Source organism: Anabas testudineus, chromosome 1 (assembly GCF_900324465.2).
Source record: "Anabas testudineus chromosome 1, fAnaTes1.2, whole genome shotgun sequence".
NCBI lineage: Eukaryota > Metazoa > Chordata > Actinopteri > Anabantiformes > Anabantidae > Anabas > Anabas testudineus.
This window is the reverse complement of record NC_046610.1, coordinates 5,865,086-6,151,699: the sequence shown is the minus strand read 5'-3', so window position 1 is coordinate 6,151,699 and position 286,614 is coordinate 5,865,086. Positions and strand designations below refer to the sequence as shown.

The window sequence follows — 286,614 nt, the reverse complement described above, 5'->3', positions numbered from 1 at the left end:
CCCTGCATCAGATTCCTCTCACATGATCCCAGGAGGTCGTCATGTTTCAGATCTTTGTCCCACGCCTCGACCCTCAATCTGGCGTGTGTGTCCACCTTCATTACATAAATAAATAAACTAATATCAAAAATATGCTTGTGTATGTCTGTAGACAGGAAACCATTATTTTTCATGTTGCTAATGTTTTTAATTATAGTTAGACACTGATGGTAGACATGTTATCTGCAGCAACCATAAGACCAGATAATGGAAATAAAGTTTATATTCTCTATTAGTTTGAGCTGATTTGTAAAGAGATGATTTACTGACCTTGCCCAGATAATAACGTTCGTTCCAGTAGGGGTTGTTTGACTTGATTATCCTTGTGTTGTGGTAGAAGGAACCATACCGCATCTTAGCATAACTGTGTGTTACAGGAAGCAAGGAAAAAACAACTAATTAAAATTTTTTGATGTGAAGCAAAATAAGAATTGTTATGTCAAACATTAAAACAAGAAGAAGTTATGATTTTACGAACTAAAAAACATGTCTACAATGTTTTCAGGGTTAGCAATCTGTGTCTTTAAAGTTTTGAAACTTGCTTTGCAAACATTCAATACACCCCTCTAGGGAAGAAATTCCGCCCCTATAGTATTTGTCTTGTTGCTGTCTGTGGCATAGCTCCACTCACGATTCAGTGAGGCCAGTGAGATCTCCTTTCAGACCCCAACCTCGCACGATGGTTATCTCTAGTATCCCTCTCCAGGCCTGTAGAGGGCAGCAGTTGTAAGCCAGGTTAGATACTGATGAACAAGTAGGATCACTGGGGGAGTTCCTCACGGCGTTGTCTTCTAGGTATTGCTCTATGGCAGCCTTCATCCCTTCCTTCTGTGGCTTCTTTAGCATGAGGTTGTACATTGGCTTAAGCGAGTACCAAACAACATCAGGGTGCATCTTAAGGGTGTTCAACCAGTTTCTGTAGCCCACAGAGTCGTTGTGAGTGAGTGAAAACTCCCCCAGCCAGCCAGTGCCACCAATCACCTCTGTGTGGTGCTGGTGGAGACCACCGCTAAACGAATTGGAGACACCCTGATTCTGCAGGACCCTGTTGCAAGACTGAATGTTACCGGATAATGTCACCTGCCCCAGGCCTACATCAACACCAAGATTTAAGCAGGCTTGGACCTAGAGGACAAAAGAAAGTCATATGATCAGTGGCTGGTAGCATTTAAGGTGTCTTTATACTAAAGTAAACCGACTTGTTTAGCCACAATACGCTACTGAGTACATCAGAATTTCATCAGAATTAAGAGTAAGAGTACAAATACACAGTAGTAGTAGTCAGTGTTATATGCTGTACATGTACCTCACTTGAGGACAGCCCATTCAGTGTCGACAAACAAGTACGAGAAGCTGTGAGTCGCCTCAATCGTCCCCCAAGGTGAACCTGAAATTAAGTAGAACGTAAATGTATATTTATCTTCCAAATACAACATGATGCCTCTCTGTGTGTGTAATTACCTGGCGAATGTAGTGTGTGCCATAGGTGTGTATTAGGTCATTGTACTGAGCCCTGGTGGAGGAGTTGTAGACTGTTGGCAGGTCGGCCAAATCCTTACTGAACTCAGAACTGCGGGAAGGTTTGCTTGTCACACGGTAACTAGACACAAACGGACAACGATTATATAAAACTTACCTGAAACATCTTTGCAATGATGCAGGGATCGTCACACTGTACCTGTACTGTACCTGTAATATCTACAAATGACCTCATGTGTGCTGAAGGTGTAGCGGTCCTCTCTGCTCTTAGCCATAGCAAAGTTATAAACATTGGAACGTGTTCCTCCAACCTTCAGGCCAGCACTCACAAACTTCTCTATGTTTAGGCCAGCCTGATAAAAGAGGTAAATACATTAAAGTTCACTAAGTGCTTACTGTAAAACGAATCTCTAGCAAATACTTCTATCATACCCGTACTTGTTCTGTTAGGATTACAGACATCACATTCAGGAGTTCAATAATATTCACAATGTTTAAGCAGCAGGATTCTCCAAAAGATGATCGTATCAGCCTTGTTGAACAGTTAATGTATCTGTTTCTCAAAAAGGAAGAAAAGCTAAAAAGCAAAAGAATCAGCTCGTCTTTACTGTGTTGGAGACTTCTGTTGTGAACTAATGAGGGTTTAGTGTGGAAGGCAGAATATTAATAGCTACTCATGTGTTGGTTATAGTAATATGATATTTTAATTCAGTAGTAGTCGTGAAGTGTGTTTCCTACCTGCCAGTTGTGACTGTCCTCGTTGGTGTAAGTCTCAATCAGTGAGCTGTGGACACAGTTACAGAAAAGATGCTGTTTTTTGTTTCTGTTAAAATCTATGTTTCATTAAAACTTTACAAATGAACAGAAAATATAAAAGAACATTTAATGTAAATTGATAAAAAATGAGGATGATTTAAAGCAGTAGTGATGCAGTAATCTCAAACACAATCTCAGATGTCAAAATTTAAACAATGAATAAGGAGCTGAGTTGATCTCTCGCATATAAAGTTAAAAAATATATTTCTGCATAGAAAACAGGCTACTACATGCTACCAGTAGTGACACTGAACCTTAACCCAATGCAAAACTAGTGAAAAAACAGCCAAACAAGATAGTGGTGAACATTTTTTAAAGGCCTCCATCATTCCTACTTTGGGCGTCATCTCATTGTCATTTCATTAACTTTCATTGTTGCTGTACTCTGATTAAAAGGCGTTGTAAATGTTTATTTCAACATTTTAGGCAATTAGTCTAATTTATCTGCACGACATTCTGATACAGTGGAACATTTACAGTAATGAAAAGAAAGTTAATAAAAATTAAACATAACAAAATACCTAACAGAGGTGTGTTCTTTGTGTGAGATTCCGGTCATGCATCTGCTGAATGCACGCCAGTCCACTGCAGAGACTGGCAGCTGAATGTGAAATGAAGGTAAATTAAAATGTTAAGGTAGTGTTAACATACAAACACTAAATATGCACAGTTTAACATGCTGCAGGATAAAAGGTTGTGTTTGTGTCTTGTTGATTTTAATTACTTTCTGTAGCTTGTTGCGTTGAAGACGGTTGGGGCAGAGGGTACAGGTGCCATTTGGGGTGAGGAAAGTCTTCACGTCAATCATGTAGGCTCCTTTTCGCTGCAGGGTGACCACGTCAAAACCCTCTCCCACCAGGTCGTGTCCTGGTATAAATGGAGCAGCCTCACATTGGCTGCGGGTCCCAATATGACAGGAAAGAACAGAGGAGTGGGGCGACAGAAACAGAAGGAGGCTCAGATAGAGACGGAGAGAGGTTGAAAAGGAGAGCATGGCTGGAGACGAAGGAATCCTGGAAGAAAGAAGAGCAGAAAAGGAAATGTGAGTCTAATTTGAGCTGCAGGAAAACAACAAGAGCTGGTACTTAGGTAACTGTGGAAATGTCTGTACATGGTATCATTCAAATTCAGAACAGCTATCTCTTAAGAGTTTCTGCCGTATGTGTGCCTCAGTCGAGATAAGGAAACTGCAAACATGTTACTTACACAGCTTAGTTTAGTTATTAACTATTATGACAGGGCTTGTAACAGTAAAAACAATTATTTTCCAAAAACAGTCCCAACAATCTGAAATTATTGCACAACCAGTCTGACACATAACACAAAAAAACAAAACACTTCTATTTAAACGTGTCTCTCCTCTTTCCACTGAGCCGACCAGTCGAGGCAGATGACCGCCCATCCTAAGCCTGTTTATGTTGGAGGTTTCTTCTTCTAAACTGAGTTTTTCCTCTCCAATGTCACCTAGTGTGGCTCAAGTAGGATTTGTAGACTTTTCTCTACCGAAGTGCTTTGAATTTTTTTTAGTTGACACTGAGACATTACTGGTTTTATGTATTTTTAAAAAAATTTATTTTAGGTATTTTTTTTTGTTTCTTAGTGATACCTTTTGGACACTGTCATTTTTTAAGTGTTAGAAAATAGTCTTAATTTGGTATGCAGTATGGAAAACACCAGTCTATATCATCAGGTTGTCAGTTTATTCTGATGTTTGAACTTCACTCAGTCCATCAGTCCATACCACCTTTACACCACACAAACACAGGAGTTCGTACATTGTTTGAAATGATGAAGCAGTAAAGTTATGGAAACCGTGTCAACATACTTAAAATACTATTTTGTTTGTTTCTTAAATTGTTTAATATTTCAGCAGACATATTAATTTTTATATTTGTAATGAACATAGATATTTGCTGATTTAAATCCACAAAACTCAAGTACAACATAGAAGTATACTGTACTGTATGTGGAATTTGTATTTTTATGATTTTTTATTTCTATGTTGATGGCCCATAGAAGTTCAGCAGTTTTAAATAAAAAAAAGTGAAATCATTTTATTTAATTTTGTTCATCCAGATATTTATTTAGTGTGGGTTAGTTATTTTTTCGATATAGTATTATATATGGTGTTGTAATATGCAGAGCAATTTGAATACAACCACCATCACTATAAATGTCTGATTCAGTCACTGTTCAGTCATTTTGATCTGTGTGCAAATTAACTTGTAACATAACTGAGAGCAAAATTGTTTTCAAAGTTGAATGTAAAGGAAACTCACGGTTTAGTTGAAGCAGAGTTGAACCGCAGAGATCAAGAATAACCAATACTTATTACTAAGTTAATTTAACATCGACACAAAATGTTTTCTTTAATTCAAACGCTGCAAAGCAAGACGCTGAACCAACGCCTCGATTTCACGGTTGATTTTCAAAATCGAAACAATATCATGCTCGGATCAATGATTTACCCAATAACCTGAACAGTGGTATAGACGTGCGCAGGTACAGTATGTGACCTGTTTCCTTTCAGCTTATACATCCTCTCTGATTCGCTGATTCGCAGCCATGTGCCGCACTTGGTTAGTTTTTTCTGCCTTTGTTGGTTAATCAGTGTGAAACTGTGTGACTTTGTTCTCCTCTTTGTCGCGATTAGACTCACAAACCATACTGTACTTACTGTACTTTACAGGTTTTCTTACTCTTAATATTCATATTTTATGAATAATACGAACAGCGAATTGCAGCAGCAGAGCAGCATGGAGAGAGAGAGATTTGTCTTGAAAAGCTTGAAATTAACTTATACTGCATCAATAATTTCACCATGGACATATTCTGTACTATCACTATGTGTGAACACCTGCACCTCCTGACATACTGTGAGAAGAGATGATGCCACTTTGCAAGTTTCAGGGCGTCAGGTGGAAAAATATGTAGGCTACTGCAATTCAGAGTTTTTCCATCTTCCCCCCTGGTGCTTCATCTTGTAACCTGCAGTTGCAGAACTCCTCAACCGCCTCTGCTGGTGTTTCAGCCAGTGCCCTTTTCCTCATCCTCTCCATGCAGGTGTCTTTATAAAAACTAATTACAGTTGAATCGACCTTATTCATGAATCAAACATCAGTGACAACCTTATTTAATGTATTATCCATAATATAAAGGATACATATTAAAATGATACAGACATAACCCCCTGTGTAGAAATAAATTAATCTCAAACAACAAAGTGATACTAATTTACAGTATACTTCTTCAGGGACCACTACACCACTGTCCTCCCACCACCTCTGTCCTATTTTTCAGTCAATCGTCTCCATATTCACAACCCCTGTTGCACTCACACTCCTGCAGATTGTTTTGGACTTAAATTAGGAATTTGAGCAGTAGATTTATATATTTATTATATATTCTGCCACCAAGTGGCCAAAAACAACCAAGACAGCTCTAAAACTTCCATCAAATTATAAAATAACAACAACAAGTGCATGTTGGTGTTTCTTAATTTTAAAGCTATTTTAACATTTAAAACAAACATTTTTTTAATGTTTAATGTTATTCCCGATACTAACTTTTACCTCCATTTTTCTTTTCTTAAATCTAAAAGCATTTAAATGAGGAGCATGGAGGAGCAGAGATTTGAACTGAGTTTTGATGATTATTGAACCATGCAGAAGATAAAGCAACAATATTTCCCAGTACATATAACACAAAACAATTAAAACGAGTGTTATTGTATAAATAAAGGAAAAACGTATGTTTTAGTTTATTTGAGTTTATTGGCAAACACAGTAACATCATGACAGCAGGTTAATTTCTTGGGAGTTAAATGATTGAGTGTAAATTGTCAGAACACATAGTTGATTTTGACACCAAATATGCAGCGCACCTAATCTAACTTTTTTTATGTTTATAAAAATAAAAAAATGTATGACCAGCAAATCTAAGATGTAGCCCTGTCACCATTCAGAGAAAACAGGTTTGGTCTCTACATTTACATTTACATTTTAGTCATTTAGCAGACGCTTTTATCCAAAGCGACTTACAAGTCATTACAAGGTACAAAGGTAGGCAGGGTGAGCGTGAGGAGGTCTTGCCTAAGGACCCCTACTGGTGTTAGGCCACAGCTGGGATTCGAACCCCCAGTCTCCCACATGGGAGGTGATGTTACCACTACACTAACCAGTATTCACTCTCTATCAATGAAAGCTGTTGTTGTTTACTGGCACAGTGAAATAATATAATCATCAAGGACATGTAACATGCATGAGTAAATTATACAAAAATTAATAAGGAAACAAATCACGTTACACAATTTGCAGTCCAAAATCCAACTGTCCCACCACCAAAATCCAAAACATAACAGAAACCTTCAGTGCTACTTCTCATTAATCTGTGATTATAAGAGGTTTTATAAATGTTTACATCTAAATGTTTGTACTCACTGACATATTGATACAAACCAGTGAATCAGTGCAGATTTTCGGTTCATTGGGCCTAAAGGAAGTTATCAGGAACTCTGATATCACACTTGATTAATGAAAAGCATTAATTGGAAGATGCGTGAGAAATCTATTTCTCACTGTGGAGATGGTTTGTACCTGTTACAATTGTCTCCAGTCAGATGCCTGTCGCAGGTCAGAGTGTACTTTACCTCGAAGGCACCTTGTAAGGTCGAGCAGGTGAATCTGTGTGAGCCCTGCATTAGATTCCTCTCACATGATCCCAGGAGATCGTCATACTGCAGGTCCTCGTCCCACACCTCGACCTTCAATCTGTGGTGAGTGTCCACCTTAATTTAAAAAAGGTTAAGCAATATTTAAAAAAACCTTTGATTTTGACCTTTTTAAATATTGGGACATGTGGCCCTAATTAATTAGTGTCTGTACTAAATAAATTGGTCAAGATCAGTAATAAAGTTATGGGAGACAAACTGATTCATTCCCAGAGCCATTTAGGTGTAGGTAGCTAAGTGCTGCCAAGACACCAACAACTGGGGGGATGCCAAATACCAGTGCTGTTTATGTTTAATTATAGTTAGACACTGATGGTAGACGTGTTATCTGCAGCCATCGTGGGACCAGAAAACGGAGATAAAGTTTTTATTCTCTATTAGTTTGAGATGATTTGTAAAGAGATGATTTACTGACCTTGCCCAGATAATAACGGTCGTTCCAGTAGGGGTCGTTTGAGCTGATCATCTTTGTCTTGTGGAAGAAGGAACCATACCACATCTTAGCATAACTGTGTGTCACAGGAAGCAAGAAAAAAACATTTTTTTATTTTTAAACATTTAAACATTTATTTTTGTTTGATAAGGAACTAACTATACCAATAAATAACATAATGTACCTTAAAATCATTGACTTGATCAGTCCAGCAACACATACACCTCATAAGCATTAGCTAGTCGTTTGATAGCAATGTTGGCTGTAGTTTTGTTTTGATGTGAAGTGAAATATGAATAACATTAACAATCTGCTTTGCAAACTTTAAACCATCCTCTCAGGAAGTCCAGTTAAAATAAACAAAACACAACAGATCCAAAGCTTTCAAATGGTTGTCTGTGCAGATTCTCAGTCATCCAGGTCATAGTTATCGCCGATTGTTCTTCAGTGGCAAGTTCTAGAAGACATTTCGTGCTCTATCTAAAAGGTTTCATCAGTTGTTAGCATTTGATGGTCACCTGTGGGTTTGTTGTTCCACGTCAAGTGTTAATAACCCCACAGAGTTTATATGTCTTTTGGACAGAAAGTTTTGAATCATGTTAAAATATGAATGTTAAATTTTAAAAACACTCATTAACCTCTAAACAGTGAACAGCTTAGCCTCAGAAATAATCCACCATACCACCCCTTGTTGCTGTCTGTGGCAATGCTCAACTTACGCGTCAGTGGGACCAGCATAATCTCCATACAGACTCCAGGCTCGGACAATGGTTATCTCCAGTGTCCCCCTCCAGGCATGTAGAGGGCAGCAGTTGTAAGCCAGGTTAGATGTGGACCAACAAGTGGGATCACTGGGGGAGTTCCTCACAGCGTTGTCTTCTAGGTATTGCTCTATGGCAGCCTTCATCCCTTCCTTCTGTGGCTTCTTTGGCATGATCTTGTACATTGGCTTAAGCGAGTACCAAACAACATCAGGGTGCATCTTAAGGGTGTTCAACCAGTTTCTGTAGCCCACAGAGTCGTTGTGAGTGAGTGAAAACTCCCCCAACCAGCCAGCGCCACCAATCACCTCTGTGTGGTGCTGGTGGAGACCACCGCTAAACGAATTGGAGACACCCTGATTCTTCAGGACCTTGTTACAAGACTGACTGTAACTGGAAAATGTCACTTTCCCCAGGCCTACATCAACACCAAGATTTAAGCAGGCGTGGACCTAGAGGACAGAAGAAAGTCATATAATCAGTGCCTGGTAGCATTTAAGGTGTCTTTATATTAAAAACAGCGAAATGCAGCATAAAATGTCTCACATTCAAACAGGCACCCATCCTATTTAACACAACGGTGTTCACTGTTGTTTTGGAGAATGAGAACAACAGAGCCATGAACACTAAAAAAAATATATATACTTTATAGACAATTGTAGAGTTTTTCTGCACATGGTTTTGTTTGTCCAAATACACAGTAGTAGTAGTCAGTGTCCGGGTTATATGCTGTACATGTACCTCACTTGAGGACAGTCCATTCAGTGTTGACAAACAAGTACGAGAAGCTGTGAGTCGCCTCAATCGTCCCCCAAGGTGAACCTGAAATTAAGAGCAATGTAAATGTATATTTATCTTCCAAATACAACATGATGCCTCTCTGTGTGTGTAATTACCTGGCGAATGTAGTGTGTGCCATAGGTGTGTATTAGGTCATTGTACTGAGCCCTGGTGGAGGAGTTGTAGACTTTTGGCAGGTCGGCCAAATCCTTATTGAACTCAGAGCTGCGGGACGGTTTGCTTGTCACACGGTAACTAGACACAAACAGACAACAATTATATAAAACCTTAAAAACATCTTTACTGTGATGCAGGGGTCGTCACACTGTACCTGTACTGTACCTGTAATATCTACAAATGACCTCATGCATGCTGAAGGTGTAGCGGTCCTCTCTGCTCTTAGCCATAGCAAAGTTATAAACATTGGAACGTGTTCCTCCAACCTTCAGGCCAGCAGCCACAAACCTTCCAAAATTTAGGCCAGCCTGATAAAAGAGGCAAATACATTAAAGCTTAGAACTTGCTTAAGATTAAATCATAGTAATTGTGTACTATAAAATTAATCATTATGAAATAATGTAGCCGTAACTTTTCTGTTAGCATTAACAACATCACATTCAAGAGCTTATTAATATTCACAGCAGGATTCTTCAAAAGATGATCAGTCTTCTTCTTGTAATATGTTTGTTTCTCCAAAAGAATCAGTTGTTAAAAACCAAAAGAATCATCTTGTTTGTGTTGGAGACTTTTATTGTGAAGTAATGAGGGTTTAGTGTGCAAGCCAGAATATTAATAGCTACTCATGTGTTGGTTATAGTAATATGATATTTAATTCAGTAGTAGTGTTGAAGTGTGTTTCCTACCTGCCAGTTGTGACTGTCCTCGTTGGTATAAGTGTCAATCAGTGAGCTGTGGACACAGTTACAGAGAAGATGCTGTTTTTTGCTTCTGTTCAAAATGATTGATCTCTCGCATACAAAGTTAAAAAATTAATTTTTGCACATTAAGGGGACTTCGTACCCTGAAGCCTGAATGTTGCCGGATTATTTTTACAATGCTTATTTTAACGTTTTAGAAAATCTTATTTAGCTGCACGTCATACTAATACAGTGGAACAAAATAAAATAAGGTTAGTGTAGTGGTAACATCACCGCCTCCCATGTGGGAGACTGGGGTTCAAATCCCAGCTATGGCTACCTCCAGTAGGGGTCCTTAGGCAAGACCTCCTCACGCTGCCCTGCCTACCATTGTAACTTGTAATGACTTGTAAGTCGCTTTGGATAAAAGCGTCTGCTAAATGACTGTAATGTAATGTAATGTAATAAAATATAATAAAATACCTAACAGAGCTGTGGGATTTTTCGGAGATTCCGTTCATGCATCTGCTGAATACACGCCAGTCCACTGCAGAGACTGGCAGCTGAATGTGAAGTGAAGGTAAAAACACCACTGTTAACATACAAACACTAAATATGCACAGTTTAACATGCTGCAGGATAAAAGGTTGTGTTTGTGTCTTGTTGATTTTAATTACTTTCTGTAGCTTGTTGCGTTGAAGACGGTTGGGGCAGAGGGTACAGGTGCCATTTGGGGTGAGGAAAGTCTTCACGTCAATCATGTAGGCTCCTTTTCGCTGCAGGGTGACCACGTCAAAACCCTCCCCCACCAGGTTGTGTCCTGGTATAAATGGAGCAGCCTCACATTGGCTGCGGGTCCCAATATGACAGGAAAGAACAGAGGAGTGGGACGACAGAAACAGAAGGAGGCTCAGATAAAGACGGAGAGAGGTTGAAAAGGAGAGCATGGCTGGAGTCATGGCCGTATATGTGCCTCAGTTGAGATGATAGGAGTGTGAAGCCAGTCTGTGGGAAACAACAAACATGTTACTCACATACCTTAGTTTAGTTTGACTATTACAAGAATGATCTTCATCCAAATCACAACAATAGAAAAACACAGTCTGCTGAAAATAATACTACATAAACATTATTTGTTCTCATGTTTTTATTGAACATAACATGTAAACATTCACAGTGCAGGGTGGAAAAAGTATATGAACCTATGGACTTAATAACTTCTTTGTTGGTTTGACCCTTCTTTGACAGCAATAACCTCAACCAAAAGTTTTCTGTAGTTGCATATCAGACCTGCACAACGATCTGGAGTAATTTTGGACCACTCCTCTTGCAATATTCTTGGGATGTCTGGTGTGAATGGCTCTCTTATTATTTAATTTAATTATTTTCTTGAATTACTTGTATGCTTTGGGTCATTGTCGTGTTGCATCACCCATTCTCTGTGGAGCTTCAGTTGGCGGACAGATGGTCTTACGTTTTCCTGCAAAATGTTTTGATAAACTCCAGAATTCATTTTTCCATTAATGACAACAATCCACACAAAGTTTGTGTGCTGTGCCTTTTTTTCTCCACACATAGTGTTGTGTGTTTTTTCCAAACAACTCAATTTTGGTTTCATCTGTCCACAGAATATTTTGCCAGTAGTGCTGTGGAACATCCAGGTGCTGTTTTGCAAACTTCAAACGTGCTGCAATATTTTTTTTGGCTTCCTCTGTGGTGTCCTCCCATGTACTCCATACTTGTTTGATGTTTTCCTCATTGTAGAGTGTCAACAAAAATGTTAGCATGTGCCAGAGATTTCTGTAAGTCTTTAGCTGACACTCTAGGATTCTTTTTTACCTCATTAAGCATTCTGCGCTGTGCTCTTGCAGTCATTTTTGAATTTGACTGCATGCAAACGGAAATAACAATTTTGAATTCATGCAAAACACAATACTTTTTCTTGCAACTGTATGACAAGCCTTGTCATAATAAGAATCATTATATTTAAAAAACAACACCACCAATCTCAAATTACTTACTTACTAAAAACATGCTTGACATGTCTTTTTGAATGCCTAAAACTAAAACCTTTGCAGATCAATTACAGACATGTAATTTAGGTAATTGCATTCAATTACCAGTAATTTTCCAAATCAACTTGATGAATATATCTTATTAACATAAAAAAAATGTAAATACAGAAATATTTTGTGAGATTAGTCAAATAGTTATTGCTGATATCTTAAACTGTAATTTTAACTGGTTCTAAAGGCACTACATAGATCTCTAAAGAGTAAGGGTGAAGCAAAATCTGAGATTTTAGAAAATAATTGCTGGAAATATGAAACATCTGTGGCCTTCTGCTGATTTACTGCAATCAAGACACTTCCCTTTCTCTCCAGGTTTGAAAACATGTCAAAATAAGATTAAACTCCTGGCTCATCTAACTGTACCCTTTCCTGTTTTGCAAGATGTGTCTTAACGATCAAGACAAACAATATTCAGAGGTGCAGAGACTGCGTTTTTTGTCAAAACAGATAATTGCGCAATATATTTTAATTTGATTACATATTCATTTTTGTTGATTTTGCCAAAAGATTCAGCAAAAACCACGCAATTCTCTGCATTTTCTTTTATTTCTACATGTTAGATGTTCAGAAAAGTACAACAGGCCACACACAGTGCATCTATGCTCACCTGAAAAAGTTAATACATGCAGCAGCCAGAAACATATTTTAATAAGGAGTCATGATACTTCTTATCATTCTCAATCCTGCCCTACATTAAAAAACAACTATTGGTGAACACTAATAATAATAATAATAATAATAATAATAATAATAATAATAATAATAAAACAGGAGTAATTGATAATAATAATAATAATAGAAAAAGACTGCGTTTTACCTGTGTTTACCTCCGAATGATGGAGTGGTGAATGTGAGATCAGAGCTTTACGCAGTGGAGACACACCAATCCAGAAACGCACGCTCCAGAACCACAGCTGCCACATGTGCCAACATAAAGGAGGGGATCCTTAGAGTGAAGTCTGTTTTCCTCCTGATGCGTGTTTCCCATTATCTTAACCTGAACCAGTTCATCTCGGTTTGACGTTGTCCTGCCTTAAGACGCGGATTAAAACTGAATATTAACAGGAGCGCATTATTTATTGTTTTCATCCTCTAAAGAATTAAGCCAGAATACATTTAAGTCTTAAAATAAATATATACTCTGATGTATTAATGAATATTGATGGTATTTTCCTATAAATAAATTAAAAACATCTCTACTTGTTGCCCTAAACGTTAATTCTGCAGTGGGAGACGTGAGGATTAAAACTCAGCAACAACTGATAAATAAGGGATGATTGTTGTGTGAATGTGTACTTAAGAGAATCAAATTTTAAAAATAAATAAATAAAATGAAAGATAAATATTTCGTTTATAAATTTATAACTGGATTTAATAATAATGTGAAGTTAATGTGTACTAACTTTATTCCTTCAGTCCTCACACTGTGTGCATCGTGCAAAGTCCATAAAATGCTGGAGAGGTCTGAGTGACTGCCAGTAAGTTCTTTTTTTTAACCGTTCCTCTTTGGCACCTTGCACTTTGTTTTTTTCCATTCAGTTCTCTACTCGGCAGCATGGGCTCTCATCAACTGCTCCTCCTGAGCCATCCCACCACATAAGTCCCAGTCTCCCCGTACTCACCAGTTGCACTTTGGTATAAAGACACCCTGTTTGCCTGTTAAGCGGTTATTCAGCTTTCAGCTCCACTCTTGGTTTTGCTCATCTGCAGGGTACTGACCTCTCAAAGCTGATATTCGGGCATGCATTGACAGGATCACTAAAATTCACGTCAATCCACTCAGCAGTTCACTAGACACGCAGACAAAGAATAAGGGAATAACCATGAGCAGGTGTTAAAAATTGAGGGCAATCCATTCAATATATGGCAAGATTGCATCACAATCATCCCTCCAGTAAATAAGAGCCCACAGTGTAGCATTGGGGTAAATGAATTAGAGGCACTTCACTTACATTTATTTCCTTAATCTGAAACGAACACAAAAAAACAAAACAAAATAAAAATAACATGAGGTGACGTCCACTCTATTTTAAAGTTGTTTTTGTCTCATGCACACCGAGGACTACTCTTAGATTCTAACAAACAGGAAATAAGCAAAAGATACAAAACAAACTTTTATTGATGGAAGAAAAGTGCCCATGACACAACAGTTCATCTGAACCTCGATGCTTTTAAAACTTGCAGAGTTGACGCTTAAAACTTGGAAGTTTGGAGAGTGGAGCAATGCTAAATGCAGACAACTTAAGAATAACAAGGTTTTCTTGAAGGGGTATGCAAAGGGTAGACGGTATCTTAAACATCCTATGAAACCATTTTCCAAATTAATACTACCTATAAGGGAACTGCTTTGGCACACATACAGTAGAAATCAAAAATACTACAAGAAAACATACAGTAAATGGTCCTTTTTAGGGCATGCATATACAAAAACCCAAGCTTTTACAGATGCATTCTCAAAAAATGTTGCTTGAAACTGTTTCAAGCAGCCACTTCACACAGGCACTCATGTTTTTATACAGCATTGCCATGGTTAATAAAAGCTTGAGGTCTTACAAGAATAATCTGCAACGCTTCTTGTTCAGTGTAATGCAAGTATTCATACATGTTTGATAGTGCTTAGAACAAAATGATCACACTTAAAATTATGTGATTCAGCCCATAAGCGTTGTTTATTGAGTGGTGTCCGTCATTTAAATTAATCACAGGTCTAGATGGGTTCACTATGTGTGCGCGCATGTGTGTATGAAGACATAAGAGGAAAGTACAGTATGTGGCTTCTCCGTTTCACCCAGTACGTAGGATGATGTGGACTCCAGAGTCCGTAAAAACAGGACCGCTCATGTCTCCCACTTTAAGAGCAAAGGAAGCATCTTCAAAAGGGCTTCTGCATTTGACCTAAAACATAAAAACTACTGTATGTGAAAGCTGTAACACACTTTTTCATGTTAAAAAAACAAAACAGAATATGCTGAAATACTCCTTGTAGTAGTGTTTATGTTTTACTGTGCTTCAAAATGCACTTAATTTACTTATTTATTTAAGTTCTTAAATATCTCTTTAGGTTTCAGTTGTGGGTGAGTCATTTTGACTTGGCCAGTTACAGGAATACTTGTTACTTGTTACCACAGTGCTGGGAAAAAAACATCAACAATGCCAGAGATAAAATAAAAAGTACAAAATAAAAAACAGCATATGGCATATAACACTGAAACTCTTTGCATGGCTTTATAACACTGGCTTCAAAACAGATGAAACTTTATTTATGGCTAACCACACAGATTCCTAACAGACTAAGACAAAAAGTATGTCTTGGTGAGGCCTCTCAATGGCCAACAACTGGATCTTAAAGTTAAATCTGGCAATAATTTTCTGTGGCTTTGTTACTGCAATCACATTTTTTAAAATACTTTTTGATTTTCTTAACCAGTCTGTGGCACACACCCATTTGTTTCCAAATTCAAAAGCAGATCACAAATAAACAGTTACAGATTAAACAGTACTAAATAATTTCCTATGGCACAGAAACAATAATTAGAATAAGACACAACCACATGGTCTGTGAAGCTACTGGAAAAACTGAGGCAACAACTAAGCTTCAGCTGTTAGTTGTGCACAGATCTGCTTTCTTTGTATGTGCATGTGTACAGGTGTATGTATTTAGTATGGAGTGTGTGTGTGTTTGTGTGTGTGAGGTATCATTGTTTACACACCTCTGCCAAATAATCCCAGATCTCCACCGTTTTTTGCAGAGCTACAGTCACTGAAATGAGAAGCCAGGTTCTCAAACTTCTCCTCTCCAGACTTGATCTGTTCTATGTACTCTGCACACAAACGAGAAATACAGAGCATGTATTAAATGTATTGGTCAGACGTAATCGACTCACATGGCGCCTCTGTCTGCTGCCTCACTTACTCTGAATGAGCTCCAGGGCCTCATCTTTAGTTCGTGTGATATTTTCATCCCGCCAGGAAGATGGACGACGTGACTGATTGTGCTTCACCAGGAGGTGAGAGCAGCGTACCTGAGTGAGGAAAATCAAAAAACTGCTCATTGTTGATACATCACAGCATCCGTCATTTAGCATTTAATGAATGCTTCAGCTCTCAGATGAGTAACAATCCATTAATACAAACAAACTTTAGGCCTGTTGAAACAAATCCCTGAAAGTGGTTATTAATTAGCTCTTATATTCAAATAAACTCTTCATTAGATATATATAACATGGAAGACAGGCCCTTTTTATTTAAAGTAAGTCAATCATAAGTTAGTCACCTGCAGCTCTAAATCTTTTAGGAAGTCATGAAGAGTTATAGAATAAAGGATCAGGTCAGGATTAAAATAACTTGATAAACTCATAAATTGATGCTATACAGCAAACTTTATTTAAACCCACAGAACTTTATTTTTATAAAGAAATATGTTTAAAATGATTTTTAAATGTCAGTTTCATGGTGCAGGTTTTACTGAATCTTAGCATTGATTATCTTTATGCACCACAAAGTTTAAACGAAAAGCTAAATGTGAACATTTCTAATATTCTACAGCCGCTAATTGAACTCTATCCTGTACAAAGTGAGGGTAAACGTTCGTCCTTTTGCATAGTGACTCATCTCTCCCCCCCAACAGTCTCATCATGTCTAAACTAGTCACTGTAACAACTGTCAAAACTCTAACAAACATTTCACAACATGTTAGAAGGAGCCAAGAGAAAGAACAAAGCTCACTTCTGTGTTCAAAGATGACAGTTTTTGGGTTTTTTTTGGAAACCTGGTGATGCTTCTTGCTATGGATACCATTCAACACTGCTGTCAAAGGGATATTTGTTTACCTTAGCTGAATGTTTAAAATACACAATGACAAAGACTGGTATGTATGTACAGTGCATCCAGAGAGTTTTCACAGTGCTTATCTTTTCCCACATTTTGTTATGTTATAGCCTTTTTCCAAAATTGACTCAATTCTTTATTTTCTTCAATATTCTACAAAAATACCCCATAATGTCAAAGGGGAAAAATGATTTTTGCAATTTTATTAAAAATAAAAAAAAAATAAAAAAATAACATGTACATAAGTTTTGCCATGACACTCAAAATTGAGCTCTGGTGAATCCTGTTTCCACTGATTGTCATTGAAATGTTTCTACAAATTAAAATCTGAAATCAAATGATTTCTAGATGCCTCATGCCAATTTGATAACAAATTCTGTGCAGAAAACACAAAACACAAAAAATATTAAAAACCTTCCTGATCTCTGATAAGTGACACACTGAGAGAATTGGCGCTCTGTCCTCTGTATTTGAGGCCGGTCGTCCCACAGCTCCTAATTCCTGGCTCACTGACCAGGTCTGTGAACAAGGAAGGAGGAAGTGGCACAAATCCAAGACTTCATCTGCTTTGGCTGGATATCAGAGCCTGCTTGCGTCTTTCTCTCACAGCGTCACTAAAGCAAAAGCTCACCACCACCTCATTTAAACAGGCCCTGATTAACCCACTGCTTTAGATACCTACTCTTGACCCCTCCCTTGTTGATCATTACAGACCTGTTTCTCTTCTTCCATTTCTGTCCAAGACCCTTGAATGAACAGTCTTCAACGAAATGTTTCACTTCCTTTGTCAGAACAACCTCCTTGATGTTAACCAGTCTGACTTCAAGAGTGGTCACGTTACAAAAACAACACTGCTGACGGTTGTGAAATCCCTGCAGGCTGTAAAAGCTGCAGCTCTGTCTTCTATCTTAATCCTACTTAATCTTGCTGTAGCCTTTGACACTGTAAACCACCACATCCTCCTGTCTGCACTCTCTGACTTGGCCATTACTGGTACAACTCTGGCCTGGCTCAGGTCTTATTTATCTAGACGAATCCTCAAAGCATCTTGGCATCTTCACAACATCTCTACTGATGTGTAGCAGCTTTTAGTTCAAGGCCCTATACCCTTTCCCATCCATACACATCCACCTGCCTACCTGAACGCCCTCTTCCAGGTCTACAATATCTCCCGCCCACTGTGCTCTGCAACGACATCTGGTGGTTGTTCACCACACTGCAAAAGTTCCCAAGCAAAGCTCTTCAGCTCAGCAGTCCTGAGCTACCAAACTCTGCATACTCAGAAGCCTCACTTCCAATATTCAAAACTCTTCTGAAAACAAAACTCCTCTGCAACTTCCTATGCACTTAAACCTTTTAAAAAAAAATCCCTGTACCATCTTGCACTCTCATGGAATGGAAACATTTCTTCCTATAGCACTTCAGTGTTTTCTCCTTTACTCTGATTTCTTGCTTGATTCACTCTGGATAAAAATGTCAGCCAAATCACTAAATGTAAATGTAAGTGCTAATAACACAATGATTTCAAGTGAAAGAAAATATCAGATATTTTGAAGCTATCTGGCTGAAACATTATTGATAACTAATAATTTTATTCTTGTATAATTATTCTACCAAGCTAAACAAAAATGTGCAGAGGCGAATTCAGTTAAGAACTAAAGATATAAAAACTAAATTCAGATGTTATTGTACACAGGATTTAATCTACAGTATAAAACCAGCAGGGTGTTGCAATGAAGGGCTCCTAGAATGTCTGCAAACCAGCAGGGCTCACTATTCTGCACAAATTTGAGGCGCTGAAGCTTTAAGTATTTGTTCTGGAAAAAGCCTCGTAAGGCCTCATCCTTTTAACTAGACATGTTGTTAGGCACCAAAACACTTTACAAATGCTGAATAAATGTTTTTATTTTTATTATAGGAACACACAGGCATTAATCGTTCACACATATTAACCTTATCTGTCTCTCCACGACCATCTCCCACTGGACGTTCCCACTGGCTGGCATTGGTGATATGGTTAAAGTAGTACACTTTGCCTGGAGGTCAAAAAGAGAGAGTTGCTAAAACTGAATTAATATATATTGTATCAACAAGCAAAAGGCATTAGGGGAATGAGTATTAGCTATGACCAGTACAAAATGAATACAGTTAGATGATATTGTCATATCATCAAATACAACTCAGGGATTTTAGAAGAAAAACAAAACCTGGAAGAGAGACAATTTAAGCTTGGTGTCTTGGTTCCTAACTGTGTTAGCACACCATTTGTTATTCTGCACATATTGCAGACATTCAGCAATTAAATTGATTTGAAGTTGTGTTTCTGAAAATCCACTTTATCCCTAAAAATTGTGTTCAAGAAAACCTGAGGGACAAATTTGGCTCTTTAACTAATAACTGTTGCAGATTTTTCAACAGATCAGTGTTGCTATATATACCTGTTCAGTGATGCTGAGCAGGTATTGTTTTTGTTGCTGTTTTTTTATTTTTATTTGCTACAAACATAAGACCAAAAAATAAAAATAAAACACACTACAATAACAGATCAGCTAATTTGTTAAGAAGAGCATCTCTTTTCACATTGAACACAGTCATAATTCACTGTTAACATTACAAATAACGATTAATGCTGCTTTAAACTATCAAGAAGCACTAGACTGACGGCACAAGTAAACAAACAGTAAAGGAAATATGATGCGTTTCATATGCTGATCATTTTTAGCTTGCAATAAAATAAACGTTAACTAAAAATACGACTTATCGAAACCAGATTAGTCATCACATCGATAAATAAAACACTACATCATAGATGGATGCAGGGGTTGCGTGTGCTAGTTTTGACTGCAAATAATCACAGCAGTGTGTAATTTCACCAGGGGCATCCAACGTTAGCATACAATTGTCATATTATCATGTGACAATTTAAATAAATGCGTGTCCTCTAAAAATGTGTGTGCAGGTGAGGCACCGGGGCAGGGCCCTGCAAGTTGAATGATCAGTTCTGGCGCGACCATGAAGAAACACACCTATTTACAGTTAAACATCACATTTAACAAAACGCATCTGCAGCACCCAGTTACGGCTGTTTGGCTTCAGTCTTTAAACATTTACCCCTAAGTTTTTTCTGCCTCGGTTCAGCTCTAAACCACGATGCTGGGGCTGTTAGCTATTAAGCTAATATTACTGCATATATCAATTTGGCTAACTGTTAGCTAGCTAGCACATCTATCTAGCCTCTCCTGGCTTTTGTTTCATTACCTGAACTGCGGCTCATTCTTTTCTCCCACCCAGATGGTAGCTTCTCCTCGTCTGCCATTATTTATTACTTTTCTGCAGCAGCTTGTTCAACTGTTATTTCAATGCAGCTACCGTGTGACAAGCTGAGCTACAGTTAGGAGCTACGACAGTTAGTAACGTGTTTGCGGCACGAGTTGTTTTCCGAACCAAGCCCGCCTATAATGGGTTAATCTATCCTCCCATTAGCTGACTTCAGCTGTCAATCAATGCCCTGCCCATATGATTGGTCGAGGGGCTAATACACAAACCTATTCAGCTTTACGGTAAAGAGCACAAGAGCGTTCCAGAAAATATCGTCGGATACAAGACATTTGTTATTAAACTATACATCTAAAGGTAGGAAGGTTGCATAAAACATTCTTTAATTGTAGATAAAAACGAATACTCGTATTATTGTAGGCAAAGTCTAGGTTTACATGTGCGCTTCAAACACTAGGTAAAGAAAATGTGTGACGGTGTTACGACTTTAGCTAACGTTAGCTAAACTAAACAACATGGCTGATTTAAACTGATGTTTACAAGCTGTGTTTTTGATTTGTGACAAACTGAATATGTGTGAGTTCGCGTATTAATCTCAGTTGTTGTAATGTATAATTATATGTACGACAGTTGCTGTCTGTGAGAGGTATAGTTTGAATCGATTCAGCACCAACACATGTCAACGGTATGCTAACTCTAGCCCATGTCTTGTGCTGACAGGAACCGAAGATGATCGAGGTGGTTTGCAACGATCGTCTGGGCAAGAAAGTCCGGGTTAAGTGCAAGTATCCTTCCCTAAAATTGTGGAGACACTGCTGATTTACGTGCGACACATGTGGAATATCTGAGCCCAGATATAGCTGACATAGAGTTGGCCTGAGTTGATGAGCTCACACAGGTTTGTCAATGCACCACTGGGCTTTAAGTAAAATTGATTTTCTTTATTACAGATCAGTCCGAACCTTCGTTTTGCAATCAATTAATTTAACGTTGGTTTGAAAGGTTAGACCACCTGACAACTGCACAACATTCCTACCTACACCTCTAAAGTGACATCCTTATAAAACTCGTCAAACAGAACCTATACAGCTGACTGTTTTTTAATCACTGAAATAATGAACCACTGGATGTGCCTAAAATAAAATCAGAATCGATAGTCATACCAAATATCAAAGGTCAGGCTTTTTTTTTTTTTTCTGGCACATCACATCGCGCCTTCCTTAACCCCCACGTTTCAGCTCTGAGGATACAATTGGAGATTTGAAGAAGCTCATTGCTGCCCAAACAGGAACACGGCATGACAAGATTGTATTAAAGAAATGGTAAGCTCTCATTTAATGCAGTACCTGGAATGACTGACCAATGTTTCTACAATTCTATTTGCAGCTAAATGTTCCTCCTCTATTCCCACAGGTATACTATATTCAAGGACCACGTGTCTTTGGGTGACTGTATCCTTTAAATGCTCTTAACCTGCTCTGCTTAATTGTGTTATTATCTTGGTACTGATTATGTGGAACCAGTTTTTACCTCAGAGGTGTAAAATCCTATTTATATGTTAAAAGGCAGCATAAGATAATCTCAAGTATCAAAAATCTTCATGTGTGTATGTATTGATAGTTATATCAAGGCTTTTCTTTTCATTAATTAATCACATATTTCACAGTAATATTTGTTTTAATTAAGCATTTCCAAATAGAATTATTATAGATTTAATGCCACTTGTACTTTAAACTGTTACAATCCAGAAGGTGTTGTTAGGATTCATCCCTGTTTCTTAAGAACTGAAACCACCAGGTACTCCTTTGTCTGCTTAGTTTGAAAACCTAAAGTATTATAAATTTCTGCCTGCTCATCACTGCTAAAATATTTTTAACCACCTCCGATATATTATTGTGGATTTTAGCAGTGATGATTTCTTGTTAATTATTCTGCTGGACCACAACTCACACCACAAATGAGATGGGATTCTGTTCTCATTGGTTGTACTTAATTAAAATTTCTGCAGATGAAATCCATGATGGGATGAACCTGGAGCTGTACTACCAGTAGATGAGAAGAGGACCACAACTCATTGACACACACACACACACACACACACACGCAGATGGCATCTATTGCAGTAAAGACAGTTTGGCTGAAAGAGAATGAACACTGTCTTAAAAGAAGAACATACACATAACATACACAGATCTGTTTTAGCTTTTAATTTTCGCCCACAAATTATTACACAAACTATTTTGTTGTTCAACAACTTTTTGTTTTGATATTTTAAAAATAAAGCTGATATTTCCATACTTACAACACTGAGTGCTGGTTGTTAGATGTTGTCTCATTAAGGGAAAGACTGACACGCTTCTACATTGTTACTAATTGTTATTGTTTTTTGAAGATTGATAAAAATTCTGTTTTAATTTCCTTAAATGTCAACTGCAGCCAGAAGTGAGTTGTTTATTTGGTACGCGTCTGTTTTAGTCATTGGAAAATTACTAATACACTTGCGTACAAATGTAAGCACTTTTGCTGTTCAACTTCAATTTCAGAGTAAAATATTATACTTTTTAGTTCAATACATTTGACAGCTGCAGTCGCTGATTAAGGTCAAGATTTTTAATGCACAAGATATAATCAGTGAATGAAATGTACACTCAGTTGCCAGTTTATTAGGTATATGCAGTTACTTACTAATGCTTTTGTGGCTAAAGGGTCAAATCCCAAGTTACAAAAGCTCCTAGAAAGTTTTCCCAGACAAGTGGAAGTTGTTATAACTACTTAATGATGCCTATGATTTAGGAAGGAGGTCTCCAACAGACATAATCAGGTCTGATAAAAGTTTTATTCACATTACTACAGTCATTAGATCACAAGCAACAGCATCTCTCTCACACGCACACAGACACACTCGTGCATATGGGTTAATGCAATCGGTGGACGCCAGATATCTCAGGGTCAGGGTCTACACATCTCCTCTAGTGCCATGTCAGCAGTAGTCTGAGTAGTCCTCCTCCACATAGTTTGCTGGAAATAATCCCACCTGAGAGCACAGAACCAGTACAGACAGTAAGACCACACACCTGAAAATGTTTTTTTTTTTTTTTTTTTTTTTTTAAATGTGGGGATGTTTGTGGACTCTCACCCGGCCATACACCTCTCCTTTCCACCAGCCACTGCTACCCTTCTTGAGGATTTTGATGGTGTCTCCTTCTCGCAGTGACACCTCTGAGCGGTCCCTGGCTGAAAAGTCATACCTGGCTCTTGCCACGCCGAAACTCTTCATGCTGCCCCCTGTGACAGAGAGACACCACGTTTTCAGTGGTTTCAGTGGTTTTTACACTTTTGTTTTTATATAAGTTAACACAAGCTAGTTTTAAAGGGAGGAATTTTTTGCAGCAGTATGTCTTTACAAACTGCACTGTGGGTAAGGGAGGTGGTAATGGAAGACAACAACCAATAGAAGATGCAAAGTACTGATAATTAGGCCAAGTGGTGGCTAGTGCATCGGGCTGCCTCAATCGTTTGGCCTGACTGCTCCTTGTTGTGCTGACACTTATCTTTCTTGTATGCTGGTGGTTTTGGTCTGCCAAACATTCAGATTTTAATCATACTTTGTGTTTTATTGGGTTATTTAAATATTTTGGTTTGTCTCAGGTAGACTATATTAACTCCACAGGTATAATCAATGTATTGTAAGTTCATGCACCTTTAAAATCAAATAGGTTTTGTAGTGTTGTTGTTTAGCTTGGATTTATCCATCGTTTCTCTCAGCGCTGTAATTTCAGTGTCAAGAATTCTAATAAAACCATTTTCTGTTCCATTAGCACACTCATAATCAGGAGGGTGTAATGTACTCTACCTGGTGTGGTATTCAGCGTGTTGTTAGACGAGTTGCTCTGCTCCGGTTGCTTGAAAGGTGTTCGCAGCGTGGTGTCCACATCCTTGAAGTACTCCTTCAAAGAGTTCTGCTGGTAATACTGAACCATTTCCTAACAGAAGGAGGAAAGTACCAGAAGGAGAAAGAGAGCACAAGAAACATGACACATGTTGCTGTGGTTTAAAGAAGCAAATGTGGTTCATCTCACATCTGCCAATACCAGAAATGGTTTGAGTGTGTTTCCTCTGCCCTGTGACTTTAGCTGGATGAAGGTGTTAGACTTACGATTATACCCTTGAATGCCTTCTTCTCATTGATGCGGTACAACCCTTCAGTGGACGTGATCCTAATGTGCCGGATGTCCATGTTGAACCTGAGATAGCAGATTGGAATATACACAGTTGGTAAGTATTGACAACGGCGTCCATGTAGAGGCTATGTAAACCCTGTGGTTCACTTTTAAACTAACTACAGAAACAGTTTTGTGTACATAGCTTAAACTCCTCTAAAATCAAAAAAGTGCCGTTAGTGATGAATTGAGCAGATTCTTACTTGATGCTAATGGCAAACTCTCCTCCGTCTTTCTGCCGCACGAGGAAGGTTCCATCAGACCTGGAGATGAGCAGGTTTTTGGCAGCGGTTCTGTCCATGTTCCCTGCAAACCTTCAATCATGGCAAGAATTTGGACTTTTTGAGAAACTACGTAATTTTTGCAAATTGAAAGAAACACTTGGGTACAACAAGGTACAAATTAAATTGTAAGGTATCCCCTTATCTGTGTTTGTTCCTTCTCCTGCATGTGCTTAGGTTCTGTGTTTGTACTGTCTTTCCTCTTTCCAGGTCTTCATGATGGAGAGATCACCTTGAGGTTCTTGGAATCCTCCCAGACTGTATTCTTACAGATTTATAATCTATAATGTTGTTTTTCTTAAAATTGTATATTTACCATTTGCTCTGTTCTACAGTGAAAGAGGAATCCCTCTCTGCTGCTGTTCATTTTTTTAATTATCTGATTTGAAGGTCAGAGGACAGATGTTGAGGTTTGATTTTGGGCTGTGGCTAAAGAAATGGGGGCAGCCTCATGTTAAATGTTTCATATTGGTGGTAAAATGAGGCAAATTACCACCAGGTGGTGCCAAAGTGAACATATTGGAATCCTACATATTACTTAAAGGGCAATACCACTTTTTATGTTCACTGTGGCTGTCTGAGCTTAATTTTATGCTGTTGTTCTTATTATGCGTCAACAGTCTGTATTGTAATGACATTAATAGTTATTTTACATGTGGAAAAACAACTGTGTGAGGAATTCAATCCCATCAGTGGCACAATTAAACAATATGTCCTGACAGCTGCTTTAAACACCTTTCAGTATCTGGTTCTGCTTTTGTGGCTGTAAACTAGAGTTATTGTCTGTTTCAGCTCGGGGCTTCTGATTCTCAGTCAGTGTTGCAGTGCACAGCAGCACAGGAGGAAATAAAGCTATGAGGTTAGTAAGGTCATCAAGTGATTTAAACCAGTTCCTGTTCATACTCACCAGCTGAAGCCAGATAAGTCAGGTGTCGGCCTCTATGAAAGAGTGAGATCAAATAGAGGTTAGACGTAAAATTGCTAAATTCTGTGTCACAGATGGAAATGCTTCCTGGTGGAAGCTGACACTAAACTGTTTATTGTGATGAGATTTCACCTGAGCTTTCTACAAACTTTTAAGTTTTGAGATTTTTAGTTTGATGGAGGGGCATGGTGTTTACTCACAGACTGGTAAGGCTGAACTTTTTGGCTGGGGAACCATCCCATTTGGCCAACAGTCAGGTTTCGTCCCTGAGTGACACATACACACAGACAGAAATCACATGACCGGACGAGGTGGATCAAGCAGTCATTGCAACATAATAATGAATCAACAGACCAACATGAGCAAGCAATTTATAAACTTCCAACTTTCGCTAATAATTGGCAGTAATTACTGATCGGAGGTGTATCACAATAAATACTTAATATAAGCATATAATAAGAGATATAATGGAGAAGTGGTGCTGAGGCAGACACATCTGCACCATAACTGTGAGCAAATAAGCCAAATTAAACATTCATTCAACAAAAACAAACACTGTGGATCCACTTGACTCTAATTCAGCAAAATGGCAAATTAAAGCCTATTATTCCCCCTTTACTTGACATTACTTAGATCAAACATTCATGTTAGATAAAACAATCCTACTGCCGTGCATTTGTGGTCACTAATTTCAGTAGCATTTCAAAGCACTTGCAGAGAAATGTATTTAATATTTCTAATTATCATTAAAAAATAATAATAAGGGCTTATTTCAAAGTTTGAAAGCAACATAACTAAATAAATAAAGTTGTCTTTATTTTGGCAGCTGGCAACAGTTCATACACTAGCCTACGAGTCAAATGTCATCTAACAAGCCTTATCCACAGAAAAACGCAAGTGTTACTAACACAATTACTTTTACACACAATGGCAGTTTGACAGTGGACCAGTGAAAAATACCAGGACGCTGAAACTGAGCCCACTGAATGGAATCCAGCCATTTGGTTTGATTTATTTTCCAAATCAAGACCTTTTAAGTGACTCACACTGAGACTGCAGACAGAGAGAAGTGCAGGTTGGGCACGAGGGAGGAAGTGGAAGACAGAGAACGAGAAGCATAAAGGAAAAACAATGAAAAGAATGAAAAAGACATTTCACACCTCCACATTAACCACAGGAAATAAGGTTTGAAAACACAACAAAATAATGCGCGTCCCCGTTAGTTTTCAGAATACAGAGTGTATATGCTTGATTTTGGTTACCTCCCACCACGGCAGTTCAACATCGGCCCTGGTAAGCTCAATGATGTCACCTTTGGAGAGGTGAAGCGGTTGGCCAAAGCCTACAGGAGGTGGGGGCAACCCATAATACTCCTGACATACCTCCATCTTAGGAAATCCTGAGGTTAAGAGCAAGGAGGAGAAGGTGTTAAGATGTTGTGCAATGCAAGCAGATTAATTCTATGAAATAATTCATTTACTTTGGAGTGCGTTTTGGAGAATAAACGACCACAACGCTGTAATGTTTTATCAAGAGTACAAAAATGTGCTGTTTAGAGGATTATATGATCTATTTCCTACCAAGGTTGGAATGTCCGGAGGACCTCTGTGTTTTATTCTGGAGAAACAGAAGACAGAAGAAGTGAAGCAAATGTACCTCATGTTTTATCTAACAGCACAAATAAAATGAAACATAAAATGTCGTCTTCTACCTAAATGATATAAAACATTACCCAAATATCAGATAATGGAGTCTTACCTTCCTCATAGTGCCAGCATCTGTAATGGATCAGTGTAAGAATTATTCATCATGCAGATTAGAAGCTGTATTCAAACACATTCATGTGCATGTTTACAGACCTGAGTTGCGTCCACAGGCAGGGACTCGGCCTAAACACTCTTTGTGTGCAGCCATTTTACAGCGAGTGCAGCGGTAGCCCTGGAAGAATATCCCTCTGCAGGCGACAGATGGAGAGATTCAGTCTCAACAGCCTTTGGTCTTTTTCTTTCCTTTAATATAAAAATATTTAGTGGGACAAAAGTACCTTAACAGCATTGAGCAGGCCTTGCAGGAGGCGGTCTCCTCAAAGCAGTGCATCTGGAAGTCATGGTTGTTGGCTGTGGAGTTCTCTGGACACAAATTTGACCTGAAACCGTGAAGTAAAGCTGTTTGACAAAAGCTGAGGAGCCATACATTCAATGAGCTCTTTTTTCCCCATTTTAATCTAACAGGTGGTTTGACTTTGATGCAGATACAAATTATAACAGTATTACGTTTAATCAAAGTCAATAATACACAATTAACTATGTTTTGTGATGAAATATTGATTTTCAAAAATACTGTATTGACTTTTAATCAATACGTTGTTCAGAAATTTAGGTTCACTTAGAAATGTCCTTGTTTTTGAGGAGAAGCAGATTCACATCAAATTGATCAGAAATAAAGCAAACACAATGTTAACATTGTGAATGACTATGATTTTTTTGCACATATGTTAGTACAACAGAGAATAATCACAGATCATCAATTATAGAAATTAATCACATTTCTAACTAACCCCAAACCTTTTAAGGTAAAAACAAAGATTTGTCGCAGACACACGCGTTGATTTTATGATTTATTTAAACTCTGTTCACTGGACAGAAGTGTTGTATTTATCTTTTGCAAGAATTCTTCTGTGTGTTTCCGTTTGTGTGTGGTAACTCACAGAGCCATCTCAAACTGTTCCAGCCACTTCTTCTTCAGTTCTCTGGTTTTGAAGAATAAATCATAGCCACACCTCCCATAGCACTCCAGCAGAAGGAACACGTATGACCACTGTTCACACACATAAACACGCATAACGTCAGCTGTATGTATGTATGTATGTACGTACTATCTGGCATAATTAGGCAACTGTTGCTACAGGATGAAGGGGCAGAGGAGAAACCTTTTTTTTGTCCTTCTCTCCTGTGGGTTCATCTCGTATCTGGTAGTTATTTAGTTCAATGATCTCCTTTAGCTCGAATGTCTCTCCGCTCTTCTTCTTACATATGAACAAGGCTCTGTCAAACAGAAATGCATACCTGCATACAGCAAAGCACACAGAGAGAACATGAAGATACAGTCCAGATACAACACAGGCTCACATTCATGGAAAGACACACTGAGACATTAACAAAACACACCTGTCCTGTTTAGACCTTTTCTCTGAGCTGCTGATCTTCAGCTCTCCATCAATCTTCGGACGACCATACATAGCTAGAGACTGAGTCTAAAGAGCAAAAGAGAGGAGAATAAATAAACAAAGCAACTAGGAAAAAACACATGTTAAAAAAAAAAAACTGTGACTTCACCATGTTTTCTATGGACAACTGGAAGGTGGTGATCTGTTTGATGATCTCATTGTCTCGCTTCACCTCGTTCACGCACTGTGCCAAGTCCTGGAAACACACAAAGGCAAATTAATTAATGTATAAATATCATAAATGTAAGTGAGAGACTGATAGAAACACACACACACACACACTTACTCTCATGGCATCAAGAGCTGTGCGTAGGTTTTCCTTGTCTGTTGCATCAGTGGTGTGTTTCACCAACTCCTACAAACACAAATATGTCCGTCCAATTACAGCTGCTACATAGAACTAGCAGAAAAAAGGATGACTCAAATCAAATGCACACACAAACCTACCTGTAACAGCAGATGGTATTTGAGGACTCTCTGCATAGGAACCATGAGTAAATCTCTAAGAGAAAAACGTCCACTATTGGCTCTTTTAGAACACTCCTAAAAAAATAGAGAGACAAGTGAACGTCTGCAGCAGGTGTGTGACTGAATGTTGCGTGGCAGACTCAGCAGTCCTGCTACTTTACCTGGAGGTCAAATGCGATGCTGAAACAAAACTTTCCCCCTTGTGGTCGGGGTGGGCAAAACCACAGAACTGTGTTTCGGTTTCATACCAAGCGTAGGCCACAATTATAGTTAACATCATTAAAGTTGCCAGTTAATGAACAACCAACGACAAGAGAGAATAACGCTGTGATGCAGAGAAGAAACCAAAATTTTAACCAAGAGTTAGATAAAAATATTCTCTGTTCAGTGTTGAGTGGTAAGATACACATTCAGAATGTGAATTCCCTGAAGTCAAGAGACCATTACTGCATGTATACTACCAATAAGCAAATGCTGCAGCACTATACCGATCGCATGATTGCACTGATACTCCAAACAAGTCATTGCAACAATACTTTGGGATAACCCAGAAAGCCTAGGTAGGTAAACTCTTTACTGGATAATACAGTAGGTCCTATAATTGTATTACTGCAGATTTATTGGTGGGCTCAATCTGAGAAGCACCTGTTCCAGCTGGACGTTGTTGGAAGACATACAGAAAACATGTTTCTGTGTTCATTGGAAACCTCAAACAGCAAGATTAATTATTGCTTTGTTTACTCCTATTAGTGGCTGGTGTCATTTAAATGATCGCCCAAAAGTCAACAAGCCTAGTGTGCATTAAGGCTGAGTCATAGATGTTAAAGCATACCAGACACATGCTGCACAATTCAGCAGCAAACCACAAACTAGTGGTCTAAATGCTGGGAAAGCATTGACTAAGTGGTAGCTATGTGACTTCCAAGTCAATCAGAGACCGAGATCATGTTTCACCTGATAAATGAAAATGAAATGAGAAAATTCTCATATTCAATCTCTGCACACCATGTCCTGTATGTCTGTACAAAATTTCATAGTCAGCCAGGAAGTCTCAGTCAAGATATTTTGGTTTTGACCAAAGTGGGAACCAAAACTGCCATTTTTGCAAAAAGTGCTATGTAAAACCAAAAGTAACCAACATGTCCTTGGCAGGGTAATCAGCTGGTTGGAAAATCAGCATCTTCTTTATGACTAATACCTCGATCCTACCTGCTGAAATGTTAAAATGCTGATTGTCCAAAGTGGGTTACATTCCTTCCAACTGAAGTTGCTCATCCAGCAGAAAAGTTTTATCGCTTCCTGATTTGTTTCTGGGTTGTGTTGCCCAAGACACAATGTGTACACCAGTCTGTCTTTCCATGAAACTGCTGCCTCATCACACACACACACACAAAAATAGATTATCTAGGCTCTGCAATTTTTTTTTACCGGGGTGAATCTTCAGTCACATTTCGTCATAGGATCAGGTCAGGACAGTAATAAACTGTTTTATACCCGTCTCTTATACCTGAGAGATGTTTATTATAGATATTTTATTAATGATTAATGATAATAAGCTGGGAGATGAAGCTGTGCTCATTCATTTATTGCATTCACTGCTGCTTGTTGATGTTCAGTGATCATGCATTACATTTTAGGTTTTACACTCTGCTTTCTTTAGGTTTCTGAGGCATTCAATGATTATCCATGAGCAATATTAAGTTTTCATGTATTGAGGGGGGCACAGGTCTGACTCAGTCAAACTGTAGAACACAGCAGTAATTAAAAGCAAATACTGTATTAACAGCTAATAGGCATCATGAGTACATAGCAGCTACTGAATCACTCACTGGCTTTCCACCATCACACTGTTGCATTTGATAGGGCCAAACTTAAGTTCAGAGAGAAGTGGCACAGATTTGTTAAAAGAAGTACACATCATCTGCTATTTATGTCCAAGTTAAGGCACACATGTGAAAACATTTTCAGTTTAGAATCACACATCCCCTGTGGTTCAGTTTTTAAAGTTCCTCACCTCCAGTTTCATCCTGATATCCTCCCGCATATTCGAAAGACTGTCGAGTTGTTTTGTTGCTGCTTCCACCTGACTACAGTAGCGACCGTACAGTAAGAGCCTACAGGAGAGGAGAGCATCAAAACATATTATAACATACATGTGATTGTGTTTTCGTGTATTTGTACAATGAACGACGAATGTGCGTACCTCTCCTTGTAGTTCAGAAACACCTGGTAAAGATTCCTGGCACCATAAGACAAGATGGAGCTCCTGACCTCCTCCAACAAACCACGATGGGTGTGAGTTAAATCCTAGGTTTGCGCACACACACAAACAAAACATATAAGCATAGGTAATACCTGAAAGTAAACCTGTACATGATCTGCTCCCATACCTCTATGTTGATGAAAATACTCTCAATTTCTTGTTCATCGAGAAACCTTTCAAGCGGCTTCATAAAGTGCTGCACAAAAGTAAAGGGGAGGATGTTACTATTTTGCAGCCTGTTTGCAGCCTTGAGTGTGTCTGTGCATGTGTGTGATCTATACAGTATGTGTATAAGACCGAGGTTGTGTGCACACCTGTAATATAGATTCCAGTGTGTCAGAGTATTTCTCTTCTGTTTGTCTGATCTCCTGCAGACAGCACTCTCGTTTGTCTATGCCAGTCTTCTGCTGCTGCATAAACACACACATAATGCAGGTTTTATTCATAATTGTGAAGATTAAAGTATTTATCTAGTCCTAGAAATAACATTTTCATACAGTATTAAAAGTAACAAACAACAAGTTTACACGCTCAAGCACAAACACAACTCTGGATTTTATACAGCCAATCCCTGCTTTTGTTAGTATAGAGTTGTGAAGGGGGCAACTTACAGTTTCAGGTGGCTCATCTGTCCTCATTAAATCTTCATAGATCTCATCCCCTTCATTCTCCTCGTCCTCCACAAAGTCGTATAGGTCGTCATCCTCATCCACCGTGTCACTGATAAACAATACAAACATTATAATTCTGACCTGCCCTCATTGAAATGACAAGCACAAATGTAGAAATACTGAAAAGGTATGACACATTAGAAAACCTTTGTTTGTTTGTTTTTTACGTATCCTAATTTGCATATTAGATTAGGTAAGGAGCACTCCATCATCTAGTGATGAAGGAGTGACAAGAAGATGACCCTGAAGCTGTGACCACATGAGGTACAAGTCACAAACACCATACATACTGCAAGCTGTCCAAAATATTTTTAACAGCCTTCATGTTTTACAATAGTTATTGCAGGACAATCATGTTTTTATCTACATGGTATGTATTGTATTCGAAATGATGTGTGATCTTCTGTGTCGTGTAATCTCGAAAAAAAAAAAGACAACTTCTCTCACAGAACAAAATAAAAACGAAACAATCAAATGTGGAAATTAAATATCAGACTTCTGTCGTCTACATTCCTGTTAGTACATGACTTGATGAATAATCATCAAATCGATTTTTTTTTTTGTCTTATTGAAACCTGGCTACAGCAGGAAAAAAATGTCAGTCTGAATGAGTCAATTCCCCCAGTCATCTTAATTATCGTGTTCCTAGAAGCACAGGTCGGGGTGGAGGAGTAGCAACAATAAACCTAAACATAGTTGAAACTCAGTGAAGAGCCTCACTCTCAGCCTCTCAAAGTCCTCCCATCCTTAATTAGATATTCAATCTTAGTACAGATAAAGTAACTATAGTGGGTGACGTCAACATTAAAGCTTAAAAAACTGCTTTTTGTTGGTGGGCATGTGTCTGGGCAGAAGATCATTCCTCAGGTTGCACATGGTTTTGAACACTGCAGGTGACATCATAGTAAATTGTGTATTTTGACTCACTAATGTAAAAACGAATGTGTTTTTTTTACGGTACAAAACAATAAGAATTTTTTTCTTTTTCCTCAAGTTCATCATTATAACATTTAAGAAAAACAACTTACTCTATCTGATCAGACAGGCCGCTGTAGATCTCATCATCAGCAGCATATCCTTCCAAAGGAAAAGGCCTGGAGGAGTGTTTGAGGTAATGTTAGGATGGTGAAAGAGAAGGCGTAATTACAATGATATATAGATAGTAATTAAATGAAAGTTATTAATTGTTACTGTATCTGTAATGTAGCTCTAAGCTGATGTGTTTATGTGATGAAGTACATGTTGTTATGAAGAGGTAATAAACAAGAACATAATAATACTCTGGTCTAATAACGTAAATATGTTAGTGTTGAAAAAAACTTTGCATTTATCAACACATAAAATGTCCTTTTACTAGAAATGTGTTACTGGTACTGTGTTACAAACCTTTTTTTATGCTTATGTTAAATAGGACATTTACAATAAAATGTTAAAAGAATTGCATTTACGCCCAAATTATGCAAAAGAGGAAGGAAACTACTTACTGGTATCCTCTTTGTATCGCAATGTGTGAATGAGACAGAGTGGATAAAGTATCTATGACCTGTCGTACACAAACACACAAAGAGGTACATCATTAGTGTGTTACATTAAGTGTGAGACACAGACAGGGGAGAAAACAGAGAGAGCAGTTTCACACCTTAAACTTCAACACTGAATAATGCTGCTCTGACACGGTTTCACTCTTATTCTGTTTGACTCAATGAGAAGTATAGTATCGTGATGATTGATCTCATGAAACAAATTTCATGAGAGATGCAATCAGAAGCAAACTCAAAAGGTGTCACATAGCAGTTCCAGTGAAATGGATTATTATTTACGATTGAGCAACAGCATGTGTCTGTGTGCCCTGAAATCCATGTAGGTTTTCAACATTTTATAAACTAGGATATAACGGAGTTCCCTTCCTAAAATCATTTTTTGCTTTCATTCAAGAAGGAAAAAGGAGAAACGAACAGAACAAGAAGTGAAGGTTTGTAGAAAAAGTTAAGAGAAAAAACAAACATCGGAATGGATTCATTTCAACCTACAGCCATCTAACAACAATGGTATTTTCCAACAGGGGAAATGCATTTGTTTGCTCAGAACAATTAGATAAGTAGATGTATACATGCAGCTAGCAGCAGATTATCTCAACACAGTGTTAAAACTGGAAACCGACATATTTCTGTCCAAAGTCAAATAAAAATTCAGCTCAGTGAAATTTTGAGGTGTCGGTAGGTGGATATTGTTAACTAAAGCAGATGTTCCTCCCTTCCTGTTTTAGTGTCATTCTTATTGAACCAGGTGTGGACTGCAGCCTTATATTTCATGTGCAAACATTAGAGTGCTATCGCGTGCCTCATCTTTATTTGTATTTCCCAAAATGAGAGCAGAAAGGAGAACATCAACATTCAGCTCCATGTATTTTAAGCAGTTCCGTGTTACCACCCGCAATAAGCCATCAATAGTGAAGAAAGTACCTACACTCAAGTATTAAGTACTATATTTACTGCAGTACAATCTTGACTGGAATTTATGTGACTGATTTCAAATCATGCCACTTTACTTTTTTTTTTTTTTTTGCATTTTGAGCCTTCATTTGATAGTTCAGTAGAGCGACAGAAACACAGGAAGAGAGAGCGGGCACGACATGCAACAAAGGTTCCCAACTGAACTGGTGACACTTCTGTTACAACCAATTATACTTCTGTAGCATGTAGATTTCTACTTCACATAAAAATAAGATAAGCCTGTAAAATATAATACATTGTTAAAGATTTATTACGTAGTTTCCCACTACAGTGTGTAGCTGGGAATAAAAATTAGCAACTAGAAACAAACAAATCTCCGTTCTCCATGTATTTTTAGCTGTTACACCATAAATGAATTGATTTCTGTAGTTTTTAAATAACTGAACAGTCCTGAATGACATAAAAAGAAGAAAAAAAGCCAACAATCTAATCAAAGATACTACATGTGCTTTATTTCTATCTATAATAGTAAAATACTGCAGTAATAACAATCCAATAAAGTAACACTAGTGTTGTCAAAGTCATTACTTGATGTTTACTAATGTACTTTAAATAAAAGAAGTATATTTACTGAATTATTTTCACAGTGGGGTGAATGAACGAATAAGCATATTTTTTTATTTATAGGTCGTACATCTAAAGGTGGACAGCCCACATGGATTTAAAACACACTTGTCACATCATTGACAGAGCCGAGGTAAAATAAAATAAAATAAAATAAAATAAAATAAAATAAAATAAAGCCTATTCAAAATACTGAGATATGTCAAAGGTCTTATATGTAAAATACTTTATCTACCCTCATCTGTCATGTGAAGCATACTAAGACTCACATCATCCATTTTCTGGACAAATGTGGAGCCCATAATAAAAAGGACAGTAGAGGATCAAATGTGTTTCATTCTCAGCCTCATTTCACTTAAGAGGAAGCTCAGTGACAACAACTTTCTGTCAACCACTGTATGTATATAAACTTTAAAAATATTGCACAGTCAGGGTTCCACTTTGTGTTGATACTGTTCTTAAAAACTCTGCATCCTCTAACTTTGTAAATACAAATAAGACAAGTGCAGGTTTCTAGTGTACTGCATTTCACACTAGAGTGCTGCGGCTGCTCTGCACCGAAAGTGAAAGAGACCTGCGAAATACTGAATTCATGCATTCACTCAGCCGCTTCAATTAAAAAAATCACCAAGCTACTTCCTGTTAGGGGTATGTGGGTGTCTGCAAGCTGCAGTGAGAAGGCAGGAGGACTTTGTTCACGCTTCTGATTTTTACCATAATGACTGGAGTATGAGTGCACAATGCCTTACGTGCTGCTCTGCATTAGACAGAAAGATATATAAATAAATAGATATATAGATGTGGTGTGCAGATACCTTTGCGAAGTCTCGAACATCAAACAGGTCAAAGGCTTCAAACAGTTCATTCTTTTTCAGATGAAACCTGTCTTGACAAACTCCCAGGAACGTGCGGATATTCTTCAGGCAAAGGAACTAAACACAAACATGAACACAACGTTTGTGCTGAAACAATTAGTCAGTTAATTCAATATCATTTATGCTTTGTAAAAAAAAAAAAAAAAAAAAAAACATAATGAAGAACAGACACAAACATTAAATATAATTTCTTTAGCAAGACACAACTTAAACAAAAAGAACAGCCTTAAAAACTAACTACAGTTACTCAAGTGTTGCACTTAAGTACAGTTTGGAGGTATTTATATTATTGGAGAGGGTAAAAGACACGTTTGGTTTTTATTGGTTTAGAAGCACTATAACTTTTCTACTTCTTTAGTTTCATTTTAGAACATTTGTGCAACACGGTGTATAAAATACATTGTTTTCTTAGTGGAATACTTTTCCTTTTGTGTAGCGCATGTATGTAGTGTTTGAGTAAAGAATTGAAAGTGGCATTTCTACTTTAAGTGTTGTTCCTTTTAAAGCTTAAGACTTTTACTTGAGTATTCAACGTGTGTACTTGTACTGTCTCTTGGATAAACATCTAAATACTTAATAAAATGTAGCGCAAGAAAGCACATGATAAGAATGAATAGTAAAATAGACTCAGCTGGGAGCAGATACATACACACGATTACAAAAAGCCACACAAAAAACTTGATCAAAGTGTATGAAAATGCTAATCAGCCACATGGACCACAAGAGCATACAAACTACTGCACCGTTATGAAGAAATGTCTGATACTAAAATAATAAATACACGAAGCAGAGTATTAAAGCTGAAGCGTTGCTACAATAGAAACCACAGAGAGCACAGTGCACAGTCTGACTGACATGGTGGTCAGACATATGCTGTTTTACATAACTTCCTGAACAAGCTGCTCTCCCTCTCTCTCTTTCTTTCTCTCTCTCTGCTCAGCAGTGGGAAATGCAGAACTCTAATTTAAGAAAAGGGGAAACGTTGAGTTCTGACAGATACTGCTGCACACATCACATCACTTGGGACTTCATATGAGCAAACTGGAATATATTCATCCTTGCAACAGTAACTCATTCTGTAGTAAAACGTATTGCAGTAGCACTGGGAAGATCCTCTACTTGTGTAATGTCATCAGGTGTTTGTGTGTGCGCGCGCATGTACGCGTCAGAGTGGACTCCTGCTCAGCTACTATTAGTCACCGGATGTTTCTTAACCACCCTGGACCTTAAAGGATTTCCCAGAGTTTCACATTGCACGTGTGGTAGCATATTAATTCCTGCACACGCACGCACACACACAGACAGACAGACACACACTGTTAAGGCATCACAGAGAGTCCTAACAGACAGATGTATAAGGACGTCCCTCGAGAGGAACCCTACCATGTGACAGCTTGTCTTTGCCATACTGTCTCTGTCTTTCTCATGTCTTCATCTCATATTTTTGGTACGCCTCTTCTAATTCTGTCTGCCTCTGGTCGCTCTTTTTATACGCTCGTGAACAGATCCTTGTCAAATTTGGAATCATGATTTAGTGTGGACCTGAAGAATTATTTGACATTTTGGGAAACGAGCTAATTTGCTTTTACTGATATCATTCTCATGTTTGTGTGATAACTGTGAAGCAAAAAGCGTACAGCTTAACTCTAACACGATAGATCTCATTTCTTTTATTCAACACAAAACAAAAAGTGTAATGTGTTCAGGCTAGCCATTTCCTCATATTTCAAGTCTATGTGCTAAGCTCAGTCAGTTAACTGCTGCTGTAGCTTCATACATCCCTCAGACACAAAGAGGAATAGCAGTTTTGTCATGTTACTCTCAGCAAGAAAGTTCCCAAATTTCCCAAACGTCTTATTATCTAGATACAGATGCAGTTTTTTTATTTTGTACTTTCTTAGATTTTCTAAATAAAACCAGCATTTATGAAGAAGCAATGGAAGGGCAAAGCTAAAACCTCCCTCTTGTTGTGTAACTTTGGACATCGTTAAACTATTCTATCTTCCTTCAAACTAGTGTCAGTTATTTCAGCTAAATTCTGAAACGAGTTCATTTGAAAGGGGAGAAGGTGGATAAAGTTGTATTGTATAAACAGCATTTATAAATCAAAACTTTAAGTTCTTAATAAGAGACAACATATGTGATAAGGTGTTTTTGTGCTTTGGTTGATTATCTATCTATCTTTCTTGTTCATTATCATAATCCCACTTGCTCTCTACACATGGTGCCGCATATAGATAGATACAGATCACAACATTTTCCTATCGGACAACCTCGGGACTTCCGTGCTGGTTGGTATGAAAATAGCCTGGATCAGGACATGAAAGGTTTGTGTGTTACCTGGGACATCTGTGGCCGCAGGTTAATCTCTTTCAGGTTGATGGCCTGAGGCAGCAGGTTGTTGAGCAACTGGCAAAGCAGCACGCCATCTCTCAGAGCCTGAGCCAGGTCACACACCTTACACACAAACACCGAATTAAAACTCAGCAACCAAAATGTGTGTTACAGATGTGTGAACATATGTGACACAGCTAACTTACCTGTGCACCCTCTAATGTAACACGATGGTTCTCAGGAAGGACTCGGCAGTCGATCAACCACACCGCACACTGCCGCCACAGTTCCATCTTTGTTTTCTGAGTAATAGATTACATGATCTGATCAAATGTGTCCACACAGGCACAACTCCCAGTAACCAGCAATCACTGTTGTTCTGCACAAAACCCAGCAGCGAGGAACCAGTTTGTCAGATTGTTAGTTAGTTAGTGCACTCTGGACGAGTGGAGAACAACGCTTTGAAGCTCATCAGTTGAGTTCACACTGAATGGAAATGAGAGCATTCACTCTCAGGATTCGTACATACATAAACCTCTTAAAGCATGGCAACTTTTATACAGATCACTTTTTCTTATTAAACTACAAGTGGACATGGTAATTACTGAATACTGTTCAGTCTCAGACCAAGTCAGTTAGCCTTCAGCAAAGTTATTAAGGTTTCCTTCTTGAACTTTTTCAATAACAAAAGGCCACTGCTGTTCCTCTAACAGAATAGAAATGTAGAATTAGTATTACAATCAGCTCTCACCTTCAGTAGTTTCTCCTGTCACGTCTATGCCTTCGTTCTTGATGTTCACCTCCTCGTCTCCCTTTCATTATCTCATTTTCAGACTTCGGCGCTCTCGTTCTGCCTTTCTTCCGTGGTGGGTGTTCTGCAGAGCTGCACTGTGTCGAAGACTTTTAACTTCATCCCGCAACTTCCTTTTTCCTCTGACGCGCCCTTACACTGTCACATTCACACAAACACACGCACATACACACAAAGCTGTTGCTGTTGCTGTTGCTGCTGCTGCTGCTGCGAGTGGTACAAGTTGATAAAAAACAGTGTGATCCGTATGTGAAATGGTGCATGAATGTAAAACTGAGATCAGATAGGAGTGTGTGTTTATTTGTTTGCAGCACAGAACACAAGTTTAACAAAAAAATTAATGCTACCACAACATTATTTAGAAGAACACTCATACATTTCTAATATGGTGATACTGTATGACCTAATTTGTGGTTATATGACATTAATTAATGCAAGTAGATAATGTTTATGGAGGTTGTAAATCAAATGTACAAATTATAAAAAGGCATCAAGTTGAAAATTTCTTTCTCTACAAAAACATTTAATCAACTGTTGCAGCTCTAAAATGAGAGTAAACAGTATCATAATGGTTAAAATATACACGTGAATAATTTATTTGTACATTATTAAACAATTCATAATTCATTTGCAAAATCAGTTCTAAAGCTGAACACAAGAAAGTCACACTGCTATCATGTCATGTCATTTAAAGCTGCTCCAAATCCCAAAGCTGCTCCATGAATAATGAAACAGCTGCTCAGATTCTCTCACCCCACCCACTGGTGGTTTGACTTACATGGAAGCGCATACATGTAAGTATGTGACATTTGGATTCAGAGCTGAGGCTACAACCAAAGAACCCTGAATTATGTAGAGTATTAAGAAATTTTGTTTAAATTCATTCATTCATCATTACTATGGGTATCACTCTGCTAGATTCTAGGAAAAGGTGGATGGGAAACATGGGACAAGAGCCGGGGTATGACATGAAGCAAAGGGCCTAAGGAGGACGACTAACTGTGGTTACACAAGCTGTAACCATTCGGGTATCAGGGTGCTCCCTCCTTTAAAGGATTTGTTGTTAAAATGTTTAACATTGTATTTCTGAAAGCTTTGAATGACCACATATCACATCCTATCAGTGTCGTCGAGGTGGTGACAGAAGTGTACAATATTCAGCACTTCACACCTCAACATGTCTCTACATGCCAAATGAGATAAGTAAGAAAGAGGCAAGAAAATACTTTGTTTTCCTTGTGGTTTTGGCGAACAGATCCTTTAATGTCTTAAGTCAACTGACTAACTTTATTATCACACTGTGTAATGTTTCTGAGAAGCATGTTGTACTGTTGTAAAAGCAGAAATTACAGGGTTACAGTAAATGCTTGATGCATGTTTTTACAGTGGTTCCATAATCTGTCTCTAAGTATTAAAACACGAGGGTGGGGTTCTGCATGTATGATCCATTAATAATAAGATGACTCTTTCCTGTGAACAATGACTAAATTCCATGGAAAGAAAAGTATGCTGATATGTCATTTCAATGGGATGTGATCAAAAAAACCCAACACTGATCATCACCCTAAGGAGTAATAAGTTAAATTAGACGTGACAACACACACTTAAAAACACATTATATACACGTACAAATAATATTTTTGCTTCCACCCATCTTTCCAGATTAAGGACGGGGTCTTGTTGGGGGGCTGCATGTCAATAAAGTTGGCAAACCTTCAAGAAATTTTGCTGAGTTTTAGAATAGAGTGCAACTAGCTACAAACACAACTATTACCCATAACTCTACATACACGCTGTATAGTACAGACAGACTTTGTGTTAGCACACACTTGACAAACCTCCTCCAGAGTAACAGATGGCATAAAGTACACTAACACAGGATGAGTCACAATCCTCAAAATGAGTAATCTGACCTTTATGTGCTAACTTTGTGAACTGCCCCTTTAAAAGGCCTTCGTCTATCTTGTACTTCAGCACTAGATGTCACTCTTATACACATCACAGCTCTACCTGCAGATACTGTGTCTCCTAAAGTACTACCTGGACAGACAGACACACCACCATGGATACATACCTATCTCTGACTTGACAGGACTTGACAGCTGTAACATTCCCCCCCTCCACCTTCTTGTTTTTGCAACACTCATCCGTCTCTCCTGGCATGCCTAAACCTGCGTTCTCCACCTCTTGAGAGCTCAGGCTGATTCCTGGGTAGCGATTTGCTGTTCAGCGTGGGGTACTGTGGGCCCACTGCTCTGCTCCGATTGGCTTTCTGAGTGACCTCGCAGGTTTGATGGGGAGCGGGTTTCCACTAATGCCACAAAGAGAAAGTGAGAAGTAGGGTTAATGACACAGGAGACAACTTGAATGCGAGCAGATGTAAAGAAATAAGGAAAACAAAAGGAACATCAGAAATTACGGAGATTATGAGATAGAAATATTACAAGGAGAAGAGCGAGAACAGTGAAGGATTTCGTTGGACCCTGTAAACAGGTAGGTGTTACATACTGTCAATGCTACAAGTCAAACAATCCAAAGCCTCACCGCTTGTGTGTCTGGTTGGCTGCTTTCTAAAGTTAAGCGGGTGTCAAACTACTTCTGTATCTCATTTGTATTTATCTCAGAAACCTGTGCACACACACAAAAAAACATGTACAAGCATGTGTGTGTTTGTGCATATGTGCTGGTATGTAATCAGTATCTCTTCTGCTTTAACTGTTCAGACATGAATAATCGCTCCATCGCCTGGTGGCTGAGACAGATTGGCCTGCCTGAGTACACCAAGGTGCTGGAAAGTGAATATTATGGTCTGGAGGTATGTGAATCAGTTGCATCAGCAGACTTTTGTGGATACCTTTTATTTCTTTAATCTGAGCTTTACTCTATTTTACTCCATTTGTCTTTTCTTGCTCTCCCTATGTTGTGTTGCGCTGCAGGGTTTGCTGAATGTAACAGATGGAGAGCTGAGGGATGCAGGCATAGAGGATGCAAGACACAGGCAAACCATCCTCAATCAGCTTTCAAGACACAGAGAGAGACTGGACCCATACTCTGGTGACTCTCACAGGCCATGTGCAAGCACACATGCACAGTAGAGCTGCTAAATAGTTAATTGAAACATTCAGAAACTAGAAGGTAAACTTTAAGGTCTGTGATGAAGATAGTCCCCAGTTTTAAGGCCTTCATATTTCATTTTCATCTCTCTTTTTATTTACAGCTGATTCTATTTGCAGATTCATATTTTATTCAAGCTTATGAAACAAGTCGAGACTCTTATCTTATAATCGTTCTTCTTAGCATGCATACAGCAGTATCTGTTGAAATCATCGATGCTTAGTGGTCGACAAGCCGGTTTATCAAGTCAAACCGTTATTCACTTGGGCTGCTCACTGACATGTTTTTGCCATATAATTTAAAAAGATAAAAACAGTTGAATGTGAAAATCTAGAGACTTAAGGAAGAAGTTCAAAGTTAAACACTACCTAGCACTATTAACACAATACACCAACCAACTACTTCTGAAGCTCCCTAACAATATGTTGTTTTCAGTGTCCTATTTAACGAGCACACATGAGAGTGGTTTGGGTCTTCTTTTCGTTAACTTTCTTCAAAACTGTAAATATGTAAATTTTCCAAACACTGAAGCTTTAACATGTCCTTTTGTACCCTCAGGTGTGCAGGGCTTGGGGCGCAGAGTGAGTCGAAAGGGCTCCTTGGGCTCGTATGTGGACTTGGTAAGACAAAGTTAGAAACACAGAGCATCACTACAAAATAGTCTCTTCATCTGGAACACTTGCAGCGTTTTTATTTTTAAAATATGTGCAAACAGTAGCCCCAGGAGCCACACTATTTGGGTCTCTACCATTTCCTGCAGGAGAAGCCTAGTAAAGACCTGTTTCGTCAGAGCGTCCTGCCCCGCCTCCAGCGCGACAACAAACAGCGTCTCTCTGCCTCCTGCTCGCAGCTCCTCCCCCCGGATAAGTACAACACTATCAGTGGGATTGACCGCTGTCAGGACAGCAGGCACAGGTAAGCTGAGCCCCCTCCCCCATGGCTGCTGTGTGTGTGCACAATGGTGTGAGAGACAGATGCACTTTCTCCAGGTAGTCTACTCATGTTTTGGCCAATAATTAACCTAACGCCTCATAAAATCTAGAGTTGTTCAAGTGAATTAGGTGAACTGCTAAAATTAGTCGTCTATAATCAAGCTAAACAAAGCACATGAATGAAAAGACTTTGTGGATGTTAAATAGCATCATGACTTTACTTTACACTTTTACTGACAAAGGAAACCACAGCTGTTCAATGACTAACATGATAAACAACACACCTCAGGACTTTGATATTTTAGTCACACCTCCCCCCAGTGAGAAGTCCAGGACTGACTGACAAAGGCGGTTGTATGTAGGCCTATTTTTAAGTTAGTTATCCAACATGAAACCATCAACATGAAAATAAACCAATGTGGACCTGAAGGTGAGAAAAGATGTTATTGTAATTCAATCAAATAATGTGTGATAAGATATTACGGCTCACAGACTCACAGAACAGCTCTGGCAGTGATGCATAAATCTTCCCTTAAAACCAATCAGAGAAGGTCAGGCCGTTGCACACTGATGTTGTTGAGTGGATTGATTGAGTTTTACAGATATTGTAGCTTGCTGCAGATTGTGGCTTCAACTCTTATAGTTTATCTTCATGCAAGTTAGAAGAAAACATTTTTCACTAGCACATACAGTAGTTTTGGTTTGTGGTGCTCAAAGCACTGAAAATGACAGCAGCATTATATTCCCCTAAAATCACCGTAACAGTTACAGTATACTTATCAGTTTTAATTGGAATATACTCTTTATCATAAGAGTACTATTTATGACATTTGTTGAACAAATGTGCAGACCACTACTCTAAAATACATTATTTTCTGACACTGGAGATGAAAACATGCTCTAAGGCTTCCTGCCAGTACATTCTGTATCTTCAATACAAAATCAGCTTATATGTATACATCTTAGGCTGTATTAATGAATTCAGGGTTAAGAAAAAGAACAAGAAAACGCATCATACGGTGACAGGATGAATCAATTCACCTCTATATTTTTTGGCAGCAGCAGAAATTGCAGACAAACTATTTGCAAGTGAGAAACAATATTCTAACTTGCATGAACCCACTCTAAGATTTATTAAAAATAACTGCACTGTAAAAAGATACATGCACTGAAAATGAAAAATTAATATTTCTACAATGCAATCTCTTTCACTGTAAAAACTGACAAGTACTGCGGTTCACAAGTTCAGGCACATGTCTGCTCTCCACTCCTAAAGCTGCAGAGGTTGCAAACCAAACACTTCGAGCCGTCTGTCCCTTTGGCTCCAACCCAGGGAAAACAGTAACTGATTAACCAGCGTTCATGGGAGGAAAACATTTAGAAAATGGCCAACAGATTGTTCTTATTACTTAATGAATAATTACTGAGGATATGAATGGCTGTCGTGCTTCTTATCTAACCCTCTGCCTGAATGTGCAGTCCTCTTTCAGATTCCTATTACACGTGACAATTTCATTATCTTGCATGGCCTCTGAAATTTTAATAGCTGACTTATTGTCGACTCAAGAAAAACACTTCAATAATTCCCTAAAATGTGAATTTTTACAAATTGTTCCTGGGTTTTTGACACATAGGCAGCAGTGGCTTCATTATTCCTGGCATTTTATTCACCAAATCACCAATTAATAAAGTGAGGTGTACTGATAATTCCCTTGCCCATCACTTTCTGCAGTTTATTAAAAGACTTACATGCAAACCAAAACTCCTCCTAAAACCAGTTTTAACTACTACAGGATCAGAGTCTATGGAAGCAGGACTTAATATAGATGCAAACTCTAACAAAATAACAATTAATGTGATTATAATATGTTGTCAACATGGGGCTTTTAACACAAAACATCTCAGTTTGTTGACCTATATCCAACATCTGTGGGTTTTACCGTCACATCCCGTCCGTGCAGCCTCCCACCACATAATCCTGACTGCAGCCAGGTGATGTGTCAGCTCAGCTTGTGTCGGTATCCGAGGAATTCCGAGCAGAGCGCGGTGTTTGAGCACCGGGGCCCGGGGCGGGGAGGAGGAGGAGGAGGAGGAGGAGGAGGAGGAGGAGGAGGAGGAGGCGGCTCGGGAGAGCATGTGGGAACTCGTCCGAAACTGTAGCAGGGAGGAGGTCGAGGGCAGAGGGAGGAGAGGGGGTTGCTGGGAGGGATCCGACACGGACGGAAGGGAAGGACTGTCCTCGCTGTCGTTTGGTGATGTTTGATTTTGGACCGTACGAACTGTAAAACATGTCCGGGAGGAGTGAGCTGTGAAGCGGCCTGACGCACAGGTAGGTCCCGTAACCGTTCAATTCACGCGAGATGTTCGGTGTTCAACTTTTGATGAAGAAGATTTTGACTCTTGAAGCTGTTAAAATCCCACTTTAGTCTGTTTTTGACTGTAGTAAGTCGACCGTGTTCACTTCTTGCCATCTGACGACTACCTGTTGCACAATTTGCAGTTTTGACTCCTAAGACCAGCTGAAGTAAAAGTAATTTACCTTCTGTACAGTGATATAAACTGTTAGAGCTGAAGTCTTCAAGTTGTCTCCTGGAGTTGAAGAAAATAGTGTGAAACAGCTGTTCGGGAGTTCAGGTTGCACATTTCACAATAATGGAGCACTGCAGCAGATTGCACAGGTGTTTTCAGGTGTGCATACCTGGGCCAACGCCCCTCACACAGGATGTTGCTCCCACTTCAAAACAAACCTTCAAACTCTGAGAGTTATCTGTCAGCATCCACAGTAACTTAATGTTGTCCAGTTACTTCTGCAGTAATTAGTCATATTAATACAAACCTAAACCAGTCTCATACAAAACTACCTCAATTAGATTTTTATGGAAGGTGCAATGTTTGAGGTTAAAATTCAAGTTTAGTGCACGTTTAAGATTTTTATCCTTTCAAATGTGTCTAAATAGTTACCGGCACTTCATGTAGCCTACATGATGAGTCACTTCCTTAAAATGACCAATATAACTATACACTAAACAATCGTACTGTTAAAATGATGTGTTGAAATTATTTGCTGACTAAGTGACAATTATTTAGCACTAATTTTAATGATTAAAGAATCATTAAAGTGAGGATTTGTGGTTTTATCTTACAGTTCAGTATGTGGTAGTAAATGAAATAGCTTTGGGTTGTGAACTGTTCAGACAAAACTATTTGAGGATGCAACCTTGGGCTTTTGGCCGACTCCAGGCTGTAACTACATGGAGGATACTGAGGTCACGTCCTTGTTATTCTTTCTGTGAGCTTTGAAGTTTCAACAACTGTTGGGAGCTTTGCATTATACAAAATATACAAACAATGGGTATTTATTCAGACTGATTGCAGTATTTTAGCTTTTTATTTTGCAAAAGTTTCAGTATTTCTCCACTGAGGTTTTATACGAGTTTGTTTAAGTTTAAAAACTACAAAACAGCAAACTCAGTAAATAAGTTTATAAAACATTAAAACAAAGCTCCAGTATTTAACTGGATACGTTCTACGTCACGCGCACCTAATGAATTGTTAATTGTGTATTATTTTGTTAATGTTTACAGTATATTCACAGTCAAACATGCGACTCTCACACCATTGTTGGAGCTCATCCCTCCGGCGATCCCTGAAGACATGATTTGTTCCACGTTGTTTATGTGTTCACACAGAGAGAGAGACAGGCGCTGATGTGGATTTGTTACAATGAGCTGCAGTTCATGTGATCACGGGGACTTATCGAGTTCAGCCCTGTTGGAAGTCCTCTGAGCTGTTCATCTATGAGCTTTGTGTTTACAGAGGCAGGAAAGTGGAAACTCAGGCAGGAAGGAAAGAGGGCTATTAAAAGTTCCTCAGTTTGTCTGCCGTTAATGAGAGGCCCAGACCTCAGCGATGGCCTTGCACCTCCGTTCACTACTTTTCATGTTCAGGGGAAAAACGTGGCACCATCATCTGTGGCTCCCCCGGGTGTAGTTTAGTCTCTCCAAATCACCTCTTCTCGCTTGTTTTTCAGCAAGAGGAGGAGTGTCAGCGCATACTTCAGCCAGGTAAGAGGTTAAGCAAACAGCCGCTTTGTCTCTCACTTGCACTGCGAAGCAGAAAGCATGCGGAGTACTTGTCTGCTGTCTGTGTTGTAGGTGTTTCGTGGTCGCAAAGAGATGGACTCATTGAAGAAGGAGCTGGAGGAAGAGCTGAAGCTCAGTAACGACGACCTGAGGAGCCATTCATGGTACCACGGCCCAACAAGCCGAGAGGTACTCAATAGCGTCAGTGTATTTACACCAGACAATGAAGTGAATATGCTGACTGCTAATAAAGAAATATACTTAGATCAGTATGACTTTCACATCAGCCAGTAGCCATTTAGCTTAGTTTAACAAACAGGCCATAAACAAGGAGAAACAGGGAACTGAGTCCACCTACAAACACTTAAAAACACAAAGGAAGACTTGTTAGCGCCTCAGGATTGCCAAGAAAAGTGGCAATTACACAAACAAACATATAAGATACTAGGGATGTTACGGCTGTGAAACCAAGACCCAAACCTCAATGCTTAGTCCAGGATCATGTATCAGACAGAACTACACCCCACATAACTCTGTTTGAGACAGTCCAGGCTTGACTGTGAGGACGCAGTGGAGTCTCCCACATATTAATACTCCCTTAATTTAATATCTCGGGAATATGCCTTCAGGGACAGTACGGAGGTCTGAACTAAACTATGGCTTCAGAGAATTGTTAGATACCTACTCTGGAGCCTGGCTATAGTCGTTTCTCCTTGTTTCTAATTCAGCACAGAGATGTAGCTCTGATTTCATACACTCATTCTCCAGTTCATTAGGTACACCAGGCTCAAGCAGGAATACCCTCAAAACTGTTTCTTTAACTAGATATTTTATGTAATAATCTAAACACATGTCTGTTGACATTAACCCGTTGAGTTGTCTTCAGGGAGCAGAGTCCTTGCTCGAGAAAAACGGAGACTTCCTGGTGCGGGACTCGAGCTCCGCCCCTGGCAACTACGTTTTGAGCTGCTGGTGGAAGAATGGGCCCATGCACTTTAAGATTATACGAGTGGTCCTTCGACCCAAACAGGTGAGTCTGTGACATCATGTGTCCATATATTGAAAATTAATTCACTGGTTCCAGCTTAATAACAAAAATATTTTTTTCAGATGTTGTAACAAATAAAAATATTGAAATTTAAATGTTAAGCTTATTTAAGGTTCCATTTATTTCACATAATTGTCATTTGCTTTGTAGTACTCACTTTTCTATCTATGTGACAGGGATATTCTCGGGAGCTATACCAGTTTGAAGAGGATCGGTTTGACAATGTTCCCGCTCTGATCCGATACTATGTGGGTGGACACCGGCCCATTTCCAAGGCCTCGGGTGCTGTAATATGCCGTCCAATCCCGCGGACTCTACCTCTGCGTGTCATCGCCGAGCGACAACCTGAACCCAAAAGCAGCAGCAGTGCAGGGGGAGAAAAACGCACCGACTCTAACAAGAGACGCAGCTTCAGCACAACACACAGTGACACACTGCAAGTCAACAATCCTCTGCTAAGGTGAGAGCAAGTCAGTTGAATTGTAATCTAGTATGCACTTGTATGTACACTGTATGTAATAAAAGAAATACAACATACTTATGAACTTTATTTTTAATGTGTGGCAGGAGCGGAAGTCAGCCAGCTAACTTGGAGAATGTGGGACGGAGGCCGTCACTTCAGTCTGCACAGTCTGACAGCAACATACGAACTGGTACATTATCATGAGCATGCAACATAAACATAGACTACAACCGTATAGAGTGTAAATGTGCTGCATGATCCACTTTCTATTTAGTTTTACTGTATCTTACAAATGGATACCTTCATATTTTCCTGTAGAATCGACTTATACAACTCAGACTTCATAGCTCTATCAGTCAAGTCAAGGAGTTCTAGAGGTAGCAAAGGATGCACAAATCATGATGAGCATGTAGTGTTTGGTCATCACTTGATTAAACTGCACACGGCAGCATTGTACTGTGCTTTTTAAAGAGTAGTGACTTCTTCTTTGCACCTCTGCCATGCTCGCCGTTATTGATCAGTGCTGGACTTAATAGTGGACATATGAACATTGATAATAGCTCCTGTCAGGGAGGCCTTTACCTCAGAAGTGGTTTCTTGTGACCTAACAGCTGTCACATGCCTTGCTCTTGGTGTAAACTTTGTTGGCCAACCACTCCGGCGGAGGGTTTATCTAGTCTCAGGACTTCTAAAGGGTTCACAAACTTTCAAGCACTGCCGCATATAGATATTTGGGTTTGGTCTCCTCGGCTCTCCGGTTCAGGATATTTTACTAATGTTAGAAATTCAAATGTAGATTAGAGGTTTTTAGAACGCTCTGAAGTAAATGAAAAGAACATAGACTTACACGAAAACATGAAATTACATTTTGGCAGATGCTTTTTCCAAAGGGAGTTCCATATGAGTTCCAGATCAAGCCACAGTAGATCAAGCAGCAGAGCTTTGAGAGAAATTGCTATGCATTTCGATGCTGCACCACACAAGTGTGCATGTCTGTCTGTGCTTGTTGGCCAATAAGTAACAAGAAATTGCAATGCAGAAATGCTCCAGTGTATACAAGGACAGAGACAGTGACACCACTGCCTGTTCCTTTAAAGAAAATGCTGGACTAGTAAATCATTGTCAGATGTTTTAAACTCGTAGATATGGCTTTAAAAAACTGTATAATTCATGCTAAAGCAGGAAAGTATTACAGACCAATGACTCAGGGACTTACTGTATAAGACAGTGTGGGGTTTACTTTTTAAAATTTTGCTGTTACCAGGTATTCCTTTGAACACTCCGTTAGAAGACACCAGCCCTGATCCCGTCTCCCCAGTGTTTCGTACAGGCAGTGAGCCCCTGCTGAGCCCACAACCACGACATGCATTCCCCTCACATCCAGGTAACCCACATCCGTACAGTAAGCACACAAGCAGCTTTTTTCCACCAAAGTAACATAACTCATTACTCCATCTTCTGTACATGCAGGTGGTGGAGTTACTTTGCGAGGTTCAGATGGACAGCTGCATCCCAGAGCTCCTCCTAAACCTCTCAGAGTCTCTGCTGTTTTTCCCAACTCCGTCCCTCCTCCACCCAAAGATGAGGATGAGGACCCCTCGTCTCTCTACAATGAGCTTGTCATCCAGGTGAAATATTCAGTTTGCTTACAGCTCAGTTGATCGTGTCATTTCTCTGTTTGGGGAAAGGATGAAGGTTTTATAGTCTCTACGAAGAGTCCACTTATGTCCACTTTCTGTCGCATCAAGGTGCCACAGTCCCGGAAAGGCCACGTGGACCGATTACGTGCAGAGGAGAAGTGGCAGAGTCGTGCTCGCCTCACAGAAACTTCCTTTGGCTTCCTGGAGGCCCAAAAGAACGAGGCCTCATCACAGCTGTTGTTTTACAAACAAGCACAGAGGAAGTCAGCACAGGAAGTGGAAGACTGGCATTTTGAACGACCACATGTTTGTATAGATTATATTTAATTTACAGTTTGTAGTTTCCACATTTGCCCATGTTCTCGGTGGATAAGCAAATTAAGGGCCATACCAGCATTTTCCAAGTATATACTCCTTAACCACAAACCATGTTTACTCTAGTACAGTTTTAGGTCAAAAAAGCTTTCTACAACTCACTACTTTCCTCCTGCTTCCTTTTCATATGTGAAAACCAGACTCCATCACAGTGCTTGTGTTAAAGTTACATACTTTTGCCGGGTAAAGCAGCTTCTTATTTCCAAATCAACTCATTCAACACTCATTCATTCAACCACAACCTGCTAGATGACATATTTGCAGTAAATTTAATAATCAGTTGTTTAAGGGCTTCACTAGTTAATATAATACATTTAGAAAATAATCACAAATAAAAAAATATTACAACTTATAATAATATATAATATAAATTAAATCTTAGTAAAATAAAAAAAGAGTCTGCTAACACTATAATACTGTAAATGCTATTAGCTGTTATGGAACCTGGGGTCATTTATAATAACATTAACAGAGATCTGATTAAGCATTTAGCAAATATAATTTAAATAAAGTATTTAAGCTTCCAACAAACATCAGCTGAAGTAATCTTTGGGTTTTGGTTTGAGCTGACATTGTATTTAGAGAATCTGTCTCTCCTTTCTTTCTAATATTACCGACTTCCTTTTGCCACCAGGTGTCAGAGTTATACTGAAGGTGATCATTTGTAACTGCTGTCTATTATTTAGGAAAAATAAACTGCCCCAAATCCACTCAGTAATTGTAATATTTTTCTCACACCATCACAGATAGAGTCAGTGTCGTGTTTCCAAGTGGATCAGTTTGAGTCGCTGCTCTTACCAAAGAACAACCGACCTCTGGAGCCCAGTGTCCTGCTGGCACTCAAAGAGCTCTTCAACCGCTGTGATGCCAAAACCACCGCTCTGCACATTCTCAGTGTCGACTGCCAGGTACCACACGGCAAACAGAAACAATAACCTAACTAACTAATAACCTTTTCTTTATTTCAGAGATTTAAGTCTATTTTGAAGTTATAAGAAATTTGCTAAACAGCTGTCATTCTTATATTTGTGATTAAAAGTTTACTTTTATATTTAATTTTTTACTTTTAACTTTATGAAGTTTGTTCCTTTTTCTGCTCAATAAACCAAATACCAACATATCATAAGTAGCTTCAGTAGTGCTTAATAAACCGGACGTAAAACTGGCTTTTGATTTGTGATTGTTGTGTTGTAGGTAGCGCGCATCGTTGGGGTAACAGATGAGCAGAAGAGGATCATGGGAGTTGGATCAGGGCTGGAGCTTGTTACTTTGCCACACGGACACCAGCTAAGGCAGGATCTGTTAGAAAGGTCAGGACAGCTCACACACTTTCATCAAAACAGTTAAAATTGTTGAAGGAACAGATACATTGAAGTTGTTTTAGCTCCGAATACTAATAAATATCCTCACGTATCCTCACGTCTAGCAAAGCAGATGTTATGGCTTAATGTGACAGCCAAACTAAATGAGCCATAATATAACTGGGGGTGAGGGGGGTGCCACAAGGGAGGTGCCACAAGTTAGAACAACTGCCTTATTCCGTTTTCTCTAATCCATTAATCCTACATTTTTAGACATCATCTAATAGCACTCGGAGTCGCTGTGGACATCCTGGGCTGCACGGGGACTGTGAGCCAGAGGGCAGCTGCTCTACATAAATTAATCCTATTAGCTCAGGCCCTGAAAGAACACGCCCACAACCTCTACTCCTTCTCTGCCATGATGAAGGCGCTGGAGATGCCTCAGGTGGTTTAACTACAGCTGAAATATGCTTATTTTGTGCAAAATTAGAATGCAAAGTGAAATTGAGGTTGAAGTTTCCTTACACATATATTTGTGTGTGCATATGTGCAGATAGTGCGGCTGGAGATGACGTGGAGGGCGCTTAGGAGGAACCACACAGAGAGCGCAGTGTTATTTGAGAAGAAACTCAAACCCTTCATGAAGTCACTGAACGAAGGAGATGGTGAGTGGTGGTGTTTCTTTTTTTTTAAATAAATATAAATAAGAAGTGCTAGAAATATGTAGAAATACAGAATAACTGATGGGGCTGTCGGCACTCAGAAATATGATATTACACTGTAATTCCTCAGTGGCCAAACTGTTACCTGATATTCAGTTTAATGTCACAGAATTTAAAATAATCTTTTCTCTAAATTACTTTATAGTGTTTATTAAGAATAAGATTTATCTAAAATGGCTTTTTTGTACTTTCGTTGAGTGAAGTTCTAGACAAAAAAACTGTGACCCACTTAAGTAGTAAATCTATAGAAGTGCTTTGTGCATTTGTTTTTTTTTTCCCAGATTCTGTAGTCCAGGGTCCTGTAGCCATGCCACACCTTGTTCCTCTGCTAATGGTAATGGAGGGTGAAGACCCGGTGGAAAACAGCGAGCGAGGCTGTCAGCTTCTCTATGACGTCCTCCAGTCAGCTCGCAGTGCTGCGCTTCACGCTCAAGATTATCAGAAACATGCCCACACTCTGCTCTCAGGTACACGTGTGCACATTCAATCATCTGCCCTCTTTAAAAAAAACAAAACAAATACAGACAATGAGCCTCAAATCAGATGCACCAAACTCTCTTACAGTACCTGCATAAAGGTGTATTTATCACACATACATTTGTATCAAAGATAATATTCACAGTATAAGAAAATTATACTGTGAATGATACTGGGACATTTTCAAATCACGCATCCCGCACGTATGATTCTCACAGGAGGCCCATTTAAAGTTTAAGTAAACACACACTCTGGCACAAAGTGGAGAAGTATAAAGTAATATGCCTAAAACAGTGTACATTGTGAATTTGAATTGATATTACATCATATGTGGTATCTTATCTGACCAAATGTTCACCACACTGCTCCACTAGGAGGCTGGGAGCCGGTGCCTGAGCTGCTGGAGGCCTTCCGGACAGAGTTCGCCCTACGGTTGTTATGGGGTCATGCAGGGGCATCGGCCAACAGAAAGGAGCGTTATGAAAAGTTTGACAAGATTCTTTGTGTCCTCTCTGATAAACTGGAACCCGTGGAGTTCAGCCCACAGCGGCCTGACCCTTTAACCTGAGCCTCAGGGCCGGTGAAAAGTGAAATTAGCCGAGCAAAGATGAAAAGAGATGTTAATAGTTGGTGTGTCGAAGTAACTCACTGATTTCATGGGAGATGTTTTTTTTCCCCTTTACTTGCCGATGGATGAACTTACCAAGCACCAATTTAACACAACTTTAAAAAAATGTAATATATCTGCAATATGTGGACAGACCTTTGCTGTGAAAACTGCTGCATTTGATACATTTTCCTCTTTTCAGGAAACCGAAACCTTAAATTGTAAAAGGTCTGCACTTACATTGCGCTTTTCTACCTTAGCGGTACTCAGAGCGCTTCAGACTGAGTTAGATTTCTTACCGTACCTGAACTGCTGCTGTAAGGGACCACACTGGATTTTATTGTCATTTCATTGTTTCTACTGCAATAAATAAATGTTTTATGTCTAGTTTGAATATTTTTAAAATTTCCCATAAATAACAGTGAAGAAACAACACAAGATTGCTTTTCTTTTTAAATTTATGACTCAAAAGATACACGTAAATACACACATTTTCTGTTCAGAAGTGGATCATAAAATACCCCTTAAATGTTGAAACATTGCTAGTTCAGGACAGTGGTACAGACAGAGATGAGTCAACCTTTGGCTCATTCAGAGTGAGATATTTTAAAGCCCCCCATCCACAAAAGAGTGCAGAGTTTTTGACATCTGTCGAAGTTGAAATTTATCTGTTGAAGGGGTAGAGATCGCCTTTTTGCTCCTGAAGTTTAAGACATGTTCAAACAAGCAGGATTTTGTCACATCTCAATGTTTGTTGAAACCTTCGCTGAAAACTTACATCTCAGTAAAGTAAAAAGTTTAAAAAGAATCTGTCACTATCATCAAAATGAGGCCATGTTTGTGTCTACTGACCCCGTTCCCACCTGTTTAAATTCAGCTTATATTGCCTCTCCCAAGAAACAACAAGAATAATATGTCTGTCTCTTAGTTATTTACCCTGCTGAGTTTGATTTATGCTTAAAACATCAATTTAAAAAGACCAATTTGTACATTAGTGGCCCAGCTAATTAGAAATAGATCAATCTCAAAACCTCTGCAAAATATTGTATTTGTCCTACATGACAATCTAAACACTAATAGAAAAATTCCAGTATAAATGTCCTGAGAGTATTTTCAGCCACAGCGTGGTTGTCATCATTCTGTTAGATTTTAAGGCCAAGTTTGACACAATTGATCGTGACATTTTTGTGAAAAGACTTCAGCAATGAGTGGGTGTTTGTGGTGTATAGTCTGAAAAAACTCGCTCATGTTTAGGAGATAAGAATCGTTTTGTAAGTTCAGGTGATGTGGAATCGCAGACGGTTACTGAATATGATGCTCCTCCTTTAACCAGACTCAGATAAAAAAATCTACGTTATGAAATGTCTTTAGCAGAACATTACTAAGATTTAGAAATGAAACAGAAACTGGTGGGAATGTTTGTCCATACACAACAAAACAACTTATAAATCTGGAAATGATTTTAGAGCCTGAGCTTAAGTCAATCTTTAATTTTAGCATGTTTCCAAAAATATATTTTTGACTTAGAAACATTTGGGAAATTAATCATTTTTAACTGAGGAATACTGGAAAGCTAATTAAACTTTTCAGATTACTGTAACCCTCTTTTTACATTGCTCTCTAAAAGGTTTTTAAGAAAATAAAAATATAATCCAAGTGTTGCAGCAACGTAACAACCTTGAATGTGCATCACCCTACCTACTGCTGGTTTATTATTAACATTATGTGAATAACTAATCAACTAAAGCCCTAATATTTTATAATTTAAAACATTTCTGAAGGGGAATGGAATCATTTTTAGAGCTGAATGTCAAAACTCCCATTTTTGCCTTTGAAATCTTTCCTGCTTTCACTTTTTCATTTGACATTTGATAGAACAGGAAATTAGAAATTAGAATAATGAAAAAGAACTTTTACAATGTCCATTACTTCAGGAGTTGAGAGGGACAATAAAAGGGAAATCCAACAGTTTAATAATATGAAATAATGTGGTCATTTCAATCAGATTGTGACAAATTATACTAAGACCCAGTTGTTCACCAGAACCAAGCCTGCTCTAACACACAGGATCCAAACATTTAATCTGAACTTGTGATTATTTTTGCCATTGTCAACTTTTTGTTGACCATGCAGAAATCCCTTCCTAATACACTAAAATCCTCGTTCTGTGTGAAATCCAAAGTTCTTTATAGCTAACATGGGGTTTCAGCAGTCTTTAGTGAGATCTATGTAGTATAAATATCTAGTTTGTGTTTCCATGTACAGTGTTTCTTGCTCAACAGCAGGAATTTTATATTACAAACACTAAAATGCTCTGCTGATGAAGCCTATTCCAGAGCTTCCCAAGTTTGAATCTTGCAATGCATTTTGGCAAAACAGAAGGACTGTTAATTTGTCACACATCACTTACAAAGGGAATTTTAGGCCAGTATGAACAGGAGGAATGATTGCAACATATAAAACCTGTTACAGTGTTCATATGGTCACGGACTGCTGCTTCAAGACAGCAAACATGTGAACACATCCACTGACATGGAAGCCTACTAAGGGATATCAAACTCTGTGCACACTTTAGTGGTTTTAATCCAGTTATAATTCATATAATATCACATTGCTATGATTAAAAACTCACATTATCCTGGAAAGAGGTTTTAGCAAAGGGCTGTTATTACAAAGAGGACACAAAGGAATACAGCATTAGGCCACTTAATGCTAAATATGTTACACGAGTTGTCATGTAACACTGTGACAAAATGTTCAGGTATACATTCAAAAGTTTTAAAAAAAGACCACGAGTCTATAAAGATCAGACAGGGCTGATGGTCTCACTCTCCCGCGGCAGAGAGCAGAGACAGGGAGTGTATGATATTGCAATCAGAGTCGATAACAAGCTTTATAATGACTTTCATCTCACCATTCACGTCACCGGCTGAGATAAAAGATGTAGAGATCAGCTTCAATTATCATGTATGACTTTGTATTCACCTCTGGCTCTTCTAACTTCTATCACATCAAGCCTTGAGTGTCTGTGTGTGTTATGGGCTAAGTTTGACATAGGATGAAGGTATATAACCCTCCTCTCCATTGGATCTAAGGACTCTCATCCATCCGTCTCCTTTATCCTCCTCCATTACAGTCAGCAGCTCTCCCTCTGTAATGGAAATGGTGCCCTCACTGTTGCCTGCACACAAACATTCAAAAGTACAAGTTGTATTAAAAGGGTGAAAGGAGATCTATTTATGAGTAAGCTGAAAATAAATATTTATATGTACCTTCGAAGGTGTACAGAGCCGTGCATTGGCCAATAGGACTTTCCATGTCTTCAAATTCATCATCAAACTCTGTGTAGATGTTCTGAGACTGGTCAGCGGCTCTGACGCTGGAAATGAACATTTGGTCACTTTTTTTTGTTGAGTTAGGCAAGTCTGTCTGTACAGATTGATTATATCGAAAGTTAAGTGTAATATGCATCTAAATCCAGTGGACAGAATTACAGAACTGTCCCTAAAATATATGTAATGTTCCACAGCTTATGTTCATTATCTGTAATACCCGCAAACATAAGTTCTAGTTAATCCGATTTGTAAACTACTCTAATGGATCCTTTCTTTTCTGTATTATAGTTGCCCTCAAATCTCAAATCTTTGTCTAACAAGTCTTAGTCATTAGTCATGACTAGATCACTAGCAGTAGAGCTACCTTCACCGACTACATATTAACCCCGTCTCCCTGTTTCCAGTCTTATGCTAAGCTAACCTGGCTGTAGCTTTTATCTACTGTACAAACAAAATAGCGGTACTGAACTATTCCTTTAAATACAAGTTGTACCTATGTTGAGTGTTGTTGTTGATGTTACTGGAAGATTCCTCTCCTCCCACTGCTTCCGACAGCCACGACTGTAATGAGCAAAAATGTAAATAGATTTTATAAATAAAATCAGAGAATATGGTTCTGTCTTTGTCCCAAACATTATAGAAGGACTGTGTCATTGTCAACCTCGTATTTGGCGAGTTCCCCCTTCAGGCGCCCTATGTTCTGGGCCGTTTCTGAGATCTGAGGCTCCAGACTGGAAGGATCTCCCATCTGTGGATTCTGCGCGTACACACCCTTCATCTTCTCCAGTGCGTCACTGAGGTCAAACAGGGAGAAAAGTGTTATTGTTTGGTAAATGTCAGCACTGATTAAGGAAGTTTCTCTCTTGTGCGGCGCTGCTGATAAGGACAGGAGGGTTTGGCAGGAGTGTTTACAAGTTGGGAAGACGTGCTGAAGGGATGTTGTATTGGTGTGTATGGCATCACTGAGGTCAGGCACTGATGTGGATGATAAGATGATAAGACCTGGTTCTCAAAGATGGAGGTTGGATGAGGTTTAGGTCAGGGTTCTGTGCAGGTCAATCAAGTTTCTCCACACCAAACAGGGAAACATTATGGGCCTGGTTTTGTACAATTCATGTTCAAACAGGAAGCAACCTTCCGCAAATCTGAAAGCATGCTATTGTCCAAAATACCAAAGAATGCTGTAGCATTTATATTTCCTTCACTGGAACTAAGGGGTCAATCCCGACACAGACCAGAAGAGCACAAATGTATGTGGACACTTTTAGCCATGTGTATTCTGTGAGACGCGCTAACATTGCTTGAATGTACTGTTTATAATCAAGCTAGAAAGCCTGTATTCATAAGCACTTACTGTGGAAATGTGGGACTTGAGGGGCTCATTTTATATCTTTGGAATTTCTAAGATTTTCAGTTAATTCAGGCTGAATTTATTAACAAGTGATATTTTATTCCCAGTAAATATCCATTAATCATAGTATCGCTGGCCAAATTAGAGTTAATCCAATCTAATTGGGGTACCACCTCATTAAATCTCTTTAGCTGCTTGTCAGTGTTTAGCGTGTTTTTTCAGGGATGGCTGTGATCTTTTTGTGGTGTGTTGTCACCTTTGGTCCTGCTCCTTCTGCAGCTCTTTGGTGATCTCATCAATCTTCGCATGCAGCTTCTTCTTCCTCTGCTCTGGAGGAAGGTGAGAGAAATCCTCTGCAGCAGCCAGCTGCACGCACACACATGCACACATACATGCAAACACACACAGTTAAGGGTCCTGAGCATCACGTACACAACAGCCTTACAAATGCTTACCACCAGATGTCACTGCTTCCTGCCTCTATCTGTCTCCCCACAACTAATTAGACACTCAGAGAGGTTATTGCTGCAAACCGAGTCAAATTAATAACAAAGTTACATCATTGTTCGGTGTCAAGGAAATATCCCTGTTCAAAGTTGTGAAAGAAGACAGAGAAAACACAGAGAGGGTGCAAAGTTTGACCATAGCATCCTGTGATACTTCTTTATTATCCTTATCAGAATACCAGAGAACCTCTGTGTCCTGTTCTGGACTGGGGCGTGCTCTGAGAGACACAACAAGTAAGTCCCTTTCTTCTGTGATGCCACACTAATATATACAAATTTATTTATCTATATGTTGTTTTTATTAAGGGAACGTTAAGATATTTAGGACATTTTTAGTTAGGTTATGAAGTCTAAAGTCTAAAGTCTAAAATCTTTAGAAATAGATTCTAAGTTGTTTTAACCCTTTGAACTGCTTAATTATCTACATCTTGTTTTTGTTAAAGGTTTTACTGCAGAGTTATGGACTGGTGATTTAGTGCAGGCTGACTGAGGGAGGTGTGATGTGATAATCTTCACATAAAAGCCTCAAAAACCTTGTTGTTGTAGTAATAAGTAGTAAGATGATACAGTAACATCAGTATGACAAAATATACTAGGACTAAAAGAAAATGTAATAATTGTTTTTGCTATAGGGTAAATTTTCACTTCTATCCACCTTCATAACAGTGCTGTGGAAACATACATGTATGCGCTACCACTGGAGGTAAAAGTTATATATCTGTGCGGCATCACAAAATAAATGCTTGGTTAATTGACTGAGATAAATTAGTTCCCTGAATAGAAAAAGTAGTGCCCTCCCCCATTTAAAAAGTATTTCAGCTGCGCCCACACAAGTAATCTTGCTTGCACTGTCAACTAGTGGTGACTGACTACATACTCTTTGAACACTTGTGTTTACAGAGCATGTAGCACACACACCAGATGTGTGTGCTACATCACAGCTGCTTAGGGTCACAAGTAGAACAGACCACACCCAGATGTGATCATAGGTGTGGTCACATGAAGACTGGTCACATTTGCATTTAGAAACGGTGAGATATTGAATTGAATATATTTCAGTGGAATCAGTTTGGATCTAAGTGAATCATTTTCCACACAAACCCAGTTTGTTCTTCAGTCGTAATTTTCCAAACACTTGTGTAAGTATTCCTAGGAACCTCATGCGTTGATGTGAAAAATGACTGTGTTATTGTTACATATTGATTATTTGTTCTAAAATACAGTTTAATGTTAGATAATTTCAACCAATTTGTGTTTAACAAAAGGGAGAAAGGACAAATACTATATCTCTGCAGCTACATGGATTAGGAAATAAGAACAATGTGGAAAATAGGTTGAAATTAGTTTTTTTCCATCCAAAGAAATACATCCAGATGTATTTATAAAAGTCTTTAGAGATTTTGCAAATACTTTCATATGGTGATACAGTTTGTTAAATGATTTTTTCTAGGTAATATTTTTGGGAAAACTGGAGCCAAAGAGCTTTGATTCAAATGGAATGATTTTACTAAAGCTAGACTGAGCTAACTAACTTACATACAACGCTGGTAGATGAACAATAATCCAAACTAATCAGTGACCTTTATTGTGGTTGGCTTATTTTAATTATTATAAAAAGAAAAACACAAAAAAGGTCTATAATGTCTAATCTGTCTGTAAATCTGTAAAGTTACATATTCACATTAAGTTAAAAAGAAAAGCTCACTTGATTGCACTAAATTGCGGTATAATGTTTTTCTGTGTACATTTCAGTTACACAGAGATCAGTGCAGCAAGATCTTGTGTGGAGTGAAGTTAAAGGACAGGTTCATAGTTTTTCCAGCGCCCCCTTTAAAACATCTCTTGCCTCCTGTAATTGTTTGTCATGTTTATATTGTTCCCTAATGTGCTTTTAATTGAAATGATAAAGGACAAAATCCACAATAAACATTATTGTGAAATTAATAGCAGGGTTTAACCATGGGAAATGATCGAATCTCTGTTCCTCGTGTGTCTCCCTGATGAGTTGCAATAATAGTAATAACAGGAAATTCTGTACTAATAATGAAGTCATTTTAGGGAGATTTTCACTTTCTCTTGTGGCTGAAGCCTCACATAAAATAAGGTTTTCTCTCATATGTATCACATCATTTTAATTAAAAGCACATTAAGAAGAGACATTTAAATTTACAGTATGAACAGGAGGAGCAGGCAACACCAGTTTCAATGTTCACACAATTATTGTTTGACTGTAGCTGTGTGAACTTAAGCTTGTGAAAAAATTGTGAACCTATCCTTTAAGTAGTATTTCCCATTGAAAATAACCAGCACCAGAACACTGTCATCTCAGCGCCTTTCAAGTTTACCCTCTGTTCAACAATAATAAGTGTTACCATTTGCTTTTCAGCCTGAGACATCTAGACAGAGAGAAATGGAGACTCACTGTGAGACAGGTGTACCACAAATACACCACACTGGAAACACACTCGTACAAAAAGGAACACATGATAATCGTGTTGTTTTTTTTTTTTACATGACTAGCACCAATGAGACATTTACAGAACGAGGATGTGAGCACAACTGTGAGGGGAGATGGAGCTCTATCCTGAACTAAAGTAGGCCAACGTGGGAGCGTCACTCACCAAGACAAGGTTTGGCTTTGACAGAGCGATTAAACTGGCTCAGACACAGAGAGTGAGGGGAGCGCTGCAGCTTGTTGATGTGTGGGGAAGGAGGGAAAGGGGAAGGGAAACAGGGTGGCTGCCGGGAGGAATCGGAGATGGGGGAGGGAAAGGAAGAAAAAAAGGTGAAGGAATAGGGAGCAGAGGAAGTAAATGACACTGGGGACAAGAGAAAAGAAGAGAAGAGTGAGTCACAGAGCTGCAAAGATCTTTGACAAAGTGGACAAATAGTTAAAGAGAGAGAAAGGGGTGTTTTTGGGCGAGTCTGTGCAGCAGACTGGAATCAGAATTGGCCCCTGAGGGCAACAGGGTGGTGGGGTAAGACATGAGTGGAATGCGTGCTGAGCTTCATGTGTGAGCGTTTGTTTTAAAGCATTGTTATTCGAGCGTCATTCTGCACTTCTGTCATCAACAGCAGCTAGATAAGAAGAAAGCTGGGCCCTGCTCTTCACATCCAATTGACTGTTAGAGATTTGACATAAGACTATTGTGATTTTTTTTAGCTCTTTCAAAATGTATCTGCATCAGCTGTCGGGCAAAATGTCAGAATACAGGTTTGCCCACAGGTCGCTGTAACATGACTCCTTTTTCCTGAGGTGCATTGGAAAATTATGAGGTCATTTTTATTTTATATGAAAACATGGCGGGTATTAAAGGATAAGTCTGGAGATGTATTGTATGCCAACAAATCCCCTCAAACCCAGAAACCAAAACCAACAGCTGATGAGCTGATCCCACTTAGAAGTATTGTATGTGTAGCACAAGCTTGATGCTTTACTTTTACACCGAGGCCTCAGTCAAATTAATAATTCATCCGTGAGCCACACCTTTCTACTGGGGGGCATTTTCCTGTGGTTTCTTTTGAGCGAGATACATACGTGGGAAATGTAACATGCAGTGTGCCGGCTCACCTTGTTCTTCTTGCTGAAAGGCCAGAGTTTGCCGCGTGGTTTGTGTTGGTTCAGGTTGGACTCGTGGGCTGGTGATTTGGTTCCGTGGCTGTAGTCTTCAAACTCCACATCTCCAGGTCGCTCGAAACCAGATTTGTGTTGCTCTATGAAAAGTGTTGAGTCCTGCAGAGAGACGAGACATAAAGAGGCACTTTTATTTCTTTACCTTTATAATCAAAAGATAACACGTTATTTTTTTAAAGAAGGTTTTTAGCAAACAAAACTGGAAACTGAAAATAAAACATTAAAAATGACCACAGCTCTCAGACACAGAGTCAGGAACAGGTTTTGACAAAGGCAGTTTTAGTACTGGAGTGCCGTATTTGATTACTTTAGTAAACTCAGTACACGTGTACATAAGTGTGAGTCATGTAAGTCTGTAATAATTTACTGAGACTACAAGCTTACACAACAAAGGCAGCCTTTTTTAATCTGGAAAATACTGAACATGCTGTAAAACAGTTCAAATACAGAAAGTGTTTTTGTAATTTTAAGAGTTCAGGTGATTAAAGACCTGTTTACAGTCTTCACACTAAGCTAAACTACGCTAACAGGCTGCTGACTGTAGATCTAAGAGCAGTATCGATCATGTCAGCTGACCTACGTTTCCTACCATACCTGTATTATTTCCTCTAATGTTCAACTAATCCTTTGAACACCATCTGACATTTACCTGTTTCCCATCAATTTTCCGCCCTGCTGCAGAGATTCCCTCCAGACACCTGGAGATGATGGGCTGCACGGTCTTCTCGATGTCTGAAAACTGACAGTAGCCCTCCGCCAGCCTCTGGATCCTCCGCTCATCCATTTCCTGCAGTTTCTGTTCACCACAAACATACAGCAACCTCCTTTAATTTCATATGATATGATGGAATAAAAGGTCTTTAGGGTCTGTTTTTATTCAGTCTACATCCAAATGCAGAATTCAATGGTTTGGTTTGTGTCACGCCACATTGTGAATGTGTGAGTTTATGTGTCGTCCTCTCACATTGAAGATGTTCGGTATCTCTGTGTAGTAGAAAAGATTTTGTTCCTTGTTGTATTTCTGGAGCTGTGCTGCATAGTCGCTCCTGCACTCCTCCGCTGTGTGTGTGCGGGCATTGGCGTGCTGCTTGACCTTCACAGCAGGACAGATGACAGAAGAGAAACGGAGGAAAAGATGAAAGGATGAGGGAACGGTGAGAAATTAAGAGATGCAAAAACAAAATGCAAAGTGGGAGACAAAGGAAGTGGAGAGAGGGGCAGACAGACAAGGAAAGTTCAAGGTTTTGTTGATTAAAACATCTTGAAAAACAAAAGATGAAAAAGGTAATTGCTCAATGATGCTGTGTGTATATGTTTGTTTACTTTCTCTACTTCGATCCTGGTGGCATTGAGCTCGTTCTCTATTTTCTCTGCTTGTTGTGTTGCTTTTTCAGCTTCCGCCCACTCCTTTGCAAAACGCCTCTTAATCTGCAGGCATGAAGACACACACACACACACACACACACACACACACACACACACACACACACACACACACACACACACACACACACACACACACACACACACACACACACACACACACACACACACAAATAGAGACTTAACAAAAAGGAGCAATTTATACTAAACTTTACACAAAATCTGTTATTTCCCAGGAAACATTCAAGAAACTGTTGAAATAATGAACCTCTACAACAGAGTTTTGCCAAAACCTGCATGACGGCCAACCACAATGGGTCAAATAAGAATCATGTGATCCAGACTAGACCTATGTAATGAACAAAAACAGGCCACTCACATTTTCTAGTTGTTTGAAGCTGGTATCCAGATTCTGCTGGGCCTTCTTGGCATCGGCCAGGTGCTGGAGGAGGAAGAGAAGTAAACGTGTTAAAATGATGTACAGCATTTCACATTAACTATCCAACTCCTGTTCTTTGTTTCTTCCAATCCCTCCCTCCCAGGTGTTCTCTCACCGTTCTTCGTTCTTGCTTGAGCTCCTGAAGGCTCTTGGTGAGATCAACACAAATTCTGGTGATCATATTCTCAGCGATGACCTCTCGTTGGCCAGCGTAATCGTTCAGCTCGTTCAGGATCTCCTGGAATGATGCATGATTGCTGAATCTGCGACAGGGAGGAGAGACAAAGGCCGATCATCACAGCTGGACACAGCAGCATTTGGCTGTAAGTCGATACTCAAATAGAGTTCAGAGAAATTATATCATCTCTGTCTGCTCATGTTTTGCTATTTGTTTTGTCATCATCAAGGAGCCCAGTTCTGTTCACTTACGTGTTAAACCAAAGACCTGTTCAGTGAGTTTACATGAATTTAACAGGTTACTAAATCAGGTTATGTGCGTACACAAGGAACGTGTTTAGACTTTTTGACCTACTTTAGAAGCAAACCTACAAGATTTGAAATCTGAAGTGAAATAAAATGACGTTTCCTAAGACTATGAGAGTTAGACAGAACAGAGCTTCTTTTCACAACACAGTGTAACAGTGAAAACCGTCCTTTCTTAAGACTTCCACAGGCCACTTTGTGCTAGTTTCAGTTTTAGTAAGGAGGCGACATCACTTCAAAGACCTCTCGTTCATCTGGCCTCTCCACTTCTTTCCCTATTTGCATGCTTTTGTTTGAAGAAACATAAATGAATCTGCCACCATTATCATATTAACTCCATGTATTATGCAACAATAGAAACCTGTCAGGCCTACTGCAACTAAGAGGGTTCAGCAAATTTAGTTAAAGTGTCATTTTATATATGGAAACAGAGTTGAGTGAGAAATGATGGAAACTGGACATTTCATTGGGCTCTCACTTGCAGTCTTGATCTTCCTTGTTCCCTCGTCTGGTGTATTTCTTTGTTAGGTTCCTGTAGAAGAAGCACAGTGACATAAGTGGACAAAGCCACGGCGACATGTTCCCGGTTCATGTGGATATTCAGAAAGGGACCACTGGGCACACCTGAGCTGCTTGGCGTAGTTCTGCTCTACCTCTGTCCGTTCCTTCACGAACTTGATGTAACGCTCCACCAGGTCGAGGCCCGACTGCGTATGTTTTTCAATGACATCATACTGATCCTGAAACAGGAACAGGACAGAGGAACACAGGTTTACACACATGTATATGCACAAACAGACACACATTTCACTGTGTTTGAAATGAAACAATAGCTGTGAGGTTATTGTTGACGGTGGTCACATCAGCTCAGGAGCTGTAGACATTTTTAATGCCAAATTTAAGACAATGCTGCTGATAGTACACAGGTAAGAGTTTATTTATGGGTAGAACTGTTTATTGTGCACAGACACAACTTTTTTTTGACCTTTCAGACTGAAAGTAAAAAAAAAAAACAAATTGAGAAGTGAAGCTGGCTGCACTACAGGTCAGGCATTGCATCAGCATGAAAACAGAGTCAGCAGATGTCTGTGGGTCGAACACTTCACACAAGAGCTGAAACACTTTCCTGATTAATCTGATTCCTGAAACTTTTTATAGACCAAATAAACAAAATTAATCGGTAATTAAATCACTGTTGGCTGCTTTTCAGGCAAAAAATTGCATTTAAAGAATTTGACGGCAAACCTGATAACTTGATTTTAATTTTACACACCGATCATGTAATTAGCAGAAGAAAGTTTTGTTTTGTCCAAAAATGTGCAGATGAAACAGTTTCAGTTTTCACTGTTTCATATTTTATCATACTACTGTGTCCATAAAGCGTAAAGAAAGATAAAGTGACAAAGAACAACAGGCCATAGTAAAATAGCTGAGATGGAGATGGCTACTCTGATCACATAAAGTGAGGTACTGTACAGTCTACAATATTAATTCATATACTGATTATTTTCATGATTGACTCTTAGTCTTTTTCCCCCAGTTTAATTTCAGTATGTTGATTATTCAGCTGAATTGAGAATTTGTCTGACTGGAATATTGTGCACTGACACTTGACGGAGACACTGAGAGAAAATAGTTTAATTATTAATTAGCATATTGAGTTGTATTCCTAATTAATTAGGTCTAGAGAAAATTTGCTGCAGAGAATAGTAAAAACAAAGTCTGTAGAGGAATAATATCATGTTTTCACACTAGAATTTTCTAGAAATCAACTACACTTACAACAGCTGCTGTACAATGTTCTGTTGATGTCTACAACAAACAGATCAAAAAGGCTAATAATAACCCCAAACACAACCACACACAGCATCCTCCCTTCACACACACACACACACACACACACACACACAGTACAATGGTGTAGTGGAGAGTAAAAACAAACACTGGTAGTACTCTCCCTTCAACATTCCTCTCTCTCTTTCTCGACACACAACCTTCAAACACACACACACACACACACACACACACACACACACACACACACACACACACACACACACAAACCTGTTGGACAGGTAACATTTGTCTGTTCCTTACGTCTGTGCAGTGTCATCACATGCAGTAAAGGGCTCGCTAAAGACAGATGTGACCGCAAAACTAAACACAGAAACACGACGTTCTGGACACACAAAGTGACAGGGCGGCTCTGTTGAGGTCTCTCTTGTGACATAAAGAAACACTCCACCTTTGACTTCATTGGGTTTTTGTGTGTGCGTTGAGGTTTTGGAGCCAGTCATAGATAATGAGCCCTCGGAGGAGGGGGAGACAGCAACACAGTTTGCCCTATCCTGGATACAAAAGAGTTGAAAGGAAGCAGGGAAGGACGACGTTGTGCCAGACAACACCTGCACTGTGGAAACTCAGGTGGCTGCAAAACAATCCCTACATACTTCATGTAAAGATTCAAGAGTCTGTAAAGCACGTATCCTCATATATGCTGTATATGCATTAATTTACTGTGAAACTTCTGCATGTTTGAGTAAGAGAAGGAAACATTGACAGTCAAAGACGGAGGGTTCAGGAATGAGATAATCGTTAGCTCAGTCTGAACCGCCGCCCTGTGACTGACTGTCCCAAGGGCTTCTCCAAACCCTAGAACCAGTTGGACTTGTCCCATTCCTCACTGTGACTAATCACAACAGTGTTTCTTGATCCAAGCATCTAAGGTCAGTTTCTAGTTCATCTCAATCACAATGTGAATGGCCAAACAAGACAACTGCTTGCAAACAATGGGAGAGAGAGAAGGAGTCGACGACTGCAATAGATTCAGCCAGAGGGTCTGTGGAGCAGCAGTAGAGACAGAAACTAAGTAAGGGAAATGATACAGGAGCTGAGTTCCCTGAATTTCAGCTTACACCTGCGCATCAGAAAAGCTCCGTCAGAGGAACTTGAATCTTCGATGTCTGATCTCCCACTATAGAACAAATAAATAATGTCTTCTTACTACACTTAACCTGCATTTGAAGCTTTGTCTTTACATAACTGTAGGTGAACAGCAGCTTGAGGTGTCAGGCACACATCATGCCAAGTCCTGTCCCCCACAATGTTGTGACCAGTGCAGGTACTGGCAGCATTTGTCCGGGCACAGGAGGGATTTCAAACAGAGCTCAGACTGGGCAAATTCAGAATTGTTTTGACAGCTCCTGTGTTTCCTCATATTAAAAAACCTCCTAAAACTCCACTGAACAGCCACTGGTTCAGTCAACATAAACCCACGCTGCACAGCCAAACCAAAACTCCCAAAAGTTTCCAAAATACCAGCTATGCCAGTTTGCCAAAATGTGTCTTGAAGTGATTCACAGGACATTTCAAACATTCTCATTGTCGAGGAATGAAAGTCTCAGATTGTTGACTCACAGTTTAATTGAGGTGGAGCTGGAGTTTATATTGACAGACAACTTTACTGGATATCTACACCTGAGAGGACAAATAGGTACAGAGTATTTTAAGGGCTTTGATAAGAGCATGCTTCATTATGCTTTTCAAAATGTTATTTTATCTTCCCTGTGTCTGCTTATTGAGACAATTTATTGTAAATGAACGTAACCTCTGGTGAGTCGTGAGTAGGTAGGTGCTGCTTTGTGAGAAAAGCAGTACAGTACATATGATGAATGACCTTAATCCGGGTGATCGATCATATATCAAACAAAAATCTGTAGCTCCAGCTTCTCAGGATTTCTCTATATGTTGTTGTTTTTTACTGCTCATTGGACAAAACAAGCTATCTGAGATCAACAACGTGGATATTTTCCCCCCAGATACTTTACAGACCCAATGATTAAGTGACAATGAAAATAACACTTAGTCGTCGCCTTGGATCCTTTAGTCACACTGTTGCTGGGGTTTTACTGTGATTCACAGCTGAGACACAAATCAGCATCATCTGTGAGGAGCCAGGGAGATAACTCAGCATACTGAGAAATGTTGTCACCAAGCAAGCTCATGTTCAAGAATGCATGAAGGAGCAGAGAAAATGGGGAATAAAAAAAAAAAAAAAAAAGGTGCTGGAGAGCAAAGTGTGCAGAAAAGAATGCAGAGTGTTTGAGACCAGAAGGAGCCATAAACCTCTGCCCATGATAAGGTATGCAGCAGCAGCAGCAGCAGCAGCAGCAGCAGCAGCAGGAGTTGCGAAATCCTCTGGCTGCAGACTTTACAGATAGACTCCTGCTGTTGTACTCAAGGGCCTAGTGAGGAAAAACAGGAGTCCTGTGTGTCGCCGAGAACAACAGCAGAGCAGCCTGAACCCGAGGGGATGTTGAAGGTTTTCAGTGTCAGGACTTGTCCCAGAGCGCTGCGCCCTCTCCGAGCGAGCTGTCAACTTACCCACAGATCCGTTCCCCAGTCCATGTCTGCAAAAGTGGAGCTGTCTGAAGGCAAGGAGGGATCCTGGTGGAGAGGACAGCAAGAACCAGCCAAGTGGTTGAAAAGAAAAGAAAAACGACTTCTTTGGACACGGAGATTCCACAAAACTCTCGAAAGCGGAGATGGCGGAGGAAATGTTTGGAGGAAGTCTACGCCTTCTCTCTGGCACGGACGCGGGTGTCCTGTTCAGGCACTTTTCCTGAAACAAGTTTGGGACCTAAAGAGAAAGAGAGAGAGAGAGAGAGAGAGAGAGAGAGAGAGAGAAGGGGGAGGGAGGAGCGAGGTGAGAAAACCTACCAGAGCCTCTGTTTGTTTTATCTTAAAGACGCAGCTTGAGGTTATTTTCATCATAAACATTTAGATAAACACATTAACACTCAGTGGTAAAAGGGAATAAACTTCATCAATCCCGAGAGAATTAAACTAAATTAAATAATTTAATTCAAAGTCCTGAATAAATCACCTTCCAGTAAAATCCTGTGCACGGATTAATTAGGTAGTAAAACATGTAAATATGCTTCAAGTCAAAGTACAGACGTGTAAGAGACAATGAAGGAAGCTGAAGGAAAACCAGGTGTGCCAGGTGACCGCTCAGGTAGGCTGATGATGTCACCAGTATTTACAACAGGAAGGATTTGATAACAGGCTCTTTAAGGGATCTCATTGATCAAAAGGTTTATATCTCTATATATATCTAACAGGAAAAGCTTCTGCGTGTCTGTGTTGTTCTAAATTCTCCTCTGTAAATGTAAAGGTTGTATATAAGTTTATATCAATTGTTTGTTTGCACATGTCTTATAGCTATTATCTTATGAGGCACCTGAACACGTCATGGAAATAAATCTTGTTGTTGTTGTTGACTTTTTGCAGAGATATGTAGATCTCTTTATAACTGTGTTAAATAACCTAAAGAACAGAGTTTAGTTTTTTTTTCAACAGCCTGTGTGCTGTCAGAAAAACTGTTAATGGTGGTACCTTTTTAATTAAAGACACAGTTACTGATTTAATTCTAGAGTTTAATAATTAGAGGAGGTCATCTTTCAACTTACAGTAAGTAAGGTACATGAGTACTTGTCAACCATCACAAGTATCAGTGCAAACAATATTTCTTGTCATATTTTTGGCTCAGACATTCCCAGTATGTAATGTACTGTGCTCATGGTGCATTGTAATGAATATATGTGTGTTTAATCACGTGGCAGAATGTGCATGTCAAGCTGGATTTATAGTAAGGTGAAACAATATAATGAGGCTGCAGGGTGTTCGCACTGTGGTTGGTTTAAACTTGCAGACAACAAACGAACATGTTGACCCAGACATGGACGTGGTGAAGTATCTTCTGGTTGCTGTCCACATACTTTCTCAGGCTGTGATTTATTTCAATATAATCATATAAAATTCAAATGAAAGAAGATATTATTCATGGCACCTTCAGCCTGCTAATGCTTAAATGTCCATACAGCAATAGTTTTGTTTAAGGTGGAAATATTTAAGTTAAATACTTTATCAATACTTCATAAATTGTATAGAATTTGAGTAAATGTCACATTTTGGTGGTTTCAAAAACTTTACAAATATAAATAATAAAAGCAAACGTATTAGGAGTAGAAATATCTTGTTGAGTACATTTTCTTCTTACTTCAGCTCACTGCTGTGACTTCTCGGTACATGTCTGAGATCACGTCTGCACCTGGTTTCCACACCTTGCTGTCCCTTCCAGGCCTAATGAGGTTCTGCAGGACAAGAGTGACACCCTGTGTTTGGTTAATGTGCAGCCTGTTTGTTATTAATCTGAACAACTGAGAAACATGAAATACTCACACAGTCATCAGCAGTTCTGAAGCACGTAGTAATTTAATGTGGAGTAAAAAGGCATTTCATACCTTTTACCTTCAGTAGGTTCCTAATCACCTGAAAAATAACTTTTTTGACTTATTTAGTGAGTTTGTCTGATAACTTTCTACTAGTTTTAGTCAGAACCCTGTAATATTTAATCACTTTACCAGGAACAATTTAAATACCAACACATATTATTGTCATAAATCAACTTTTTACATGCATTGTTTTTAGTTATGGTTTTATTTCAGTGACATTTGGCTCATAGATCACAGGTTGACAAGATACCATCATTTATTACATTTCAACTAAAAATTATGACATAATTTGAGTAATAAACATAAAAAGCAAGTCACGGAAATACAGTATGTATACGTAAGACATAAGTTCAGGTACCACATGTTTATAGATTTTCTTGAACTCCTATCAGTTTCAACTTGCCTACTTGCCTTGCCTGGCTTTACCTCTAGCACCACCTGCTGTTCAACATTTCAATTATCTGGTGTATGTTTACTTATATCTCAACACTAATATTAGAATAATTGATTCTTTATTGATCCCATTTGACAAACAGGAAGCAGGAGTTCAACATGTGGCCAGAAGGAAATAGGGGTCAAACCACCAACACTGGGGTTCATAGAAACCAAATGAACCTAAACACAAAATCCTAATAATGCCTCATGAATTTGAATCACATATACATGTTATTTATGTTATGAAAAAAGTACAAGTACAAGGTAACTTAGAAAATGTCTAAATAATAATACTAAACTAATTAAAGTGTAAAAATTAGGAAACAGGAACATGTGAGCAAATGTATGAAGCCAGCTGACCTGAATTAGTCTGATTTATTTATTTTTGCAGATATTGTTATTTAAATCCACTTAGAGGAACAGAGATATGATGATCCCCTACATCCCCAAATCTTCTAACCTGACAGGTTAAGATAATCAGATAATCAGAAAGATAATCAGGTTAATCTATGCACAAACACTTAGTGGCTGATCTAATCTTCATGGCAACAGTTTTGAGCGAGTAGTTCCAGCCCTTCCACGTGTGCCAAATGACGTGTACATTTTCAAATCCGATGGCACCGTGAGGTGCGTACATGCCGGTGGGGTTAGCTATGTGACAGGCGGCGTACCAGAATCCTCCAAGATAATACTGGGCACAGTTTTTTCCCCACGTGTCCTGGTCTTTGTCATACGTAGTGAACTTCATGGAGTTGTGACTTGACAAACTGTCCCCTAGAAGCCAACACATGTCAAATACACGTTATAAAATAAGAGACACTCTCTGTTTATCCAAGGTACAGCTCAGAGAAGTTCAGATGATGACTTTCAGGAAACAAGACATTCTAGTTATGAGGAAACATTTTCAGTTTGACTGTGACTGAAATCAGAATAACTTTCTTTGCATTTCCCCTGCAAAGCTTTGCAGAGTAAGTTCTTTTGTAAGTAACCAGTAAGCACATATCTTTACCACTAGTATGATCCTTTAAGTTACCGTCTGAGTGATATTTGACAATATGTGAATGTACTGCAGAAGAGAAAGAGGAAGAGGTAAGAGAAGAGGAAGTTATGTACTTTTTCCTGAAGGGTGAGTAATCTGACTTTTGTTTGAAAGAGCAGGGGGGAGGGCCTCTTGACCTTTTCTGCTCCTGAACTTATATTTTATTTCACCCTTCTGTTGTGAAATGATTTTAAAAAAAGGAAGTGCAGACTTTGCCTTTATTGACAACCTTGTTTTTTCTTGTCAGCACATCTTCACACATCCAGAATATAAGCAAAGTTTGTTCAAAGAAGTGGGCTACATGGGCATTTTATATATGAACAGATGATTTTAGCGAGAGCACTGATGTTTAGTTTTTTTTTATTAATCTGACAACTGCTTGCCTTTTGTCTTAAGACTGACACTCACACAAATCAAGTTTGAGTTCAGCCCTGTTTTAGTTTTCTTGCCTTTCAGGCCACAGTATTAACATCCACGTGTAGACCCTCACCTGCTTCTCCTCCCGTGAAGCTGCCCAGGTGAAGCTCGTAGCCGACGTTCTCAGAGTCGATGGAGAAGGAGGAGTATTGGGCGAAGGCCTTTCCTCCCTCCCAGTCCTCCATGTCCACCCTCAGCTCGTTCTTCTTCCTCATAGTCAGCAGGAAGATGTTTTCCAGGCCTGAAAAGACACATGAAGCTCTGTTTAATTTCCTCCCTCTTCACCTGATGAACGGAGAAAAACATATTTTAACAACAACTTTCAAATTTCATATGGCAAGTGTGTTGGCAAACAGCTGCTTATTAAGACATCCAGGAGATAAGGAGGAACATTTTCAGTCTTTTGCAGCTGTGTTTCTGACCACCTGATGAGCCAAAGACTCATTTTCAGTTGAGCTCTGTTTGATCTCTTTGAACTCCTGAGGGAAATATCTGGCTCTTTAGCTGCTAAATGGTCCAGTACAGCCAGTTTTTAACTGTGTCTTTCTGCTGCTTGCTGCTGGAAAGGCAGTTTTGCAGAGCATGCTCAAAGCAGCTGCCTGCAGAGACCAAAAATTATGAGGTATGAGAGGATGCAGAATCAGAGTATCTGTAACTCACCGAGCCAATATTCCCCAGCTACATTTCCAAATCCAGTCTTGTAGTGGTTCCACGGCCTGAAGAAGTTTTCAGTTCCATCCAGTCTCCTGTTAAATACCTGAAAGGGAGAAACATGGCTAAATGAGTACCTGTTAACTAGTTACATGTGAAACAGGTAAATACAGTACAGTACAGTACAGAACAACCAGATAACAGCTGTGAATTGAATGGAGACAACAGACAGACCAGCTGCATGGGTGAGATCTGGGTTCTTATTTGATGAATGTGTTCACCAGCTAGTTCGGATGTTTTGGTATAAAGCAAATAGTAAATTAATCTCGAGAGGTTTGGCTGAAAACTGCTGTATACAGCTGGTGGAAATGAGGAGCAACCAAAATAATGTGGAAGTGTAAAGTTCAAGTGATAATCCTCAGCGTGTATCAAGTGCTTATTGTGACTTAAATGTTTCCTGAACACGTGCAGCCGTGTGGTCAGTGACGTGTACTCACAGTCCATCTGCCTCCGTCGGTGTCCATGTCACAGTAGACATTTAGGGGTGTGGTGGGACCGCCTGGGTAGATGGTGTACACCCCACTGGATGTGGTGTTGTCATGGCGATAGATGTCATCGCAGTCGACGGGCAGGATAAACTGGGGGTCACACTCGACTGAGGCCGCGAGCACGAGGACGAGCACAGCCACCACCAACGTTACCTGAGTAAAAACAGAAACAGAACATCATCTGAAGCATCTTCTACTGTTTATCTTTTTATCTTTGCAGTATCAGCCATGAAACCTCCACCTCTTGATTTAAACTAATGTGTTGTTGAGACTCAGCTGGCTGTTTAGTGAAAAGGAAACTCTTAAAACCTGAACAGCCCTGAGCCTGCAGTGAACACTCTACTGCTGATCCTGACCCTGTGTGTCCTCTTCATAATGTGTTTTTTAATGACTAGAATTCTCCTGGTTTGTTTTTTATACTGTGTTTGTCTGTTAATGAAAATTCAATTCAATTTTATTTGTATAGCGCCAGACAGACGTTTTCTCAAGGCACTTTACAGTGTAAGGTTTTATCCAGTCTAAATGTATAAAGAATGATATAGAAAACCCAACAACCCCACTTGAGCAGCACTATGTGACAGAGGAGAGGATGAAACCTCCAGTAGAGCCAGACTCAGGGTGGGCGGCCATCTGCCTCGACTGGTTGGGGTGAGTGGAAAGAGGAGAGAGAAAAGAACAGCAGGCAACAAAAAATGACAACGAGCTTTATAAATAAGAAACGTTTTAAATGTAGAGAGGGTGTCTGCCCCCCGGACCTGAAGTGGGACCTGGTTCCACAGGAGAGGAGCTTAACAGCTAAAGGCTCTGCCTCCCATTAACAATAGTCCACTCTGGAAGTAACAAATGCATGGACTAGTTTTTCAGTATCACATTGAGACAGGATACTCATTATTTTAGCAATATTCCTCTGGTGGAAGAAGGCAGGTCTAGAGATTTCTAGAACTGAGTCATCAGTTTACCCAGAATACGAAAACCCATTATCTCCTGCTGGTCTAAAGTCACACATCTGAAACCCGCGAGTTCCACTGCCACCTCTAAACAAACGAGGCAGGAGGAAATGTGTGTTTTTTTACAGAGCTTCTCTTTATCCAGTTTACTGGCCAGAGGACAGAGGGTGTCACGTGTTGTACAGAGTGTGACGTCCCTTGAGGGTAATTTGTTATATATATGATTGGCTTATGTATTTCAAATTTGCGTTGATTTGACAAGGAATCAGCAGTTAAAAATCTATTTTCTAAATCTATTATTACTCAAAACAGTCAATATCAATTAAATTTTTTCAGCTGTCTTCCACTTCTTTACTTATTCCTGCTTTATGTCATGTAAGAGCCTGTTTTTTTTTACATGTCACTGTAGCTTCAAACAAAAAGTAAATATACTCAGTTATAACATCTTCCCTGCAGGAATCACCGCTGTGTTTTTAACACAAACCACATTTACCAGAAAAATGCTATGAAAATTAAAAATGGGATTGGTTTTACCTTCACCGTTGCTGCAAATATGCAGTGTTTTATTTTAATTTAAATTCACTCTTTTTATTTTCTGTCTGTTAATACTGTATGTAACCAAGAACAACTAACAACACGGTAACATCAAACACACCCTGAACAGCACTAATGAACAGTAAATATGTATGTATCAATAATTATATGTTAATTAATTAATCCAGGAAACAAATTTACAGTTTATTTAGAAAAAAAAGTAGAATTTGTGGATTTTAAGAGAGAACTGAAAAGTCGTTTTTCTCCAATATAGAAAATATAACAACTGCTCCTATTTTACAGGACTAGGGTTGTAAATTATGCTCTGAACTTAAACTATATATGTATTTTATGATTATTATTAACACATTATTATTCTTAAATATCATCAGCACATGGAACATCACATCTAATCATTTTTACTTTTTCACAAGAGAAGTATTCACAGCATCAGACGTCAGGAGCTGTCATTACGAAATGATTTAAATATAATTTTCATTTTGTTTTGTGTCGGTGTCAAACCTGTATCTTGAATCAGTTGCAGCTCTTACCTGAGTCATCTTTTCAGGGAGGAGGGTTAACTGCTATGTCTCAGATTGTTAAAATGAATATTATTGGGAAACAACGTTTTTAAACGGTCCGTGGAGGCAGTGACTGCAGCAGCGTGTGACGCAGGCAAACTTTAAATCTGTTAAATCAGCAAATCAGCATAGTGTCACATCACACAATGACTGATTGACTAACCAAACTAAGACAGAAAGAAAGAAGGGAAGGATAGAGGGAGATAAATCTTTTTACTGGCATGTGAAAAATTATAACAATATAAATATTAAACACAATTTTATTAGGATAATCTCTCTTTATATGAGCTCAGTATCTGAAGTCCTTTAAATTTATTGTGTAATTACTCCTCAAAAGCTGATTTCTTGTTTTACATCACAACTTTAAATAAGAAATAACAAAAATACTTAATACAAATACTTAAACAACCTTATGTGAAATCTGAAAATAATCACGGTTACAAACAGCACAAATAGTTCCAGAAATTGCAAAATTGGGGAAATTCCTGTTTTAACACAAAGCTTTGTGCTCTATGCTCCGTTATAGAAAACCACCACACAGTGAAACCAAAACCTCAGAAATACAAATCAACAACATTGTGTAGCAATACTGGATTACTAGCAAAATGTCCCCATGTTATATTTAACTTTGTTCTTAAGGATCTTAATGTGCAACACCAGAATAAAAATCCTGCTAGAAAAGTCTGGAAAGGATGGGGCTGAGTTTAGGAAGTTATTCCACCATCCATCCAACAGACAGTTTGGAACAAGTACAAAGTCCACGCACAGTCACTTCTTACTGTTTTTTTAATCAAAGGATGCAAACGTGTTCACATCTTGGATTCCCTTTATCACTCAAAGCTGAATAAGTGCACTTAAGATTCTGAATGAGCTCCTCTATCTGCTGATGCCGTCTTGATAATAAATCTCTGAAGGGTGCTGAGAGGGTCAAGAGCTTTCATCGTGGCTCCGAAGGCACAGCTGTAGTTGGGGGTTTGAGTCTCTGCTTTATGAGGACGGTGCGGTTCTGCGGGCTTCACTAGACTTTGACATCCAGATGACAATCTGAGGCCATTGTTCTCAGCTGGAAAATGAGAGTCACTGAACCCAGCTAAAGGAGTTCAAGTATTTTTGGTGGTGTTGTTGAGGAGTGAAGGTAACATTCAACACTTGATTACGACTCTTTCAAGCTTCAGTTACAATCAAAAGCGTCAGATATTGACTGAAATAATTAATCATTTTCTATCAGGGTTCAGAAATCAGAGAACAATTACTGCTGCTTTGCAACAAAAAGAGAAAACTGAGCTGGAACAGACGTCATTCACCCCAACAGGTCGAGGCAGATGGCTGCCCACCCTGAGCCTGGTTCTGCTGGAGATTTCTTCCATTAAAGGGTGTTTTTTCCTCTCTGTTGTTACCTAGAGAGATGACTTTTATTGTGATTTGGCATCTGAGGACATGTCTGTGCAAAATGTTGCTGCAGTTCTATCAAGTAGATATTTCGCTGTGAGAAGAAATTGTAGGAAAAGTCAGGAGCAACACCACAGTCACAAGATTCCCCCTCACGAGTGTCGGCACATCATTTCACAACCAACCATGCCTTATTTTCTGCCTTATAAAAATGGCTGACTGGCTGCGAGCATGGCTAACACATTTTATTATCAGGGTTTTCTGAAAGTGATTTAGTTGGATTTGATGTGCTGTAAACAAACAGATTCTACATCTACAACTTTTGCCTTCCTCCTCTTATGATCCTCTCAGCCAGAGTCAGTAGCTGCTTGACATTAACAGCACAGTTACTCATCTCAAACAGAGAGGGCATAAAATCCCAGGCCTGCTGAATGACGAACAAAGGAAAGGTCAATGAAAAAATTGATTCCTTCTCCTGTTCCCATATATCTCTCTGTCTTTCATTTGCTTTATCTCAGTCTCTCTGTCAGGCTTCTGGTGGTGTATTGGTACAGAGAAAGAGCGACAGCGGGAGGTGTAGCCACTAGTTTTCTGCCAGATTTTGTTCCTGTCGACATATAATCCATGTTAATAAATAGCTCATTACAATGTGGCCAGAGGGAAAGTCAGAGAAAAGGAGATTCAGGAAGAAAATTGGTTCCTTTGTTGGTGTTAGAGAAAGCTGAACGGGGTATTTGCACGGCCAAAAGCATGTGGACACCGAACCATTCCACCTACAGTAGATCTGTTAAATCATGAACTGAAAAAATGACATAATGTTTTTCACAAGATCTCTCAGTGGTTCCCACAACCTGAACTTAAAAAAAAAAAACCTTTCAAGGCTTTGGTGCTCAGTTCTTCATTGGATTTCCTCCGTGGTTTATAAACAGGGTTGTTTCAGTAACAGGATTTTCCATTAAAAAGACAAAAGCTGGACCAACTCGTTATTTCTTTGTGCTGTTTTATAGGTGAGTGAAGTAAATGACTGAGACAGACAAGTAATTTTCTGTGAAGGAAGTAATTTTCTTTCACTTAGGGTGATTATGCAAGGCTGTCTCCTAAAAAGTGTGTTTATCACTAATGTGTTCTGCCAATTTCGGGGGAAATGTAATTTCTTCCTGGTTTTCTTCACTGACAACTTTTCTATTCAGCAGAGTTTCTACAGTTTTGTACCACATGGACCTTTTGGCCACTTCAGGGCAACAGAAACAAGCCGGATATACATCACCTTATAACACTTCCTTACTGACCTGAAATAACCTGGAAAAGTTTTTAATGTATTTATACTTCTGCTTGCTCAAGCTGTTGTAGTGAGCACAGTGAGGTTTGGAATAACAGCATCTGTCAGCAACGCTAAGTGTAATGATGTGGTCGGGGGATGCATTTATTTTCTTTATTTATTATAATAAATAATAAATAAAGAATGATTATACTGTAATATTTTATTAATTTAAACATTATTTCAATGCACAAAACTGATTTTTTTGTGTGTATTTAAAATCTCTAAACCATGTATTTGCATGTGCTACACTCCCAAATTGCCACAGTCAAGGTCAGAGTGTGTCACAGGGACCATATGTTCACTGTTTTTAGCTCCGCTCCTTCTGTGCCAGAGACCCGTGGTTCAAAGGAGGTGACGTCTCGCGCTTTTGGTTCGTGGACTTCGTGAACGAGCAGCTATCTGTGCACACACACACAAACCAACACACACAGACAGGCAAGCGTTAGCAGATGTTTATCAATTAAGCAATACGTTGCAGCATTTCTCTGCACCACTGGATGGCACTGCTCCTCCTTCCTCCACATCCTGTCCTCCAGTCCCTCCCTCCATTGACTCTCGTTCTCGCTCGTCCTTTCCCTGCGTCTCCTCATCTTGTGTAGGAGGAAGATTAGAATCGCCACAGAGCACAACGAGGATTAGCAGATCAATATCGGAGACAATCTCTTTCTCTCATCTCTTTTACATGGTCCATTCCTCCATTTTCCTCTCCTCTCTGCCTCTGCCACTCACTTGCTCTCTGTGGTTAATTTATGTTTTCACTCTCTGCCCTTCAAGTCACTCATTGCTTCTGGGTATATAAAATGAGAAAATGAGAGAGTGAAGAGGGGAGACAGATAAACTGACAGACATGCACAAATAATGAAGGAAAGAGACAGATACAGCTGTGACACAGAGACGAAATGAGATTTTATTGCCTTTCACTCCACAGATACTATTGATTCACCATGACCTGCTTACATGCACTGTCATAATTTGCAATACCGTTAATTCATTACACAATGCCAAACATGCTCGAGGAGAGACGGCATAGCCCATTTCACAGATGGACACAGATTCATCACTGAGTGGTGATAAAAAAAAACACCTGCAGGTATTTGTCTCTCCTCTCAGACAGACTGAGGCCTGAGGAGAGGAGAGGAGAGGAGAGGAGAGGAGAGGAGAGGAGAGGAGAGGAGAGGAGAGGAGAGAGGAGAGGAGAGGAAAGGAGAGGAGAGGAGAGACAGAAGAGGAGAGGAGAGGAGAGGAGAGGAGAGGAGAGGAGGAGGAGAGGAGAGGAGAGGAGAGGAGAGGAGAGGAGAGAGGAGAGGAGAGGAGAGACAGAAGAGGAGAGGAGAGGAGAGGAGAGGAGAGGAGAGGAGAGAGAGGAGAGGAGAGGAGAGGAGAGGAGAGCAAAGGAGAGGAGAGGAGAGACAGAAGAGGAGAGGAGAGGAGAGGAGAGGAGAGGAGAGGAGAGGAGAGGAGGAAAGGAGAGGAGAGGAGAGGAGAGGAGAGGAGAGGAGAGGAGAGATAGAGAGGAGAGGAGAGGAGAGGAGAGGAGAGGAGAGGAGAGGAGAGGAGAGGAGAGGAGAGGAGAGGAGAGGAGAGGAGAGGAGAGGAGAGGAGAGGAGAGGAGAGGAGAGGAGAGGACACAAACAGGTGCACAGATCCATGTACAGGTTTAAAATAAGTGGCTTGTTTGTCCAGTTGCTGGGTACACAGAGAGCTGGTAAATGAAATCCTACAAAAAGAAGATTAGTCAATACACACAGGTAAACAATCATAGATATGGTGTGTGTGTGTGTGTGTTTGTGTGTGTGTGTATGTATGAATGTAGTTGGGAGAAAAAGAGAGAGGGAGGGGGGACTCATCTTTTATGTATGAGTGTTTGTCTAGCTGCACTTGCAGCTGTGCCTGGGTTACTTCCCATCTCAGTCACACACAGCTGACTAATAACACGCGGCTCAACACACTCCAATTAAAAAGTCTGAATGTCACTATATTTATTATATGTCGTGTCCAAACATCATCTTCAGAAACAGAAGACAACATGAAACTTTAGAGAGTTGTGAGCGTTTCTAAAAATATGAAAAAATCTCATTGGGTTTGGTGTAGTGGAGTTGGACCTATTTGTTTGTTCAGTGTTTTTTGTGTGGGAACAGTCTGCGTGTGTGTGTGTGTGTGTGTGTGTGTGTGTGTGTGTGTGTGTGTGTGTGTAATGACCACCTCCTGGTGCAGAGTTCTGCCTGGGACAGTGTTTCTCACAATCATCTGTTCCTAACCAAACATCCATTTCCTGTGTCCAACTGTGATACAAGCTGCCCACACACGTGCACACACACACATGTACACACACACATGTACACACACACACACACTTTGCCTTTGCATGATCATGAACTAAATTCTGCCAACGCTTATGGCTGTATCAGCAAATCCAAATACCAGAAAGACTAGTGTAACACACACATGCTTGCACACACATCCACAGAAATCAAATATGACTTTCCAATTGTGTGTGTGTGTGTGTGTGTGTGTGTGTGTGTGTGTGTGTGTGTGTGTGTGTGTGTGTGTGTGTGTGTGTGTGTGTGTGTGTGTGTGTATGACACATTGATATGCGCTAGCAAAGGCATGTTATTGGTTCCTACGGGCTCGTTTGGGGCTAATTAGAGAGAGTAATGAGATAAGAGGTAGTGGGAGAGGGAGGCGATGCTTTGATGAATGTGGGGAAGGGGACAGCATCTCAATGAAGAGCGACACCGAGGGAGGGCGAGAGATCAAATTAGAGGATAAAAGGTAACATGAGGGAAAGTAGCGAGGATGGAGTAATGCAGGGAATCAATAATGTGGGAAACTCTGTGTCCAGTGGGTAAATCCTGACAAGTAGATCATCTCAACCAAGCTGCAGTCATATTTCTGCTCACTTCAACATCAGTTTTGTGCTTCATCTCTTTATTTGCATGTCTGTCTCTGGTACTTAACACTGAGAACTAGCTTTCCAGAGTCTGCCTGTGCTCAGCTTTCTTCTCAAAGATCAATAATCATAACATTAATTTGAAGAAAACATAAAAGAGAAACTGAGTGACATTTGGCGGCATCTAAAATGTTACCAAAAGCCAAAAGTCAGGGTTTAAGAAAAACACTTGGCATTTCTGCTGACAGTTGGATGAGCAAAGTGAGCAGTGCCTAGTGCAAATTAACTCATACATGAATTGAAAATATGTCAACTAGAGCAAAACATTGGCAAGGATCCTGGGGCTTTATGACTCTGCCTATAAACCTATAAAAAGAAGATGAAAAAGAGAGAAAGACAGAAGGAAAATTAAAGAAAGAAAGAACGTATTTGGCTAAAAGACAGTATCAGTCATTCAAATGTGGCCACTGTCATCAACAGAGAACATGAGCGTGTTCAGATAAAAGATGTGGAAAAATTTAGAGCAGGTGAAAATACAACCATTTGGCCTCTAAGGAGCGTCCCCACATTTAGCAACGTACTGTACACCCTTCGAGCCGAGACGGTGGTTTGAAGGTGGAGTGAAGGAAGACATCTACGTCAAACTGGAACTAGACTAGAGAGAGATGACGAATCGCTCCACAGGCGAGGTGATCTTCAACACCACCTACAACGAAAACCATCCTGATGTCCACCGCCCCCTCACACCCTGACTCATATGACCCCCAACGACACAAATTCATTTAGAGTTTTCTTTCTCACCTCCAAGTCAAACAGCTTCGTAAGGACATTCACACTTTACTGTACTGTAAATGTTTTTAAAGAATCATTTCACTCCAACTGTTCCTCTTTCTATTACACATCCAGTTTCAGCTCCTCAAGAATCTTTAATTGAAACTGGTTCCAGTTGTACACAATAAAAAATAAATAGACTTCATTTACATAGAGCGTCTTGTACAGAAGGATTTGATCTTATGTGACACATAAGTTTCTACTTCATACTTAAATTAAGGCATAAATCTATTTCCAGTCCTACTAGTTCATAACATCTGACAAACACAAAGCAAAACAACAACTTTAAGAACATCTATAATGATAAAATTATGCTCAACGTACATGTACAGACAGTATACATCCGGTTAAACTATGCGATTTGTGAGTTTGGTGAATCCAGCTTTAAATAACATTCATACAAACAAGCCTCAATATGAAAACCAAAGTTTTGTTCAGGGACACTTTGACATGTGACCAGGGATCAAAACTAAGTCTGCCAATATCAAATTAATTCATTCAAAAAGTCTGGAAATCCATTTTTAATTAGTCTCTGCTGATTGATCTACACAGTGTACACCTATAGTGTCCTGAACTCTGCAGCTTCAGACACGTTTACCTCTGCACTGCAACAGCAGTTACACATTTAATGAGATTTAAACCTTGTGTACCAATTTGTTACTTAACTGCTGCAGCATTTCTGATTTACATCGCCCCTAACACAAAATTCCCAAATGCATCACAGACCCTCAGGCTCCGATGAGTCAATTTGAACTTTTGCAGCAACGTTCCTGCATGAAACACCAACCAGACATCAACCAGGGGCGTCATTAGTGGTCTGGGTTCTAACGGAGGTCCCTGAAGAGATGATCCAGGTAAACAATAAGCGACAAAGACAAGTCTGGCAGCTCTGAAAATGTACGAATGTGTGTCTATGACTGAGTTTGGGTTTTACCGTGGGTAGTGCAGCTTTCTTCTAATTGGCTGGTCTCCCCTCCCCAGTGTGTTCCGACTTCTATTAATAGAACAGTAGAGGAGCCCGGGTGGAACCTGATGCCTCTCTTTTCTCTCTCAGACCCCTTCATTCTTACAGATGCTCATTTACACCCCTCTTTTTTTTCCATATTCAAGGAGCAAAGCTATCGGCCACCTCCTCCTCCTTCTGCCACCCGCCCGTGTTTCCTTGCCAGGCTAGTCTTTCAGTCTGTGTCCTTGTTAAATAAGCTGAGCTCTCCATCATTAATTAAGCATGATCATGGATCATGGGCCATGTGTCTGTGCTCTGCACTGATGTGCATTTAGACGAGGCATCCCTATCTTCATCTGCCACGTCCTCCTCTATTGGCATTTTATTTGTCATCCAAAAGTTGACTGTTTGTCTTTGCTCACTTTTCCTCTTCCCCCTCCCGATCCCCCTCAGGTGGTCTCTTTTAACAGCAGTAAATTATTCATCGTGATATCCACCCAGGATGCAAAAGCCAAAGGATAGGTGGACAGATACAGATGAATAAATAAGAAGGTAAATGATATATCCGGCATCTATTCCATGCTGAGAAGCGTTTTTTCTAAGGCTGTGTGTGTGACTGCGTATCTCTGTGTGGAATTCCGGCGGGTCTTCCGGAGAAGCACTTCCATGATGCAGAAAATCGGAGCCAGTGATGGTGATAGATGTAGAGAGGGGAACCTTGCAGCAGAGACTGTGCCAAAGCGACTGGGGCCTCGCCAAAAACAGCAGGGAGGTGGGCAAATAAAGAACAGAGAGAGACAGAGAGAGAGGGGGGAAAAGACAGAGAAGCACACAGAGATGGAAGTACATTCTCAGGGAGTCTAGATATACAGTCTGTCACTGCAATGTGAATCCAACAATATGTTCACTTGTGTCAGAAAGCAGAGAGAAAATGTGCCAACTTGTTATGTAACACGTCTGCAAGGATAACATCACAAACTGCAATCCTAGACATGGGCTTGTGGTTCATTGTGTGCAATAGGCTGCAATCAGACAATCCATTTACGTTTTGGACTCTTTTAGTTGGACTTTCAGATAAAACCAAATTACAGGTATTATTTCCTAATTTTAAAATGAGTCCCATCTGAAAGAGCCATGTAATTTGGTTGTAATTAAATGGGAAATGATGCCAGTGTTCAATTGGCGCAGTTAGTTGTTAATCAGGAGAGTTATTCGGTGCACAGCAGGTCAGCTGAACATGCCAAAATGTGAAATTACACAAATACAATCCAACACATATAGTTTGTAATGACACTAGAAATAAATAATGCTGTTTATTTTAATTCAAACGGGGACTTTTCTCATGAACGCGTCAGTGAAAATCATTTATTTTTCCCAGCTGACTGATTCTCTTTTTTTCTAAGAATAATATAGGTCTATTAAATAAAACTGTGCAAAGATTTATTTTACCACCAGCTCAAAATACTTCCTTATACAACATTTAAGGAGATCGTTCAGTGAAGCTATAAATGGTTTGAAATGACCCAAAATTGAAAGGATCAGTCACAGACTCGAGGAGGCGGAAAGACGGAACAGCGCTGTTAGTTTTTCCCACTGATGATTAATTGGGGTGCTAACTTTTTTTCTGATCTCACATCTGATCATGATACTGAACAAATTATTCAAGCTGAAAATCGTTGCTAATGTAAATTGAGTCATTTAGAGCAAAATGACATAACAGTCAATGGAAAACAAACACATCAAGGGGCTGGATTCAAAATGCCGCAGAAAATCAAAGTGGAAAATTGAAATCACGTCCAAGTTGCTTGAATTTCATCACAGCAAATTACAATGTGACTATGTATAGCCTCTGCGTGCCTGTATGTACTCCCAGCTACATGTTGGCATGTTCCTGATGACTCAAGAGATGCCTTGGGGGCTCATCCTCCAGGATCTGCCCACACACTCATGAGGCCACTGCACCAGCACTCAGGCTACTATTGGCTATGACGTGCAGGTCTGGAGGACCTGGCTGTGAGCGCAGGTCGTACTGGAGCATGTTGGACCCTGTCCAGCTCTCCTGGTGTTTCTTTGCCGGGTGAAGACTGATTCACAGTCACTTGTGGTTTCTAAATTAGGGGTTTGATGTCCCTGAGCTTTTGCTGACTAGGTGTTATGCTGTGATGATTAAGTGATCACCATTAAGGAGCATTTATCTGATTTGTAAATTACTTCTTAGTTTCTTTTCTTCACTTTTATTCCATCTGTTGCATTCAGATCTTCTAATGTGTTACTCTGCGCTGTAACTGTGCTGTAGCTGGTCTATTAATTGCTCTCAGCTTGTTTTCAGTAAGGCCTTCTGAATTTCTTCTGTGTATGAAATGTGCAGGCAGCCAACAACAGGTGAGATCTGCACGATGCCGGAGCCAGTGCTGGACGTGCTGCACCCCTTACACTCTGCTTGCTGCCTCTTTAGGAAACTCCTATATGGCTGTCAGTTCTGTTCCACCAGGATCAGGTCCACTACATAACTGAACAGGTTTTTCCCTACACTCTCCTCATTAACCCATCTCAGCCTCCTACACACACTGAACCAACAGCATCAGTATTGTGCAATGGACCCAGCTACCCAGACTCTGCAGTTTTTCTCAGTTTGTCTCCAGGCGCCGACTGGTCAGCTTTGTGCAACTTTAATGTGCCAATTTGCGCAGTGGGCCAATAGAAACAGTGAGCACATTGTTTAAAAAGGCAAAGTCCTTATTATAGCAGAGTGTCATCACTTTGTTTCACTCTCTTAGACTACAAACTGCAGCGCTGCTCTCATAAACATTTTATAGCCTGTGATCTCTCTGCTCAATATTTATTTACACATCAGGCCTTTGTCTTTTCAGCGAGGAGCGTGTCTGTTTAGTTAAACTGAAGGATTATGTGTTGTTAACCCAGTTCTGTCAACCAGGTTGTACTTCCTAAGACAAGCTTCAAAAAAGAAGAAAAGCTTGTTAGTGTTTATATAACCTTGGTAATTATCAGATTGTTGCCTTGTTTTCGTTATGATTAACAAATTGTTGTTGTTAGCAAGAAAACGATTGGGTGCATTAAGTTTGCACCTGTTCTCCCTGAAGGCTGCTGCCTGAAATTTAGAAAATAACAGGTTGAAAAAGAAGCTGCTGAAGCAGGCTGACGAAAAACGTCCTAAAATGTTGTGAACTTCACGGTTTATTGACACGAGACAAGGTTTTTCCCCGTGTGTATAACGAGGTTTTGATTTCATCTTTCATTGTTACAACAGAAACATTTCATGATTCTATTAATTAAAGGTCTTTAATTCAAACAGCGGTTTGATAAAATAGGCAGAGAACGAGGAGTCATATCCAGTTTCTGTAGCAGTGACCCGTAACATCACACAGTCACCATGGCAACCAAATGGCCATCGTTTCCACAATTAGAGCCACATAAAGCTGAACATCTTTATTATCCTCCACCGCTTTATATCGATTCACTGCTTTGTTCATGTTATCCTCTGTGAGATGCCGTCTGTTACACCTGCACCCTCTTCTTCTTCGTCTCTTTATGCGTGTACGTGCAGTGTGTGTATCTGTGATTGAGTGTTTTTGTGGGTCTGTTGGTGTCAACAGACATTACTGACTAATCTCTGGGGTTGTTATCATCCCTTGTCACGGTCTTAACAGCCACTTTAAATAAAAATGAGCAGGTTAACCTTTGCAGCTGCGCCTGCCCCAAACTTAAAACAACTCTCTCCTCTGAACTCACATTATCCAGAACGCTGCTGATATAAATAAGAACCAATAAGAACTACATTATAATTTGTCAGTTATCTTCTCTGAGCTCTAAATGGATTGTGTTGCAGAGTCAGAACCTGAACCACTGAAGCATCACTTCACGAATGTTGCTGCTTCGTGCACCAACTTGAGTCCAAATATTAAATTTCAGTGGTTTTCTGTGTCCTTTAAACTGCGGGGGCGGAGACAGGTCCTGCGTTTTCTGCAAGATGGAGTGGAGCACCCAGTGTTATGATTGGAAAGTAACCTCTTGCTCCTGTACACACTGAGTCCTCAAACGTCGCTGTGGTTATTTACACAATCCTCTTGTTTTCATTATTCCAGTGTCAAACACCTCCAGTGTCTGAAGCACAGAGGCTGTAACCTGATTGGCTGCAGCTCTGCTCTGCAACAAATGCACCAATGAGTATTACATTATCCATCAGAGGTGGATGTGTTTACATACCACCTTCAACCACTCCAGCTCTAGTGGAGGTGTTTGATGCACATCCTGTTGGTGTTTCCACACTATTTGTTTTGCTGGTTTTTCGAACTGTCTCCTCTCTAGACTCTGATTCAGGTGATGGTGAGAATAGAAGAAGCAGGCCAGACACAATTTAACATTAATGCAGACACTGTGTTGGTAAAGACGGTGGTTTTTGGAAGGTAAAAAACGTCCTGCTCCTGAACAGAGAAGACAACAGCCTCAGCAAAGTTTAACAATACGATTTATTGAATGAACAACCATGCTGACTGAACACGTCCACGATCACATCACACACCCAGAATACAGTAGCTCCATCAGGACTGTCGTCATAGCTCGAAGTGTGAAGCGAGTTGAAATTCAGTTCACGAGCTGCGTTTTTTTTTTTTCCTCCAACAATTTGACCTCAACTTCCAAAATCACTTCTTGAGACACAAGTGGAATGAAACGCAACAGAATATGGATGAGCTCAAACTGTCTGACTACCTTTTTTCTGTCCCAGTTTCGTCTTCAGTGTGATAAATACACTTGTCTGTGACCTTTAGACTGGTGTTCCACAACCGTCTTTTGTGTCTAGTTATTAGCTCAGTGAGCTCTTGCCGTCAGGAAGTCATTCACATTCAAACACAGACAGTACTCATTTTCCTGTAGACACGAATGGCCATTGTGTGTATGTGTGTGTGCATGTATAAGTGTGTGTGTTCTAAGTATCCTTCAACAACCCATCTCCTCCACCTCTACTACATTTAATTTCATGGCATTTCTTACATATCAAGCTATCCGTCACTCCGGATGACGTGAAAGAGCGTGACGTTGTAGAGGACCTGGTGTCCGTTGTTCCAGGTGTACAGCGCTCTCTCTCTGGGGTTGTAGTCCATCATGCTGATGTGGGAGTACTGGTTGTGGAAGGGGATGTCAGTGTACTCGTATGTGGAGGAGTTGGTGTGGTAAGCGAAGTGGACCTTGGCCCCGGCCAGGTGGGAGTTGGTAACGTACAGGGTGCCGCAGATCATGAAGGCCTCTCCCGCGCTGCGCTTAGGAAACCCAGTGTCCCAGCTCTGGAGAACCTCCAGTGATCGAGGGTCCAGACGACTCACCTTGAGAAAGACAAGATGATCATAGAGACTGTTTCCAGTGGAGAGCAGCTGTTTTATAATCTCACAATGCTGGCTGAATTGAGTGAGAGGAGGCTTCTTGGACATGTCCAGCTAATTACTGTTTTTATGAATTTTTGCAAACTGAAATCTCTCTTGTATCCTGTACATATGGAACCTCCCAAATACAGCCAGCTGCATCCTATTTACTTTAATTATGCTTGAGATGTGTCCAGACCCTGACTGGATTGCACCTGTGGCAAAGTGAACTGACTGGACAGAGTCAGCAACCACAGTTCACGCTGCATGTCATGAGAAAAACAGACCATCGTGTCTGTCAGCAAGAACTCTCTGTGGACCTCTGCAAATATATGACTTTATATTTGCATAATGGTCGAAGATAGAAAATTACACTCATTCATATTTTCCTCCTAGTGATTTTCTCGACAACCTTATTTAAATTTGCTCTAACGTTGAATAGAAATCTAATGATGGAAGACTTCTGTTTTAGAGTTTTAGTAAATGGTCAGTTGTGTCTTGTGCCTGCTCTACCTTAGGTGAAAAGGGGTCGTCTGTTTTATTTCATCCAGCATTTTGTTTAAATATAGGGACTGACTTTTCTTTAGGGTGTGATTACGTTTTTAAGATAGATGAATTGTGTTTTGTTTATTATTTTTGCCTTGAACACCTCACATACACATTTCATTTCCTATTGAATTATTGCACATTACTGAAACCCATCTATAAATCTTTAGATTTATGCCAGACACAGACACACGCTGCACCCTCGCTTCTTGTCTCCTAGGTAAAGGCAGGGGGTTGTAATTAGAGTGCATTAGAGAGAAAATAAGTGCCATTGTGTATATTAAAATAATGTTAGGAAAAACAGCAAAACGCCTGCATTTCATTATGATATATTACACTGTTCAATGCAGCTGTCAGCTTTTTTAATGGGTTTTTAAAAACCATGGGAGTTTAGCAGTTCTGGAAGGTAAAGAAAACCTGCTGACAGCAGTAACTTCTCAACAGTGGGTTTGGATTTTTCCATGTTTAACTCATTAAAATAATTACACCTGCTTGTTACTTTGTTTGGCTACTGTAAACTTGCAGTAACACACACACACACACACACACACAGAGAACAGTCTGTACCATTATGTTTCCAGCATTCGGGATGGAGGTGTAGACGGCCCAGAGTCCTGTCTCATCAGCCATGAGGTCGATGTCAGAGGATCCTCCCCAGCTGTAGGGAAAGGTGTTGTTGTATCCAGCTCCACTCAGGCTGCGCTGGAGCAACACGCTGCGTGAGCGGAAATGGTACTGAACCTGGAGAGACAGGAGCAAACATCACACACTTTCCTCATGTGAGTATCAAATGGTCTATTCTCCCACGCTCCCGTCCCCCAGCCGGTCTCCTACCAGGATGTTGCTCTGGTGCTTGTTGTAGTAGAGTGACCCATTATAGACCACGTGACCAGTTCCTGCCCAAGGGTGGGGCAACAGATGCTGCACAAAGTTTTGGCCCTTGGTGAAATCCCCCATTGTCCTGTATTCCAACACACGCCTGCCCTTGTAGTAGCCGTCCATTGACCACACCTGGCAAAAAAGAGGGATCAGGTTTAACTCTGATCTCATCACTTTCTTCAGGATGAAAAATTTAAACCCACCAAGTGCTGAATTTAGTTATATTTGCACAAAAAGACAAAATGGTCACCTGCCACGCTCACCAGCAACTTGATTAGATAATGATATGGTGATTGGCTTTTGGCTGCTACTCAAAGTCTGTCTCTGCTGGCCACCAAGCAAATCAAGACAAATCAGTGACTCTGAAGCAAAATATGTTAACTGACTGTTCACTTAACCCCAAACCCGAATGGCAGCTTTCCAGTAATGGCTTAACAACTGTGACTAGGCACAGCAGACCTGTCAAGCGTTGGATTTATCAACAAGTGGAGGGAATTGGGCCGTTGTGTGAGAGACGCTCTCCATCCAAGCAATTTACAAACTGATTTTTCCAAATCAAACATACAAGAGCAGAAGCGTAAGAAATGGCTTAAACTACGAGTTTGTCTGTTCTAACAGACATGCTCTGTACGACTCACTAGCAAGCTTTTTTCTTATGGTAAAATACAGGTTCAGGACCAACACAGCCACTATGTAGTTTTGTTCTTGTCCTGAATGCTAGTACATAAGAGATATTAGTAAACTGTTCAGTTCTGTCCTGCTCACAGCCATGTTATGGATTATCGTGTTTGTCAGTCATCCTAAAATAATTTCTTTTTGTAAAGGTGAAACATATAGTGTATTGTGCAAAGAGAGTTTTCTCCCCCACGTCTATGTTCCACTTTATTTTATTCAGACTGCCACACATCAGCACAGGGAGAAACATTTTGGCTATGCCTCAAACAGGATTATAGCAATATAATGGCTTGATCTCACATTTTGACATCATTTGTGCACTATGTAACAACAGGTAACTGGCTGTACTCAGTAATACAACAAATTCTGATGATTCAAAGAAGCATCAGCTGGTGAGCATGCTGATTTTCTTCTGCAGGTTTCCCCAAACCAAGGTCATTTAAGGACCTTCTACAGGGTTCTTGTTTTAACATGAGACAGCCTGATATGTGAGATAATGATTTCCCTCCTTTTCCCAGCTGTCCAGTGTTTTATTCCTGCTATAATTTGGTTTTATTTCCCTTTCAGCCATTTCTAAACATGCCAAACGGCACTTGGCACTTGTGAATGCAGCTCCATGTGCTGGCAGAGGGTGTGCTGTCTACAGCCGTTTTTATTTCTTGATTCTCTTATGAACAAAAAACAAATGTCAGTGTGCGCCTGTTTATGCATAATGGCGGTTTTGTCACAGTACTAGACACTGCTTATATACACACCAGGAAATCCTGTAATTGGTAGTCAGCACCGTGCCCTATGCCAGCACATGTGGCACATGAAAGTGCATTCACAAATTCGGAGTGCCATTTGAAGTGTGTAAAGTGTTAATAAATTCCTCCTGGTGATATAAAAATATAATGCACCAGGTATGAAGCAGCGTATAAAAATTACAAAGAGGAGGAGATGACCAATTTGGCTTTCGACAGATGCAGTTTTCAACTCATACGGAGTTAATGTTAATTAGATAAAACTTGGTAGCCACAGTTAATGACATCTGCTTTAATATTTGCTTGTTGTCATTTCAGCTGATAGAAGCCAGATTATTTATGTTTATATGAAATCCAGGAATATGAAAAGAGTGGTAAATCGGCCTCGGTTATCACTGTAACCTATATATGTGACGAAAACACAACAGCTGGGCTCATTTGTGTTAAATTCCTTTTTTAGTCAGACTTTAATTTAAAAAGGTGGCACAGCTCTGTAATAATCTCTCCCTCGTTCAGCTGTTTGTAGTCTTTTGTTATGCACTTGGGGAAGACTTTAATTCCCTTTTTAGGCGAGGTTGTGTCATTTGTGTGCACATTAGGGAACATAAATGTGTCATATATCACTAAATGATTGATATTGTTTAATAGTCATTTTTACTATTATGTAAAAACCAGTGTTATCATGGAAGGAATGACATGCCACACCTCTACAGGTACAGTATATGTCCATTTTTTCACTGCTCCCAGTCTGCCTCATTTAATTTGAGGATTTCTAATAACATTTAGATAATAATTAGATGTGATCAATTCTGATTTATTGTAGATATGGAGGATTGATGCCCACCATTCCCAATCTCCTCAATCACACTGACCCAAATGGAAATAACTTCCTGATGAAAAGTGAAACCAGATAATCTGAGAATAATGAGAAGAAGTGTAAATATAGGACAGTGAAAGGAGGAGGGGGCACCAGAGAGCACTGGAGGAACAAACGGAGATGAGGGGGAGAAAAAACGAGATGGGAAGAAAATTGAGCATCGACAGCATGGAGGATTAATTACCCAAGGAGGGACGAGAGGTGACACAGATGAAAGAAAAGAGCAGAGGCAGACGGGGAGAGAGGGCACTGCTAGTGGATAAGATGCTTATTATCACCCCTGCAAACAGAGGAAAGTACAGAGGGCAGAAAGAGCAAGCACATAGAAATATTTTTTGTGGGTCAAAGAAAAGAAAATGTCTCTGGCAGAGGAAACACCATTTTTGAAATTACAGTTGATTTGTAGTTGCAATGTTGAAAATTCACATTGAATTGGAGACTTCAGACAAAGGTAACTGATTGCAGTGATTCTGAAGGGTCTTCAATGACACTGTGCTTAATTAAGACTCAGCTTGTGGTTTGAAAAGACATTAAAACAGACTGATTGCTCTAAGACTACAACCCCACCAGTCTCTCCTTTACTCTAAAAACTTTGTATTCCTCCCTTTTTTCTCCCTGCTTCACCAGCTCATCTGATGAAGCTTTCTCTGTTTTAATTCCCTATGAAACCGTGTTTCAAAGAAACACAAGCTCCTTTTGTGTAGCAGCTGTAATCATCTCGCATTTGAATGCACTATTTGCTTTATAAAAACAACCTGCAGACACTGATTACACAACAAACATTATGTACAATAGTTGCTGTTTCTTTTAACTTACACATTAGTTTTAAAGATCTTTGTACCCATGTCCTTCTGTTGCACTCTCTTTAAAGACTCTCTGGGTTTAATGGATTACATTAAAACAATATGGACTGGGAAGTATTTATGTATTGTGTATATGTCTATATACTGTGATTTTCTACTGACTCTGGTCTACAAACAGCACTGTGTTTGCTCTCCAATGCAATGCAAACATAGCAATATCTTTGCTGTTTACCTGGTGATTTGTGCAATAGAAGATAATCTGATTGTGGTTGTTATAACTTCAGATTAGTATAAATCTTCCCAGCAGTGCTGGCAGATAATCTTAGCAGGAGTCTTTACGTATCTGATCAGCTAACATGTATCATTTACTTAAGCTGGATGTCTGGATTGTATTTCTTCATCTTACCAGGGTATAAAACAACAAAACATCATGAAGCATTTACTGCAGTGTTGTTCTAAATCTTATCACCCACTAACCCAGAGTGTAACTACTCATAACCTTATCTGTGTGGCGTTAAGACTTAATGCCACACACAGTGGGCAACACCACAGGAAACACTGAATGATGTGAGTGTAGAATAACTCAGCAAGGAAACACTGTCAGAAAACAAAAGAGGGAATTTTGTACAGAGAAGAACTTGTGTGTTTTCACTGTGGCCACATTAAGATGGGATCAGCCGATGACACTGGTCTCACCTATCGTAACCTCTTTTCCCCTTTCTCTCCTTTCCACCCTGTTGTTTTAGTCTTTGACTTATCTGTGCTGTTGTTCTTTTGATCAACTCTCTCCCACGTCCTCATTTTCCTTTCTTCCTGTTTCTGTCCACCTGTTCTTTCATTTTCCTGTCTCCTGTCGCTGCCTCACACGTCTTCACCAAATGTTCCTATTGTCTCTCTCTCCTCCCCCCTCTCTCTCTTGTTTGCCATGTTTTTCCCATCCTCTCTCTCCCTCTCACACTATCGGCAGAGGCATCTTGACAGATCAGGGGATATCCACACCTCAGCAGCTGTTCTCAAATACAGAGACGAATGTGTGTGTGTGTGTGTGTGTGTGTGTGTGTGTGTGTGTGTGTGTGTCTGTGTGTAGAATGTAATGTGTGCACTCATGTTCACACACTGATGAGCTAATGAAGAATTCATAAATGCCAAACTGGGACCCTGCGCAGACACTGTAGTCATGGATACCAAAGGATGTATGAGAATGACTTAACTCATTTTGACTATGTGTGTGTGTGTGTGTGTGTGTGTGTGTGTGTGTGTGTCTGTATTTGTGGCACCAGTTCCACAACTTTAGCTGATAAGGTCCAGGTTGTCCAGACTGGAAAATCACCAATGCATTTATAGGATTTTATCGGACTTCATTTAATTTAAGATTTGCTTCCCCATATAGCATGTTTATAATGCTCAGTATTAGAAACCGTATAACAGTGACCTTATGAAATATCAAGGGTCGCCAAGGTCATCTGCCTGTATATGCTTGGAGTATGCACAGACATTTCATTTCTGAGCTTGTTGAAACAAACCCAACAAACTCTTCTTGGTAAAATCGAGTTGGTTTAAGAAAGATGAACAATAACAGCAAACTCACTGTTTGCAGTGTGTGGTTTGATAATAGCAGCACTAAAAAAATGTGACAGCAGCAGCTGGTCCTTTAGACATGAATAAGGTTTTTATCACGTGGTCGGAAACATGACTGAAACCTGAAGTTATTGTTGTTCCTGTGTGACCTGGATGTGTCTGCAGGCAGCTGTTTGCTAACAAGTTAGTGATAACATCCATATAAGGCATATGAGGGCTGTGTCTCTACACCATGGTGATAGTTTAATTAACACTTTTGAAGCTTCACAGTGCTGCAGGAGTATGATATGATATTTAAAAAGCCCACACCTGTTATGTTTGCATGTCATGCACACATAAAGACCAACATCTACAAGCACAAGAATATATATGATATGATGGATTAATGCTTAATGTGCAAGCAAAACTTTGGGACGAACAATACTGCTGCTGTAGCTAGAAAACATGGATAAATTGTATTAGGGAGAACTGGAAACTGCTGACTGTGCACCTACACAGGAGAAGCTCAGAAAATGCATTCACTGTTTTACAGCTGCTTCCTTTCCGTTGATTGTGTCTGGGGAAAATGCTTTTTGGGCCAGTACAAGCATTACAAACACCCCAAGTGCATGATCAGAATTTGATCTATTCAGTCAATTAACATTTGGAAAGTCTACAAGAAATGATTTTCTCCCATTCATGTGAGCAGGTAGCCAGCAGGAATCCAGCCAGCTCAGCCAGAAGATGTCCCAAATATGGCTGTTCTCAAATAGCTCAGGTGGAATAGGACTCCAGTTGTCCATGCTGTATGGGCCCAAAAGACACAGAAGCACGATGTAGCATGTGGCGGCTTTTTTGGGCATATGGGCCCAGTGTCAACTCAGGAGAGTCATCATGAAAGAATACAAAGTGATTTTGTGTAAAATGTGTTATTTTTGTTCTGCTGAATGTCAGACTCATCTAGTACACAGCACTAAAACACAGAGATAAAAACATTCTATTCTTGGGACAAAGATGCAAACAGATCCGGGCACTGGGAGGAAGCCACCACCAATAACCCCCTACCTGTAATGACAGTCACACTGGTTACTGGGAAGCAGAAGGCAATAACTGGGATACTGCTGCTGTGTATCGCTCCTTCTCATCACTGGGGAGAAGCACTAATAGGGAACAGGCAAGGGTCACCATGGCGATATAAATCACACCTGGCAACTGGGAGACAGTCGCCTTGACAACTAGCTTAATATGCACTCCCTGAACAGAGTATGTGTGTGTGTGCAGGAAATAGGTGAAGCTTGTAGAAAGCAAAGACAGAGTGCACACAGGAGTCTTGTGAAAAGTAAGGCAGAGGGAGACAGAAAAAATACATTAAGAAAAATACGGAGCTCGGCTATCTTGTGACCAAGTTCACAACACCTGCCTCAGTTGTCATGTGCGAGCACACACACACACATACACACACCCTGTACACCTACCCTGCTGTCAGAGCTGGGAATCATGGCATCAGTCATCCAGGAGCCAAAGCGGGACCCCGAGGCTCTCACAGTGATTGGGCTGCTAACTGCAGTCAGACGACCACAACCTGTTAACAAATGATAGATGTAACATATTAAATGTGCAGTGAAGAGACAGTTTTATTTACAGTACAGTAAGCAAATCCAGAACGTGAACGGTGCGTGTTCTGAATTTTCTGGTTGGGACTGAGTGATGCTGCCTGTCAAGGTCACATGGTCGGCTTGTTTTTGACATTTATGTCATACCTGACACCTCAACTCAATTTACCAGCATAACATAACATAAAAGTATATTTGTGCTTCAAGCTGAAGAAATGTTTCCTTACCACAAAACAACAACATACTGTAGCAGAGACATGACTGGAAAGAAGAGAGGGTTTGATATAGATCATGCAAACTGGCTTCCTAGAGTAAAACTAATCAGTTTGGACTGTGAGTGATGTTTTAAATTCTAGTGGCAGCCTGTTTTATATATGTTACATGTTTTCTAGTCCTTATCAAAGCCTTGAGAAAGCGTTTTAGTTGCCAAACTTTGCCTAAGGTTCTTTTACTAAACTGTGACCTTAAAATGAAACGTTAGCACTGTAAGTGAACGGTGGCTGTAAAAATGTTGTTTTCTCCTTCACTGAGAAATAGAACTGAGGCTGTGGTCAGCTTGAATTTACAGCAATCATAGTTGATTTCAATAGGGACCATTTTCACTGCAAAAACAGGATCAAAATATCCACAAAAAATATCCCAAACCACTTCTGCAGCAAAATCCACTTCTATCCTATTGATTTAAAGCTTCAATGTGTCCCAACTATTCAATTTGCGCTAAATCGTACCCAAACAACACTATTTATGTCTCTGTCCTCGTGCATCACCTAACTAGTGCTCTTCAAGCAATAATTCCACGTTTCTGAAAATACTCTTACTCACTGTGGTGGAGAGTTGGGTGGGAAAAACACTACTCTCATGTGAGTGTAACAGCACAGTGTTAGGCTTTTATGATCAATGATGTAACTTTAAACAAGAAAACAGCCAACATTAGTAAAGCAGAGACTAGCATATCTTCATTTTAATTCCACAGATGGGTTTTTCAGCTCCAAAATACTGCATCCTACAATTCCCATAACTTTAAGTGCAGGTTTTCTGTTAAAGGACAGATTCATGTTGGTCTTAAATCAATACTAAGATGCCTACATGATCACTGAAAGAGCTCTTACTTGCTGTAATCATCCTGTGTGTTTCTCCTCTCAGTGGAAGTGATGGGTCAAACATTCACTGTGTCTAACACTATTTTTGTAGCTTAAGCGGTCCGAGTTTATTAAATCAAATAAAACGGATGTGTTCTACAGTTAAAGTATTAATAGGGTGAAGTTCCCTCTTTAAGTTGCAGAGATAACAAAATGACAATTATGACCTCCTATGCAGATACAGTAAAATACACTAAATTCTCCAAACAATCTCTAAATCCAGTCAAACACCAAATTGCCTCAGAGGGCTTTACAATCTGTACAACAACAGCACCATCTGCCCTTAGACTCTAATCAGTTAAGGAAAAACTCTATAACAGGAAAAACATAAGAAACCTCAGAGGATCAAGAGAGGAGTGATCCTTTTTGTGTCCTGTATTATATAAATAAGTTTAAATAGAGGACATTACTACTATTTTCACAGGCTGAGCAGTTCTCCTCATCATGAGTGAACTCATCTTCATGTGTATACCAACACAAGTGTCTCTTAAAAGCACTTCAGTGCCAGCTATTTCACATACTTGACTTTCCTATGTTGAATATACCTCACAAATTAAATTTCCCTCTCTGCTGCTTACCAAGTTTGTTCATGCAGCTGTGCAGCCTGGTTTCCAGCAGTAAAACCCTCTGCTGAAGCTCTTCGTAGTCGTACGCTCCGATCTCTTCTTGAATGGCTGACAGGATGATGGACAGGTTGAGGAGCTCCAGCCGCAGGGTGGCCAGCGTCTGCAGGTCCAATCTGTACTGTTCCACCACTGACAGAAGGGGCCGTAACTGAGACATCTGGCCCTTTAACTCCTGTGGGTGCATGAAAGGCAGGAAGAAAAATAAGTTGCAGCGAAGATGAGATTCACAGTAATGTAGTTAAATCTGACAAAGCATCAATTTTCTATCTGCTGTTGGTGAGGTAGCTTGGAATAGAGCCACCACTCCTTCACAGGAAACTGCTGTAGTTTATGCATTTGGTCAGGATGCCCTCTGAGTGTAACTACTTCCCTCTGAGTGTGATGAAGTCTGGGCTGGCTTAGCGGGGGAAGAAACCCCTGAGTAGCTGCTGTTCATTCACTTAATTATGCTTCCTTCCGTTCGCGCTCCTCTATCCTGCAGCTTTTGACCTGGAAATTGATTGAGCGAGGAGACAGGTGTCTTCAACAGGTCTGAGAGATTGTAAGCAGACTTTTTATTTTATTTATCAGCGCAACAACATCTTGTGAATCTGTTTAATGACTGGACAACTGATGTAATATGACAGTAAGAGGCACTGTAGATTAGACAATTCTCCAAGAGCAGATGTAATATTCATGTTTAGATGTGTGTACAGTATAATGTGATGAATTTCTGATGGATGAACAAAACCGCTCCTGAGGAAAAACTGTTTCATACAAAGTTACTGTCTTATAATAAACCTAAACTTACAGACAAATAATTAAATTAAACATCTGTTTTTGTCATACTGTACTTTTGTCTTTCTCACATTTCCTCATGACCTAACAATATAATAAATGTCTGATCAGTAGTGGAGTATCAGATTGCTTGTTTTTGATGTATATTATGTTTTTTTAGGGTGCTTCAGCGTCTCCAGGTATCCACATGGTTCACCTGTTGGTAATATTTCACTTTATCTGTGAATATGAATAAAATAATCACATAGAAAGTGCACCTGTAAGTGGACTCATTAGTTACATGCACCCATCTCTCTCTATCTCTCTTTTTTTTTTTTTTTTGTAGTCGTGCATGATGTTTTTGAATTCTGCTTAATTATTTCTACACATTTGACAGTTGAGTTGCTGTGTTTCATGAACAATTTCCTTTTCTGTCCTTGTATCTCTCTTCACATCTCTCTAAGGAGCTAATATACAAGGAGATGCGAGTGAAAGAAGCGACGAGCCACATTAGCCAAATGGTAGGAGCCTCCAGAACATGCTGAAGGGACTACATTTCCCGATCTGGCCTGGAAATGCCTGACAATCTCACATGTGGGTGTGGAAGATGTGGCTGGAGGAAAGTACGTTTAGGCGGCTCTGCACAGTTTGATGCCACTGTGACCCAGATAAGCAGTATAAAATGGATACATGATTCCTTTTTTTTCCATTTCCCATCTGCAGTTTAAAAACTGATCTTTTCACAGTGGTCTCACGCTGGATAAATCTGAGTCAATGTGGACAGACGGCTTGAAGGAAGATCAATATTTAGTGTATGAATTTTTCGTATGCCACAGTTGTCTCATGCAGCAGGACGATAAGGGGCCTTCCTTATATACTCTGTTTATATCTGTTTTAGCCCTGACACTTGGATGTCTTTTCACCTACAAATCCACCCAAAATCTATTTCCTGTGTAGTGAAAGGAGTTGGATTTGATTTGGAAAAAAAAGAGAAGGATTAAAAAAAATGTCAAAAGCAAAGACAAAAACCTTATCATCTCCTCAGAACATCTCGCACCCCCGCACGCAAACACAACACATCTAGGAAACAGGCTTGGCAGTCATTCAAACACTGTGTGTCTAATCCCTCCGTATCTCGAAATCAGAACCTAAACACTTTTCTGACATCACTTCAAAACATTTTCTGAAGCTGTTTCAGCACCAATTATCACACGTCATGAGATCATAGCGTGAAACCTCGTGATGGCTCGAGTTGATCTTAAATTTGGACATTTCATCCTCACTAGCTGGTGCTGGCATCCTGATTTGCATATAATTGTAAGTTCATTAAATATGTATTAAAACAAAACGCTGAAAATGTCACGGCCTTTTAGATAGTAAACACTTCACCAGCTAATCCCTCCCCTGTCATGCCTCCTTCTTCATCTTCATCGCTAATCTCTTCCGTACTGTTTCACTCTTTTATCTTTCCACTCTCTCTGCCTAACCTTTACCTAGCCTCTTCACTTTTCTGTCAACTCTACCCCCCACAGGGAAAATGATCATATGCAGTAAGACATCTTCTTCTACTCCCTCCACTTTTATCCTACTTGGGAAAGCCAAGACACCTATCAATCCGTATATGTGTCTGTCTTAGTCTCCCTCTTTGACCTCGTCTTTTCCATTTCCCTTGCCTCTGTTGCCCTGTGGGAAAAGAATAATGTTTAGGTATTAACTTACTATAGCTGGAAATATGTAAATATTCACCAGTTCCTCCTCTCAGTGCAAAAGCAAAAGCTTATGAATGTGAAAACCCCCAAGGAGGAACAAGCGCACTCACACAGAAGCTAACTGTATAAAAACTTAAAAAGAGACCCCAGAGCCCCATGGTGTTTTTATGAAGATGTTCGGCAAAAGATGAAAGGCAGAATGGATTTATGGGGAGGCGGTAATGCTTTCTGTTTGAGGTAAGGCGTGTGTGTGTGCACATTTGAGTGAGCTTGTTGCTCCTTGGGTGTGTCTGTGTTTGTGGACCTCCTTTGGAGCCTCTCTCAGGTTCATATAGCATCTCATGCTTTTAAATATTTGATGTATGCTTCTAATTAACCTTTTAAGTTAAGCTGCATTATCATTGGTGTTTGTTATTTTGTAGTTTACTATGCCAGCCATTAAAATTTAATTATTTATTTTTTAGATTTGCATTTGTTGGTTATGATTAGGGTGTCTTCCCATTCGTAGACACAAATGTTTATGGGAAATTAGGAAAACAAAATATTTGCTCTACCAAACGCAAGGGCATTTTCTTTCTAATAAAAACTAAAATCTAATGTTTTCACTGCTGGAAAATAACAAGTCCTCTCTTGACCGCAAGATTTTCATGATACTGTTTCTCTTTGTGGATCCTTCATTTACTGATGTGACCAGTCGTTAACACAGATCTGCAGCTAAATCGGAACATAACTAATATTACTTCTGAGTTGAATCTGTTATTTGTCCTGGCATAAAACCTGTGGTATCAGGTCAAACCAATTAGGTGCAGGATCCAATCATTGACAGATCGTCAATAGAGGATCTCCAGAGGATGGTATTCGGTGTCCTCGCTCATCACCTCCAGGCTCCTTCTTCACTTCTTAAAACTGACACGTCTTCAATAATGGCAGCTCAGAAATGATTCCAGGTCATTCAAGGAGTGAGGAAACATAAATGATGGATTAAATAATATAACGTTACTTAAACCAACCACCTGCTGGTTGTAGCTTTATATATACTAAAGAGACTTGAAACAGGTGTTAGTAAAAACATACTGTACAGGACATCATTAACTTTTAGCTCAGTATCATTACAGGTTCTGAGGTGCTAATTGCAGACATTCAACCAGCAGTTTCACAGCTTATTTTACAGTTTCGTCCTTCATCTTTCCTCTGATCTGTAGCATTCCATTCTCTGTACCTCTTGAGATAACCTTCTACTAGCTTACTGCTTTGTTATTGGCAAAGACAATCACCAGTAAATTCATGGCAGAAAACACCAAGTCCAGCGAGATTGGTGAAATAAATTGACTGTAGAATTTCCACAATAAAAGCCAATATACAGTGGACCTGCACTGAAACCTAAGAAAACTCATCCAAACTGAGAAAACTAAAGCAAATTAAGAACATATTCACCAGCCTGTTTCTGCTTTAGCTTGTGATTCAGTATTTGCAGCTTGTCTCTATATTTGGTTGTGTTTTCTCACTCCGCACTTTTTTTGTACTTGTTGCACCTGTGGTGTCAAATTGGTGAAGATGTTAATTTGCTTGGGTTTTATCTGTTTCACTGTTTGTATATATTTTCTAGATGTATTGCAGAACAGCTCTTTGTCAATTCTGTCTGCAATTTATTTTCTCTCCTGACAATATACATTTTATTGTATGTTGTAAATAAACTCCCCCTGCTTTTATATGTCTATGTTACATACATTCATCATTAATATGAACATTTCAGACAAATTCCAGACAGATAGTTTTTCTTCGAACAGCTTGAAGTCCTAATGTGTGCAGTGATGCTGCAGTTTTCATGGCACCTTCTGCACGAGGCTGTGTGACACTTTTACACAGCTGACATGAAGTCAGCGAATTGACAGCTTCAAGACAAATTTTGTCCCCTTGATGAACGATGCTTGCGTGTCTGAGTGCAGGCAGGAAACTTCAGTTTGGCATGCGTGAAATCAATGTTTTCACACCAAAGGTTATGTGTTCCCTACAGCAACTCACTTACACTGTGTGTGTGTGTGTGTGTGTGTGTGTGTTTGTGTGTGTGTGTGTGTGTGGGTGTGTGGGTGTGTGTGTGTGCGTCTGGGTGTCTGACTCCCTTTGTGTGTGTGTACCTGCAGGCCCTTGGCCGTCAGAGTGCGGGGATTGGTCACATAAGTGTGTAAACGTCCGTCCACTCCTCTCAGCAGTGGCTCAGAGTCTCGAACATACTGCAGGTCTCGGGATGTGCGCAGATCCACCACCTCCATTGATTGACTCACATTCTGAACCTGAAACACACAAATGGTGCACAAATTATGATTTAGTTTTTTTCTTTTATGATATCTAACCATATATAGTTTTGGTTTAATCTAAGCAGGAGAGATATTGTTAGGTGAGATTTCTGTTTCCAACGTCTTTACAACATAAATTATAGTTACCACGCTTCGGCAGCAAGTTTCCACAAACCAGTAGTAATGTTGTAGTTCAGATGCATGTCTGTCCAGATTTTAATACGTTTATTTATGAGTACAAGCTATTTGTGCCAGATGCAATCAAATTCCTCTCAGAATTCTTGAAATAACAATGATGATGCTGTGGCATGCATGGGGTCACAATGAACTTGACTTTCATTCATAAGTTCATCCTTGCCCCTACGTGACAATTTGTGCCGTTGTACCCAGCATAAAAAAATGGAATTTAATTTGTGCTACTTACAGCATTGAAACATGATATTAAGACATGTTTTATCTATCCAGAAACATTGCTTCCACAGAACACAGAGGCTATTTATTCTTTATAGGCTTTAAATTTTGTATTAGTTTTAACATGATTTTTATGTGTCAGCATCCAAGAAGATGATTTTAATTAGTGTTATTAACACTATTTCTTGGAAATAGAAGTCCACCTGGTTGCTCTGTGACGATGCACCTAGACGGGGCCAGCTCTGCTTTGATCTTAATACAGCCATTAGCATGCTAATGTACTTTAAAGAATAATGCTAACATGTTTATTAGTAGGTATAGGTATAATGTTTACCATCTTAGTGTTGTCTGTAAGCATGTTATTATATGACAATTACCACTAAAAACTAAATAGGACTGATGCCGATGTGACCTGATGGTGGAGCTGGATAAAAATTGATGGTATCAATAAAGTACCCAGATTATGTACTCTACTGTAGGTACCTTGGATATCTGTATTATTTGGGCATTAACCATATTTTAACCTTTACTAAGGATGTCACCTTTTGGGGGACTGTGGAAGAGATAAGAGAGTAATTAAGAGTCAATTTTCAGGATGACCTTGAATTTATTCACAGAATTTCGTCTTTCACTGTCTATCCGGTGGTTCACATGAGCCCACCCGTTAGTGTGCCCACAAATCACAGTTATCTTGAAAAAACAACGCAGTGTTTGATTAAGAACTATTTCTCTGGTAGACATTGGTTCAAGTTTAAACAGTTCGCAGTGGAGTCTACAGACTATCACTAACTCTAGAACGACACATTGCTATTGAATTTTTAAAAGTAATTCTGCAATGCTGTGAGCACAACAAACAAAATCTCCTTTCACCTTAGTTTCCAGGGGAGGTGGTAGAAATCTCAGGGTCAGATGACTCACCAAATGGGCAAATACAACCAAAAGTGTGAGACAATATGTCTTTTAGTTTATATCTATACTTCAGATGAACTCACATCGAAGTATTCACACACCTTTGCTCAAAAAAGTAACGCAAAGTCAGGCACATTTCACATTTCTCTTTAAAGTAAATCAATTTAGACAGAAGAGTGGCATTTACAGTATGTTGTGCTCTAATCAAACACTCCCACACTTTTTCTCATTAACCACCCCGAAACGCTGCAGGTGTTTCGAATACCTTTTGATACTGAATGGAAAAACAAGTGTGAAAAAAACATTATAAAAATGACCCAGATATCCAGAAGTGATACACATACAAACAAACACTCCACCCACTCATCTCCCGCTGTAACACATCCTGCGGAGGCCAGAGAGAAGCAGAAAAATCACAGCACAACACATGTAAACACACACACACACACACAGTCACACTCACAGCAGGATCTAGGTGTCACGTCCAAGACATACTGAGCTAATTAACATTTATAAATACAAAAGCCTCCAAACAGGAATAGAGTGAGGGGAGAGAAGTAGTAATTTCTGCTAGTGTTTGTTGACCTTTCTCACTCATTTTGTGTGAACAGCGTACAGGATGTGACACCAGCAGTGAATAAAAAAGGAGTTATAATCCTCATGATGGTATCAACAGTGTGCTATGGCTCACTTTTACTTTGGCGAGAGTACAGGTTGTGTATATTCTGATGTATGCTCCCTACAGTGGTGCATGCTTTGGGAAACGTTTGCTGGCCTCATGGTGTTCAATAATTCATCAACTTCTGTCGCAAATCACTTTTATTCCTCTCTCAGAGCACATATACAGTTTATTGAGAGGAATGTGCTCACATGCTGTAAAGGCACAAATATATGAACACATAGACGTTCAGGCATAGAAAATACTCACGTAGGAGCGTTTCTTTCCCAGCCGTCTGTCAGCATTTCCTTTGAGTTTAAACTCTTTTGGCATGTTGAATGACTAGAAGTCTATAGCGATACGGCTACTGATATATGAGGGATACATCCGTCAATGAAACTTGTGTGTGTGTGTGTGTGTGTGTGTTCGTTCATGTGTGTTTCTGCAAGTGTCAAAACAAAGAGACAGTCCAGTGAATATTTTATTCCAGTACGCTGCATTTCCCATGTGCTGCATCGCAATGCAGACCACTGAAACATGCAGGGATGCACTCAGAGTCAAACGCACACACCTGTTCCGTCAGCAGGCGTAGCTGTTGACTCCGAGGGTCTCGTTTGCAGAGGTTTCGTGCCGGAGCGACCACCGTGCACACGCACCTGCCGTCAGGATCTGAAGCCGTGCTGTACACCTGCCAGCCTTCCTCTGAGCCTGGATACAAACCCTGCACACAAACAGGCTCTGTGTTAATGAAGGCACTGCAGGAACAATATCAGCAATATCAGGCACTCACCAAAGGACAAGGTAAGGAAAGTAGAACAAATTGGGTTTTTACTTTATATTGACAGATTTTTTAAAGGTTTTTAGTACGGTTTCTTTTAAAATTGCTCCAGTGACCACCTAAAGAGTTCCTTCATTCTATACTACACATGTTATGTCTTAGAGTGTAAAAATGAGTCAATTTTCACCTTCTGTCATAAAATCATTCTACGAAGAATGGACAATTTATTTTTTGGGGTATTTTCTAAAACAACTATTCGATAAATTACACAATCAAGACGTTAACATATGAAATACTGTCTTTTGTCTTCCTGAATTAAACAACATCATGACACAGAGAATATACAATAGCATGTGTAATATCAAATCTGTCTTATTGCCAAGGTTGAAATTTACATTCATGAACACTACTACCTCTAAAAAAATAATACCTTAAGTGAATCTATTACATGCTCCTTCTTCCATTTAGTTACTGTGACCCAGATAAGACAGTGAGATCAGATGTTGCACATTCTCCATATATACTTCAATCATGTGCAAACGAACACTGGCAAGGGTGTTATGGAATATTTTGCCCTGAATCACATCCCCCAGGAACTCCTACATAAAGCATGAGTTCAAGAAAAGCATACAGTATAGGTATAGGGGTACAGTATAGAAGAAACATGCAGTTAAAAAAGGTGGCAATACAGAAAATGACAAAATAATATTAGGCTGTTTTATACAAGAATAAACTATCTGCTAAACCTATATTTTAGAGTGCTTTTAAAGTGTTTACATGTTGAATTTCTGTGAATTTGGTCTTTGTATAACAGTGTCTCTCCAAAGGGCTCCATGAGTCACACCACTGGTTTCTTTTGTGTGATTTCTAACACATTCACTCAGCATCTCAGCATGTTATTCAAGTTGTGCTGTAGTCAGAGGGATGGACATTTATTTAAAATGTTGTCTAATTCTATCTTGCATGTCATCAGGCTTTTGGGAGCTCACATGTTTTGTGATTTAAATGTCCATTTATCTTAGTAAAGAACAGAGAGTGCATATTCTTTGCACTTTATTGTACTTGACTGCACCATAAACATCTGTGCATGAATTGGATATTTCTCATTTGCAGTTAAATAATCAGCTGTGACATCGTCTGCATGTCTGTGTCCAGGAAAGCTGGGAGCATAACTGGAGCATTTCCACCCTCTGCTTTTGCAGAGGGCTGCTGTTCTCTCTGGCAAAAAGTCACAGGCTCCCCAGAGCTCCAGGAAATCTGCACAAAAAATTATTTCTACCCTACTCACTGTCCATACTAATGAACAATTTCACTTCTAGTCTCACTACTACAAATTTGGTATTAGATATTCTCTGATGTATGTTATCTTGTGATATCCTTCTTTAAAAATCCTGGGATTCAACTTAAAAAACAAAACAAAACATGAAAGCAGTATTTCACAAAAAGATCTCTAAATAATATTGAAGCAAATTACAGTAAATACCTTTCTGATTTTTTTATTTATTTATTTATTTTTAAATAAAACAATGGAACATTTTACTTTGACTAAATTAGTGTGATTTGATTCCATTGTCTGAACCTTTTTCAAAACAGGTAATACTTAATCCAGAGACCCCAAACCTTATTGAATTAATAATGTCAACAGAAAAACACCAATTGCACTTGCACCTATATGCAACTCCTTGCACAAATGCAGACCATGCAGTTCAAGAGTGAAATCATAAGCAGTAGAAAAACGAAGCATTTACAAGAAATATACAATGTCAACGATTGTTTACGGGCAACTAAACATCTGCATAGAAAAATACACTACATAGAATGAAGGGAAAAATCTTTAGAAAATGTGTTTTGTGATTGTATCACATGTTTAAGTAAATAAGAAAAAGTGAAGCAATTCCAAGAGTAGTATTATAAGTTGTCTGTGAAGATTCTCAATCATCCAGAGCAGCAATGTAACAAGCAGACTCCAACTCTGTTGAGGGAAGGACTTTCTACTTGAAAACAGCTTTATCAAACTATCCATCGTCTCTGTCCAAAATGGGTACATTGTTGTCTCCAAATAAGCATCCTTGGAAAAACAGCCTCTATACAAGATGGCTTAGCAAGGAAGAACCACAATCAGCAGTAAACAACACACTTTTTAGTGGCTGTAACGCATTTTTAAAAATAGATTTTCTGATCCTCACAAATACTTGCATGTTATGATTACAGCTGACTATCTGCTGTCTAGTACCATAATAGAACATCATGAGGCCTCTTTGCAATCCAGCATTAGTCACACATACAAGAAAAAGTATGTGAACCCTTTCGAATTTCATGCTTTTCTGCATTAATCTGCCATAAAATCTGATCCGGTCTTCATCTTAGAAGAGTAATTAACAAAGAGTATTAACAAATATAATGTATCTAAAATAATAACACAAAAACAATTATGATCTTGCATGTCTTTTTTGAGAACAACCATAAAAACGTCATAGTGCTAGTGGCATCAACCAGGTGCTTCCTGTAGCTGTGGCTCAGATGCATCAAAGCAGGCCCAAATCATGATGTTTCCTCCACTATATTTTACAGTTGGGATGATGTTTTTATGATGATATGCAGTGACCTATTCATGACAGATATAGTGTCATGGGTTCTTTCCAAATAGTTTAATCTTTTCATCAGTCCACAAAGCATTTTGCCAATGTGCTCTTTCACAAACTTCAGGCGTTCAGCAATGTTCTTTTTAGTAAGCAGCAGCTTCCTTCGTTCCTTCAAATCTTTAGCTCTCACTATGGGTTGATTCTTTACCTCGTTGATGAGTGTTGCTTGTGCTCTTGGGGTCATTTTGACTGGCCATCCACTTCTTGGTAGAGTAGCCACAGCCCCAATGTGTCTCCATTTGTACACTGTTTGCCTAACTTTAGACTGGTGAGTTTCTAAAGTCTTAAACATCACTTTGTAACCCTTTCCAGCTTTTTGTAAATCAACAATTCTTGATTGTAGACCATTTGAAAGCTCCTTTTTAGAGGCATGGCTCACATACAGTAAGCGTATTCCTCTTTGCCGAGCTAGTCCTTTTTGGAGGTTAATATTCAACATACTTTTTCACTAGCTCTATGAGGTTTTTATGGTTGTTCTCAATAAAGACACGCAAGATGTAGCTGTATGTATGTAGCTGCTTCTGTTGGACCTTATTAAACAGCTGTGGCCATGATAAGCAGGATCCATAAGAGTGTCTCCACTCTTAGGAGAAGAGCAGTGCACATTTTGCACATGTGGAACAGAAGCGGTAAATTAATTAATCGTTTAGTTTAAATGTTCTGCATCTTTGGTTGTCTATTAACCTAAATGCTTTTCTGCGGTGGACTCATGCTGTGCTCAGCTTGAGTCCACCGCAATCAAAGCTGTCACTGCATTGTTATTTTCAGCAAAAGTCCAAATATTGTTTTTCTTTTCTCCAAAACAAATGGACTCAAAAACTTGCCTAGGGTGCAAACAGTCAGAAACGATGTTGGCTCTGAGAGAAGGAAAGAGAAAAAGAGTTTTTAAGCTACGGCTGCCTCTAATATTGGAATGAATCTTGTATAATTCATTTGTCATTATGTGGATAAATCACTGTGGGGGTACTGATGAGTGACAGACTACTGAACAGAACGTGCTGAGGTGTGCTGCAGACGACAATACAGCTCACATCCATGCATAATTACACTTAGGTACGTGCAGCACAAGAAAGCAGTTCATTAGCCTCAGTAAATAAAAAATGTGATGCATATAGGCCGATCAATCATGTCAAAGGTATTACTGACAGCACATAAAGTCAGGTGCATGCAACATGGCAGATACATGTTTATAGTAACAGATGAAGAGACATTAGATTTTAATTAGATTCTAAGAATTTAACTTACTCCTTTATGTTGTTTTATCGTTTATCAGGCCTCTTTATTTTATTTTTACACATTAGCTGGCCCTGAAAATAGTCAACATCATTAAGTGCTCCCTATTATTCTTTACTTTATACTTTAAACTACTACCTTTCATACATTTAAAAATCTGAAACTGTTTTGGCCATTGCGGGCTTCCACAGAATACACAGCACATGCTTTTTGAATGCATCATGCATTTTTTGAGGTGACTTCAAGGCTGCAGCACACATCAAGACACATACACTTATTAATAGTCCTAAAATACCACCCCAGGTGTTATGCAATGACTCATGTTTCTTTTTTTAATTTTCTGGGTTATTTGGGACCTCATTATGTAGTGATGAGGTGACAGCAATGGTTTCCTGGGGTCTGAAAGTTTAAACCAACATACCCACATATTAAATATGAGACCACATGAAATCATGAGCTCATTCTGGTGAGATTTAAAGAGGTCTTCCATTTGGCCTAGTTAATGTTAACATTTCAGAACAATGAAAAGGCATAGCTGAGCTCAAACTGATACACACCAGCCTGTCACAGTAATGCCCTACAAACCCTGAATAATGACAGAGGAGGAAGCTTGGAGGATGGAGGCATAAGAGGAGGAATGGGGATGGGAGGTGGAGGCCTGAAGGAGAACATCTGATAAATCAATCTGCTTGGTTTGGTGGGGTAACCTTGAAGTCTCGTTTGCAATAAAACTGAGATGGTAAAGAGAGGGTTAAAGCAGGATGATGTGAATGGAATGAGTAATATAAGCACTGGTTGTGCCTACTGCTCGATGTAATTAAACAGAGCAGGACATACGGCACCTAAGGGCCCATTTCACATGAGGGAAAAATGATAAAAATCTGCTCAGGCAGCTCAGCTGATTGTGATCAGTGCAAATAGAGATAGACTACAGAGCTAACAGAGCTAAATTCCTGCAAGAATAGACAGACAAAGGAAGACAGAGGAAGAGACAGTAAATGTAGCTCAGCTGGTAACAAACAGTCCTCAAAAAAGCATGTGAAGGGTTATTTTACACAAACCTAAATGTCTAAGTGTTGACATTCAGCTCAGGGATTCTTTACCAGGGAGTTCTTTCCATGAGCTACTACTGCATGTGCCATGAAGGTATGAAGAAAAACTTAATAAATATTATTTTAGTGTTTAGGATAAACATATAGATACAGTTTAAGATCAATTCAAACTAACCCACTGTGAAGATGAGAGGTGGAGTGACATCTTTAGTTCCAACAGTGTTTGAACTACTGAACGATCATGCTCACAATTATATTCACACATCATCAAACTGGTTTACAGTTACAACTTAAGATTTCCTGTGTTTTCTTTCCTTTGTCTTTTGAAGTAGGAACACTGCACCTCTACCATCTCCATCTGTTTTCAGCCAGTTCTGGTCTGTGTGTGTGTGTGTGGTTGAGTGTAGGCGTCTGACTGCATGCACTTTGCTGAACTTGCAAAGTACCACCACACAGCAGCTGTGAGCTACCTCTCAAGCCAAAAAGCTAAATCATGCAAAGCTGAAGCACACACACACACACACACACACACACACACACACACACAGTATAGAGTCAGGAGACCCCTAGGTGCAGTGGTCCAGCATATACATGTCTGGGGTTGCCAGGGTGTTGCTAGGGCAACAAATCGCTGGCTGTCCCAGGGGTGAGTCAGTCTTCCCCAAGAGAAATATCACTCCAGCAAGTCAGACTGAGAGCAATCCCATTACCCCTCTGTGTGTGTGTGTGTGTGTGTGTGTGTTCTTTGTGAGTCACATTTACAGAAATATTTATTTATTATAGCTTTTTATTCTTCATGTTTGCCACCCGCTGTGATTTTTTTTTTTATTATTTCGTTCCAATCTGTTCTTCTGAGCACATCTTCTATTTCTGTACCTTCTTTGCTCTATTTTTTGCACCAGTGAACAGATCAAATGTCTGATGCATGGAGGCTAAATATTCCTGATCCCTAAATTTGACAAATGTTCTGCTCAACATTCAGATACATGTGGTGTTTTGCTGCAATTAAAAAGCAACATTTCCAGTAACACATATCACATTAGAAAGAAATTATGGTTCTATAACTTAACTACAGAAAGTTGGTAAGCATGTGACGGTAACTGTGGACAGAGAAAATAATCTACATATGCTGTTAAAGACTAAGAAACACCAACTTCTGGTGCTAAAAAACTTTTTTTCATAAAACAACTCTTTGTAGAGTAGATGTGTGTGTGTCTATATAGTGTGTATTTAGTATACATACACTGACAATCCGCTCATGTGTAGCCTCAGAAGAGATGATGGTTCCATTAAGTCCGACCAGCGATGGCAGAGTCTGGGACATCCAGTTAGTTACCATAGCCATGGTGCTCAGCACCGCGCCAATCTTCAACATGGGAACACTCATCCTGACACACACACATTCAGACACACAAAAAGAAACTCTGACCGGTTCTCACACACAGTCTAAACTGTTGACAGCAGCCATGCTAACAACAGCAGACACACAACATGACGCTACAGGTAAAACGTTGTGGTCACACTCAACAGTTTTCAGCTCCAGAATCCAAAGTCAGCGTTTCTTTGGGTTTTTTTTTTTTTTTTGATGAAACTGCAATCTGGGTCGTCCCACTGCTGAAGTCTCCTCGTTCCTACACTGCCGCAAGTTACACTATAAATCCTGGAGCATGAGTTACTCCGGATGCCTCCATGTGAATACGCATCAAGTCCAAACATCCAAACACCCAGCTCAGGCTGCAGGAGATGCTCCTGGAAACAGCTGGTTTGGGCCTACTGAGCTGTGTGTGTTTCCTGGACTCCTTCCTTCGCCTGGCAGTAAGATGCTGTGGCTGAGCCAGCACTGCTCTCTCATTTATCCACTAACTCTCTGCCTCTCCCTCCCTCCACCCTGCTTCTCTCTCTCTCTCTCTCTGTCAGACACTCTCCTCCATCTCTCCCTCTCACTCAAGCTCTCATCTATTCTCTCAACTTCTTCACCAAATGAGCACATTCTCTTGAGCAATATCTGCTTAAATGAACAAGTGGATGACATATAATATGAATAAGATAACAAAATCCTTTTCAACATTTATCCTCTTTTCTCGCTTTTCTGTTTCTTGTCATACCCATACTCTTATTGTCCTAATGTCCCTGCCCTCTAATTTTCCCTTTTCATTTCCAGTGCAATTAATACATTCCTTTCTTTCCTCTCTGTCCACTGTTTCCTTTATATTGATTAAGTGCGAATGCCTACATGAAAGCACAGTTCTCTACATTGACCTGTTCCTGGGTCTTTGTGTGTGTGTGTGTGTGTTTGAAATTGTGCATTTGTTTTATACGTCATTGCAAACTGATGCAACACTGCCACCATGTGGTCACTGCTCCCTCGCAACATCAAACTCAGCATGCAAGCTGCTTTTTACAGGTGTGATCAAAACTTGAGAGACAGTACACGATGTTCAGAAGATGCTTCATTCGATCTGTGTCTGTTTCCATGGAAGCAACAAACTCCCAAAATAAAATCCAGTCAAAGTATCATTTCTGTGTTTGTGCTGTTTGTGTGTGCCTGCTCCAGATGAGAGCTACTTGGTAAAACTGGCTCAGAGCATACAGCTACATACTAATTCTAACCAGTACTGCTTAGTAATTTTATTAGTATAATTTTTGTAGTAGAATTACAAAATCTGCATACTTAAAGGATTTTTACTCCCCCACTTCCTTTGCGTGTTAGGCAAAAATCAGTGTTTGAGTGTATTTTGTCCCATTTCAAGTGTAAACACACTAAATACTCAGATCCTCCTTTGAATTGATATTTATTGTGAATGGTGCATGTGAACCTTTTGGAATTGTACTCATTTGTAATGAAATCTCTAGATGACTGGAGCTACTTTGACTGACAAAAAACACTCTTCTTTGCACAAGAACAATATGCTTATGTGAGCCATACCATGCCAAAAAGAGCTTTCAGAGGATCTATGATCATCTACAAACAATGTCCCAATGGAGACACTTTGAGACTTTGGCTACCCTTCCAAGAGACCCTTCCAGTCAAAATGACCCCAAGAGCACAACAAACACTCATTAATGAGGTAAAGAAACAACACCGAGAGACAGCCAAAGATTTGAGGCCATCATTGGAACTGGCTAATATCTGTGTTGATGAGTCTACAGTACGTAACTGTGAGGTTTTTATGGTTGTTCTCAATAAAGACATGAAAGATCAGGATTTGTTTTGTGTAACTACTTTGGGAACATTGTATTTTAAATACTCTTGACTTAGAAGAAGTCATTTTATGACAAATTAATGCAGAAAACCATTAAATTCCAAAAGATTCACACACTTTTTCTTGCCAATGTATATTGTCTACAGCTTTAACAATTGGCCAGTGTAAGCAACAATCTGTAGCTTCGAACTTTTTTTCTTACTTTAGTAAAAGTTTATGTTTCAAAATGTATTTTAATGTGGAGAGAAGCTGACAAAACCTCCCGTGGAGTAAGATTCACAGCGTGGCAGCAGTGCAAAGATATTTTTGACTGAAGCTCCATCTTCTAACCAATCACAGGATTTTAACAATTTCTGCTTGTTAAGTGAGTTTTGCAGCTTCTCATTTATTGTAATTTGATAATGAGTAATACCTGATGGGCTGTGCAAAACGTTGTGAGTGTAGCAGATAATAAAAGAGCCCAACAGAGCAAAGAGAAAGAAGGATAATGAGAAAATGATAGATGAAAAAAAATGAGAGTAGAAACATTTAGTTGAATAATCAGCTAGTTGACAGACGTATTATGATTAATCATTCAAGGAATTTACGTCTGATTCCAGCTTCTCAACGTTTTTTCTTTGCATTCTGTGCTAATAAATTAAATATATTTTGAGTTCTGCATTGGTTAGACAACACAAAACATTTGAAGATCACCTTGAACTTGAGCATTTTTCACTGTTCTAAACAAAACGATTTGTTGCTTAAATAACTAGTAGATTGATTTATAATGAAAATAAATGTTAGTCGCAGCCCTAAAAAATAAGTAGAAATCAAACCACTCAGCACAGTAATGAAATCGTATCTGGAGTAAAACGCTAGATTAACCCTTGAGCTTTTTTGACATTGACTTAACTTTCTCATTGCTCAGGGTCCCACAGACCCCACTGCAGTATGTGTCTAAAATCAGTGTCATGTTTCCCCTTAGTTCTGACCTCAGTAATTATTCCTTTTGTTATAAACTGAGTTTGATTACACAAAATGAAAATGATAATTAGAACCAAAAACAAACTATTTAAGGTTTTAATATGTTATATAGGCTGTGTATAAACAAATATATATATCTATCTATATCATCCTGCATAGTGACCTTTAATAATTTTGGATCAAGCGTCTACTGCATTTTATTTTACTGCAACATGTCAGGTCAAATAAAACATTTAAAACAAACTGGGGTAATATCCATAGATGTTAAGATGACAATAACAACAATAACAATAACAATTTACGTTTTCTAAGATTAAAAGGGCCTGCGGTATCCAAGACACCCCGCAGATCAGTGATATTAATATCTGATGTGTGAGAGGCTTCTTGTGATGCTGTAACAACATGAGCATCTCTTTACTGCAACGCAACCACAGAAAACTCCTGCTGCTCTGTGGTCCATGCCTGGAGTGATTCTGTGCCAACAATTTAACAAACCAACACTAAATTTTTCATCATGCCTTCATTTTCGTCAGCAGTAACATGCTCATGCCTTCCTTTTCCCCAGTAAAGAGCCCCTATGATAGACATGGATTATACATAAAACACCCTTCAACGAATACTCTGAGCTGACATGAATATTTCAATCGGCAGCACTTAGGGGTAACACGGTCGTCAGGAGACGAGGTGCACAACTGAGCTGACATGACAACTGAGTGGTGTTAAACACCTTCAGGGTATTGACTCAGGTAGTTCACTGTACGTATTTCTAGGAAAAGCAAATTTGCCAAATACATCACAGAGCAAGTGATAAGAAAAAGACAAAAAACCTAATCATTCCACCAAATCAGTGAGCCAGAGGACAGTACCAGAAGTCCAACAATACAAAGTACAGAGGAAAGTGATTTCTCTGTAGGCAAAACTCAGTAAAATAAATTAATAATAATATGACTTTAGGAGAAACTGGAAGGAAGACTCTGCTGCAGATGCTGGCCTGAATTCATCTGGCAGCAAATCTTATATTTATCTAGTCCTTTTTATGCTGTGGATTCCTGAAGCATTTCGGTTTTATGGACACACAGCATTGAAAAAAGGTTCAGCAAGATCTGGGGCGAAAGCAAATCAAAACTGTCAACACGACAAGTGTTTGGGAGATATAAATTCATATCTCATGTAAACTAATGCATGTTGTAAATATGGAAATTGTAAAAAGTTAAAGAAGAGTGCAACAAACAGTTTGCCTAGAGGAAGTCAAAGACAGGACTGTAGCTTTCCATATGATAAGATTATAAAGTAGTCGAGAGTATCGACTTCCTCTCTAAACATGATGTACAGCTTGAAAACTGAATACTTGGCTTGTGAATTTGGAGGAAGGGGCACAATGTCTTCTTACCTTACATGAGCAGAGCGTAAACAGCAGCTGTGCCACCCAAAGGGCTTCAGGTGGACCCATCGCCAGCCTTTTCTCTCCTTCAGGTCTCCCTGGTATTGATCCAGGTCTGGCTCACCTCAGGCAAAAAGAAACAAAACAGAAACTGTGACCCTGCAGAGCACTTAAGAGATTACACATCCACTCCAGGTTCAAGTGGGAACTGTACAACTCCCTTGTTTAGCCTCAGGGTTATGGACTACTGTGGAGACTGAGCAGGAGGGACTGAATTCCCTCTGGGTGTGGAAGGAGAACACAGTCCGGGCGTGGGATGCATGATGAAGAGAGTCACTCAGGCGCCAACTGGAGAGGACAACTGTCTTGGAGAAGGTGAAAGAGGGGGCGTAAGGGAAGGACGATCTGTTACATCCACGCAGATAGGACATACACGGTTAATGGGTGTGTGGGTGTACTTGAGAGAAACAGATTGCATGTAAGATAGCACTCATGAGGATCTACTATAGAACTAGTGCAGAAACAATACATCTGAAAAATGTTTAGTGTACCAATAACAAACAGTGGCAAGAAAAAGTATGTAAACCCTTTGGCATGTCACGGTTTTCTGCATTTGTCCTTAAATCTTATCTGATCATCATCTAAGTCAAGGGTTTTGACATATAACGTCCCTAAAATAATCTAAATGGGTTAAATTCCTTCTGAATGTTGTGCAGGTCTGATCCACGGTGACAGGAAGCGCCTGGTTGATGCCACAAGCACTATGAGCTTTTTATGGTTCATTAAAGACATGAAAAATCTGATTCGTTTTATGTGTTATTTTATTATTTGTTAATACTCTCGACTTAGATGAAGATCAGATCAGATTTTATGACAAATTAATGCAGAAAAGCATGAAATTCCACTGTATGTCTGGGGAACACTGGGAAGATGAAACAATTAGCCCAGTGTGTGGAGTAATTAGTTTCCTCACAAAAATATGTCCAAAAATATTTGGACACATTATTAGGCCTGATTTACTTATTTGTTAGACACATTGAAAAATTTTAGATTGATTAAACCTACAATAAAAGTCATCGTGATACTCAGGTACTTTATTTGACCTACCTTTTTACTATTCAAACTGTTCCAGTTATGTAGCTACATTTCCAAAGTATAGTAACTAAAAGTTTTACTTTGTGCTGTAGCTAATTGTGAGAGTATTGATTCACTGTAAACTGAGTCCAGACCTTAACCCCATTGAGAATTTCTGGGATGTGCTGGAGAAGACTTTGCGCAGTGGCCTGACTCTCCCATCATCAATACAAGATCTTGGTGAACTCTGGACAGGAATAAATGTTGTGACATTGCATTAATAAAAAATAGGGCCAAATATCCCTATTGGCTTGTGGCTTGGTAACAAAATCTGCAGAGCTAACAAATAATAGAAGTACAATATATGTTAGGGTATTTTCCTGTGTTTCTGGCACTACTGTGCAGTGGTGGAAGAAATACACAGATCTGCAATCACAATTTAGTACAAAATTATTAGCATCAGTAGTAAAGGTAAAAATACTCATTGTACATAATATAATTTCATTTTATTTACCGATGAATTAATATATAAAATTCACAAATGTTGCAGCTAATTTTAACAACATGTATTGTCATGTAGTTCAACTGTTGATGATACATCATAATGTATTGGCTGATGAGTTTGAAAGAAATACTAGAAGTACAAGTAGCTTTAAATTCTAACTTGACCCAAATACAGTGGTGGAGTAAATTTACTAAATTACTCCTTCCCCTGCAGTACACTGTACAAGAGCTAAAATCCTTTTACCATTTTATGTCTTTCACATTTTCTCTGTGGGCAGTGAGAAATATCTTCATTACACTCACTGAAAAGCAGTAAAATATTAAACAGTGTTGAACCTACGGCTTCCTGAAAATGCTAGCTGGAAGCTCAAGCAGTACAAAAATACAGCTTCCCACAGAAGCTCCCACTGTGAGTGCAGTTAAACACAATGTGACTGGCTTTCATGTCATGTCATCTATTTTTCATTGCTGAAAATTGGCAGCTAAACTCTCCTGGATGAGCTGTGTTCATCTGCTTGGTCTTATTAAAGTTTTAGCATCATTGGAAACGTCCCTGTTAGATGTTCTGCAGTCGTCACGATACTGCCTATCATGACGTCTGCAGAACATCTAACGAGCAGAAAGAGAAAGAGAGAGGGAGAAAAAACTGAAGAGAGATAAGGGTCAACAAAAAGGGTGAAAGAGGGAAGGCTGGGGCAGGGAGAGAGAGAAACATGAATGATGCATGCTCATGCCGCAGAGTGCTGAATACATAATGCTACCATAACTCCATAATATGACTCCATAATATGACTCCACTTCAAAATTTATGATAAACCTGGAGTGTTGCTTGCTGAAATTTAGGAATCACCTTTGACACAAATGTGCAGTTTGAAAAGCAAGTGTTTTTTTTTTTTTATTATTATTTTAAAACTAAGTTCAACTCAGACCACACTACATGTATTAAATCATCCCTCCACACTCGCAGTTGTTTTTAAAGTATAATTTAAACTTTTCAGATTAATTAATGTACAGATTAATTACTGTACATTAGATGAATTGGCCTGATTTTATTTATGTGACCAAATAGGATAGGTGTAGCCCCCTAAGCTTTTAAAATGGCTTTTTAATTGACATGCATAATATGTAGCTTTCAAGCAACCAACATCTTTAAGATGTCTTGTGAATATTGAGCAAATGTAGACAGTTGAACAAGACAGTTCTTAGGTTCTTTGGTAAAGCTGATGTTTAGCTGTTACAGTATGGTGATACATAACTATGTCCATCCACCACCTTAGTTTAGCTTCTATAGGCTAACATTGTTATTCCTAAATTAAGTTTTTGATATGTATTATATGTGGTCATCTGCGTACTGAAGGGATTTCCTTGTTGGGATAGTAGTAGCTTTCGCCTCCTCCCCCGTCATCGTCAGTCATCTGTGGCTTTATTTTTTAGCAAATCCATTAATAATACTAAATTTCATCATATTAATTTAAATGTACATTATGTACTTTTATTAAAATATGTTACTCAGTCACTTCCCCACACAAATCATGTACCACAGTTTGTTATATTGAAAAAATATAAAACATGGCTTCACAATATTAAAAAAATGCACTGCCCCAGTTCCCTTTTACAAAGAAATGTACTCCGCAAGGAGCTACATGATAGCACCATGATGACTTACACTACAATATACATTACATAACGAGATAATTATAACAACACAATTACAACAACAAACAAGAACAACACAACAAACTGAGGTTTGACAACACAGAACAACGTGATGAGTTTGAGTATCTACGAAGACGATTCACTGATGACATTTGAAGACTCATGTGTAATTATGTATAGTTGGGAACTGAGTGCAAAGATCAGTGGTTACCGATTACTGTACAAATGCATGAATGGACATGGATGGAAGTGTGAAAGCACCACTCACTCCTTCTAAAAGGAATGATAAAAATAATACAGTATGTGTAACTGAGGATAAGGTTGAGAGTAAATACATTTCTCTGAAAACGTGATATGTGAGTCAGCTGCGAATGCATGAATTAAGGAGAAACTGAATGAAAGAATGACTGTGTCAATAAAGGAACAAATGTTTTGATGAAAGAACACTGATGTAGGTAAATCAATTTATAAATATGCGGCAACAGGTAAGGCTTGAATGTAGTTTTCTCCCTGCATGTAAAAAGTGTCTATGGCTCTTTTTCCTGCTAAATTACTCCTGTTGTAAGTTCCCCCCTGGGTCAGTTAACCATTGTAGCAGACTGGGCCAACTTGGAATCCAAATTTCTGATTCCCGTTTCCAAAATCGGACACAGCTATGTCGATGATGGGAAGCGTGCTAGACAGCGGAGCGTCAAATTCCAATACCGTCCTCTCCTGCCCTGAGCGTGTCTAACATGAAGCACAGAAACACAATCAGAAACAGGCCTTGATACTTACAGTAAAAATGTGTACGCGTTACTCACCTGACACCCGTCGTACAGTGCAGTGATGTAATGTGTGTTCTCATGTGTCAGCTCCTCTCCGTTGATGCCTCTGAAGCGCAGTGCGTGTTCGTGGCTGAAGGAGGCGGTGTGCAGCCAGGCAGCAGAGTTCAGGCAGTGATAAGTAAATGTTTGTTTGGCTGTAGCACTCAGCAGCTGAAGGAAATTTAACTGGACAACGTGGACTGGAATGCCTTCAGACCCGGAGTATGAAAACTAGAGGAGAACACCAGAGGAACACAATAATAATGTTTTGATGTGGACACACACACACTAGTAAGTACACAGAAAGGAAATATAGTGCACAGTGTGTGTTAGTAATAAAAAAGGTAAGAGTATCACCTCAAGGCACTTTACAGTGTTAGGTTTAAGACCTTACAAAATGTAACTCTATAAAGAATTATAAAAAACCCCACAACCCCACTTGAACAAGCACTAGGCAACAGTGGAGGAAGAAACCTCCAGCAGAACCAGGCTCAGGGTGGGCGGCCATCTGCTTCGACCAGTTGGGGTGAGTGGAAAGAGGAGAGAGAAAAGAACAGCAGGCAACAAAAAAAAAGACAAAAAGCAGCAATAACACCGGACACATCTGTAGGGTTGGTGTCTGCACATGGAAAACAATTTAAAAATATACTGGTAGTTTTCTAAACTGACACCATAGGAGACCCAAACATACATGTTAAGATACAAAAATGTTAAACTCACAGAGGCACTAGACAAAATGTAATGATGTCTCCTAAAGACATTAGGATTAATCCCCTGGGTCGCACAAACATCTGCACCAAATTTAATACAAATCTTTTCCACAGTTGTCGCTAAAAGCTAAAAATGTAAACCTGCTGGTGGCAGAAGAAGAAAAGACAGAGGATCAGCAAGATCAGCAGGATTCATCCTCTGGAGACCATAATTATCTGTACAGTATAGTGAATTCATCCAATATTTGAGTTTGGACCAAACATCTATCTCTAGAACCATGCAGGCAGTTTGAATAAATATTATTTTACATTTTTTTTTACATTTTACATATTTTTCACTTAAATTAGTTAACATGCAATTCAACCTCAGCCACAGTCACTAGAAAATAATGTTGAACAGAAGAAAATGCCCTGAATTCGGAGCTGCAATGTTAACAGTTACAGAATGTGATAAAATGTTATCTGCTTGATGTATTAAAATAAGAGAGCTATAATCCCTTTCCAAAATTAAAGTCTATTCCCCATGAAAAAGTGCTTTTTATCATTTCTACAACATTGTAAAAAAAGTGAGACACGTGATTTGGTGCCTCTTCTGTCATGCAAGACGTTCACTGTGCACTCATTTGTTTTTCTTTTCTTCTTATGAGTCCTTTTTCTTACGTCTCCAACCTGTGACATAATTCTTATGACTTTTAAAGCTTATAAAGCTCGAAATGAACCAGCACCTGTCTTCCCCCAGGCCACAGCAGTCCCTCTTCTGAAGAAACATACCTGTCTTTTCAATCTACCTCTTGCCTGGAGCAGCCCTGACACACAACTCCTTTCAAAAAACTCACCATGACAACTTTAATTTAACAGGCCTTTGTTCTTTTACTTGCTGTTATAAGAATAACTATCATTGTGCTCTTGGCACTAGCCTACTTAACAATAACTTTTTCCCAATTCTATTTATGTAGCTTTCCCAGGTACTACACCAGGCCAGGTGATGGTCACAGCAAAGGTTTCAGCTGTAACAGAAAGGAACTTCTCCCCTACGCTACCTAATGCACCCCTTGGCAGGCTGTCTGTTCTACAGCATTATACCATTAGCTAAGGCTTTTTCGTAAATAAGAACTCTTTGTTGTACTGTCTGCAGCAGCTCCTGCACTTCTGCTCACCATTCATATGATCCGACTGGTGCCAAATGTGTAACTTTAGTTGATTTGATGGTTTTGTCTTTATAATAAAAACTGAGCAGACACTGGATAACTGTCTGCCAAAGGCCGTTTTTAAAATGCACTTATTAAAATGAAGACTGTCTCTTTAAAGCTGACAAATGCTCCTAATTGGCACTGGACCAGACGTACTACGTTTGCATCAGTGTATATAATTGATATTAAACAATTTCTTTTCCACAAAGTTTTGCATAAAGACACACTGACAAACTCCCATAGTGTGTAAAATTATCCCACTCTACCTGTTTTCCTTTCCTGAATTGACTGTACCAGGTGCCAGGCTTTTCTCCTTTCCACCCTGCTAACTTCACCTGGTGGCAAACAAACAAATCAATCAGCTTCAACAGTTATTGACTAAATAAAGTTTAATCTCTCTCTAAATCAGCCAATTCTAATGGTTTGGAACAGTTTATTTCAAATGAATGCTTAAAAGTATTTTTTAAAACTAACCGACTGGAACTTCTTGTCAGGATACAGACATGTCTCTCCCTGTGCAGTGAAGTTACAAAACACCTTGAAGGAGTCTCTATGGCAACCCTGGTTGGGATCTATCCAGTAGTCACCTGGAGAGAGAGAAAGAGTGAGGGCGGGGTAGAGAGGGGCCAGAAAACACCAGTATAATACTACTGTCAACAACTAGAACACCAAACACAGCTGCAGTTGACATGTGGCGGACAAGTGAACACACACAGAGCTGGAAAGTAAAAATTAGTCTAGACATGTAAGCAGACAGATCTAATAAACACAAACTTATAAAAGTACCGTTGGGTAGCTCTGGGTTGAGGAGCCAGAGCTCCTTGCAGGTACGAGCAGGGCTGTGGTAACTTCCTTGAGGGTTACGTAGGCCCTCCACCTCCACTTTCATAGAGGACAGAGATGCAAACACTTCCTCCATTCCTTGGCCCTCCTGCTTCGCCTGGTCTCCTTGCATCCACTCGTCCTCTTCTCCATCTACTGCATCCTCCTCTTCAAATGCAGCACCATCCACCAAGGTCTGGGTTCTCCTTCTCCTTGCTCGCTCTGGCAGATGGGCTACTGCAGTAGCTGGTAGTCCCTGCACAGAAGAGAAGAGAGGAGATCAAACAGGTAGTGAAGTCGCATATAGACTAATTGAAATAAGTAAAAATTGTAAAGTTACTGAATGTACTAGATGTCAGTGAACACAACTCACTGGTGGTCCTGGAGGTCCTGCAGGTCCAGTGTCCCCTCTGGGGCCAATTGGACCCTAAACACACAACCAAGGGTAAGTTTAATCAGTTTTAAGTAGTATAAGTGTAAAGCAAAAGCACTGAATAATTCAATCAAATAAATTAATGATCATCAGTCACCTGGTTTCCTTTAGAGCCCTTTAGACCGATGGCACCCTGTGAGATAGGTAAGGAGTAAATGATGTTACAGCGACCTCCTTGCTAATAATTGTGTTGCATATGTGCAGGTCAAAGTGTCAAGATGATGCTGTGTACTCACAGACAAACCTGTAGGGCCAGGAGGACCATGGGGACCTGGTGAGCCAACTGGACCCTGATATTAAATACAAAAGAAAGAAAAACATCAAATAAAGAGAACAAATGCTGATGGAGGTCACTACTACAAGCAATTACTTTTTAGTGTGTGAAGGATAAAGTTGAAATTAGTCTAAATTTTTCTTATTGTAGTTAAATTTCAGGGACAATGGCTTAGTCTGTCTCTCTTTTTACCCTGTCTGTGGCACTCAGGACCAAAACACAAGACAGCCCTTGTTTAAAAAATGACAAAATAAAATAAAAATGTATTTGTATATTTATATATGTATAAAATACATTGTTGTCTTTTCTTCTGTTCTACAAATCCTCTTGATTTGAGGATTTGTAATCCACTTGATAATCCTGCCGAGGTGGGATTATCCCCAATTTATACATTATTCCTGGAATAAGTATCCTTATGGTGGAATACTTGACTTGAGTGTTTGCTGTATCACGATGCTGTGCTTGATTATGGAATCTTATATTATACGTATATAGTTTCAATACTGCTATTTAGATATGGTGTGACTTATTATAAGATGTGTCAGCAACTCAAGGCAGGAAAATAAAAAAATGTTAAATGCCCCTGTGCAAGGGGTACATTATTAGAACTGAAACCAAGAAGAAAACATAATGTCTGGAAACAGCTCCATAACATTAAACATGCTAACTGTTCCCATTATTAGGTGAGAGGAGTCTTCTCTGATCAGTGACAGCAAACTTCAGAGAGGAAAGACTAGAGTATAGTCACTGATTCTAATTGTCTGTTTAAGTTTCCGTGACTTTTTAATTAAATTCAATCATTACATGCCCCAGTGCAACCTGGGAACAGGTTGTTGCTTTGGGTGTTCAGGCTTGTGAGCGTATTTGTGTGTATTTTCAGGACCTCATCTCCTTTTGCACCGGGTGGCCCCTGGTTTCCTGGCAATCCTCTGTCACCCTTCTCTCCAATGTCTCCTGGTGGCCCTATCAGACCTATGAGACCACCATGACCCTGCACAGATGGCATATATGACATTAAAGTCATTGTCAAGATCAGAGTTAATGTTTATGCGTATACAATATGCACACACCTTTTCTCCCTTCTTGCCGGGGTCTCCTTTTAATCCTGGTATCCCTGGTGGACCCTGAGAAGTACGATGTAAAAAAAAAAAGTTCAAATGTGACCAGTGAATAGAAACAAACTCTGACAGAGAGTTATAAATTGATATCCTTCGAGAGGCAAGAGATCAACAATCAAATCAACAATTTGGTCATACTGTCAAAAACCTAATACATTTTCGTTTCTATTAATATTTTAAATCTCCATTATGTTCTTGATTTGATGTATTATCTTACCATGGGACCTGGTGGTCCGCTCTGGCCTGGTGGTCCATTTAAACCCTGCTCACCCTGAGAGAAAGACACAGACAGGAATAATTTCTCAACCTCCATCCATCTTTCTATTTATACTTCACTTCCACTCATTCATTCTGCTCTCTTGTTATAACTGACTTACAGCAGGCCCAGGGATTCCTCTTAAGCCTTGAGGCCCTGGCTTCCCAGGGTGCCCCTGAGCACCCACAGGCCCGGTTTTCCCTATTAGACCCTCTGAGCCAGGAGCTCCCTGAAACAGACAGAAAACAGGGTGAGCTTAAGGAGCTGAGGGAATTCAGTTATTCTTTAAAGAGTTGTTTCTAACTCACCTTCGCTCCTTTCAGGCCTTCTTTTCCTTCCTTCCCTGATTTCCCCATGTGGCCCTGAAGAACAGCATTTTAAAAACATTTTAACCTGATTCTGTCATACAGATGCACTGATGCAGAGATAAACACACATGCAGTGAGAATGCAGTAAGAAAAATATTCCCAAGTTCATCCTAACAGGGGAAATGAATTACATGTATTACTTAATATAGCAGGAAATAGAAACAGAGAATTATGAGAGCATCAGAGGCGCATGCAGGCACTGACACAAACATAGGAACACACATACCCTTCTCCCAGGAGGTCCAGGTGGACCAGGTTCCCCTGGTGCTCCTGGTGGTCCCTGAGAAATGTATAGAAACAGATTCCATAACCAGTTGTTATGATGTTTTTAATGTTTATGATTTAAATAATGTTGTCACAGTGTATGGTGTATGATATAGAAGAGAGGAGCTCACAGATTGTCCAGGATCTCCCGTGTCCCCTTTAGTCCCAGGCAGACCATCCACACCCTAATGAAAACAGACAAAAACAGAGGAAGAAAGCTACGATATACAATGTACGATAACAATGTTCCTCGAAAATGTGTTTCCCTACAATTTATATTAAACAGCAGAATGTTCCTTTAAATTTTTTTTAAATTTAAAATTAAAGTTAAATATTACATTGGCATCAGCATTCAATTTGGAAATGTTTCTAAATCTTCCTTCCGTCATCATCATGACCCGAAATTAAACAAGAGAAAGAGGAGGAAGAACAGAAAGAGCAGGCACTCACATTGGGTCCAGCTTCTCCTTGTGGTCCAATGTCACCAGTGAGACCTATAGGACCCTGAGGAAACAGTGACGTAAAGACAGTTCAGACACACAGAAACATTTTTAATTGTGTCAGCTTCTGACTTTTAGCATAACTGTTAACCCAAAAACAAAAGTCCCCGGAGCCTACACAATATTAAAAATAGAGATCCTCTACATTTCCCATTTTTCATTGAGAGTACAGATAAAGTATGTACCAACAAAATGTGGCCTTTCTACTAAAGAAAACAAACTTTATGGAGATTATTTATAGTCCACAACATATTGTGATTAAATGTATAAACATTTAGCTAGGTTTAAATATGCGACCATGTAACCAAATCCTGTGAATTCCAGCAGAATCAAAAGCTAAGATCTGTTAAGCTTGTTAGATTTAGCAGGAGTTGAGCTATGTTTTTTATATCTGTAGGATTTAGCTCCTGACATTATTAGTTATTAGTTATATACCAGCTCAAATCATTAACATAAAAGCTATGGAAAAATCAACAAATACATTTAGGTTTAGTTCCATTGTGGTTTTCTTACAGCGTTGCCCTTGGGTCCGTCCTCCCCTGTAGCACCCCTGGATCCCGGAGGACCAGCTGCTCCCGAAAGGCCTGTATCTCCCTTCTCCCCCTGGTCTCCTTTTTCTCCCTGAAGTTTTTAAGGACCAGAGTGAATGATTAAGAGACATGAGCCAGAAAAGACAAGTAATAGACACCTAAAGCTGAAGATGTGCCCTGTCAAAAGAGTAAACAAACTCACAGGCTTTCCTGCCACACCAACTGGTCCAGGGTCACCTGCCTCGCCATCCTCTCCCTAAGACACAAATATACTCAGTGTAAGAAATCATAGACAAAATGAACTCTTAGGGATGCAGTATGTGTCCAAAAGATGTCATTGATAGTTTCTGCACCTTCTCTCCAACAATGCCTGGCTGTCCAATCATCCCTATTCGACCAGTTGGACCCTGCACAGGACAGAAATCATCACAGTTTTTTGAGTATGCATTAAAAGTATTTGGCTCAATGAGGTGTTTCTCTGAGACTTACTTGTCCTCCTACAGGTCCTTGAGGACCAGTGGGACCTTGCTGCCCTGGTGGACCCTAAACTCAGGTATGTGATGTATGAGAAATACAAATTATTAATGTTGATTTTTTTTTTAAATGAACAATACTAATGATGTAAATAAAACACAGATAAAAGCTCACCATTAGTCCTACGTGTCCACTCTCACCCTTTTCTCCTGGGAGGCCGGGCATGCCCTGAGAATACACACACACACACACACACACACACAGTCCAGAGTTCAATGTATACTCCTTTTATTCAGAGAACATAATTTCAACTGACTGACTTCTTTTGCAAGTTTCACCTGTAAACCTGTTGGTCCTCTAGCACCCTTGAAGCCGCGGAGTCCTTCATCCCCCTTTGGACCATACATTCCCTGCTGGCCCCGGGGCCCTGGCAGTCCATCAACACCCTATAACACAGGGGAGGAGAATGACACTCCATTCATATGTATTTATACATACAAAAGCACCTCTTCATAGTGCAGTAGCCTGCAGTAGTAAGCCCCAGTCCTGCTTGTTTTCTCTTCCATCCCAGCACTTACAGCTTCTGATTGGCTGAACACAGCTGATCCAAGTAACCAACAGTGAGAAGGGCAGAGACAATTGGAAAACAAGCTGGCTCTCTAGGATCAGATTTACCTACCCCTGCTATAGTCCAACAGCAGCACAAACTACAGCCTCCATAATAAATCAACACATCTCTAAAGGGGTCTGAACAGAAACTGAACATTACAACTGTCATGAAGGCTGTACTGTGCAATAATGATGTAGTAGACTGGTTTGAGATCTTTGAACTATTAAGATATATATAAAAAATATATATTTATACAAAGAGAAAACTCACTGGGAGCCCTGACTGACCAACAGGTCCTTGAGTGCCAGTGGGGCCTGGAGGACCCTGTGGGAAGAGAGAGAGACATGGATCAGACATGCAGTACCCTCACATGCTGATGCACGTCTCCTGCTGTTTACTTACTGCTTCCCCTTTGTCTCCTTTGCTGCCTTTCTGCCCAGGTCCTCCTTGCTCTCCCTGTAGACACACACACATTCAATTGCAACAGCACAAACACATAATCTCACTCTGCTTCGCTGACACAGATTACAGATTACCTTATCTCCGTCATCTCCTGGAGGTCCTGCAGGGCCTGTAGCTCCAGGCATCCCAACAGGTCCCTGATCTCCATCCTGACCTGCTGGTCCAATTGGACCTTTCTCTCCCTAGGACATAAACACATACATTAAAAAAGTACAATTATATACATGATCCAAATGGATCCATATTTCTTTTCCCTCCACACTGATGCTGCTTAAAGTGGAATAAAAACAAATTAAAGTAACATAGAGGAAAAGAAATTACAGGCTCCCCCTTCTCTCCCATTGGTCCAGGTCCTCCAATTGGTCCAGCCCGACCAGGCTGTCCGATGGCTCCAGCTGCTCCAGAAGGGCCCCTTTCACCTGCAGCCCCCTACAAACATAAAGCACTATTTTGACAAATAAAATAAAATAAACAATAGACAAATAAAAGCACTGAGGCAATACAGGCTACATTTAGATGAAAAATGCTTTGGTTTTAAGACACTGGAAAATATACAGTACATATATTTTTTTTATTTAGGTTGTTGTTACTCAGTATGTTTACTTTAACAACCAAAAAATGATTTTTGAACACACAGTGAAAATTAAAAATACTGATACTGATGTAATGTAACTCACTATGGCTCCTGGGGGTCCAGTAGGTCCTGAGCCTCCTTTCAGGCCAGGGGGTCCCTGAAAAGATCACACATTATTTGTACAAAATAAAAAGCTTACATACATCTAGGAATATTATATATATGTTAGAATATAAAAAAAAAATCTAATGTTTTTATTGAGTGTGTGTTTGTGTGTGTTACCATAGTTCCAGGAGCTCCTCTGCTCCCCCTGAAACCTTTCAGTCCTTGAGGACCGTTCTTCCCAGGTGTCCCGGTTAAACCTGGATCGCCCTGATAAAGTAAAATAATAGAAAAAACAAACAAACAAAACAAATTTAAACAAAAATGGTGACTCTGTCAGATGATGATCAGTGTTGCTTAACTATATGAACTCACCTTTCCACCTTCCTTGCCAGCAGCACCAGGTAAACCATGCTCTCCAGGTACCCCTGGTGCCCCTGGGTGACCTCGGTCCCCTGTTGGACCAGACTCTCCTGATTTTCCCTGAATGCAAACACGTCAATTAAACCATTACAGACATGAAGCACAAGGCAGGAGAAATATTACATAACACAACTGATTCACATTTTGAGCTCACCTGTGGTCCCACAACACCTGTGGGTCCAGGAGGTCCCGTCTTCCCTTGGAATCCCTGTAGGTACAGACAATATTATAAAACATACACTGCCTGTCAGAAAAAGAAAATAATAATTCACCACCTGGATTTAACTAAGCAAATAGGTGAAAGCTTCACATATTTCAAAAGGGTCAAATTATTGGCATTCATCAAGCAAAAAAAAAAGAAATCTATCTAAGGAGATTGATCAAACTAGGTTAAGAACTGTCCAATAAATTATTAAAAAGAAGTGAGGAACCATCAACTTCAAGGAAGAAATATGGCTGGAAAAAAAATCTTGCATGATTGTGATCAGCAGTCACTTAAACGTTTGTTGAAATCTAATTGTAGACAAACAACAGTAGAACTTTCGGCTATGTTTAATAGTAAAAGTAAGAGTATTTACACAAGCACAATCTCAGGGGAACTCAATGGACTGGTACTAAACAGCTGTGTAGTCTTAAGATAACCACTTGTCAGTAAGACTAATCAGAACAAAGGCTTCAATTTGCTAAGGAGCATAAAGATTGGAGTCTGGAACAACGGAAGAAGAAGGTCATGTGGTCTGATGAGTCCAGATTTACCCTGTTCCAGAGTGATGGGTGCATCAGGGTAAGAAAAGAGGCAGGAGAAGTATTTATTGGGCTTAAATTGTGAAAGAGTGGTTCAGGGAGCATGACACATCATTTTCACACATGGATTGGCCACCACAGAGTCCAGACCTTAACCCCACTGAGAATCTTTGGGATGTGCTGTAGAAGACTTTGTGCAGCGGTCCGACTCTCCCATCATCAATATAAGATTTTGTTGAAACTCTAATGCAACTCTGAACAAGAATAAATGTTGTGGCATTGCAGAAGCTTATTGAAACGATGACACAGTGAATGCATGCCTAAAGCTAAAGGCGGTCCAACTAAATATTAGTGTGTGCTATTTTTTTGAGGTAAAGGCAGCGTATGTGCATGTGTCTATTGAAGACCATTTTCTATAGAAAGAAATGCAGTGACCTCTTATGAACTCTTATATGAATTCACTCACCGGCTCTCCTCTTTGACCTGGGTGGCCTGGAAGTCCATCCTTTCCAGCTGGACCCTATACACAAAACAAAAACAAATGGTGAAAATTTAATGGATGCTTAGAATAAAAGTTAAAAATGTTCAGAGTGCCGTTTTTAAATTTCCCCCTGTTGAGGGAACATTATTAAGCTGTGAAAAATTCAAACATGAAAGCAAGAACTGTGCAGTTAACTGTACGTGATTCATAAGATAGAACTGGGATTTCTTTCCAGTGTATTTCTAGACAGAAAAATGAACAATTGAGACTGGTCATCTGATGCAAAATGCCAGAACTGATTAGCCAGTATCACATCAAATACAATCACCATCTTCCCATAGTGGCACTACCATGTGGTTGTTCTTCTTTTGATCCTATTTGAAATAAAAACTCATAAAATAATTTTGTTAAAAAAACATTATGATCTTAAAATATTCAGTACCAATCTAAACAGTCTTTATCTTTATCCTAAGTGCAAATAAAAATTACTAATATATCAGGCCTACATTTGAGCATTTGCACTTACACTTTAAACTGATAGTGTGACAATCTGTTTTTTATCACTCACACTTGATCCTTTAGGTCCTGGTTCTCCGTTTCTCCCTTGTGGTCCTTGAGGTCCCTAAAAACACATAAACAGTCAGTACAACAGGTTATCAATCACTGATTAATCCATCAACTGATGTGGCATTACTATGGTTTTTTCTTACCCTTTCTCCTGAGGATCCTGGGGGCCCATCATTTCCCGAGGTTCCCTATGATAAAGTGAGAAGGAGAAGATGGAAGCAGTGGTGGACAGAAGCTGATAAATAGTAAGTAAGTAAGAGTATTTTTCACCCAATAAAGACTGAAAAAATGTTCCTATTGGCTGAGAAGAGAGTCAGCTGACCTTTTCTCCTGATTTCCCTGTAGGCCCTCTTGCCCCTCTGGCACCTCGTGCACCCTATAATGAGATAAATACAGGTGAGACCAGGACAGATCCAAACAGATTCAGTAAGTTATACATAAGTCAGGTATTTTATATAGGCATTTTATATTCGACCACTGATTAGTGTAGTATTGTAAATAAGCCACACTGTTGCTACCAATAAAGTCTGTGCAACACTCGACTGCATGTGTCTTGTAGCTGTATCCTATTGTTTTCTGTATTTTAGGTTGATATTTTAGAGTTTTTAGAGTATTTTAGAATTGTGAATGTTCATCTTAAAGCTTGTGGTAATCCAGGAGTTTGAGAAATACTTCACTCAAACTGCAGTATATAGACAAACGTGATGAGCATGGCTAAAAATTAATAATAAATTCTACACACTATTTAATAATGGTGTAGTAAATCAGGCCTGAAGTGAGACTACTCCCTATTCCTCATGAATGTTTATATCTAATCCACATGGGGGGCGCACTGCCTCTTCAGTGAACTCACTAAACAAAATTTAACCAACATAAATGAAAATTAGCCCTCCCACATACCCCATTGGTCTTTTTTATTATATCAAATCCTCACTGGCTGTGACTGGATGTGAACAAAATATTCATTTCATTTGTGTTGAAGCAACATGATGCATACATTGTACTTGCCAGTCCAGCATAAGGACAATTTACTGTAGCTCACAATATGGAGAGGAAAGAAGTTTCAGTTTTTCAGAAATACAATTTCAATGACCTTCTGCCGGGCGACCTTTAAGATGTAAAGGCTAATGGAAGAGAGAAGAGCTGGGAGAGGAGGCTAGGACTCTACTAACTCACCTGGTTTAAAAAGTGGATTCTAGAAAATGTTTAGGAAACATTAGGACATAGGATAAACTTGCTTTGCTTGCACCAAATCATTTTGTGAAATCCATTACCTACTGGACTAGTTAATGTTTTGAGACACTCACATTTGGACCTCTCTGGCCTGCACTTCCTGGTGGTCCTGCAGGGCCCTGTGTAATAGCACAAAAGATAATAATAGAAAAACCTTTGCCTGATATATTATCATCGTCATTTTAAAACCTCTACTCACTTTTTTCCCCTTCTCTCCTGCAGCCCCCACCACACCAGGAAAACCATCAGAACCCTAGGGATGAGAAAGGCAGGCATTCACTTTCCGCAACTTTTTTTACATTAATCAAATTAAGCATTGATTATTTCAATTATTTTACCTTAGAGCCCTGTTTTCCTGGATATCCTGGCAGCCCGGGAACTCCCAGTTTTCCCTAAAAAAGGGACAGAGGGACTTTAGATTTTAATACAAGATGAGGTAAGAACGTTTTTGTCCACTAACATCCTTCATGCTCTCTTGGCTTTATACCTTCTCTCCAGGAATACCAGAAGGGCCAGATTCTCCTTGAGGGCCCATCAGGCCTTTGGGCCCCTCTGGTCCATCTTCTCCACGACCACCTGGTGCTCCATTGTCTCCAACATCTCCCTTTGCTCCCATCTCCCCTTTTGCCCCTGGGAAACCATCCTCTCCCTGCAGACAGAACCAAGTGGAGTTGTCAGCAGGAAAGACAGAAAATCCACAGCATAAAATCACATATGGTAGCAAAAATAGCTGCATACTATAGTAGATCTGTTATGTTGTCTAAATATAGTTCTAGACAACATAACTTCTTTAATGCGCAACTTTTCAGTTTCTCTCACCTTCTCGCCTTTGCTTCCCTTTAATCCTCTGATTCCATCTGCTCCCTGTGAAGCAGGAGAGAGAAAAAAAAATAGAAAACACAATATCACTTGCAGTTCTTAACATCAGAATCTGGCTACATGCATATCAGATATCTAGCATGCTTTAAGATTAAACCACATTGTGGTTAGACCTCTGAATCAATCCCCTAACATCTGTGATATGTTCATTGATTCAAGTGAAACAAAATAAAAATTAACAAACTCAACTTCTTCCTCTTATCTTACTTGATGGCACATAAAACATGAATCCGTGCAAGCAAGCATATTAAACACACAGGTCAACGTATTATCAGCTTGTCTTACCTCCTAAAGCTCAGCTTACATATGTAAGATGTGGGATTTTATGTTCTCACAGCTTGTAATACTTCTCTCCATATGATTTGGAAATGGGCAAATGTGTTCTTTTCTATAGCTGTTTTACTTTAATAATAATATGTTTTCTGTGCCATTACTGTAGAGTTAAAGGGCATGTGGATTTCCAGGTCTAAAGTACAAGCTTGTCACAGATGAGAAACGTATGTTTCTACCTTAACTCCTCGTTGCCCAGGGTATCCAACAGGCCCCTGAACCCCTGATGGACCCTACAAATGAACACACAAATACACAAATACATACACATTAAGATGACTGACACTAATTCATCAACTCTAAGAACAGCAACACACTATGCATGTATTGTACACAAACACAGACACATGGATACTCTACAACAGACTTACTGGCAGCCCTTTTTCACCTGGGGTACCTTCCCTTCCAGGATGACCCTGTTGACAAAAGGTTCATATTGCAGTTGTGCTTTTAATTATGATTTTAAGATTAGATTAAGGGCTAGGTAATGCATTATGTCAGTAAAGTCTTTTGAAGAACTACAGAAAATACATGTACTTACAGGAGGCCCATCATTTCCAGGTAATCCCTGCATCCCTTTCTTCCCTTGAGGTCCCTTTAAGAGAAAAAAAAAAAAAATAAAATCTGTCAATTAATCATAAATTCTACAACCCAAAATGTAAAATCCAACAAAAATATCTTACCTTCTCCCCTGGCAGTCCTACTAACCCCTGAGGACCAGGAAAACCCTGTAGGACAGATATGGCATTAGTATTTCTGTGTATGTATTTATGAGATCTATTGATTTTTGTGAGCATCTGCTCATACCAGGATTCCAGGATTGCCTTGTTGTCCAGGGGCTCCGATTTCTCCTGGTGATCCCTGTTATAAACATGAAATATTGTCACATGGACTTATTTGTCGTCATCCTCTACTGTCCACTGCCTTTATTGTACTCACTATGTTTCCCTTTGAACCTTGAATGCCGTCAATTCCTCGAATTCCCTGTGAGATGAAAAGGAAGATAGTAAATGGAGGAGGCGTATTTTTTTCTTCTGCATCCTTGAGTGCATTTGTACGGCCTTCATATCAAAAAGCCTGGGAAAGTACAGGAGCATTTGATTACAAAATAATAGGACACTGGAGGAGGACATGCCGGTTTAAAGCAGACCATAAAGCAGTCAACACTATAATGCATCTATTAATTTCCCTGTATGGATTTTATTTTCTGGCTGCAGCCTTTTCTGTGAAGCCTCTCCTTACACATTTCTTCTGGCTATCTGGCTAAATATAAGAAGGCCTTCCATCCTTAAAAAAATCATCCTGAGGCCTATTACATGAGCCTCCTGGGACTACAACTGAATGAAAGTAAAATAATCAACCACCCAACTGATTTCATTATTCTACTTCCTTGCTTGGGGCGTTCGATGCTTAATTATGTAGCAGACATAAAATATGCAATTCAAACATCCTATCAGTTGCTAACAAGTGCTAATCCATGTTACTACAAGTGCTAAGATAAGTTATGCAACCGATAAAGAAACCGCTTCAGGTATTTTTGATGTGTTTGGCACAGAGAAAAGATTTACATTAAAGCATGTTTAACAAATGGAGAACTGCTGTAACACTGTGGTTTGACATGATCTGATAGTGACACCACAGCTGGAGATACACTTACATTCAGTCATTTGGCAGATGCTTTTATCCAAATTGACTTACAAGTGAGGTACAATGTGCAAAGTAGCTGAGTCAGTAAGAAGACATTGTGCCATATATAGAAACGTTTCAATTTCTGTGTGCAGCTCCTGCAGTGACCACTCCTGAAGTCAGACTGGTTAACATGAAAAAATCTGAGATAAGGTTGAAAACGACACGTTCAAATGTCTTGATCAAAATGGAAGAAGAAAGACAGGTGTGTAATTCTCATGGACAAACACAGAGGTGTGATAGGAGGATAATTACACAGCTTAGGGTCAGTGGTAGCGAGACTAATGTGTGTGACGGTGAATAACTGTGGTGTGTGTGCTTGCGCGTATGCAGAGGTGGTATGTATAAGTAAGTGTGAAGTTCACACTCACAGGCTGGCCTGGAGGACCAGGACGACCTCTGGGACCATTCAGACCTCTGGAGCCCTGAAATACACATAAATATAAAATAAGTATATTACGCAATATTACAGCATATTTTTGTGTGTGTGCTCTCATACTATATCTGTGAGGACCAGTTTGAGGATCAAGATTCAGTTTAATGTTAAGGTTTGGGGTATGAATTTGTTTGTGATGGGATGAAATGCATAAACAGCGTTTTGGGGTCTTGGACTATCAGAAGAGAAATCTTAACATTAAGATTACTAACAATAATTTAATGGTAGAGACTAAAAAAATTAGTTTAGTGATTTGATACTGCATTTTTACAAAGCTGGGGCCCGAGACACATCCAGGTTTAGCCTCTAGTCTTGGTCACAAACAGTATATGAGTGGTAATGTCTGCGTCTCTCAAACTCCATGACCTCGATTTATAACTTAACCCTGATGAAATTATTGGGATATTTTTCTCAGACATTAAAAAGCTCCCGCAGAGCCACAAAAGACATTATGCAACTGTTTTCAAAAGCAGAGTAGCTCTGATCGTGATGAGCAAACTGATCTCAACATGTAAAATCAGCATGTTCCTGGAATTGAGTAATTTTATATGTCAACACTCACAGCATCACCTGGTTGTCCCCTTGGCCCGGGTGGCCCATCTGAGCCCTGTGAAAAACACAAACATTAATACCAACATACTACACAGAAAAACAGACCTGCATAAACACCAATATCTACAACTACCATGGCTTCTTACTTTTTCCCCTGGCTCTCCTGCAGGACCTAGAGGGCCGGGCTTCCCCCTGTACCCCTGAGAGAATGCACACATAGAAGTTGACATTAGGTTTCATGAATTATCAGCATAACAAGACTCCTTCACTGAACCAGATAACCTACTTTATGTCCTTTGTTTCCAGGGAGACCAGGCAAGCCATCAAAACCCCGATCCCCCTGAGAAAAAGAGACAGATGAGGTCTTATTTTGAGAAGACAGAGTAGTCAGTGTGAGAAGGGTGTAACCAGTGTAGTAATTTCTTCTTCACCTTTGCTCCAGTCTCTCCTACTGCACCACGGCCCCCATCTGCACCCGCTCGACCCTATCACACACACAAACAAGTAAAATTGGGAAGATTACACCATGTTATACGGTTTTATTTATTGAGAAAAGACAATTTCATGGTCATTCTGCCTGTATTATAGAGATAAAATAGTAAGGTAGTAATCTCACCCTTTTCCCGGACCGTCCGTTCTGACCTGGGATACCTGGCATCCCCGAGGGACCCTAAGGGGAAAAGGTGGAGAGAGAGCAGGATTTTAAATGAGCACAAATGTTTTACAATAGAGTGAAGTGCTGAATGTGTTGCCATGACAACAAGGTAACTCACTGGTGGACCCAGCTCTCCATTGCTTCCTTTCAGTCCAGAGGAACCAGGTGCACCCTGGGAAAAAAAAGTTGTCAACATTTAAGTAACTAAACTCAATGGACGTTTAGACCTTTATTAATACTTCTGCACAAACAAATCAGCAAGCACCACATTTTGCATGGCAGCTCTTTTAGGCTAGCTAACATTACATAATCTGCAACAGGTGTGCATTTAAAGCTTGTTCTAGCTGTCATTCATGACATGCATCTAAGTCCCTAAATCCATTATGTAATTATCACATACAATTACATCAACAATGCAACATTTCTTCTTAGTTCAGAAGAAATGTTTTATTACAGTCTGTCCTCCAGCAGTTTCTTTGTCTGCACCTTTCCATCATCAGAATGAGGAGAAAATCAAGCAACAGCCTTCTTCAAGTTTCAATAACACTTTGTTAATCCCACAGGGAAATTGCTTTGCTTTGTTACAGCTAGAGCAAGAAAGAACCACAACCAGAAAAGAACCACACAAAATCAAACAAATAATTCACTAACTAGACAAGATACACAAGATAATACAAAGATGGATCAAACAGGTCTATAACAGACAGAGGTGGAGTGCAGTGCAATAATCAAAGATGGCTGAATGACATGAATGATAATTATGATGATGCTCAGACACAAAACACCAGAATGACCTGATGTAATGTGACTCACCAGTGGTCCAGGTCTTCCTCTAAGACCCAGTGGCCCTGGAGGTCCCTTCATAGCCAGCTACAAGAGGGGGTAGAAGAAGAAGTCACACAGACAGTGGCACACAGACTGCAGTTTCTACATCCACCCAGTGTGTGTGTTTAAAATGCAACTGTATGTGTACCTTGGTCTGCTGCAGGATGGCCTGAGCCTGGGCCTCCTGTGCCGAGACCACAGCACCTGTTCTTGGGTCACCACCTGACTGAAACTACACAAGTGCACACACACAAGCAAGTCTCAGTGTGCTTTTAAGTCAAACCCAATATGCCACCCAGTGGCCAATACATGACACTGCCACTCGGTTCTTGCACAACAAAGTTCAGAATACATTAACAGAGAAACACAATAACTAATGCAGATGATTCTACACAGGGCATGAAGGATCCAAGAACTGTCAAGCTGAATTGCCAAACAAACGGTTAATGTATGAAACAATCCTGAGCCAGCCCATTTCTCTGTTACAACATTCAAACATTTCATTTGGCCTGAGGCTCTGTTAAGGGTTAAGTGTACCAAATAACTGCTAAAGCAACATTTCTGCAGTTTGTAAGGCCCCAGGCAATGCAGAAATATCTCATGTTACCGGTATGAGCATGATGTTTCCTGGAGGACCTGGGATCCCATCAGCTCCGTTTAGGCCTGGCTGCCCTGGAGGGCCCTAAGAGGATGCACACAGTTACAGAGGGATACCAAAATAAGCTGCATTTAGTCACTCGAGTAACAAACAGAACAGTCCTCACCAGCTCCCCAGGGTCTCCTCGAGGTCCCACTGGCCCTGTGACTCCAGGAGGTCCGGGCTCACCCTGCAAACACACAGACAAGCGTTTGAACAGAATACAGGCTGTTTAATTTCAAGCTTCCTTTTTAATATTAATATTACGCATTATGTAAAACTGATGTTTTTACCTGAATATCAGGATAAATGTGTTTCAAAAAACATGTGGAAGAACTCACTAACCTCAGGCCCTGGAGGTCCATGTGGTCCTGTAATCTGTGTTCCCTGCAGACATTTCACAAAAATCAACTTCTTGTTTGAGGTTTATTATTAAAAAAAACATTGATACCAAAGTTCGGGTATGGTCCTACACCTGACACACTGTATTTTTAGGTTTTTAAGTTTGCTTGAGTTAATTACTGTTCTTACAGTTTAAATGCTGTGTATCTCTGTCTAGCTCAGTACACACAACCACAATCATGGGGAGACTGCTGACTTGACAGAAGATGATAATCAACAACCTAAACAAGCAGGCTTAGCTACAGGAGGTCATCACTGAAAGCTCTGGCTGTTTGCAGAGTGTTGCATTAAAGCATAGTCATTGAAAGTTGACTTGAAGTTAAATGTGAGGTAATAAAAAAGGTGCACAAGTAACAGGGATTGTCAAGCAAAGATGATTCAACAACTATGGAGAGCTTTATATGGAGTCAGTGCATCAGGCACCCCTACGTACAACTGTCTTTAGGAAATCGGTTTAACTGCATATATAATATCAAGCGTCTTATAGGGGCTAGGGACAAAAAAAAGTTTGACCGTGGTTCAGTGGTCCGTCACATGAAAGTAAATTTTGCATTTAATTAGCATACTTTTATTACTTTATACTAAATATTCAAATATTTTCATGAGCTGCAACTTGAATCATAGAAATCACAACAAAAGCTTAAAATATTTCACTTTATGTAAACCAAATCTCATTTGAAAAGTATTTTCATTGTTTTAAAGGACAATTTGTGAATAGTGAATTGATATTTGACAATGAAAGACATGGATTTTCAGTATAGGCCAGTTTTTAATACTTAGTGTTACAGATAACTTTAGGCCAGTATAGAAAATCTTTTTGGTCCAATATCTGCTGTGGTTATTTGTGTGTGTGTGTGTGTGTGTGTGTGTGTGTGTGTGTGTGTGTGTGTGTGTGTGTGCGAGTGTGTTTCTCACCACTCCCAAAATGGCTGGTTCTCCTTTCTGTCCTTTCTCTGGTATATCCTAACGAGAGGAGATAGTACAGTGAGGCTGAGCAGCACAGAAGAGTAGTTTTCTATTTTTTAAACAGGATTAATTATGTAAAAATTCGGCTCATTTAGATGGTACCTGTGCACTCAGAGAGATCTCTCTTTCTCTCTCTGCTGGTCCATAGCGATCATCGTATTCGTCTTCATATTCATACTCATTCACATGGTCTACATCTGTAGTGTTGTCATAGTCTTCATACTCTATGATCTGTCCAACAAACATACACAGAGACAATCATGATGAGGTAAACATAAACAAATAAAGTTGAGCTTCTGCTGCTGTTCCTCCTGCTGTCTCACCTCATACTCTGTGACATTAGGACCTGCGGTCACCGTGGAGACAGAGATGTCATCATAGTCGCTGTAGTCAAACTCCTCAAACTCTTGGACCAGATGCTTCTTGGGTACTCGTTCCACCTGAAAACCATAAAATAGGTAAAATTGGTGACTATGACTCCAGAGAACAGATGATGCAGCATGAGTAGCCTTTTGTTCATTCATACACACAAACACTGACATGGATAATAACAGATAAAGCATCAGACTGATAAGTTTTAGAACATAAATTATTATTGTTGAAATTGCCCTTTGCCCAGCTGCTCGGCTGAGTGATCTGCTTCATGAAGAGTATCATGGAAAATCCAATAAAGGCATGGTAGAGACCGCTCGTGGCTAGAGCTGGCTTAAGCTCTTTCTTTTGGCTTCTTCGGGGGAGAAGATTTGAGCATGACAGCTCCATTAGTGCCTCAGTTCCATGTTTTTCTTTGGCTTGTTCATGCTTACTGCACTTCTGGTGCTCGTACAATAAAACAACTGAACACAATAAACCAGGAATCCTGCAGTGTTTTGAGCTGTAAACCAGATTATAAATCAAACAGCGGCAGCGGAAGAGGATTTGAAGAGCACTGGCGCACTGTACTGGAAATCCAAAATCATTAAGTGAGTTTTACTAAGAAGGATGATGGTTAGAGAGGGATGGAGAAAGTGACTAGAAGCTTTTTATAATTCATAACCTAATTTTTAAGTATGGAGGTATCACATAAACAGCAAGGACTCAAACAACTGAAGGCGTCTGAATGATGCGTCTCCAACGGTGTGTGCTAGATAAAGGTTTTTACACATGCAAATATGTGAAGTGGCAAACACAAATACCTGACCCAAATTCCACACACAGAAAATTCCTCCATAGCTCACAGTGATGTTTTAATTTATGATACCCAGAGGTCTCCCTCTGAGTGTAAATATGTGGCTAAAAATGTAAACCATTCATCTTTTCTGTCATAGCTGCCTTCTGAGCTGTCCATAAATACATGTAATAGTGTTCATCTCACAAATGAAACCTTGGAGGCTGCCTAACTTTCTTTGATTATGCTTCACTGTGTTTTCTATGTGTGGGATGGAATTAATGTCTGCATCCCATGTGGCTAATATTTCCTTGACCATCCATTTGCTCTTCATGTTTTCAAGTCGTTCTACTCTTTCTCTGTCTTCAGTGAAGGGAGCTTACCTCTTCGGCCTCTGTTAATATGCTGTTGTAGGGCAACGGTGCATCACAGTCTGGGATGTAGTCCTGACAGTACAGCTCAGCTGCTCTGGGGTCGTCAGCGATCAGTAGCTGCTGGATATCTCCCTGTGTCACAACAACACACACACACACACACTAACTGTACTGGTGCTCCACTGGGCGAGGTGTTCAGGGACATTAGAGAATGTAAGTCATCTGTGTTTCCCCATGCATCGTGATCTAAAATCAGTTACTCCTTCTAGGGTGGGATGTATGTTAATGGATATCATAACTGCTTTTCATTAGGCAATATGTCTTTAATTACTTTAATGACATGTCATATGTCTGTGTCTCACATGTCTTTAGCTTTGACTTTTATGTGTTCATTTAGTAACATCAGAAGTGGCTTAACAGTCTGTTTTTTCATTGCTCTGAAGTTAACTGTCTCCAGATCTTCGCTCTCAAATGATGCCAGCACATTAAATCCATACAGACTTTTTCTTGCCCTGCTTCATGCACATGTGCACACACATACTAGCGAGTCCAACACTAATACAGGCTGGGACTCATTCACTTAAATAAACGAATGACCACTTGACAATGCAATGATAATAAAGAGCAGAGCTGGCTTCACACTGCTGACGTCACATCACAAAGACAACATGTAGCCTGCAAAGATTTCACACTGCTAGAGATTAGGAAAGGATTTTTATCCAGTGCTTAATGTAAATAATTACCACCAATTTGTGGGTTTAATATTATAAGACATCTATTTGCTTAATCATGGGTCATGCTTTTATCTGAGAATTAATTCAAATTCTCTTTAACCTTCCTGTGCACTTCAGGCTGCAGGGAAATTGGTAGTATTTGCTCACAACCACTGGAGGGCAGTGTAGGGAGACAAGTCTGCCTCTTCATCAATTTTTCAGAATTTCATGAATAAATCAAAAATAGAGCAACAAGCAGAGACATTATACCACAAAAAGGTAGGTGTATTTTTAATATTTGGATGTTTTCCAGGTGTTTTTCCCAAAGTAAAATAACATTTACTACACCACATAACTGGTTTGGTGTGATGAACTTCATTTGAATTTAACAGTTTCAACTCCACCCACTTCATTTTTGCCTCCATGACTCTATGTCTTATTACATAACCTCCTGAAACACACACACACACACACACACACACACACAAACACACACACACACACACACACACACACACACACACACACACCCCTACCTCAAACACGTCTTCATCCAGCAGGCGAGTTCCAAACACAGTAACTCCCTCAGTGCTGATGTGGGCGTCCTGACCTCGGAGCAGGTCCAGGGTGTCCAGTCTGACACAGTCCAGGTAGAGAGTCACTGACTGGCCCTCCACACTGTAGGCTACTCTGTGCCACCTGGAAGGAAGGAAACTCACTTTGTAAGTTTTTTGTTAGGTGTGTTATGTTTTGAAATACAGCTGTAGCCATATAAAGGAGATTAAATCATTTTGAATATTGCTTGTTGTGTATACTAACTTACTACCAATAAATAATATTCCACTGTTAGTGGGACTGATGATGAAAAACAGTCTATTGCCTCTCGGACACATGCAGTACAGTAGAGCAATACTTAATGCACACTTTTCCTGTTAAATAAAATTTTGTGGGTGTCTATGTTTGTGTAGTTACCCACTTGCCATCAGCCAGGTTAGTCTTTCTAAAGGTGGGGTAAAGTTCTGGAGGTGGCTGACCCTCATGGTCTTCATACAGGAAAACAGGAGAACGGCCAATCTCTATCCCCAGCTGCTGTGTCCCCTGGGACAGAGACAGATAGAAGGAGGGAAAGAGGGATGCTGGGATAAACTGATAATGATAGGTAATTTCCTCATGCTTCCTACATGTGGTCAAATTTAGGCAATTTTAAGCAGTTTTTTGGCAAGTAAATTTTTATTGATTGGCAAAATTCCCAGCAGGAGTAGATGCCAGCAGAGGTGTCTCCTGGATAGAGCACATTTTGTTTGGTTCTGCAAAATTATCTTTAATTTTAAAGGAATTAAAGGAAGACACTTCTTTTTTATATGCAAAATTAATATTTTGCAAAGTTGTTAAATAAACATTTAGCCCAATGTTTGTCATCCTGATGTGTGCTGCATACCTGGGGGTCATATAGGGAGAGGAGGAAGACCTGTGAGCCTTTCACAGCTTTAACTGTTGTCATCACTGAGAAATTTGTAGGGAATGGTAAATCTAGATGGAACACACACAAACACACACACACACACACATTATGTCATCCATACAGGCCCCGCAGTTAATGACTGTATCAAACAAACTCACCGTCAGTTTTAACTTACCAGGGAAGAGTTGATTGGTAGGGGCACTGAGTTGTATCTTCTTGTTGATTTTATAAGACAGGTCTGTCTCTTCTCTGCCCTTCCTGCTGGTGCACAGACCTGCTTCCAATGACACACCCTCCATGTTCTCTGACAGCTCCAGGACCTTCAGGACATCAATGAGAGTGGCTGCAAAAAGACAAAAAAACAGAATGATTGAGCAGATGGAGATGTTTGGTGATGGGCTGATTTGCAAACACAATGGTTTCACAATGGGAAGACACCTTGGTGGAACCAAAGTAAAGAGAGAAAACATAAAGGTTTTTATAAGATGATATGATGATCTGTTTATCTGTGATAATAACACTTTGCCATTTGCCAAGGTTTTAAATCTATGTCTGAGGTGTCCTGTTCTTAAAGCTGCACTTGTCTGTATGATTATTGTGTTGAATTAAACATAACTTATCAACATTCTTCTAGTTGCAGCAGACACTCAACAACAAACACATTTTGATAAACCCACTAAAAAGTATTTGTCATATCCATTAGCAAATGTAGAAATAAATAAAGTGAGAACCTTCTGTACAACTACTTTTAATGTGCTGTTACCTCTAAGACATGTGATGTTGGCCCTATAATTAAGCTACACTGTAAACAAATTAATGAAATGCTTTGTCAATCAGGCAGACAATGTGCTCTCTGTCTCTGTTATTTCGTCTCTTTCTCTTTCCAGAAGCCATACTTGGTGCAAAAGCTTGGTGTAATAGCATGATGACATCCATCTTGGCTCTAACGCATGCAACACTCTGCATCTCACAATGACTAATATCAAATGACAAATGTGCGACTTATTGAAAACCGAAAAGAGCGAGAATTGGGAAAAGTGTCAAATAGAAGAAATAGTAGATGGTAGGGGAAAGGAAGGCATGTCTCTACTGGTGTGGCTCCTTTTCACACGTATTTCTGAGTCTTACGTAAACCCTCCATCTGCCTTGCACCTTTCAACACACACATACACAAACACACACACACTTGCATGTGCTTGCACTGGCATAATGTCTGAGTCTGAGCGCCAGATGTATTTATTGCCCTTTTTTTCCCAGTTTGTCCATCTGTCTGCATGTCTTTCTGTCTGCCAGCCCGCCTGCTGGAGCTCTATCAGCTTGTAATTCTGTCTTCCGTGCGCTTGGCATCATATTATTTACTGATACAGCGAATAAAGTGCCATTTAAACTTCTGGTGATATGGTGACCTGCTCATGATGAGAAAAAATCCATTTTTGTTGCTTTATGGGCTGAGAACTGTGTATAAAAAGCTGACATTTAGCAGATCAAACGTTTTTTGAGTGTTTTTGTGCTCTGCAGCATCAAAGATAATGGTGTTATGAATAATACAAAATGTTCCAAAACTAATGCAATACAACATTGTTGTAGTGTTATATGTCCTTATGTTGCTTACAGTAAAAGACAAGTGGCTTTGTTTAAAACTACTGCTGTGTTTATTTGGTAGTTTGAAGATGTAATTTGTGGTGTTGTAGCCTGAATAATACTGAAAGGTTGTGTATTCTCCATTTAACTAAATGCAGCTGCAAGTACATCTGAAAATCCTTGAGATATACTGCAAAAGTGTTTTATTGTATTAGTTTTGGAACATGTTGTATTATTCATAACAAATAACACTGAATCCCACTGGAATTTCTAATTCTGTAAAACGAGTTTTTAAGTAGTGGATCAAAGTATTTAATTGTCATACAAGCTTAATGAAAAACTGGTGTGTGAAAATGCTGTAATGTCCTGTACGCTACACTGGGTGTTAACATACTGGTCACAATACAATTCATTGGAAATTCTTCTTAAATTGAGGGATACTTTAGATTAAGAAAAAAATTCCCACGTTTTTGAGATGATTGACACCGCTCTCATCTCTTTAAAGCAGAGGTGGCGAACTCTGGTCCTCGAGAGGCACTGCCCTGCTTGTTTTTCAACCATCCCTGCACTTACAGCTTCTGATTATCTAAACACACCTGATCCAGGTAATCAGCAGTGGGTAGGGCCATCCCTGCTTTAAAGTCAATACATGGAGGAAGCCAGCAGCTAGTTAGCTTTGCTTAAAGACTCTAAAGACCTAAACAGCCTGGCTCCAAATGGGCAGGCTTTGTCCAAAGATCCAATTACCATCAGCTCCACAGCTAATTAATTTACCTTATGGCTTGTTTGTTTAATCTGTACTAAAGCCTAAGTCTAAAAACAAGTTGTGCTTTAACTAACCACGCTAACTGCTTTCGTCTACTTTCAGTATGTGTGCTAAGATCAAATAATTGACTGCTGGCTGAACCTTCTTAATCACCTTACAGACATGTCTGCAAAAGGGAAACAAACACATTTCCTCTTGTTGCATAGTTGAAAAGTTTAACTTTATGGCTTTAAAACCATTTTACTGACTTTATTCCTTTATTCATAACGTTGTAACAGAACTACATATTGGAACTCTTTCCCAAATATCACATTCAGAGGGACAGTATGATTGTATAAGAGGTTTTATTTTTTCTGGTCAAACATTAACACAACTATAGCTGCTAACATCTTTTCCTTTCCTACAACACAAGGCAGCTCCTGGTGTTAATATATGCTTGAGCTAAGACCATGGTTAACAGTGGGACTCTCTTCTTGACACTCAATTGCAGTGCGTACAACAAGAGGAACAGTTTCAGTCACACATACCAAAAGGTGATTGGCAGCACTGACATCTGAATGCAGCACAGGGCAAGATGAGACATGGAAACTTTGCTCTTACTATATATATGAACTTTAAACACATCAGGCTATGTTTCCTAAGCTGTTGATGCATGAGTATGCACAAGCATAAAACAACTTTCACATGAATATCTCTGCACTGCTAAAAGTTCATGCTTACACTGTACATAGGCCGTGCTGCACATACACGAGGCAGTGTTCTGGTCTCCCTCAGTTGCTGCTGGTTGGTATCCTGAGGCTCTAAATTGTGGTGTGAGGGGCACCGTGATCAACATGCACCCACATGCAGAGTATGTCAAATTTAGGCCTCAACATAAAGCAGAATAACTTTAGTTTCAACAGACAGAGCTACAACAAAAGTGAAATGTTCTACCACAGTAATAAAACACACAGATACTAGATGGGCCACACAGATAATTCTGGTTTGTTATTTTTGGCTATTACTATTGCCAATATAGCTATTAGTACTCTGGTTATTTAGATGTCCGGTACTGGAATGACTTCAGGTTTACTAAGAATGATCATCAAAATGAACGTTGTAGAATTTGTTGTCATTTTTATACACAGTGACTACATTTTATACCAGAACAGCTGATCAGTGATCATAACTGTACTAACAAAGTAACAAAGGCGTCTTTATGACAGAATAGTGGACCACTCTTGACCATCTTTGTCAATCACTGACAAAGAAGTCAGAATCATCTGAGCTAAATCCAACTCATTCAGTGTTTTGCCTGCAGAAAGGTGAAGACAAAAAGCACACTGTCCTAAGTACACAATGCACTACACAATAGGCAGGGTTGCACCTGTCTGACCTTCTGTACAGGTACTACTAGTGATGTGTAAGAGAACTCACAAATAAGTGGGGCACTGAAGCAAATGCAGAGGCACACACAAGACAATGACACACAGGCAAATGAATGGGCACCATTTTGGAAAGACTATGGATTTTATGGAAGCCAGATGTGTGTCTGTGCAAGTTTGTGTGTGTATAACGGAAGAGTGGGTGTTGTTTTTGTGCATGCGTGTTTGTGATTAGTCTGTCATTATCTTAGTAATGGTGAAGAATGCAATAACATGCCTTTTGCAGTAACAATATCTTACATTTAGCTGAGTCTCCTACACTGCACCAAAACACATACAGTACATAACACACCTCATCAGGCTTCAAATCCCCCACAGAGGATTTGCCCCTGGAGCCTGTCATTACACTCTGTTAGCTCTTTTAATCTTTCCTCTGCCGATTCTCTCTTTCTGCCGCATTTCTCAAGCGTCCCTCTCACACATCTAACATCTCCTCAAAGATGAAAAAGAAGATGAAAAGCAAAGTAAAGAGGGGACTAGAAGGAAAGAAAGGAGAATAGGATGGAGGGACCATATGTTTTCTTTCCTCTAAGTTCAGCTGGCTCTGATCAAAGACACACTGGCCAGTCTCATGCTGTCTGGTGTACACACACACAGACACACACACTCAGTACACATACATATGCATTTACTTAGATGACTTCTTACTATTAGTAACAGAGAAAGGGAATAAGAGGTCTGCAGACAGACAGACATGTGCTCCGTATCTCCTTCTAGGAATCTGTGGCACAGCTCATCTCTAGTGTCAACATCTCAGTGGTCGAATTCGCTCCTCTTGATCCAAACGGACAACTTCAGGATTTCACATTGATTAATTCCAACAAAGTCACTCTTCCTCTCAAACATAGATGAAAGACTGCATCAATATTTGTCATCCCAGGGCTCCAGCTCTTTTCAGAGAGCTACACTTTGCTTTATGTGGCACTGTACTCTATTATTGTTGGATGTTGCATCATATAGCCCTTTTGATTTTGGAGAACAAAGAATTTATACTATTGTCAAACACAGGAACAAGCTGTAGCACACAGACCTAAGCTAGGCTGTATGATAAAATGACACAAATGATAATCATCAGGATTTTCTGTTCACAGCAACTTGAGCCTGTACTTGTCCACAGAAGTTAATTTACAGCATAACACTAAATATGTTTTCTGATCAGCCAGTCAATGTAAATTTCCTGCTTCATGCTCAAGTCCAGTGAACTGATGAAATATTAAAAAACAAAAACCCTGACAGCATAATACAGAATATTTATTGATCACCTAGTGATAACACAATGAGCATTATTAGTATGAAACAGTTCTGGACACCAGGCCAGACTGTTCTTTGCATTTCTTTTAGAAACATCCACAGAAATAAACAGACACAAAGACACAAAGACCTGCATCACAGAGCAGTTCTGGTAAATATCTTTCTCTATAGAGATATAACTTCAATTTAACAGGGCACAATGTAGAAGAAGTGTATTAATGTTACTAACTCTAATCTAATGTTTCAAAAGAGTCTACAGCAGTGCTTGCAGCTGTTTCGGGCTATAATTGTTTGCGCCAAAACAAAATACAGTATCATGTCTGCCTATAGCCAGACTTCAATACAAATGTAGCACAAATTTTAACATAATTCCCAGAACACTGGTTACTTACTTTCTTTACGAATCAGCAGAAATAAGGCTGCACCATTGTAACAACAATCAGGTGCTCGTGAACAACGAAACAGGTTTTGGTTTTGATGCAGTAATCATTCCTCCTTCTAACACAGGAGAGATCCCCTCTTAGCATGCCTTACGCTGGCTCTACATACACATTTTTACACTTGACCAAGATGGTAGATTTTGACCTTCATCAGTACAGTTCCATGACCTGTATGAACAGTAGGAATAAATGAAGGAGGAAACATTAATGTTCAACAGTAACACTATAACAGGACAATGATGACTTTGAAACCCCATTTAAACAATCAGACAGAAACATTTTCAAATCTATCATTGCTGCATACAGCTCCACAAATGTTTTGGTAGGCTTAATGAAGCATTATACCATTTTGATACTGTACAACCTAACAAGAAATCAAACAAACAGCAAACCGACTGACCGTTGTCCTGTACCTACATTTTGTTCTTTCCTGATTTCAAAGTCATTATGTCTTAGTAGTTGTTCGACAAATCCAACATGTCGAAGGGGGATTAGAACTTGTGATGGCTGAGGTTTGGCTATAGCTCTGGTAAAGACACCTTGTTGGTATACAGTATAAAGACCAACTTGACTAAAACATGTGAAAACATATATATCAGCAAGACACTTAACAACTTAATAGTGTCTGTAGGTCGGAAGCAACCATGTCTTTGCACAAGCAACTCCTACTTGCTGGACTTGCATGTTACATCTCTGTGGTGAACTGAATTAACTTCTTACACCCTCCAATGTTCAGAGGTGGCAGTAACGTGTTACATAATAATATTACTTCACAAGGTAATGAAGTGATACTTTAAGCAGTAACTTGTTGCATTCAGAAACAATATTATGATTTCTTGCATATCTAACCTTAATCTTCTTCTCAAATGTCTTATCCATTTTTTCATTCAGTTATATGTTACACTAACCGAGTCAGACACAAAGAAATGCAAACATCTCCATGCACTAGGAAGGTGTGGAGCAGAAAAAGTTAGTCAGTAAAATTTCTTTGAAGGAACTTGGACAAGTATGTACGTGATGTGCAACCAATGTCAACAGTGGAATCTCCGGCTTTCTGAAAGCTCATTAGCCACATTCAGACCAAGTCCGTCCAGCTGAAGCATGAAGACCAGTCATGAAAAGCATAAGTAATGTCTCAGAAATACGTTTGCAATATTTGATGATTAATTTGGTCACTGGGGCTAAATAATATTGCTTTATATAAGACTGAATCTTAGTTTGAGGGAATGCTTCGCAAGTAATATTGTAACTCAATAGTGCACTGACTGACTTACAGATGCTGCTATCCCCTTGATGGTGTTTGCCATCACTGGTGAAATCAAAAAACACCTGCTGTAACATCATGGACTGAAATGAAATAAAAGCAACACACACTGGAAATGTAAAGCAGGTATCTTTTACTCAGTAACATGTGCATACCTGGCTGAGAGCCGCATCACATAAAGTGTACAGATCCTAAACCAAGTCAGATGTCGCCAAACACCGATTTTATTTTTTATTCTACTGTCTCAATGTCACACCATTTAATTTTTTTTTTAATGTCCACTGGAAACTGGATTTCCAGTTTCATCTTGACTGTTTTGGAAGCAACATGTTCACAATGTCACAGAAAAAATGTAAACTTAACAAATTTGTTGACAGATTTTTAAATCAGTGTCTGAGAACTGAATACTCTGAATACTTTTAAAGCAATAAATAGTTTAGATCAGGTAAAAGCTACCTGAGCACACAAGAGCAACTGAAACACCTAAGGCCAGACTATGACAGGCTTGACCTTAACTTGACCACATTACTCAGGTGTCTATGATCATAAATTACACCCAACTTGTTGACAGCCAGGTGTGTGATGGCGTTTGACAGTAAGCAAAAAATAAAGAGCAAAATGTGACTGAAGGCAGTTTTATGACAGGTGTTATGAAAGAGTTTGTCCTGGAGCGGAAGATGTAAATGGGAGAATACAATATACCGTGTGAATGCGTTAGTGTGTACGTGCATTTACCATTTGTAAACCTGTGTTTCTCTTTACAAAGAGCATCAAAAGTAAAGTCTAATTTACAAGAATGTGCTCACTGACCACCAGGTGCAAGCTGCTTCAGGGGCCTAGTTTGACCCCAAATGACCCTAAAGGTCCAAATATCACTCAGTAATGACCTTCGCAGACATTGTGGTGTGTTAGAACTTTATTTATGCCGGGATCACAGGAAGCTGATAACCTTTGAAACATCCATCACAGGTGAGAATATCAACTATAAGTGATGGCTGGAGGGCAAGTTTTTTTCTTTATCTTCAGGTACAAAGGCAGATAGATAATAATGACTTAAATGTTATGAGGACATAATATAAATACTTTTCAGCTTTATTAGTATCTTTTCAGACAGAGCAGATGGAGGCAACATGGTAGAATCTCTGCCAAGTCACCTGCTCACTTTTTCTTGCACAGGGAAATTGTGATGTAGTCCTGCACAAAGCTGGTGGACTTGCAAATAAAACAGCTATTAAACGAGGAAAGGAACTGATCTAATGAAATTATGATGAAGGTGTGTGGTTCAGCCTTTGGTTTTTTAGCAATACTTTTTTTGTTGTTGTTGGTTTCCTTGCTTGTTTTGCCAGGCAAGCACATTTATCACTGAGAAATCAATGAGTACATGCCTCAGTTAATCCAGACAACCAGCAGATTCATTACAACTACTTTCACAGAACCTATTTAACTGCATCTTACTGGTAAACTTAAAGAGCCATGAAGGTATCTGGCCTGTTCTTACATCTGCCCTGCTACGCTCTTACAACTTTCTATCACTGTGCCTACCACCATGAGTGTTTTCTTTTAACTGATTTGTCATCATTAGGCATTTTGAAGGGTCAGAAATCACGCAAGCTGGTCTAACAGCTGCTAAAAAGATGGTGACCACCCGCTGAATGCCTTCCCACTCCTTATCTAAAAAACACGGGACTTTTCCAGACATTACATACCAAGAGCTCTTCACAGCACGTGTGAATGGAGCTACAGAACAGGCCATTCATACTTGGTGTGCAGCTGCTGTGTCTGTGTCCAATTTGTTTTTAATTAGACTAACTTCAATCCCACTATTTAGCACGTGTTGTTATTGTCATAATTTGGGTTCCTTTTTTACATTCTGAGGTAGAATCTGAGGTTGAAAGAAGAATCTTTTTTCTGTGCTTTTTAAGCTAATTTATAGATGTTTTCCTGAGATGGAGATGGGAGACAGCAGCATCTTTGCAAAGTGTAATTCACCTAAGATTATGTGGATTATATCAGTTCTCAGATTTCACTGGGTGAAGACACAATTGCACATTGGGTGCTAAGGGGTTTTAGAGATACCTACCCTAACTGCCTCCATGAGCTGTGCGTCACTGCCACTGCTGTAACAGCTTATACTGACTGCTCCAGGGCCTGCTGTATGTAACCAAGCGTCCCCAGCACAGCTCACTTTAATTTGCCTCAGTATGTTCCCTATTACCCAGCTGCACAAGCTAAATATCCTGTATGCTGCAGTATGAGAGCACTGATGCAGCAGGTATGGCAGAACAAGTCTAGACATATTAGGCCTATGCCTCTCCACTGCCTAGCAAACGTGCAGTGGTCTTAAGGAGCTCAGAAAGGGGCAGTTCAGTTCAATATGCTCTAGGGCTGCACAACAGGGCAGGACAAAATCATCTGTGACAACTGAGAGCAAAGCAGACTTTTCTTTAAGCTGAGTAGAAAATCATTCAGATGTTTTCTTGTTTGAGGGGAGAGGGTTAGAGGAACTGACCTATCCCTTAAAAGTTAATATATAAAATCAAATAAAGTGACACATGCATGTAGACTGTGAGTGTTTGATGCAAATAATTCTAATTAATCTAAGGATGGGTTGAGGATGACTTTTACATTTGGCTTTCATTAACTTAAGAGAGCCTGAAGGACAGGTGGTGACCACTGATGTGACACAGGCAAAGGAGCAGGGAGGGAGGTACAATTACAGTTTTCAATGCGACTAAAACATAATTAAGCTGTAGAGATAAACAAATAAACAATGCGGGATATTGGAGCCTACCTGCCCTTGATGTGTAAAACACGGTGACGAGCAGGAACAGCAGCAGTGTCAGACGCTCTGGGCTCCATCGATCCATCATGCTGCATTTGAAGCTATCGATACTGCGCCCAATATTTCCCTCGTGGCTCCTGCGCTCCGCGGGACACCTGCAGACTGAAGAACTTCGGCTCTGCACGCGAAAAGTGGACGAACGCTCTCACGCCCGTGCGTCCTAACGCGCACGACAACAGCTGGCAATTAAGAGCGCGCACGCGTAAAAGCTGGTTTAATTGCGGAGAGGTGATATTCAGCAGCACCTGTACTCCAGCATTCGCTGATCTTCTTCGGGATGGACGGATGGGGACTGGAGACCATCGGAAAAAAATCCCTTAACCTCGGATGGTGTGTCCTCCTTTACCCGCAGAGAACTTTCCTCACTTTCTCTCCCCCTCTCCCTCCCCTCTCCTCCTCTTCTTTCTGAGGTGACCCCTCCCTCCCCGGAGACTCCTGAGGCTCGTGGGGCCGTGCAGAAACATAATTACTGAGTCTGTCACTATCAGCATCATTATTGTCTGTGGTGTCTCTAGACTCAGGACACTTACATATTAATATTACCACTGTCACGCACATATGTCAGAGAACATGTGTTTGATTATAAACCCGCCAGAAAATTCACTCTCTAAAGAACCTAACACAAAACATCCAACTTGAACAATGGAGGCTTGTACCACATTTTATTTACTCTATCTCTCACACACACACACACACACACACACTCACACAGAAAGCATGCTAGGACAGGACAGCGGTGCTGCCCAACTAATAAAAATATGCTGCAGCAGATTCCAAATTCCAGTGCCTGTCTGTTTTTGCCCACCCCACTCGCTCTTCAAACACACATCATATTCTTCCTATAGACACAATAAAAACCTAAATGTGCTGCCTACTGTACTTCCATTTCAGTTTATGCAAAAGTCTGGAGCAGCCAGAAGCTCATTGGAAGACACCAGAAACTTTTTTTAGGGGTTTTAGGCGAAGTTTATTGTTGAATAAGACAAACAGAAAGTTCTGTACATGCACACACATGCATTCATTCACACAACGACCTATATGAGCCTCAGGTATCCTCTGTCCTGTTTCAACTTCCATTCACATCAGTGTGTACTGTCTAAGATATTTGTAGGTCCTTTTTTAATAAATTCTTGTAGGTTAAAATATGACACAGACTTAAGTAGGACATTAGCACATTACTTAGAACCAAATTACTTCAAATTAATCCATCCATTACCATAACCATGCTTTTCTTGTTAGGGGTTGCAGGGGTGCTGGAGTTAATCCCAGCTTACACCCTGGACAGGTTTCCAGTCTATTATAGGGCTCCTAATAAAATTGTTCATTCAAATGGAGTCCAAATGCATTTCAATAATACTTTAGCATATTTTCTACTTCACATTGAAATACCAAAAAATGCACCTGTTATTGCATAATAGAGCATAAGATGTAAGAATGAAATAAGTTTTTACATGTATGTAACATTTTCTTTATATTGATAATGGAATCAATGAAATGTACACATAAAAGATAGGGATAAATTAAGGGTTTAGCACACGTAACAGTAACATTTCCTATGACTATTAGGAAGAAATAACTGTACTTGGCCCAGTTTGGATTTTGGCAGTATTTTCTAAAAACTACTGAGAGGGAAGAAATAAATGCTATCCAGTCTGGAAACCGATCCACAAATTGTCTGTTTTAGTGAATATTTGTGAAATAATATGTAATTGTGCTTATATGTTTTAAATAAAGGCTCTCTAAGTGTAGCGTAGAATAATTATTAGAATATAACGCTTTGATGACTGTACTGTTTTGGTAACAGAAGTTAATTGCATCCGGGCACACAAAAAGTACATTCTAACTTTTTGTCTTGGAAGAAGAAAATAGATTCCAGGCATATTTCCAAAGGCCCTACCTCAAGATTTAAGTAGGTTGTCTTATGACTGGCAGCTGTGCTCTTGTGTGTGTGTGTGTGTGTGTGTGTGAGTGTAACATTTGCTTCATCTGTTCTACCAGTCATAATTATAACGTTTCTGTCTCTTACTCTGGAAAAAAGAAAAAAAAAAAAAAACATCCTCAGGCATCATAACGTATGATGCTGCCAGATTGTTGTTGGCTTGGAATCACACAGGAAAACATCCCTTTCATAAAGTTACAAAGAGCTAACTTGAAAGAACAATCATAGTGACCATCGAGTGGTGCCAAATCTCTTTAGACAGAAAGAGTTGTTGGTTTTTTATATTTTGGAGTACCCTTTAGGTCAGTTCTACAGCTATGTCTGATATGTATTTCCATTTCCTATTATGGAATAAATGAAAGCCAAGTCACCTGCTCACTTATTCTTCTTCTTTTATTCTATTTTTGATGTAGTCCTGCACAAAGCTGGTGGACTTGCAAATAAAACAGCTAATAAACGAGGAAAGGAACTGATCTAATGAAATTATGAAAAAAGCCATTGGTTTTTTAACTATACATTTTTTTCTTGTTGTTTTCCTTGCTTGTTTTGCCATTTGTTCTTAAAAAATATATATATTATAAAGTAGGAAACCACAGAAAAAAACCCATCTGTTTATTTCTGTGTTGGAGCAATGTGGCTGTGCACTGTGTCCATGTGACTCTCTCTCTCTTATCCTCTTACCTTGGTTCTCACATCACCACTCATCCCGAAGACTAGTGTCACAGTTTCCCAACACAACAGAGAAGCGGCACATCTGGAGCCATGGTAAAATCCAAGAAGAAAGTGGTGCTGATTACTGGCTGCTCCTCCGGTATCGGCCTAAGTTTGGCCGTGATGCTGGCCAAGGATGAAAAGAAGCGCTATCGCGGTAGGTGCCCTGTGTGTGTGTGTGTGTGTGTGTGAGAGAGAGAGAAAGAGTTGATATTGAGTTATAATTCAATTACCTTGTTTATTTGAGTGCAAAAAGGCAACATTTATGTTGACAATGTACAAAAAAGGAAAACTGTTTTATAATAAACAAGCTTAAGCATTTGCTAACTTCATCAATAAAATTCTGCAACAACTACCACTACTGAGTAACTTTATCTTCATGGAGTTCCAGATAGTTTGTTAAAGCCAACGTAAGCATTCTGTCATAATCACTTATTCCATACAGTTCACACATAAGCTTCTTAGATTAATGCATGACTGTACATTAGAGAGTTACATTGCCCACATGATAATGTAGATTAAAGCTGTTGTCACAGTTTCTGTTCAACTAATTGCACAGCAGCAGATTTGCTCTCTAATGCTTACTGAAATTGTATTTGGAGCAGAGAATGAATGAGGAATCAGTTTGGACATAACAAATCAAATCAATAACACAACTGATTCAGAAAAGCAACAGTTACAAAACAATGAGACACTGGCGTAAATTAGTAAAAAGGGATAGAGAATAGAGAGTCATTGTATCATGACATTTATAATAACATTACCTACTTTATTTTTGTTCTATAGTTTTAAGACTTTTAAGACAAATATCACACCATCCTAGGCAACCAGTAAATACAACCAGGGTCTTACAACATGTGCCGTTTCCATGGGAAAGAGTTACATAATACATCACATCAAGCGTGGAGATTAATGCATTTATTTGATTGTGTCACTTGCCAAAATATCCAAAATGATGTCCAATACTTTTATACAATTTATATATATATATATATATATATATATATATATAAAACCATAATAGTCATTTTATGTGAAGGTTTTTTATGTGTGTATATTAAGACTTTTCAAATTAAGCTGCACTACGTTACCATGAAACTATAAACTTGCAGTGACAAAAACTAACACTTGCACTTTGTTTGTGAACTCATTGACCTAATACTCCCAGTTCACTACGCCCTCTTTTAAACATTACACAGAGTTACACATGGTTACACACAGTTACATCTCTGAGCCGAACTAAGCCCAATGTTACTCATCGAACAATGGCCTAATCAGACTTGACTAGGCTAATTATCTCCCGGCTCGTAAAGCCCCTCTGTGGATAACGGGCTGGCAAAGACACTTCCTAGAAGAGACAGGTGACGTGACCACCATAGAAGGAAGCTAATGCTGACATGAAAACTTCTTGTAAATGCAGTTTATGAATAGAGAGTTTACTTACTCTCTCTAGTTTACTCAGGTTACTTAAGGTGAAAACTGGTGAAAATCTCTAACGCTAGTTTTTCCGCTGTTGTGTTGTTTTAAAGTTACTCAAAGATGCAAAGATCATTTTGTTTACCATGCTATGCACACGTCATGACCCTGGTGCCTTCCGTGAGCCAGTATGTAGTTTGTGCCAGTGAACTTAGTTTGACACTGCAGATATTACCAATTTGGGACCTAGTTAACCTGGGCAGGCTGCCTAATCACATACCTATTTATACCAGCAGTCTGGAGGTGTAGTGCTAGAGCTGCATGTATGGAGCCAGTGTTACATCCATTCACAAACTCACACTTGAAGGCTGCCCATAAACCTAAGGAGAAAAATGACTCAATTATAAGCAGGTTTTGTTATTCATTATAATAATAATCTCTCTTGAAATAGTGATTCAGTTCTTTGTTACTGACTTCCCAAAGTTTAAAATAATAGTTTGTTTATGTTTGTTTGTTTGTTGGGTAGTGTCTTTTATCTCACCAATTTCTATTACTGTTCTATTCATGTTTTGGATTAAATGACAACATGCTGATGTTTGACAGGTAAAGAATATTAACTATGTTCACCATTGGCTGTAGTTTAATGCATTAACCTGCATTAATTTGCTAATTAGCACCAAATGAACACGAGGGTGATCTCATTAAACGCTTATTGCTGTATAAACTTGTCTATGGCCAAGTCCAAATTTTAGACTGAAGAAATACACTACAGGGGATTATCTATTATGTCAGCTTAATTTTAGTTTCTGTTCTGTCAGATATGTACTGACATGTTTCTCCTAAAAATAACCAGGAGAAATTAGTGAATGAAACAAGTATCATCCTGAGACACAAGGGAGATACTTCTGTTCCTTTCTCGTGGCCTGTCTGTTCATGCTGCCTTCTGTAGTTCAGGAAGTAGAATAACTCTACTTCCTGAACTACACCGAGTGCAGGGTCAGCACTTCAAGCCCCAGACGTCAGTGTCCTTGGGTAAGACCCTTAACTCCAAGTTGCTCCTGATAGGTCAAGCATTGTAGCTCTGGCGTCATTGGTGTGTCAGAGTTGAATGAGATTAGTGTACATGATGTTACCTAATAGTCAGACAGTAATATACTGTGTTTACTGACTCCTATTTTGCTCCATAGTTGCTCAAGTATAAGGAATTTTCTTCTTCAAAAGAGAAAAATAAGAGCCATTAGATGTATCCCCTTTATGTCTCAATGTTGACTCCTGTCTCACCTATTGAATTAGAAGAGGAAGCTTTAAACACTACAGTTTTCTGCTGGGTCTGAATCTCCCGCTTTTCATATGAGGCACATGCCGCATATAGAAACTCAACACATTGCTGCTATTTTTACTGAATAAAAAGCTCTATTTCAGTTTTGTGCCATTTCAATAATGATCTAATTGCTCAAGCATGACATTATGCATTAGTGTGCCTTTGAAAGTGGCCTATTTATTATTCTGGCCACTGATGAAGCTATAATAATGACATTTCCTTCAACAGAATTTTATTAGAATAAAGAAAAAAAAAAACAAGGTTGTTTGTGCTCCTCCTATAAATGATCAGTGCTACCAGCACAAATCAGACGCGGTTAAGGTGTTTTTTCAGCTAAAGGCAATCCAGTACATACATGTTAAATGGTCTCTTTTAAAACTCCTCAGTTCTTTTTTCCCCCCCTTGTCCCCCATCTGTCCATAGTCATAGCCACGATGCGTGATCTGAACCGTAAAGATAAGCTGGTAGAAGCTGCTGGGGATGCATATGGGAAAACCCTTTCCCTAGCTGTGCTGGATGTCTGCAACGATGAGTCCGTCAAACAGTGTGTTAATGATATCAAAGGTCGACACGTGGACATCCTAAGTAAGTGAATACACCTTTAATATGCTACATGTCTATAACTGATATTGATTATTCCTTTATTTCTTGTTTTATTGGTTCCTTCTCTTCTGAAAAAGTCAATAATGCAGGTATCGGCATTGTGGGTCCAGTTGAAAGTATCACCATTGAAGAGATGCAGGCAGTTTTTGAGACCAACGTCTTCGGGGTGATCCGCATGATAAAGGAGGTGATGCCTGACATGAAGAAAAGGAGAGCAGGACACATCATCGTGATCAGCAGTGTGTTGGGAGTACAAAGTGAGCAGAGACAGTGTTGTGAGGGGAGGAGTAAGAGGAGGCGGGTGGGGCGTTACATGGTAGACGGAGAAATAACAGGTTTGTCGGCTTTAGTGTGATGGATGGCTGAGTGGATGATGGACAAAAGGAAAAGTGGGTCGAGGTGAAGGAGGACTAATGGAGGAATAATACACCTTCATATACAGTGTGTTGTCTGAAAGGAGAATTTAAAGAGATGTCTTGTCTTTGCAGGTGTGGGGTTTCATGACGTGTACGCAGCCTCCAAGTTTGCCATTGAGGGCTTCTGTGAGAGTTTGGCTGTGCAGCTCATGATGTTTAATATCAAGTAAGTGTCACTGATGTCATTCCCATCTTTATCAACAAAGCAATAACATGCAACTTTCCAGTGTGGAATCTGTCATTTCCTTATTTTGTCTGAACAACAGTTAAATAAAACTCCCCATTTTGTTTAACAAAACTCCCAAAAATACCCTCTCTCCTTAGACTGTCATTGATTGAGCCAGGCCCAGTGCGCACAGACTTTGAAATAAAGATGATTCAGGAAGTGAAGGAGAGGGAATGTCCGGGAGCTGATCCTGAAACTGTGCATTACTTCAAGAATCTCTACCTTCCTTCTGCTATTAACATCTTTCTGGCTGTGGGTCAAACACCTAAAGAAATTTCTAAAGTAAGTTTTCAAGCTGTCTACTTCTCAGCCTCACTATTTATATATCTGCATTGGTGATTAATCTGCTAAGTCTGACTGCAAGTCTTGTGTCGCTTCTGTCCATCTGCCCACTTTCTGCAGCATATCAAGAAAGTGATGGAAACAAGCAAGCCAAGTTTCCGTAATCTGACCAACTCTTTGTATGCACCAATTGTGGCACTGAAATATGCTGATGAATCTGGAGACCTGTCTGTCAATTTCTTCTACCACATGCTCTTCAACCTGGGCCCTGTACTCCACTACACCGTAATAGCCATGAGGTTCCTCAGCTTTGGATTTCTGAAGAACCATTCAGTTTCCCCAAAGTAGAAACTTATGTTTTATATATTGGTGTGAATACACGCAAAAGTTAATCAGGATCATGCACTACCTTGGCTTTGGTTGTGAGAATACCACAACAATCTCTCTCTTGATACAGCTAGTATAACTTATATACCATACAGTTTGGGAACCCTTTAAAAGTTTCCCTATTTCTGCATAAATGTGATCAAAAAATGTTTCAGTCTTGTCAAAGGTGTACTATATGAAAGCATTAGGCATATAGTGTTATAGTTGTTATAAGTTATGACTTATAATGAGGGAAAACACTGGTGCATAAAACACTTTGAGCAAGTACTGTGCATCTCAGCAAAACTGACTACAAAACTACTGAGACAAAATGGGGTTATATATATAAAGACTAGCCTTACTAGACAGACAGGAAGACAGGAGTCCACATTTAGCCTAAGGCCCAGGGTTAACCTCAGTGAAAAGTTAAATTAAAAAGTAGGCAAATAAAACAAATCTAACTATCAAACCAAACACAGCAAAAAACACAAATCCTCAACATGACTTTAAAATCCATCAGAAAGTGCAAACTACCCTCCGGGACACACAATTGGCTTCTATTACGCCCTGTAGGTTGTCTATAGCATTTTCAATAGGTGCCCCATCTTTTGGCCAGGAGGACGACTTGCCAGGACACGGTGAACAAAAAGGAAGGTAAAAGAGATTAACTTAAGCAAACAGACATTAGGACAAAATGTTAACTAAAATGAATGCAATTAAATTAGATAACTGCCATAAAATAAAGTGTGTGCTGTATGAAATTAAAACAGTGTGTGATCAATGACATGTATTTTAAAAAACATTACTCCAGCATGTCTGTTGAAAGCACAAGGAGGAGAAAATATATAGCAAATACTTCCCCCTGCAACATTTCAATCTTCTCTATGCACATTTAGACAATGGAACTAAAACATTTGGGATGTTTATATGTAAGAAAAAAAAAGTGCTTCATGCTTCACTTTATCAATGAGTAATGGGCTAAAATTCCTTGTGCAAGTTGATGTGCAGGACTGATGAACAGTTACCAGAAACATTTAGTGGACATGCAGAAATGGACAATTCTAAAAAGCTAACAAAACTTCAAGCATGACAGTATATGACCTGCATAAGGTCATGTAACAGAAAACACTTTGTCAAAAATAAAGAACAAAATCATTAACAGTAAACAGAGACTTGCTATATTTTGTGGTGCACATATGCAGTCAATTGTAATGAGCAGTCCTCTCTGAATTCTCTTTTTCTCTATAAAACTGCAGCTTATTAATTAGTTGAGTCCAATTGAGTTAAAATACTCCCCAGCTTTTTAAAAATGTATTCTAGCATGCACACAGTGCCAAAACAGTAGGTTTTGTACTTGACAGCAAGTAGTGTGATTTTATTTTATCTGAATCAGTCCCAAACTTGAGAGATAATAAGTTTACACTCTGTTTAATTTGCAGCCTATGTACTAGTATCTATGTATATAATGTAAATCTGTCAATATAATAATAGAATTGTTGATTATTATTAATTACATCTTATTCTGTCACTGTGCTGTGGCATGAGCAGAGCAAATAAAAATTAGTTCATTAAAATAGAAGTGTTTTGTCATTTTTACCTCATAGGACTTGTTTGTTTACATACAAACAGATGTGGATTATTTTAAAATGTCAATAAATGCATGCTATAAACTTCCTGATATCATCATCCAGTGTATTCAAATGAGAAAAAATATTTTGACCTTATTAAAAATAAAGAAATATGATAATTCTATGAGACATTAAAGCCTGTAAATCTGTACAAAAAAAATAAAAACATGTTAACACAGAATATAAAATCACTGCATACGATGTTTACACAGTTTTATGGTTTGTGAAATGATAGTTTATCAAAATTTGGTTTAACAAAAATCCAACTATAGTTACCTTGAGCCTACAAATATATATTTTATCTTAAGTTAGCTAGCTAATGTTTTAAATATAATTGCACTCTGACATCTTTAAGGTGACCATCGTGCTCTAATGTGGTGTATTTTATACTATATTCATATAATCCCTTATTAAAGTAAGTTGTATTTTATATCGGCAAGTTAATTCTAATGATAAACATTTAAGCTAACGTTAGCTTGTGTCGGCTGTAGCAAACGATTTATGTTACGTTATAATGATCTTAAAAGAGCCAAATATCTGTCATAATAAATACACCTTTGCAATTATTTGGCATTTTAAAACGGTTATAGACGGTCAAGTGTTTTAGGAGTGATGTAAGACTTTGTAGTCTTACAAAACCAAACTTTGAAACATTTCAATAAATGAAAATTAGTAATTTACCTGTTCGCTCCGACTGATCGATTCATCTGAGCTCCACTGCTCCAGCCTGTTTGAGGAATCGCGGGAAATTAAAACTAAATCGATTCCTGCGAGATCGAACATCAAAACAAACTTTCCACTGACAGACGAATTTAAGGTAGTGACGTTTTAAACTTTAGCATTAACCACATTAATGTCATTTCAAGAAAGTGGTGGCATCTGTATGTAGGCAGCTATATGTTTGTTTTATAACTCTTAACATTAGCGACTGTTTCGGTTACTAATTTTAGCTAATTTGCGTTACATTTATACTGTGTCGTTAGCTCTTTAGGTAACAGCTAGCATTAGCGTTAAGCTAACGTGTTTTCAAAATATACGAATAAGTCACGAATATCGGCTTTAAATGAATATAGTGTCGTGAGTCAGGGCCAAGTGAGTAGTATGGAGGATAACGAGAAAGATATCCTGCACTGTGAGGAGCAGCTGAGGTCTACACTGTACTGTGATGACAAGGAGAAGGTAAGAAGTAACGTTATTTACATGTTTACTAAAGTAAAGTTAGCAAAACCACACTGTAGAAATACAAACAGATGTTAAGTAGATAAATTCAGAAGTACGGATTATACAGATTGACCATTTCAGGATAGGGTGGATTAGTGCATTAATATGTTTTTCTCTTGTCTCTAATGTTAATTACGTTATATACAGCTGGGTGGTTTGAGTGATTTATCTCGTAAGGTCCAGTAAAGGTTATTTTAATTACTAATAATTCATCATTATTTGTTATTAACATTTATCTGAACTTAAAGTTATTACATAAATGCAGTAAAGTAAAAAGAGCAATAATTTCCTTTGTACTGTACTGATATAATATTAGAAATGCAGAAAATGGAAAGGCAAAAGGACAAGTACAACAAAACTGTAATTAGGTAAAACCATTGTTTACTTTTGTCCACACTTCATTCAGTATTGCTAAGAATCTAGCTCTATGTCTTCTCACATGTAAAAATTTTCCACACTCAGCTTCGTAAGAAGTTGGAACTACTGCAAAGAAAGTATCTCAGAACAGCCCAGAGACTACAGGTAAGACATATAGTCTTTCACTTTATTTTCGAAAACCAAATATGCACTGCCCGCCCAAAAAAAGTCACACTCTAATATTTTGTTAGACCAACTTCACATCACACATTTATCGGGACATCGTTTTGATAAGCTTCTGCATAATGTTTATTCCTGTCCAGAGTTGCATGGTAGCTAATCCATGTGTGAAAATCATGTGTCCTGAACCACTCTCTCTCAATTTGAGTCACATGAATCCTGACATTGCCATCTTGGAATATGGCTGTGCCATCACGGAAAGAAAAGTCCATTGATGGAATAATTATTAGGATTATTATTAGCATTATTAGGTAGTCAGCTGACCTCATTCTTTGGGCACATAAGGTTGCTGAACCTAGACCTTTCCAAATGCAGCAACCCCCGATCATAGCACTGCCCCCATAGGCTTGTACAGTAGACACTATGCATGGTGATGCATCACTTCAGCTGCCTCTCCTCTTACCCTGATGCGCCTGTCACTGTGGAACAGGATAAATCTGGACTCATCAGAACACATGATCTTGTTCTACTGGACAGTTCCTGACCCAGTTTTAGTAGTTTCATCAATCTCCTTAGATGTTTTCTTTGCTTGATTCATGTCAATAATTTGACCCTTCTGAAACAGCACCACAGGATGTGTCATGTCAAAACAGACATGGTTGTTGAAAAATGAGAAGCTACTCACTGCATCAGAGTAAAATAAAAGTTTCCAGCTGAAACATAATCATCCATGCAGTAATTATCCAATGGATATCTGGAACTAGATAGTGACTGTTTTTTTGGGACAGGCATTGTACAAAACTATTTGGTTCATACATATGTTCATTTGTTTATAGCATGCTGAGCGTTTGGATGCAGTGCGGAGACATGTCAGGAGCAGGATCACTCATCAGAAACAGCAGAATCAGAGAGATCAAGAGGTGACATCTAACCCCTGTGGAAACTCACCATCTTTCATACTGAACACTACCAATGGAACAGATGTACCTCAGGACCAGGGGCACACTGAAGGTGATTCAGTTTGGAAAATTCACATCATCTCTTCCAAAATAGATGAACTATGCTGTGATAATTTGGTAGGAATATATGCTGTTAAAATTACTATTTTATTTTATTTATGCCCAAAGTGTAGTATTATAAAAAAAAAGTCAGTAATTCAACCCTAAATGCAACATATATATGAATATTGTAATTATACTATAACATCTTTTATTGCTTATACACAGGTTCTGGTGACTGACTGCATGTCACAGAGGGAAGGTTATCTATAATATTTACACAGAAACATCTTGGGAGATAGAATTGAAGGGAAGTTGAAGTTGAATTAGTTTAGAAAGATTTATTGGAAATTGGAATTTGTGATGGTAACTGTGTGCATATTTGTCACTTCCACTATCGTCATTTTGGCATATGAGTTGTATCTAAACCTATCGAGCATTAAACAGAAAACATTCTATGAAATTGTCATTACCCAGAGAAGAACACAGTGTTTCACTTGTGATTACAGTACTAATTAGAATAAAATGTTTTTGTGTTGCTTTGCCAGGTCTAACTGATTCTGATCGCTCTGAAAGGAACCAGAGGATCAGGTTCCTGCTCCCGTCTGATGTTACATGTCCACAAACCCCAGATCCCAGCAATGATGTAACTAGTGGTCTCAAGCCTAGCCCTGCGATGCGCCTCAGGTCTCGGCGCAGCCGCCTGCGCTGGGAGAGAAGGACTACTGAATGTGGGAGGATGACAGAGAACAGTAAGCAAGGAAAGGAGCAGAATGAAAGGATAGAGACCACTAGCATAGAAGAAGAGAAGGTCATCATATCAGAGAATAAAGATGTTGTGAATGAAAGTGAGGAGCTATTTTCTTCCTCAGAGTCTCCCTCTCTGCTACTTACACACTGGAATACAAATACAAACACAGGAACAGGAGATATGGAGGGAAAAGAGATCCAAGGATATCAAGAACAAAGGGAAAAAGAGAGTGAGTTGAGTGTTGAAGGAAAAAAAGAATCGCTGTCAATCTCTTTGCCGCTCAAAGTGTTGGAACCCTGCTAAACATGCTGAAGCAAAGCATCAAGATTTCACACTGAATGGAAGAATAGAAGCGATGGAGGCAGTGGAGGATCGTGAGAATATTGGAAGAGAGAGCAAAATAAGGCTTTGTGAAGAGAACAATAATAAAGACACTGTACAAAATGAAGCCAAGAATATGGAAAATGAAAAAACGCAGGTTAACACCATGGAAGGAAAAGAAGACAAGATTGAAACAGAAGAGAAAGGAACAAGTGTAGGTCTCCTAGATTCCTGTACTATAGTAGAGGGACTTCTTTTCCCAGCAGAATACTACGTGCGAACCACAAGGCGTATGACATTTTCACAGAGCCAGCCTGACATGCAGGCTGTCATTCTCTCCCAGCTCAGCATTGGGCGACATCGCAGGGGCCGGGGCCGTGGTTGCAGGAGAGGTTTGAACAGGAATACTCAGAACGCTGAACGTTCAGGTGAACAGACTCAGACAGATTTCTCCTCTCTGGCATCTGTAGATCCTCCTAAATCATCACATGTGAAGGCTGCTGACGTTTCTGCTGAATTCACTAGCAACAGTCAAACCTGCAGTGGGATTTCAAATCAAATCTCTGATAGTCAAACTAATAGAAATGCTTTTGCATCACCTACAATCTGCCCTTCTCGTCCAAGGAGAGGCAGTAGAAGAAAAAGAGGTAGGGGCAGAGGAAGACCTGAGATGCCACGATCAAGTTTGGACACCAACCACTTAGACCTTGGTCAGATTTCAGATAGTCCCCAGCCCACCAGCACCCCAGTCTCTCCCTTGTTGTCTCTTGATTCAGCTGATGGACCAATGTCCAGTCTTACTTCACAAGAAGATGTTCCAGTAACTAGAGATCCCCTACCTGCATCCAACCATAGAACAGCTACCGAGCTTCCTTCAGGGATTAATGAAGCTCAGTCCAACACTGCATCCGGCCACCTGGAGAAGGTCTATCCAATCTTTCTGAAGAGCAATGTCACGAATAGGAGATGTACACAGATGAGCAGAAGTAAGTTTTAAGTGATATATTTGTGTAATTCTGCTCATAATCTGATGCATATAGGGTGGACAAAATATTGGTGACAACTTTCACTATAGTGCCAGACATCTCAGCAGCACTACATGCTACAACATGCAAAATGACAAAAAAATGTTTAAGCAAAAACTGAACATTAGAATCTCAATGCAGATAGAATATCTTGGCTGTTGGATGAGACTGTGTTCATTTTAGTAGGTGTACCACATAACTCAGGAAGTGTAATAGTAATCTTGGATTTTGAAAAGCTTTATCAAGCTGTACTGCAGCTGCACACACTATACTAGGTAGTCACTGTTGTTCTAAATCTCAATATACGTATGTTCCCTACCTCTCTGCATCGTGTCACCTTGTCTTTTTTTCACTTTGTGTCCAACAGGCTTGGCAAGTTCTCAGTCTCTCCTCTTGCCCTCTTCTCCTACTGCCCAGACTTGTCTTAATCCTTTCCAGTTTCAATCCCTTGGCTCACTGCTCAGCAACCTGATGAGCTTTGACATCCAGCAAGATTTCCATCTCCCTGATGATCAGTTTGCCTCCCTGAAGCTACACAAACTTCGCCAAGTAGCTATGGACTCGGAAGTAGAAAGTTTCACATCACCATACAACACACGTAACAGCAAACGCCTCTCTAACAGTTTCTACACCAGCAGCAGTGACCCACTGATGCCACTTCCTCTGCCACTCAGTCTCACACCCAAAATTACAAATTCACCTTGTTTCACTGAAGACAAACAAGCTACTGTGCAGTCGGCAGATCTCCAGAACTTGTCAGTAGACCACAAGCTTGCAAATCAGTCCATAGCTGAAGTTTGGTCTAACAGCCTAGACACCACAGAAACCCCTGGAGAGCAGCACACTGAACATCTCCCCAGTCACACCAGCTCAACAGAATCTGTGCCACTGGTTGAACATTTCACTGCTGACTGTGTCAGTCAATATAAGGAGCATGAAACTGTGGTTTTAAACAGTTCAATTGGCAACACAGACAACGTAAATGTCCCTGGACAGTCAGATGAACAGACAGCTTGTGTTGATGTAGTCCATCTTTTGGAAGAGCAGAGGTCAGAAAAACACCAAACAGAACACAAACCTTTTACTAAGACTTTACAAGAAACACCTGAGGAGGTGCCTTTCAACTGCGCTGCTGTAGAAACTTGTAATGACACTGGCGCTCCAGGAGACTCTGCTGTGGAGCATCTGATTGTGAACTCTCCTGCTGAAGATTTAAAGGGACCTTCTGAATGCTCAGCATGTCCTGTCAGAGACAAATCAGTGGAAACTAAAAATCTAGAGCAGCACAGTGTCCACTCTCAGCTGTTGATAAGTCCTCCTCTGCCTTCAGCACCTTGTCCATTCATAACCCCACACCTGCCTTCCTCTGCTCACCCCTCCAGCCCCACACTACCCTCCCTAGGACTAACCCCCCACCCTGCCTTCCCGCTGACTTCATCCCCCTCTGTCCCTTCTCTCACCCTGCCTCCACCTCACAGCCCATCCATACAGGCCCTCTCCCCACCTGTTCTCTCGCCCTGTCCATCCTTCACTGCCCTCCCTTCTAGTCTGCCTCTTCCTTCTCCCTCCAGTCAGAACCCATCTTCTACAGACCAGTGTCTTAGGATTGACCCTCCTGCTTGCCCGACTCTCTCAGGGATCCATTCACAGGGCTCAGGTGCGCTGGTGAACCAAGAGTTAGAAGACACTACAGAGGAACAAATGTTGAGACGCATACACACATTGAAGGTGAGAAGTTTTACAATTAGTAATTAATCCTTAGCTTCAATGTGCAGTGGCAGATTAAAGTCAAAAATATTTTAAAGTAAATATGTATCTGTAGCTATCTGTTGCATATTTCTGAGTGGATTTGTGTTTGTGTGTGTTCAGGCCCCAGCAGGAAGCTATCTTGTAGATGCATGCTGTCTGCCTGGATCTTCAGGAAGTTTGTGTGTAGCAGCAGCAGGAAAATGGGTAGTGTGTCTGTGGAGTCAGGTTTCAGCATCTGATTGGAGCTTAATACACACCTGGACCTTCGATGATGTGAGTGTTTGTTATGATGTGGACGTTTTAACCACTACTGATACTATGGAGAAATTTTTACATTTTACAAGTTGTCCCTGTTTTGAGTCCTGTCCTTGTTAGAGAACATATTAAATCCCCAAAGGGATCAATAAAGTATGTTGTTGTTTGTAGTTATTATTATTATTATTATTATTATTAAAATGTTATGCAGAGTCTGGTGGATGGGATTGTGTAATTCAACTTATAACAGTTGGTGGCAGTGGTGTGCCAAGAAGCATAGAAACATAAATGTTTACTGTTTGTTTAATAACATTTTTGTGTTTTTCTTTTTACAGCCAGTGATCAGTGTGTTTCCTGTTCCGGATGCTGCTGAGCTGATGTGTGTAACTCTGGGCCAGTTGGAAATCAGAGAAGTGAGGTGAATACAACAGTTATTCAGACTGTCTGGGTAATTGTCTGTGTAGGAATTAAGCTAAATGTTAAACCAAGGTATTTTTCAGTGGTTTATAGTTTCTCATGTGAACTGATCTACATTGTGTTAGTAATTAAGACTCTGTGTTTGTGTGTTGTCCATGTGCACAGGATGCTGTCTTGCTCCAGCCTCTCACAAGTGCTGTTATATGAAGGTGTCGTCCAGGCTGTTGTAGGTGTGTCCAAGTCCAGAGTAGTTACCTCGTCCCACTCAGCAACAGGTTCCACCCTGCAGGTGTTTAACTTGTTGGACAACAGCAGGTAACACGTCAATTGATGCATTATTTACCCTCTTTTTGCTACGTTTTTAGTGCACAGATATTGTATCTTATTGTCACATCTGTCCCTCAGCACACCAACCTCTCAGCATCTCGTGTCTCCTGGAGTTTGTATCGGGGCCCTCGCGCCAGTGGATGGACTTTCTGATGCTCTGATCGGCACGGACGAGTGCAGGTGCCTCTTCATCTGGTGAGTAACACAGGGATAGACCTGAGTCGTTGCCATGCTGATGGACACTTCACAGCAAATGTTCCTTGCTTTAACTTTAGACCCTGGTTAATTCTATAGGATTAGGAAGTAGGAAAGGTGGTGGTAGTGACAAGGCCGATTAAACTGGTGGGACTATATCAATTAAGTCAGTTAAGGGTTTTACTAAAGACATACAAGATTAGAAACTTAGTTTGTTTGTCTGTACCTGTGTTCACCTGTCCTTGTCTTTTGCCCGTGCGTGTGTCTCCTAGTGTCGGCCACTTTGATCTAATTACACTTAATCTGATCAGGCTTAATGATCAGTATCTTCTTCACCCGATCCTCGGATTAGAAGTCAAACAAGAAGTAATGTTGTTGACTTTAAATCCTAATAAAGAGAAATAACCTTTGATTTCAGTAATTTTTAAGCTTCTACGGAAAGTAAAACAGATTTGACTCATGATGACCAGTTCAATTATGTCCTAGTTAGCCAACATATCACCAGGATGTTGGAACTGACAAAACTAAATGTCTTAATCTAATACATAACACTTTTCCTAGTATAACCAGCCAAAATGTCAGCTGTGAAAAAGATCTATAATAATCAAATATGGTGCTGAGGTGCACATTTAGTACATAAATTGTATTTATGTATTTATTGTTTGTTTGTTACAGGAATTTAAAGACTGGACAGCTGCTGCAGAGAGTTGTTTTCACAGACGACTTATCACACACAGCCTGTCTCAGAGGATACTCCTACTGTGTGAGTATTTTTGCCTTTGGATGTAAAGTTACTGCCTGTTGTGATTAAAAAAAATGCCTGTGCCACTGTAACTGTCTCTCTTCTCTGATCATCTCCCTCCTGTGTGTTTTTGTGAATGTGTGTTTCTGCACAGGGAGTGTTATTTGTTCTGCTGCAGCATCAGTTGCTCAGCTCCCTGGAGGAAGCAGAATACGAGGCCAAACTAAAAGATCAAATGTTTTCAGAGGAGGAGAAGGAAGTGGAAAAGAAGAGGACTGCCTTCTTCTCCTTGGTTGCTGTTAATCCTCTGAGTGGAAAATCTGTCCTTGCTACCAAACTGTATCCACCCGAAGCTTGGTCAGGCAGGTGAGATGACAGAAGGCGAAGTGTGTGTCTGTGTAGACAGTGCATTCATGAAACGGATAATTCACTCCTCCTCCTGCTCCTGTGTTTTCTGCAGGTTGTGTGAAGCTGATGTTAACAGCTCCAGTGTGGTCGGTCTAAGTCAGAGCGGCTGCGTGTGTGTGTGGGAACTTGAACGTCAAAGAGACCCAAAGATGTTGTGGGCTCCTGAGAGTGAAGGCTGGCAGCTGGCTCGCTGGGGGGGACAGGACGTGCTGGTGACTGGCCACCACAATGGAGACGTTACTCTTCACTGTTACAACCAGAAGTCACTCTGCCACTAACAACACAGACTCTAAGATTGTTTTTATCAAACAGAAAGGTTTTTGCATGACTATGAATGTTCACAGGAAGATTTTAACTTGGTTTCAGTCTGATCTTGAATTTAATTTCTAACTAGTTCTATGGTTCTGGTTCTTAACAAACATGCTGTACCCTTCAGGCCAGTGCTGCTAAAATGTTGGATTTTATATACTGTAAAGTAAACACATCACCTTGGTAAAGGGATAGTAACACACTGGACATCTCTTAAAGCATCTCTTTGTCTGAGGATTTCTACCTGATGGTGAATTTTCACTTTTTAGACCACTGTAACTCAGTCTGAAAACCAGCTTTGTGTTTTATTACTACTGCTGTTTGTACTATTTGCTGTTGATTTGAAAGCATTTTGTAATGTTTGTCATGTTAAAAGAAAAGAAAATTTCTCCAGTTTGTTTTTATAATTTATTGTACATTAAATTTTTTGTGTATTCTGTGTTTGTAGTTGTATTTTTTATGTTTACACTGCTGTGGTCGACCAAAACCATGTTGTCAGTACTAAAATAATCAAGAAGCCTAATCTGTGTCTAATGTGAAAAAGATCAATACAGATGTTTGTTTCTGTTCAATAACTCATTGGTAAAAGTGCATCCATTGGCCACCATCTCTGAAATGTTTGTGAAACTCTACTGAGCAGTTGTATAGGAAGCAACTTGATTGTTTGTCAGGTGTATCAGGAAGCATGGGGTGAAATCTCCCTCAACAAATTACAATACCCAAAGTCTGTGAGACTGTATGTAGAGGATTCTTTGATCAAATCTGATTTAGAATGACAATTAGTACTTGAATTACATTACATTTAGTCATTTGGCACAAGGTACAAGGCAGAGACAAGGTAAGTGTAAGAGGGTCTTTTCTAAGGACCACTGCTGGAGGTAGGCCACAGCCAGGATTCGGACCCTGGTCTCCCACATGGAGGGCCAACTTTGATAATTACTACTGTTTATTAACTGTGTTAATTCTAACAAACTGACCGAACCTGGAAATAAATCCTGAGGCTAATTTAAAGAAGTCAGCGTCAATCATTAGAAACACTCTCCACATATCAACCTGTGTGCGATTGTGACTGGTTGGTCAAGAACAGGTTCACAGATCATGAATGAGCTTTCAAACTCTAAAACCGTTTTCTTGTTTTGTCTTGTTCAAGAATCTTTATTTAACATGCTTTTTGGCCGTACTAGAATGAAGTGTAATTGCACATCCAGCACTGTAGATGGCAGTGGCGCTCTCATTGTCAGAGTGTGCGCAGAGAGTATTAGCTCTATGGTGTTGTTGCACCGAGCATGCGCACAGACTGCGGAGAGCGGGAGGTTTGAAGTGTTGTGAACAAACCCTCAAGAGACACCATGAAAAATATATTTAACAGGGATGAAAGAAAGAGAGAAAGAGAGAGAGAGAAAGAGATAATGAGAGAAATGAAGTGACCTAAAAGCTAAGTCGAGGAAATGTGACGAAGCTTATGTATAGACTTATAAAAAGACTAACACTACAGGAAGAATAAACATTAACATGGTCCATTTCTCTACATACAACAGATAAAACAGACACCAGAGAAGCTTTTTCCACATCCAGCCCCGACATTTGGCCACAGGTTGAAAACACTACAGAGACATGAACAAATGCAAACTAAAGCAGCCTGAGCAGAGAGGATGATGAATCGGGGCTCATTACCTTGTCTGTGCCCATGGGCCCAGTTCCTCAGAATCTATCCCTGGATGAACTAAATGATACAAAAGACAAACGTGTGAGTGTCCTGTGTGCAGACTTGTGCTTGGTCCCAGTGAACAGTGCTGAGTAATTCATCAGAAGGTTGAACCCTGACTGCAGTTCATTCCTGATGCTTGATGGAGAAAAACATCTGGACTCATTTTGGAGGAAACACAATAAAAACTGGAGAGTGACTCAAAGTTCAACAAACATTTATTAGTTAGAGCAAAAGACACAAACACTATAATCACATCAGATATAGACAGTATGGAATAGATATTTATCATGAGGACAAACCCACATGGTTCAACAAACAACTGGAGCTGAAACTGGAACTGAAGTACTGGAAGAGAATAATGGATCTCTACCGACATCACCAACAATGATTGATAGGAAATTAGTAACTGATCAAACACATTCAGTCCAACAGTTTTCATTAAAGCTTTATCTTTGAACATCTGGAAGCTTTTAACAAATTCATCTTGGCTCATTGTAGCTCAGTGATTTTTCTGATATCAAAGTTTTTCACACTTCTCTGGGGTTCAGAAAAAGAGAAAACATCCTGATAGTTACTGGAAAATAATTTCATAACAAGTCCTCAACAATTAGTTCCTCTAATAGTCATAGTTTCCATCATCTTTAGACCAGAAGAGGAAGAGATTTACAAAGGAATCATTTAAAACTGGTTCATAAAGAAACTAATTTAATCCATAAATCTGAGTGTGTGAGTGAAATAAACCAAATTATGAGACACTGTCAGTACTACAGTGAACACAGAGACACAAAGCCACCAGTACGGTTAGACCAGACAGAAAACCCAGCATAAAGAGATTCAGTGAATGTGGTTCTGAAGGTGTGAAGGTGGATCAGTTTATCAGAGGAGACTTTGTAGAAGGACAGAGTGCCAGCAGGATAATCAACAAACACTGCTGCTCTGTGAGAGTGAGCAGAGTAGGACACGGGGCAGATAAGAATTTGTCTGTCCTTGTGTCTGACAGAGTAACCCTTATTACTCTCGCAGATCAGACCCCAGGAATGATCGTTTCCTCCAAACCAACAGTCTTTGTCCCATTTGCCTGCTTTCCTGTTGATTCTTCTATAACACACAGCTATATCAACCGCTATATTCCACTCAACCTCCCAGTAAGAGCGACCAGTCAGAACATTACTACACAGTAGGTAATGTGAATGATCAAATCTGTCTGGATGATCAGGATATAACTGACCCTCCTTCACCAAAATCACCTTCTTGTTGTTGTCAGACAGTCGTAGGTTTTTGTTCACTGTGTTTGTGTCGATTGTGAGTTGACAGAAATCTGATGGAGAGAACAAGACACAATCCAGCTGCAGTTATTAATCTATCATCAGTTTGATGAGACTTTGTGACATCAGTGATTTGAATGAGTGATGTGACAGTTTGAAGATGGTTGAATGTTGCTGCTTTGTTTTCATTAATCTAATTAAAAACACACTTACACTTCCTCGGACCTGGTCTCAACCATCGGTCTCCACAAGGCTCCAACCTGAAAGGAGGAGAGGGGTCAGAGCAGCACATTCTCTTTCAGTATGTAAACATGGATATTACACGGCTCTCATACACACTGTTTACTGATTCTGTAGAGATGGACATTCAGCAAACAGAAAAATTGTAGTCCTCATCTCTGAACTCAACAGAGCAGGGAGGGGTTAATTCTGTATTTCATGCAAGTTTTGGTGTCAGACACCTGCTTTCAGGCTCACTCTGCCATCATCTCTAATTTTAAGATTAGACTCAAAACTTTCCTTTAAACAGTACATTTACAGACAGTTATATCTCATGTTCTCATCTTACATTTAGTCAATTGGGATTTGAACCCCACTCTCTGCATGGTCTTACCACTACACTATCTAACTGCTGTGCATTACTGGTTGATTTATATTATAATTGATTAAATGATTATTAACATTATTATTAACACCGTCTTTGGCTGCAGCACAACTCTCCATACCTGAGAGTGTCCAGACTCCACTGTGGATCCTCTCGTCCAGCACCCAGCAGCTTTACTCCTGAGTCTCCTGGATGGTTGCAGCTCAGGTCCAGCTCTCTCAGATGGGAGGGGTTGGAGCTCAGAGCTGAGGCCAGAGAAGCACAGCCTTCCTCTGTGATCAGACAGCCTGACAGTCTGCAGACACACAAAAGAGCACAGCAGATTAAGTGATGATGTTTTTTGTACACACCAACATCACATACTCATATTTGTATTTGAAACTAATTTGGTTAAATAGTGGGGGAAAAAAAGGAACCATTTATTTTCTGTTTTGCATCAATTGTTGATGAAATGTGATCTGATCTTCACAAAAGTCAAAAATAATCTAACTAATCAAAGTTAATAAAAAATCAAGAGTCCTGATCTTTCATGTCTTTATTGAACACAACCATTAAACATACAGAGCGATGGTGGAAAAAGTCAGTGAAACACTGTCTGTTACAAACAGACGGGGACCAAACAGGTAAGAACAAAATGATATTTTATTAACAAAAGCGGCAGGGACACAGGGAACTAACAAACACCAACAAAGTAGCAACTTAAAGAGACCCGAAAACACGGTGGATATGTACAGAGTGACAAATAAAAAGTGCTGCAGTGACAAACAGACGGACCAACAGTACAAAGTATCAACTCAAAACGCTGCATAAACGCAGACAAGAAAAAACACAGACCGAAACAAACAAACCGACCAGAGTTGTGGAGCAATACGGCACAAACAAAGTCCATGAATAAAGCAGAGTAGTGTGAACAAACCAGAGGCCTGAGAGGGTGCTTATAAAACAACAGGGACTAACAGTAATTAGTCCTGTGAGTGGAGAGTGGAGGCAGAGGAAGTCCATATATAGTGTGGCAGGAGAGTGAGACACAAAACAAAACAAAACCCACAGACGAGCAAAGGGAGGAATTGTAACACTGTGTGATGAAATAAAGAATGATGATGTGGTTTAGAGCTATATTAGACATGAAAGATCATGAATGTTTTATTGCATTTAGTTAAAAACATTATATATATAATTTGTGGTTGTGATTTTGTGACGTTGAGGAAGATCATGTCATGTTTGACTAATTTATGCACAAAATCAGAAAATTGTAAACAGTGACATAACTTTTTTTTGCCACTCTACCTTTAACTACAACTTTAACAAGAAAAGGGAAAATCCTCATGGAGAGAACGTCGTCTAGAAAAATGTTAAGAAAAAAGTTAATGAATCCTAACCTGAGTGTTTCCACTTTACAGTTTGGACTCTTCAGTCCAGCAGACAGAAGCTTCACTCCTGAATCCTGCAGGTCGTTGTTACTCAGGTCCAGTTCTCTCAGACTAGAGGACTGGGAGCTGAGAACTGAGGACAGAGCTTCACAGCTTCTCTCTGAAAGGCTACAACCACAAAGTCTGAAAAACAGTGATGTATAGGATGACAACATTTGTATTAAACTGTAATCACCATCAATGTTTACTGTGATCAGAATAAAATACAGTAAAATCAGTCTGGAAAATGTAAATATTTTATACATTGTAAAAATACGTTATTGATGGGAAACTTCAGATTTTAATCTGCTTGGGTCTCACTCATGTCAGCAGTTTTGGACCTTTTAAATATCTCCAGTTATTTAAAACAGAAACTTGACCTGACCTGAGAGTTTCCACTTTACAGTTTGGACTCTTCAGTCCATCAGACAGAAGCTTCACTCCTGAATCCTGCAGGTTGTTGTTACTCAGGTCCAGTTCTCTCAGACTAGAGGACTGGAAGCTGAGAACTGAGGACAGAGCTTCACAGCTTCTCTCTGACAGGTTACAGCCCCTCAGTCTGAAAAACAGTGATGTATAAGATGACAACATTTGTGTTAAGAAATAAAGAAATACGTTGTAATACAAGAAAACAAGTAAGAAGTTCTGTTCTATTGTTGAAATACAGTAGTTGTGGATTTAATAAATAAATTCCACTCTCTTTACACTTACACAACTTTCTTTGAGACTTTGACGACTCCCAGCACAAACAGAAGATCCTCCTCTGAAAAGTCTGAAAAGTATTTAAATGGATCAAACACGTCCAGGTCTTTTCCTGATGACATCAACATGAAGAGCAGAGCTGACCACTGAGCAGGAGAGAGTTTATATGTAGAGAGACTTCCTGAGTCCAGGTACTGTTGGATCTCCTCCACTAGAGAACGATCATTCAGTTCATCCAGACAGTGGAACAGGTTGATGCTTTTCTCTGCTGAGGGAGTCTCTTTGATCTGCTTCTTGATGTACTCAGTTGTTTCCTGGTTGATCTCTGAGTTATTTCCTGTCTGTGTCTGCAGACCTCGTAGGAGAGTCTGATTGGTCTGCAGTGAAAGACCGAGAAGAAAGCGGAGAAACAAGTCCAGGTGTCCATTTGGACTCTGTAAGGCCTTGTCCACAGCACTCTGGTAGAAATGTGTTGGTTTAGGTTTAGATTGTTGTTCTGACAACAGATTGACTCCAGAGTTGATGAAGGTCAGATGGACATGAAGAGCAGCCAGAAACTCCTGAACACTCAGATGGATGAAGCAGAACACCTTGTCCTGGTACAGTCCTCTCTCCTCTTTAAAGATCTGTGTGAACACTCCTGAGTACACTGAGGCTACTCTGATATCGATGCCACACTCTGTCAGGTCTGATTCATAGAAGATCAGGTTTCCTTTCTGTAGCTGCTCGAAAGCCAGTTTTCCCAGAGACTCAATCATCTTCCTGCTCTCTGGACTCCAGTGTGGATCTGTCCCAACTGCTCCATCATACTTGATGTTCTTCAGTTTGGACTGAACCACCAGGAAGTGGATGTGCATCTCAGTCAGGGTCTTGGGCAGCTCTCCTCCCTCTCTGGTTTTCAACACATCCTCCAGAACTGTAGCAGTGATCCAGCAGAAGACTGGGATGTGACACATGATGTGGAGGCTTCGTGACGTCTTGATGTGGGAGATGATTCTTCTGGCCTGCTCCTCATCTCTGAATCTCTTCCTGAAGTACTCCTCCTTCTGTTGGTCAATGAACCCTCTGACCTCTGTCACCATGTCAACACACTTAGAAGGAATCTGATTGGCTGCTGCAGGTCGTGTGGTTATCCAGAGGCGAGTAGAGGGAAGCAGGTTCCCCCTGATCAGGTTTGTCAGCAGCACATCCACTGAGGTGGACTCTGTCACATCAGTCAGGATCTGATTGTTGTAGAAGTCCAGAGGAAGTCGACACTCATCCAGACCGTCCAAGATGAACACAACCTGGAACTCTTCAAACCTGCAGATTCTTGCTTCTTTGGTTTCAGTAAAGAAGTGATGAACAAGTTCCACCAAGCTGAACTTTTTCTCTTTCAGCACATTCAGCTCTCTGAAAGTCAATGGAAATATGAACTGTATGTCCTGGTTGGCTTTGTCTTCAGCCCAGTCCAGAGTGAACTTCTGTGTTAAGACTGTTTTCCCAATACCAGCCACTCCCTTTGTCATCACTGTTCGGATTGGTTCCTCTCTTCCAGGTGAGCCTTTAAAGATGTCTTCATGTTTTATTATTGTTTCTGGTCTGTGTGGTTTCCTGGAGGCTGTTTCAATCTGTGTGAACTCATGTTCATCATTGACCTCTCCAGTCCCTCCCTCTATGATGTAGAGCTCTGTGTAGATCTGGTTCAGAAGGGTTGGGTTTCCTGCTTTAGCAATCCCCTCAAACACACACTGGAACTTCTTCCTCAGATTAGATTTAAGTTCACGCTGACAAACTGCAGCAAACGTTCCTGAATGAAACCACAAAAACATGATCAATATAATTTCTAATGAAAACACAGTTTGATAATTTCATGACCATAAATAATTCACATTTCAACATATTAACATTTCAGATCTTCAGCTCTCAGTAAATGTCTCATTTGTCCATGATGTTAAATGTTTAGAGAAATCCTCTTACTGCTCTGCAGACACTCAGCCAGCTCCTCCTGCTTCATTCTCCTCAGGAAGTTCAGTGTGATTTTCAGAAATGCCTCTCTGCTGCTCCACCACTGCTCTTCATCCTCACCATCCAACACCTCCTCATCCTCCCTCTGACTCTCTAAGTATTGTAGGTAATCTTGACTCAGAACCTTCTGCATCTTCTTTAGCTCGTTCTTCACAAAAGTGACAATGTTCTCCTTCAGCAGCTGGAACAAAAAACTACATTAATGACACAAACAAACTCCAATTATGGAGCCAAACATCAGATTTATGTTGGACAGACTGACGATCCACTGGTCTAAAAAGTGCAGCATGGAGATTATTGAGAACAACAGATGGAAAAGTAGTAGTTGGACATGTACAGACCAGAAATATGGAGTCCAGCTGTGTTGGATGCTGCTGGGCAGACTGACCACTGGGAACATCTGAGCTCTCCAGGTCCACTCTGTGGAGTAATCATCAAGAACGAGCTCAGAGTATGTCTGTCCACACAGAGACACACACAAGGTAAAGGTCCATGAAGACAGATTTGATATGAACAGTGAATCAGAGACTCCCTGTAGTGGTGAAGCTTTACTGTCACCAGTCACTTTGGTTTAGTCTCAGCAGCTCTGAACAACAGATATCTCTGCCTCCCTCACTGAACAATGCTCAAGTGTTGGAACAAGACATCTAGAGACAGAGTCTGCTTGGATCAGACTGGTTGTACTGGGCAGCCGCACCCAGTCTGAATATGTTGAACTGTGTGAGTATGAGGCAGAGTGCTGCTGCTCACACAATTCACGTGATCAACTTCATTCATTCATTAGTTGATGGATCCTAAATGAATCTTCAAACGTCAGCTCTGGTACTGACACTGACTTCAACAACATTAGAACTAAAGTTTCAACAGGAAGTGAAGATTATTTAAGAATAGTGAAAAAAGCTTCTCCTTCAAACAGTTCAAACAGAAATCAGAAATCGAAAGAACACAACAATTTATTATCAGAGAAAGTTTACATCATATTGTTGAGACTGATTTTACACTCACAACAACTTACTCTGTGTCTGATGAAGGTTGCTGTTTAAAATCAATATAATGATCCTTTGACCAGTCGCTCTTGAAGGACACACAGCTGGGTTCAGGTCCTGGTCCAGGAGATTCTGGTCTTTGATGAGACCTGATAGAAAAACTACTTTGGTGACTTTCACATATTCAGTCAAAGTTTCCTTCATAAAAGACAAATAGAATCAGAAGAATAGTAAAAATGTCCTGATTAAATATTAAATTCTAGATGAGACTTGGAGACAGAATCAGTCCGATGGTCTCAGTCATCTCACCTCTGAGCTTTGGTCTGACTCTCATGGTCCTCATACCGAGGTGTTTTACAGGGAGGGACTCCCTCCTCTCTGTCCTCACACTGATCCATGATGCTGAATCCACCTCAGCTCACACACACTTTCTACCTTCATGTGAAGAGGAAACACAAATCATTGATGTGCAGTGAAAACTGAAATCCTCCATCATTTCTCCTGAACAAAGATCAGCTGCTCCTCCACTGATTGGCTCTTCTTGACTCTTTCATATCAGAGTTAAATGCAGTCAGACAGCAGGTTTTATTATATCAAGAGTTAAATTTGTGAAGAGGTGTGTAAGGACCAATTCTCTTTTTTATATGAATTTATGAATACTGATATTCCTGTTCTGACCTTAAAATACAAGTACACAGACTGTACTTAAGCAAGAGTGCAAGTACAAGTACATGCTGAAAAAGTACTTTAGTAGAAGTACCACCTATTTCTCTTCCCATGTTAACTCACCATCAACAAAATACACAAAGAAGTAAAAATACTGCACAAATATTTTAATGTGTATTACCGTGTAAACATCACTTTTGTTGCAGCAGGTAAAATTTAAGTTTACTTCATGTACTGACAGGTGGTGAATGTGTACTAATACATCACAGCAATCTTTAAAGTAGCTGTGAAATAAATTTAGTAAATTAAATAGTACAATATTTTTTCCTCTGTAGTGGAGTAAAAGTAACTTCAAGTAAAGTACAAGTATCTCATCACATTGAGTGGATGCAATGTAACATGATACTATTATTTTGGTAAATGATGTACTTTAATGTACTTTAATGTACTTTAATGTACTAATTACTTGAGTTGTTTAATCTGTAATAATTCTCCCTCAGGTCCAACTACAGACCTCAGTCCTGGTCCCAGTGGACATGAAACACTGAACATCTGGGACCGAGTCTCCTCTGATTTCTCCTCACAGACTTGAGTCCTCAGACCGGATCACTGTCTTTATTTATTTATTATTATATTAAACATCAACATTATTTTAACCCCCATCAGTCGGAGCTGTTCTCCAGCGGCTGTCCGGCCGAGCTCAGACCGCATTTAGTGGCTCAGACAGCGGGAGAGCAGCGGCTCATCTCCGCCTCCTCCACAGGCTGATGGAGGCAGGAAAAGCTGCCTTCAGTCCTCAGTAAGTGGAGCTCCACAGTAACAACGACTCTGTGTTCAACTAGAGACCATCCACTAACTCTATGTCCATTAAAGACGTTTGAAATGGACAAATTTTACTGTCACGACAATAGAAACCGAAACTAAAGGTCTGTTGGGATGAAGTGCGTCTGAAAACCAGAGGAGAGCAGAGGCTGAGATAAAGACGGACACTGACCAACTTTTCTAGCAGCATTAAAGCTGCTGTTTGTGCTGGAAGTTGTAGATACTCACCTCTAATGATGAACAGAGAAGATTCAGAGTTTCTAGTTGTGATGGACGAAGTTTCGGAGAGAGTGTCTCCAAATTCAGGAGTTTCTTCCTGGATCAGTTCAGGAAGTGACAAATCTACGACAGGACGAGTTTAAAACTGAATATCAATTATCACATTTAAGATATCTAAAATGGCATTTTAAATAATTAAAACTATAATGCCAATAGGCAAAATATTAAATTAAAGAAATCTGTAAGTACATTTTGACTTGTTAGAATGACTCACTGAAAACTAGTTTAAGATATTTACAGTTCAGTTTTGCCTAAAGTGAATTTTGACTAGTCAAAATTCAAATTACAGTTATCTTTAATTGGGCACATTTTAGATAGATAAAAGATATCTTAATTACCTTTTTTGATATTTCAAACTAAGATATTACTAGTCGCAATTCTGTAGATATATTAAATTCTGACTAGTGACGATTGAGTTGCAGATATCTTCAATTAAAGTTTTGACTAATCAGAAAAAAATAATTTTTGACAAAATGTGTCTGACTGTGTCTGCAGTACATCAAATATTTTCTTCAGAGATATCATGAATTTAATAAATATCTAAATGTACTTTATTTGTTAAGCTGGACTGGAAAGTTGACTCTGTGAATCTAACAGCACACATGTGGACCTCGATTTTAATATAGAGGCACATCTTGCTGTCACCTGCCGTTATATAAATGATGACACTAAGCTGTCCACTGCTGTGTTGGGGCTCCTGAGGTCAAACAACTCTTTGGAGCGCTGGAATCAGTACGTGTATTGGCAAAAGTAACCCTGTTGAACCCCAGGTACAAGGTCTTGGACAGTACCTCCAATTCTGACTCCCAGACTGTGTCCCGAGTCCAGGAGCTTAATACACACCTGGACCTTCGATGATGTGAGTGTTTGTTTTCATGTGGACGTTTTAACCACTACTGATATTATGGAGAAAGTTTTACGTTTTGTTTGTATGTCCTGAAAAAGAGTCTCGTCCTTGTTAGAATATATCAAATCCCCAAGGGGATCAATAAAGTATGTCATTATTATTATTATTAAAATGTTATGTAGAGTCTAGTTTATAGGATTGTGTAATTCCCCTTATAGACAGTTGGTGGCAGTGGTGTGCCAAGAAATGCAGCAACATCAATGTTTACTGTTTGTTTAATAACATTTTTTTGTTTTTCTTTTTACAGCCAGTGATCAGTGTGTTTCCTGTTCTGGATGCTGCTGAGCTGATGTGTGTAACTCTGGGCCAGTTGGAAATCAGAGAAGTGAGGTGAATACAACAGTTATTCAGTCTGTCTGGGTAATTGTCTGTGTAGGAATTAAGCTAAATGTTAAACTAAAGTACTTTTCAGGGGTTTATAGTTTCTAATGTCAGCTGATCTACAGTGTGTTTTGAATTAAGAATCTGTGTTTGTGTGTTGTCCATGTGCACAGGATGCTGTCGTGCTCCAGCCTCTCACAAGTGCTGCAATATGAAGGTGTCGTCCAGGCTGTTGTAGGTGTGTCCAAGTCCAGAGTAGTTACCTCGTCCCACTCAGCAACAGGTTCCACCCTGCAGGTGTTTAACTTGTTGGACAACAGCAGGTAACACGTCAATTGATGCATTATTTACCCTCTTTTTGCTACGTTTTTAATGCACAGATATTGTATCTTATTGTCACATCTGTCCCTCAGCACACCAACCTCTCAGCATCTCGTGTCTCCTGGAGTTTGTATCGAGGCCCTCACTCCAGTGGAGTGTCCTGTGTGCAGACTTGTGCTTGGTCCCAGTGAACAGTGCTGAGTAATTAATCAGAAGTTAAACCCTGACTGCAGTTCATTCCTGATGTTTGATGGAGAAAAACAACTGGACTCATTTTAACGGAAACACAATAAAAACTGGAGAGTGGCTCAAAGTTCAACAAACATTTATTAGTTAAAGAAAAAGACACAAACACAATAATCACAACATATATAACCACTATGGAATAGATATTTATCATGATGACAAAACCACATGGTTTAACATGACACTGCTCCCATCAGTCTGAGCTCAGCTGGATCTAAAGTACTGGAAGAGAATAATACATCGGTACCGACATCACCAGCAATGATTTATAGGAAATCAGTACCTGATCAAACACATTCAGTCCAATAGTTTTCATTAAAGCTTTATCTTTGAACATCTGGAAGCTTTTAACAAATTCATCTTGGCTCATTGAAGATCAGTGATTTTTCTGATATCACAGTTTTTCACACGTAGGACTGAAGTTCAGAGAAAAAAACATCCTGACAGTTACTCGAAAATAATTTAATAACAAGTCCTCAATAATTAGTTCCTCTAATAGTGATAGTTTCCAATCTTTAAAGGACCAGAAGAGGAAGAGGTTTACAAGGAATCATTTAGAGCTGGTTAATAAAGAAACCGATTTAATCCATAAATCTGAGTGTGTGAGTGAAATAAACCAAATTATGTGACACTCTCAGTACTACGGTGTACATGTTACACCCTGAAAAGAGAGAAAATCAGGAAAGATGACGCACACGGACTTCACTCTATGGCGTCTTTATCCAGAATGAAGCTACCGCGGCGATACTCCCTCTACTGGATACTCAGGTATAACTAATTAATTAATGGATGAACTCACCCAGCCGATTCAGCAAATTCCCTGTTTTACCACAGACTACACTGCTATTTTCTACATAAGGAATTGCATTTCTGTCTGGAACATTAACACTGTTGGAAATACATATTTAACATATTTAAACTATTTTAAAAGAAGACAAACTCCACAAATAAACTCTGCATCCTGTACACTATTCCCTCAATTCCAAACTTACTCAAACTTGTGGGGTGGCTGTGTAGGTAGAGCAGTTGACTACCAATCGCAGGATTGGTGGTTCGATTCCCGGCTGCCACGTCACATGCCAAAATGTCCTTGGGCAAGATACTGAACCCCTAGTTGCCCCCGGTGAGTCAGGTCAGCTGCATAGCAGCTATGCAGCTCTGCCATCGGTGTGTGAATGTGTGCGTGCTTGTGTGTGTGAATGGGTGAATGAGAAGCAGTGTAAAGTGCTTTGAGTACCAGCTAGGTAGAAAAGTGCTATATAAGTGCAGACCATTTACCATTCAACAATACTGTCCATAGCTTCATCATCTGTTACCCTATAATTTCCATCTACTACATACACAGAGACAAAAAGCCACTAGGCTGGCAAGACCAGACAGAAAACCCAGCATAAAGAGGTTCAGTGAATGTGGTTCTGAAGGTGTAGAGGTGGATCAGTTTATCAGAGGAGACTTTGTAGAAGGACAGAGTGCCAGCAGGATAATCCACAAACACTGCTGCTCTATGAGAGTCAGCAGAGGAGGACACAGGGTATATAAGAATTTGTCTGTCCTTGTGTCTGACACAATAACCCCTATAACTCTCGCATATCAGACCCCAAGAATGATCGTTTCCTCCAAACCAACAGTCTCCGTCAAATTTTTCTGCTTTCCTCTTGATTCTTCCATAACACACAGATATATCAACTCCTTTATTCCACTCAACCTCCCAGTAAGAGCGACCAGTCAGAACATTACTACACAGTAGGTATTGTAATTCATTAAATCTGTCTGGATGATCAGGATATGACTGATCCTTCCACACCCAAGTCACCTTCCTGTTGTTGTCAGACAGTTGTAGGTTTTTGTTCACTGTGTTTGTGTCGATTGTGAGTTGACAGAAATCTGATGGAGAGAACAAGACACAATCAGCTGCAGTTATTTATCTATTATCAGTTTGATGAGACTTTGTGACATCAGTGATTTGAATGAATGATGTGACAGTTTGAAGATGGTTGAATGTTGCTGCTTTGTTTTCATTAATCTCATTAAAAACACACTTACACTTCCTCAGACCTGGTCTCAACCATCGGTCTCCACCAGGCTCCAACCTGAAAGGAGGAGAGGGGTCAGAGCAGCACATTCACTTTCAGTATGTAAACACAGACATTACACAGCTCTCATACACACTGTTTACTGATTCTGTAGAGATGGACATTCAGCAAACAGGTTAATTACAGTCCTTATCTCAGAACTCAATGGAGCAGGGAGGAAACATGGAGAAAAGATTTAAATTCTCTATTTCATGTCAGTTTTGGTATCAGACACCTGCTTTCAGTCTCACTCTGTCACCAGCCAAACTAATGTGACACCACAGGAAGCTGGAAACTGGAGAGTAAATGAAGGGAACTCAACATACATGTACTCTGTGTACAAGTACAACATCTCTAATTTTATAACTAGACTCAAAACTTTACTTTTTGACGAAGTTTTTGGTTAGAACTGGATCAGGTGACTCTGAACCATCTCTTATTTATGCTGCTATAGACTTAGTTTGCTGGGGGACCTCTACTGATGCACTGAGCTCCTCTGTTCTCTTCTCTTCTAATGAATTTGTCTAATTAATCAGAGAGGTGCAGCTTAGTGGAGTAACCAGGTACCACAGAGGACTACAATACACTTACAGACAGTTATATCTCATGTTCTCTTCTTACATTTAGTCATTTGGGATTTGATCCCCAGTCTCCTGCATGAAATTACCACTACACCAGGGGTCGGCAACCTGCGGCTCTTTCATGCTTATACTGCCTCTCAGCGAGGCTTGGGAAAATAATAGTATTTAATTGAAGTGTTTTTTATTTGTGTTAGTTCTTTATTTTTTATTTAATTTTTCAAAATTAGTTCTTAATTGGAAGATTGTTGATGATGAAGATGGTGCCCATTACAAGGCCATTCTTGTTCAGAATCACAAATAGAGTGACACTAAGAACCTTCCAAGACCGGACAAACTCGTGTTTGAAACATGGAATTCATCCCCGACACCTACATAAACATGAAGAAATCTGCATTTTAAGTCCTGTCGATCTTCAGATCCACATACGTATGTGAGCAGCTCCATCATTCTCCATCATGAACTACATTAAAAACAAACCCAGACGACAGCTTACAGTCTTGAAGGTAAAGATGAAAATGACTTCGTACAGGACCGATTTACAGACGTTATGTTCAGAGGTTCAGGATCAGGTAAAATAAATGTGTATGCAGATGTAGTGCTTTTTTTCAAATTTACATTTTAAATTCATGTCAAAGGCTCCGATACACGCTCCGAAAGCCCAAAGGCGATATGAGGATGACGGCTCAGGGCATTTTCTGTTTGCTACGTGGATAATTTAAGTTCAGCTTTTTAATTTATTTGAAAGAGACCTTCAACTCGGCGTGTTATTTTTTTTATTTATTTATTTTTAAAGTTCATAAAGTGTTCATTACATAAATACATTTTTTCTCTGTAGCACTTCTTAAATGTCATAAGAAACACACTATAGTTGTTTATACAAAGCATAAAGGTAAAAAAAAACAATATTATCTTCATTTTAGATGTCAAAAAGTATTTGCGGCTCCCAGTGTTTTCTTTTCTGAAGAAACTGGGTCCAAATGGCTTTTTGGGTGTTAAAGGCTGCCGACCCCTGCACTACATTAGCTAGCTGCTGTGCATTATTGGTTAATTTAAATTATAATAAATTTAATTATTAATATTATTAAGCCCCTGGTAGGGTCTCCCAAGGCAAACAGGTCCTAGGCGACGGGCCAGACTAAGAGCAGTTCATAAACCCCTTATGACGAGTGAAAAATCAAGGTCGGATACGTCGCCCGGATTGGCGTCACCGGGGCCCCACCCTGGAGCCAGGCCTGGGGTTGGGGCACGTAGACGAGCGCCTGGTGGCTGGGATCTCTCCCACGGGACCCGGCCGGGCGCAGCCCGAAGGAGCGACGTGGGACCGCCTTCCCGTAGGCCCACCACCCGCAGGAAGGCGCATAAGAGATCGGTGCAGTGTGGATTGGGTGGCAGCCGTGTGGAGGTGCCTCGACAACCCAATCCCTGGACAAAGAATCTGGCAATTGGGACATGGAATGTCACCTCACTGGGTGGAAAGGAGCCTGAACTTGTGCTGGAGGTTGAGCGGTACCGGCTAGAGATAGTCGGGCTCACTTCCACATACAGTCTGGGCTCTGGAACACAACTCCTTGAGAGAGGTTGGACTCTCTTCTACTCTGGAGTTGCCCATGGTGAGAGGCGGCGGGCAGGGGTGGGCTTGCTTATAGCCCCCCAGCTCAGCTGCCATGTGTTGGAGTTTTCCCCGGTGGACGAGAGAGTTGTTTCCCTGCACCTTCTGATAGGGGATAGGTCTCTCACCGTTGTTTGTGCCTACGGGCCAAATAGCGGTGTAGAGTACCCAGCTTTCATAGGGTCTCTGGAAGGGGTACTGGAAGGTGCTCCGACTGGGGACTCTGTCGTCCTACTGGGGGATTTCAACGCCCACGTGGGCAATGACAGTGATACCTGGAGGGGCGTGATTGGGAGGAACGGCCTCCCTGATCTGAACCCGAGTGGTGTTTTGTTATTGGACTTCTGTGCTAGTCACAGCTTGTCCATAACGAACACCATGTTCAAGCATAAGGGTGTCCATCAGTGCACGTGGCACCAGGACACCCTAGGTCGGAGGTCTATGATCGACTTTGTGGTTGTGTCATCTGACCTCCGACCATATGTCTTGGACACTCGGGTGAAGAGAGGGGCTGAGCTGTCAACTGATCACCACCTGGTGGTAAGTTGGATCCGATGGCGGAGGAGGGAGCTGGATAGACCTGGCAGACCCAAATGTATTGTGAGGGTCTGTTGGGAACGTCTGGTGGAACCCTCTGTCAGAGAGGTCTTCAACTCCCACCTCCGGGAGAGCTACAATCAGGTCCCGAGGGAGCCTGGAGACATTGAGTCAGAGTGGACCATGTTTTCCACCTCCATTGTCAATGCGGCTGTTCAGAGCTGTGGCCGTAGGGTCTCTGGTGCCTGTCGTGGCGGCAATCCCCAAACCCGGTGGTGGACACCGGAAGTAAGGGAAGCCGTCAAGCTGAAGAAGGAGTCTTATCAGGCCTGGTTGGCCTGTGGGACTCCTGATGCAGCTGATGGGTATCGTCAGGCCAAACGTGCCGCAGCCCGCGCGGTCGCAGAGGCAAAAACTCGGACCTGGGAAAAGTTCGGCGAGGCCATGGAGGAGGACTATCGGTCTGCCTCAAGGAAATTCTGGCAAACCGTCCGGCGCCTCAGAAGGGGAAAGCAGTTTCCTGCCAACACTGTTTACAGTGGAGGTGGGGAGTTGCTGACTTCGACTGGGGACGTTGTAGGACGGTGGAAGGAATACTTTGAGGATCTCCTCAACCCCGTCGTCACGCCTTCTGTTGAGGAAGCAGAGGCTGGGGACTCGGAGGTTGATTCGTCCATTTCCCTGGTCGAAGTCACCGAGGTAGTCAGTAAGCTCCTCGGTGGCAAGGCACCAGGGGCGGATGAAATTCGCCCCGAGTACCTTAAGTCTCTGGATGTTGTAGGGCTGTCTTGGTTGACACGCCTTTGCAGCATCGCGTGGAGATCGGGGACAGTACCTCTGGACTGGCAGACCGGGGTGGTGGTTCCTCTTTTTAAAAAGGGGGACCGGAGGGTGTGTTCCAACTATAGGGGGATCACACTCCTCAGCCCCCCTGGGAAAGTCTATTCCAGAGTGCTGGAGAGGAGAGTTAGGCCGCTAGTCGAACTTCGGATCCAGGAGGAACAATGCGGTTTTCGTCCTGGCCGTGGAACACTGGACCAGCTCCATACTCTTGCTAGGGTGCTCGAGGGTTCGTGGGAGTTCGCCCATCCAGTCTACATGTGTTTTGTAGACTTGGAGAAGGCGTTTGACCGTGTCCCTCGTGGCATCCTGTGGGGGGTACTCCGGGAATACGGGATTCGGGACCCTTTGTTAAGGGCCATTCGGTCCTTGTATGACCGGAGTAGGAGCTTGGTTCGCATTGCCGGTAGTAAGTCAGACTTGTTCCCGGTGCATGTTGGACTCCGACAGGGCTGCCCTTTGTCACCGATCCTGTTCATTACCTTTATGGACAGGATTTCTAGGCGCAGCCAGGGGTCGGAGGGAATCCGGTTTGGGAATCACAGGATTTCATCTCTGCTTTTTGCAGATGATGTTGTCCTGTTGGCCTCATCAGACCGGGACCTCCAGCAGGCACTGGGGCGGTTTGCAGCCGAGTGTGAAGGGGCTGGGATGAGAATCAGCACCTCCAAGTCCGAGGCCATGGTTCTCAACCGGAAAAAGGTGGCTTGCATCCTCCAGGTTGGGGGGGAGATCCTCCCTCAAGTGGAGGAGTTTAAGTATCTTGGGGTCTTGTTCACGAGTGAGGGAAATAGGGAGCGTGAGATTGACAGACGGATTGGTGCATCGGCAGCAGTAATGCGGTCGGTGTACCGGTCCGTCGTGGTGAAAAAGGAGCTGAGCCGAAAGGCAAAGCTCTCGATTTACCGGTCAGTTTACGTTCCCACCCTCACCTATGGTCATGAGCTTTGGGTCATGACCGAAAGGACAAGGTCGCGGATACAAGCGGCCGAAATGAGTTTCCTCCGCAGAGTGGCTGGGCGCACCCTTAGAGATGGGGTGAGGAGCTCAGTCACCCGGGAGGAGCTCAGAGTAGAGCCGCTGCTCCTCTGCATCGAGAGGGGCCAGTTGAGGTGGTTTGGGCATCTGTTTCGGATGCCCCCGGGACGCCTCGTAGGGGAGGTTTTCCGGTCCTGTCCCACCGGGAGGAGGCCCCGGGGAAGACCCAGGACACGTTGGAGGGACTATGTCTCTCGGCTGGCCTGGGAACGCCTCGGTGTCCCCCCGGAAGAGCTGGAGGAGGTGTCTAGGGAGAGGGAAGTCTGGGCATCTCTGCTTAAGCTGCTCCCCCCGCGACCCGGCCCCGGATAAGCGGAAGAAAATGGATGGATGGATGGATGGATATTATTATTAACGCTGTCCCTGGCTGCAGCACAACTCTCCATACCTGAGAGTGTCCAGACTCCACTGTGGATCCTCTCGTCCAGCAGAGAGCAGCTTTACTCCTGAGTCTCCTGGATGATTGTAGCTCAGGTCCAGCTCTCTGAGATGGGAGGGGTTGGAGCTCAGAGCTGAGGCCAGAGAAGCACAGCCTTCCTCTGTGATCAGACAGCCTGACAGTCTGCAGACACACAAAAAACAACACATAGCAGATTTGGTGGTGATGTTTTTTTTTGTACATACCATCGTCACATACTCCTATTTGTATTTGAGAGAACAGAAAAAGAAAGTGAACTTTTTTTTTTGTCTTGCATCAATTGTTGATGACAAATGTAAACACAATATTTCTAAGCTGATAAAACACCAAGAGTCATGATTTGTCATGTCATTACTGAACACAACCATTAAACATACAGAGTGATGGTGGAAAAAGTAAGTGAAACACTGTTGAACAACATCAGTCAGGTGTTGGCAAACCTAGAGTCCAGTCAATTAAAAATAAAGAATGGTCATGTGGTTTAGAGCTACATTAGATATAAAAGATATAAAGATATAAATATCATCATATAAAGATCATGTCACATTTGACTAATTTATGCACAAAATCAGAAAATTATAAACAGTGACATAACATTTTTGCCACTGTACCTTTAACAACAACATTAACAAGAAAAGGACAAATCCTCATGAAAACAACTTCTCTTAGTCTAGAAAAAAATGCTGCATGAAAATGTACTTAAGTTAATGAATCCTGACCTGAGAGTTTCCACTTTACAGTTTGGACTATTCAGTCCAACAGACAGAAGCTTCACTCCTGAATCCTGCAGGTTGTTGTTACTCAGGTCCAGTTCTCTCAGACTAGAGGACTGGGAGCTGAGAACTGAGGACAGAGCTTCACAGCTTCTTTCTGAGAGGTTACAGGCACTCAGTCTGAAAAACAGTGATGTATAAGATAATAACATTTTTGTTAAACTAATCACCATGAATGTTTACTGTGATAAATAAAATACAGTAAAATCTGACTGGAAAATGTAAATAATTTATACATTATAAAAATATGCTATTGAAAGGAAATTTAAGATTTTAATCTGCTTGGGTCTCTCTCATGTCAGCAGTGTTGGACTTTTTAAATATCTCCATTTATTTAAAACAGAAACTTGACCTGACCTGAGAGTTTCCACTTTACAGTTTGGACTCTTCAGTCCAGCAGACAGAAGCTTCATTCCTGAGTCTTGCAGGTCGTTGTTACTCAGGTCCAGCTCTCTGAGACTACAGGACTGCAGGCAGAGAACTGAGGCCAGAGCTTCACAACTTCTCTCTGACAGGCTACAGCCACTCAGTCTGAAAAACAGTGATGTATAAGATGACAACATTTGTGTTAAGATATAATGACATACATTGTAATACAAGTAGTAATAAATTATATATTGAAATACAGTAGTTGTGGATTTATTGATGAATAAATTCCTCTCTCTTTACACTTACACAACTTTCTTGGAGACTTTGACAACTCCCAGCACAAACAGAAGATCCTCCTCTGAAAAGTATGAACAGTATTTAAATGGATCAAACACATCCAGGTCTTTTCCTGATGACACCAACATGAAGAGCAGAGCTGACCACTGAGCAAGAGAGAGTTTACATGTGGAGATACTTCCTGAGTCCAGGTACTGTTGGATCTCCTCCACTAGAGAACGATCATTCAGTTCATTCAGACAGTGGAACAGGTTGATGCTTTTTTCTGCTGAGGGAGTCTCTTTGATCTGCATCTCAATGTACGCAGTTGTTTCCTGATTGATCTTTGAGTTTTTTCTTTGTCTTTGTGTCTTTGTCTGCAAACCTCGTAGGAGAGTCTGGTTGGTCTGTAGTGAAAGACCGAGGAGAAAGCGGAGAAACAAGTCCAGGTGTCCATTTGGACTCTGCAAGGTCTTGTCCACAGCACTCTGGTAGAAACGTGTTGGTTTGGACTTGTTTCTAAATAATTGAGACAACTTTGATGTTAGTTGTTGTTCTGACAACAGATTGACTCCAGAGTTGATGAAGGTCAGATGAACATGAAGAGCAGCCAGAAACTCCTGAACACTCAGGTGGATGAAGCAGAACACCTTGTCCTGGTACAGTCCTCTCTCCTCTTTAAAGATCTGTGTGAACACTCCTGAGTACACTGAGGCTGCTCTGATATCGATGCCACACTCTGTCAGGTCTGATTCATAGAAGATCAGGTTTCCTTTCTGCAGCTGCTCAAAAGCCAGTTTTCCCAGAGACTCAATCATCTCCCTGCTCTCTGGACTCCAGTGTGGATCTGTCTCAGCTCCTCCATCATACTTGATATTCTTCTGTTTGGACTGAACCACCAGGAAGTGGATGTACATTTCAGTCAGGGTCTTGGGCAGCTCTCCTCCCTCGCTGGTTTTCAACACATCCTCCAGAACTGTAGCAGTGATCCAGCAGAAGACTGGGATGTGACACATGATGTGGAGGCTTTGTGATGTCTTGATGTGGGAGATGATTCTTCTGGCCTGCTCCTCATCTCTGAATCTCCTCCTGAAGTACTCCTCCTTCTGTGGGTCAGTGAACCCTCTGACCTCTGTCACCATGTCAACACATTTAGAAGGGATCTGATTGGCTGCTGCAGGTCGTGTGGTTATCCAGAGGCGAGCAAAGCGAAGCAGGTTCCCCCTGATCAGGTTTGTCAGCAGCACATCCACTGAGGTGGACTCTGTCACATCAGTCAGGATCTGATTGTTGTAGAAGTCCAGAGGAAGTCGACACTCATCCAGACCGTCCAAGATGAACACAACCTGGAACTCTTCAAACCTGCAGATTCCTGCTTCTTTGGTTTCAGTAAAGAAGTGATGAACAAGTTCCACCAAGCTGAACTTTTTCTCTTTCAGCACATTCAGCTCTCTGAAAGTAAATGGAAATATGAACTGTATGTCCTGGTTGGCTTTGTCTTCAGCCCAGTCCAGAGTGAACTTCTGTGTTAAGATTGTTTTCCCAATACCAGCCACTCCCTTTGTCATCACTGTTCTGATTGGTTCCTCTCTTCCAGGTGAGCCTTTTAAGATGTCTTCATGTCTGATTGTTGTTTCTGGTCTCCCTGGTTTCCTGGAGGCTGTTTCAATCTGTCTGACCTCATGTTCATCATTGACCTCTCCAGTCCCTCCCTCTGTGATGTAGAGCTCTGTGTAGATCTGGTTCAGAAGGGTTGGGTTTCCTGCTTTAGCGATCCCCTCAAACACACACTGGAACTTCTTCTTCAGATTAGATTTAAGTTCACGCTGACAAACTGCAGCATCAGTTCCTGAACGAAACCAAAAAAACATGATCAATATAATTTCTAACAGTTTCCTGACCATAAATAATTCACATTTCAACATATTAACATTTCAGATCTTCAGCTCTCAGTAAATGTCTCATTTGTCCATGATGTTAAATGTTTAGAGAAATCCTCTTACTGCTCTGTAGACACTCAGCCAGCTCCTCCTGCTTCATTCTCCTCAGGAAGTTCAGTGTGATCTTCACAAATGCCTCTCTGCTGCTCCTCCTCTGCTCTTCATCCTCACCATCGAACACCTCCTCATCCTCCCTCTGATTCTCTAAGCATTGTGGGTAATCTTGACTCAGAACCTTCTGGATTTTCTTCAGCTCGTTCTTCACAAAAGTGACCATGTTCTCCTCCAGCAGCTGGAACAGAAAACTACATGAATGACACAAACAAACTCAAATCATGGAGCCAAACATCAGATCTATGTTGGACAGACTGACGATCCACTGGTCTAAAAAGTGCAGCATGGAGATTATTGGGAACACAACAGATTACGGTATATAAAAGTAGTAGCTGGACATGTACAGACCAGGAATATGGAGTCCAGCTGTGTTGGATGCTGCTGGGCAGACTGACCACTGGGAACCTCTGAGCTCTCCTGGTCCACTCTGTCGGGGAATCATCAAGAATTAGTTCACAGTATGTCTGTCCACACAGAGACACACACAAGGTAAAGGTCCATGAAGAGAGATTTGATGTGAGCAGTGAATCAGAGACTCCCTGTAGTGGTGAAGATTTACTGTCACCAGTCACTTTGGTTTAGTCTCAGCAGCTCTGAACAACAGATATCTCTGCCTCCCTCACTGAACAATGCTCATGTGTTGGAACAAGGCATCTAGAGACAGAGTCTGCTTGGATCAGACTGGTTGTACTGGGCAGCTCCCAGTCTGAATATGTTGAACTGTGTCAGTATGAGGCAGTGTGCTGTTGCTCACATAATTCACTTTGACTAATTCACATGTGATCAACTTAATTCATTCATTAGTTCATTGATTCTAAATGATTCTTCAAACATCAGCTCTGGTACTGACACTGGGGACAAACAGTCCTCTACACTGACTTCACCAACATTAGAACTAAGGTTCCAACAGGAGGTGAAGATTCTTCAAGACATTTGTACCAAAATCTTCATTTGGAGAACTTCAATCACAAAGATTTGATGAGATTCATTCATTAGAAGAGGAGCAGCCCCCTGAGACCCTCTACAGCAGGGGTCGACAACCTGTTGCTCCGGAGCCGTATTTAATTGAATACAGAATAAAAAATAGAGTGATACTAAGAACCTTCCAGGACAAACTCGTGTTTTAAACATGGAATTCACCCTGACACCTACATAAACATGAAGAAATCTGCATTTTAAGTCCTGTCGATCTTCAGATCCACATACGTATGTGAGCAGCTATTCTCCACCATGAACTACGTTAGAAACAAACACTGCTCACGCCTCACGACAGTTTACTGCGTAAAGATGAATTTGACTTCGTAAATCCCTGATCTGAAGATGCTTTGTCAGAGGTTCAGGAGCAGAAGTCCAAGTAAAATAAGTATTTATACAGATAATTTGCAAATATTTATTTTTCATTGTTGAGTGATGTCATGTATTTTTTAAATTCAGGTCAAGTTTCAGCTACACGCTCCGAAAGCCCAAAGGCGATATAAGGATGATTGAATGAAATGAAGGCATTTTCTGTTTGCTACATAAATAATTTGTGTTTTTCTTTCTTTTTTTTTTTTTTTGTCATTATTTTTTTTTAAGTTTAAAATGTGTTTGTTACATGAATTAAATTTAATTTTCTCTGTAGCACTTCATAAATGTCATAAGAAACACATTATAGCTGTTTATACAAAGAGTAAACGTAAAACAATAAAACAATATTATCTTCATTTTAGATGTCAAAAAATATTTGCGGCTCCCAGTGTTTTCTTTTCTGTGGAGACCAGGTCCAAATGGCTCTTTGCGTGTTAAAGGTAGCTGAGCTCTGCTCTACAGGATCAGTGGTTTAGATACTGGCTGGATGGAGATTTGATCCATGATCAGAGTGTTTGCTGGAAGAATAGTGGAGAAAGCTTCTCCTTCAGTTCAAACAGAAATCAACTCACTCACATCAGAAATATCCAGAAATATAAAGAAAACAACAATTTATCATCAGAGAAAGTTTACATCATATTGTTCAGACTGATTTTAAACTCACAACAACTTACTTTGTGTCTGATGAAGGTTGCTGTTTAAAATTAATACCCATATCTTTTGACCAGTCACTCTTGAAGGACACACAGCTGGGTTCAGGTCCTGGTCCAGTAGAGTCTGGTCTTTGATGGGACCTGATAGAAAAACAACTTTGGTTACTTTCACATATTCAGCCATTTATTTTTCAAGTTTCCTTCATAAATGACAAATAGAATCAGAAGAATATTAAAAATGTCCTGATGAAATATTCAATTCTAGATGAGACTTGGAGACAGAATCAGTCCGATGGTCTCAGTCATCTCACCTCTGAGCTTTGGTCTGGCTCTCATGGTCCCCACACAGAGTGGTTTTACAGGGAGGGACTCCCTCCTCTCTGTCCTCACACTGATCCATGATGCTGAATCCACCTCAGCTCACACACACTTTCTACCTTCATGTGAAGAGGAAACACAAATCATCGATGTGCAGTGAAAACTGAAATCCTCCTTTCCATCATTTCTCCTGGACAAAGATCAGCTGCTCCTCCACTGATTGACTCTTCTTGACTCTTTCATATCAGAGTTAAATGCAGTCAGACAGCAGGTTTTATTATATCAAGAGTTAAATTTGTGAAGAGGTGTGTAAGGACCAATTCTCTTTTTTATATGAATTTATGAAAATACTGATATTCCTGTTCTGACCTTAAAATACAAGTACACAGACTCTGTACTTAAGCAAGAGTGCAAGTACAAGTACATGCTGAAAAAGTACTTTAGTAGAAGTACCACCTATTTCTCTTCCCATGTTCCCCGTCTGTCTCTCTACAACTCACCATCAACAAAATACACAAAGAAGTAAAAATACTGCACAAATATTTTAATGAGTATTACTGTGTAAACATCACTTTTGTTGCAGCAGGTAAAGGTGAAGTTTACTTCATGTACTGACAGGTGGTGAATGTATACTGATACATCACAGATCAGCTGATTAGCGTTTCTATTCATCTGTGCTGTGAAATAAATGTAGTAAATTAAATAGTACAATATTTTTTCCTCTGTAGTGGAGTAAAAGTAACTTCAAGTAAAGTACAAGTATCTCATCACATGAAATGGATATAATGAAACATGATACTATTACTTTGATAAATGTTGTACTTAAATGTACTTTAATGTATTTTAATGTACTAATTACTTGAGTTGTTTAATCTGTAATAATTCTCCCAGAGGTCCAACTACAGACCTTAGTCCTGGTCCCAGTGGACATGAAACACTGCACATCTGGAGTCTCCTCTGATTTCTCCTCACAGACCTGAGACCTCAGACCGGATCACTGTCTTTATTTATTTATTATTATATTAAATATCAACATTATTTTAACCCCCATCAGTCGGAGCTGTTCTCCAGCGGCTGTCCGGTCGAGCTCAGACCGCATTTAGTGGCTCAGACAGCGGGAGAGCAGCGGCTCATCTCCGCCTCCTCCACAGGCTGATGGAGGCAGGAAAAGCTGCCTTCAGTCCTCAGTAAGTGGAGCTCCACAGTAACAACGACTCTGTGTTCAACTAGAGACCATCCACTAACTCTATGTCCATTAAAGACGTTTGAAATGGACAAATTTTACTGTCACGACAACAGAAACCGAAACTAAAGGTCTGTTGGGATGAAGTGCGTCTGAAAACCAGAGGAGAGCAGAGGCTGAGATAAAGACGGACACTGACCAACTTTTCTAGCAGCATTAAAGCTGCTGTTTGTGCTGGAAGTTGTAGATACTCACCTCTAATGATGAACAGAGAAGATTCAGAGTTTCTAGTTGTTATGGACGAAACTTAGGAGAGAGTGTGTTTGTCACTCCTGCCTCGCCCTCTGCCCAGCTGTCGTTTTCCCCCTCTCTCCCTCTCCCCCCGGGTTCTATTACAGTTATTTAGGTCATCAGTCACTTCTTCATGCAGTATTAAAACTACTCCACTCTCCTGTTCCCTGATATAAACTAATTCTACCTGTGTTCAGCCTCAGATTTATCAACTCCTCTCCTCTCAGCCATCCTGGTTTTCGTTGTTTGTTCCTTTTCTTTCTCTATTCTTATAGTTTTACGTTGTTACTTTGTTTTTGTATTTAACCAGTTTTGTGTTGTGTCATTTGACATTCCCCTTAGTTTCAGACTTGTTTTCGAGTCTGTTTATCAATAAACCAGTTTTCCATCCACCCCTTTTCTGTGACAGTACAATCTATCAGTTCCATTATTAATCTCATAAACTCCTGATTTTTGTCTGAAGCTCTTCAGGAGTTTCTTTTCATCAGACTAATCACTAAAACGACTTGAGGCTACAGTCAGCAAAAGTTGGAACTACTGCAAAGAAAGTATCTCAGAACAGCCCAGAGACTACAGGTAAGACATATAGTCTTTCCTTTTTATTTTCGAAATGTAAATGCTCACAAAGAATTTACATTTCGTTGTAAGCAGGCATAAAGCAGCAAAAGCTGATATAAATGAAGTAAATGCGACTGAAACTGTTTCCTTATTTTGTCTTGTTCAAGAATCTTTATTTAACTTGAGTAAAAATTAAACCATCTTTACAACACGTATTCATATTGAGCAGCATGTACACGTTTGTACATGTTGTTGAAAGAGACAAGACATCTAAAATAGACTTATAAAAAGAGTAAAACTACAGGAAGAATGTACATGATGAAGACATATTAACATGGTCCATTTCTCTACATACAACAGATAAAACAGACACCAGAGAAGCTTTTTCCACATCCAGCCCTGACATTTGACCACAGGTTGAAAACATTACCGACATATGAACAAATGCAAACTAAAGCAGCCTGAGAAGAGAGGATGATGAATCTGAACACAGAAAAACACTGAACGTGCACATTTTCCTTTCAGTCTTGTACTGAACGTACAGGATCAACTCATCTGCTGTGCTGAGGGCGGTCGTACATGTTTGTCGAGCTTCATCGAGAAAGTTAAGAGTTGGAATGAGTTTCTATTAACAGCAGGAAATAAAGGATAAAAATCAGAAGGTGAGAGACTGAAATTCAACTTTCATGTACAACATATAAGAGATTATTCATGGTGCATGACACAAAGGACAACAATCATTCCACTGAGACCCTTCAATAAAATAGTAGAATACAGAAGAACTTCAGGGTCTGTCCCAACCTCTGAGAGGCTGCATACTGGAAGAAGAGGCCAGTGATTAAAGACCAATAACTGGAGACTTGGAGGGGGTGTAGAGGTGGTCTAATGTGCAGCGGTGGAAGACTTGCTGTCCAGCAGCTTCTCTGAATAAGAACAATGATCATTTCTTAAAGCAGTAGGAGTCACACACACTTAAATAACCTGTTTAATTTACATTAAGACACCATCTGACCTTCTTGTTGAGAGCAGCAGGGTAAGAGCGCACGCTGAGATACGATTCAGCCGCCTCTGCCTCTTCTGTAAACACATAAATAGAACAAACATCAAGACATGAAACAATGAAAACGAAACGCTCTGTCAGTGAAGCTGGGGAGTCTGCCCTCACCTTGGCGGACGACGGCCCTCTCAGAGGGTTTGGTAGCAATGATGCTGTTGAGCTGCTGCAGCATGTCTTTCAGGTGGCACTCTGATGGATCAGCCTCCCTGCACATACAGATTTATCTTTTAAAAACTGACTCTGGTCAAAATGTGGAACGACTGTCTTGTCAGATCACAATCAGAGGAGTACCCATTTCATCTGAGACATTTACAATTTAGAATCTAAGTGAGTATTTCTGAAGCATCTCACCTCTGCACAGGCTCATCCTTCATTTCCACCTTCTCTGTCCCAGCTGGAAATAGAGAAAACATAATTAAACTCTTGTTAAAATTAATAATCTAGAAAAAGGACAACACTCATGTAGTGCTCAGACCATTACCCTTGTTGTTAATCGCAGTCAGTGGGCGTCTCTGGCTGAGCTCTGCAGCTGTGGAGGGGGCAATGGAGAACCTTGGGGGCACAGTGAGGCAAGTAGTGGGGAGGCGTGAGGGGACATAGCCGGTCGTGAAGAACTCGTCAGCTTGCAGCTCGGCGACAGTGGGTCACTGGGAGGGATGGGCATGCAGCATCCGCTTGATGAGAGAGGACGTGACTGGGTTGATGTGCTGCAGAGAATCACAGATTCATGCGATGAGAGCGTGGAAAACCAATATATGCACAGTGTGAAGCATCATTCTAACTTACCCAGGGGATGGTGTAGTTGTTTTTCTTGATGCAGTTGTAGGTCATGGCAGTGGTATAATTAAATGTACTTTCTGTAAATACAGATGATTAATGAATAATAATACATAAGAAGTTATTAGTTACTATCTTCTGTATTCATTTTTTTGTATGATTTCTACTGCAACACTTGAATTTCCCTTTAGGATATTTTCTTACTGTGGTGACTTCTGTTGGACAGGAGTTTGTATTTATCCAAATAATAAATATGATGCACAGTTACCACCTTCTGCACAGTGTTTCTTTTTCTTAGGATTATAGACATATTCTCATTTATTAGAACCTCCTTCTCTATTGTACTGTCCTCACTGGGTTGTTAGTTTAGACTTTAATACTCAGGCACATTTACAGCTTATGATTTCTAATGACAAACACATCATTAATTGCATCACATTTACAGGTTATCTGTTTTCAAATTAATTGCTCAGTAATGCACATTACAATTAAATCAAATAATTTAAACAAATGCAAATAAATAAAACTATATTGCAGATATATTTATATCCATGTTCAGACTGATCAATAGTCAGATTTTTGTTTCATATAATCAGAGCATTTACTTCCCTTCAGTGGACACTGAATCACTACAACACTATGTTACACTGATCACACAAGAAAACAGGTTGAACATCCAGTGAAGGAGGGGGTGGGGGGCTCATTTCCTCAGAATCTATCCCTGGAAGAACTGAATTATACAAAAGACAAACGTGTGAGTGTCCTGTGTGCAGACTTGTGCTTGGTCCCAGTGAACAGTGCTGAGTAATTCATCAGAAGTTTGAACCCTGACTGCAGTTCATTCCTGATGTTTGATGGAGAAAAACATCTGGACTCATTTTGGAGGAAACACAATAAAAACTGGAGAGTGACTCAAAGTTCAACATTTATTAGTTAAAGAAAAAGACACAAACACATCATCACATCATATTTAGACACTATGGAATAGATATTTATCATGTGGTCAAAACCACATGGTTCAACAAACAAGGCACCAAGAAAAACTGCAAAATGACACTGTACACATCAGTATGAGCTCAACTGGATCTAAAGTACTTGAAGAGAATAACACATCTGTACCGACATCACCAGCAATGATTGTTAGGAAATCAGAGAGAAAACAGATAAAAAGAAAACATCCTGATTGTCATGGTTCCAGCCTTGTTGCCTGGCTTTTCCCCATGCCCTTATTTGGCACCTTCCTGTTTCCTCCTCCCAGTCTAATTACCTTCACTCACCTTATTGATTGCACCTGGTTTCCCCCACACTACATATACAGACCTGCTCACCTTTCTCCCCTGTCAGATAGTCTGTTCTCAACTCCCGGACACTATCCAGCGTTTCTTTTGGACTGACATATTTTAGATTTTTCGGTCTCTGCCTGCCCTGTACCCTGTCTCTTGCCTGAACCCCTGGTGCTGTGAGTTCTGCTTATTCCCCGTCATTCCCCCTGCTCGCAGTACCAGACCTGGACCTGTATCTGCTTGATTCAGATCATCTGCTTTGAATGCAGAAGGTTCGGGGTTCAAACCCCGTCACAGACACCAGGTGTGTCCTTGAGCGAGACACTCCACGCTAGCTCCTCGGGCGCTGTATGTAGCTGCCCACTGCTCCCCCCAGGGGGATGGGTTAAATGCAGAGGACCAATTTCGTCTGTAACATGTAAATGTGACAAATGACAAATAAAAGCGTTTCTTCTTCTTCTTCTTCTTCCCTTTCTCGGACCTGCACCCCTTCTACCCTGTCTCTACCGGATTCTCCCTCATTTGACCAGCCTGACCTGACCCTGCTTCCCGTCCACCCCTCTGGTTCAGTGAGTGTTTTCCTCTGATCTGTTTTCTCCCTCGTTGTTCCCTTCCCTGCTCAGACTGTTTGGCTCTCTTTTGTGTTTTGACCTGGATTGTCTTTCTGTTGTGGATTTTGCCTGCCAGACCTCTGTAGTACTGTTTCACTGTGTATGACCTGGACTGCCCCCGTTTAGTCTTTTGGATTTGTTCTTTGGACTGCCTCAGACTGTTTTCTCACATTGTGTTTTGGACATGGACAAGGACTCTTGTTACTTTCCTGGACTCGTTACACTGTTGCCAGCCACCCTTCCTGGCACACACTATCTCTGTTGGTCGGCCATATTGGCCGTGACATCACACCACCACTTCCTGTGACCAACTACTTCTGATTTCCCCAGACCTCCACATTCATTCTGCACTGAAGTTTCCTAAAAGCTTCCATCTGACTCATTCCCTTGTACCCTTGTTATTAATAAAACCGTGAAAACTCCTTCCTCTACTTGGTGTTATCTCTGGCCATGGAGTCCTTCATCCAGCTCATGAGACTAATAGTTACTGGAATAATTTCATGTCCTCAACAACTGGTTCCTCTAATAGTGATAGTTTCCATCTTTCAAGGACCAGACGAGGTTTACAAGGAATCATTTAGAGCTGGTTCAAAAAGAAACTGATTTAATCCATAAATCTGAGTGTGTGAGTGAAACAGTCTGAATTATGAGACACTGTCAGTACTACAGTGGACACAGAGACACAAAGCCACCAGACCAGTCAGACCAGACAGAAAACCCAGCATAAAGAGGTTCAGTGAATGTGGTTCTGAAGGTGTGAAGGTGGATCAGTTTATCAGAGGAGACTTTGTAGAAGGACAGAGTGCCAGCAGGATAATCAACAAACACTGCTGCTCTGTGAGAGTCAACAGAGGAGGACACAGAAGAGAGATGAATTTGACTGTTATTGTGTCTGACATAGTAACCACTCTCACTCGAGCAGATCAGAGCCCAGGAATGATCGTTTCCTCCAAACCAACAGTCTCCGTCAAAATTTTCTGCTTTCCTGTTGAATCTTCCATAACACACAGATATATCAATCGCTTTATTCCACTCAACCTCCCAGTAAGAGCGACCAGTCAGAACATTACTACACAGTAGATAATGTGAATGATCAAATCTGTCTGGATGATCAGGATATGACTGATCCTCCTTCACCCAAGTCACTTTCCTGTTGTTGTCAGACAGTTGTAGGTTTTTGTTCACTGTGTTTGTGTCGATTGTGAGTTGACAGAAATCTGATGGAGAGAACAAGACACAATCCAGCTGCAGTTATTAATCTATCACCAGTTTGATGAGACTTTGTGACATCAGTGATTTGAATGAGTGATGTGACAGTTTGAAGATGGTTGAATGTTGCTGCTTTGTTTTCATTAATCTCATTAAAAACATACTTACACTTCCTCAGACCTGGTCTCAACCATCGGTCTCCACAAGGCTCCAACCTGAAAGGAGGAGAGGGGTCAGAGCAGCACATTCTCTTATAGTATATAAACATAGACATTACACAGCTCTCATACACAATGTTTACTGATTCTGTAGAGATGGACATTCAGCAAACAGGAAAATTACAGTCCTTATCTCAGAACTCAATGGAGCAGGGAGGAAACATGGAGAAAAGTTTTCAATTCTCTATTTCATGTCAGTTTTGGTGTCAGACACCTGCTTTCAGTCTCACTCTGTCACCAGCCAAACTAATGTGACACCACAGGAAGCTGGAAACTGGAGAGCAAATGAAAAGAGCTCAGCTCAACAGACATGTACTCTGTGTACAAGTACATCATCTCTAATTTTAAAACTAGACTCAAAACTTTCCTTTTTGATGAAGATTTTAGTTAGAGCTGGATCAGGTGACTCTGAACCATCTCTTATTTATGCTGCTATAGACTTAGTTTGCTGGGGGACCTCTACTGATGCACTGAGCTCCTCTGTTCTCTTCTCCTCTAATGGATTTGTCAAATTAATCAGAGAGGTGAAACTTAGTGGAGTAACCAGGTACCACAGAGGACTACAGTACATTAACAGACAGTTATATCTCATGTTCTCATCTTACATTTAGTCATTTGGGATTTGAACCCCAGTCTCCTCCATGATCTTACCACAACACTATCTAGCTGCTGTGTATTATTGGTTAATTTATATTATAATAGATTGAATTATTAATATTATTATTAACACTGTCCCTGGCTGCAGCACAACTCTCCATACCTGAGAGTGTCCAGACTCCACTCTGGATCCTCCAGTCCAGCACCCAGCAGCTTTACTCCTAAGTCTCCTGGATGATTGTAGCTCAGGTCCAGCTCTTTCAGAGAGGAGGGGTTGGAGCTCAGAGCTGAGGCCAGAGAAGCACAGCCTTCCTCTGTGATCAGACAGCCTGACAGTCTGCAGACACACAAAAGCGCACACAGCAAGTTTGGTGGTGATGTTTTTTGTACATACCAACATCACATACTCCTATTCGTATTTGAAGCAAATGTGGTCACATAGAGTTAAAAAAAAAAAAAAAAAAACCTGAACCATTTTCAATTTCCTGTGTTGCATTTGCAGTTGTTAATGAAATGTGATCTGATCTTCACAAAAGTCATAAATATAAACTAATTTAAGTTGATAAAACACCAAGAGTCCTTTCATGTCATTATTGAACACAACCATTAAACATAAAGGGTGATGGTGGAAAAAGTAAGTGAAGTGATGTCAAACAACATCAACTATAGTCATGTGTTAGCAAACCTGGAGTCCAAGAAATTAAATAAAGAATGGTGATGAGGTTTAGAATATCAAAACATAATATATAAAATTTGTGGTTGTTTATTTTTGTGACTTTGAGGAAGATTTTGTCACATTTGACTAATTTATGCACAAAATCAGAAAATTATGAAGATAACATAACTTTTTATTGCGGTTCTACCTTTAACTACAACATTGACAAGAAAAGGAAAAATCCTCATGGTCTAGAAAAAACATGCTGCATAAAAATGTACTTAAGTTAATGAATCCTGACCTGAGAGTTTCCACTTTACAGTTAGGACTCTCCAGTCCAGCAGACAGATGGTTCACTCCTGAATCCTGCAGGTCGTTCTTACTCAGGTCCAGTTCTCTCAGACTAGAGGACTGGGAGCTGAGAACTGGTCCTCAGTTCACAGCTTCTCTCTGAGAGTTTACAGTCACTCAGTCTGAAAAACAGTGATGTGTAAGATGACAACATTTGTGTTAAATTGTATTTACCATTAATGTTTACTGTGATCAAAATAAAATACAGTAACATCAGTCTGGAACATGTAAATATTTTATACATTGTAAAAATGCATTATTGATGAGAAACTTCAGATTTTAATCTGCTTGGGTCTCACTGATGTCAGCAAATTTGGAGTTTTTAAATATCTCCAGTTATTTAAAACAGAAACTTGACCTGACCTGAGAGTTTCCACTTTATAGTTTGGACTCTTCAGTTCAACAGACAGAAGCTTCACTCCTGAATCCTGCAGGTCGTTGTTACTCAGGTCCAGTTCTCTCAGACTAGAGGACTGGGAGCTGAGAACTGAGGACAGAGCTTCACAGCTTCTCTCTGACAGGTTACAGCCCCTCAGTCTGAAAAACAGTGATGTAGAAGATATAAAACACCATTTGTGTTAAGATTTAATGAAATACATTGTAATACAAGAAAACAAGTAAGAAGTTTTGTTCTGTTGTTGAAATTCAGTAGCTGTGGATTTAATAAATAAATTCCTCTCTCTTTACACTTACACAACTTTCTTGGATACTTTGACAACTCCCAGCACAAACAGAAAATCGTACTTTAAAAAGTATGAACAGTATTTAAATGGATCAAACACATCCAGGTCTTTTCCTGATGACACCAACATGAAGAGCAGAGCTGACCACTGAGCAGGAGAGAGTTTATATGTGGAGAGACTTCCTGAGTCCAGGTACTGTTGGATCTCCTCCACTAGAGAACGATCATTCAGTTCATCCAGACAGTGGAACAGGTTGATGCTTTTCTCTGCTGAGGGAGTGTCTTCGATCTGCTTCTTGATGTACTCAGTTGTTTCCTCATTGATCTCTGAGTTATGTCTTTGTGTCTTTGTCTGCAGACCTCGTAGGAGAGTCTGATTGGTCTGCAGTGAAAGACCCAAAAGAAAGCGGAGAAACAAGTCCAGGTGTCCATTTGGACTCTGTAAGGCCTTGTCCACAGCACTCTGGTAGAAATGTGTTGGTTTAGGTTTAGATTTTTGTTCTGACAATAGGTTGACTCCAGAGTTGATGAAGATCAGATGGACATGAAGAGCAGCCAGAAACTCCTGAACACTCAGATGGATGAAGCAGAACACCTTGTCCTGGTACAGTCCTCTCTCCTCTTTGAAGATCTGTGTGAACACTCCTGAGTACACTGAGGCTGCTCTGATATCGATGCCACACTCTGTCAGGTCTGATTCATAGAAGATCAGGTTTCCTTTCTGCAGCTGCTCAAAAGCCAGTTTTCCCAGAGACTCAATCATGTCCCTGCTCTCTGGACTCCAGTGTGGATCTGTCTCAGCTCCTCCATCATACTTGATGTTCTTCAGTTTGGACTGAACCACCAGGAAGTAGATGTACATCTCAGTCAGGGTCTTGGGCAGCTCTCCTCCCTCTCTGGTTTTCAACACATCCTCCAGAACTGTAGCAGTGATCCAGCAGAAGACTGGGATGTGACACATGATGTGGAGGCTTCGTGATGTCTTGATGTGGGAGATGATTCTTCTGGCCTGCTCCTCATCTCTGAACATCTTCCTGAAGTACTCTTCCTTCTGTGAGTCAGTGAACCCTCTGATCTCTGTCACCATGTCAACACACTTAGAAGGGATCTGATTGGCTGCTGCAGGTCGTGTGGTTATCCAGAGGCGAGCAGAGCGAAGCAGGTTCCCCCTGATCAGGTTTGTCAGCAGCACATCCACTGAGGTGGACTCTGTAACATCAGTCAGGATCTAATTGTTGTGGAAGTCCAGAGGAAGTCGACACTCATCCAGACCGTCCAAGATGAACACAACCTGGAACTCTTCAAACCTGCAGATTCTTGCTTCTTTGGTTTCAGTAAAGAAGTGATGAACAAGTTCCACCAAGCTGAACTTTTTCTCTTTCAGCACATTCAGCTCTCTGAAAGTCAGTGGAAATATGAACTGTATGTCCTGGTTGGCTTTGTCTTCAGCCCAGTCCAGAGTGAACTTCTGTGTTAAGACCGTTTTCCCAATGCCAGCCACTCCTTTTGTCATCACTGTTCTGATTGATTTATTTATTCCAGGTGAGCCTTTAAACATGTCTTCATGTCTGATTGTTATTTCTGGTCTCTCTAGTTTCCTGGAGGCTGTTTCAATCTGTGTGACCTCATGTTCATCATTGACCTCTCCAGTCCCTCCCTCTGTGATGAAGAGCTCTGTGTAGATCTGGTTGAGAAGGGTTGGGTTTCCTACTTTAGCGATCCCCTCAAACACACACTGGAACTTCTTCTTCAGATTAGATTTAACTTCATGCTGACAAACTGCAGCATCAGTTCCTAAACGAAACCACAAAAACATGATCAATATCATTTCTAATGAAAACAAAGTTTGACAGTTTCATGACCATAAATAATTCACATTTCAACATATTAACATTTCAGATCTTCAGCTCTCAGTAAATGTCTCATTTGTCCATGATGTTAAATGTTTAGAGAAATCCTCTTACTGCTCTGCAGACACTCAGCCAGCTCCTCCTGCTTCATTCTCCTCAGGAAGTTCAGTGTGATCTTCAGAAATGCCTCTCTGCTGCTCCACCTCTGCTCTTCATCCTCACCATCCATCACCTCCTCATCCTCCCTCCGACTCTCTAAGTATTGTGGGTAATCTTGACTCAGAACCTTCTGCATCTTCTTCAGCTCGTTCTTCACAAAAGTGACAATGTTCTCCTCCAGTAGCTGGAACAGAAAACTACATTAATGACACAAACAAACTCAAATCATGGAGCCAAACATCAGATCTATGTTGGACAGACTGACGATCCACTGGTCTAAAAAGTGCAGCATGGAGATTATTGGGAACACAACAGATGGAAAAGTAGTAGTTGGACATGTACAGACCAGAAATATGGAGTCCAGCTGTGTTGGATGCTGCTGGGCAGACTGACCACTGGGAACCTCTGAGCTCTCCAGGTCCACTCTGTGGAGGAATCATCAAGAATTAGTTCACAGTATGTCTGTCCACACAGAGACACACACAAGGTAAAGGTCCATGAAGAGAGATTTGATATGAACAGTGAATCAGAGACTCCCTGTAGTGGTGAAGCTTTACTGTCACCAGTCACTTTGGTTTAGTCTCAGCAGCTCTGAACAACAGATATCTTTGAATTGTTGGATCAAGGCATCTAGAGACAGAGTCTGCTTGGATCAGACTGGTTGTACTGGGCAGCTCCCAGTCTGAATATGTTGAACTGTGTGAGTATGAGGCAGTGTGCTGCTGCTCACATAATTCACTTTGACTAATTCACATGTGATCAACTTCATTCATTCATTAGTTCATTGTTTCTAAATGATTCTTCAAACATCAGCTCTGGTACTGACACTGGGGACAAACGCACCTCTACACTGACTTCACCAACATTAGAACTAAAGTTCCAACAGGAGGTGAAGATTCTTCAAGACATTTGTACCAAAATCTTCATTTGGAGAACTTTAATCACAAAGATTTGATCAGATTCATTCATTAGAAGAGGAGCAGCCCCCTGAGACCCTCTACAGCAGGGGTCCGCAACCTGTTGCTCCGGAGCCGCATTTAATTGAATACAGAATAAAAAATAGAGTGATACTAAGAACCTTCCAGGACAAACTCGTGTTTTAAACATGGAATTCACTCCGACACCTACATAAACATGAAGAAATCTGCATTTTAAGTCCTGTCGATCTTCAGATCCACATACGTATGTGAGCAGCTATTCTCCATCATGAACTACGTTAGAAACAAACACCTCTCACGACAGTTGACTGTGTAAAGATGAAAGTGACTTCGTAAAGCACCGATCTTTATTTTTTGAATTCATGTCAAGTTTCAGCTACACGCTCCGAAAGCCCAAAGGCGATATAAGGATGATGGCTCACGGCATTTTCTGTTTGCTACATAGATAATTTAAGTTCAGCTTTTTAATTCATTCTTAAGAGACCTTCAACTTGGCATGTTTTTCTTTTTTTTTTTTTTTTTTAACAAACACATTTTTTTTTTTAAATGTGTTTGTTACATGAATTAAATTAAATTTTCTCTGTAGCACTTCATAAATGTCATAAGAAACACATTATGGCTGTTTATACAAAAGAGTAAAGGTAAAACAATAAAACAACATTATCTTCATTTTAGATGTCAAAAAATATTTGCGGCTCCCAGTGTTTTCTTTTCTGTGGAGACCAGGTCCAAATGGCTCTTTGGGTGTTAAAGGTAGCTGAGCTCTGCTCTACAGATCAGTGGTTTAGATACTGACTGGATGGAGATTTGATCCATGATCAGAGTGTTTGCTGAAAGAATAGTGGAGAAAGCTTCTCCTTCAAACAGATCAAACAGAAATCAACTTACTCACATCAGAAATATCCAGAAATCCAAAGAACACAACAATTTATCATCAGAGAAAGTTTACATCATATTGTTCAGACTGATTTTAAACTCACAACAACTTACTCTGTGTCTGATGAATGTTGCTGTTTAAAAAGAATAATAAGTGCTCTTGAAGGACACACAGCTGGGTTCAGGTCCTGGTCCAGGAGATTCTGGTCTTTGATGGGACCTGATAGAAAAACTACTTTGGTGACGCTCACATATTCAGTCAAAGTTTCCTTCATAAAAGACAAATAGAATCAGAAGAATAGTAAAAATGTCCTGATGAAATATTCAATTCTAGATGAGACTTGGAGACAGAATCAGTCCGATGGTCTCAGTCATCTCACCTCTGAGCTTTGGTCTGGCTCTCATGGTCCCCACACAGAGTGGTTTTACAGGGAGGGACTCCCTCCTCTCTGTCCTCACACTGATCCATGATGCTGAATCCACCTCAGCTCACACACACTTTCTACCTTCATGTGAAGAGGAAACACAAATCACTGATGTGCAGTGAAAACTGAAATCCTCCTTTCCATCATTTCTCCTGAACAAAGATCAGCTGCTCCTCCACTGTTTGGCTCTTCTTTACTCTTTCATATCAGAGTTAAATGCAGTCAGACAGCAGGTTTTATTATATCAAGAGTTAAATTTGTGAAGAGGTGTGTAAGGACCAATTCTCTTTTTTATATGAATTTATGAAAATACTGATATTCCTGTTCCGACCTTAAAATACAAGTACACAGACTCTGTACTTAAGCAAGAGTGCAAGTACAAGTACATGCTGAAAAAGTACTTTAGTAGAAGTACCACCTATTTCTCTTCCCATGTTCCCCGTCTGTCTCTCTACAACTCACCATCAACAAAATACACAAAGAAGTAAAAATACTGCACAAATATTTTAATGTGTATTACTGTGTAAACATCACTTTTGTTGCAACAGGTAAAGGTGAAGTTTACTTCATGTACTGACAGGTGGTGAATGTATACTAATACATCACAGACCAGCTGATTAGCGTTTCTATTAATCTGTATCTTTAAAGTAGCTGTGAAATAAATGTAGTAAATTAAATAGTACAATATTTCCTCTGTAGTGGAGTAAAAGTAACTTCAAGTAAAGTACAAGTATCTCATCACATGGAGTGGATAGAATGAAACATGATACTATTACTTTGATAAACGATGTACTTAAATGTACTTAAATGTATTTCAATGTACTGACTACTTGAGTTGTTTATTCTGTAATAATTCTCCCTCAGGTCCAACTACAGACCTCAGTCCTGGTCCCAGTGGACATGAAACACTGAACATCTGGGACCGAGTCTCCTCTGATTTCTCCTCACAGACCTGAGACCTCAGACCGGATCACTGTCTTTATTTATTTATTATTATATTAAATATCAACATTATTTTAACCCCCATCAGTCGGAGCTGTTCTCCAGCTGCCTTCAGTCCTCAGTAAGTGGAGCTCCACAGTAACAACGACTCTGTGTTCAACTAGAGACCATCCACTAACTCTATGTCCATTAAAGACGTTTGAAATGGACAAATTTTACTGTCACGACAATAGAAACCGAAACTAAAGGTCTGTTGGATGAAGTGCGTCTGAAAACCAGAGGAGAGCAGAGGCTGAGATAAAGACGGACACTGACCAACTTTTCTAGCAGCATTAAAGCTGCTGTTTGTGCTGGAAGTTGTAGATACTCACCTCTAATGATGAACAGACAAGATTCAGAGTTTCTAGTTGTGATGGACGAAGCTTTGGAGAGAGTGTGTTTGTCACGATTCCTGCCTTGCCCCCTGCCCAACTGTTGTTTTTTCCACTCTCACTCTTCCACACTACTCCTCTTCCCTGTTATCTGCTCTTGTACACTCTGCCTCATGAAGCACTGAGGGTTTCCTAACAATTGTGTCAAAAACGATTCAAAGCTTCAAGACTTCAGTGAGGGTGAAATCTGGTGGACAACTGAAGCCATAGTAACCTCTAAAGGGCACGACTGAAGCATTGGCACTGTTTCAATCCCATGACAGCAAGTCTGTGGGGTCATTCAAGTATTTTGTTCATGTCACAGGTGTAGAACGGCTGTTTTCCTTTTGATTTATTTGTTCCTCAATGATGCCTAGCGGCAGTGTGAGGGAAGGGGGTCTTCTCTCATAACATACACAACAATTATTACCGAGGCTCTGCAAAATAGTCAGAGCTGCAATCTATACTTTGCATAGTATGTTTATAATCAAGAGCAGCTGAATACAAAAGAAAACTTAACTTCTTTATAGTCATCAAACCACAATAACAAATATTAACAATTTTCTTCACAATTGTATGTAAACCATGAAAATACACTCAGAGAAATGTAACTATTGCCACCTAGTGGCCAAAACGAAGAAGTGCATGTGGTTGGGTGACGGGTTATAAATAACAGAAAAATGGCTCAATGTCATAATGACTTTAAAAGCAAAAGTTATATAGTCAAAACGACATAATAAACAACTTATTCTATAAAGAAAAATGCAAAATGGCCCCACCCGCGTTCCTCTACTCAAAACTCAGGAGGTACATAAAAGGCAATGTGCAGCAATACAGTTTCCCCAAAAGAAACAAAGTGCAAATAAAAACTGCTCAATAAGATAAAATTCACCAATACTAAATGACATTTTTATAACAATAAATAAAATTCGCAACATAATAAAAAAAAAAGTAATTATAAAAGTCATTATATAGTCATTACAATAAAATATGCAGATTCCAGATTAACCCAAAGACTCATTGCAAATAATATTATGGATTAAATGTTCCTAGAGATCCTTCCTACTTTGCAAATGATCACAGTGTTTGAATCAAAGTGTCGAAGTATCATAAAGTGTTTTTACGGAAAACCTTTAAAGACAATAGTTTGTCATTTGAGGACTTGTATGGTTGATTTGGAATGATTATTCACAGAAGCAGACAAGTTGGTTGTCTTCACAGGTTTTTATTGAGAAATCTAATTTTTTCTACTGTCGCAGGCTTCAGTCGGCTCATGTCTGACATGGAAGTGTCGCAGCATAGATGTTTTATTGTTGCTGTAAGACAACTCTTGTGTGCAGAGCAAACACCACACCTACAAGCAATTGTAATTTTGAGACCCATTTAAAAATGAAAAATACAATTCAATTATGGAAACATTCAATTTATTCCATAAACTGTATTATACATTATTTGGTGGTATGAGTTTAAAATGCTCCCAAACTTTAGAACATCTCTTATTAGTGGTACTCGCCATGAAACTTGCCAAAATACTCTCACTCTCCAAATCTCTGTCTCCTCACAACCCCATTTTGAAGCATAAATAATGCATCTTATATAGCTGGTTTGGCACCAAACCGTTCAAATCTGTGAAATCTGTCATTGGCAGCACTCAGAATGCTTTGAAACATAAATGAGCCACTGACACATTAGAAAGATAAAAAGCTTCGAAACATTTTGAAGGAATGAAGCGCGAAACAGCATCGGTCACGTGAGACTGGTGTTTTGACACAAGCTCTTAAACAGGGAGAGTGTTTTTGTCTTTCCTCTTGTCTTTTTCTTCCACCCTCTCTCCTTCCTCCAGACTCCCTCTCTGTTCTCTGTTCTCTGAGTTGTTTATCTGCCCCGTGCTGTGATTTTTCCTGTACCCCTGGTTTTCGTTGTTCCTTTTCTTGTTTGTTCCTTTTGTAGTTTTACGTTGTTACTTTGTTTTTGTATTTAACCAGTTTTGTGTTGTGTCCTTTTGACACCTCCCTTAGTTTACGGTTTCGAGCCTGTTTATCAATAAACTAATGGTTTGTATCAGTCCCATTAATAGTCTCAAAACCGTGCTGGAAGTTGTAGATACTCACCTCTAATGATGAACAGAGAAGATTCAGAGTTTCTAGTTGTGATGGACGAAGCTTCGGAGCGTGTGTCTCCAAATCCAGGTGTGACTCTCTGCGTGGGGCGGAGTTCCAGATTTACCAGTGACCACGTTAACAGGTGACCAACTTTATTGCTGCCAGTTTAGTTGGAAACAGAAACAGAGCTCCTTAGCTGTCCTTGTCAATGCTGACTTTAATGTTTTTCGTTATTTTATTAAGCCAAACACATTTTTGCCTTTGGATGTAAAGTTACTGCCTGTTGTGATTAAAAAAATGCCTGTGCCACTGTAACTGTCTCTCTCCTCTGATCATCTCCCTCCTGTGTGTTTTTGTGAATGTGTGTTTCTGCACAGGGAGTGTTATTTGTTCTGCTGCAGCATCAGTTGCTCAGCTCCCTGGAGGAAGCAGAATATGAGGCCAAACTAAAAAATAAATTAAAATATTTTCAGAGGAGGGAAAGGAAGTGGAAAAAGAACAAGACTGATCCACCCAAAGCTTGGTCAGGCAGGTGAGACAGAAGGCGAAGTGTGTGTCTGTGTAGACAGTGCATTCATGAAACGGATAATTCACTCCTCCTCCTGCTCCTGTGTTTTCTGCAGGTTGTGTGAAGCTGATGTTAACAGCTCCAGTGTGGTCGGTCTAAGCCAGAGCGGCTGCGTGTGTGTGTGGGAACTTGAACGTCAAAGAGACCCAAAGATGTTGTGGGCTCCTGAGAGTGAAGGCTGGCAGCTGGCTCGCTGGGGGGGACAGGACGTGCTGGTGACTGGCCACCACAACGGAGACGTTACTCTACACTGTTACAACCAGAAGTCACTCTGCCACTAACAACACAGACTCTTAGATTGTTTTGATCAAACAGAAAGGTTTTTCTATGACTATGAACATTTACAGGAAGATTTTAACTTGGTTTCAGTCTGTTCTTGAATTTAATTTCTAACTAGTTCTGTGGTTCTGGTTCTTAACAAACATGCTGTACTCTTCAGGCCAGTGCTGCTAAAATGTTGGATTTTATATACTGTAAAGTAAACACATCACCTTGGTAAAGGGATAGTAACACACTGGACATCTCTTGAAGCATCTCTTTGTCTGAGGATTTCTACCTGATGGTGAATTTTCACTTTTTAGACCACTGTAACTCAGTCTGAAACCCGGCTTTGTGTTTTATTACTACTGCTGTTTGTACTATTTGCTGTTGATTTGAAAGCATGTTGTAATGTTTGTCATGTTTAAAGAAAAGAAAATTTCTCCAGTTTGTTTTTATAATTTATTGTACATTAAATTTTTTGTGTATTCTGTGTTTGTAGTTGTATTTTTTATGTTTACACTGCTGTGGTCGACCAAAACCATGTTGTCAGTACTAAAATAATCAATTGTTGCTACAAGAAGCCTAATCTGTGTCTAATGTGAAAATGATCAATACAGATGTTTGTTTCTGTTCAATAACTCACTGATTTGTAAAAGTTCATCCATTGGCCACCATCTCTGAAATGTTTGTGAAACTCTACTGAGCAGTTGTATAGGAAGCAACTGTTTGTCAGGTGTCAGGAAGCATGGGGTGAAATCTCCCTCAACAAATTACAATACCCAAAGTCTGCAAGACTGTATGTAGAGGATTCTTTGATCAAATCTAATTTGGAATGACAATTATTACTTGAATTTTATTACATTTAGTCATTTGGCACAAGGTACAAGACAGTGTAAGTGTAGGGAGGTCCTGCTTAAGGACCACTGCTGGAGGTAGGCCGCAGCCAGGATTCGGCCCCTGGTCTCCCACACGGAGGGCCAACTTAGATAATTATTACTGTTTATTAACTCTTTTTATTCTAACAAACTGACCTCACCTGGAAATAAATCCTGAGGCTAAGAGGTGCACTAATATTTAAAGAAGTCAGCATCAATCATTAGTAACACTCTCCACATATCAACCTGTGTGAGATTGTGACTGGTTGGTCAAGAACAGTTTCACAGATCATGAATGAGATTTCAAACTCTGAAAGCGTTTCCTTGTTTTATCTTGTTCAAGAATCTTTATTTAGCTCGAGTAAAAAATTAAACCATCTTTAATACACATATGCATATTCAGCAGTATGTACACGTTTGTGTGCATATGATGTCCTGTCTTTTGCTGATCTGTTTTCTCAGTGTGGATATTTAAACTTCATGAAGTCTCAAACTCTTCAGGACAGTCAGGACCTTTCTATTTATTTGAAAAGCACTGAAATACAGTTCTACCAAGTTCTCTCAGAGATTTTGAATTTTCACCATTGAACTTGCTGAAACAAAAACAGTCTTAGTCTGGGGGTCATGTGTAGAGGGGGTGGGGGTCATAACCTTGTCTCTGCCCAGGGAAACACAAAAAACTGGAGTGACTCAAAGTTCAACAAACATTAGTTAGAGAAAAAGACAAACACAATCACCACATCAAATATAGACACCATGGAATAGATATTTATCATGAGGATAAACCCACGTGGTTCAACATGAAACTGCTCCCATTAGTCTGAGCTCAACTGGAACTGAAGTACTAGAAGAGAATAAAGCATCTGTACCGATATCAGCAGCAAAGATTGTTAGGAAATTAGTAACTGATCAAACACATTCAGTCCAACAGTTTTCATTAAAGCTTCATCTTTGAACATCTGGAAGCTTTTAACAAATTCATCTTGGCTCATTGTAGCTCAGTGATTTTTCTGAGAAAGAGAAAACGTCCTGATAGTTATCAGAAAATAATTTCAACAACTCAGAGCTTGTTCAAAAAGAAACTGATTTGATCCATAAATCTGAGTGTGTGAGTGAAATAAACCAAATTATGAGACACTCAGTACTACAGTGAACACAGAGACACAAAGCCACCAGGCTGGCAAGACCAGACAGCAAACCCAGCATAAAGAGGTTCAGTGAATGTGGTTCTGAAGGTGTGAAGGTGGATCAGTTCATCAGAGGAGACTCTGTAGAAGGACAGAGTGCCAGCAGGATAATCCACAAACACTCCTATTCTGTCATCAGAGGAGGACACAAAGGAGATAACAATAGCCATGTACTTGTGTCTGACACAGCACCGACCATTACTCTCGCAGATCAGAGCCCAGGAATGATCATTTCCTCCAAAGCAACAGCTTGTCTCAGATTTGTCTCCTTTCCTGTTCATTCTTCCATAACACACAGATATATCAACCCCTTCATTCCACTCAACCTCCCAGTAAGAGCGACCAGTCAGAACATTACTACACAGTAGGTAATGTGAATGATCAAATCTGTCTGGATGATCAGGATATGACTGATCCTTCCACACCCAAGTCACCTTCCTGTTGTTGTCAGACAGTTGTAGGTTTTTGTTCACTGTGTTTGTGTCGATTGTGAGTTGACAGAAATCTGATGGAGAGAACAAGACACAATCAGCTGCAGTTATTAATCTATCATCAGTTTGATGAGACTTTGTGACATCAGTGATTTGAATGAGTGATGTGACAGTTTGAAGATGGTTGAATGTTGCTGCTTTGTTTTCATTAATCTCATTAAAAACACACTTACACTTCCTCAGACCTGGTCTCAACCATCGGTCTCCACAAGGCTCCAACCTGAAAGGAGGAGAGGGGTCAGAGCAGCACATTCTCTTTCAGTATGTAAACACAGACATTACACAGCTCTCATACACACTGTTTACTGATTCTGTAGAGATGGACATTCAGCAAACAGGTTAATTACAGTCCTTAACTCAGAACTCAATGGAGCAGAGAGGAAAGATTTAAATTCTCTATTTCATGTCAGTTTTGGTGTCAGACACCTGCTTTCAGTCTCACTCTGTCAGTCAAACTAATGTGACACCACAGGAAGCTGGAAACTGGAGAGCAAATGAAAGGAGCTCAACATACATGTACTCTGTGTACAAGTACATCATCTCTAATTTTAAGACTAGACTCAAAACTTTCCTTTTTGATGAAGCTTTTACTTAGAGCTGGATCAGGTGACTCTGAACCATCTCTTATTTATGCTGCTATAGACTTAGTTTGCTGGGGGACCTCTACTGATGCACTGAGCTCCTCTGTTCTCTTCTCTTCTAATGAATTTGTCTAATTAATCAGAGAGGTGCAGCTTAGTGGAATATCCAGGTACCACAGAGGACTACAGTACATTGACAGACAGTTATATCTCATGTTCTCATCTAATATTTAGTCAATAGGGATTTGAACCCCAGTCTCCTACATGATCTTACCACAACACTAATTAATTAAATTAACATTATTATTAAACACCGTCTCTCTTTGCATCACAACTCTCCATACCTGAGAGTGTCCAGACTCCACTCTGGATCCTCCAGTCCAGCACCCAGCAGCTTTACTCCTGAGTCTCCTGGATGATTGTAGCTCAGGTCCAGCTCTCTCAGATGGGAGGGGTTGGAGCTCAGAGCTGAGGCCAGAGAAGCACAGCCTTCCTCTGTGATCAGACAGCCTGACAGTCTGCAGACACACAAAAGCGCACACAGCAGGTTTGGTGGTGATGTTTTTTGTACATACCAACATCACATACTCCTATTTTTAAACAAATTTGGTCACAGACTTAAAAAAAAAAAAAAAAAAAAGTGAACCATTTTCAATTTCCTGTGTTGCATTTGCAGTTCTTAATGAAATTTGATCTGATCTTCACAAAAGTCACAAATATAAACTAATTTAAGTTGATAAAACACCAAGAGTCCTTTCATGTCATTATTGAACACAACCATTAAACATAAAGAGTGATGGTGGATGTCAAACAACATTGACTATAGTCATGTGTTAGCAAACCTGGAGTCCAATCAATGAAATAAAGAATGAAGATGAGGTTTAGAATATAAAAACATAATATATAAAATTTGTGGTTGTTTACTTTTGTGACTTTGAGGAAGATTTTGTCACATTTGGGTAATTTATGCACAAAATCAGAAAATGATGAAGATAACATAACTTTTTATTGCGGTTCTACCTTTAACTACAACATTGACAAGAAAAGGAAAAATCCTCATGGAGATAATGTCTCTGAGTCTAGAAAAAACATGCTGTATAAAAATGTACTTAAGTTAATGAATCCTGACCTGAGAGTTTCCACTTTACAGTTTGGACTCTTCAGTCCAACAGACAGAAGCTTCACTCCTGAATCCTGCAGGTCGTTCTTACTCAGGTCCAGTTCTCTCAGACTAGAGGACTGGGAGCTGAGAACTGAGGACAGAGCTTCACAGCTTCTCTCTGAGAGTTTACAGTCACTCAGTCTGAAAAACAGTGATGTGTAAGATGACAGCATTTGTGTTAAATTGTATTTACCATTAATGTTTACTGTGATCGAAATAAAATACAGTAACATCAGTCTGGAACATGTAAATATTTTATACATTGTAAAAATATGTAATTGATGGGAAACTTCAGATTTTAATCTGCTTGGGTCTCACTCATGTCAGCAGTTTTGGACTTTTTAAATATCTCCAGTTATTTAAAACAAAAACTTGACCTGACCTAAGAGTTTCCACTTTACAGTTCGGACTCTCCAGTCCAGCAGACAGCAGCTTCACTCCTGAATCCTGCAGGTCGTTGTTACTCAGGTCCAGTTCTCTCAGATTAGAGGACTGGGAGCTGAGAACTGAGGACAGAGCTTCACAGCTTCTCTCTGACAGGTTACAGCGACTCAGTCTGAAAAAACAGTGATGTATAAGATGACAACATTTGTGTTAAAATATAATGAAATCCGTTGTAATACAAGAAAGTAAGAAGTTCTGTTCTATTGTTGAAATACAGTAGCTGTGGATTTAATAAATAAATTCCACTCTCTTTACACTTACACAACTTTCTTGGAGACTTTGACGACTCCCAGCACAAACAGAAAATCCTCCTCTGAAAAGTATGAAGAGTATTTAAATGGATCAAACACATCCAGGTCTTTTCCTGATGACACCAACATGAAGAGCAGAGCTGACCACTGAGAAGGAGAGAATTTATATGTAGAGAGACTTCCTGAGTCCAGGTACTGTTGGATCTCCTCCACTAGAGAACGATCATTCAGTTCATCCAGACAGTGGAACAGGTTGATGCTTTTCTCTGCTGAGGGAGTCTCTTTGATCTGCTTCTTGATGTACTCAGTTGTTTCCTGATTGATCTCTGAGTTATTTCCTGTCTGTGTCATCAGACCTTGCTGAAGAGTCTGATTGGTCTGCAGTGAAAGACCCAAAAGAAAGCGGAGAAACAAGTCCAGGTGTCCATTTGGACTCTGTAAGGCCTTGTCCACAGCACTCTGGTAGAAATGTGTTGGTTTAGGTTTAGATTTTTTTTCTGACAACAGATTGACTCCAGAGTTGATGAAGGTCAGATGAACATGAAGAGCAGACAGAAACTCCTGAACACTCAGGTGGATGAAGCAGAACACCTTCTCCTGGTACAGTCCTCTCTCCTCTTTGAAGATCTGTGTGAACACTCCTGAGTACACTGAGGCTGCTCTGATATCGATGCCACACTCTGTCAGGTCTGATTCATAGAAGATCAGGTTTCCTTTCTGCAGCTGCTCAAAAGCCAGTTTTCCCAGAGACTCAATCATCTTCCTGCTCTCTGGACTCCAGTGTGGATCTGTCTCAGCTCCTCCATCATACTTCATGTTCTTCACTTTGGACTGAACCACCAGGAAGTGGATGTACATCTCAGTCAGGGTCTTGGGCAGCTCTCCTCCCTCTCTGGTTTTCAACACATCCTCCAGAACTGTAGCAGTGATCCAGCAGAAGACTGGGATGTGACACATGATGTGGAGGCTTCGTGATGTCTTGATGTGGGAGATGATTCTTCTGGCCTGCTCCTCATCTCTGAACCTCTTCCTGAAGTACTCCTGCTTCTGTGGGTCAATGAACCCTCTGACCTCTGTCACCATGTCAACACACTTAGAAGGGATCTGATTGGCTGCTGCAGGTCGTGTGGTTATCCAGAGGCGAGCAGAGGGAAGCAGGTTCCCCCTGATCAGGTTTGTCAGCAGCACATCCACTGAGGTGGACTCTGTCACATCAGTCAGGATCTGATTGTTGTAGAAGTCCAGAGGAAGTCGACACTCATCCAGACCGTCAAAGATGAACACAACCTGGAACTCTTCAAACCTGCAGATTCTTGCTTCTTTGGTTTCAGTAAAGAACTGATGAACAAGTTCCACCAAGCTGAACTTTTTCTCTTTCACCACATTCAGCTCTCTGAAAGTAAATGGAAATATGAACTGTATGTCCTGGTTGGCTTTGTCTTCAGCCCAGTCCAGAGTGAACTTCTGTGTTAAGACTGTTTTCCCAATACCAGCCACTCCCTTTGTCATCACTGTTCTGATTGGTTCATCTCTTCCAGGTGAGCCTTTAAAGATGTCTTCATGTTTTATTATTGTTTCTGGTCTGTGTGGTTTCCTGGAGGCTGTTTCAATCTGTGTGACCTCATGTTCATCATTGACCTCTCCAGTCCCTCCCTCTATGATGTAGAGCTCTGTGTAGATCTGGTTCAGAAGGGTTGGGTTTCCTGCTTTAGCGATCCCCTCAAACACACACTGGAACTTCTTCCTCAGATTAGATTTAAGTTCACGCTGACAAACTGCAGCAGGAGTTCCTGAACGAAACCACAAAAACATGATCAATATAATTTCTAACAGTTTCATGACCATAAATAATTCACATTTCAACATATTAACACTCCACATCTTCAGCTCTCAGTAAATGTCTCATTTGTCCATGATGTTAAATGTTTAGAGAAATCCTCTTACTGCTCTGCAGACAGTCAGCCAGCTCCTCCTGCTTCATTCTCCTCAGGAAGTTCAGTGTGATTTTCAGAAATGCCTCTCTGCTGCTCCACCACTGCTCTTCATCCTCACCATCCAACACCTCCTCATCCTCCCTCTGACTCTCTAAGTATTGTGGGTAATCTTGACTCAGAACCTTCTGGACCTTCTTTAGCTCGTTCTTCACAAAAATGACAATGTTCTCCTCCAGCAGCTGGAACAGAAAACTACATTAATGACACAAACAAACTCCAATCATGGAGCCAAACATCAGATTTATGTTGGACTGACTGACGATCCACCGGTCTAAAAAGTGCAGCATGGAGATTATTGGGAACACAACAGATGGAAAAGTAGTATAGTAGTTGGACATGTACAGACCAGAAATATGGAGTCCAGCTGTGTTGGATGCTGCTGGGCAGACTGACCACTGGGAACATCTGAGCTCTCCAGGTCCACTCTGTGGAGTAATCATCAAGAACGAGCTCACAGTATGTCTGTCCACACAGAGACACACACAAGGTAAAGGTCCATGAAGAGAGATTTGATGTGAACAGTGAATCAGAGACTCCCAGGAAACTCCTTTGTAGTGGTGAAGCTTTACTGTCACCAGTCACTCTGGTTCAGTGTCAGCAGCTCTGAACAACAGATATCTCTGCCTCCCTCACTGAACAATGCTGCAGTGTTGGAACAAGGCATCTAGAGACAGAGTCTGCTTGGATCAGACTGGTTGTACTGGGAAGCTCCCAGTCTGAATATGTTGAACTGTGTCAGTATGAGGCAGAGTGCTGCTGGTCACACAATTCACTTCAAATAATTCACATTTGAACAACTTCATTCACTCATTAGTTGGTGGATCCTAAACGAATCTTTAAATGTCAGCTCTGGTACTGACACTAGGGACAAACAGTCCTCTTCACTGACTTCAACAACATTAGAACTAAAGTTCTAACAGGAAGTGAAGATTATTTAAGAATAGTGAAGAAAGCTTCTCTTCAAACAGTTCAAACATAAATCAACTTACTCACATCAGAAATATCCAGAAATCCAAAGAACACAACAATTTATCATCAGAGAAAGTTTACATCATATTGTTCAGACTGATTTTAAACTCACAACAACTTACTCTGTGTCTGATGAAGGTTGCTGTTTAAAATTAATATCAAAATTCTTTGAAAAGTCGCTCTTTAAGGACACACAGCTGGGTTCAGGTCCTGGTCCAGGAGATTCTGGTCTTTGATGGGACCTGATAGAAAAACTACTTTGGTGACTTTCACATATTCAGTCAAAGTTTCCTTCATAAAAGACAAATAGAATCAGAAGAATATTAAAAATGTCCTGATGAAATATTCAATTCTAGATGAGACTTGGAGACAGAATCAGTCCGATGGTCTCAGTCATCTCACCTCTGAGCTTTGGTCTGGCTCTCATGGTCCCCACACAGAGTGGTTTTACAGGGAGGGACTCCCTCCTCTCTGTCCTCACACTGATCCATGATGCTGAATCCACCTCAGCTCACACACACTTTCTACCTTCATGTGAAGAGGAAACACAAATCATTGATGTGCATTGAAAACTGAAATCCTCCTTTCCATCATTTCTCCTGGACAAAGATCAGCTGCTCCTCCACTGTTTCGCTCTTCTTTACTCTTTCATATCAGAGTTAAATGCAGTCAGACAGCAGGTTTTATTATATCAAGAGTTAAATTTGTGAAGAGGTGTGTAAGGACCAATTCTCTTTTTTATATGAATTTATGAAAATACTGATATTCCTGTTCCGACCTTAAAATACAAGTACACAGACTGTACTTAAGCAAGAGTGCAAGTACATGCTGAAAAAGTACTTTAGTAAAAGTACCACCTATTTCTCTTCCCATGTTCCCCGTCTGTCTCTCTACAACTCACCATCAACAAAATACACAAAGAAGTAAAAATACTGCACAAATATTTTAATGAGTATTACTGTGTAAACATCACTTTTGTTGCAGCAGGTAAAGGTGAAGTTTACTTCATGTACTGACAGGTGGTGAATGTATACTAATACATCACAGATCAGCTGATTAGCGTTTCTATTCATCTGTATCTTTAAAGTAGCTGTGAAATAAATGTAGTAAATTAAATAGTACAATATTTCCTCTGTAGTGGAGTAAAAGTAACTTCAAGTAAAGTACAAGTATCTCATCACATGGAATGGATATAATGAAACATGATACTATTACTTTGATAAACGATGTACTTTAATGTACTTTAATGTATTTTAATGTACTAATTACTTGAGTTGTTTAATCTTTAATAATTCTCCCAGAGGTCCAACTACAGACCTCAGTCCTGGTCCCAGTGGACATGAATCACTGAACATCTGGGACTGAGTCTCCTCTGATTTCTCCTCACAGACCTGAGACCTCAGACCGGATCACTGTCTTTATTTATTTATTATTATATTAAATATCAACATTATTTTAACCCCCATCAGTCGGAGCTGTTCTCCAGCGGCTGTCCGGCCGAGCTCAGACCGCATTTAGTGGCTCAGACAGCGGGAGAGCAGCGGCTCATCTCCGCCTCCTCCACAGGCTGATGGAGGCAGGAAAAGCTGCCTTCAGTCCTCAGTAAGTGGAGCTCCACAGTAACAACGACTCTGTGTTCAACTAGAGACCATCCACTAACTCTATGTCCATTAAAGACGTTTGAAATGGACAAATTTTACTGTCACGACAATAGAAACCGAAACTAAAGGTCTGTTGGATGAAGTGCGTCTGAAAACCAGAGGAGAGCAGAGGCTGAGATAAAGACGGACACTGACCAACTTTTCTAGCAGCATTAAAGCTGCTGTTTGTGCTGGAAGTTGTAGATACTCACCTCTAATGATGAACAGACAAGATTCAGAGTTTCTAGTTGTGATGGACGAAGTTTCGGAGCGTGTGTCTCCAAATCCAGGAGTTTCTTCCTGGATCAGTTCAGGAAGTGACAAATCTACGACAGGACGAGTTTAAAACTGAATATCAATGATCACATTTAAAATTGAGGAAGAAAGAAAACAAGGTCACTTGTATTGACAGGGTATTTTTAATCTAGTTTATTTGTGTCATTTATTTAGATATAATAATTTATTATTACAACATATTTTTATTTGTGTCATTTATTTAGATATAATAATTTATTATTACAACATATTTTTATTTGTGTCATTTATTTAGATATAATAATTTATTATTACAACATATTTTTGTTAAATAACTTTTGGCTTCGATATCACAGCGTCTGCATTACATCAAATATTTTCTTCAGAGATAACATGAATTTAATAAATATCTAAATGCAGTTTCTTTGTTAAGCTGGACTGGAAAGTTGACTGTGAATCTAACATCACACATGTGGACCTTCATTAACATGCACATCTTGCTGTCCACTGCTGTGTTGGGGGTCCTGAGGTCAAACAACTCTTTGGAGCACTGGAATCAGTATGTGTATTGGCAAAAACAATCCTGTTGGACCCCAGGTCCAAGGTCTTGGACAGTACCTCCAATTCTGACTCCCCAACTCTGTCCGCGATCCAGGAGCTTAATACACACCTGCCAAGAAATGCAGCAACATAAATGTTTACTGTTTGTTTAATAGCATTTTTTTGTTTTTCTTTTTACAGCCAGTGATCAGTGTGTTTCCTGTTCCGGATGCTGCTGAGCTGATGTGTGTAACTCTGGGCCAGTTGGAAATCAGAGAAGTGAGGTGAATACAACCGTTATTCAGTCTGTCTGGGTAATTGTCTGTGTAGGAATTAAGACTCTGTCTTTGTGTGTTGTCCATGTGCACGGGATGCTGTCGTGCTCCAGCCTCTCACAAGTGCTGTTATATGAAGGTGTCGTCCAGGCTGTTGTAGGTGTGTCCAAGTCCAGAGTAGTTACCTCGTCCCACTCAGCAACAGGTTCCACCCTGCAGGTGTTTAACTTGTTGGACAACAGCAGGTAACAACGGATTTATTATTTACCCTCTTTTTGCTACAGTTATAGTGCACAGATGTCTCATTGTTACATCTGTCCCTCAGCACAACAACCTCTCAGCATCTCGTGTCTCCTGGAGTTTGTATCGAGGCCCTCACTCCAGTGGAGTGTCCTGTGTGCAGTCTTGTGCTTGGTCCCAGTGAACAGTGGTGAGTAATTAATCAGAAGTTGAACCCTGACTGCAGTTCATTCCTGATGTTGGATGGAGAAAAACATCTGGACTCATTTTAACGGAAACACAATCAAAACTGTAGAGTGGCTCAAAGTTCAACAAAAATTTATTAGTTAAAGAAAAAGACACAAACACAATAATCACAACATATATAGACACTATGGAATAGATATTTATCATGAGGACAAACTACGTGGTTCAACAAACAACTGGAGCTGAAACTGAAACTGAAGTACTGGAAGAGAATAATGGATCTGTACCGACATCACCAGCAAAGATTGATAGGAAATTAGTAACTGATTAAACACATTCTGTCCATCAGTTTTTATTAAAGCTTTATCTTTGAACATCTGTAAGCTTTTAACACATTAACCTTGGCTCATTGAAGATCAGTGATTTTTCAGCGATGAAGCTCAGAGTTTTTCACACATTTGCAATTGTTAATGAAATGTGATCTGATCTTCACAAAAGTCACAAATGTAAACAAACAAGTTGATAAAACACCAAGAGTCCTTTCATGTCATTATTGAACACAACCATTAAACATAAAGAGTGATGGTGGATGTCAAACAACATTGACTATAGTCATGTGTTAGCAAACCTGGAGTCCAATCAATGAAAAAAAGAATGAAGATGAGGTTTAGAATATAAAAACATAATATATAAAATTTATGGTTGTTTATTTTTGTGACTTTGAGGAAGATCATGTCACATTTGACTAATTTATGCACAAAATCAGAAAATTATAAACATAATCAGAATCAGATCAGTGATTTTTCAGCGATGAAGCTCAGAGTTTTTCACACTTAGGAGGTTTCTCTGGGGTTCAGAGGAAAAAACATCCCGATAGTTACTGGAAAATAATTTCATAACAAGTCCTCAACAATTAGATTCTCTAATAGTGATAGTTTCCATCTTTAAAGGACCAGACGGGGTTTACAAGGAATCATTTAAAACTGGTCCATAAAGAAACTGATTTAATCCATAAATCCGAGTGTGTGAGTGAAATAGTCTGAATTTTGAGACACTGTCAGTACTACAGTGTACACAGAGACACAAAGCCACCAGACTGGTTAGACCAGACAGCAAACCCAGCATAAAGAGGTTCAGTGAATGTGGTTCTGAAGGTGTGAAGGTGAATCAGTTCATCAGAGGAGACTCTGTAGAAGGACAGAGTGCCAGCAGGATAATCAACAAACACTCCTACTCTGTCACAGGCAGCAGAGGAGATTACAATAGCCATGTCTTTGTGTCTGACACAGCACCGACCAATACTCTCACAGATCAGATCCCAGGAATGATCGTTTCCTCCAAACCAATAGCTTCTGTTCTGTTTGTCAGTTTTCCTGTTGATTCTTCTATAACACACAGATATATCAACCCCTACATTCCACTCAACCTCCCAGTAAGAGCGACCAGTCAGAACATTACTACACAGTAGGTAATGTAATTGATCAAATCTGTCTGGATGATCAGGATATGACTGATCCTCCTCCACCCAAGTCACCTTCCTGTTGTTGTCAGACAGTTGAAGGTTTTTGTTCACTGTGTTTGTGTCGATTGTGAGTTGACAGAAATCTGATGGAGAGAACAAGACACAATCCAGCTGCAGTTATTAATCTATCATCAGTTTGATGAGATTTCGTGACATCAGTGGTTTGAATGAATGATGTGACAGTTTGAAGATGGTTGAATGTTGCTGCTTTGTTTATATTAATCTAATTAAAAATACACTTACACTTCCTCGGACCTGGTCTCAACCATCGGTCTCCACAAGGCTCCAACCTGAAAGGAGGAGAGGGGTCAGAGCAGCACATTCTCTTTCAGCATGCACACATGGACATTACACAGCTCTCATACACACTGTTTACTGATTCTGTAGAGATGGACATTCAGCAAACAGAAAAATTGCAGTTCTTATCTCAGAACTCAACAGAGTATGGAGGAGACATTGAGTTTTGGTATCAGACACCTGCTTTCAGTCTCACTCTGTCACCAGCCAAACTAATGTGACACCACAGGAAGCAGGAAACTGGAGAGTAAATGAAAGGAGCTCAGCTCAACATACATGTACTCTGTGTACAAGTACATCATCTCTAATTTTAAAACTAGACTCAAAACTTTCCTTTTTGATGAAGCTTTTAGTTAAAGCTGGATCAGGTGACTCTGAACTGTCTCTTATTTATGCTGCTATAGACTTAGTTTGCTGGGGGACCTCTACTGATGCACTGAGCTCCTCTGTTCTCTTCTCTTCTAATGAATTTGTCTAATTAATCAGAGAGGTGCAGCTTAGTGGAGTAACCAGGTACCACAGAGGACTACAGTACATTTACAGACAGTTATATCTCATGTTCTCATCTAATATTTAGTCAAAAGGGATTTGAACCCCAGTCTCCTACATGATCTTACCACAACACTAATTAATTAAATTATTAACATTATTACTAAACACTGTCTCTCATTGCATCACAACTCTCCATACCTGAGAGTGTCCAGCCTCCACTGTGGATCCTTCAGTCCAGCACCCAGCAGCTTTGCTCCTGAGTCTCCTGGATGATTGTAGCTCAGGTCCAGCTCTCTCAGATGGGAGGGGTTGGAGCTCAGAGCTGAGGCCAGAGAAGCACAGCCTTCCTCTGTGATCAGACAGCCTGAAAGTCTGCAGACACACAAAACAGCACACAGCTTTGGTGGTGATGTTTTTGTACATACCAACGTCACATACTCCTATTTGTATTTGAAGCAAAAAAAAAAAAAAAGTGAACCATTTTCAATTTCTTGTGTTGCATTTGCAATTGTTAATGAAATGTGATCTGATCTTCACAAAAGTCACAAATGTAAACAAACAAGTTGATAAAACACCAAGAGTCCTTTCATGTCATTATTGAACACAACCATTAAACATAAAGAGTGATGGTGGATGTCAAACAACATTGACTATAGTCATGTGTTAGCAAACCTGGAGTCCAATCAATGAAATAAAGAACGAAGATGAGGTTTAGAATATAAAAACATAATATATAAAATTTGTGGTTGCTGATTAGAAGAGACGGCATCCATCCCACTTTAGATGGTGCGTCTCAACTCTCTAGGAATATGGCAGAGTTTATTAGAAGACCTAAACCCTGACATGTCAGAGTGGAGCCCAGGACGCAGAGACGCAGTCTTACACACCTCTCTGCAGCTTCCTTACAGCCGTCACCCCCCCAAAACTACCATAACCCCATAGAGACAGTGTCTGCTCCCCGAGTACCTAAATTATTTATATCTAAAACTAACACAAGAGGAGTTATTCATAAAAACCTAATAAAAATAAAGACGACTCCTCTCTTAGAACAAAATAACAAGAAAACAATCAAATGTGGACTTTTAAATATCAGATCTCTCTCGTCTAAATCCCTCTTAGTAAATGATTTGATAACTGACCATCAAATAGACTTATTCTGTCTTACTGAAACCTGGCTGCAGCAGGATGAATATGTCTCTCTGAATGAGTCGACCCCCTCAAGTCATGTTAATTATCATGTTCCTAGAGGCACAGGTCGGGGTGGAGGAGTAGCAGCAATCTTCCACTCAAGTTTGTTAATCAACCCCAGACCTAAACATAGTTTTAATTCGTTTGAGAGCCTCACTCTTAGCCTCTCTGATCCTAACTGGAAAAATCAAAAACCAGTCCTGTTTGTTATTGTGTACCGTCCTCCTGTCCCTTACTCTGAGTTTTTAACTGAATTCTCAGAGTTTCTATCTGATTTAGTTCTTAGTGCAGATAAAGTCATTATAGTGGGTGACTTTAATATCCATGTAGATGTTGATGATAACTGCCTCAACACTGCATTTAATTCACTATTAGACTCCATTGGTTTTACCCAAAATGTAAATAAACCCACTCACTGTTTTAATCACACCCTTGATCTTATTCTGACATATGGTGTGGAAGTTGATCAGTTAATAGTTTTTCCCCAAAACCCTCTGTTATCTGACCATTTCTTAATTACATTTGAATTTACAGTACCAGACTTTACTAAACCTACAGATAAGATTCTCTACAGTAGATGTTTATGTGAAAATGCTGTTGACAAATTTAAGGAACTGATTCCATCTTTTATTTCAGAGCCATGTACCAACACAGAGGAAGGCAGTTATTTCAATGTTACTCCAGCACAAGTGGACTATCTTGTTAATAGTACTGGTGCTTCACTTGGAACAATACTTGATACTGTTGCTCCTCTGAAAAAGAAACTAGTGAGTCAGAGGAAGTTAGCTCCATGGTACAATTCACAAATCCGTAGCTTAAAGCAGAAATCACGTAAGTTGGAAAGGAGGTGGCGTTCCACCAATTTAGATGAATATTGACTAGCCTGGAAAGATAGTTTAATAATATATAAAAAAGCCCTGCGTAAAGCTAGAACTTCATATTACTCCTCATTAATAGAGGCAAATAAGAACAACCCTAGGTTTCTTTTCAGCACTGTAGCCAGGCTGACAAAGAGTCATAGCTCGGTTGACCCTAGTATTCCCTCAACTCTCAGCAGCAATGACTTCATGAATTTCTTTACAAATAAAATCATAACTATTAGAGAAAAAATTGATCAGATCATCCCTGCATATAGCATGGATTGTACAACAACTCTAGATCCACGCTCGTACTTAGACTGCTTCCTCCCCGTAGATCATTCTGAATTAATTTCAGTAATTAATTCCTCTAAACCATCAACATGTCTCTTAGATCCCATCCCGACTAGACTCCTCAAGGATGTCTTACCTTTGATCAGCACGTCCATATTAGATCAGATCAATCTGTCTTTACAAATAGGCTACGTACCACAGGCTTTTAAGGTTGCTGTAGTCAAGCCCCTACTCAAAAAGCCTACTCTGGACTCAGGGGTCTTAGCGAATTATAGACCAATATCCAATCTGCCCTTTATCTCTAAAATCCTTGAAAAGATAGTTTCTAAGCAATTGTACGACCACCTGCGTAGCAATAACTTGTATGAAGATTTCCAGTCAGGATTAAGAGTACATCATAGTACAGAAACAGCACTGGTAAAGGTCACTAATGATCTTCTATTAGCATCAGACAATGGACTACTCTCTATACTCATCATGTTAGATCTTAGTGCTGCATTCGACACTATATATCACAACATTTTATTACACAGACTGGAACATGTCATTGGAATCAAAGGAACAGCACTAGAGTGGTTTAAATTGTATCTATCGGATAGATTTCAGTTTGTACACGTTAATGATGAGTCTTCCATGCACAGCAAAGTCAGCTATGGAGTTCCACAGGGATCTGTGCTTGGACCGATTCTTTTCACTTTATATATGTCCCCTTTAGGCAATATTATTAGGAAACACTCTATAAATTTCCATTGTTATGCAGATGATACCCAGCTATATTTATCTATGAAACCAGGAGAAACTAATCAATTAGTCAAACTTCAGGAATGCTTAAAAGACATAAAGACCTGGATGTCCTCCAATTTCCTTCTCCTAAATCCGGACAAGACAGAGGTTATACTGTTTGGGCCTAAAAATCTCAGAGACACTATGTCTAAACACATTCTCACCATTGATGACTTAGTTCTGGCCTCAAGTAATACTGTAAGAAACCTCGGAGTTATCTTTGATCAGGATATCTCCTTCACTTCATACATCAAAGAAATCTCTAGAACTGCCTTTTTTCACCTAAGAAACATTGCTAAAATTAGGAGCATCCTGTCCCAAAGTGATGCTGAAAAACTAGTCCATGCATTTGTTACTTCCAGACTGGACTATTGTAATTCTTTATTAATGGGATGTCCCAATAACTCATTAAAGAGCCTCCAGTTAATCCAAAATGCTGCAGCCAGAGTTCTGACTGGAATTAGCAAGAGAGATCATATTTCTCCAATGTTAGCTTCTCTCCATTGGCTCCCTATTAAATCCAGAATTGAATTTAAAATTCTTCTCCTCACTTATAAATCCCTTAATAATCAGGCTCCATCTTATCTTAAAGACCTCATAGTTCCTTATCTTCCAAGCAGAACTCTCCGTTCTCAGACTGCAGGTTTACTTGTGGTTCCTAGAGTTTCCAAATGTAGAATGGGAGGCAGAGCCTTTAGCTACCAAGCCCCTCTCCTGTGGAACCAGCTCCCAGTTCAGGTTCGGGAGGAAGACACCGTCTCTACATTTAAGACTAGACTTCAAACTTTCCTTTTTTATAAAGCTTATAGTTAGAGATGGATCAGGTGACTCTGAACCATCTCTTAGTTATGCTGATATAGGTTATTCTGCTGGGGGACCTCTACTGATAAACTGAGCTCCTCTCCTCTCTCCTTTCTCCTGTATCAATGCAAATGCCACCATTGCATGTCATTAACTTTGTGTCTTCTCTCTCTTTTAGTTGTGTTTCCTCCTCTCTGTCTCCCTCTCTCTGTACTTTTCTGCAGGTATCCTCGGCCTGGAGCTGTACATCTCCAGAATCCAGTTCATCTGCCCAATGTTCTTGATGCTTGTTGTTGTCTTTATTGTCTGCTGTTCTTTTCTCTCTTCTCTTTCCACTCACCCCAACCGGTCGAGGCAGATGGCCGCCCACTATGAGCTTGGTTCTGCTGGAGGTTTCTTCCTCTAAAGGGAGTTTTTCCTCTCCACTGTTGCCTAAAGCTTGCTCAAATGGGATTGTTGGGTTTTCTCTATAATTTTTTGTATAAATATTTTCTGTAAGGTCTTAAACCTTACACTGTAAAGTGCCTTGAGATAACTTCTGTTGTAAATTGGCGCTATACAAATAAAATTGAATTGAATTGTTTATTTTTGAGACTTAGAGGAACTACAACATTCACAAGAAAAAGGAAAAATCCTCGTGAAGACGTCTCTGAGTCTAGAAAAAACAGCTGCATAGAAATGTACTTAAGTGAATGAATTCTGACCTGAGAGTTTCCACTTTACAGTTTGGACTCTTCAGTTCAACAGACAGAAGCTTCACTCCTGAATCCTGCAGGTCGTTGTTACTCAGGTCCAGTTCTCTCAGACTAGAGGACTGGGAGCTGAGAACTGAGGACAGAGCTTCACAGATTCTCTCTGAGAGGTTACAGCCACTCAGTCTGAAAAACAGTGATGTATAAGATGACAGCATTTGTGTTAAATTGTATTTACCATTAATGTTTACTGTGATCAAAATAAAATACAGTAAAATCAGTCTGGAAAATTTAAATATTTTATACATTGTAAAAATGCATTATTGATGGGAAACTTCAGATTTTAATTTGCTTGAGTCTCTCTGATGTCAGCAGTTTTGGACATTTAAAATCTCTCCAATTATTTAAAACAGAAACTTGATCTGACCTGAGAGTTTCCACTTTACAGTTTGGACTCTTCAGTCCAACAGACAGAAGCTTCACTCCTGAATCCTGCAGGTTGTTGTTACTCAGGTCCAGTTCTCTCAGAATAGAGGACTGGGAGCTGAGAACTGAGGACAGAGTTTCACAGCTGCTCTCTGAGAGGTTACAGGCACTCAGTCTGAAAAACAGTGATGTATAAGACGACAACATTTGTGTTAAAATATAATGAAATCCGTTGTAATTCAAGAAAACAAGTAAGAAGTTCTGTTCTGTTGTTAAAATACAGTAGTTGTGGATTTAATAAATAAATTTCACTATCTTTACACTTACACAACTTTCTTGGAGACTTTGACGACTCCCAGCACAAACAGAAAATCCTCCTCTGAAAAGTATGAACAGTATTTAAATGGATCAAACACATCCAGGTCTTTTCCTGATGACACCAACATGAAGAGCAGAGCTGACCACTGAGCAGGAGAGAGTTTATATGTAGAGAGACTTCCTGAGTCCAGGTACTGTTGGATCTCCTCCACTAGAGAACGATCATTCAGTTCATCCAGACAGTGGAACAGGTTGATGCTTTTTTCTGCTGAGGGAATTTCTTTGATCTTCTTCTTGATGTACTCAGTTGTTTCCTGATTGATCTCTGAGTTATTTCCTGTGTTTGTCTGCAGACCTCGTAGGAGAGTCTGATTGGTCTGCAGTGAAAGACCGAGAAGAAAGCGGAGAAACAAGTCCAGGTGTCCATTTGGACTCTGTAAGGCCTTGTTCACAGCACTCTGGTGGAGATGTTCTAGTTCAGGACTGACAAGATTGGACTCCAAAGATGTTGACTGTTTATCGGTCAGCAGATTGTCTCCAGAGTTGATGAAGGTCAGATGGACATGAAGAGCAGCCAGAAACTCCTGAACACTCAGATGGACGAAGCAGAACACCTTGTCCTGGTACAGTCCTCTCTCCTCTTTAAAGATCTGTGTGAACACTCCTGAGTACACTGAGGCTGCTCTGATATCGATGCCACACTCTGTCAGGTCTGAATCATAGAAGATCAGGTTTCCTTTCTGCAGCTGCTGAAAAGCCAGTTTTCCCAGAGACTCAATCATGTCCCTGCTCTCTGGACTCCAGTGTGGATCTGTCCCAACTGCTCCATCATACTTCATGTTCTTCAGTTTCAACTGAACCACCAGGAAGTGGATGTACATCTCAGTCAGGGTCTTGGGCAGCTCGCCTCCCTCTCTGGTTTTCAACACATCCTCCAGAACTGTAGCAGTGATCCAGCAGAAGACTGGGATGTGACACATGATGTGGAGGCTTCGTGATGTCTTGATGTGGGAGATGATTCTTCTGGCCTGATCCTCATCTCTGAACCTCTTCCTAAAGTACTCCTCCTTCTGTGGGTCAGTGAACCCTCTGACCTCTGTCACCATGTCAACACACTTAGAAGGAATCTGATTGGCTGCTGCAGGTCGTGTGGTTATCCAGAGGCGAGCAGAGGGAAGCAGGTTCCCCTTGATCAGGTTTGTCAGCAGCACATCCACTGAGGTGGACTCTGTCACATCAGTCAGGATCTGATTGTTGTAGAAGTCCAGAGGAAGTCTACACTCATCCAGACCGTCAAAGATGAACACAACCTGGAACTCTTCAAACCTGCAGATTCCTGCTTCTTTGGTTTCAGTAAAGAAGTGATGAACAAGTTCCACCAAGCTGAACTTTTTCTCTTTCAGCACATTCAGCTCTCTGAAAGTAAATGGAAATATGAACTGTATGTCCTGGTTGGCTTTGTCTTCAGCCCAGTCCAGAGTGAACTTCTGTGTTAAGACTGTTTTCCCAATACCAGCCACTCCCTTTGTCATCACTGTTCGGATTGGTTCCTCTCTTCCAGGTGAGCCTTTTAAGATGTCTTCATGTCTGATTGTTATTTCTGGTCTCCCTGGTTTCCTGGAGGCTGTTTCAATCTGTCTGACCTCATGTTCATCATTGACCCCTCCAGTCCCTCCCTCTATGATGTAGAGCTCTGTGTAGATCTGGTTTAGAAGGGTTGGGTTTCCTGCTTTAGCGATCCCCTCAAACACACACTGGAACTTCTTCTTCAGATTAGATTTAAGTTCACTCTGACAAACTGCAGCATCAGTTCCTGAACAAAACCACAAAAACATGATCAATATAATTTCTAAAACAAAGTTTGACAGTTTCATGACCATAAATCATTCACATTTCAACATATTAACACTCCACATCTTCAGCTCTCAGTAAATGTCTCATTTGTCCATGATGTTAAATGTTTAGAGAAATCCTCTTACTGCTCTGCAGACACTCAGCCAGCTCCTCCTGCTTCATTCTCCTCAGGAAGTTCAGTGTGATCTTCAGAAATGCCTCTCTGCTGCTCCTCCTCTGCTTTTCATCCTCTCCACCCAGCACCTCCTCATCCTCCCTCCGACTCTCTAAGTATTGTGGGTAATCTTGACTCAGAACCTTGTGGATCTTCTTCAGCTCGTTCTTCACAAAAGTGACAATGTTCTCCTCCAGCAGCTGGAACAGAAAACTACATGAATGACACAAACAAACTCCAATCATGGAGCCAAACATCAGATCTATGTTGGACAGACTGACGATCCACTGGTCTAAAAAGTGCAGCATGGAGATTGGGGACACAACAGATGGAAAAGTAGTAGTTGGACATGTACAGACCAGAAATATGGAGTCCAGCTGTGTTGGATGCTGCTGGGCAGACTGACCACTGGGAACCTCTGAGCTCTCCAGGTCCACTCTGTGGAGGAATCATCAAGAATTAGTTCACAGTATGTCTGTCCACACAGAGACACACACAAGGTAAAGGTCCATGAAGACAGATTTGATGTGAGCAGTGAATCAGAGACTCCCTGTAGTGGTGAAGATTTACTGTCACCAGTCACTTTGGTTTAGTCTCAGCAGCTCTGAACAACAGATATCTTTGAATTGTTGGATCAAGGCATCTAGAGACAGAGTCTGCTTGGATCAGACTGGTTGTACTGGGCAGACCTGATAGAAAAACTACTTTGGAGATGCTCACATGTTCAGTCAAAGTTTCCTTCATAGATGAAGAAAATAATGTGGGAGAATAGGGAAACTTTAGTTTAAAAGAATGTAATAGATACTAAATAGAACAAGGGTTCACAGAAAGCACATGAATAGAGTGATAGGCCTTGGATCACAAGGTTGTAAAAAGTGATCTACAAGGGACTGTAGTGAAAACTAATGGCCTAAACAGTCAACCTATGGGTAGAGAAATTTGTGTTTTCTATATGGTACACATGCATAGTTCCTCAGGAATGTTATGTGAGGGGGGGCCCTGTGAAGTATAAGTAAGAGGTTTGGAGAGATGCAGGGCAGAAGACATTTTACATGATGGTGGTGTTTTCGCCTTGCTGGAACGTATTCAATTAAGATGGTTCATCACACTGAGTAGAATCAGAAGAATAGTAAAAATGTCCTGATGAAATATTTAATTGTAGATGAGACTTGGAGACAGAATCAGTCCGATGGTCTCAGTCATCTCACCTTTGAGCCTGGCTCTCATGGTCCCCAAACAGACCATGGTGTGAAAAACTTCATTAATTTATTAGTTCATGGTTTCTAAATGAATCTTCAAACGTCAGCTCTGGTACTGACACTGGGGACAAACAGTCCTCTACACTGACTTCAACAACATTAGAACTAAAGTTCAGGAAGTGAAGATTATTTAAGACATTTGTACCAAAATCTTCATTTTGAGAACTTTAATCACAAAGATTTGATCAGAGTTCAAAGTTTGTGGTGTTCAGCTGCTTCCTTTGACGTCTGACTGCAGGTCAGGAGCAGGAGGAGCAGCCCCCTGAGACCCTCTACAGCAGGGGTCTCAAACTCGCGTCCCGCGGGACAATAACTTGTTTCTCCCGCCTTCATTTGAAGGTTTAATGTTAGTGCGGCCCTCGAGTTTTATGTTACAGAGTTGGTGCGGAGCTGAACGAACCAACCAATCACGTTGAGGTATATGGGTCTCGGGGGCGGGACATCAGCCGGGCTTAATCCAATCAGAGAAACATTTCTCGATGAGTGACAGCAGCGTTGCCATGGAGAGTTTTCAGCCTCGTTTCTATGAAGCTCACGCGGACATTCGTCCCAGTGCTGCGTTCACAACCCTTAAAAAAAATTAGTTTTTTAAGTTGCTACTCAGCGGGACATTACCAATCCCCGGTAACCCGGACCAATTATAGGGGCGCACCGTTATTTTTAGGTCATTGTTTTTTATTAGCATCGCCCTATTTTCAGTTTTTGATAGAACTGACCTCCAGCTTCTCTGAACTGGACTTCAATAAGTCCAAGTACAGGTTCTGACTTACTGATGATCACCTTCAATCCGTACTGAGGGTCTCAGCTGCTTCCTCCCTAAAGACAAATGTGGCTCAACTATAGCAGCAAGGAGTAGACAAGAGAATCCATGTTTAGAAGAACAGTTGATGTTCTTCAATGTTCAATTCATGTTCAGAAGAAGGTTAAAGCTTAAAGAATTGTTAATACAGACACTTGAATCTGAATACAGCAGAAATAGAAGACTGAAGAAACCACATACAGTCGCAGACTAGAGGAATCTAATCATTATTATTTTCATAATTATAATTATTATTTTATTTATTTATTACTGATTTATTTTCTTATAAATATTTTATTTATTTATTTATTTTGTATTAAAAATATAAATAAATAGATTTGAGAAGATAGGAATCTTTTTTAAACAAAGCTTTTCTTGTGGAAAACCTGATGCAGCCCAGCCTCACCCAGACACTACTTCCCGCGGCTCCCAGGTAAATTGAGTTTGAGACTCCTGCTCTACACATCAGTGGTTTAGCTACTGGCTGGATGGAGATTTGATCCATGATCAGAGTGTTTGCTGGAAGAATAGTGAAGAAAGCTTCTCCTTCAAACAGAAATCAACTTACTCACATCAGAAATATCCAGAAATCGAAAGAACACAACAATTTATCATCAGAGAAAGTTTACATCATATTATTCAGACTGATTTTAAACTCACAACAACTTACTTTGTGACTGATGAAGGTTGCTGTTTGAAATCAATATCAAAATCCTTTGAAAAGTCGCTCTTGACGGACACACAGCTGGGTTCAGGTCCTGGTCCAGGAGATTCTGGTCTATGATGAGACCTGATAGAGAAATAACTTTGGTGACGCTCACATGTTCAGTTAAAGTTTCCTTCATACATGACAAATATAATCAAAAGAATAATAAAAATGTCCTGATGAAATATTCAATTCTAGATGAGACTTGGAGACAGAATCAGTCCGAGGGTCTCAGTCATCTCACCTCTGAGCTTTGGTCTGGCTCTCATGGTCCCCACACAGAGTGGTTTTACAGGGAGGGACTCCCTCCTCTCTGTCCTCACACTGATCCATGATGCTGAATCCACCTCAGCTCACACACACTCTACCTTCATGTGAAGAGGAAACACAAATCATCGATGTGCAGTGAAAACTGAAATCCTCCTTTCCATCATTTCTCCTGGACAAAGATCAGCTGCTCCTCCACTGTTTGGCTCTTCTTGACTCTTTCATATCACAGTCAGTTAAATGCAGTCAGAGGAAGCTGCCATCAGCTGCTCCACTTCTACTATCAGTCCACTAGATGGAGGCATGAAGCTGCAGCACACACAGGATGATGGACCAACATTTACACTCACTCATTTTCACTGACGCTGATACTTCAGTAACTTTTCCACCACTAAACAACATTTAGAGATAAACAGAGAAAAATAATCTGATCATCTGTGTTATCTGAGAAAATCATGGAGAATCATGAACTTTAAAAACTGCATGTACAGTAAACTTCCTCCGTGCCTCAGTCAAATCAAAGTCTAAACAGAGTTTCTACAAACAGACTTACTACACTGTAGCTCTGTAAATGACTGAGAATCATCAGTTTGCTGTAGAACAATCTACACCAATGATTCCTGTACATATGTGCAGTGTTTGCAGAGGGGGGTGGGGGTTCATTTATGTGAGTCCCGAACAGATACGAAAATCTACTTTTGAAAAACCACAGCAGCAACAGCTCCAGTGCAGCAGCAGAGAAACCTGTAACTCAGGCCCTTAGTTCAGTAACAACATGAAACATTCCTTTACACCTATCCTACCTACATCACAGATCAGCTGATTTTTTCTATTTTTCTATAGTTTCTATTAACAATCTGTATCTTCAAAGTAGATGTGTAATAAATTTAGTAAATTAAATAGTACAATATTTCCTCTGTAGTGGAGTAAACGTAAAAAGTATTTTATCAAATGTAATGGATAGAATGAAACATGATACTATTATTTTGATAAGTGATGTACTTTACTGCACTAATTACTTGAGTTGTTTAATCTGTAATAATTCTCCCAGAGGTCCAACTACAGACCCCAGTCCTGAGTCCAGTGGATGAAGGATGAAGTACCACCAAACCACAGAGCAGGGGACTGAGACAAGAAGCTGCCGTAAAGACTGACAGTTTCCAACTTGTCTAGCAGCATTAAAGCTGCTGTTTGTGCTGGAAGTTGTAGATACTCACCTCTAATGATAAACAGAGAAGATTCAGAATTTTTTGTTGTATTGGACGAAGCTTCGAAACGTGTGCCCTTCTCTGTTCACAAGCACATTCGCTGTCTTCTTCCTGGTTGACTCTACCACAGGCTGAAAACACTTCCTGTTTCACTTCCCTCTTGAAACACACTTTTTAAGCTGGTATCTAAGTGACCATGTAAAAGAATATTACATTATCATATTGTATAAGAACTTGTTTGGGAGCCCAATGTAGTGAAATGCACCTTTACAATCAACATCTGGCATTTTGCAACAACACATCATCGATGCTATGACACCTCCCTGCTAAGCATCCTGATCTGGGACCTCAGCTGTGCCTAGACAAGGTATTTTTAATCTAGTTTATTCACATCATTTATTTAGATATAATCATTTAGCATATTTTTGTTAAATAACTTTTGGCTTCTACTGGCTTTGATATCACAGTGTCTGCAGTACATCAAATATTTTCTTCAGACATAACATGAATTTAATAAATATCTAAATGCAGTTTCTTTGTTAAGTTGGACTGGAAAGTTGACTCTGTGAATCTAACATCACACATGTGGACCTCGATTAACATAGAGGCACATCTTGCTGTCAGCTCATCAAGCTGTCCACTGCTGTATCGGGGATTCTGAAGTTTCCTGAAACACACACAGCAGAGCCCATTAAAGAGGCCCCACTGTAGAAATATGAGAGGAAAAAGTTGTCACTGCGTCAAAAATCATCCCTACAGTCAGACTAAAGCAGCCCTGTTGGACCCCAGGTTCAAGGTCTTGGCCTTTGGCAGTACCTCCAATTCTTGACAATGCAGTGAAAGAACTGATAGATGAATGCAGTGCTCAGATACAGTCAGCAGCCACAGCACCACAAACATCTGAATCCTGTCAACCATCGACATTAGGTTGAGTATGAATCCTTTGGAGAAGTTTTGAGTCTGTTCCAGTGTCAGTTAAGTGTTTATGTAAGTAATAAATTTGTTATCTTTGTCTACAGCAGCAGTGGAACAGACGCTGAGGAAGACGACAACCTTGGACAAACTCAGAGGGCTCAGAGCCACAGCTGATGCCACAGTGGAGGTTCAACCATACGTGTCTGCGCCTTACCAGAGCAGAACTTCTCTGTAATACTGGGTCACACACCGGTACATTTACCCAAATCTGTACAATCTCCATTCCTGCAACATTTGTTAACTGTGAGAGAATATTCTCCTAAAATGTGATCTGTTATTTATACAAATGTGTAATGTATGAAAGCATTAGGGATATAGTGTTAGTTATGACTTATAATGAGAGAAAATACTGGTGGATAAAACACAAGTACTGTGCATTTCAGCAAAACTGACTAAAAAACTACTGAGACAAAATTGGGTTATATTTAGACAAAGACTAAACTTACTAGACACACAGGAAGACAGGCGGACACATAAGACTTAGGACAGGGGTCTCAAACTCAATTTACTTGGGGGCCGCGGGAAGCAGAGTCTGGGTGAGGCCGGGCCGCATCAGGTTTTCCACAAGAAAAGTAAAAAAAAAAAAAATCCTATCTTCTCAAATCTCTTTTTTTTTTTAAATACAAAATAAATAGAAACATAAAAAACGTTATAAGAAAATAAATACGTAAGAAATAAATAAAATAATAAAAATGAAAATAATAATAATAATTACATTCCTCTAGTCGGCGACTATATGTGGTTTCTTCAGTCTTCTATATCTGCTGTATTCAGATTCAAGTGTCTGTATTAACAGTTCTTTAACTTTTAAGCTTCTTCTGAACATGAATTGAACATTGAAGAACATCAACTGTTCTTGTGAACATGGATTCTCTTGTCTACTCCTTGCTGCTATAGTCGAGCCACATTTGTCTTTAGGGAGGAAGCAGCTGAGACCCTCAGTACGGATTGAAGGTGATCATCAGTAAGTCAGAACCTGTACTTGGACTTATTGAAGTCCAGTTCAGAGAAGCTGGAGGTCAATTCTCTCAAAAACTGCAAATAGCGTGATGCTAATAAAAAACAATGACCTAAAAATAACGTTGCAACCCTATAATTGGTCCGGCTGACTACTACACTGTAGTGTTTTACCAAAGACATAAAAGATTAGAAACTCTGTGTGTCTGTGTAGATGGTGCATTCATGAAACAGATAATTCACTCCTCCTCCTGCTCCTGTGTTTTCTGCAGGTTGTGTGAAGCTGATGTTAACAGCTCCAGTGTGGTCGGTCTAAGTCAGAGAAACTTGAACGTCAAAGAAAAGTACATTTGTCCAAAGTTTTGATAATTTATTGTACATAAAATTTTTTGTGTTTACACTGCTGTGGTCGACCAAAACCATGTTGTCAGTACTAAAATAATCAAGAAGCCTAATCTGTGTCTAATGTGAAAAAGATCAATACAGATGTTTGTTGCTGTTCAATAACTCATTGGTAAAAGTTCATCCATTGGCCACCATCTCTGAAATGTTTGTAAAACCCTACTGAACTGTTGTATATGAAGCAACTTGATTGTTTGTCAGGTGTATCAGGAAGCATGGGGTGAAATTTCCCTCAACAAATTACAATACCCAAAGTCTGCAAGACTGTATGTAGAGGATTCTTTGATTAAATCTAATTTAGAATGACAATTATTACTTGAATTACATTACATTTAGTCATTTGGCACAAGGTACAAGGCAGAGACAGGGTAAGTGTAAGGAGGTCTTTTCTAAGGACCCCTACTGGAGGTAGGCCACAGCCAGGATTCGGACCCTGGTCTCCCACATGGAGGGTTAACTTTGATAATCACAACTGTTTTACTATTTTTATTCTAACAAACTGACCTAACCTGGAAATGATTCCTGAGGCTAAGAGGAGCAGTAAGATTTAAAGAAGTCAGCATCAATCATTAGAAACACTCTCCACATATCAACCTGTGTTAGATTGTGACTGGTTGGTCAAGAACAGTTTCACTGGTCACGAATGAACTTTCAAACTAACTTAATGTGCAGGCATAAAGCAGCAAAAGCTGATATAAATGAAGTAAATGCAACTAAAAGTGTTTCCTTATTTTGTCTTGTTCAAGAATCTTTATTTAACGTGAGTAAAAATTAAACCATCTTTACAGCACATATTCATATTCAGCAGTATGTACATGTTTGTACATGTTGTTGAAAGAGACAAGACATCTAATATAGACTTATAAAAAGAGTAAAACTACAGGAAGAATGTACATGATGAAGACATATTAACATGGTCCATTTCTCTACATACAACAGATAAAACAGACACCAGAGAAGCTTTTTCCACATCCAGTCCTGACATTTGTCCACAGGTTGAAAACATTACCGAGACATGAACAAATGCAAACTAAAGCAGCCTGAGCAGAGAGGATGATGAATCTGAACACAGAAAAACACTGAACGTGCACATTTTCCTTTCAGTCTTGTACTGAACGTACAGGCTCAACCCATCTGATGTGCTGACGGCGGTCGTACATGTTTGTCGACAACAATCATTCCACTGAGACCCTTCAATAAAATAGTAGAATACAGAAGAACTTCAGGGTCTGTCCCAACCTCCGAGAGGCTGCATACAGGAAGAAGAGGCCAGTGATTAAAGACCAATAACTGGAGACTTGGAGGGGGTGTAGAGGTGGTCTAATGTGCAGCGGTGGAAGACTTGCTGTCCAGCAGCTTCTCTACCATGAGCTTGGCATAACGAATGCGGCTGGACAGCTCTTTACTGCAGCCATATTCCTCCAGCAGAGACAGCTTGTAGGTACGGAAGTCTCGCTTCTCGTCGATGTAGGTCACTGCAGCCATCAGTGGACACAGGATCAGCTTGGTGTGGTCCTGATGGGGTTTAATGAAAACATGGTTTTAAAAACTATAAACCTAAAGCTGAGCAACTAATGGCAGAAGGTCATGTTTCTAAAGAACCAGGTGTGATGAAAGTAGGTAAAGGTGATATCAACCTGGAAGAAATTAATCTGAACGGTGCCATTTGTGAGGTGCAGGACGATGGCGCTTTTTGTCCTGAACCACAGGGAGAGATATGGCAGCCGAGCCAGCTCATCTCCTTCCCGTCGGGCCATGTTTGCTCCGGCCTTCAACAGGTGTTCACTCATGTAACGTTATCTAAGAGGGGAAAGAAAATAAATACAACTGAATAAGAACAATGATCTTTTTTAAAGCAGCAAGAGTCACACACACACACTTAAATAATCTGATTAATTAACATTAAGACACCATCTGACCTTCTTGTTGAGAGCAGCAGGGTAAGAGCGCACGCTGAGATACGATTCAGCTGCCATCTTGTCGACTCAGAGGAGTACCCATTTAATCTGAGACATTTACAATTTAGAATCTAAGTGAGTATTTCTGAAGCATCTCACCTCTGCACAGGCTCATCCTTCAATTCCACCTTCTCTGTCCCAGCTGGAAATAGAGAAAACATAATTAAACTCTTGTTAAAATTAATAATCTAGGAAAGTAAAAACACTCATGTAGTGCTCGGACCATTACCCTTGTTGTTAATCGCAGTCAGTGGGCGTCTCTGGCTGAGCTCTGCAGCTGTGGAGGGGGCAATGGAGAACCTTGGGGGCACAGTGAGGCAAGTAGTGGGGTGGCGTGAGGGGACGTAGCCGGTCGTGAAGAACTCGTCAGCTTGCAGCTCGGCGACAGTGGGCCTCTGGGAGGGATCTGCATGCAGCATCCGCATGATGAGAGAGGACGCAGCTGGGTTGATGTGCTGCAGAGAGTTACAGATTAAGGATGAGAGCATGGAAAAACAATATATGGACTATATGCACAGTGTGAAGCATCATTCTAACTAACCCAGGGGATGGTGTAGTTGTTTTTCTTGATGCGGTTGTAGGTCTCCTTCAGACAGGAGGTCTCAAATGGGCCCTTCCCCACCAACAAAGTGTACCTGAGAAACAAAGCAGAGAAGAGAGTGAACTGACAGGACGGGACAGCATCTTTACCATGTGTTTGTGTTTTAGAAACTTACAATATGCATCCAAGTGACCAGACGGGCACATTAATATTCTTTATGTGCCGTGTTTCCACCCAGTTGAAAAAAATGTATGTGTTTGGTCTTCATGTGAAACCACTCATTCCAGGAAGTGTGATACATTCCTGATGTGAGTGCCTGGGTGTGTCCTATCCTGTACTACAGAACTGACAGATTTGTTTGTTAGCTTTTATTTTTTTAACAGAACGCCACATTTTACATGTTGCAGATGAAATTGGTTCTTTGCATTTAACCCAACCAGCAGTGGGCAGCTACATACACATATACATATACATACTGGTGTTTGTGACTGGGTTTGAACCCTGAACCTTGTGTATCTAAGGCCAATGATCTACCCACTGAGCCACCAGGCCGCCACATCCCTGTCTCAGGTATGACAATGAAATAGTGAAACGTACTTATCTTAAACTTGTCTTTTTACAGTTTAAACTACTTCCACTGTACAACAGAAGAGACCGCCTTTATATCTGTCGGCCCTGAGAAGTGTGCACACTGGAAAGAAAACAACTATTCTCCATTTACAGTCACCCTAAATCTACAATTACAGTAAACAATTAATCTTTCTGATTAGAATTATAGATCTGTTAGTGTTTAGCCCACAGAGCTGTAACCAGAGATGACAAGAACAAACATGATACTCATACTATATATATTTATATTTAAGCATACTGTTTGAGCATGTACTTAGTACTTCTACTTGAGTAAAACATTTCAAGTGGTACTGCTACTCAGATGGTATGCTTCTTAGAAGTACTAAGTACATGCTCAAACAGTGCACTTAAAGTACAAATGTATTCCAAAAAGAAAACAAAGTATTTTTAGACTATTGAATTTGATGCTGTTGATAAAATAAGGACACAGATCTGTGGTAATACTTGGTACAAACATAGCAGCAGTATATTTATATGTACTGTCTGTACAGACAGATGATTAATACATAATAAGTTATTAGTTTATTCTGTCTTCTATCTTCTGTATTTAGTTTTTTGTGTGATTGCTACTGCAACAATTGAATATATACCCATGTTCAGACTGATGATTACTGGCACCCAGAAGACACACAGTAAAACTAGAAAGCAGGTTGAACATCCAGTAAAAACTGAGCTTTGGAGTTTTCACTTTTGAACTCGCCGAGTCACCAATCAGAGACAGAAAATCTCAGTCTGGGGGTCCTGTGTAGAGGGGGTAGAGGGGCTCATTACCTTGTCTGTGCCCATGGGCCCATTTCCTCAGAATCTATCCCTGAAAGAACTAAATGATACAAAAGACAAACGTGTGAGTGTCCTGTGTTCAGACTTGTGCTTGGTCCCAGTGAACAGTGCTGAGTAATTCATCAGAAAGTTGAACCCTGACTGCAGTTCATTCCTGATGTTTGATGGAGAAAAACATCTGGACTCAATTTAGAGGAAACAATAAAGACTGGAGAGTGACTTAAAGAAAAGTTAAAGAAAAAGACACAAACACAATAATCACATCATATTTAGACACTATGGAATAGATATTTATCATGAGGCCAAAACCACATGGTTCAACAAACAAGGCACCAATAAAAACTGCTAAATGACACTGTACACATCAGTCTGAGGTCAACTGGAACTGAAGTACTGGAAGAGAATAATGGATCTGTACCAACATCACCAGCAATGAGTGTTAGGAAATTAGCAACTGAGCAAACCCAATAAATCAAACACATTTTCACACATAGGACTGAGGTTCAGAGAAAGAGAAAACATGCTGATAGTTACTAGAAAAATGTTTTTATAAAAAGTCGTCAACAATTAGTTTCTCGAATAGGGACAGTTTCCATCTTTAAAGGACCAGAAGAGGAAAAGGTTTACAAGGAATCATTTAGAGCTGGTTCAAAAAGAAACTGATTTAATCCATAAACCTGAGTGTTGTTAGACCCCGAGGTGATCACCTTTCGTCTGTTTGATGACCACTCAAGTATGGACCCTGTGCAGATGACCCTTATCCTGTGATGGTTATCATACAGAGCACTCAATGGACCCTGTGCTTAACATCTTAGTCTCTGCGTCCTATAATAAACATCCCTTGTGCCTATGACCTTTGTCTTATATGGTCATGTTGCCTTACACTGAAATATATACCGACCCTAGTCTCTGTGAAACATGCTATTCAACTATTAGTATCATATGAATATATGTAACATATTAATCACTTACTACGGCTAAATGAACCCGAGCTAATGTTGGTTCAGTCTCACACCATATCATATATGTACAGTGTGTGAGTGAAATAGACTGAATTATGAGACACTCTCAGTACTACGGTGTACACAGAGACAAAAAGCCACTAGACCAGACCGCAAACCCAGCATAAAGAGGTTCAGTGAATGTGGTTCTGAAGGTGTAGAGGTGGATCAGTTTATCAGAGGAGACTCTGTAGAAGGACAGAGTGCCAGCAGGATATTCAACAAACACTCCTACTCTGTCATCAGAGGAGGACACAGAGGAGATATAATGATTTTCTGTATTGTTGTGTCTGACACAGTAACCACTGTCACTGGAGCAGATCAGACCCCAGGAATGATCATTTACTCCAAACCAATAGTCTTTGTCCCTTTTGTCTGCTTTCCTGTTCATTCTTCCATAACACACAGCTATATCAACCCCTTTATTCAACTCAACCTCCCAGTAAGAGCGACCAGTCAGAACATTACTACACAGTAGGTAACGTAATTGATCAAATCTGTCTGGATGATCAGGATATGACTGATCCTCCTTCACCCAAGTCACCTTCCTGTTGTTGTCAGACAGTCGTAGGTTTTTGTTCACTGTGTTTGTGTCGATTGTGAGTTGACAGAAATCTGATGGAGAGAACAAGACACAATCCAGCTGCAGTTATTAATCTATCATCAGTTTGATGAGACTTTGTGACATCAGTGATTTGAATGAGTGATGTGACAGTTTGAAGATGGTTGAATGTTGCTGCTTTGTTTTCATTAATCTCATTAAAAACACACTTACACTTCCTCAGACCTGGTCTCAACCATCGGTCTCCACAAGGCTCCAACCTGAAAGGAGGAGAGGGGTCAGAGCAGCACATTCTCTTATAGTATATAAACATAGATATTACACGGCTCTCATACACACTGTTTACTGATTCTGTAGAGATGGACATTCAGCAAACAGGTTAATTACAGTCCTAAACTCAGAACTCAATGAAACAGAGAGGAAAGATTTGAATTCCCTATTTCATGTCAGTTTTGGTGTCAGACACCTGCTTTCAGTCTCACTCTGTCACCAGCCAAACTAATGTGACAACACAGAAAGCTGGAAAATGGAGAGTAAATGAAAGGAGCTCAACATACATGTACTCTGTGTACAAGTACATCATCTCTAATTTTAAGACTAGACTCAAAACTTTCCTTTTTGATGAAGATTTTAGTTAGAACTGGATCAGGTGACTCTGAACCATCTCTTATTTATGCTGCTATAGACTTAGTTTGCTGGGGGACCTCTACTGATGCACTGAGCTCCTCTGTTCTCTTCTCTTCTAATGAATTTGTCTAATTAATCAGAGAGGTGCAGCTTAGTGGAGTAACCAGGTACCACAGAGGACTACAGTCCATTTACAGACAGTTATATCTCATGTTCTCATCTTAGATTTACTCTTACTCATTTGTTATTTGAGCCCCAGTCTCCTCCATGATCTTACCATTACACTATCTAGCTGCTGTGTATTATTGGTCAATTTATATTTTAATGAATAAATTATTATAATTATAATAATTATTATTATTATTAACGCTGTCTCTGGCTGCAGCACAACTCTCCATACCTGAGAGTGTCCAGACTCCACTGTTGATCCTTCAGTCCAGCACCCAGCAGCTTTACTCCTGAGTCTCCTGGATGATTGTAGCTCAGGTCCAGCTCTCTCAGATGGGAGGGGTTGGAGCTCAGAGCTGAGACCAGAGAAGCACAGCCTTCCTCTGTGATCAGACAGCCTGACAGTCTGCACGCACACACACACACACACACACACAGATTTGGTGGTGATGTTTTTTGTACATACCAATGTAACAAACTCCATTTGTATTGGAAACAAATTTAGTCACATAGTGGAAAGAAAAAGTAAGTTTCTGTCACCGTTTCCCTCACTTCTCCACCTCACCCTCTCTCTGGACTCCACCCACCAGCCCCTTCTCTCCCCAGCTGAACATTGGACTCACCTGTGTTCCCTTCTCCCTACAAAACTCTCCTCAGCCCTTTTCCCTCTGTCAGGTCGTTGTCAGTTCCCAACCCGTTTCCAGTCTGTGTTCCATGCCTGTTGCTCAACCCTGCCTGCTCGTCCTCCTCGGCCCTGTCTGCTTCCCCCCTGGATTCCCTGGACTTGTTTCCCCCCTCTGGACCTTGGACTGTGTTACCTGTTTTTTTCGTGAGTGTTTTCCTGCCCTTGTGCAGTGGTTTTGTTTTGTACTTTGGTTTTTTGTTTTGTTACTTTGTTCCACTCCGTTTTGGTAGTTTTCTGTTGTCACTTTTGTATTCGTGTTTTCCTGCCCGTTTTTGTAGTGTCGGTTGACACCCCCCTTAGTTTGTAGTTTCCTCCAATAAATCCAGTTTTCAGTTCATTCCTGCCTCGTCCCCCTCCTTAAATTGTGACAGTTTCCTGTTTTGCAGCAATTGAAATGTGATCTAATCTTTACGAATGTCATAAACATAAACAAAAAAGATATTATTTCATAAAGTTAAAAACAATATATATAACATTTTTGTGACTTTGATGTATATCATGTCCAATTCGACTAATTCACACACAAAATAAGAAAATTGTAAACAGTGACATAACTTTTTTTTTTTGCCACTCTACCTTTAACTACGACATTAGCAAGAAAAGAGAAAAATCTTCATGAAGACAACATCTGAGTCTAAAAAAAACTGCTGCATAAAAATGTACTTAAGTTAATGAATCCTGACCTGAGAGTTTCCACTTTACAGTTTGGACTCTTCAGTCCAGCAGACAGATGCGTCACTCCTGAATCCTGCAGGTCATTGTTACTCAGGTCCAGTTCTCTCAGACTAGAGGACTGGGAGCTGAGAACTGAGGACAGAGCTTCACAGCTTCTCTCTGACAGGTTACAGCCACTCAGTCTGAAAATCAGTGATGTATAAGACGACAACATTTGTGCTAAATTGTAATCACCATCAATGTTGACTGATCAAAATAAAATGCAGTAAAATCTGTCTGGAAAATGTAAATATTTTATACATTGTAATAATACATTATTGATGGGAAACATCAGATTTTAATCTGCTTGAGTCTCTCTCATGTCAGCAATTTTGGACTTTTTAAAAATGTCCAGTTATCTAAAACAGAAACTTGACCTGACCTGAGAGTTTCCACTTTACAGTTTGGACTCTTCAGTTCAACAGACAGAAGCTTCACTCCTGAATCCTGCAGGTCGTTGTTACTCAGGTCCAGTTCTCTCAGACTAGAGGACTGGGAGCTGAGAACTGAGGACAGAGCTTCACAGCTTCTCTCTGACAGGTTACAGCCACTCAGTCTGAAAAACAGTGATGTATAAGATGACATTTTAATCAAACTTTAATCACCTTTAATGTTGACTCTGAACCAAAAGGATACAACACAATGAGATAAATTCAGACAGTTCAGATATTTTTTAATAATACTGATGAGAAACTTCTGCAACTTAAAACTTGTTACATTAGAAAGTTCAATCTGCTTGGGTCTCTCTCATGTCACTAGTTTTGGACTTTTTAAATATCTCTAGTTATTTACAACAGAAACTTGACCTGACCTGAGAGTTTCCACTTTACAGTTTGGACTCTCCAGTCCAGCAGACAGATGCTTCACTCCTGAATCCTGCAGGTCGTTGTTACTCAGGTCCAGTTCTCTTAGACTAGAGGACTGGGAGCTGAGAACTGAGGACAGAGCTTCACAGCTTCTCTCTGAAAGGCTACAGCCACTCAGTCTGAAAATCAGTGATGTATAAGATGACAGCATTTGTGTTAAGATATAAAGAAATACGTTGTAATACAAGAAAACAAGTAAGAAGTTCTGTTATATTGTTAAAATACAGTAGCTGTGGATTTATTGATGAATAAATTCCACTCTCTTTACACTTACACAACTTTCTTAGAGACTTTGACGACTCCCAGCACAAACAGAAGATCCTTCTCTGAAAAGTCTGAAGAGTATTTAAATGGATCAAACACATCCAGGTCTTTTCCTGATGACACCAACATGAAGAGCAGAGCTGACCACTGAGCAGGAGAGAGTTTATATGTAGAGAGACTTCCTGAGTCCAGGTACTGTTGGATCTCCTCCACTAGAGAACGATCATTCAGTTCATCCAGACAGTGGAACAGGTTGATGCATTTTTCTGCTGAGGGAGTTTCTTTGATCTTCTTCTTGATGTACTGGACTGTTCTCTGATTTATTTCTGATCCATCCATCCATTTTTCTGTCTTACTAAACCAGCCTTTTATGAGACAGAAGAAACTACTTGTCTTTGTCTGCAGACCTAAGAGACTCTGATTGGTCTGCAGTGAAAGACCCAAAAGAAAGCGGAGAAACAAGTCCAGGTGTCCATTTGGACTCTGAACGGCCTTGTCCACAGCACTCTGGTAGAGAAGTTCTAGTTCAGGACTGACCGGTTTGGACTCTAGAGACATTGCCTGTTCTTTAGTCAGCACATTGACTCCAGAGTTGATGAAGGTCAGATGAACATGAAGAGCAGCCAGAAACTCCTGAACACTCAGGTGGATGAAGCAGAACACCTTCTCCTGGTACAGTCCTCTCTCCTCTTTGAAGATCTGTGTGAACACTCCTGAGTACACTGAGGCTGCTCTGATATCGATGCCACACTCTGTCAGGTCTGATTCATAGAAGATCAGGTTTCCTTTCTGCAGCTGCTCAAAAGCCAGTTTTCCCAGAGACTCAATCATCTTCCTGCTCTCTGGACTCCAGTGTGGATCTGTCTCAGCTCCTCCATCATACTTGATGTTCTTCACTTTGGACTGAACCACCAGGAAGTAGATGTACATCTCAGTCAGGGTCTTGGGCAGCTCTCCTCCCTCTGTGGTTTTCAACACATCCTCCAGAACTGTAGCAGTGATCCAGCAGAAGACTGGGATGTGACACATGATGTGGAGGCTTCGTGATGTCTTGATGTGGGAGATGATTCTTCTGGCCTGCTCCTCATCTCTGAACATCTTCCTGAAGTACTCCTCCTTCTGTGGGTCAGTGAACCCTCTGACCTCTGTTACCATGTCAACAAACTTAGAAGGGATCTGATTGGCTGCTGCAGGTCGTGTGGTTATCCAGAGGCGAGCAGAGGGAAGCAGGTTCCCCCTGATCAGGTTTGTCAACAGCACATGCACTGAGGTGGACTCTGTCACATCAGTCAGGATCTGATTGTTGTAGAAGTCCAGAGGAAGTCGACACTCATCCAGACCGTCCAAGATGAACACAACCTGGAACTCTTCAAACCTGCAGATTCCTGCTTCTTTGGTTTTAGGAAAGAAGTGATAAACAAGTTCCACCAAGCTGAACTTTTTCTCTTTCAGCACATTCAGTTCTCTGAAAGTAAATGGAAATATAAACTGTATGTCCTGGTTGGCTTTGTCTTCAGCCCAGTCCAGAGTGAACTTCTGTGTTAACACTGTTTTCCCAATACCAGCCACTCCCTTTGTCATCACTGTTCTGATTGGTTTATCTCTTCCAGGTGAGCCTTTTAAGATGTCTTCATGTCTGATTGTTATTTCTGGTCTCCCTGGTTTCCTGGAGGCTGTTTCAATCTGTCTGACCTCATGTTCATCATTGACCTCTCCAGTCCCTCCCTCTGTGATGTAGAGCTCTGTGTAGATCTGGTTTAGAAAGGTTGGGTTTCCTGCTTTAGTGATCCCCTCAAACACACACTGGAACTTCTTCTTCAGATTAGATTTAAGTTCACGCTGACAAACTGCAGCAGGAGTTCCTGAACGAAACCAAAAAAAAACATGATCAATATAATTTCTAAAACAAAGTTTGACAGTTTCATGACCATAAATAATTCACATTTCAACATATTAACACTCCACATCTTCAGCTCTCAGTAAATGTCTCATTTGTCCATGATGTTAAATGTTTAGAGAAATCATCTTACTGCTCTGTAGACACTCGGCCAGCTCCTCCTTCTGTGGGATCTTTAGAAAAGGAACCTCTGAGCTCTCCAGGTCCACTCTGTGGAGGAATCATCAAGAATTAGTTCACAGTATGTCTGTTCACACAGAGACACACGCAAGGTAAAGGTCCATGAAGAGAGATTTGATGTGAACAGTGAATCAGAGACTCCCTGTAGTGGTGAAGCTTTACTGTCACCAGTCACTTTGGTTTAGTCTCAGCAGCTCTGAACAACAGATATCTCTGCCTCCCTCACTGAACAATGCTCAAGTGTTGGAACAAGACATCTAGAGACAGAGTCTGCTTGGATCAGACTGGTTGTACTGGGCAGCAGCACCCAGTCTGAATATGTTGAACTGTGTGAGTATGAGGCAGAGTGCTGCTGCTCACACAATTCACGTGATCAACTTCATTCATTCATTAGTTGATGGATCCTAAATGAATCTTCAAACGTCAGCTCTGGTACTGACACTGACTTCAACAACATTAGAACTAAAGTTTCAACAGGAAGTGAAGAAGTGAAGATTATTTAAGAATAGTGAAAAAAGCTTCTCCTTCAAACAGTTCAAACAGAAATCAGAAATCGAAAGAACACAACAATTTATTATCAGAGAAAGTTTACATCATATTGTTCAGACTGATTTTACACTCACAACAACTTACTCTGTGTCTGATGAAGGTTGCTGTTTAAAATCAATATAATGATCCTTTGACCAGTCGCTCTTGAAGGACACACAGCTGGGTTCAGGTCCTGGTCCAGGAGATTCTGGTCTTTGATGAGACCTGATAGAAAAACAACTTTGGTGACTTTCACATATTCAGTCAAAGTTTCCTTCATAAAAGACAAATAGAATCAGAAGAATATTAAAAATGTCCTGATGAAATATTCAATTCTAGATGAGACTTGGAGACAGAATCAGTCCGATGGTCTCAGTCATCTCACCTCTGTGCTTTGGTCTGGCTCTCATGGTCCCCACACAGAGTGGTTTTACAGGGAGGGACTCCCTCCTCTCTGTCCTCACACTGATCCATGATGCTGAATCCACATCCACATCAGCTCACACACACTTTCTACCTTCATGTGAAGAGGAAACACAAATCATTGATGTGCAGTGAAAACTGAAATCCTCCTTTCCATCATTTCTCCTGAACAAAGATCAGCTGCTCCTCCACTGTTTAGCTCTTCTTGACTCTTTCATATCAGAGTTAAATGCAGTTAAACAGCAGGTTTTATTATATCAAGAGTTAAATTTGTGAAGAGGTGTGTAAGGACCAATTCTCTTTTTTATATGAATTTATGAAAATACTGATATTCCTCTTCCGACCTTAAAATACAAGTACACAGACTCTGTACTTAAGCAAGAGTGCAAGTACAAGTACATGCTGAAAAAGTACTTTAGTAGAAGTACCACCTATTTCTCTTCCCATGTTAACTCACCATCAACAAAATACACAAAGAAGTAAAAATACTGCACAAATATTTTAATGTGTATTACCGTGTAAACATCACTTTTGTTGCAGCAGGTAAAATTTAAGTTTACTTCATGTACTGACAGGTGGTGAATGTGTACTAATACATCACAGCAATCTTTAAAGTAGCTGTGAAATAAATTTAGTAAATTAAATAGTACAATATTTTTTCCTCTGTAGTGGAGTAAAAGTAACTTCAAGTAAAGTACAAGTATCTCATCACATGGAGTGGATATAATGAAACATGATACTATTATTTTGGTAAATGATGTACTTTAATGTACTTTAATGTACTTTAATGTACTAATTACTTGAGTTGTTTAATCTGTAATAATTCTCCCTCAGGTCCAACTACAGACCTCAGTCCTGGTCCCAGTGGACATGAATCACTGAACATCTGGGACCGAGTCTCCTCTGATTTCTCCTCACAGACTTGAGTCCTCAGACCGGATCACTGTCTTTATTTATTTATTATTATATTAAATATCAACATTATTTTAACCCCCATCAGTCGGAGCTGTTCTCCAGCGGCTGTCCGGCCGAGCTCAGACCGCATTTAGTGGCTCAGACAGCGGGAGAGCAGCGGCTCATCTCCGCCTCCTCCACAGGCTGATGGAGGCAGGAAAAGCTGCCTTCAGTCCTCAGTAAGTGGAGCTCCACAGTAACAACGACTCTGTGTTCAACTAGAGACCATCCACTAACTCTATGTCCATTAAAGACGTTTGAAATGGACAAATTTTACTGTCACGACAATAGAAACCGAAACTAAAGGTCTGTTGGATGAAGTGCGTCTGAAAACCAGAGGAGAGCAGAGGCTGAGATAAAGACGGACACTGACCAACTTTTCTAGCAGCATTAAAGCTGCTGTTTGTGCTGGAAGTTGTAGATACTCACCTCTAATGATGAACAGACAAGATTCAGAGTTTCTAGGTGTGATGAAACTTCGGAGAGTGTGTTTGTCACGATTCCTTCCACGGTCCAACACTCACTCTTCCAGACTCCTCCTCTTCCCTGTTGACTGCTCGTGTTACACTGTGGTTAAGTGTAAGGAGTTCTTGTCTAAGGACCCTTACTGGAGGATTCAGACCCTGGTCTCCCACATGGAGGGCTAACTTTGTTAATTACTACTGTATATTAACCGTTTTTATTCTAACAAACTGACCTAACCTTGAAATTCCCGAGGCTAAGAAGTGCAGTAAGATTTAAAGAAGTCAGCATCAATCATTAGAAACACTCCACATATCAACCTGTGTGAGATTGTGACTGGTTGGTCAAGAACAGTTTCACTGGTCATGAATGAGCTTTCAAACTAACTTTGTGTGCAGGCATAAAGCAGCAAAAGCTGATATAAATGAAGTAAATGCGACTAAAACTGTTTCCTTGTTTTGTCTTGTTCAAGAATCTTTATTTAACTTGAGTAAAAATTAAACCATCTTTACAACACATATGCATATTCAGCAGTATGTACACGTTTGTACATGTTGTTGAAAGAGACAAGACATCTAAAATAGACTTATAAAAAGAGTAAAACTACAGGAAGAATGTACATGATGAAGACATATTAACATGGTCCATTTCTCTACATACAACAGATAAAACAGACACCAGAGCTTTTCCACATCCAGCCTTGACATTTGTCCACAGGTTGAAAACATTACCGAGACATGAACAAATGCAAACTAAAGCAGCCTGAGCAGAGAGGATGATGAATCTGAACACAGAAAAACACTGAACATACAGGGTCAACCCATCTGATGTGCTGACGGCGGTCGTACATGTTTGTCGACAACAATCATTCCACTGAGACCCTTCAATAAAATAGTAGAATACAGAAGAACTTCAGGGTCTGTCCCAACCTCCGAGAGGCTGCATACAGGAAGAAGAGGCCAGTGATTAAAGACCGATAACTGGAGACTTGGAGGGGGTGTAGAGGTGGTCTAATGTGCAGCGGTGGAAGACTTGCTGTCCAGCAGCTTCTCTACCATGAGCTTGGCGTAACGAATGCGGCTGGACAGCTCTTTACTGCAGCCATATTCCTCCAACAGAGACAGCTTGTAGGTGCGGAAGTCTCGCTTCTCGTCGATGTAGGTCACTGCAGCCATCAGTGGACACAGGATCAGCTTGGTGTGGTCCTGATGGGGTTTAATGAAAACATGGTTTTAAAAACTATAAACCTAAAGTTGAGCAACTAATGGCAGAAGGTCATGTTTCTAAAGAACCAGGTGTGATGAAAGTAGGTAAAGGTGATATCAACCTGGAAGAAATTAATCTGAACGGTGCCATTTGTGAGGTGCAGGACGATGGCGCTTTTTGTCCTGAACCACAGGGAGAGATATGGCAGCCGAGCCAGCTCATCTCCTTCCCGTCGGGCCATGTTTGCTCCGGTCTTCAACAGGTGTTCACTCATGTAACGTTATCTAAGAGGGGAAAGAAAATAAATACAACTGAATAAGAGCAATGATCTTTTTTAAAGCAGCAAGAGTCACACACACACACTTAAATAATCTGATTAATTAACATTAAGACACCATCTGACCTTCTTGTTGAGAGCAGCAGGGTAAGAGCGCACGCTGAGATACGATTCAGCTGCCATCTTGTCGACTCAGAGGAGTACCCATTTCATCTGAGACATTTACAATTTAGAATCTAAGTGAGTATTTCTGAAGCATCTCACCTCTGCACAGGCTCATCCTTCAATTCCACCTTCTCTGTCCCAGCTGGAAATAGAGAAAACATAATTAAACTCTTGTTAAAATTAATAATCTAGGAAAGTAAAAACACTCATGTAGTGCTCGGACCATTACCCTTGTTGTTAATCGCAGTCAGTGGGCGTCTCTGGCTGAGCTCTGCAGCTGTGGAGGGGGCAATGGAGAACCTTGGGGGCACAGTGAGGCAAGTAGTGGGGAGGCGTGAGGGGACGTAGCCGGTCGTGAAGAACTCGTCAGCTTGCAGCTCGGCGACAGTGGGCCTCTGGGAGGGATCTGCATGCAGCATCCGCGTGATGAGAGAGGACGCAGCTGGGTTGATGTGCTGCAGAGAGTTACAGATTAAGGATGAGAGCATGGAAAAACAATATATGGACTATATGCACAGTGTGAAGCATCATTCTAACTAACCCAGGGGATGGTGTAGTTGTTTTTCTTGATGCGGTTGTAGGTCTCCTTCAGACAGGAGGTCTCAAATGGGCCCTTCCCCACCAACAAAGTGTACCTGAGAAACAAAGCAGAGAAGAGAGTGAACTGACAGGACGGGACAGCATCTTTACCATGTGTTTGTGTTTTAGAAACTTACAATATGCATCCAAGTGACCAGACAGGCACATTAATATTCTTTATGTGCCGTGTTCCCACCCAGTTGAAAAAAATGTATGTGTTTGGTCTTCATGTGAAACCACTCATTCCAGGAAGTGTGATACATTCCTGATGTGAGTGCCTGGGTGTGTCCTATCCTGTACTACAGAACTGACAGATTTGTTTGTTAGCTTTTATTTTTTTAACAGAACGCCACATTTTACATGTTGCAGATGAAATTGGTTCTTTGCATTTAACCCAACCAGCAGTGGGCAGCTACATACACATATACATATACATACTGGTGTTTGTGACTGGGTTTGAACCCTGAACCTTGTGTATCTAAGGCCAATGATCTACCCACTGAGCCACCAGGCCGCCACATCCCTGTCTCAGGTATGACAATGAAATAGTGAAACGTACTTATCTTAAACTTGTCTTTTTACAGTTTAAACTACTTCCACTGTACAACAGAAGAGACCGCCTTTATATCTGTCGGCCCTGAGAAGTGTGCACACTGGAAAGAAAACAACTATTCTCCATTTACAGTCACCCTTCTGCTGCAGATTTCCAGCACAAATTTGAGAAGACAAGGTTATTATTATTATTATTATTATTATTATTGTTATTAAATTATACACAATAATGTTATTCAGAATCCTGAAGATAACAAAAATCTACAATTACAGTAAACAATTAATCTTTCTGATTAGAATTATACCTCTGTTAGTGTTTAGCATACAGAGCTGTAACCAGAGATGACAAGAACAAACATGATACTCATACTATATATATTTATATTTAAGCATACTGTTTGAGCATGTACTTAGTACTTCTACTTGAGTAAAACATTTCAAGTGGTACTGCTACTCAGATGGTATGCTTCTTAGAAGTACTAAGTACATGCTCAAACAGTGCACTTAAAGTACAAATGTATTCCAAAAAGAAAACAAAGTATTTTTAGACTATTGAATTTGATGCTGTTGATAAAATAAGGACACAGATCTGTGGTAATACTTGGTACAAACATAGCAGCAGTATATTTATATGTACTGTCTGTACAGACAGATGATTAATACATAATAAGTTATTAGTTTATTCTGTCTTCTATCTTCTGTATTTAGTTTTTTGTGTGATTGCTGCTGCAACAATTGAATATATACCCATGTTCAGACTGATGATTACTGGCACCCAGAAGACACACAGTAAAACTAGAAAGCAGGTTGAACATCCAGTAAAATCTGAGCTTTGGAGTTTTCACTTTTGAACTCGCCGAGTCACCAATCAGAGACAGAAAATCTCAGTCTGGGGGTCCTGTGTAGAGGGGGTTGCGGGGCTCATTACCTTGTCTGTGCCCATGGGCCCATTTCCTCAGAATCTATCCCTGGAAGAACTAAATGATACAAAAGACAAACGTGTGAGTGTCCTGTGTTCAGACTTGTGCTTGGTCCCAGTGAACAGTGCTGAGTAATTCATCAGAAAGTTGAACCCTGACTGCAGTTCATTCCTGATGTTTGATGGAGAAAAACATCTGGACTCAATTTGGAGGAAACACATTAAAACTTGAAAGTGACTCAAGGTTCAACAAACATTTATTAGTTAGAGAAAAAGACACAAACACTATAATCACATCATATTTAGATACTATGGAATAGATATTTATCATGAGGCCAAAACCACATGGTTCAACAAACAAGGCACCAATAAAAACTGCTAAATGACACTGTACACATCAGTCTGAGGTCAACTGGAACTGAAGTACTGGAAGAGAATAATGGATCTGTACCAACATCACCAGCAATGAGTGTTAGGAAATTAGCAACTGAGCAAACCCAATAAATCAAACACATTTTCACACATAGGACTGAGGTTCAGAGAAAGAGAAAACATGCTGATAGTTACTAGAAAAATGTTTTTATAAAAAGTCGTCAACAATTAGTTTCTCGAATAGGGACAGTTTCCATCTTTAAAGGACCAGAAGAGGAAAAGGTTTACAAGGAATAATTTAGAGCTGGTTCAAAAAGAAACTGATTTAATCCATAAACCTGAGTGTTGTTAGACCCCGAGGTGATCACCTTTCGTCTGTTTGATGACCACTCAAGTATGGACCCTGTGCAGATGACCCTTATCCTGTGATGGTTATCATACAGAGCACTCAATGGACCCTGTGCTTAACATCTTAGTCTCTGCGTCCTATAATAAACATCCCTTGTGCCTATGACCTTTGTCTTATATGGTCATGTTGCCTTACACTGAAATATATACCAACCCTAGTCTCTGTGAAACATGCTATTCAACTATTAGTATCATATGAATATATGTAACATATTAATCACTTACTACGGCTAAATGAACCTGAGTTAATGTTGGTTCAGTCTCACACCATATCACATATGTACAGTGTGTGAGTGAAATAGACTGAATTATGAGACACTCATAATCAAAAAGCCACTAGACCAGACAGCTAATCCAACATAAAGAGGTTCAGTGAATGTGGTTCTGAAGGTGTAGAGGTGGATCAGTTTATCAGAGGAGACTCTGTAGAAGGACAGAGTGCCAGCAGGATAATCAACAAACACTCCTACTCTGTCATCAGAGGAGGACACAGAGGAGATATAATGATTTTCTGTATTGTTGTGTCTGACACAGTAACCACTGTCACTTGTGCAGATCAGACCCCAGGAATGATCGTTTCCTCCAAACCAACAGTCTTTGTCCCTTTTGTCTGCTTTCCTGTTGATTCTTCCATAACACACAGCTATATCAACCCCTTTATTCCACTCAACCTCCCAGTAAGAGCGACCAGTCAGAACATTACTACACAGTAGGTATTGTAATTCATTATATCTGCCTGGATGATCAGGATATGACTGATCCTCCTCCACCCAAGTCACCTTCCTGTTGTTGTCAGACAGTTGTAGGTTTTTGTTCACCGTGTTTGTGTCGATTGTGAGTTGACAGAAATCTGAAGGAGAGAACAAGACACAATCAGCTGCAGTTATTAATCTATCATCAGTTTGATGAGACTTTGTGACGTCAGTGATTTGAATGAGTGATGTGACAGTTTGAAGATGGTTGAATGTTGCTGCTTTGTTTTCATTAATCTCATTAAAAACACACTTACACTTCCTCAGACCTGGTCTCAACCATCGGACTCCACCAGGCTCCAACCTGAAAGGAGGAGAGGGGTCAGAGCAGCACATTCTCTTTCAGTATGTAAACATGGATATTACACAGCTCTCATACACATTGTTTACTGATTCTGTAGAGATGGACATTCAGCAAACAGGACAATTACAGTCCTTATCTCAGAATTCAACCGAGTAGGGAAGAAAAGATTTCAATTCTCTATTTCATGTCAGTTTTGGTGTCAGACAACCTGTTTAATTTATCATCAGAGAAAGTTTACATCATATTGTTCCGACTGATTTTAAACTCACAACAACTTACTCTGTGTCTGATGAAGGTTGATGTTTAAACTCAATATGACGCTCAATTGACCGGTCGCTGTTAAAATCAATAAGACCATCCGTTGAGGGGTCGCTCTTGTATGACACACTGCTACGTTCAAGGCCTGAGTCAGAAGATATTGGTCTTTGATGGGACCTGATAGAAAAACAACTTTGGTGACTTTCACATATTCAGTCAAAGTTTCCTTCATACATGACAAATAGAATCAGAAGAATAGTAAAAATGTCCTGATGAAATATTTAATTCTAGATGAGACTTGGAGACAGAATCAGTCCGATGGTCTCAGTCGTCTCACCTCTGAGCTTTGGTCTGGCTCTCATGGTCCCACCACAGAGTGGTTTTACAGGGAGGGACTCCCTCCTCTCTGTCCTCACACTGATCCATGATGCTGAATCCACCTCAGCTCACACACACTTTCTACCTTCATGTGACGAGGAAACACAAATCATTGATGTGCAGTGAAAACTGAAATCCTCCTTTCCATCATTTCTCCTGAACAAAGATCAGCTGCTCCTCCACTGATTGGCTCTTCTTGACTCTTTCATATCACAGTCAGTCAAAAGCAGTTAGACGGCAGGTTTTATTATATCAAGAGTTAAATTTGTGAAGAGGTGGGTAAGGATCAATTCTCTTTTTCATATGAAATAATGGAAATACTGATATTCCTGTTCCGACCTTAAAATATAAGTACACAGACTGTACCTAAGCAAGAGTGCAAGTACAATTATATGCTAAAAAAGAAGTCTAGTAAAGGCACCACCTATTTCTCTTCCCACATTTCCTGTCTGTCTCTCTAAAACTCACTATAATACACAAAGAAGTAAAAATACTGCACAGATTTAACTGATCTGATTTTAATGTGTATTACTGTGTAAACATTTCAAATCATGTACTGACAGGTGGTGAATGTGTACTAATACATCACAACAATCTTCAAAGCAGCTGTGAAATAAATTTAGTAAATTAAATAGTACAATATTTTCCTCTGTAGTGGAGTAAAAGTAACTTAAATTAAAGTACAAGTATCTCATCACATTGAGTGGATGCAATGTAACATGATACTATTATTTTGGTAAATGATGTACTTTAATGTACTAATTACTTGAGTTGTTTAATCTTTAATAATTCTCCCTCAGGTCCAACTACAGACCTCAGTCCTGGTCCCAGTGGACATGAAACACTGAACATCTGGGACCGAGTCTCCTCTGATTTCTCCTCACAGACCTGAGACCTCAGACCGGATCACTGTCTTTATTTATTTATTATTATATTAAATATCAACATTATTTTAACCCCCATCAGTCGGAGCTGTTCTCCAGCGGCTGTCCGGCCGAGCTCAGACCGCATTTAGTGGCTCAGACAGCGGGAGAGCAGCGGCTCATCTCCGCCTCCTCCACAGGCTGATGGAGGCAGGAAAAGCTGCCTTCAGTCCTCAGTAAGTGGAGCTCCACAGTAACAATGACTCTGTGTTCAACTAGAGACCATCCACTAACTCTATGTCCATTAAAGAAGATGGACAAATTTTACTGTCACGACAATAGAAACCGAAACTAAAGGTCTGTTGGATGAAGTGCGTCTGAAAACCAGAGGAGAGCAGAGGCTGAGATAAAGACGGACACTGACCAACTTTTCTAGCAGCATTAAAGCTGCTGTTTGTGCTGGAAGTTGTAGATACTCACCTCTAATGATGAACAGACAAGATTCAGAGTTTCTAGTTGTGATGGACGAAGCTTTGGAGAGAGTGTGTTTGTCACGATTCCTGCCTTGCCCCCTGCCCAACTGTTGTTTTTTCCACTCTCACTCTTCCAGACTACTCCTCTTCCCTGTTATCTGCTCTTGTACACTCTGTTCTCTGTGTCTTGAATTCTGGACTCTGTTTCTCTGAGTTGTTTATCTGTCTCCGTGCAGTGATTTTTCCTGTACCTCTGTTTTTTTTGTTCCATAGTGGTGGGCAAATGAAGCCTCATGAAGCACTGAGGGTTTCCTGACAATTGTGTCAAAAACGATTCAAAGCTTCAAGACTTCAGTGAGGGTGAAATCTGGTGGACAACTGAAGCCATAGTAACCTCTAAAGGGCACGACTGAAGCATTGGCACTGTTTCAATCCCATGACAGCAAGTCTGTGGGGTCATTCAAGTATTTTGTTCATGTCACAGGTGTAGAACGGCTGTTTTCCTTTTGATTTATTTGTTCCTCAATGATGCCTAGCGGCAGTGTGAGGGAAGGGGGTCTTCTCTCATAACATACACAACAATTACAATTACGGAGGCTCTGCAAAATAGTCAGAGCTGCAATCTATACTTTGCATAGTATGTTTATAATCAAGAGCAGCTGAATACAAAAGAAAACATGTTTTTTCTTTATTTTCATCAAACCACAATAACAAATATTAACAATTTTCTTCACAATTGTATGTAAACCATGAAAATACACTCAGAAAAATGTAACTATTTCCACCTAGTGGCCAAAACGAAGAGGTGCATGTGGTTGGGTGACGGGTTATAAATAACAGAAATTAAAACTAAATAGAAAGAATCATACCTGCAAAAGACAATAAAACAAATTGTTTTCGGGCCTGTCCTGCACGTTTGACCCCTATATGTACAAAAATAAAGTTTCCAGTGAGGAATACAATAAAAACTCTATATAGCTGCTTTAAGACACAGAACATGGCGGCCTGCTGTACTGCTAATGGCGCCAAAAGAGTAAAACAAAAACGTCTATAAAACTTATACTGGCGGTCAAAACTCAACAAAAATGGCTCAATGTCATAATGACTTTAAAAGCAAAATTTACATAGTCAAAACGACATAATAAACAACTTATTCTATAAAGAAAATAGCAAAATGGCCCCACCCGCGTTCCTCTATTCAAAACTCAGGAGGTACATAAAAGGCGATGTGCAGCAATACAGTTTCCCCAAAAGAAACAAAGTGCAGATAAAAACTGCTCAATAAGATAAAATTCACAAATACTAAATGACATTTTTATAATAATAAATAAAATTCGCAACATAATTAAAAAAAAAGTAATTATAAAAGTCATTATATAGTCATTACAATAAAATATGCAGATGCTCTCTCTCATACTCTAAAACACATTCCAGATTAACCCAAAGACTCATTGCAAATATTATGGATTAAATGTTGGTTAAGGGTTTATTTAAAACTTTGAACCTTTGAGTCGCTAACAGGATTAGAGATCCTTCCTACTTTGCAAATGATCACAGTGTTTGAATCAAAGTGTCGAAGTATCATTAAGTGTTTTTTCGGAAAACCTTTAAAGATAACGGTTTGTCATTTGAGGACTTGTATGGTTGATTTGGAATGATTATTCACAGAAGCAGACAAGTTGGTTGTCTTCACAGGTTTTTATTGAGAAATCTAATTTTTTCTACTGTCGCAGGCTTCAGTCGGCTCATGTCTGACATGGAAGTGTTGCAGCATAGATGATGTATTGTTGCTGTAAGACAACTCTTGTGTGCAGAGCAAACACCACACCTACAAGCAATTGTAATTTTGAGACCCATTTAAAAATGAAAGATACAATTCAATTATGGAAACATGAAATTTATTCCATAAACTGTATTATACCTTATTTGGTGGTATGAGTTTAAAATGATCCCAAACTTTAGAACATCTCTTATTAGTGGTACTCGCCATGAAACTTGCCAAAATACTCTCACTCTCCAAATCTCTGTCTCCTCACAACCCCATTTTGAAGCATAAATAATGCATCTTATATAGCTGGTTTGGCACCAAACCGTTCAAATCTGTAAAATCTGTCATTGGCAGCACTCAGAATGCTTTGAAACATAAATGAGCCACTGACACATTAGAAAGATAAAAAGCTTCGAAACATTTTGAAGGAATGAAGCGCGAAACAGCATCGGTCACGTGAGACTGGTGTTTTGACACAAGCTCTTGGACAGCGAGAGTGTTTTTGTCTTTCCTCTTGTCTTTTTCTTCCACCTTCTCTCCTTACCCCAGACTCCCTCTCTGTTCTCTGTTCTCTGTTCTGAGTTGTTTATCTGCCCCGTGCTGTGATTTTTCCTGTACCCCTGGTTTTCGTTGTTCCTTTTCTTGTTTGTTCCTTTTGTAGTTTTACGTTGTTACTTTGTTTTTGTATTTAACCAGTTTTGTGTTGTGTCCTTTTGACACCTTCCTTAGTTTACGGTTTCGAGCCTGTTTATCAATAAACTAATGGTTTGTATCAGTCCCATTAATAGTCTCAAAACCGTGCTGGAAGTTGCAGATACTCACCCCTAATGATGAACAGAGAAGATTCAGAGTTTCTAGTTGTGATGGACGAAGCTTCGGAGCGTGTGTCTCCAAATCCAGGTGTGACTCTCTGCGTGGGGCGGTGTTCCAGATTTACCAGTGACCACGTTAACAGGTGACCAACTTTATTGCTGCCAGTTTAGTTGGAAACAGAAACAGAGCTCCTTAGCTGTCCTTGTCAATGCTGACTTCAATATTTTTCGTTATTTTATTAAGCCAAACACATTTTTGCCTTTGGATGTAAAGTTACTGCCTGTTGTGATTAAAAAAATGCCTGTGCCACTGTAACTGTCTCTCTCCTCTGATCATCTCCCTCCTGTGTGTTTTTTTGAACGTGTGTTTCTGCACAGGGAGTGTTATTTGTTCTGCTGCAGCATCAGTTGCTCAGCTCCCTGGAGGAAGCAGAATACGAGGCCAAACTAAAAGATCAAATGTTTTCAGAGGAGGAGAAGATTGTTTTTATCAAAACAGAAAGGTTTTTCTATGACTATGAATGTTCACAGGAAGATTTTAACTTGGTTTCAGTCTGTTCTTGAATTTAATTTCTAACTAGTTCTGTGGTTCTGGTTCTTAACAAACATGCTGTACTCTTCAGGCCAGTGCTGCTAAAATGTTGGATTTTATATACTGTAAAGTAAACACATCACCTTGGTAAAGGGATAGTAACACACTGGACATCTCTTAAAGCATCTCTTTGTCTGAGGATTTCTACTTGATGGTGAATTTTCACTTTTTATTCCACTGTAACTCAGTCTGAAACCCGGCTTTGTGTTTTATTACTACTGCTGTTTGTACTATTTGCTGTTGATTTGAAAGCATTTTGTAATGTTTGTCATGTTTAAAGAAAAGAAAATTTCTCTAGTTTGTTTTTATAATCTACTGTATATTATTTTTTTTTGTGTATTCTGTGTTTGTAGTTGTATTTTTTATGTTTACACTGCTGTGGTCGACCAAAACCATGTTGTCAGTACTAAAATAATCAATTGTTGCTACAAGAAGCCTAATCTGTGTCTAATGTGAAAAAGATCAATACAGATGTTTGTTTCTGTTCAATAACTCACTGATTGGTAAAAGTTCATCCATTGGCCACCATCTCTGAAATGTTTGTAAAACCCTACTGAGCTGTTGTACAGGAAGCAACTGTTTGTCAGGTGTATCATGAAGCATGGGGTGAAATCTCCCTCAACAAATTACAATACCCAAAGTCTGCAAGACTGTATGTAGAGGATTCTTTGGTCAAATCTAATTTGGAATGACAATTATTACTTGAATTTTATTACATTTAGTCATTTGGCACAAGGTACAAGACAGTGTAAGTGTAGGGAGGTCCTGCTTAAGGACCACTGCTGGAGGTAGGCCGCAGCCAGGATTCGGCCCCTGGTCTCCCACATGGAGGGCTAACTTTGATAATTATTACTGTTTATTAACTCTTTTTATTCTAACAAACTGACCTCACCTGGAAATAAATCCTGAGGCTAAGAGGTGCACTAATATTTAAAGAAGTCAGCATCAATCATTAGAAACACTCTCCACATATCAACCTGTGTGAGATTGTGACTGGTTGGTCAAGAACAGTTTCACAGGTCATGAATGAGATTTCAAACTCGAAACTTGAGTAAAAATTAAGCCATCTTTAATACACATATGCATATTCAGCAGTATGTACACGTTTGTGTGCATATGATGTCCTGTCTTTTGCTGATCTGTTTTCTCAGTGTGGATATTTAAACTTCATGAAGTCTCAAACTCTTCAGGACAGTCAGGACCTTTCTATTTATTTGAAAAGCACTGAAATACAGTTCTACCAAGTTCTCTCAGAGATTTTGAATTTTCACCGTTGAACTTGCTGAAACAAAAACAATCTTAGTCTGGGTGTCCTGTGTAGAGGGGGTGGGGGTCATAACCTTGTCTCTGCCCAGGGAAACACAAAAAACTGGAGAGTGACTCAAAGTTCAACAAACATTTATTAGTTAGAGAAAAAGACACAAACACAATCATCACATCAAATATAGACACCATGGAATAGATATTTATCATGAGGATAAACCCACGTGGTTCAACATGAAACTGCTCCCATTAGTCTGAGCTCAACTGGAACTGAAGTACTAGAAGAGAATAAAGCATCTGTACCGATATCAGCAGCAAAGATTGTTAGGAAATTAGTAACTGATCAAACACATTCAGTCCAACAGTTTTCATTAAAGCTTCATCTTTGAACATCTGGAAGCTTTTAACAAATTCATCTTGGCTCATTGTAGCTCAGTGATTTTTCTGAGAAAGAGAAAACGTCCTGATAGTTATCGGAAAATAATCTCATAAATAAATGTCATAAGTCCTCAACACTTCAGAGCTTGTTCAAAAAGAAATTGATTTAATCCACAAATCTGAGTGTGTGAGTGAAATAGTCTGAATTATGAGACACTGTCAGTACTACAGTGGACACAGAGACACAAAGCCACCAGGCTGGCAAGACCAGACCGCAAACCCAGCATAAAGAGGTTCAGTGAATGTGGTTCTGAAGGTGTGAAGGTGGATCAGTTTATCAGAGGAGACTCTGTAGAAGGACAGAGTGCCAGCAGGATAATCAACAAACACTCCTATTCTGTCAGAGGAGGACACAGAGGAGATTACAATAGCCATGTACTTGTGTCTGACACAGCATCGACCACTACTCTCGCAGATCAGACCCCAGGAATGATCATTTCCTCCAAAGCAACAGCTTGTCTCAGACTTGCCTGCTTTCCTGTTGATTCTTCCATAACACACAGATATATCAACCCCTTTATTCCACTCGACCTCCCAGTAAGAGCGACCAGTCAGAACATTACTACACAGTAGGCAATGTAATTTATCAAATCTGTCTGGATGATCAGGATATGACTGATCCTCCTTCACCCAAGTCACCTTCCTGTTGTTGTCAGACAGTTGAAGGTTTTTGTTCACTGTGTTTGTGTCGATTGTGAGTTGACAGAAATCTGATGGAGAGAAGAAGACACAATCCAGCTGCAGTTATTAATCTATCATCAGTTTGATGAGACTTTGTGACGTCAGTGATTTGAATGAATGATGTGACAGTTTGAAGATGGTTGAATGTTGCTGCTTTGTTTTCATTAATCTCATTAAAAACACACTTACACTTCCTCAGACCTGGTCTCAACCATCGGTCTCCACAAGGCTCCAACCTGAAAGGAGGAGAGGGGTCAGAGCAGCACATTCACTTTCAGTATGTAAACATAGACAATACACAGCTCTCATACACACCGTTTACTGATTCTGTAGAGATGGACATTCAATAGGAAAATTACAGTTCTCAGAACTCAGAATTCAATGGAGTAGGGAGGAAACATGGAGAAAAGATTTGAATTCCCTATTTCATGTCAGTTTTGGTGTCAGACACCTGCTTTCAGTGTCACTCTGTCACCAGCCAAACTAATGTGACACCACAGGAAGCTGGAAACTGGAGAGTAAATGAAAGGAGCTCAGCTCAACATACATGTACTCTGTGTACAAGTACATCATCTCTAATTTTAAGACTAGACTCAAAACATTCCTTTTTGACAAAGCTTTTAGTTAAAGCTGGATCAGGTGACTCTGAACCGTCTCTTATTTATGCTGCTATAGACTTAGTTTGCTGGGGGACCTCTACTGATGCACTGAGCTCCTCTGTTCTCTTCTCCTCTAATGGATTTGTCTAAATAATCAGAGAGACACAGCTTAGTGGAGTAACCAGGTACCACAGAGGACTACAGTACATTAACAGACAGTTATATCTCATGTTCTCATCTTACATTTACATATAGTCATTTGGGATTTGAACCCCAGTCTCCTCCATGATCTTACCACAACACTATATAGCTGTTGTGCATTATTGATTAATTTATATTTTAAGTAATTCAATTATTAACATTATTATTAACACTGTCTCTGGCTGCAGCACAACTCTCCATACCTGAGAGTGTTCAAACTCCACTGTGGATCCTTCAGTCCAGCACCCAGCTGCTTTACTCCTGAGTCTCCTGGATGATTGTAGCTCAGGTCCAGCTCTCTCAGATGGGAGGGGTTGGAGCTCAGAGCTGAGGCCAGAGAAGCACAGCCTTCCTCTGTGATCAGACAGCCTGAAAGTCTGCAGACACAAAACAGCAAACAGCAGGTTTGGTGGTGATGTTTTTGTACATACCAACAACACATACTCCTATTTGTATTTGAAACAAATGTGGCCACATAGACTTAAAAAAAAAAAACCTGAACCATTTTCAATTTCCTGTGTTGCATTTGTAGTTGTTGATGAAATGTGATCTGATCTTCACAAAAGTCACAAATATAAACTAATTTAAGTTGATAAAACACCAAGAGTCCTTTCATATCATTACTGAACACAACCATTAAACATAAAGAGTGATGGTGGAAAAAGTAAGTGAAGTGATGTCAAACAACATCAACTATAGTCATGTGTTAGCAAACCTGGAGTCTAAGAAATTAAATAAAGAATGGAGATGAGGTTTAGAATATAAAAACATAATATATAAAATTTGTGGTTGTTTATTTTTGTGACTTTGAGGAAGATTTTGTCACATTTGACTAATTTATGCACAAAATCAGAAAATTATGAAGATAACATAACTTTTCATTGCGGTTCTACCTTTAACTACAACATTGACAAGAAAAAGAAAAATCCTCATGGAGACAATGTCTCTGAGTCTAGAAAAAACATGCTGCATAAAAATGTACTTAAGTTAATGAATCCTGACCTGAGAGTTTCCACTTTACAGTTTGGAGTATTCAGTCCAACAGACAGAAGCTTCACTCCTGAATCCTGCAGGTCGTTCTTACTCAGGTCCAGTTCTCTCAGACTAGAGGACTGGGAGCTGAGAACTGAGGACAGAGCTTCACAGCTTCTCTCTGACAGGTTACAGTCACTCAGTCTGAAAAACAGTGATGTATAAGATGACAACATTTGTTAAATTGTATTTACCATTAATGTTTACTGTGATCAGAATAAAATACAGTAAAATCAGTCTGGAACATGTAAATATTTTATACATTGTAAAAATGCATTATTGATGAGAAACTTCAGATTTTAATCTGCTTGGGTCTCTCTCATGTCAGCAGATTTGGAGTTTTTAAATATCTCCAGTTATTTAAAATAAAAACTTGACCTGACCTGAGAGTTTCCACTTTACAGTTTGGACTCTTCAGTCCAACAGACAGAAGCTTCACCCCTGAATCCTGCAGGTCGTTGTTACTCAGGTCCAGTTCTCTCAGATTAGAGGACTGGGAGCTGAGAACTGAGGACAGAGCTTCACAGCTTCTCTTTGAGAGGTTACAGGCACTCAGTCTGAAAAACAGCGATGTATAAGATATAAAACAACATTTGTGTTAAGATATAATGAAATATGTTGTAATACAAGAAAACAAGTTGTTGTTGAAATAGCTGTGGATTTAATAAATAAATTCCTCTCTCTTTACACTTACACAACTTTCTTGGATACTTTGACGACTCCCAGCACAAACAGAAAATCGTACTTTAAAAAGTATGAACAGTATTTAAATGGATCAAACACATCCAGGTCTTTTCCTGATGACACCAACATGAAGAGCAGAGCTGACCACTGAGTAGGAGAGATTTTATATGTAGAGAGACTTCCTGAGTCCAGGTACTGTTGGATCTCCTCCACTAGAGAACGATCATTCAGTTCATCCAGACAGTGGAACAGGTTGATGCTTTTCTCTGCTGAGGGAGTTTCTTCGATCTGCATCTCAATGTACTCAGTTGTTTTCTGATTGATCTCTGAGTTATGTCTTTGTGTCTTTGTCTGCAGACCTCGTAGGAGACTCTGGTTGGTCTGCAGTGAAAGACCCAAAAGAAAGCGGAGAAACAAGTCCAGGTGTCCATTTGGACTCTGTAAGGCCTTGTCCACAGCACTCTGGTAGAGAAGTTCTAGTTCAGGACTGACCAGTTTGGACTCCAGAGACATTGACTGTTCTTCGGTCAGCAGATTGACTCCAGAGTTTATGAAGGTCAGATGGACATGAAGAGCAGCCAGAAACTCCTGAACACTCAGATGGACGAAGCAGAATACCTTGTCCTGGTACAGTGCTCTCTCCTCTTTAAAGATCTTTGTGAACACTCCTGAGTACACTGAGGCTGCTCTGATATCGATGCCACACTCTGTCAGGTCTGATTCATAGAAGATCAGGTTTCCTTTCTGTAGCTGCTCGAAAGCCAGTTTTCCCAGAGACTCAATCATCTTCCTGCTCTCTGGACTCCAGTGTGGATCCGTCTCAGTTCCTCCATCATACTTGATGTTCTTCAGTTTGGACTGAACCACCAGGAAGTAGATGTACATCTCAGTCAGGGTCTTGGGCAGCTCTCCTCCCTCTCTGGTTTTCAACACATCCTCCAGAACTGTAGCAGTGATCCAGCAGAAGACTGGGATGTGACACATGATGTGGAGGCTTCGTGACGTCTTGATGTGGGAGATGATTCTTCTGGCCTGCTCCTCATCTCTGAACCTCTTCCTGAAGTACTCCTCCTTCTGTGGGTCAGTGAACCCTCTGACCTCTGTCACCATGTCAACACACTGAGGAGGAATCTGATTGGCTGCTGCAGGTCGTGTGGTTATCCAGAGGCGAGCAGAGCGAAGCAGGTTCCCCCTGATCAGGTTTGTCAGCAGCACATCCACTGAGGTGGACTCTGTCACATCAGTCAGGATCTGATTGTTGTAGAAGTCCAGAGGAAGTCGACACTCATCCAGACCGTCCAAGATGAACACAACCTGGAACTCTTCAAACCTGCAGATTCTTGTTTCTTTGGTTTCAGTAAAGAAGTGATGAACAAGTTCCACCAAGCTGAACTTTTTCTCTTTCAGCACATTCAGCTCTCTGAAAGTCAATGGAAATATGAACTGTATGTCCTGGTTGGCTTTGTCTTCAGCCCAGTCCAGAGTGAACTTCTGTGTTAACACTGTTTTCCCAATACCAGCCACTCCCTTTGTCATCACTGTTCTGATTGGTTTATCTCTTCCAGGTGAGCCTTTAAAGATGTCTTCACGTCTGATTGTTGTTTCTGGTCTCTCTAGTTTCCTGGAGGCTGTTTCAATCTGTCTGACCTCATGTTCATCATTGACCTCTCCAGTCCCTCCCTCTGTGATGTAGAGCTCTGTGTAGATCTGGTTTAGAAGGGTTGGGTTTCCTGCTTTAGCGATCCCCTCAAACACACACTGGAACTTATTCTTCAGATTAGATTTAAGTTCATGCTGACAAACTGCAGCAGGAGTTCCTGAACGAAACCAAAAAAAAAAAAAAACAGTTTCATGACCATAAATAATTCACATTTAAACATATTAACATTTCAGATCTTCAGCTCTCAGTAAATGTCTCACTTGTCCATTATGTTAAATGTTAAAATGTTAAAAAAGAGAAATCCTCTTACTGCTCTGCAGACACTTAGCCAGCTCCTCCTGCTTCATTCTCCTCAGGAAGTTCAGTGTGATCTTCAGAAATGCCTCTCTGCTGCTCCACCTCTGCTCTTCATCCTCACCACCCAGCACCTCCTCATCCTCCCTCTGACTCTCTAAGTATTGTGGGTAATCTTGATTCAGAACCTTCTGGATCTTCTTCAGCTCGTTCTTCACAAAAGTGACCATGTTCTCCTCCAGTAGCTGGAACAGAAAACTACATTAATGACACAAACAAACTCAAATCATGGAGCCAAACATCAGATTTATGTTGGACAGACTGACGATCCACCGGTCTAAAAAGTGCAGCATGGAGATTATTGAGAACACAACAGATGGAAAAGTAGTAGTTGGACATGTACAGACCAGAAATATGGAGTCCAGGTGTGTTGGATGCTGCTGGGCAGACTGACCACTGGGAACCTCTGAGCTCTCCAGGTCCACTCTGTGGAGGAATCATCAAGACTGAGCTCACAGTATGTCCACACAGAGACACACACAAGGTAAAGGTCCATGAAGAGAGATTTGATGTTAACAGTGAATCAGAGACTCCCTGTAGTGGTGAAGCTTTACTGTCACCAGTCACTCTGGTTTAGTCTCAGCAGCTCTGAACAACAGATATCTCTGCCTCCCTCACTGAACAATGCTCAAGTGTTGGAACAAGGCATCTAGAGACAGAGTCTGCTTGGATCAGACTGGTTGTACTGGGCAGCTCCCAGTCTGAATATGTTGAACTGTGTCAGTATGAGGCAGAGTGCTGCTGGTCACACAATTCACTTTTACTAATTCACATTTGAAAAACTTCATTAGTTGGTGGATCCTAAATGAATCTTCAGTCAATTCTTCGTCAGCTCTGGTACTGACACTGGGGACAAACAGTCCTCTACACTGACTTCAACAACACTAGAACTAAAGTTCTAACAGGAAGTGAAGAAGTCAATGTTCTTTAAGACATTTGTACCAAAATCTTCATTTGGAGAACTTCAATCACAAAGATTTAATCAGAGTTCAACATTTGTGGTGTTCAGCTGCTTCCTTTGACGTCTGCCTGCAAGTCAGCACTTTAGCATTGGAAGAGTAGCAGCCCCCTGAGACCCTCCACAGGATCAGTGGTTTAGATACTGTCTGGATGGAGATTTGATCCATGATCAGAGTGTTTGCTGGAAGAATAGTGGAGAAAGCTTCTCCTTCAAATGTTCAAACAGAAATCAACTTACTCACATCAGAAATATCCAGAAATCAAAAGAACACAACAATTTATCATCAGAGAAAGTTTACATCATATTGTTCAGACTGATTTTAAACTCACAACAACTTACTCTGTGACTGATAAAGGTTGCTGTTTAAACCCAATATGACGTTCATTTGACCAGTCGCTCTTAAAGGACACACAGCTGGGTTCAGGTCCTGGTCCAGGAGATTCTGGTCTTTGATGGGACCTGATAGAAAAACAACTTTGGTGACGCTCACATGTTCAGTCAAAGTTTCCTTCATAAATGACAAATAGAATCAGAAGAACAGTAAAAATGTCCTGATGAAATATTCAATTCCAGATGAGACTTGGAGACAGAATCAGTCCGATGGTCTCAGTCGTCTCTCTTTAAGAGCTTACAGTCACTCAATCTGAAAAACTGTAATGTATAAGATGACTACATTTGTGTTAAACTGTAATCATCATCAATGTTGTCTGTGATCAAAATAAAATGCAGTAAAATCAGTATGGAAAATGTAAATATGCATTTTAAAATACATTATTGATGGGAAACTTCAGATTTTAATCTGTTTGGGGCTCTCTCATGTCAGCAGTTTTAAACTTTTTAAATATCTCCAGTTGTTTACAATAGAAACTGCAAGTCAGCACTTTAGCATTAGAAGAGGAGCAGCCCCCTGAGACCCTCCACAGGATCAGTGGTTTAACTACTGGCTGGATGGAGATTTGATCCATGATCAGAGTGTTTGCTGGAAGAATAGTGAAGAAAGCTTCTCCTTCAAATCAACAGAAACAGAAATCAACTTATTCACATCAGAAATATCCAGAAATTTAAAAAACACAACAATTTATCATCAGAGAAAGTTTACATCATATTGTTAAGACTGATATTAAACTCCCAACAACTTACTCTGTGTCTGATGAAGGTTGCTGTTTAAACCCAATATGACGTTCATTTGACCAGTCGCTCTTGAAGGACACACAGCTGGGTTCAGGTCCTGGTCCTGGTCCTGGGACTCCCTCCTCTCTGTCCTCACACTGATCCATGATGCTGAATCCACCTCAGCTCACACACACTTTCTACCTTCATGTGAAGAGGAAACACAAATCATTGATGTGCATTGAAAACTGAAATCCTCCTTTCCATCATTTCTCCTGGACAAAGATCAGCTGCTCCTCCACTGATTGGCTCTTCTTTCCTCTTTCATTTCACAGTCAGTTAAATGCAGTCAGAGGAAGCTGCCATCAGCTGCTCTACTTCTACTATCAGTCCACTAGATGGAGGCATGAAGCTGCAGCCCAGCACACACAGGATGATGGACCAACATTTACACTCACTCAGTCATTTTCACTGATGCAGATACTTCAGTAACCTTTCCACCACTAAACAACATTTAGAGATAAACAGAGAAAAATAATCTGACAATCTGTGTTATCTGAGAAAATCATGGAGATACTTTAAATCTACAGTAAACCTCCTCTGTACCTCAGTCAGATCGGAGTTTCTACAAACAGACTTACTACACTGTAGCTCTGTAAATAATCAGTTTGCTGTAGAACAATCTAGTCTAATGATTCTTGAACACATCTGCAGTGTTTTATGTGAGTTCTGAACTCACATGAAATGCATTTCATGGGTACTAATACATACAGATTTTACAGATCAGCTGATTAGAATTTCTTTTAACAATATGTATCTTCAAAGTAGCTGTGAAATAAATACAGTAAATAAAAAAAAAGCTGAATATTTTCCTCTGTAGTGGAATAAAAGTAAAAAGTATCTCATCATATGGAATGGACAGAATGAAACGTGATACTAGTACATAAATGATGTACTTTAATGTACTTTAATGTCTTTTAATGTACTAATTACTTGAATTGTTTAATCTGTAATAATTCTCCCAGAGGTCCAACTACAGACCTCAGTCCTGGTCCCAGTGGACATGAAACACTGAACATCTGGGACCGAGTCTCCTCTGATTTCTCAGACTGGATCACTGTCGTAATTTATTTATTATGATATTATACGATAACTTTATTTTAACCTCCCATGAGTCGTGTAGTGAGGAACTACTGACAGACTCTGTGTTCAACTAGCGACTATCCACCAATTCTATGTTCATTAAAGACGTTTGAAATGGGCAAATTTTACTGCGTCACAACAACAACAGAAAGCGGAACTAAAGGCCTGTTGGGATGAAGTACGCCTGAAAACCAGAGGAGAGCAGAGGCTGAGATAAAGACGGACACTGACCAACTTTTCTAGCAGCATTAAAGCTGCTGTTTGTGCTGGAAGTTGTAGATACTCACCTCTAATGATGAACAGACAAGATTCAGAGTTTCTAGTTGTGATGGACGAAGCATGTGCCCTTCTCTGTTCACAAGCACATTCACCTTCCTCTTCCTGGTTCACACTACCACAGGCTGAAAACATGTCAAGAAAAACACGTGTTTCCTTCCAGTTTCACTTCCCTCTTGAAACACACTTTTTAAGCTGGTATCTAAGTGACCATGTAAAAGAATATTACATTATCATATTGTATAAGAACTTGTTTGGGAGCATTTTGATTTGTTGCAGCCCAATGTAGTGAAATGCACCTTTACAATCAACATCTGGCATTTTGCAACAACACATCATCGATGCTATGACACCTCCCGGCTAAGCATCCTGATGATTTAGACCTACTGCTGTACAATCTGGGACCTCAGCTGTGCCTAGACAAGGTATTTTTAATCTAGTTTATTAACATCATTTATTTAGATATAATCATTTAGAATATTTTTGTTAAATAACTTTGGGCTTCTACTGGCTTTGATATCACATGGCCGGCAGAAATAAATATTTAAATGCAGTTTCTTTGCTAAGCTGGACTGGAAAGTTGACTCTGTGCATCTAACATCACACATGTGGACCTTGATTAACATCAGGGGTCTCCAACTCAATTTACCTGGGGGCCGCGGGAAGCAGAGTCTGGGTGAGGCCGGGCCGCATCAGGTTTTCCACAAGAAAAGCTTGTTAAAAAAAAATCCTATCTTAACAAATCTCTTTATTTTTATTTTCAATACAAAATAAATAAAAACATAAAAAAATAATAAGAAAATACATACGTAATAAATAAATAAAACAATAATAACAATGAAACTAATAATAATAGATAAAATAATAATAATAATTAGATTTCTCTATTTGTGGTTTCTTCAGTCTTCTATTTCTGCTGTATTCAGATTAAAGTGTATTAACAGTTCTTTAACTTTTAACCTTCTTCTGAACATGAATTGAACATTGAAGAACATCAACTGTTCTTCTGAACATGGATTATCTTGTCTACTCCTTGCTGCTATAGTTGAGCCACTGTTATTGCCGATGGACAGGTGTCGCAATGTAACTGCAAACTACATCAGGCTGCATTGAGTTCCTTACTTTTCTTTTAACCTGCCGCGAACGCATCACTTTGACTCATAATGTCCCGCTGGGCAGAAACTTAAAAAACTTTTTTTTTTTTAAGTGTTGTGAACGCAGCACTGGGACGAATGTCCGCGTGAGCTTCATAGAAACGAGGCTGAAAACTCTCCATGGCAACGCTGCTGTCACTCATCGAGAAATGTTTCTCTGATTGGATGAAGCCCAGCCGATGTCCCGCCCCCGAGACCCATATACCTCAACGTGATTGGTTGGTTCGTTCAGCTCCGCACCAACTCTGTAGTGTTTTTATACTAAAGACATAAAAGATTAGAAACTCTGTGTGTCTGTGTAGATGGTGCATTCATTAAAAACAGATAATACACTCCTCCTCCTGCTCCTGTGTTTTCTGCAGGTTGTGTGAAGCTGATGTTAACAGATCCACTGTGGTCGGTCTAAGTCAGAGAAACTTGAACGTCAAAGAAAAGTACATTTGTCCAAAGTTTGTTTTTATAATTTACTGTATATTATTTTTTTTGTGTATTCTGTGATTGTAGTTGTATTTTTTATGTTTACACTGCTGTGGTCGACCAAAACCATGTTGTCAGTACTAAAATAATCAAGAAGCCTAATCTGTGTCTAATGTGAAAAAGATCAATACAGATGTTTGTTTCTGTTCAATAACTCATTGGTAAAAGTTCATCCATTGGCCACCATCTCTGAAATGTTTGTAAAACCCTACTGAACTGTTGTATAGGAAGCAACTTGATAGTTTGTCAGGTGTATCAGGAAGCATGGGGTGAAATCTCCCTCAACAAATTACAATACCCAAAGTCTGCAAGACTGTATGTAGAGGATTCTTTGATGAAATAGACTTTAGAATCACAATTAGTACTTGAATTACATTACATTTAGTCATTTGGCACAAGATCCAAGGCAGAGACAGGGTAAGTGTAAGGAGGTCTTTTCTAAGGACCCCTACTGGAGGTAGGCCACAGCCAGGATTCGGACCCTGGTCTCCCACATGGAGGGCCAACTTTGATAATTACTACTGTTTAACTATTATTATTCTAACAAACTGACCTAACCTGGAAATAAATCCTGAGGCTAAGAAGTGCAGTAAGATTTAAAGAAGTCAGCATCAATCAAACTAAACTGTTAAAACAGCTAAAACTGTTTCCTTGTTTTGTCTTGTTCAAGAATCTTTATTTAACTTGAGTAAAAATTAAACCATCTTTACAACACATATGCATATTCAGCAGTATGTACACGTTTGTACATGTTGTTGAAAGAGACAAGACATCTAAAATAGACTTATAAAAAGAGTAAAACTACAGGAAGAATGTACATGATGAAGACATATTAACATGGTCCATTTCTCTACATACAACAGATAAAACAGACACCAGAGAAGCTTTTTCCACATCCAGCCTTGACATTTGTCCACAGGTTGAAAACATTACCGAGACATGAACAAATGCAAACTCAAGCAGAGAGGATGATGAATCTGAACACAGAAAAACACTGAACATACAGGGTCAACCCATCTGATGTGCTGACGGCGGTCGTACGTTTGTCGAGCTTCATCGAGAAAGTTAAGAGAGAGAGACAGCAGGAAATAAAGGATAAAAATCAGAAGGTGAGAGACTGAAATTCAACTTTCATGTACAACATATAAGAGATTATTCATGGTGCAGGACACAAAGAGGACAAGAATCATTCCACTGAGACCCTTCAATAAAATAGTAGAATACAGAAGAACTTCAGGGTCTGTCCCAACCTCCGAGAGGCTGCATACAGGAAGAAGAGGCCAGTGATTAAAGACCGATAACTGGAGACTTGGAGGGGGTGTAGAGGTGGTCTAATGTGCAGCGGTGGAAGACTTGCTGTCCAGCAGCTTCTCTACCATGAGCTTGGCATAACGAATGCGGCTGGACAGCTCTTTACTGCAGCCATATTCCTCCAGCAGAGACAGCTTGTAGGTACGGAAGTCTCGCTTCTCGTCGATGTAGGTCACTGCAGCCATCAGTGGACACAGGATCAGCTTGGTGTGGTCCTGATAAAAAAAACAAAACAAAACAAAACATGGTTTTAAAAACTATAAATCTGAACTTGAGCAGCTAATGGAAGAAGGTCATGTTTCTAAAGAACCAGATGTGATGAAAGTAGGTAAAGGTGATACCAACCTGGAAGAAGTTGATCTGAACGGTGCCATTTGTGAGGTGCAGGACGATGGCGCTTTTTGTCCTGAACCACAGGGAGAGATATGGCAGCCGAGCCAGCTCATCTCCTTCCCGTCGTGCCATGTTTGCTCCGGCCTTCAACAGGTGTTCACTCATGTAATTGCGGAAGTATTTCAGCAAAGTTATCTAAGAGGGGAAAGAAAAATAAATACAACTGAATAAGAACAATGATAATTTTTTTTTAAACAGTGGGAGTCACACACACACTTAAATAATCTGATTAATTAACATTAAGACACCATCTGACCTTCTTGTTGAGAGCAGCAGGGTAAGAGCGCACGCTGAGATATGATTCAGCCGCCGTCTTGTCGATGTACTGCAGACTGTCTCCATCAGCGTACATGATGAGACGTGTGTAATCGTTGAAGAGCACACCCACACTGTTGTCACACAGCTGGTAGCCTGAAACACACAAGTTGAATGATTGTAAACATCTATTGTACTCTACGTTTATTATACTTCATGTTTAAGAGGCTGATGTGGGGAACGATTATTGTACCAAGACAAACAGATACTGAATAGGTGAAAGAACAGACTGAAATATTTGAGGGCTAATTGTCTTTTTTAGTTTAACAATTACAGTTTTGTTTTGTTTCAACATACATGTGTACTGACAGACTGATCTTACAGCTGCTAGTACTCTCTGCTGGACAAACTATGTAATAGCAGCAGTTCTACAGTAAATGTTGAATTTCTGTCCTGTAATTTCTTTCTAGATACTGGTCTTCATGCAAACAAGATTCATCAACCTGACTAATTAATAAAGTCACTTATTTGAACACCTTAGATCATTATTGGAAAATTAGGAACAGCTTCAGACAGCATAGTGTAGCCTTACTATTTGTACAGCAGGCCCTTTTGGTGAACCCATCTGGCGACAAATTGATGTCCAAATCCGTAATTTGACTAGATAAATTACAAAAAGGATATTTGGCAAAGTAACTACAGTCTAGTTTGACACTTGTGTGATTCAAATCCAACGTTTACCTAATCCATATTTATCAGAGTAGTCCACCCATTTGCTGATCCAGAAGATTGGGACACATGCAGGATCCTCTGCCTCTTCTGTAAACACATTAATAGAACAAACATCAAGATATGAAACAATGAAAAAGAAATACTTCATCAGTCAGCTCCATCATGAAGCTGGGGAGTCTGCCCTCACCTTGGCGGACGACGGCCCTCTCAGAGGGTTTGGTAGCAATGATGCTGTTGAGCTGCTGCAGCATGTCTTTCAGGTGGCACTCTGATGGATCAGCCTCCCTGCACATACAGATTTATGTTTTAAAAACTGTCTCTGGTCAAAATGTGGAACGACTGTCTTGTCAGATCACAATCAGAGGAGTACCCATTTCATCTGAGACATTTACAATTTAGAATCTAAGTGAGTATTTCTGAAGCATCTCACCTCTGCACAGGCTCATCCTTCATTTCCACCTTCTCCGTCCCAGCTGGAAATAGAGAAAACATAATTAAACTCTTGTTCAAATTAATAATCTAGAAAAAGAAAAACACATGTAGTGCTCGGACCATTACCCTTGTTGTTAATCGCAGTCAGTGGGCGTCTCTGGCTGAGCTCTGCAGCTGTGGAGGGGGCAATGGAGAACCTTGGGGGCACAGTGAGGCAAGTAGTGGGGAGGCGTGAGGGGACGTAGCCGGTCGTGAAGAACTCGTCAGCTTGCAGCTCGGCGACAGTGGGCCTCTGGGAGGGATCGGCATGCAGCATCCGCTTGATGAGAGAGGACGCGGCTGGGTTGATGTGCTGCAGAGAGTTACAGATTCAGGATGAGAGCGTGGAAAACCAATATATGCACTATATACACAGTGTGAAGCATCATTCTAACTTACCCAGGGGATGGTGTAGTTGTTTTTCTTGATGCGGTTGTAGGTCTCCTTCAGACAGGAGGTCTCAAATGGGGGCTTCCCCACCAACAAAGTGTACCTGAGAAACAAAGCAGAGAAGAGAGTTAACTGACAGGACGGGACAGCATCTTTACCATGTGTTTGTGTTTTAGAAACTTACAATATGCATCCAAGTGACCAGACGTCCACTTCATAGCTGTGACCTTTCTTACAAAGCACTTCAGGTGCAATGTAGTTGGGAGTTCCACACAAAGTTTTCTTTCTCTCGCCATCAAACTCGATCTTAGTGGCCAGACCAAAGTCCCCTAGAATGAAAAACAGACATAAGCTTTTTAAAGCAGCAGATTTAAATGTAGAGTTTTTGCACATTAATATTCTTTATGAACCGTTTTTCCCCCCAGTTGAAAAAACATTTATGTGTTTAGTCTTCATGTGAAACCACTCATTCCAGGAAGTGTGAAGCATTCCTGATGTGAGGGCCTGGGTGTGTCCTATCCTGTCCTACAGAACTGACGGAGTCTTCATTTCATTCCTGTCTCAGGTATAACAAGAACACAGTGAAACGTACCTATCTTCACATCCATATCATCATTGAGGAATATGTTCCCCAGTTTCAAATCTCTGTGGATGACTCTGTTGTTGTGCAGGTACTGGACACCGTTGAGCAGCTGTGTCATGTAGTAACGAGCCTCTGGCTCAGTCACAGCTTTACGACGCTTGTGAAGCTCCAACAATGACTGAAAGAGAAAAGAAAATTACTTAGTTGGCATATCATGAACAGCCTAAAGATAAATATGAGACACTTGATATTTTTGTTGCTCTCATCTTCTTGCTTTTAGACTTTTAAAAGGTCACTTTAGCAAAAACTGCAGCCTCGAGAGCCTTGTAGTGTGCTTTAACCCTTAAGTGAATTAACAGGTCCTATAAATCTAAAGCAAATATCTGGAAAGAATAACGGGAAATGGGAATGAGTTCGTAACAAGTAATATTTGTCATGACTGGCTGACTTAGATGTGACCATGATCACTGTAAAGTGACGTGACATGACTTCTGTTATATATAGGCTATACAAATAAAATTTACTTTAATGTTCCCACTTGTCTTTATACAGTTTGATCTACTTCCACTGGGACAACAGAAGAGACCGCCTCGATAACCGTCGGCCCTGAGAAGTGTGCACACTGGGAAGAAAACAGCTATTTCCCATTCACACTCACCCTTCTCCTGCAGATTTCCAGCACAACGAAGACAAAATCGTCGTCTTCGAAAAACCCGTGGAAACCCACGATGTTCGCATGGTTGAGACTTTTGTGAATGGCGATTTCCGAGGTCATTTTCTCCCTCTGGTGTTGCTTCAGGATCAGAGACTTGGGGCACGATTTTTCCGGCGAAAACCTGCTTCGTTTCTACGTCTGTGATTTCGTAGCACTTGGCGAAACCACCTTTTCCGAGGAACCTTCCTCTCGTGTATCTTCTCATGGTGCGAGGGTCCACCAGAACATCTGGGATTTCTTTGAGAGGAGCTGATTTTGGGTCGACATGTGCCGACGGGTTCGCCGGCTTCGCAATACCTGCACTCATTTTGGACTAAAGTGCTGTTCGGCGTATTATAAATAAACGATAAAACCCTTCGGCAATTGAGGTTATTGATAAATGCAGCAAGGGTCAAAGTATTGTTAACCCTACCTCAACCGACGTTAGCTTAACCGTGGAAGCTAGCTAGTTCCCATAAACCCCAGAATTCAAATCAAAACTAACGTTAACCAGCTTTGAACGCGAACGCTAATCAAACATTTAGTTAGATGATTTAAAAACCTTGTGCATGCGAGTCTGAAGATAAAAAACGCAGAGGGAGAAGTGAATAAATCGTCCGGCTGGTCCCTCGGTGGCTGCAGCGATCCCCCGTTCTGCCTTTTGACAACAGTTTCTAGTACAAGTTTAAAATGCTGCCTGGCTCGTTACGGCGCGCTCTGATTGGTCCGCTGGATTTGAATTCCAAGGCGGCGCAGCAAAGCATCGTGGGAAGTTTAGTGCAAAATTGGCCAATCACCGGCCGAGAAAATGGCATTCTCCGCAGTAATTGGCCAAACGTCTATTGCGTGTCGCCTGCTGTTTCCTAGAACACGGTGCTCATGGGAAATGTGGTCGGAGTGGGATTTAATTAAACAGTTGTTTGTGTTGTGGGTGATGTGGCGATTTAATGTTTGAGAAGGAAAGGTTATTAAATTCTGTATTCAAGTCAGTGTCGCAACAATATTGTTATAAACCCTCAAGATAACAAAAATCTTCAATTACAGTAAATGACTAATCCTTCTGATTAGAATTATAGATCCGTTAGCCTTTAGCATACAGAGCTGTAACCAGAGATGGTGAAGGTACAAACATGACACTTATACTCATGCTAGATATATTTATATTTAAGTACACTGTTTGAGCATGTACTTAGTACTTCTAATTGAGTAAAAAATTTCAAGTGGTACTGCTACTCGGATGGTGTGCTTCTTAGAAGTACATGCTCAAATACTGCACTTAAAGTACAAATGTATTCCAAAAAGAAAACACATTATTTTTAGAGTATTGAATTTGCCATTGATAAAATAAGGACAAAAATCTTTGATAATACTGGGGACAAACATAGCAGCGGTATATTTATATGTACTGTCTGTACAGATAGATGATTAATACATAATAATACATAATAAGTTATTAGTTACTATCTCCTGTATTTTTGTATTAATGCTACATCAACACTTGAATATATATGAATATATAATGTATATTTTCTTACTGTGGTGACTTCTGTTGGACCTGCTTCTCTATTGTACTGTCCTCAATGGGTTGTTAGTTTAGACTTTAATACTCAGGCACATTCACAGCTTATGAGTTTTAATGAAAAACATCATTAATTGCATCACATTTACAAGTTATCTGTTTTCACTCAATAATGCACATTACATCAATGTCCAGACTGATCAATAGTCAGATTTTTGTTTCCAATAATCAGAGGATTTACTTCCCTTCAGCAGATACACTGAATCACTACAACACTATGTTGTAACAACTGTTACTGTTGTAACTAACAGGATTCACCCTGATTTTTAGGATTAATATTTACTGATTACTGATTCCTACATTAGCTTCTCTCCATTGGCTCCCTGTAAAATCCAAAATTGAATTTAAAATTCTTCTCCTATTTATAAATATCTCCTATATTTATAAATCCCTTAATAATCAGGCTCCATCTTATCTTAAGGAACTCATAGTTCCATATCTTCTAAGCAGAACTCTACGTTCTCAGGCTGCAGGTTTACTTGTGGTTCCTAGAGTTTCCAAATGTACAATGGGAGGCAGAGCCTTTAGCTACCAAGCCCCTCTCCTGTGGAACCAGCTCCCAGTTCAGGTTCTGGAGGCAGACACCCTCTCCACATTTAAGACTAGACTTAAAACTTTCCTTTTTTATAAAGCTTATAGTTAGAGATGGATCAGGTGACTCTGAACCATCTCTTAGTTATGCTGATATAGGTTAGTCTGCTGGGGGACCTCTACTGATACACTGATCTCCTCTCCTCTCTCCTTTCTCCTGTATCAATGCAAGTCCACCATTGCACATCATTAACTTTGTGTCTTCTCTCTCTTTTAGTTGTGTTTCCTCCTCTCTGTCTCCCTCTCTCTGTACTTTTCTGCAGGTATCCTCAGCCTGGAGCTGTACATCTCCAGAATCCAGTTGACCTTCCCAATGTTCTTGCTGCCTGCTCTTGTTTTTGTTGCCTGCTGTTCTTTTCTCTCTTCTCTTTCCAGCCACTATGAGCCTGGTTCTGCTGGAGGTTTCTTCCTCTAAAGGGAGTTTTTCCTCTCCACTGTTGCCTAAAGCTTGCTCAAATGGGATTGTTGGGTTTCCTCTATAATTTTTTGTATAAATATTTTCTGTAAGTTCTTAAACCTTACACTGTAAAGTGCCTTGAGATAACTTCTGTTGTAAATTGGCGCTATACAAATAAAACTGAATTGATCAGTCGTGATGCTGTCATGGCGACAGCTGCAAACTGTAAGATGAGGATTGTCATATTGACCTGTGTTTGAATAGGAAGAGAGCTGCACTTGCTGACTGCTGGACAATCTATTACTAACATCTATTGTTCCAATTTTATTCACACACATCGGTGTGAAAAGACCAACTCAGGTCTACCAGCTGTAAAAGATCACACGTATATTGTTAGTTTATCAGCAACAAAAACACAAGTATTACTGGCGTCCAGAAGAGACACAGTAAATCAAGCAAGCAGGTTAAACATCCAGTCAAATCTGGAAAAAATCTTCCAAAATAAAAAAAAAAGCTGCTTGTGGCTTGATGATCCAAAACACAGACAAAATGTTGAGATAAAGATGCAAAATGACCAAAAGATTATGAACAAAAACCTAAAATGACTCAAAATACACAAAACAGGTGGAAAACTACTAAGACTAAGACCAAAAACAAATACATGTCAACACAACACCAACAAAAACAATCTTAGTCTGGGGATTCTGTGTAGAGGCGGTGGGGGGTCCTAACCTTGTCTGTGGCCAGGGTCCCATTTTCTCAGAATCTATCTCTGGTTCAACAAACAAGGCACCAAGAAAAACAGCAAAATGACATTGTACACATCAGTCTGAGCTCAACTGGATCTAAAGTACTAGAAGAGAATAATACATCTGTACTGACATCACCAGCAATGATTATTTGGAAATTAGCAACTGATCAAACACATTCAGTCCAACAGTTTTCATTAAAGCTTCATCTTTGAACATCTGGAAGCTTTTAACAAATTCATCTTGGCTCATCGTAGCTCAGTGATTTTTCTGATATCACACAGTTTTTCACACGTAGGACTGAGTTTCGGAGAAAG

General features: G+C 40.0%; 19 protein-coding genes and 1 pseudogene across 25 annotated transcripts in view; 4 read left to right on the top strand and 16 right to left on the bottom strand.

Annotated features, from left to right (window-relative positions):
* The window catches only part of LOC113161481 (perforin-1-like), a 3,446-nt gene extending 118 nt beyond the window's left edge, over positions 1-3,328 (bottom strand). Inside the window, exons 1-9 of the mRNA XM_026359091.1 lie at positions 3,059-3,328; positions 2,856-2,935; positions 2,257-2,302; positions 1,729-1,871; positions 1,501-1,639; positions 1,346-1,426; positions 671-1,164; positions 310-403; positions 1-95 (exon numbers count right to left, since the gene is read on the bottom strand). The exon at positions 1-95 is cut by the window's left edge and continues 118 nt beyond it. Coding sequence (XP_026214876.1) covers positions 1-95; positions 310-403; positions 671-1,164; positions 1,346-1,426; positions 1,501-1,639; positions 1,729-1,871; positions 2,257-2,302; positions 2,856-2,935; positions 3,059-3,328 — 1,442 coding nt within the window. The remainder of the gene's footprint in view (positions 96-309; positions 404-670; positions 1,165-1,345; positions 1,427-1,500; positions 1,640-1,728; positions 1,872-2,256; positions 2,303-2,855; positions 2,936-3,058) is intronic.
* A 3,199-nt stretch (positions 3,329-6,527) lies between these two features.
* LOC113161480 (perforin-1-like) lies at positions 6,528-13,181 on the bottom strand. The gene is made up of 10 exons (XM_026359090.1): positions 12,784-13,181; positions 10,572-10,899; positions 10,378-10,457; positions 9,901-9,946; positions 9,380-9,522; positions 9,154-9,292; positions 8,999-9,079; positions 8,216-8,709; positions 7,479-7,572; positions 6,528-7,120 (listed from the first exon to the last, which is right to left on the bottom strand). Exons 2-10 carry the CDS (start codon positions 10,851-10,853, stop codon positions 6,908-6,910), a joined length of 1,572 nt encoding a protein of 523 aa, XP_026214875.1. The 5' UTR covers positions 10,854-10,899; positions 12,784-13,181; the 3' UTR covers positions 6,528-6,907.
* Positions 13,182-14,067: 886 nt separating this feature from the next.
* Positions 14,068-20,208, bottom strand: pin1 (peptidylprolyl cis/trans isomerase, NIMA-interacting 1). The gene is made up of 5 exons (XM_026359130.1): positions 20,052-20,208; positions 18,747-18,829; positions 15,880-15,988; positions 15,675-15,787; positions 14,068-14,861 (listed from the first exon to the last, which is right to left on the bottom strand). The coding sequence occupies exons 1-5, from the start codon at positions 20,107-20,109 to the stop codon at positions 14,751-14,753; spliced, it is 474 nt and encodes a 157-aa protein (XP_026214915.1). The 5' UTR covers positions 20,110-20,208; the 3' UTR covers positions 14,068-14,750.
* A 115-nt stretch (positions 20,209-20,323) lies between these two features.
* On the top strand, positions 20,324-22,373 carry ubl5 (ubiquitin like 5). The gene is made up of 5 exons (XM_026359126.1): positions 20,324-20,426; positions 20,790-20,854; positions 21,308-21,391; positions 21,483-21,520; positions 22,078-22,373. Exons 2-5 carry the CDS (start codon positions 20,799-20,801, stop codon positions 22,119-22,121), a joined length of 222 nt encoding a protein of 73 aa, XP_026214911.1. The 5' UTR covers positions 20,324-20,426; positions 20,790-20,798; the 3' UTR covers positions 22,122-22,373.
* Positions 22,374-22,886: 513 nt separating this feature from the next.
* Positions 22,887-41,379, bottom strand: LOC113161458 (proto-oncogene vav). Of its 3 annotated transcripts, XM_026359054.1 has the most exons (30): positions 41,295-41,379; positions 39,161-39,358; positions 38,616-38,711; positions 38,416-38,532; positions 36,016-36,132; positions 33,608-33,666; positions 33,152-33,217; positions 32,064-32,172; positions 31,767-31,862; positions 31,580-31,648; positions 31,393-31,496; positions 31,204-31,303; positions 29,169-29,264; positions 29,008-29,076; positions 28,831-28,917; positions 28,663-28,748; positions 28,425-28,560; positions 28,203-28,312; positions 27,540-27,641; positions 27,355-27,449; positions 27,254-27,273; positions 27,076-27,112; positions 26,758-26,894; positions 25,696-25,761; positions 25,478-25,509; positions 24,493-24,603; positions 24,226-24,313; positions 23,923-24,052; positions 23,206-23,354; positions 22,887-23,103 (listed from the first exon to the last, which is right to left on the bottom strand). In XM_026359054.1, exons 3-30 carry the CDS (start codon positions 38,700-38,702, stop codon positions 23,050-23,052), a joined length of 2,529 nt encoding a protein of 842 aa, XP_026214839.1. In that variant the 5' UTR covers positions 38,703-38,711; positions 39,161-39,358; positions 41,295-41,379; the 3' UTR covers positions 22,887-23,049. The 3 variants fall into 3 exon arrangements, with proteins under 3 accessions (XP_026214839.1, XP_026214840.1, XP_026214841.1); XM_026359055.1 differs by lacking the exon at positions 41,295-41,379 and having other exon boundaries at positions 31,767-31,859; positions 39,161-39,361; XM_026359056.1 differs by lacking the exon at positions 41,295-41,379 and having other exon boundaries at positions 26,878-26,894; positions 39,161-39,360.
* Positions 41,380-41,499: 120 nt separating this feature from the next.
* On the top strand, positions 41,500-54,368 carry sh2d3a (SH2 domain containing 3A). 2 transcript variants are annotated; one of them, XM_026359057.1, is made up of 19 exons: positions 41,500-41,713; positions 41,944-42,035; positions 42,157-42,274; positions 42,893-42,954; positions 43,095-43,249; positions 47,297-47,330; positions 47,421-47,537; positions 48,235-48,378; positions 48,573-48,856; positions 48,964-49,049; positions 50,124-50,243; positions 50,330-50,487; positions 50,608-50,805; positions 51,621-51,782; positions 52,069-52,184; positions 52,449-52,620; positions 52,729-52,840; positions 53,179-53,364; positions 53,749-54,368. In XM_026359057.1, the coding sequence occupies exons 2-19, from the start codon at positions 41,946-41,948 to the stop codon at positions 53,940-53,942; spliced, it is 2,508 nt and encodes an 835-aa protein (XP_026214842.1). In that variant the 5' UTR covers positions 41,500-41,713; positions 41,944-41,945; the 3' UTR covers positions 53,943-54,368. The 2 variants fall into 2 exon arrangements, with proteins under 2 accessions (XP_026214842.1, XP_026214843.1); XM_026359058.1 differs by lacking the exons at positions 41,500-41,713; positions 41,944-42,035; positions 42,157-42,274; positions 42,893-42,954; positions 43,095-43,249 and adding an exon at positions 45,398-45,595.
* A 1,071-nt stretch (positions 54,369-55,439) lies between these two features.
* LOC113161482 (cdc42-interacting protein 4 homolog) lies at positions 55,440-69,751 on the bottom strand. Its single transcript, XM_026359092.1, has 15 exons — positions 69,496-69,751; positions 65,737-65,852; positions 65,591-65,644; positions 64,745-64,892; positions 64,570-64,632; positions 64,131-64,235; positions 63,772-63,900; positions 63,457-63,603; positions 62,745-62,906; positions 61,546-61,569; positions 58,924-59,033; positions 57,978-58,110; positions 57,810-57,877; positions 57,254-57,360; positions 55,440-57,162 (listed from the first exon to the last, which is right to left on the bottom strand). The coding sequence occupies exons 1-15, from the start codon at positions 69,517-69,519 to the stop codon at positions 57,017-57,019; spliced, it is 1,536 nt and encodes a 511-aa protein (XP_026214877.1). The 5' UTR covers positions 69,520-69,751; the 3' UTR covers positions 55,440-57,016.
* Positions 69,752-71,594: 1,843 nt separating this feature from the next.
* On the bottom strand, positions 71,595-76,631 carry LOC113161500 (microfibril-associated glycoprotein 4-like). The gene is made up of 5 exons (XM_026359117.1): positions 76,531-76,631; positions 74,448-74,651; positions 73,960-74,056; positions 73,373-73,540; positions 71,595-72,617 (listed from the first exon to the last, which is right to left on the bottom strand). The coding sequence occupies exons 1-5, from the start codon at positions 76,537-76,539 to the stop codon at positions 72,346-72,348; spliced, it is 750 nt and encodes a 249-aa protein (XP_026214902.1). The 5' UTR covers positions 76,540-76,631; the 3' UTR covers positions 71,595-72,345.
* Positions 76,632-88,406: 11,775 nt separating this feature from the next.
* On the bottom strand, positions 88,407-116,904 carry LOC113161487 (noelin-2-like). 2 transcript variants are annotated; one of them, XM_026359099.2, is made up of 8 exons: positions 116,769-116,904; positions 106,079-106,228; positions 103,371-103,526; positions 98,723-98,942; positions 96,868-96,974; positions 90,693-90,869; positions 90,426-90,599; positions 88,407-89,276 (listed from the first exon to the last, which is right to left on the bottom strand). In XM_026359099.2, exons 1-8 carry the CDS (start codon positions 116,826-116,828, stop codon positions 88,956-88,958), a joined length of 1,365 nt encoding a protein of 454 aa, XP_026214884.1. In that variant the 5' UTR covers positions 116,829-116,904; the 3' UTR covers positions 88,407-88,955. The 2 variants fall into 2 exon arrangements, with proteins under 2 accessions (XP_026214884.1, XP_026214883.1); XM_026359098.2 differs by lacking the exon at positions 116,769-116,904 and adding an exon at positions 112,456-112,999.
* A 2,503-nt stretch (positions 116,905-119,407) lies between these two features.
* Positions 119,408-156,295, bottom strand: LOC113161445 (collagen alpha-1(XI) chain-like). Of its 2 annotated transcripts, none has more exons than XM_026359032.1 (66): positions 153,516-153,697; positions 144,174-144,341; positions 143,975-144,066; positions 143,513-143,634; positions 143,073-143,235; positions 141,833-141,955; positions 140,626-140,742; positions 140,405-140,533; positions 140,252-140,299; positions 139,280-139,321; positions 139,062-139,124; positions 138,905-138,979; positions 138,446-138,529; positions 138,286-138,342; positions 137,591-137,644; positions 137,434-137,487; positions 137,249-137,302; positions 137,104-137,157; positions 136,964-137,017; positions 136,828-136,872; positions 136,201-136,254; positions 135,083-135,127; positions 134,951-135,004; positions 134,827-134,871; positions 134,685-134,738; positions 134,515-134,559; positions 134,323-134,376; positions 133,754-133,798; positions 133,422-133,583; positions 133,273-133,326; positions 133,134-133,187; positions 133,009-133,053; positions 132,024-132,077; positions 131,845-131,889; positions 131,703-131,756; positions 131,120-131,173; positions 130,064-130,117; positions 129,862-129,969; positions 129,667-129,756; positions 129,488-129,541; positions 129,132-129,239; positions 128,885-128,992; positions 128,751-128,804; positions 128,619-128,672; positions 128,077-128,184; positions 127,913-127,966; positions 127,754-127,807; positions 127,618-127,671; positions 127,467-127,520; positions 127,248-127,355; positions 126,685-126,738; positions 126,366-126,419; positions 126,197-126,250; positions 125,911-125,964; positions 125,724-125,831; positions 125,564-125,617; positions 125,299-125,352; positions 125,112-125,219; positions 124,191-124,244; positions 124,052-124,087; positions 123,895-123,948; positions 123,486-123,777; positions 123,174-123,286; positions 122,966-123,034; positions 120,797-121,030; positions 119,408-120,722 (listed from the first exon to the last, which is right to left on the bottom strand). In XM_026359032.1, the coding sequence occupies exons 1-66, from the start codon at positions 153,592-153,594 to the stop codon at positions 120,576-120,578; spliced, it is 5,196 nt and encodes a 1,731-aa protein (XP_026214817.1). In that variant the 5' UTR covers positions 153,595-153,697; the 3' UTR covers positions 119,408-120,575. The 2 variants fall into 2 exon arrangements, with proteins under 2 accessions (XP_026214817.1, XP_026214816.1); XM_026359031.1 differs by lacking the exon at positions 153,516-153,697 and adding an exon at positions 156,187-156,295 and having other exon boundaries at positions 119,409-120,722.
* Positions 156,268-160,828, top strand: LOC113161815 (retinol dehydrogenase 8). Its single transcript, XM_026359621.1, has 6 exons — positions 156,268-156,373; positions 159,377-159,538; positions 159,634-159,813; positions 160,045-160,138; positions 160,297-160,480; positions 160,601-160,828. Exons 1-6 carry the CDS (start codon positions 156,268-156,270, stop codon positions 160,826-160,828), a joined length of 954 nt encoding a protein of 317 aa, XP_026215406.1.
* A 2,437-nt stretch (positions 160,829-163,265) lies between these two features.
* palb2 (partner and localizer of BRCA2) lies at positions 163,266-172,114 on the top strand. The gene is given in 13 exon segments (XM_026359129.1): positions 163,266-163,653; positions 164,158-164,217; positions 165,069-165,243; positions 165,779-166,355; positions 166,387-167,288; positions 167,695-169,055; positions 169,197-169,349; positions 169,667-169,749; positions 169,914-170,063; positions 170,154-170,270; positions 170,946-171,033; positions 171,167-171,378; positions 171,473-172,114. Coding segments are annotated over 13 exon segments (4,182 nt in total). The 5' UTR covers positions 163,266-163,575; the 3' UTR covers positions 171,699-172,114.
* Positions 172,115-173,634: 1,520 nt separating this feature from the next.
* LOC113161463 (protein NLRC3-like) lies at positions 173,635-182,210 on the bottom strand. Its single transcript, XM_033325991.1, has 11 exons — positions 182,127-182,210; positions 180,720-180,845; positions 180,440-180,559; positions 179,766-179,844; positions 179,377-179,605; positions 177,427-179,206; positions 177,101-177,274; positions 176,686-176,859; positions 175,428-175,601; positions 174,916-174,962; positions 173,635-174,755 (listed from the first exon to the last, which is right to left on the bottom strand). Exons 2-11 carry the CDS (start codon positions 180,806-180,808, stop codon positions 174,202-174,204), a joined length of 3,420 nt encoding a protein of 1,139 aa, XP_033181882.1. The 5' UTR covers positions 180,809-180,845; positions 182,127-182,210; the 3' UTR covers positions 173,635-174,201.
* A 3,095-nt stretch (positions 182,211-185,305) lies between these two features.
* LOC113161452 (protein NLRC3-like) lies at positions 185,306-196,939 on the bottom strand. The gene is made up of 10 exons (XM_026359044.1): positions 196,851-196,939; positions 196,561-196,680; positions 194,888-194,966; positions 194,492-194,717; positions 192,516-194,334; positions 192,198-192,371; positions 191,787-191,960; positions 191,038-191,211; positions 186,016-186,062; positions 185,306-185,856 (listed from the first exon to the last, which is right to left on the bottom strand). The coding sequence occupies exons 1-10, from the start codon at positions 196,937-196,939 to the stop codon at positions 185,306-185,308; spliced, it is 3,453 nt and encodes a 1,150-aa protein (XP_026214829.1).
* Positions 196,940-203,122: 6,183 nt separating this feature from the next.
* LOC117152856 lies at positions 203,123-211,986 on the bottom strand (annotated as a pseudogene).
* Positions 211,987-216,236: 4,250 nt separating this feature from the next.
* LOC113161451 (protein NLRC3-like) lies at positions 216,237-223,052 on the bottom strand (the record flags this gene model as incomplete). Its single annotated transcript, XM_033325825.1, has 9 exons — positions 216,237-217,427; positions 217,587-217,633; positions 218,339-218,512; positions 219,124-219,297; positions 219,539-219,712; positions 219,862-221,641; positions 221,796-222,024; positions 222,192-222,270; positions 222,937-223,052. Coding segments are annotated over 9 exons (3,321 nt in total), but the record flags the coding sequence as incomplete, so codon positions are not given.
* A 3,013-nt stretch (positions 223,053-226,065) lies between these two features.
* Positions 226,066-276,635, bottom strand: LOC113161449 (NACHT, LRR and PYD domains-containing protein 3-like). Its single transcript, XM_033325990.1, has 15 exons — positions 276,533-276,635; positions 275,133-275,306; positions 274,332-274,451; positions 273,379-273,457; positions 272,988-273,216; positions 271,028-272,834; positions 270,717-270,890; positions 270,304-270,477; positions 250,250-250,423; positions 249,837-250,010; positions 233,304-233,477; positions 232,889-233,062; positions 228,460-228,633; positions 227,716-227,762; positions 226,066-227,555 (listed from the first exon to the last, which is right to left on the bottom strand). The coding sequence occupies exons 2-15, from the start codon at positions 275,267-275,269 to the stop codon at positions 227,014-227,016; spliced, it is 4,179 nt and encodes a 1,392-aa protein (XP_033181881.1). The 5' UTR covers positions 275,270-275,306; positions 276,533-276,635; the 3' UTR covers positions 226,066-227,013.
* Positions 243,000-244,238, bottom strand: LOC113161505 (serine/threonine-protein kinase PLK1-like). Its single transcript, XM_033325992.1, has 2 exons — positions 243,839-244,238; positions 243,000-243,716 (listed from the first exon to the last, which is right to left on the bottom strand). The coding sequence occupies exons 1-2, from the start codon at positions 243,989-243,991 to the stop codon at positions 243,522-243,524; spliced, it is 348 nt and encodes a 115-aa protein (XP_033181883.1). The 5' UTR covers positions 243,992-244,238; the 3' UTR covers positions 243,000-243,521.
* Positions 255,895-258,334, bottom strand: LOC113161506 (serine/threonine-protein kinase PLK1-like). Of its 2 annotated transcripts, XR_003298748.1 has the most exons (5): positions 257,631-258,334; positions 257,319-257,544; positions 257,189-257,231; positions 256,769-256,931; positions 255,895-256,646 (listed from the first exon to the last, which is right to left on the bottom strand). XR_003298748.1 is itself a non-coding variant. In XM_026359124.1 (2 exons), the coding sequence occupies exons 1-2, from the start codon at positions 256,919-256,921 to the stop codon at positions 256,452-256,454; spliced, it is 348 nt and encodes a 115-aa protein (XP_026214909.1). In that variant the 5' UTR covers positions 256,922-257,079; the 3' UTR covers positions 255,895-256,451. The 2 variants fall into 2 exon arrangements, 1 of the variants encoding a protein (XP_026214909.1); XM_026359124.1 differs by lacking the exons at positions 257,189-257,231; positions 257,319-257,544; positions 257,631-258,334 and having other exon boundaries at positions 256,769-257,079.
* Positions 276,636-278,803: 2,168 nt separating the features above from the next.
* plk1 (polo-like kinase 1 (Drosophila)) lies at positions 278,804-283,690 on the bottom strand. Its single transcript, XM_026359082.1, is given in 12 exon segments — positions 278,804-279,678; positions 279,809-279,991; positions 280,113-280,267; positions 280,853-280,930; positions 281,031-281,128; positions 281,274-281,316; positions 281,402-281,627; positions 281,714-281,807; positions 281,889-282,033; positions 282,297-282,465; positions 282,946-283,101; positions 283,103-283,690. Coding segments are annotated over 12 exon segments (1,749 nt in total). The 5' UTR covers positions 283,310-283,690; the 3' UTR covers positions 278,804-279,483.
* Between the last annotated feature and the right edge of the window lie 2,924 nt (positions 283,691-286,614).

Bases quoted from the DNA above. Each gene is read 5' to 3' on its own strand.
- sh2d3a (XM_026359057.1), top strand. From the start codon at position 41,946: ATGAATAATCGCTCCATCGCCTGGTGGCTGAGACAGATTGGCCTGCCT. The intron at 50,488-50,607 runs GTGAAATATTCA...TGTCGCATCAAG, and splicing joins ACAATGAGCTTGTCATCCAG to GTGCCACAGTCCCGGAAAGG. The intron at 52,621-52,728 runs GTGGTTTAACTA...GCATATGTGCAG, and splicing joins AGGCGCTGGAGATGCCTCAG to ATAGTGCGGCTGGAGATGAC.
- LOC113161487 (XM_026359098.2), bottom strand. From the start codon at position 112,599: ATGAGTGTTCCCATGTTGAAGATTGGCGCGGTGCTGAGCACCATGGCT. The intron at 106,229-112,455 runs GTATGTATACTA...GTTTGTGTGCAG, and splicing joins CACATGAGCGGATTGTCAGT to GGTTTGTATCCAGGCTCAGA. The intron at 103,527-106,078 runs GTGTGTGCGTTT...TGTGTGTTTCAG, and splicing joins TACGCCTGCTGACGGAACAG to GTTCAGAATGTGAGTCAATC.
- LOC113161505 (XM_033325992.1), bottom strand. From the start codon at position 243,991: ATGAGTGAACACCTGTTGAAGGCCGGAGCAAACATGGCCCGACGGGAA. The intron at 243,717-243,838 runs GTTGATATCACC...AAACCCCATCAG, and splicing joins TTCAGATTAATTTCTTCCAG to GACCACACCAAGCTGATCCT.
- LOC113161445 (XM_026359032.1), bottom strand. From the start codon at position 153,594: ATGATGGATCGATGGAGCCCAGAGCGTCTGACACTGCTGCTGTTCCTG. The intron at 131,890-132,023 runs GTCAGCTGACTC...ACTTTATCATAG, and splicing joins CAGGGAAATCAGGAGAAAAG to GGAACCTCGGGAAATGATGG. The intron at 125,618-125,723 runs GTAAGTCAGTTA...TCTTTCTCTCAG, and splicing joins GAGGAATCCCTGGGCCTGCT to GGTGAGCAGGGTTTAAATGG.
- LOC113161815 (XM_026359621.1), top strand. From the start codon at position 156,268: ATGGTAAAATCCAAGAAGAAAGTGGTGCTGATTACTGGCTGCTCCTCC. The intron at 159,539-159,633 runs GTAAGTGAATAC...CTTCTGAAAAAG, and splicing joins TCGACACGTGGACATCCTAA to TCAATAATGCAGGTATCGGC. The intron at 160,139-160,296 runs GTAAGTGTCACT...CTCTCTCCTTAG, and splicing joins CTCATGATGTTTAATATCAA to ACTGTCATTGATTGAGCCAG.
- LOC113161463 (XM_033325991.1), bottom strand. From the start codon at position 180,808: ATGGATCAGTGTGAGGACAGAGAGGAGGGAGTCCCTCCCTGTAAAACA. The intron at 179,606-179,765 runs GTCTGTACATGT...TTTTTGTTCCAG, and splicing joins AGCTGGACTCCATATTTCTG to CTGCTGAAGGAGAACATTGT. The intron at 177,275-177,426 runs GTAAGTGTAAAG...ACTGTTTTTCAG, and splicing joins AAAGTCTCAAAGAAAGTTGT to ACTGAGGGGCTGTAACCTGT.
- LOC113161452 (XM_026359044.1), bottom strand. From the start codon at position 196,939: ATGGATCAGTGTGAGGACAGAGAGGAGGGAGTCCCTCCCTGTAAAACC. The intron at 194,967-196,560 runs GTAAGTTGTTGT...ATTCCCCGACAG, and splicing joins CAACCTTCATCAGACACAAA to AGTGGACCAGGAGAGCTCAG. The intron at 194,335-194,491 runs GCAGTAAGAGGA...GGTTTCGTTCAG, and splicing joins GCTGGCTGAGTGTCTACAGA to GAACTGATGCTGCAGTTTGT.
- LOC113161480 (XM_026359090.1), bottom strand. From the start codon at position 10,853: ATGACTCCAGCCATGCTCTCCTTTTCAACCTCTCTCCGTCTTTATCTG. The intron at 8,710-8,998 runs GTACATGTACAG...TCTGTCCTCTAG, and splicing joins ATGGACTGTCCTCAAGTGAG to GTCCACGCCTGCTTAAATCT. The intron at 7,121-7,478 runs GTCAGTAAATCA...TTTTAAATTAAG, and splicing joins ACCGTTATTATCTGGGCAAG to GTGGACACTCACCACAGATT.
- pin1 (XM_026359130.1), bottom strand. From the start codon at position 20,109: ATGGCAGACGAGGAGAAGCTACCATCTGGGTGGGAGAAAAGAATGAGC. The intron at 18,830-20,051 runs GTAATGAAACAA...TTTGACCTCCAG, and splicing joins AAGAATGAGCCGCAGTTCAG to GCAAAGTGTACTACTTTAAC. The intron at 15,989-18,746 runs GTTAATATGTGT...TTCCTCACTCAG, and splicing joins GTCGTGGAGAGACAGATAAG to GTACGCTGCTCTCACCTCCT.
- LOC113161458 (XM_026359054.1), bottom strand. From the start codon at position 38,702: ATGGAACTGTGGCGGCAGTGTGCGGTGTGGTTGATCGACTGCCGAGTC. The intron at 31,863-32,063 runs GTAAGTTGCCCC...GTGTTTATGCAG, and splicing joins CAGATGAGCCACCTGAAACT to CAGCAGAAGACTGGCATAGA. The intron at 25,510-25,695 runs GTGAGTAAACAC...ACTCTTTCATAG, and splicing joins AAGTTCAGCCTTACCAGTCT to AGGCCGACACCTGACTTATC.
- LOC113161482 (XM_026359092.1), bottom strand. From the start codon at position 69,519: ATGGACTGGGGAACGGATCTGTGG. The intron at 65,853-69,495 runs GTAAGTTGACAG...TTCCTGTTTCAG, and splicing joins ACTGGGGAACGGATCTGTGG to GATCAGTATGATGTCATTGA. The intron at 57,878-57,977 runs GTTGACAATGAC...TGCTCATTACAG, and splicing joins GGGAACTCGCCAAATACGAG to TCGTGGCTGTCGGAAGCAGT.
- LOC113161449 (XM_033325990.1), bottom strand. From the start codon at position 275,269: ATGGATCAGTGTGAGGACAGAGAGGAGGGAGTCCCAGGACCAGGACCA. The intron at 250,424-270,303 runs GTCAGGATTCAT...ACTGTTTTTCAG, and splicing joins TGTAAAGTGGAAACTCTCAG to ACTGAGTGGCTGTAACCTGT. The intron at 233,063-233,303 runs GTCAGATCAAGT...ACTGTTTTTCAG, and splicing joins TGTAAAGTGGAAACTCTCAG to ACTGAGTGGCTGTAACCTCT.
- ubl5 (XM_026359126.1), top strand. From the start codon at position 20,799: ATGATCGAGGTGGTTTGCAACGATCGTCTGGGCAAGAAAGTCCGGGTT. The intron at 20,855-21,307 runs GTATCCTTCCCT...CCCACGTTTCAG, and splicing joins AAAGTCCGGGTTAAGTGCAA to CTCTGAGGATACAATTGGAG. The intron at 21,521-22,077 runs GTATCCTTTAAA...AAATTTCTGCAG, and splicing joins CCACGTGTCTTTGGGTGACT to ATGAAATCCATGATGGGATG.
- LOC113161506 (XM_026359124.1), bottom strand. From the start codon at position 256,921: ATGAGTGAACACCTGTTGAAGACCGGAGCAAACATGGCCCGACGGGAA. The intron at 256,647-256,768 runs GTTGATATCACC...AAACCCCATCAG, and splicing joins TTCAGATTAATTTCTTCCAG to GACCACACCAAGCTGATCCT.
- LOC113161500 (XM_026359117.1), bottom strand. The intron at 73,541-73,959 runs GTGAGTTACAGA...GTGTCTTTTCAG, and splicing joins AGCTGGGGAATATTGGCTCG to GCCTGGAAAACATCTTCCTG. The intron at 72,618-73,372 runs GTGAGGGTCTAC...GTTGGCTTCTAG, and splicing joins CTTCACGGGAGGAGAAGCAG to GGGACAGTTTGTCAAGTCAC.